This window comes from Dipodomys merriami, unplaced genomic scaffold (assembly GCF_024711535.1).
Source record: "Dipodomys merriami isolate MVZ:Mamm:240054 unplaced genomic scaffold, mDipMer1.0.p SCAF_8, whole genome shotgun sequence".
In the NCBI taxonomy this organism is placed as follows: Eukaryota; Metazoa; Chordata; class Mammalia; order Rodentia; family Heteromyidae; genus Dipodomys; species Dipodomys merriami.
The window spans coordinates 19,568,545-19,802,500 of NW_027206401.1; the positions used below are offsets into that span (position 1 = coordinate 19,568,545).

The 233,956-nt window shown below is 42.7% G+C and overlaps 2 protein-coding genes across 2 annotated transcripts; one reads left to right on the forward strand and one right to left on the reverse strand.

The window, feature by feature from the left end:
• Positions 1 to 302: 302 nt before the first annotated feature.
• Positions 303 to 124,600, reverse strand: Arfgef3 (ARFGEF family member 3). The gene is made up of 34 exons (XM_070010543.1): positions 124,362 to 124,600; positions 116,154 to 116,205; positions 98,222 to 98,303; positions 97,128 to 97,259; positions 83,775 to 83,843; positions 75,655 to 75,777; positions 72,713 to 72,755; positions 69,715 to 69,793; positions 63,693 to 63,797; positions 62,527 to 62,860; positions 54,508 to 54,620; positions 52,845 to 53,743; positions 49,510 to 49,673; positions 48,743 to 48,908; positions 44,043 to 44,150; positions 43,552 to 43,767; positions 43,316 to 43,426; positions 41,203 to 41,353; positions 38,462 to 38,782; positions 36,927 to 37,060; positions 34,243 to 34,388; positions 32,439 to 32,618; positions 31,872 to 32,016; positions 30,445 to 30,567; positions 27,688 to 27,791; positions 26,649 to 26,793; positions 23,916 to 24,044; positions 21,716 to 21,892; positions 19,938 to 20,052; positions 18,648 to 18,750; positions 18,286 to 18,417; positions 15,837 to 15,958; positions 12,980 to 14,210; positions 303 to 9,728 (listed from the first exon to the last, which is right to left on the reverse strand). Exons 1-34 carry the CDS (start codon positions 124,444 to 124,446, stop codon positions 9,537 to 9,539), a joined length of 6,531 nt encoding a protein of 2,176 aa, XP_069866644.1. The 5' UTR covers positions 124,447 to 124,600; the 3' UTR covers positions 303 to 9,536.
• Positions 124,601 to 147,418: 22,818 nt separating this feature from the next.
• Perp (p53 apoptosis effector related to PMP22) lies at positions 147,419 to 160,148 on the forward strand. Its single transcript, XM_070010156.1, has 3 exons — positions 147,419 to 147,765; positions 157,178 to 157,318; positions 158,778 to 160,148. Exons 1-3 carry the CDS (start codon positions 147,552 to 147,554, stop codon positions 159,002 to 159,004), a joined length of 582 nt encoding a protein of 193 aa, XP_069866257.1. The 5' UTR covers positions 147,419 to 147,551; the 3' UTR covers positions 159,005 to 160,148.
• Positions 160,149 to 233,956: the final 73,808 nt, after the last annotated feature.

Consider the following 233,956-nt stretch of genomic DNA (forward strand, 5'->3'; position numbering starts at 1 on the left):
TGTTCCCATTATTGGAAGAAGTACTCTTCTAAAGGGGGGGGGGGGAAGAGGGAGAGGAGAAACAAGAGGAGAAAAGAGAGAGAAATAATGGTATATATTTCTTCAAAAAAAGTTTTCTAGACATATCCAAATGAGAGTAATTATGTCTGTTTTATAGGATTAGAAAGGGGTCCTTCACATTCAAATATAGGTAATGCCATGGACAGAAATCTAGTGCATTTGGTTGTATTCTGTAAACACAGGCTACTTGCATAAATTATTTAGATATACTTTTTAAGTAAAAAAATGCTTCACAGATTAGATTTTTGAATGCATTAGAATCTTTATTCTACAACACAAGCAACATAAATACAATATCTTTTAAAATATTTTCTCTTTAGAATTTTCATTTTTCACCTCAGATAAAATATACACAAAATACACTTGCAAGCTGGCGTACAGAGACCTGGGAAACACAATCTGACAGAGTATAGCAAAGCAAACAGGTATATTAACAAATAAAGGAGGGTGGTTTTCAGTTTGTTTTTCTGATGTAAATGTTATGGCTGATTAAGAAAAAAGGCAAAACAAAAGTTAATATGACAAGGCATTTGGAGTAAACAAAAATGCCTCCAGGCTCCTGGTAAGAGCAAATGCAAGGGAGATTTTTACATTTCACAGTAAAACAATGTACTGACTCAAATCATTATGGCTATACCAAGATACCAAGCTTCATTTATTTATAATTTTTAATGAAAATAAGTTGATTCTTTGGTATAATCAGGAAGGGCTCATCTTGCCCATTGGCTTTGTTTTGAATGGGAGATGGGTTTACTGTTTATAATGTAATTTAAGACCACTCTTCTTACAAAGCAGGAAAAAAACTGGCTCTGTCGCAAAATGGGTAGTGCATTGGACTTCTAGACAAAGCAGGAAAAATCGTTTTGAATAATAGCATTTTGGGGCATGATTAGGGCAATAACGTTTTATTTTTAGTTCTCTCCCCCTCCCCACACCAACATAAAACAAAGAAATGTAACTTTTCCCTTTAGGCACCACCATGCCCTCCCTACCTGGATACTTCTACCTCCCGTGTTTCAACTGTAGTGAAACCCAAGTTCCCAAAACATTCATCTTTATCTAGTCCTGCCGACTTAGTGGGAAACCAATTTTATCAGAGAGAAATCCTTCCAGCGAGAATCAGATGAAGGAGCTACAGAAGAGAATAGGACCAGAGAGCTTGCACATCATCCTGAGGTAACCATGGTGACCATTGGAGCTGGGAGCATCCGGGGCTTCCACCTCCCCAACTGAGAGGGAACCTAATCTTTGGCAGGTTGGTTCAAAACATTAGCTTTCAGATTCTCCTTCCCTTCTTGGCACCAGTTGATAAAACAGTTCGAAACAAAAATTATTCCCTAAAGATTTATTCTTTTTAATTTTTAAATTAGTCATGATTACAAGAACTAAATGAAATAGTTTTAAAAAATGATTGTGGGAAACAGTAAGGCAATGAAAAGACTTCAATGACTTCCATCTACATAGGCAAGGACTTGAATCCTTGATGCTATTTTCTGACCTTACTAATTCAGGTATCTAACATCATTATTTGCTAGTCATACAAGAGTCTAAATTAATTTAAACAATGTCAGAGTGCTTATCAAATAGAAGTCTTCAGAGAAATTCTATTGGATCAATAAGAATTATGTATAATTACACACTGTGTAATGAGGGATATTACCCTTAAATCATTCTTTTTATAGTACTTTTTCCTTTTTACCCCCTTCTTAATGGATTTTTATTCATCTACTTATATGTTTTTGAGATGAGAATCTCTCCATGTGGATCAGGCTAGCTTTGATCTCGTAGTACTATAACCTCAGTCTCTGAAGTACTTAAAATTACATTGATGGATTTTCATTGTGTTCGGGAGTTAAATTTAATTAAATTTCATATTATCAACTCCAATTCTTTATACTTTATATATTCTCTTTACTTTTTAAATAGAAAGTGAATTTCTAGAGTTAAAATAGAAATGAAAGCCCCATCTACACTTGCGTAATGACAATTTCACTGGATTCCCAAAGCTTAGGGAATCACTTTTATGATTTTCCCATAATTTGGAAGATAAGCTAATGAGGGTTCTTGTTTGTGTACATGTCTGCACAAACACAACATATTTACTAAAATGTTAAGTCAGGCATACCTATTCCTCAAAAGGGAGTTGGTTTATTTTCCAAATTTCCATGAAGCTATTAGGTAGATTCTTTACAGATATTTCTCTCTGTAGATATAGCTCTCTATATAGAGAAATATCTGTAAAAGTATAATTAAAACACTAATTCACACCAGAGATTTAAATGAATAATGGTAGTAGGACATGTTGTGTCCCATTATCTTGAAACACTGATATTTCAACGATCAATGCAGAGTATAAAACAACTTCAAGCAAGCAACTACTCAAAAGCCTCTGTCAGCCAGGAGCCAGGGTGTAATAGAGCTGACATGGAGACATCTCATCAAAACTATACGGAGAGAAGTACAAACTCTACATACTTAAATTTAAAATCACCTTCAATACAAGTCAAAGGGTCCACGTGATACAAAGAATCACTCAGAAAATCAATGTTTCTAAATACAAAGACAAGAAGCTTAGACTTACGTCACTGTTCCATAAAACGAATACATTCATTGTCTTCTAGCGTGTAAAAACCAAATGTTGGTATAATAAAACCGGAAACTGGGAAGATCAAACAGGAATGGTTCACGTTATCCAATAACAAGTTGTCTGCCCAAGAGGAAGTTCAGTTTTTCTCTAGTGCTTGATAAGTCAAGCTGAGGAAATGTTTTCAAGGCAATGGTTCTCTGTTTGGTCCTCAGAGCTGCGGCATTGGCCTCACCTAGGATCTTAGAAATGCAAATTTCCAGATGATTTAGAAAGTCTGGGCATGGGCCCAGAAAGCTGTGTTTTTGAACAAGCTCCACAGGTGATTCTGATGTATGCTAACGAATGAGAACCATTGTTCTTAAGACAAAAAAAACTAGACAACTATTGGTTAAGCCGCTGGAACAGGATCGAACTACAAACAACACTTAAGGTTGGAAAGGATGGAAAGATTACCATTGGAGGGATCCACTAGCACTTTGGTGAACTTTGATCACCAAGGGAGCCAGTGTTTCCTCCCTGGAACCCCTGCGCATTATCCAAAGCCACAAGGAAAAGATTTTGTAGTGACTTTTCTTCAATTGTTAAGCAGTGTTATTGTATATAAGGAAGTTGAACATTGTTCTCCACTGAGTTTCTTCTAGACAATCTCAGGGAATTATTATTATTATTGTCTTCAAAAGGTAATGTTGTGTTTTAGAAACTTAAATGATATTCTATTGCAAAATCTTAATGAAATTCTTAGTTACTTCAACATCAAACACAAAGACTACAATACAGCCAGAGAAGGGAGTTTTTAAACAAATATTCTTTCTAGATTGCTCCACTAATGAATAAAGGGAACTTTTTTTTTAAAGAAGGCATAATGATAAGTTGAATTCTTTACCAATTTTATAAGTCTTTCCCAATATCAAGCTCATGTTTTTGTTAAAAAGTGCTTACAAATGTTCTTTTGCTTCTCTAAGGCCACACTGGAACTGGCAAGGCTCATGGAAGTGGTACTCTAGCACATTTCAGTTTTGCCCTCAGCCTGCTGCAGGATTCTGGCATTTCAGCCTGTCTCCTTGTCTATACAACAGGTAGAGATGTTGAGGTGTGATGGCACATGGTTACTATGGATACTGTCCCGATGCCCTCAGTACCTGGACTTTTCATCATTCTTGTCTAGCCAGTTGCTTCCTTGTCAGAGAAATTCCATTTTGGAAAATGGTGATTGATTTGGCATGTCCTCAAACTCTGATGACGACCTGTAACTTTAGCACTTCTCAGAGAAACAAGCGAAGAGGCACTGGTGGCTACAGGGCACTTTGCTGATTAAATGGTATTTGTAAAGGTTTATGAATTATGCATGTTATTTTAGATTGCTATGTTTTTCTGTATTAATTGCTGGCCACGAGAAGTGATGTTCCACCATTTTTTCCCTGATTCTGTGAGTTTTTCATAGTAATACTCAATGCTCACTTTGAGATTCAAGTTTAGATTTTGATTTCCTTTATCTTTCAACTTCTAAAAATGAGTTGTGTGCAATCTATTTATCAACACATTGTTTTCAAGTCTTATTTTAAAATAAATCTCATAACATCCCAGACAGATCTGGACTATCAAGCAAATAATTATTTTATCAGCTTTGCTCCCTGAGACTTTCCTTTCATACTAGAGAGCTTATTATATGGACCTAGAGCCTGGTATCTAAGAAAGAGTATGGTCTTTGAGTCTAGTGACACTTCTTTTACAACCAACTTTGCCTTTCATTTGTGATCTCAACCCCTATGGTCCTGTAATCGCATATGAAAAAGAAATGAGGAAAATACTTCGTATTTTACCAGGTTATTGTAAGGAGGTCCAGGTCACAGACACTCGACATATCACCTTCTTGCTGTCACTTCTTACTGTTGTTATGGTTTCTAGACAAAGGTCTTCATTCTGTTTACTTTGATGGGACTGACACTGTATAAGCAGTATTGTGATATATTTGGGGGAGGTCAGGGTTATTTATTTGTAATGGCATTGTCTCCCTAGTAAGCCTATTACACTGTCTCCACTGCCTCTGTATAAGCGTTTTCCTGAAAGCAAACAAGAAGCCTAGTGATCATCAGACCAGGAAGTCTCAAGTCAAAATAATTTAAGTTCATTTGGATAAACTGTGACTGGACAACTGATTTAAATAAAATATTTGCTTCTCTTAAAAAATAATTTAAGATATGTGTGTCTATGTGTATGTGTGTGTGAGAGAGAGAGAGAAAGAGAGAGGGGGGGAGAGAGAGAGGGGGTGTGAGAGAGACAGAAAGACAGAGAGAGAGAGAAAGAGAGAGAGAAAGACAGAGAGAGGCTTGAACTCAGGGCCTTGTAATTCCTAAGCAGGCACTTTGTGCTGAGCCCCTCCTCCAGCTTCTTGTCCAAAGCTTGTGCCTAGACTACAATCTTCCTATTGATTGATTGATTGTTGTTTGTTTGAATCTGGAAAACTTTTCGGCCTCAGCTGGCCTGTAACAAGATCCTCTCAACCTCAGCCTCCCAAATGGTTAAGATGACTGACATGGCACCATGTGGTCATCTTCTGAATGAGTATGTTTGTGGGAGTGATCTTACCTATATACCTGGGCTGGCCGTAAACCCAAATCCTCATGATTCAGTCTCCAAAGAAGCAAGGATTGCAAATGTGGGTCCACCAACATCCAGCTTATTTAAAGTATTTTAATTTTTCCTGGGGCCTTACTGGCCAGTTATTAAATGGTCTAAGATTGGTAAAATATGTTACTATGGAAAAGGCTGGAATACAAGGGGAGAGAGGGTATGAGGAGGTGGCCTAACCAAGTTTTACAGCTCGTGTGTTGATGCAGGAGCTAGGCAGGGCTCTGTGAGCTGCCCATCCTCAATCCTGATGTTCTTAAGAGCAAGCAAGACTCTGGGAAAGAGTAAAGATACTTGGTCAGGTCCTTCCTTCACTGAAGACTTGGACTCTTTCAGAACTTGTTTCATGCTGTGACTTTACTAAAATGTAACAAGAGAAAAACCTCAACTTCTGGTCATATGTTGTTGGCAGTAAGCACAAGAAATACAAAAGCAATGTGTAAAATCTTGTTCTGCTTAGATTTGTGTCTATATAATATTAATAATGATTTTTAACTTCAAAAGGCAGCATAGATTTAGATCTTACTGCTATCTGAAAAGTGATGGTGAGGAGAAAAACACTTTGTATTTCTTTGTCAGTCATAGGGCTTGAACTCAGGGCTTGGGTGGCGTCCCTGAGCTTTTTTGCTCATGGCTAGCGCTCTACCACTTCCGAGCCACAGCTCCACTTCTGGTTTTCTGATTGTTAATTGTAGATAAGAGTCTCATGGACTTTCCTGCCCACGCTGGCTTCAAACCATAATCCTCAGGTCTCAGCCTTCTAAGTAGCTAGGATTATAGACATGAGCCACCAGTACCCAACAACACCTAGTAATTTTAAAGACTATGGGACAAAGTGAAGGAAGGCGGGGGTGGGGGGGTGGGGAGGGGAAGGATTTACTGTGACACTGGATGCTGGCCAGACATCAGAACAGTGAGTGGAACTGACAGAAAGTCTGGAAGGGTCATTCTACCATGAGTTGCTAATCACCCTCTTTCTTCTCCACTGGCAGGAGAATTCCATTGAAGTCCCCCTCACTAAAGACTGTTTTGTATCAAGAAGATTTCTTTCTGGAAATTGAAAATGTCCCTAGGAGGCTACTTTTCTGGTAGAAATCTGAGATGGACATGACATTAGTCAGCTCCAGGAGTGCACAGAACATCAGCTATGGCTCTGGGCTGAAGGGCAATGTGGGACTGGGACTGGGCTGGAGACCAGATCCTGAGAGGGGGACCAGGACCCCCTCACAAAACTGCAGGCTAAGGGTCTGGGGCGCTGCCTAATCGTCCTCTTAGTTTTTAAATTCACTTTTTTCTTGTGTGTATTGGGAATTGAACTAGGGCCTCACACATATTAACCAAGTACTCTATGTTTGGATTGTGTCTTCAGGCCTTTCATTTTTTCTCCCCACCCCTCACCCCCACCCCATAAAGGTGATGTACAGAGGGGTTGCAGTTACATAAGCCAAGTAATAAGTACATTTCTTTTTGAACAGTGTCATCTCTCCCCTCTTTTTTCTTTTTCATTTTTTGTCTGAGATAGGTTCATGTACCCTTTCTCTGGCTGACCTTGAGTTCAGCTTCCTCCTGCCTCCACTTTCTCATTAGCTGGGATTATAGGCACGGACCACCATTACTTGGATTATGTTTTCATTCTGTGTGTGTGTGTGTGTGTGTGTGTGTGTGTGTGTGTGTGTGTGTGTGTGTGTGTGTATGTGTGTGTGTGTAATAGTAGGGTTTGAACTCAGGGTCTCATTCTTAATAGACAGGTGTTCTACCATTTGACCCAAGCCACCACCACATTTACTATTGGGACCCGTAAGAATTAGAGTATTTGGACACACTATGAGGGAAACATAAGCTAGCCTTGGATCTCTTAACTGAGAATCTAGAAATCAGAATTCATTCTCCCATAGACATTAGTATACTTCTGGGACACTTTCATGAAAAATTGCTACATGGAAACAATTTTACAAACACTTGAATTCTATATATTGCTTTGCTGTATCTTTTAATCTCAGTAAATTGTAAATTGTACTCCCAGTAAAGTACTCCTAGGCTCACCAAGATGTGAACCTCAGAGAAACTATGAAAAGAAACAACAACATAAGCATGGGTGCTGCTTCTGTTGCAGGAGGGCATTGTGTGGAGACCTAATGCCATTTGTAGACAGAATAAGCTCGTTATCCTAATGATGAATTATCTTAAGAATAAATACTTGTGGTAGAGCACTTGTGTAGTATGTGTGAGGACCTGGCTTCAAGTCTCAGGCCTGCAAAAATGCAAAACAAATGGTTGGTCTGTTTCTACACTAAACTCACTACTTAATGAGTGAAAACTAAAGGCAAAGGAGTATCTTATAAAACTAGAAGTGTCCCTTAGATTCTGTAGTGATTTCTTAGATGGATTCCTTCTTGATCACCTAAAGAAGTCAGAGGACCCTTTCTTGCTCTTCACTTTGTAGATAGTTTGTAGACTGTTCTAAAGGAGGGCAAAGTGTATAACACTGGATAAAGGCCAATTTATTTTAAATCCTTACTTCAAGCTAAAGAATTGATGCTTCATTTTTAAAAGATGACCTGGGAATACATTTTTTAGGCACTGGAAAGTTACCGTATATGCTTTAGGAGTGAATTCTAGAATGTATGTAAGTGTGCTTGACAGAAAAGGTTCAACTATTATTACTGTGTAAGAAATAGAAAATATGTTATTGTACATGCTGAGGGAATAAATCAGTGGTAGAGCATGTATTTAAACATGTGTGAGGCCCTGGTTCAATCCTCAACAACTAATTATATATATATATGCATGTATGTATATATACATACACACATGCATGTATATATCCAGCCCAGTTACTCCCATATATACGTATGTATATATCTATACATATATACACATATATGCATATGTATATATACATATGTACACATCCCTCCACACATATACTACAATGTATTTCAAAATTATTTCTAATAACTTCTTTTCCTAAGGGAAAGAGCTACTTAAAATTTTGGTTTGAATAAAAAGGCTTAAAATATAGAGTAAATTTACTTGCTGGAGAGAAGTAGAAAAAAATTAGTTGTCTTAAAGTCCATTGTGTCCCCTCCCTTTTACTGTTAGTTTCTTCTGAGTCTAGAGCTTATATAACTGACACCTCAATTTCACAATTATGGTGTCAGATTTTAAGTTTTGCAACGATTCCATCTCAATCCCTTATCCCACCCCTTCCAGCCGTTTCTCTGGAACTTCTTGCTCCCTTCCCTGAGAAGTCTGCTCACTGGATGTGTTCCTTTCCTTCAAGGATAGTGGTAGAAAATAAATTGCATCTGAATATTTTATCATCTTAAAAGCCAAGTATTGTACCTTAACATCAGGATAACTGTGGGACATAGAAATGTGCAATGAAAGACTAAGGCACCATTTTTCTTTCCTTTCCTTGTCTGCTCTGGGAGCAGAAGCAGACTAATGAGACACACAGGGTAGATGGGCAGTCTTGTGTCTTTTCACAACAAATATGCCAGCCAATGTCACTGAGTGCCTGTGTCCAAGGCCTCATAAGCCACAGACTTAAAACCCCATAGGAAAGAATTTTCTTCCTTTAGAAACACAGACATAAAGGCACACCTGTACCTTACATGTGGGGAAGTTGGTAAATAGTAACTTGAAAATCTTAACAACTTAGAACAACATTGAAATGCTCTTGACTGTTTCATGATGAAAGTTGTTTCTTGATTATGACACTAATAATACGTTAGAGCTGTTTTCTTCCCAGCCAAACCCATAACCACTCTATAAATTTTCTCCCAGTTAATAATGTCTGACACTAAAGGTCTGAGTGTTTATGTATCAGCTTGACGTACCAGCAGATATTTTCACAGGGCTTGCATTTATTTTTAAACGATGGATCAAATGGATCAGTGTAGTGCTCTTAGAGGAGTGGTCCTAGAAAATGACCCATTTGGGGGCAACTTTGCAAGCAAAAGTACTTGGAAGTTAACTTCAGGATTTAGAAATGTATTGAGAAATGGTGATTCGTCTCTAGTAGTGTGCAAAATCAGATCATTTGTGTGACTGTATCACCTCAGTAGCCAGAACAGACTAAGGCTCATTGGTTACAGAGGGGTTGGAAAGGCTTGGTTTAACTAGGTTTCAGAAAATCAAGTTCTCTGAGATCTAGTTTCATTGGGGCTGGTGGTGGAGAAAATGCGATCAGTTGGGTTATGGCAGGCAGATTCTAACCCTTGCTCTCAAGTTTTCTTGAGGATGGACTCCAGGTCTTTCACACAATGATGTCATAGACACGGCCTACCCGACCCAGCCATTCCCTCACAGCCTGACGAACTCTGATGTCAGTCACGTGGCAGGTGAGCTGGCTGATGCATGGAAACACTGCTGGCTGGAGGGCAGTGAAGGTCTGGTCTGGAAGGATCTGAATCTGATTGAGAACTGTGAGCACCATGTTGGTCCATGCCTAAGAGAAAGGATTAGAGAGAATTGCTGACTGACTCACATTTCACTGAGCATTGTGGTTAAGTCCTGCCAGTTGGTGGGGTGGATTTCCTCAGGCTTTAATCCTTTCATGCACCTTTAGTTAAAGGTGGTTTTCACTTCACATACAGCAGGATGGTCAAAGACTCATAGCACATTCAATTGCTTGGATTAAAAACTCTGTTGCTTTCCCTATATTTTATAGGACATTAGATGCTTTTAATCAGTCATTTTTATAATAGCTAGATGACTTGGAAAAATGTTGCCTTAATTTAGGAAAACTTTAAAATCATTAAACAAAATGCTAATATATGAAAAAGCAATTTAGTATATGATTTGCCAGGAATCTTATTTGTTAAACAATGACCATACATCTTACCAAGCCTGGATACATTGTACTCATAACCTGACTTATGGAATCGTAACCTCTTTGTATAACTACTTAATAATATTAAACAATGCAAAAGACAATCTAGTCTTGTTTTCTTTCTTTCTTTTTTTTTTTTGCCAGCCCTGGGGCTTGAACTCAAGGCCTTGCTACTGTTCCTGGGCTTCTTTTACTTAAGGCTAGCATTCTACTACTTGAGCCACAGTGCCACTTGCAGCGTTTGCTGTTTATGTGGTACTGAGGAATCGAACCCAGGGCTTCATGCATGGTAGGCAAGCACTCTTCAAACTAAGACACATTCCCAGCTCTTGTTTGAAGTTTTGAGGATTCTTCATTCTGAAGTTTGGTTCTGTGTTCAAGATATTTCAGAGGAAAATAAGGCAACTTCTAAGATTCATGCTAATTTCAAAGTTATGTTCATACTAATACTATATTCTTATAGAAGTTCAAAGACACTGAGGGTCCCAGATCATCTTCTTTAATGATCATTATTAGCAGTAGTATTGGCAGAACTAGAGTTTGAACTCAGGGCCTCATGCTTGCAAAGGCAAATTAATCTACCAATTGAACCATGGCCTCAGACCTTTTTGCTTTCATTCTTTTTCAGCAAAGGCCTCACATTTTTTCCCCCAGGGCCAGCCTCAGACTACAACCCTCCTACCTAAGGCCTCCCTTATAGCTGGCATTACAGATGAACACAACCATGCCCAGTTCATTGGTTGAACGAGACTGGCCTTAAACCATGATCTTCCTGATCTCTGCCTCCTGAGTAGCTGGGATTGCAGTTGTGAGCATTGTGTCTGGTCCCGATCTTTGGATATATGTACTATGTTTTTGAGAGGAACCTCTAATTTAAAATGAATATTTGGATTATTTTCAAAAGACTTTCTCCAGATGCTTCCATTTCTGTTTTCCTATTTCATCTATTCTCAAATGGAACAAGCCACACCCACATTATTTTCCTCTCATACTCACTTTTGATGAGCCACAGGATTACAAATATCAAATACAGGAAGGAGCAGGCACATTCAAAACCCCCTGAAGAGGGAGAATCTTCACATGCTCCGCTGGGTTAGAAAGACTGGAGGTGAGAACAACTCCCTGCAATCACCACCTAGTAATATTTAGTCATGCTTTAGAACTGTGGACTGCTTCCAGTGCTGACTCATTTATGTATTTATTTCTTTCTTTACATATTGCCATGCTGGGGCTTGAAGTCAGGGCCTAGGCACTGTCCCTGAACTTTTTGGCTCACGGCTAGCACTCTATCAATTGAGTCACAACTCCACTTCCAACATTTTTGCTAGTTAATTAGAGATAAGACTATTATGGACTTTCCTGCCCTGGTTGGCTTTGAACCTTGATCCTCAGATCTCCACCTTCTGAGCAGCTAGGTGTGAGCCACAAGTGCCTGGTGAAAGATCGTCTGTTGAATGAGCGTTAGTGTTTAACTGTACTGGTGGGCTCCGCATTCTCAGTAATGCCTGCTCCACCAGAGAAACTTAGTTTTTGAAGTTGTTGGAGAATGAAATTTGTTCCCCACTGTTAAATTGGTCCAGACAGATACTACAGCTTAAGTAAGCTCAGGCCATCCTCTGACTTTGCAGTTCATGTTCTGTACCCTCCCTCCACCTCTCCCCCCACCTCCCATCTGGTTTCTACTGGATCTTTGAATGCAGACACAAGCCCTGCAATGGAGACCCATCAGGAACTTGCCACAGGGATCCTGTCTGCATGATGAGGTCCTGTCTGCATGAGGGGGTCCTGTCTGTATCCTGGGGTCCTGTCTGTATCCTGGGGTCCTGTCTGCATCCTGGAGTTCTGCCTGCATCCTGGGGTCCTGCATCCTGGAGTCCTGTCTGCATCCTGGAGTTCTGCCTGCATCCTGGGGTCCTGCATCCTGGGGTCCTGTCTGCATCCTGGGGTCCTGTCTGCATCCTGGGGGCCTGCCTGCATCCTGGGGTCCTGTCTGTATCCTGGGGTCCTGCCTGCATCCTGGGGTCCTGCTTGCATCCTAGGGTCCTGTCTACATGGAATCCTGTCTGCATGAGGGGGTCCTGCCTGCATCCTGGGGTCCTGCTTGCATCCTGGGGTCCTGTCTGCATGAGGGGGTCCTGCCTGCATCCTGGGGTCCTGCCTGCATCCTGGGGTCCTGTCTGTATCCTGGGGTCCTGTCTGTATCCTGGGGTCCTGCCTGCATCCTGGGGTCCTGCCTGCATCCTGGGGTCCTGCTTGCATCCTGGGGTCCTGCCTGCATCCTGGGGTCCTGCCTGCATCCTGGGGTCCTGTCTGCATCCTGGGGTCCTGTCTGCATGAGGGGGTCCTGCCTGCATCCTGGGGTCCTGCCTGCATCCTGGGGTCCTGTCTGTATCCTGGGGTCCTGTCTGTATCCTGGGGTCCTGCCTGCATCCTGGGGTCCTGCCTGCATCCTGGGGTCCTGTCTGCATCCTGGGGTCCTGCTTGCATCCTGGGGTCCTGCTTGCATCCTGGGGTCCTGCCTGCATCCTGGGGTCCTGCCTGCATCCTGGGGTCCTGCTTGCATCCTGGGGTCCTGCTTGCATCCTGGGGTCCTGTCTGCATCCTGGGGTCCTGTCTGCATGAGGGGGTCCTGCCTGCATCCTGGGGTCCTGCTTGCATCCTGGGGTCCTGTCTGCATCCTGGGGTCCTGTCTGTATCCTGGGGTCCTGCCTGCATCCTGGGGTCCTGCCTGCATCCTGGGGTCCTGCTTGCATCCTGGGGTCCTGCTTGCATCCTGGGGTCTGGTCTACATGGAGTCCTGTCTGCATGAGGGGGTCCTGTCTGCACCCGAGGGGCCTGCCTGCATCCCCAGGCCTGCAGGGACCTACCTGGATCTGGGTTTCTGCATCTCTCACGGAGACGCTCAGTGAGCTCCCGGTGGAGCCCGAGCGAGGCCTCTTCTCCTGTCGCAGCAGCTCGGGCCCAGCACTGAAGGAATGGCGCATCTGTCCTTGGTCCATCAGATGCTGGGGTCTCTGGAGCAGCGGGGAGTCCGGGACCCGGGGTCCCAGGGGCTCTCCCTTCTTATCCCCCTTGACTTCCTTGGGGAAGGTGGGCAGATTGTGCTGCTGCTGCTTCCTCTTCTTGTATTCCGTCATCAACTTGGAAATGGTCTTGTCGGCCGCCATGGTGTAAATTTTATTCCCGGCATTCTCCCACCACTCCTTCTTGCGGCCAGGACTCTTCTTCTCCACCTTGGGGCTGAGCGGCGGCATCCGCAGGTCCCCGCCGCCCAGCCTGAGGCTCGCAGGCTCGCCCGGGGGCTCCCGGGGCTGGCTGCGGTCATCCTCCGAAGGCGTGTCCTTGCCCGAGAAGCCCTCGGTGCCGGTGGACGGGGTGGACGACTCGGACTGGAAGGAGGGCAGGATGAAGAAGGGGTCGCTCTTGAAGAGCGGCGGCTCCTCCAGGCTGCTCTCCAGGTCCAGGTGCATCTGGATGTAGTGGTTACACAGCTCCATGCACAGCTTGTGCAGACGCTTGACCAGCCACACCCAGTCGGCGTTGCTCACGGGCTGCACGCTGAGGGAGGGCAGGCGCGCGCGCCAGCGCCTTTTCTCCTTGCCCCGTGGGGGGCTCACCTGGGCGGTCTCCTCGAAGATGTCTTCATCCTCCGAGGAGCACTGCTGGGAGGAATCCGAGCTTCTCTCCTCGTCCTCAAACAGCACCTTCTTCACCTGCTCGGCCGTGATGGCCTCTTGGTTGGTGAGCACTGCGCACACCAGCGCGTGGAAGTAAATGTTGAAGCTCATGGCGGACTGGCGGTAGAGGTTGGCGGCGCCCCCGATGCCAGATACCTTCTTCAGCAGGCACTTGAGTCCTGGGCTCGTGTCAAAATCCCGGGCTGTCCTGTAGGAGTCCAGCAGCAGGTCAAAGATGACAGCCAAGTTCTGCATGGAGATGTATCTGAGGAAGCCTGCCAGCTTGGTGTCTGGCACTTGGATGGATTTTTCCTCTCCAGGTGAAGGACCTTTGACAAATTCTTCTAACAGGATGTCGTACAGGTTCTGCAGTAACACTTGATGCGACAGCAAGCTCACCACGATCTCCCTGAAAGAAACGCTGAGAACGCCAACAAAGGGGGCTCGTGACTCCCATCTACCTCTGATGCTTTGAAATTCTAAACTAAATAGCTGTGTCAATATCTCCCCGCCCCCCCCCCCCAAAGGAGCCAACTTCCACTTTAATCACAACTTGTAGAATCCTTGGTACATACATACATATATATATACATCCACACATATACATATATACATACATATATGCATACACACACATATAAATCCTGAAAGCCTAAAATGTAAGTCAGGCTGCTAATTTGACATCATCAAACCTTAGGAAACACATATAAGAGTCTTATAAACATGTTAAAACTGAGTATACTTATGGGACCTAACACATGTCACTTTCTTTCATAGTTAGGAGTTAATAAGCTATCAAATCAGGACAGTAAGAAATTCTTTCCATGTTAAGTGGGTTTCCCCCTACCTTCTACCCTTTTCTCTTAATCCCAAAGCATTTTGCAACCAATTGAAATTTGGCTCTGCTACCAAACTGGTTTCTCTAAGATTAAGTGTTCATGTGCCAGGTGCACATTGATCAATCTTCAATGTGCCCAGAATGTGTAAGAGAAGAGTGTCAAACACTTATGAAGAGTTAATGCTGTGGGTATAGTAAGGCCAGCATGGGCAAGTCAGGGAATGAGTTGATAATTAACATCTTTCTAAAACAAATCTAGGTGAGAAAACAACATTGCCTGATGAAAATTCCCTGATGATGGGGCCTGGGCTCCTTCACCAGTGGTGAAGTCATTTGGGTTTCCCAAAATGGCCCTCAGGAGAGAAGGTAGACACTAGGCCTACTCATTTCTAATCAGAGCATGGCCTAGGGAAGGGAGTTTTAGATGTAAATGTTAGAGTGCCAAGCGATTTGACCTCCTCAGTTTTGTGAATTCTTTTTTCTTTTTCAGTGCAGGTACCTGGACTAGAACTCAGGGCATGGATGCTGTTTCTTAGATTTTTTTACTCAAGGCTGGAACTTGAGCTACACCTCTGCTTGTGGCTTTTTGTGGTTAATTGGCAATATGATTCTCACAAACTTTCCTGCTTGGGCTAGCTTCAAACCTATGTCTTCAAATCTCAGACTCCTGAGTAGGTAGGATTATAGTTGTGAGCTGCCAGTGCCTAGTGACCAATAATATTTTTAAAGGACTCTATCATATATGCTTTTAAGAGCCGGGTTCTATCCTCTTCACATCTGAGTCATAATCCTGGGTACCTCGGAATTTGACTGCATTTGGAGAAAGGGGCTCTAAAAGTAAAAATTAGTCAATAGGGTCTATCTTAAGCAACTATGACTGCTGTCTTTAAAAGAAGAGGAAATCTGAACACACTGAAAGCGATTGTAAAGGAAAGATATCAAAAGAAACTCTGCCTGTAGTTTAATCTCTGATTTCTGGCTCTGATCTCTCTGCTATTTATTCCCCATCCTGTAGTACTTTGTTATAGCAGCTTTTACAAACCTGTTCATATAGAATGTGGGGAATTTTGTTATAAGGTTGACCACTTTCATGACATTTGTTGTTAAGTGATTCCAACACGTTTGCTCTGTTCTTGGCCAAAGCATGGATGAAAATAAGCAAGAACCGAGAATGACTGACTTTCTTCCTTATCTGCTCTTTGTGCATACCTTTTCTTGGTATGTCCATTTGGCTTCTCATCAGGAGGCAGCTCGATGATGAGCTGGCAGGACTGAGCGTGATCAAAGTTGTTTGGAGTCTTTGGGGAGCACTGAGTGTCTAGCATGAACACCTGCAAGAGTGTACCGAGGAACAGTCAGAAATGCTCGTCCTAGCTGGATAGTCCTGGACTAGAGGCTTATTCTCATTTCCTTACCTAAAAAAATGGAGATGATATTGGTTTCTTACCTAGCATATTTGTTGAATTAAATAAGTAGATATGTGGGTACTACATACACAGATCATTAGAGCAGGGTAAAAAATGTTGACTGTTGACTCCATGCTAACAATATCACAACTTCCCTTCCCCGGCAGGCTTCGTAGTGTGATTCTCAGATCTCAGCCTTTTGAATAGCTAGGATCACGGGAGTGAGCCAACAGTGACCAGCTTCTAAGCCAGTCTTGCTGCTGGAAGGGGCTTCCCCTTTTGTTTACGACATTTCCTCTCCTCAGCTTCTGTGGACTGGGGACACATTCCTTTGCTTCAGACCCTGCAGAGTCACCACACCCCGGGATGTTAGGAACCAGGCTCTAGAAGGGGTGAGAAGCCCATAGCAGCAAGTTCTTGTTCTTCTACCGGAGCCCTTGAGAAGTCAACTCTGCCCAGGAAACTTTCCAGCCCCCCAGTGTGGGAGGGGCTGGGTCCCTAATATTGATATTTGGGAGATCTAAGGTTATCATTGTGTGGAGGAGGACATTTTATTAAGGCTTCAAGCAGATCTAGAGAAAAGGAGCCTTTTGTATGGAACTTCTAAGTCACTTTGTATTTTCAAATTGAATTCAATGCTGACAGTATATATACATTTGTCCTTTTTTGATTTTTTTTCAGTTGTGGGGCTTGAACTCAGGACTTAGGCGCTGTCCCTGAGCTCAAGGCTAGAGCTCTATCACTTTGAGCCACAGCACCACTTCTGGTCTTTGAGTGGTTCACTGGAGATAAAAGTCTCACAGGGACTTTTCTGCCTGGGTTGGCTTTGAACCGTGATCCTCAGATCTCAGCCTTCTGAGTACCTAGGATTACAGGCCTGAGCCACCGGCACTTGGCTGCATTTGTGAAATAAGTTTCCTATGCTAAACTCAGGATCCTCCCTCATGGTTGTCCTGCTGCTTATGAAGATACAAGTCAAACATGTGATCACGGGATCAGCCAGCCCATGGTTGCTGGGAATTTCATTTCATGAAAAGTTTCATTTTTTGCTATTATAAATAGCATTGTGATGAATACATATGAACTTAGGGATGATATTTACTTACACTGTAGCTGCATACTTAGGGAGATATTTGTAGCTTGTGATAATATTCTATGACCTGTGATTCAGTAAGCCAACAGACACATACTAAGTGAACACATACTTCTATACCAGAGAACCATATAGAATTTATTCTCCGCAACTTAGGAGGATACAACCCAACATTTATGACCTTTTTTTGGGTTGTTGTTGGTCATGGGGCTTGAACTAAGGGCCTGGGCACTGTTCCTGAGTTTTGTTTTTTGTTTTTTTGCTCAAGGCTAGTTAGTGTTCTACCACTTTGAACTGCAGCTCTACTTCCAGTTTTTAGGCAGTTAGTTGGAGATGAGAGTCTCTTGGCCTTTCCTGCCTGGGCTGACTTTGAACCACAGTCCTCAGATCTCAGGCTCCTGAGTAGCTAGGATTGTGGGTGTGAGCCACTAGTGCCTAGCCATTTGTGACCTTTTATATGCACCTCAAAAAGAAAGAGGTATCAGTTAATGATGGCTCCTGAACAGTTGAGTACATTTTCATGATTAGGTACATTCAACTCAAAATTAGGAAGCCATTTTTAAGTGTTAGTCTGGGTTCTGGATAGAAAATCATTAACAACAACAAATCAAATACATTCTGTCATCCTTAGGCAAAGTATAGTTTAGCTGTAAATACTTTGTAGCCTAGACAAGTTAGACATGTAGTCTTGGGGGCTCAAAGACTTTGGTTGGGGACTGGGAAGGTGGCTCAGTGGTAGAGTGCTTGCCTTGCATGCATGAGGCCCTGGATTCGATTCCTCAGCAAAAAGAAAAAAGCTGGAAGTGCGCTGTGGCTCAAGTGGTAGAGCGCTAGCCTTGAGCTGAAGAGCTGAGGGACAGCGCCCAGGCCCAGTGTTCCGGCCCTATGACCAGACCCCCCCAAAAAAACTAAAAAAAAAAAGACTCTGGTTGATGTGGGTACTAGAGTTGGCCATGGCTGATCATGGGCCAGCCCCAGTAAGGAGTGATGCTACTGACTGGGGTAAAGTCATTGCGGGGAAAGCACAGTGTAGGCAAGAGGTCAGAGTCTGGAGGCATACATCCTTGCATAAGGGAAAGAAAGGCAGTTTGGTCATGCAGGACCTCCAGAACTCCCAGCATGCACCTGGGGCCCCCAACACCCAACCAGCAGCCCTTACCTGCTGGGCCATGGCTCGGATGCGCCAGTACTCAGCCTCAGCACTGGGGGAAGAGGATGGGGCTGCCACTCGCACCTGGCAGCCTTCCCCGCTGAAGCTCTCCGTGCCACTGTGGAAGCAGCCCAGCAGGTCCTAGGGGAAACAGCAGGTGGTCACTGGGGTATCCTGGCTCACAGTGCCAGGCCCAGTCTGGGATCAGGCATTGCCACTGGGCCTGGGACAAAAGCAGTGACCCACCAAATTCTTTCTCATCCTCTTCAAGGTTCGTGTGAGGCGGCAGGGAACGTGTAGGTGCCTACCTGGATGGCGCCTCAGGGGGCAGGGAAGAAGAGAAACACGGGGGCTTTCTCCTCCCAGTTTACCTTCACTGGCTTGAGGGTGGCAGAGAAGGCATCCTGCAGGGCACAGCAGGCCAGCCGCCACATCTCCTCAGTGAACACTGGGCCCGCTGTCACCAGCACGTACCTGCCACGACAGCCAGACACTTGTGTTCCCACAGGTGTGGGGACCTTACGGACACTTGCACACATTGATTCTGTAGTTGCCTGCTGACAGTGTCTGTCTTGTCATGCTTGCCTTTCTTCTGCTGGTGTTAAATGGTCAAGACACTCTTCTCTTTTCCTTTCTCTCCCTCCCTCCCTCCCTTCCTTCTTCCTTCCTTCCTTCCTTTCCTTCCTTCCTGCCTTCTTTCTTCCTTCCTTTTCCCTCCCTCCCTTCCCCCTCTCCTTCCTTCCTTCCTTCCTTCCTTTCCTTCCTTCCTTGTCCTGGGATCTGAACTCAGGGCCTTATACTTGCTAGGCAGGCAGTCTACCAACTGAGCTATACCTCCAACCACTTTAAATTTGTTTTCTGTTCTGGAGCTGGTCTGACTGTGATCCTCCTATTTCTATCTACAGAGCAGGTGGGTTTAACACACCTGGTTCAAGATACTATTTTCTAAAGCATTTTAACAGAAATACCAATGGATCCCCATTGCAAACATGCTGATATTCAAATTTGGGCTTATACAAGGGTACATATTCTGTACTAATTCTTCCATTCAATTCATTAAAAATGATTTCTCTACAGATAATAAACAAGTCTGCCCATTGTCAGTCCTCATGCTTATTTCTGTGCATCTATTCATTTCCAACTTGGAAAGTCCCTATGGAAAGTGTGCTCACTGACTATTAATTAGAATGAAGCTCTTATAGACTCCTCCTCCTCCTCCTCCTCCCCCCACTATTATGCTTTGCCATTTACTCCTCATTGTTGTAATTTCTTCACGTGATCCTCCCTCTGCTCCCTTCTTTTTTGACACATTCTTGCTAACTAGCCCAAACCTGCCTTAATCTCATGATCTCCCTGCCTCTACCTCCTGAGTGCTGGGATTATAGTCATGTACCACCACACCTGGATAACCTGTTACTCTGAATGGTCCATAAACTTCAGAATGTAGATGTTCATTTATGTTACTTTCCATACTCCATATCTTTATTACCCAAGGAATATTTGCTGAAATGAATTATTACAACTTAGTAATTTTTACTTCCTAATGTCATTTTTACTTATAAAAACCATCTAAAAAGTTGCTACAACTAATGATAATTTAATTTCCTTGGATGTCACCATAAAATTCCCAATCAGTAAAGTGCCAGGAACCTCTTTCTCACCGAATGCAGGAGCAGCCCACTCGGGAGATGGTTTCTGTGGGTTTGGCCACACAGGCCACCAGCAACTCAAACAAGTCCTTTAGCATGGTGTTGATCATGCCCTCATATCTGATGTCTGTGGGAAGAAGAAAGATCTGAATCTTAGAGCTCTAGGGAGAAGGGAAGGATAGAAATGACCATCTAGAGTAGAAGATGAACACCTGAGCCATGGAAAAATAAAGGAAAAAAACCCAGAACAATGAGAGAAATGGCAACACTGGAAACCCTTGGAAAGCAACATTTTTCTTGGATTTTTATCAAATTTTCATTTTGTTTCATACACAGGACAAGACAAAATACGTGACTTGCTTCTGTCTGTCATATATTTTTCAGAGATAAGCATGTGATTAATTTACTTAAATAGAACAGAATAGGCCATTTAGCCTGCATATTAGCTGGGACAAAATTTAAATTCTTTTTTTCTAATAAAGATATATTAAGCATACTTTCCTTATTCCTGATAAATGAATTGAACTGAATTAAATGGTTGTGGGAAAACTTCTTAGGGCTGGTCAATTTGGCTTCTGTTTGCATTCTAGTCCCAGACTCCAGGAAAGTAGACTTCCCACAAGCATATCTGGCTTTCTCAGTTCAAGGACTGTCCAGGTGATGCCCCAGAGGCAATTTTCAGTGGAGTCTATAAGGGTTCTTTGCTGTGTAGCGATGCCCTGGTCAAGCCCATTCCCGCCTAGGGCCACAGTCACCAAGCTGCATCTGAAAAGACCCCCTATTTGCTCTATCAGTGATCTTATTTTGCAAGGTGGGCTGTGCTTACTAAACTTAGTAGGGCCTAGCTTCTTATCTGCTTCATGACTGTCCCTCTGGTTCAGCATTCTCCTTAGTTTTCTATCTTCTTCAGCATGGGAAATATCGCCTTATACTTTCATATGCCTTGCTCTTCCAGCCTATAACCTCTGGGGCGAGCAGCCAAACTTCCTCTGCTCCCAACTCCCCAAGTCTTCCCATGGCAGATCATGAGTAAGAATCTGCATTTCACAAAGTTGACTTTGGCACCCCTGCTTCTTGGCCCCTTCCCATCCTCCAGCTGCAATATATTCCCCATCCTACGCTCCACACCTTCCCCAAGTGCCACAGATATTAAGAAACTTCTCTTCATCTTGAGTGTTAAATAACTTCTTGCCCACAATGAGGCCTTTCAAACACCACCACCTCCTCCATTAAGCCTCCCTGGATGAAAGACAATAGGGTACACATCCTCCCCACCTTCATAGCCCCCTAGTATGATGATGATGATGATGATGATGATGATGATGATTTGCTGGTCCTGGGACTTGAACTTTGGGCCTCGGTGCTGTCCCTGAGCTTCTTTTACTCAAGGCGAGTACTCTACTACTTGAGCCACAGCATCATTTCTGGCTTTTTTGAGTAGTTTATTGGAGATAAGAGTCTTGTGGACTTTCCTGCCCAGGATGGCTTTGAATTGTGATCCTCAGATCTCAGCCTCTTGAGTAGCTAGTATTACAGTGGTAAGCTACCGGTGCTTGGTATTAGTATCTTTTTAAAACGAAACAAAACAATACATACTAATTACTCATGTATTTAGAGTGTTATGTTTGATAATTTTATAGGAGATGCAGGGACATCAATTTCCCTACTAGATGTCTGGCCCTGATCATGTGATTCTCTGTTGGTAATTCCCCAGGACAGAGGTGTTTACATTAGCTGTTCACTAAACACTTAGGAATGCTCAGAATGACCTGCTCTGGTGTAATAGGTACCTGAGTGCAGGAAGCTTTGAATGTGTTCCACCACCAGCTCACAGGACAGACCAATGGCGTGCTTGAAATTAGCAGAGGCCACATCCCAGTAGGAGTGGTCTTTATGGCTACGACGGAGCCAAAGGGACATCACAGGAAGGAGAAGATGAACAACTGCATAGATTCCAAACCCCGGTCCTGAAAAAGAAAAGTCAGGGTCAGAGCCATGATCTCAAAGGCTCAGCATCATAGGTCTCTTTACAAAGATCTCCACCTTTTCTGAGCAGGTACAAGGAGGATTTATCATGGAATGGGGCATATCCGTGACATTTTTTTTTTCTTTTCTCCAGCAGGAGTTCAGTTACACAAGTAAAATGTTAGTCTATTCATAAATATTCAAATACCAATAAAGTTAAATATTGATCAACTGAATTTGATTTATCAAATGAAAACACATGGATATGTATGCTAATAAGGAACTGTTTCAAAATCTAAGTACTTAGACTTACAGGGAACACATAGAAATATAGATTTGTTTACTTATTCACACTGGGTCTTGCTTTGTTGCCCAGGCTGGTCATGAATTCCTGGGCTCAGGCAATCCTCCTACTCCTAAGTAGATACTCCTAAGTATCTGTGACTACAAGCACATGCCATATTGGCTAAAAGTTTAAAGCTACTTTTATATAAATAAGATAATATAAACCTTGAGCTGCATATTGAGCAACAAATTTTACTGCTATATGCTATTTTTACTATACAGATTGGCAATAGTTTACTAATCTATTCCCTTACTGATGGACAGTTTAGATGGTTCAAATTGTTGGCTGTGTAGACAAAACTCTTTGTGTTTTCTTATTGAAATGTTAACAGATGTTAGACATTCTGATTTTAAAAGCAAGGCATCCTTTTATAATCAACATGAAAATTACATGAATATACAAAAGGGAAAAAACCTTAATCTATAGGTATAATTGCACTTCAAAATGTTTCCTTCTAGTAGTAGTAGTAATGTGTGTGTGGGGGTATGTGTGTGTATGTGTTGGTACTATGGTTTGGACTCAGGGCCTTGTGCTGTTTTCTTTCTTATAGCTCTTGCTCTACTACTTGAGCCATGCCTCCAGCCCTACTCTTTTTTTGTTAGTTATTCAGAGATGGAATCAACTGAATTTTTTGTTTTGGTTTTTATTTTGGGTCCAGTCGTGGGCCTGGACTCTGAGCCTGGGCGCTGCCCCTCAGCTCTTCAGCTCAAGGCTAGCGTTCTACCACTTGAGCCACATCACCACTTCCGGCTTGTTTTTTGCTTATGGGTGCTGAGGAATCGAACCCAGGGCCTCAAGCATGCAAGACAAGTGCTTTACCACTGAGCCACCTTCCCAGCCCTCAACTGAACTTTTTGCAGGCCAATTCAAACCATAATTTTCTGGGTCTCAACCTCCTGAGTAGCTAGGATTATAGGTGTCAGTCACTTGTATCTGGCTCCTATGATTTTCAAACAAACCTTCCTCATGAGGGATTTGGATATTTTCTTGTCACTGAAAATCACTAGCAGCTTCATTTTAGGCTCTGATTCTGTTCATACAAACTAAAATGTCTATAAAAACTTTCTTTGACGTTGGGAAAACTGGGATGAAGAAAGGCATATGCTAAACTTGATTAATTCTGAATAAGAAATGACTTTCCAAAGAGCTCTTCTCTTCCTGTGCAGCTGTGGGACTGTGCTGGGAAAATACTAAATGCCTTTGGCTCTAACCACTGTGACCTGAATACAAACAATACTGCCTATCCTGTGAGGGGTTGGCTTATGTCTGTCTAGTCCTGGTAGCCTGACTAACCGTCGTGAGGCTAAAAACAAGCCCTGCAGGACTGGCTGGGTATAAAAGATGTAGGCATGGAACATGGCAAAGCCTACGGGCTTATGGAAACATTAAGAACCTCAGTTTGATTGACATGGGGCTCCAACATATCCAACCCACTGGCTACCACTTGACTTTCGTAAATGGATGGGCAGAAGCCATGTAGGGCAGTACAGGGAGAGGCATTAGATTTCATTACATTGTAGCTCTTTAGCTGGGAGAATCTAGTAAACATGCGCATCTATGAACAGATATGCCTTAAGTTCAGGAAAGAATAAAAACAGGTAGATATCCATGGAAATGCCTTCCTGAAAAAAGTTTTATGGATGACAACTCCCATCCAAAACCAACACAGACACATTTACCAGGTGTTTTGGTGACATCTCTTAACAGCTCGAAAAGTAAATCCAGAGTTGGTGGTTGGTGCTGACGTGGACAGTTGGACACAGCTGCTGTTAGCTGCTCCAACAGGATGATCCAAACTTCTATGAGACCTGGAGACCCAAAAAAGACCTCCATGAAATCCAGACAAACATGAAGAATCACTGCACAATCCAAGCGAACACTGCACGTAATGGCCGTGTGCTGTCGGGGGTTAGCCATCGCTCAAGGTGTCAGCCCTCGGGGCCTACGTATGTGAAGCTATTACAATCCACATGTTCTCACACAATCAGAAGGAAAACCACTCAAATTCTTTCTTTCCTTATAGAAAGGTGATACACTATGTGAATTCTATATGGAAATGATTGCCAGACGCTCTGGAAGTTGATGATGGGCAGAAATATGAGTTAGTCATTTAGTTCTATCACCTTGGCCAATCCTTGTGTGTGTGTGTGTGTGTGTTTAATTATTATTATCGTCATTATTGTTAGGTAGCTGCAAAGGTTACAGTTCTACAATCGAGGTTACGAGTGCAATGCCAAGGTCACCTCTTCCCCATTTTCCCCCTTCCCATCCCTACTCTCAAGTCACACACTTCAGATTTTACATGAGGAAATTGAAAATCACAACTGCATTTGCTCCCTCCATTCCTGTGTTCCTTCCCCCCAAAAGAAACAAGTTTCTACTTCCTGGTATTCATTTTGATAAATAGTAAATTAGTTGTCCAGTAGAATTACACTTCCTCTAAGTTGGTCAATTCTTTTTTTTTGGTCAGTTGTGGGGCTTGAACTCAGGGCCTGGACACTGTCCCTGAGCCTCTTTGTTCTTAAGGCTAACACTCTACTACTTGAACTACAGCACCACTTCTAGTTTTTGAGTAGTTTATTGGAGATAAGATGCTCATGGGGACTTTTCTGCCCAGGTTGGCTTCGAACTGTGATTCTCAGATCTCAGCATCCTGAGTAGCTAGGATTACAGACATGAGCCACTGGTGCCCAGCCAGAAGTTTTCTGGTGGCCCCAGGGCTGATTCTGTGAGCAGACAGACAGACATAGTAGCTAATAGTTGATGGATGCATTCTGGGGCTGTGAGCTGGAACACACACCTGTCTGCCTGGGTGGAGACTGAGCACCACCTTGGCACTTCTGCACTTCTGCCACTGTGGAAGTCTGAGGCCCTGCCCTGGCTGCGTTGGAAAGTTTCAAATGCTCAGTAAAATTTATTCTTATCTAATCATTACAATGAAACCTTCATTAAGACATGGTGGGACAAAAGGTGAATTAATTCAGTAGTGATACTTACTAGATACTGGGTTGAAAATGAACTATTCAACTTGTGGGGAAGGGGGCTTCAGGAGGGAATAAAAACTAGGAAAAAAGGAGGGAAGAGGTGACACTGTTCAAAATGTACTCAGTACTGACTTACCTAACCCCTCTGTACATCACCTTTACAATAAAAAAGAATACTTCAGAAAAAAACCTCCATTAAACAAAATCTGGTTAGTTTTCCCAGCTGTGTTTATTCCTTCTATAGTTCTTCTTCTCAATTCATCTGAATTAGTGAAATTTTATTGCTTTTTACAGTTCAGTTCTACTGCTTGTGATTTCTACCAAAAACTGGGACTCTTCCAGCCACTCCCATTAATAAGTTTGTGACAGGAAAATAAAGACAAAATTAAAAACAAAGACAAGTTGCTTCTGTCTCCAAGTCCTTTTGCAAACAAGGTTTGAAACAGTCTGGGCCCGTGGGTTGGCCTATTTGAGCATCATTCCCATTTCTAGATGTGGAACAGAACAGGATTTTCTGAGACAGTAGACAGCAGGCATGAGCATGCACTGATCCACCTGAAAATTCCCCAGAGTTACCACAACGAACTCTGTGACTCACAGGAGATTACACGGGACCTAATTTGAAACAAAGTCTTTAAAATTATTCTTTCCTGAACCTTTGGCTTCATCAGTCACAAATAGATTCTCTCTTCAGTAATGTCTTAATTTCCCTAGTCTTTAACCAAATAGTCCTGCAGGAAGTAATTATATAAAGACTGTGTTTCCTGAAAGCCATTAAAGACAATTACCAGTGCAGCTTTGTCCCGATTGGCTAAACTCAAGAGAAATCAAAGTCTGAAATAGCATTCAGAGGAAGAAACAGACTTGTGCTGCTGTTTCATTGAAAAATGATTGGTAATGGTTATAAAGTGTCAGTTTTACTTTAGATAAACTTGTTCTGGGAAAATCATTTAAAAAACAATAGAAATAATTATATATCTATAAGCTAACTCATTTCCTTATGATTTATAAACTAACTTCTCTTCCCTCTCCTCTTCCTTCTCTTCTTCCTCCTCCTCTTTTTCCTCCTTCTTCTTTGGCAGTACTGGGGCTTGAATGCAGCTTCATGCATTTGTTGGCTTTTCTGCTTAAGGCTGGTGTTCTATCACTTAAGCCATGGGTTTATTTCCATTGTGGCTTAAGCATTTTTTTTTTTTTTTTTTTTGGTCAATCGTGGGGCTTGAACTCTGGGCCTGGGTGCTGTCCCTCAGCTCTTCAGCTCAAGGCTAGCGCTCTACCACTTGAGCCACAGCGCCACTTCTGGCTTTTATTGCTTATGTGGTGTTGAAGAATCGAACCCCGGGCCTCATGCATGTAAGGCACGCACTCTATCACTGAGCCACCTTCTCAGCCCGGCTTAAGCTTTTGAAACTGAATCCATCAATTTACCTGTCTCATCATCAAACTCAGACAGGACAGATTCAATTCCGTCCTCGCTGCTCGCAGATTGCTCCTGAAGTCTTCGAGGCAAGCCAGCAAGTCGTCCACTCAGGAAGATTGGCTTCAAGGGCATTTTGTAGATTTTGGCTAATAACTGAGTAAGAAAAAGACCACAATATACAATATAATATAATAATACACTAGAAGTAGTGTCCTTTGCATGTTAACAATAACATTCACATCAGTTAAAGGGGACATAGGAAACTGGGGGCATTTCCTATGTATAAAATTGAGTTACTTGTGATTTGGATTTATTAGGTAGTTTACAAGAGGCATTTATCCCAGGAATCAGATGAAATAGTATTCAATGGCCATCAGAAAGTACTAGATTTTTTTTTTCAGTATATTAAACACATAGAAAGTTTTGTTTTTGTTTATTTTGCCCACACTGGGGTTTGAACTGAGGACTTCAACGTTTCCTACATAAGCAATCTGTTGCTTGAGCTAGACTTGTAGCCCTTTCTGCTCTGGTTCTTACTTTTTACTTGGATGTGTCTGGATTACAGTATTCTTATTGTAGCTGGGGTGACAGGTTATGTGTTTCCACATCCAGATTTTTCTTTTCTTTTCTGAGATGGAATATCATGAATTTTTTTCCCTGGCTGGCCTGGAATTGCAACCTTCCTCAGCTCAGCCTCCCACATACCTGGAATTACAGGTGGGAGTTATCAGGGCCTGGTGAATACATGAGTTGTATGAACTTTTATAAATCTACCAAGGGAACCATGAGCATGTCAGGAATTTTCATCAATGGGGGATGTCTGAGAAGAGATACTGCAGGATACAGGATTCAAGACTATGGCCCCCGCCTTTCCTGACTCAGCCTGTAAGAAAGCAGAGTGGCCAGAGTACCCAGGAAAATGGAAGAATCGATGGGCCAGGTGTGGGAGAGCGGGATGCCTCCTGGCCTTTGGTAAAAGGTATTCACTCACTCATCTTTTATAAAACCCTCTACAGCAGATGTAGGGCTGAGTGAGCCTCCCCTTACCTGAGAACAGCGTCTGAGGTAGTCCAGGGCCGGGAGGCACAGGTCTGTGGATGTGGCTCCTGGCCCGGGGACACAATCTCCAATTTCTTTACAGTCTACCTCCCCTAGGGTAGCATGAGGGGAGACAGAGGCAAACAAAATGACCCATGCTTTCCCCCTTAAGACAGAAGATACGTTCACTCACCTAAGTTTACCAAAATAAAGAAAAAAATTACTCCAAATTGCACAACCTTGAAAGAAATCTCTCCAGTTATTTATTTCGCCTATGAAGAATATTTCTCCCATAAGCTACCTCAGGACATTTGGTGGCTGACAGTTGTCTGGCATAGGAGCACACTGATTCCCTTCTTGGGGTCCTGCTGTTGGATAGGATAACTTCTGAGGCTCTGGTGACAGGACAAGCCCTATGCTGGGCAGGGATGAAGGCCTCAGCCTCTCTGGGAAACCACTGTGTTTGCTGTAAGCACGTGGCCCTGGGTGATGATGATAAATGAGGATTCTGGGAAGAGTCTAAACATCTGGGGTTTGCAGACAGAGACTGCTTAACTGAGTTTACATAAATTTATTTTTATACATGTGTAGGGATTTAATATGGCTGTAGAAAGGCAGCTAGATTTTCTTATAGGTAAATAATAACAGAATTATAGTTTTTTGTTTCATGTAATTATTTCTATACTTCTAATAAAATCATTCCACATACTGTAATTGTTTCTAATTATCTATAATTGTAGCAATAATTACCCTCCCCAGTGAGTAAACAGACATAATTACTAGGTATTAGTTAAAATTCAGAATCAATGAGGCATGTTTTTCCTTAAACACAACGAAACAGTAACAAAAATGTATCATGTTTTAGATCAGGGTTGACAAACCCTTTTCATAAAGGGCCAGACACTTTACTAATAAAATACTTGAGACTCTGTGGTTCATACTATCTGTATCATCACTTCTTAACTCTATTGTTGTGACATGAAGTCAGCTCTAGACAAATGAGCATGGCTGCCAATAAAACTTTATTTATAAAAACTGTCAACAGGTCAGATTCGTTTGGCTGGTGGCTTCCCTAGTTTGCTAGCCCATGATTTACATTAATATACCTGACATTGTAAAAACCGAGTTGATGTGCAGATAAACAGGTGAAATTAAAAATAAACTCATCTCCTAGCCTCTTGATTATAGGAGTGGGTTCCAGATTTATTTTTGTGTTATGCATGCAAGTCTATGTGAATGGTCCTGGGTAGTGCTGTGTCCACAGACAGCATTGACTGACCCATAGCCCAACCCCAACAATTCCACCTTACAATTCAGAGAAGAAAATAGAACCTGTCTTTTTACAAATAGGTTCCACATATACACTGATAATGTGGCATCTCTGCTTTCAGCCTTCAACTCTTCTCTAAGATAAAAATCTCAAATTTTTAATCTACTGTAGAGTATCTCTGCCTGAATACTTCACAGAAACCCAACCTGCTTAACTGTCCAAAGGATAAGCCATTACTTTTCTCTCTCTGCTATAGTCTGAATCTTTGTGTCCTGATGGCATAAAAATGTCAAGTGGAAAATGTCAGAGATAAACAATGCATATGTTTTTAAGTAACGTTTTGAGTAGTGTGATGAAATTTCACAGGGTCCTGCTCCATTCCTCTCGGGATGTGACCCATCCCTTGCCAATGAATCTAGGCTGCTATGTTGTCTACCTATTGTCACTCAATACCCACCTGGGTTGCCAGACCAACTGTCAAGGTGTCATAGTAGTAACTACAACTTTATTATTGGTATGTATGTATGAATGTATGTATGGATATATGTATATGTGGGTACGTATTATAGGAAAAATATACTATCCACAATCACAAATAGCCCTGGGCGTCCAAGAACACATACCCATGGATAAGGAGGAGACGACTGTATACCATGACAGAATAGGGGGGATCCACATATAAGAGATTGTTCTATGGATCAGACGAATGGCAAGTAAGTCCTGAAACCTGCATTTTTGTTCCTGCCCCGAAATAAGGGGGACATGAGTTGTGCAACTTCTTTTTCTCAACTGCCTTTCACCAAAATTGATAGCATTTAACAAGAACATAAAAGAATATTGTCAACTGCGTATTTTTCCTAGGTCCAAAGTTCTTGGGCCCTAAGTCGAAGAGTACTCCATAGCAAAATCCCCCAAGTTCAATGGATCTTCTAAACCTGTGGTGCAACTAATAGCCCCTTCATTCCATTTCACCCCAGATAAATCAGCTTCCCTTAATCAGCTTCCATGGGTCATGCTCTAGAGCCAAGACTTTACATTGTTAAATGTTCCTAAGTTTAGCATAAAAGCAACTCAATAATTCCTGAAATACATTAGACCTCAAAGAAGGAGGTTGCCTTCATATCCCAAATGTACCTTACAGTTAATAAGGCCTAGGGGAGGCATTCTTAACTCTTCTTAGGAGCTGAGATATCATAGGCAGAGGGTTAGCGACATGACACTGATGAGAACAGTTTTCCTTAGAAGGGCAATTACTAGTGAATAGTCTAAGATTGAAAAATTGACACAAAATAATGGCTAACTACGAATAGATCTTTATATTCCATAAAGATCTCTATTTATATAGATCTATAATATATATTATATACAGATTATATTATATAGAGATCTATTTGCAATTAAATGTATAATTATGATATCACAATAAATTCCATGGATATAATAAAATACATTAACCCCAGACAAACCTAAGCCGCCCAGAAGAACATTCTACTTACCCAGTCCTTTGACAAACTTCATAAGGCACATGATGTAGCTAGTGGCCGCATTCGCAAACACCTGGATGTTGTCAGTATTGAGAAAAGCTTCAAATACATCAAACACTGGGGCTTGGCCTTTTCCTGAGGGAGAAAGATCACAGAACTCTGAGGCTACCCATATTCCCAACACCTTTCAGGGCTCTGGAAAAGATCAGCAACAGGAATGCTGGCCTTTGGACCAGACGGCTGGCTTAGCTGTGGTACTGTCCTGCTTAGCTCCACCTGGAGGTGGCAGGCAGGCACTACAGGCTGTGATGAAAGTTGAGTGCCGAGCAGAGCGGGAAGCTGAGCAAGAAACGTGTAAAATGGTTAGACTACCGAAAGCAATCTCCATACTCAGTGCCATCCCCATCAAAATACCGGTGACATTCTTCATAGAGGTAGAAAACTTAATCCTAAAGTTCAAATAGACGCATGCAAGACCTTGGGTAGTCGAAGCAATCCTGAGCAAAATAGAGCAACAATGGAGGTATGACAATACCTGACTTCAAACTCCACTGTGGAGCCATAGTCACAAAAACTATTTCTCTGTCAGTATGGTACTGGCACAGAAAGAGACACACAGGCCAATGGAATAGAAAACACAGAAGTCTACACCGAGCCAACTAATTTTTGACAAAGGTGCTAGAAGCATACATGGGAGAAGGCATAGCCTCTTCACAAATAATAGATAGCTACATGTAGAAGAATGAAACTACATCCTTATCTCCTACCTTGCACTAATATCAATTCAAAGATCAAAGACCTTAATCTAAACCTGAATCTGCTACAGGAAAACACTGGAAGATATAAGCATAGCAATAACTTCCTGAATAGAACTCTATTTCTGCACGTACGCAGTCACTCGGCTGAAGAGACAGCCTATAGAATGAAAGAATCTATTGCATTTATGTATGAAGATGGTTTAAGGTAAGCCACAAAGCTATTAGATAAGGGAGGTAGCGGGGGTCCGGGAAAGAGAAAGCAACAAAGGAGATAGGATGATGATCAGAGTATTGTATCTCCAAATGTGAAATGCCATGAAAAACCTCCTTTGTACAATGAATATGCACTTAATTAAGATGAGTAGCAGGAATATCAAACAGGTTCTGATGGGGGTGGGTAACACTGGGAGGGGGAGGGAGAGTGAAGAGTGGGAAGGAGAATAAAGAGTCAAAGTACTGTGTGTGTATATGTATATACATACATATATATATGTTTGAAATGGAAATATGAAACCAACTGCAATTGTTTTAAGAAGGGGGAGAGTAATGGAGGAGGTGGAGTTGATCAAGGTGCTTTGAAAGCATGTATGGAAATATTACAATGAACGTTCCTTGTACTAATCATCTGCTAACAAAAAAGAATAGGGTTTCTATAGCAAGGACTCACCCCACCATTCTTACCCATGGAGTAGTCACCAACCAGGTACTCCTTCATCTCAGCCTTGTTCCCACTGTGCACCGTCTCCAGGGCACTGAACAATGTCCGCCACCCTGACTGGATCTGCGTGGAACACACCTCAACCAGCTCCGCGATGGACGTGACCACCTGGCCGGGCAGAGGAGGGGCACTTAACAGAAGTGAGAGAACTTCCCAGAGGGGTGGGGGGTGGGGAGCTGATGGACTTCTCTGCCCCATTTCCAAGTTAATTTTAGCGAAAGAGGAAGACTAGAATCTGGACCTTCTAGCTAAACATCTTCGAAATAACTATCCATTTTCATTTCATCAGTAACTGCTATTGCTGAGCCAAACTTCACATACTTATCCATTTGTATCTAGTTTGCTGGGCTTTCTTCTCTTTGTTGTCTTTTGATTATTGAGAGGTTGAGATGTTAAGTTTTCTCTTATTCTCTCTGTCCACATCCCAGATCCACCATTCACAAATGAGATGATCTTCAGCCTGTTTGGTCAATATCTCACTGCTGCCACCACCCGCACAAGATGCCAGCCAGACCCCGTGTCACACTGACCTGGTCTTGGACATCTTCATCGCACAGCTCCAGCTGCATAATACGCTCAAAAGGTCGGAAGAGGGCTTCGTTAAAGTGGAAGTGGGGTGGCTCATTCCAGTCAGTAAGGACCTCTGTCAGGATGTCATGGATGAAGGACACAGCCTTCTGAGACACGTGTCTTTCCTTGTGGCAGGCGGCCTATGCCCAGAAGAGAGAAGGGAACACCACAGGAGATGAGACAAGAAGAATATTTGTTCTGAAGGAATTCCCAGCCACACCTTGCCTGGAAGAGGAGGCAGCAATTCCATTTCAGGCAGAAAGCCTAGGGAGTTACAGTGCACAGATGAGCTATATTTAAAAATTGTATTCAAAGAATGAATTGATCAGATACAACCCCAACTTTAATGTTTCTAGAAGAAAATAAGTTTCTAGTAAAACCTTTTTCTACAACACGACTATTTTCTTGACACACATACTATAATAAAAACACCAGAATTGAAGTCCAGAACTCCTCCTAGTCTTATCTTTGGCCATTCCTCAAACGTATAAAGATCAGGCATGTCATCTGTCTCTTAGTGAGGAGGACCAGGTGCATCAAGAGCTCTCATTGGTTCACACGCTCATTTGTGATCCTCTTCCACACCGACCATGACCTTGGAAACTTGCTTTGGCCAGTGGTACAAGAGGAAGCCTTGAGTGGAGAATTATGGTAGTAGTTGTGCTATGGAGTATACCTTCTTGCTTTTTTTGGAATCCTAAGGAAGCATGTGAATGAGCAGCGACTGGTCTGCTGGAAATGGTTGATAGGAGAGACTAGAGATAGAGAAATCATTGTCCAGCCTGGAAGGCCATCATGAGTCAGCCAGGCTTTCCCTGATTAGACCTACCCAGTTGGGCCTTCCTCAGCTTTCTGATACACAGAATTTTAAGCTAGGTATATGGTTGTTGTTGATACAAATAGATTGATCCAATTAGAACACTCTTAGGTTACTGAATTAACTTCCAAAGATAATTAAATACCCTTACCAGATAAGGGCTCAAAGGCTATTTAACACAGAGTAATAACTTCCTCTGTAGCTTTTTTTTTGGGGGGGGGCGGTCATGGGGCTAGAACTCTGGGTCTGGGCACTGTCTCTCAGCTCTTTAGCTCAAGGCTAGCGCTCTACCACTTGAGCCACTGTGCTATTTCTGGTTTTCTGGTGGTTAATTGGAGATCAAAGTCTCATGGATGTTCCTATCCGGGCTGGCTTTGAACCATGATCCTCAGATCTCAGCCTCCTGAGTAGCTAGGATTTTAGGCATGAACCACCAGCACCCAGCCCCCTTGTAGCTTTAAAGGAACTGTTACAATGCACTGAGATGCTCAGATGTAGAATTTAAGTGGAAAAAAACAGGACTACGGTTTTCTTTACTGAAAGGACACTGTCCCAAGTCACTTGTTAGCAAAGAGAGAGTGGCAGGAATGAGAGCTATTGCTACATTTACATATCAGAGGGGTACGATGGGAACCCTCTGTGTATCCTTCAGTCAGATGACAGCAGATCATAAAGAACACAGAACTGGCAGTGCAAGGTTACTAAGCCATGTAACTGTGAAGAAAGAGGGTCCTAGGGAAACCAGGTTAGCACGGCCCTTGGGGTGGTTCTTGAGATGCATATGATGAAAGCTGTGATGTTTTCAGAGACCAGGCCCAGGGGAAGTTCTCATTGTCCCGTGGCCATGGTGCTCTATCCACACACCACACTGATGGCAACCTGTGCCAGCTCTGCCCTCACACTTCCCTGGTCCAACCTCTCCCCACCCTACCCGCTACCCAGCTCACCTCCACTAGGTGCGGGGCCACGAGGCTCCAGCAGCGCATCACGTGGAGCAGGGGTCGTGTTTTGCTCCGCACGATCCTCAGCATGGCGTCCCCCAGGCGGAACAAATGGAGAGCACTTTTTCGGTCCTGGGTGGACTTAACTTCTCCTATAGGAAGACAAGACCGTAAGTGCCAGAAAGCCAACCTCAAAGAACAGTCTGGCTTATTCAAGTACAAAGAAGGGTTCTTAGACCCGCTTGGTGTGGGCTAACCAAAGGAGGGGGTATGGAAAGACTTCACTCAACAAGGGTGTCCTGGGTCCTGGGATGTGACGGTATGGACAATGCTCAATGAGAAAGAAGGAACTAAGCAGCAGTTAAGGATGGGCCAGAGGTTTCCCTCCCAATCCCAGTGATCTCATCTATAACACTGGGCATGGGCAGATCTACTGCTAAAAGTTTCTTTAGGGATTAAGTAGGACACATCCAGCCTTTAGTCTAGGGCCTGGGACATGCTAACTTCCCAGTGCTTTTTGCTATTACAGTTACTATGGCCACCATCCTCGTTTACTATGTCAACCTTAACAGCACCTCAGCCAAGCCCTTGACAAGCAAACCTGTGCTACCCAGGAGCTTGCTCACTAACCCACTCAGCCTTGGTCCAGTATTCTTCTTGCCTCCCTGGGCCTTCTGCTACATTTTCTTTTACAATGGCCAGCTTAGTCCTCCCACTTCTGTCTTGCTCATGCCCTGTTGCCCCTTCTATGTGTTCTACAGGATGCCAACGCTCCTTTCTTAGCTATGCCGTGTCGAACGATAATATTCATCACAGACGTTAGTGAATGTTTATTCTGTATTGGTTCTTTATGTCTTTACTCACTTCCAGTTTTACTGCCCCTCTAGTACTAGAGCTTGAACTCAATGTCTTATGCTTGCAAGGCTTGCTTATTCATAGCTGATATAACACCGTGGAGCCACACTTCCAGCCCTACTTTTTGCTGGTTAAGTGGAGACTGAGACTTGCAGACATTTCTGCCTGGGATGGCTTGGAATCTTGATCCTCTGAAGCTCAGCCTCCTGAGGAGCTAGGATTATAGGCATGAGCTGTGCGACCAGTGAACTATAGGTGTGAGCTATCAGTGATCCAAGCACCCAGCTTCAATTAATTTTTAAAGCAAGATTAAGTCATGTCATTATTGCCATTTTATAGAGTAGAACATTAAATGCCTGAAAGGAGAGATTACTTGACTCAGACAATATAGCTACTAAGCTTGGAAGGTCTCATTTTAACTTTGTGTGTGTGTGTGTGTGTGTGTGTGTGTGTGTGTGTGTGTGTGCATGCGCACATGTGCATGTACCAGTACTGGGGCTTGAACTCAAGGCCTGAATGCTGCCCGTTAGCTTTCTTTCTCAAGGCTGATACTCTACTACTTTAGCCATAGCTCTGCATTTTTAGTGGTTAATTGGAGATAAGAGTCTCACAGACTTTCCTACCTGGGCTGGCTTCAAAACTAGATCCTCAGATCTCAGCCTCATGAGTAGTTAGGATTACAGGAGTGAGCCATTGGTGCCAGGCTGTTAACTCCTTTTAACTCCCAAGCCAGGGCCCTTCCTTCTGGGTTTGCTCCGTACCCCCCCTGCTCACTGTCTTGTGAGTCTCTCAAGACCTCCGTTTTCTACAAGGCAAAAGTTCTTGAAGGTCACCCATGTGCTTGGAGATGACAGTCTAGTATCTGGAAGGTTGGCTTTCTACAGCTAAGGTGTGAAAGTCTATTAAAAACTAGTGGGGCCAGGCATCAGTGGCTCATGACTGTAATCCTAGCTACTCAGGAGGCTGAGATCTGAGGGACGCAGTTCAAAGCCAGCCCGGGCAGGAAAGTCCGTGAGACTCTTATCTCCAATAAACTACCAGAAAACCAGAAGTGGCGCTGTGGCTCAAGTGGCAGAGTGCTCGCCTTGAGTTGAAGAGCTGAGGGACAGCGCCCAGGCCCAGAGTTCAAAAGCCCCACAGCTGACAAAAAACAACAAAACAAAAAGACTAGTGGGGCAAGAACTGGGATTTATAAACTCCGATATGTGGCAAGCCTCAAAAGGCCAAACATGGAGCCTCAGTTGCTGAGATGGAAAGGTATCAGGTATTGCACCTGCCACCCACCATGGTGATCCTAGGGCAAGGCACAGGCGTGCCACCTGCCACTGGAAGCTACATCTCTACCTTCTCTCCAGATGTTGGCCTTTAAGAAAGCTCTGTCTCTTCCCCTGGTCTCCCAGATGAGGACAGTGATAGTGACCCATTGTCTATGTGATCAGCTCTGAGAGCAGATTGCTAAGAGTAGGAAAATGCTTCTTAATCTTTCCATTGTCCCTGCCCACAGTCCCCCCTCTATAACCCACAGTTATACATGTAAACTGGCTAGATTGAGGCCATGATGGGTTTGTGATATGAAAAAGTGGTCTGATCTCTCATAAGATGCTACTTGTGCCCTAAAAAGGAGCCATAGCTTCTGCTTCCTGAGCACAAACCTCAGCAGAATGGCTCTGCCCTGCTCCAGTGGTAACACTGCAGCACTGGCAGCCATAGACACGGTATCTGAAACTGAAAGACCTTGAGCTTTGCCAGTGGCCATGTGAATGCTGCGGACTCTCAGAGACCCAGGCTTTTCCCTGCTCACTTCCCAACCCAGTTTCTCCAAAGGGAGGAATTACCTGGCATGGCCAGAGAGTAGTCAACTGTATCTGTAACAGAATGGAAAAGCTGAGACTGCGATGCCTTCTTCAGCTGATAAAGGAAATTCCCCAAAGCCATGAGGTTCAACTTATCTGTAGCATCTTCAAAGAGCCTGGGTGCAAACAGACAGGATTTGTTATCTGTCAACTATTTAACAAAGTCTGAATGATCATGGCAATTTCATCCATGTGATGAATGCAAATGTTGAGTAAACACTACAGACAGATGTAGGGCATTATGTGGGTAACTACTGTGTGCAAGTCTGCATCAGTTATGAGTTCAGTCCAAAGAGCACAAAGCATATTTTTAAGAAAACCTTTGCATCCTGCTGGTTTGCACCATCCCAGCCCAGTGACAATAGGCGCTCCTTAGGTGTTTGGCAACAAGGTGGCAGGTAGTAAGTCCCTGGAGCTAAGTTCTCAGAGTTAACTACAAGTTCAAAAGACACACATACAAACAACCCTGTAAATTAAGGCTGGGCATAATGAGCTCATGCTGAGAAGTGAGGGGGGGTGGTGCCATGCATGATACAAAGCACTTAAGCCGCAAACAGTGTCACCAGACCATTGGGACAGTGGTTGGTTTTCCTGGTTCTGGGGTAATATATACTCTCAAGTATGGGATTTTGTGAATAGTACCTCTGTTCTATGTGATGCTAAGGATAGTAACTGTCAAGTCAGAGTTACTTTTTAAAATGATACTATTTCACCAAAGAAACCAGGACCCTGGAAGCTGAAGGTGCCCCATGGTGGTGTATGTATACAGCCTTGACTGCAGATAGCCTGCCTCAGTTCTGGAAGACTTCGCCATTAGAAAATAGTCCATTCAAAGGCAGGGATGTGAGGGTAGGGAAAGCTATGCCTAAAAAAGATCAGAAGAAAGGCAGCAGTGAAACAGTCTATACACTATGTGGGAAATGAACTATGCAACTTGTGGATGGGAATGGGAGGGGAAAACTGGGAGAGAGAGGGCAGGGGTGACTCTGTCCAAAAAGAAATGTACTCATTGACTGACTTACGTAGCTATCACCTCTCTATATATCACCTTTATAACAACAGTAAAAAAATCAGGTGTGTGTGTGTGTGTGTGTGTGTGTGTGTGTGTGTGTGTGTGTGTGTGTGTGTGTGTGTGTGTGTGTGTGTGTGTGTGTGTGTGTGTGTGTGGTGTATGTGCATGTGGGTAGGTTCTGGCCTTGAACTCAGGGCCTGGACACTGTCCATTAGCTTTTTCACGCATGGCTAGCACTCTACCACAGCTCCACTTCTGGCCATTTGCTGGTTAAATGGAGATGATGTCTCACCGATTTTCCTACTTGCACTGGCTTTGAACTGTGATCGTCAGATCACAGCTCCTGAGTAGCTAGAATTACAGGCATTAGCCCCTTGTGCCCAGCTAGAAGTCATCATTGGCTAAGACCTCGGGTGGCCCCAGGGCTGATTCTGTGAGCAGACAGACAGACATAGTAGCCAATAGTTGATGGATGCCTCCCGGGGCTGTGAGCTGGAACACACACCTGTCCGCCTGGGTGGAGAGACTGAGCACCACCTTGGCAGCACTGCTCCCAGTCATAAGGCTGCCACTGCGGAAGTCTGAGGCCCGGCCCCGGCTGCCTTCCCGGATGAGCTCTTGAATGGAGAGGGGCTGGACCACGGGGGCCGGGCTCAGGGAAGGCCCCGGCTCCAGGCCCTGCTCCTGAGATGCGTCCTCACACTTGAAATCCCCAAGAAGTCCAGAGCCCCCAGCTGCCTTCTGTGGCTGGCTGATGGTCAGAGGGGCCTGCGAGGTGCTGTCACTGAAGTGGGTGTGCTCCAATGTGCCCACGTACTCACATACTCTAGAGAGAGTCACAGAGAAGCAGCTGTCAAGAGCCAAGGCTCAGCCTGGCTGGCTCCATCCACCCCATATTTTCCCTTCCTCTTCACATGGGCTGCCCTCCCTCCTGCCATTTTCTCATTAGATCCATTTATATACAAGTCACTTCCTTTTCAGTCTTGAGATGGGCAAGGATTCCTCAGGGCCTCTTAGCTATCACCTTATGAAGGGGAAAAGACAGCAGTGGAGCCCTACTCATCCACTTCCATCTGCCCCAGCTTACTACTGTGTTTGGACATTGGCTGTTGACGCTAGAACCTCCAATGGAGTCTCTTGCCCCCTGTATTGAGCACTGCTTACGAGAGCAGGTTTTCTTTGCTGAAGGATCCCAGAAAGAACATGATCATGAGGGACAGGCCCTTGGGCCATGATGGGGTGCTGCCTGAGTACATCCTGCCTGTTCATAACTGTACACAGCTCATGTTAGTTTGCACTTGGGGCCTAGGAGCAGTCCCCTCACATGGCAGACAGACAGAGGTCACAGATATGTGGTGCAGCTGCCAACTTCCAAAATGTCTGTTCCCAGTTGAAATTGGGGCTAGGATGGGTCCTAAGAGACTCCTCATCCCAGAGCAATGCAGTTACTGGCTCCTTCACTTTGGTGTTCTATAGTCAGGGAAACCTTTTTTCTTTGGCAGTATTGGGGTTTAAACTCAGGGTCTGGTGCTTATTAGGCAGGAACTTGACCACTGGAGCCACGTGCCCTCAAATCTTTTTGTTTTTATTTCTCAGACAATGTCTTGTGCTTTTTATTTATTTTATTTTCTGCTTGAACTCAGGGCCTGGCATTGTCCTTCTTTCTGCTGAAGGCTAGCACTCGACCACTTGAGCCATAGCACCATTTCCAGCTTTTTCTGTGCATGTGGTACTGAGGAATCGAACCCAGGGCTTCATGCATGCTAGGCAAGCACTCTACCACTAAGCCACCTTCCCAGCCCTGTCTTATGTTTTTTTCCCCAAGCTGGCTGTGGACTGTAATTCTTCTATCTACACCTTCCTGGAGGCTGGAGTGAGCCAGCACATCAGAAATTTTTCTGATCCCATATATATTACTCAGGTGCCATCTAGGCATTTTTTCCTTATAAGATTAATGAAGAACAGCCATTCACCAGCCTTGTTTCACAACCCATTTTGGTCCTTTCGCACACTCCTCTCAAGTTGGTTGACTTTCAACCCTTGAACATTCATGGCTATCTTGACTTTGGTGACATCAAACTGCATGCAGATCTGGCTGGGGCTTGGGGCTCGCACCCTGTTTTCCTGGCTGTGGCACATCTGCCTGAAATGTCTTGGTGGGAGACGTAGGTCTGTGCTGCACAATAGGGTAAGATACAGCCAGGAACCTGTGCCCAGCCTGCTCCTGAGCAGGGCTCCACCCAGCCTGCTCCTGAGCAGGCCTGTGCTGCACAGTAGGGTAAGATATAGCCAGGGACCTGTGCCCAGCCTGCTCCTGAGCAGGCCTGTGCTACACAGTAGGGTAAGATACAGCCAGGGACCTGTGCCCAGCCTGCTCCTGAGCAGGGCTCCACCCCTGTGTAGCCAGACAAGCTTCCTGTCTAGTCACGACTTGAGGGGCTCTGCAGCTACGGCTGTCTGCTCCCTTCAGGTGCTGTGCTATGCAGGTGACTGGGAACTTCCTCTCCCTTTCCTTGGAGCCAAATGCTCTGGCTGCTCTGCTGCATGGATGTACTATTCTGTTTTTATCTTTTCTTTGTTTAGTTAAGGCGTTTCTTTGTTTAGTTAAAGTGGTCACTTTCAATTAGGTACTTTATATAACCAAGTATGCTATCTTTAAATAAAGAGAGACAAGGATACACATGTTAGCAATGTTAAGTGGCTGACACATGACCAGTTTTTTTTTTTTTTTTAAGTCAGTCATGGGACTTGAACTCTGGGCCTGGGTGCTGTCCCTTAGCTCTTCAGTTCAAGGGTAGTGTTTTACCACTTGAGCCACAGTGTCACTTCTGGTTTTCTGGTAGTTTATTGAAGAGTCTCAGGGACTTTCCTGCCTGGGCTGGCTTTGAACTGTGATCCTCAGATCTCAGCCTCCTGAGTAGCTAGGATTGCAGGTGTGAGCTGCTAGTGCCTGGCCACATGACCAGTTTTTAGACTTAACTTACATGGTCTTCATCCACCACAAAAGAGATCAGTTTTTCTTCCCTGGTATGAGACCTCGGTCTCTCAGGACAATGCATTCCAAATGCATGCATTCAGTTCACCCCAATTTCCACTCTACAGATCCCTCACGTGGAATGTACTCACACAGTGAATGCTTACAATCTGTTCCACATTGCAGTCAGCCCTTTCCACCACCCAGGGTTTCCCCGGCTTCCCCAGGCAGGTGGGTGGGGGCCGCAGGGAGGGCGTGGTCACATCATGCACCTGAACACATGTGGCCAGCAGTCCGGGTTATGGCTTCCCATCTCCAGGCCTACGCTGAGGATGGCGTCCATGCACAGGACGTGGGCCGTGTGCAGCCACACCCCCGGCACCTTCCCCATCTGCTCCAGTTTCTGCTCCACTTTCAGTTTCACTGTGTCAGAGAGACATTTATTAAAATAACATCGACCGAGGGAGACAGAAAGGGAGAGAGACAGGAAGAGAAGAAAGGGATGTGTTGGCATGCAAGGGCAAAAGTGAGGGTTTCACTGGCAGCAAATGCCTCTTTGGCAGAGTCCCACGGTTCATCATGCAAACTACCCAGAAGACAGGCCCCACACACCATGGTGACCCCAGCTCGGGGGCTCTGAGGCTGAGAGGTCCTGTGCAGATAGGGATGGTTGACTCTTCCTTGCCCACCACAGACAGCAGTGAGGAGAGTGTGTCACGCCCCTGACTCCAGCTAAGCCATCCGTGCCCTCCCCTGCACACTCAAACCGATAACGCAGAGTGATTCCTGACAGTCTGCAACTTTCCTCAGATTGTTTAATGTTATAATGTGTTTTATTTTGTTTTCGGTGCGGTACTGAGGCTTAAACTCAGGACTTGGGCGCTATCCCTTATCTTTTTCACTCCAGGTTTGTACTCTATTACTTTAGTCACACTTCTACTTCCAGATTTTTTTTTTTTTGTGGTGATTAACTGGAAATAAGAGTCTCATGGACTTACCTGTCCAGGATAGCTTTGAACTGTGATCATCAAATCTTAGCCTCCTAAAGTAGGCCTATAGGCATGAGCTTAATGTTAGGTTTGATGTGGACAATCACCTCTAAAATTGTGTGTACATTCTGAGCACCAGGGGACTTCTTTATAACTGAAAAGGACCATACTTTTAACTTGCTATGTGAGTTTATACTTAGACGTGTGAGCTGCAAATAACACTTAGATAATCATTATGATTGTTATTACTATGCATGACCGAGGAAGAATAATATGCAAAAATGCCAAGACAAAGCCAAATGACACAGAGTCCTTTTTGAATAAAGGTTTCGAGTCACTGGACCTGGCAGGAAAACTGAGCAATATCCTAGAAGAGACAATACAATAAGCTAATTTCAAAGGACTCCAGAGTATAATTTGTACTGTAAGAACAACCTTTGCTTTGTGAATATATTTGTTTACGATTAGAACAGTATGGTTTTATGTAATTTTTTAAGTGCGAATGTAAAGATCTTTGGGGTAAGGGGAAAGAATAGGAGCTCATGTAGTCCAGGCTGACCTTGAACTCAAGATCTTCCTGCCTTGGTCTCCTAGTGCTGAGATGGTGTGCACCACCACACCTAGCTAGACGTAAGGATTTTTGTATAGTTGACGGTTGTATAATACTTAAGCAAAATTGTGATTCTCTTTCTTTCACTTACTCCTGGGGATCTGTAAGAAGGATTCCGCTTTCCAATGGGTTTCTAAATGTAATTCAAGCTTGAGAAACATTGACCTAAATTGGTTTTCTCAGCTAAAATTTTACAATTACTTCTAGGACTGGACATTTTATATAGCTGATGACAGGCAGTGTTACTAAACTCAGGCCAAACTTAAATTTTGTCTGTGTGTTGTCTGCCTCCTGTCTTCCATTGCTGCTGAGAGAGCTACTCTCTTCTCTAATAACAATCAGGCCACTGACTGGTTAAAAGATCAACTCCGAGTTCACAGAGCTTAGATTGTTGTCAGACTAGAGCAAGCTTTTCCTGAGTCCCCTCTCCTGGGCTCTCTGTTTGACTTTCCCTTCAGAACAATGGACAGTCATCTCTAACCTGAGAAGTCTTTAAATATACACCTTTAGGAAGTCATGGAGCCAGGTGACGCCCTTCGTGTGAACGGCTCAGCTAGGTGGGCCTCAACTCTCCATGAGCAGCCACCCGGACTTTCCTCATCAACAGGGCATCTCTCCTGTGGAGGAGGGAATCTCTTCTCTGCAAGCCCTACCCCTGAAACAGACCTGAGCCTGCCACCCCATCGTGGGACTCATGCCTAATGGTGTATGTCAACTATGTCACACACAGAATGGGGACCAGTGTTGGCTGGCATATGTAGGCATGTGTGCCCCTTTTGCTGTTACCTTGGGTGATGGCGTCACTGGTTTCTTGACCCTCCCGTTCTTCTTTCTCTTCCTGGACACAGGAAGCAGCCGCCATCTGGGCAAGGGCTGATGCACAGTTAGCAGCAACTCCTTTAGAGGACACACATGGCTCTCATTAACCACATCGGTTCTCTAGCCACTTGCCAGCAGAAGACATTCTAACCAGCTTCATTCCCACTGACTTTGGCAGGGACAGGCAGCCCCGACCCCTTTACCTAGTGCACAGCTCAGCCTCGCTGCTTTCCTCAGCCCATCTAGGCTCATGCAGATGGTGTCTCGCTCTTTCTGGTTCTGCTCTTTGATGCCCTCGGCTCCCAGGATGAAGGCCAGCCCCTTGGAGCTCCCCGCCATACGGCCAGTCAATGGAGTGGACAGGGTATCGATCAGGTTCTTCCAGCAGCCAACCAGGATGTAACGAGCAAATGCCACTCCTAGAACAGGAAGGGGTGTGGCTCATTTCCCAGACATATATACTACAAGTTGCATGCAATGCTAGGACAGGAAATAGAATTTAATGGCTAGGATTGGATTGGGTACCTAAAAATAGAGAAGGCTGACATATCAGCTAAGCAGAAAGTGCTGAGCATCTTCCTTTGCTACCAAGACAAAATCGTCACTCATTTCTGCTACCATATAACAATTGAATTGCTCATAACACATGTGGTATATGTACATTCATAAACTCAAGACTCAAGCATGACCATACCTGCCACGGTGGAGTCCTCCATTCTCCTGCTCTGGGTAAAAGGAGACTCCATGGAAGCAGAGGCCATCAGCTGGCCCCCGATCGCACTGCTCTCTAAGCCATCGATATCTGTCAAGTAAAAAAGCAGGGACTCCCTAAATAAAACACTCCAGTTGATGGATGCCAGTGGATCACACCTGTCTGTAATCCCAGCTACCCCGGGGACTGAGGGCTAGAGGACTGAAACCAGTTGAGCAGAAAAGTCTGAGAGGCTTCAACTCCAATTAACCAGCAAAAAGTCAGACTGGAGGCACAAGTGGTAGAGTACCAGATGTGAGCAAGAAAGTTGAACAAAAGAGCACAAGTCCCTGAGTTCAAAAGTCCTGGTGCAGGCACATAGAACCAAACCAAACCAAACCATCCCCTTTTCAAAACACACGGCCAAACAGCTGTTCTATCTATTATGTATCAAGGACACTGCAACTTCCATCAGAACAGAATAAATTCTGTTTTATTTAGCCGGTCCATTTTTCTTTCTCTTGGAACATTTTGCTGTTATGGGACATGTTTTTCTATATGAAAAAAAATTAAGCCCAGGCCTGGTGGTGCATACTTAGAATCCCAGCACTCGGGAAGCTAAGACAGGAACAGCACAAGTTTAAGGCCAGCCTGGGCACCAGGGCAAAAGCATGAATCAAAGTCAAGAAAAATGAAAGCAAAATTCTGCCATCAATGTTGTTAGAAAATCTATTCACCTACAATCTTCTTTTAGCTGGGTGCCACTGACTCTCGCCTGTAATCCTAGCTACTCAGGAGACTAAGATCTAAAGATTGTTGTTTAAAGCCAGCCAGGGCAGGAAATTCTGTGAGACACTGATCTCCAATTCAATAACAGAAGAAGCCAGAAGTGGAGCTAAGGCTCAAGTGTAGAGTTCTAGCCTTGAGCAAAAGTTGTTCAGGAACAGCACCCAGGCCCAGAGTTCAACAACAAAACAACAACAACAAGGAAAACAAACTCACCTTTTTTTCTAGTTTAAAAGTTTATCTTTTTTTTGTTATCTTTAAATGGCAACAGAGGAGTTGCCATTTAACAAAGCAGTTTATGAATACAATGTATCTTAATCAATGTCACCTCTTTCAAAATATCTTGATCTTAGAAAGTCTTTATAAAAATCCACATTACTCTAATGTGGTGTTTTCCCTCACTCTTATCCCATCCCTTCCTTTCCTCCCTCCCTCCCTCCCTCCCTCCCTCCCTCCCTCCCTCCCTCCCTCCCTCCCTCCCTTCCTCCCTCTCTCTCTCCCTCCCTCCCTCCCTCCCTCCCTTCCTCCCTCCCTTCCTTCCTTCCTTCCTTAATGATACCATGTTGTAGTTCAAGGCTGGCCTTGAACTGCCCATGTAGCCCAATCAAACTCAATTCTCCTATTTCAGCCTCTCCTGTACTGGGAGTACAGGAGTGATCTACTGTGCTTGGCTTACAATGGATTCATTCTTTCAGAACATATCAGAATTCAGGCCATTGTCTTTGGTCAAATTACTGTTTACTCTAATTACCAAGTACAGAAACACATTGATACTAATACTTTATAAATTTCAAAGGGTTTTCACCTAACCTTTTTGTTGTTATTGTTGTTGTGGTTGATTGTCCCAACAACTCAAAGTAGGCTGACAGGGCTGGTACTGTTTTCCCCATTTCACAGAGGAGAAAAATAATTGCTTAAAGCAGGTGAATCACTCAAGGCCACGAGGCCAGCCAGGAAAGAACTAGATTTAGTGTTCTTGCTTCCTGATGACCACCCAGGACTCCCTCCATGACCCCACGCTCTAGATCAGCACAAAGTCCCATATTACCTTGTTCACATTTCTATTAGAACAAATGCTCATGGACAGAATGAGCTAAACAAACTATTCCTTGTCAATGTGGCAGGCTGGGAAGGGTCGGGGGTTGAAGAGTCTGGCTGAACTGAGGAGTTTTGTGGGACTGGCCCAGGCACTCCATTCCCTGATACCAATTTTCTCAGTATAAAGGAAATGACGATGGATTGAAATGCATACTTGGGTGTAACCACTGTGTACCCAGTGCAGGGGGAGGGCAGGAGGGGCTGGAAGCCTGAGATATTTGGGCAACACATGAGAAGAATAAAAATGTAGAAATCTCTATGTCTGCTATTGTGGGAACAGATCAGTTTCTCTGAAATCAGTAATGCTTTGGGTCAAATGGTGTAACAATCCTCAGGAGAAACTGTCATTATTTGTTAGTGTGTCCTATGTATTGGGCAAAGGGTTGATGAATGCTAGGTTATCTAACACTAAGGCTCCATTATCATTCCAGAGAACACTGTGATGGATTGGGGGATGGCCGTGGTAAGTTCATGGTCAGGCTGCTGTTAACGGCTTCTCCTTATGTGTCATGGAAAGACCAGCCCAACTTTCCAAACTCCCATTAAATGTGGCTTAACTTCCCTTGTCATGCCATGCCTGTAATTCGCTTCAAAGATTCACAAAACCGTCCTTTGTCACACACTGGTCAGTCTTTCTGTCATTAAAGTTAAATAGCATTCCTATGGATGTAGCCACTGAGCTTTATGGGTCCATTACAAAAGATCTGGTTGATTGATGGTGATGGCGGATGATGATGTTTTCTGTGATTCGTGTGTAGATCAATTTACATCTATAAAATAACTCCTTTCATCAAGTTTCAGGTAAAAGGCTCACAGAGATACATCTGGCAGAAACAATCGTATTTGAAAAATGAAGAATTAAAGCTGAGCACAGGTTTAAGAGCCGCAATAAAATTCCAAAGCTCTTATAAGCACTGCCATCCCTCCTGGAGGGAGGGTGTGAAAACCACAGTGTGTGCAGAGGAAATGAAGTCAATGCTCCTCTCACACAGGAACTTACTTTTCTTTTCTTTTTTTTTTGGGTGGGGGGGTCCAGTCGTGGGGCCTGAACTCTGGGCCTGGGCGCTATCCCTCAGCTCTTCAGCTCAAGGCTAGCGCTCTACCACTTGAGCCACAGCGCCACTTCTGGCTTTTTTCTTTTTTGCTTATGTGGTGCTGAGGAATCTAACCCAGGGCCTCAGGCATGCAAGGCAAGTGCTCTACCACTGAGCCACCTTCCCAGCCCCAGGAACAACTTACTTTTCAAATGCGTACAAATGCTATCATGATTAATGCAATACAAATTTTACGCCTGCCCTGTGACCCTGATCGCCAAGACTTGGGACCCAGCTCCACTTCCCAATTCTATCATTGTTCTGGAAGCAATACTCCAAATGCCAGATTACACCCAGGACTCTGGCCTCTGAGGACAGACCTCGTTCTAGGTCTGCCTCATCCCAAATTCCTCATCATTGCATTCCATCTGCTACTCTTGATAATACTCTCAGAATTAATCCTAGGCCATTTAACACACCCTTTGGCTGACTCCTGGCTGGACTGTACCTGCCTAGGCCCATTTCTGCTTCTGCCTGGCTCTGAGCTGCTGAGCTGAGTGAAGATGTAAGATGCTACAGAGTGGGCAGAGGGCTTCTGATACAAAGCCATGCCCTACAAGTCCCACCTGTTGGAGGCATGAGATCAGAGACCAGGTTGGACACTCACAGTCTGGAGATCTACCTTGCAAAGGTTTTAATGAGTAGATCAGGATTTAAGCACTTTCCCAACTTTGCCATTTTGGCTAAGCCATGAAAACCCAAGAGAATCTTCTTTTGCCAAAGTAAAATAAGAAACATCAGAACGGTTCCACTGCCTGTTGCTTTTCTGTACTCTTGTGAAAATTCTTTCTCTTCTTTCCTTTTCTTTGGGTGGTACTAGGTTTTCAAACTCAGAGCCTTGCTAGGCAAACAATCTACCACTGAGTCAGCCTCTAGTACTTTTTGTACTGGTAATTTTTGACACAGACTTTTGTGCACCTGGACTGTCATCCCCCTATTTTTCATTTCATGCCACAGCCAGATGACAGGCATGCACTGCCATGACCAGTTTCTTCCCATTATGATGAAGTCTCATGGAGTTCTCTGCCTGGGCTGGCCTGGACTGTGATCCTCCCAATCTCAGCCTCCCATGTAGCTAGGATGACAGGTATCTGCTACCATGCCCAGCTATGAGTTGAGAAGGAGTCTGATGAATTCTTTTTTGTTTGTTTGAGCTGGCTTTGTACCACACTCCTGACCTCACCTTTGCAAGTAGCTCGGGTTATAGTTCTGAGCCACCAGTGCCTGGCTCATGTGCAACGTCTAATAATTAAACCGGATATTAAAAAACCTCCGGACTCTGGGGGACAAGGATGCTGAGTGGGCACGTATTTGACATTATCTTAAATTTTCATGCTGCTGGGAAGGGAAGGGAGGAACTCTCATATGAACAGGAAGCGGGAATGAGGCCAAGTTTGAAATCAATTTGTTTCACAGAACTGGTAAACCCCAGGAGCCCTTGAACAATAGAAGGCCTCTATTAGCAAGTGAGAGCTTCTGGGAATATTCCCAAGCCTCCTGCTCAGGCCTACGCAGCCTCAGAGAGGCCCATAGTGAGCCTCCACAGACAAAGGTGCTGACGGGGTCCTCCAGTTCCTTTAGAACAGCCACGCAGGCTCATGGCTTCCCTAGAACTGACATCGAATGCCACGGAAGCTTTGTGGCTGCTACATCAGCGCTTGCTCAGAACACTGCGGCTTCTGTGAGAGGGGCTGTGAAGACGCAGCCTTGGGCGGAGCCACTGACCGGTCAGCATGGTGATGAGGGAGAGGCTGGTGTCCTCCGGGCTGCTCCAGTAGCCGGCTTCGCCCAGCATGTTTCTGTCCAGCACCTGGTGGTACAGCTCCTCCATCCAGGCCTGCGAGACGACCACCAGCACCCCGTGGCCCTGCATCTGCTTCATGAACTCTTTCTGCAGAGAGAGGAGAGAAAGAGGGTGTAGCAGAGGTGGACCGCATGTAAATGACAGGCTCCCAAACTGGTTCTTCCCACCAGACCCCTCCTCACTGGACTGTGGCTTGGGGTAGGAAGGGGAGAGAAGCTTTCTTAATGTCACGCCATGACAGTCTGAAGAAGGATTAAGGATGAAGGCTTTAACATCCTTATTCTTGGTGGGTAAGGAACTTAGAAATGTCACAGCTCCCTTTGCATGATGCTTCCTCTTCTGGCTTGCCCAACAAAAGCAGACGTGGAGTGTGTTCCCCAAAGGATTGTTCCCCAAGAAAGATTTGACTTATGAGGCCATCACTTACCCTTGGGAATTCATAATTTATTAAGCAAACAAATGAGCAGGGATTCCACAGATTCAGGCTGACCACACAGACACCAGCGGACATCAGGGAAGGCTTGCTCAGCCAAGGAAACAGCCATGAAATAACCCACATCTCTCTCAGCCATGGCTCGCAGGAGTGTACTGCCTTGGTCTGCCCTCTAGAACTGCCTGGGCATGACCATCATAGAGCAGGGTGGGGAACCCAGGCTCGTTCCTACAGCCAGGAGCAGCCCACACTCACCATCATGCTGGGTGCCAGAGTTGGTCTCTTCCTGTAGTAGTCGCTATGCAGGAGCTTCAGGTTGAGGAGCAGGGCGCAGTGCGCTGCCGTGTAGAGGCTGTCTGCATTCATCAGCATCTGGAAGCTCGCGCTGCTCCCATCGAAGCCAGGCGAGTGCATCATGCCTAAGAGAGGGAACCACGAGGCCCGTGAGCTGCGAACTGGCTTGGCCAGGCTGGCATTTGGAGAACCACCAACTGGAGATCGGTTGATCCGAGCAACAGAAACTGCACTGTGTGGGATGTGTCTGAAGAGCAAGCACATCTGCTAACACAAGCAGCTACTCACTAGAGTGCGTGGAGAAGCCCATGACTTCCGGAGAGGATCTGCTGTGCCTGAATCTCCATCCTAGGACCCTGGTAAAAGCCAGTCAAGTCCTCTGGCACCTTCTTTTGCTAAAATAGGAGAATTACTGACTTTGCTCAAACTTTCCTATGGTCTCTCAAGTAATATAAAATCTGACCTCATGCTTCTCTCTTTTTCTCATTCTTCTGGCACAGCTGTCATACCTGTCTACTATGTATATATATGTACTATATATATATATATATATAGTACATATATATAGTACATATGTATGTATATATATATTACCACATTCACATAGACCTACTCATGGCTTGTGTTTCATCATCATCATCATCATCATCATCATCATTATCATCATCATCACCATCTTCATCATCGTCATATTGCAGTTCTATGGATTGAACCTTAAGAATACTAGATAAGAGTTCTGCCATTTGACCCATTCCTCAGATTGCCCTTCCTTCCTTCCTTCCCCTTCTTCTCTTCCTCTCTCCTTCCTTCCCTCCCTCCCTTTTTCCCTTTCTTCCTTTCATCTTTCCTCCATCCAGACATCTATCCATCCATCGTTCATTCATTGTGCTGGTACTGGGGTTTAAAGTTAGGACCTCATACTCTCACTTGGCTTTTTTGCTCAAAGCTGGTGCTTTACCACTTGAGGCATGTCTCCAGTTCCAACCTTTTGCTGTCTAGTTGCAGATAACAGTCTTATGGATTTATCTTCTTGGACCGGCTTGGCACTGAGATTCTCAGATCTCAGCCTCCTGAGTAGCTAGGATTATAGTGACCAATCTATTCTACATCATTTCATGTGGTCCTGCCTAAACTTTGTATGTCAGCAAGGGAAGGACCATGAAAATGTTCAGTGATCTGCCCAGGGTTATATAGTTAAGATATTGCAAAGGTCTCGGGCCCAAATTCCCAGGCTTTCTGTGCTTTCTGTCATGCTGTACTAGCTTCTAATTTAAAAGATTCCACTGCCCCATCACCCCTCTGATAGACATTATTTTTTATGCATCTATCTGATTAGCTTCAGTGCAACGTTATCCAAAATAAAGGAGCCATGGCCTTTCATGCACTTGTGTTTGCCAGGCTTCGGTAATCAGACTTTGTCCTGTCCCTCTGTACTTACGATGTCCTTTACTGTCAGTAACAGGAGGATGAGTCACCTGCTTAATGGGTGCCCAGTGAAAGACTGGACACAATAAGCATGGCAGAGTTCTTATTTCTTTTTAAATCAACATCAGATACTTGATTTAAATTATTTTACAACACTGAGGAATATAAAGAGATAAGAACAATAATCTTGCTTCTGTGAAGTCTCAATGCTGTCCTTCTCAGCAAGATTCCAGCCCTATGTGTACAGAAATAGAGCTGTAAATAAGAAACGATGTGTCACAGACACTGCAATGCAACCTGATGTTTATTAACACATCTTACACATTTCTTGATATGGGCACAAACACAATGGCCTCATCTTTTCTTCGAACTGCGCACTGAAAACAGCATGGTACATTGCAAACCTATAGAATTATTGCATGGGTGTGCGTCCATCTACAGAATGAATTTGCTATTAGGGGTCATCTATGTTCCAATTGTGAAGAAACTGGAAATGATGAAATTACTTACAGCAGGTCAAATACAGAGTATCTGTGGGATAAATTTCTAAAAGTAGAATATGTACATTAAGTTTTATAGATATGGCCAAAATATTTTCCAAAAAGGTAGTGTGTGTGTGTGTGTGTGTGTGTGTGGAAATATTTTCCAAAAAGGTAGAGAGAGAGAGAGAGAGAGAGAGAGAGAGAGAGAGAGAGAGAGAGAGAGAGAGAGAGAGAGAGAGAGAGAGAGAGAGAGAGAGAGAGAGAGAGAGTGTGTGTGTGTGTGTGTGTGTGTGTGTGTGTGTGTGTGTGTGTGTGTGTGTGTGTGTGTGTGTGTGTGTGTGTGTGTGTGTGTGTGTGTGTGTGTGTGTGTGTGTGTGTGTGTGTGTGTGTGTGTGTGTGTGTGTGTGTGTGTGTGTGTGTGTGTGTGTGTGTGTGTGTGTGTGTACCAGTATCAGCCTTCAATCCTAGAGCTTGAACTCAGGGCCTGGGGATTGTTCCTGAGCTTTATTGCTCAAGGACATACTCTGCTACTTGAATCACTTCAGCTCTTTTTGGTGGTTAACTGGAAATCAGAGTACCAAGGGCTTTCCTGCCAGGGCTGGCTTTGAACCTTGATCCTCAGATCTCATCCTTCTGAGTAGCTAGGATTATGCAGTGAGCCACTGGTTCCTGAATTTCAAAGAATTTTATACATACTTTTCTTCCCCCTACCAACTATGTGCATGAATACTCAAATATCTTAGCAACACAGAATGGGCAGAATCAACTTTCTAAACATTCATAACAAGATTATATGACATTAGGAGCTGAAGGTGTGATTTAAGTGGTAAAGTGTTTGCAAGTAAATGCAAGGCCCTAGGCTCAAACCCCAGTATCCCCTCACCAGACACACACACACACACGTGTGTGTATGCATGCATGTACGCATGCACGATCATACAACTTTGCTCAGTAACACATTTCCTTAATGAATTTTTCCCTCCAAACAGTGCAGGACATACAGAAAGTGCCATATGCGTGCATATTACTGAACATACATGTGAGTGAGCACATTTATATGCTAAACATACCTGTAATAAAATTGGTCATTTTTACTTTTTATGCAGATTATTTCCAAAAATGTGTATGCACATGTGCACATACAAGCATGTATCTATATGTAAGCTTCCTTGCGCTTTGGCACAGGGCCAGCAGGTTGGTGAGAACATCCAGGCTGCCCAGCCCCCATCTCATTATGAATAAACCTGGACAATTAGATCTTTGCTCTCTACTTAAAGGGGATCTCCCAGGGATTCACTGATATACTCTGAGCACTTCAAACTACAAGGAGGATGGTAATTGTCCCTGAAGGCAAAATGTTCTAAAGAGTACCAAGATTGCTTTACTAACCTGAGCAGAAAGTAGAGGCAAAGTTCTGAAGGGCTGAGTCTACCTCTTGCACACTGGACAGAGCCAGGAGCCGGGGCAGGAGGCTCTCCAGGGATTGTATGAACAGCCGGGCGCTGTGCTGGTCAGCTTCCTGGTTCTTTAGCAGCTTCAGAGACAGAGCAGCCGTTCTCAGGGACCGGTGACCCAGACAGTCCCTTGGGGGCTGCTCTTCATCAGCCAGTGAACAGTTGTCAGAGCCAATGTCAGACACATCAGACCTGCCAGAGTCCTTCTCTGCTGCCATCGAGTACTGATCGCAGGAATCAAATTCTGTCCTGGACAGATCTTGGTCATCGACACTGAAGTTGCTCTCGCTGTACCTAGAGCCGTACGACCTGGTCCTGCAGTCAACAGACAGGAAGTTGGTGATGTCAGGGTAAGCTACCGTGTGGCTTCTCTGAACCACATCAGGCTGGTCTATGGCCTCAGGCTCTGACACTTTGCTCAGTGTCTCCTTGCCCTCCTGGATGGCAGGCGACTTGAGGCCATTCTTTTGGTCCTCAGGTGTCGTCTGTCCCAACTCTCCCTCCAGAGTGGTCTGGCCTGTGTCTGTGGTGACGCTGATGCTGATGTCCGGGCTCCTCTCGTTGCCTGACTCCCACGGGGTGTGCTCCGAGGACAGCACTCGCCGCTGCCAGCGGAAGTCGGCCTCGTTGATCTCCATGGAGTCTCTGCTGGACTCGGCCCCATCCCTCAGTTCTTCCAGGCGCAGAAGCAGCAGCTGGACCTGACTGTCACTCAAGCCCTTGCCCTGGCTGAGCTCCTCCAGGGCCCCCAGCAAGGTGCAGATGCAGGACACAGCAGCGTAGCAGGCTTCGATGCCTCCCTTGATGCATGCTTCCGTCATGCCATCCATGATTCTAAGGAGTGTTCCAGGGAGAAGATGCCACGCAAGAGAGAAGAAGAGAACAAAATGCCCCTCCGTGAACAAGGGCTGTATCTGGTGAGCTGCACATATTCAAAGCACACTGTCTAATTTGCATAAAATGTAATGGGCTGGGCAATAAAGAAAAGAGACAAACATGCTCAGGCAGAGAAATCCTGCAGGTAGAGTGAGCCCTCCTCAACCCAATCTCCCACTTGGCTGGCGGGCTTATCTGGGTACAGCCCCAAATTCCTGAAGGGAATTCATCATTTTCTCAACAATGGGCTCTGAACAATCTGATTTTTATATTATACTCATTTTTTTCAAATAGAATTGTGTTTACGAAAGCTGTATGATAATGTGGACGGTAAGATGAATATATGCCTGAACAGAAATCCATGCAGTTATTACAAAGACAAATAAACCCATAATTATTGCAATTATTATAACATTATGACAATTTACGGTTAATATTTAGTTTCCCAGGGAGGCTACATGTGAGGGAATTCTATAGTTATCACCTTGTAAATTAAGACAATTCTTTTCTAAAACAATTCTAATGAATAACTTCTGGGCATTCCACTTTGTACATCGAGTTTTAAGTCAATACTAGAAAGGCCTGTGATTATAATCAATTATATTGTGGGTCAGTGATTAAATACACACATGTCATTTCAGTGGAGGGTTATAAAAATTCAGGATGTGGAAACAAGATTTAAAAGGTACTCAGAGCACAGCCGAAAGGGGAATGTGTCATACAGTTTGAGAAGATCCAGGTGAGATTTTCTTTTGGAAATGGATCTTTTTCTGAGTTCTGGCTCCGTCAAGCCAGGTCCTGCCAGATCACACAGACGCTGTGGGCTCCCAAGTATCTTCAGGGGGAAAAAAGGGAGAAAATACAAAAAAGTAAGTGAAACAAGAAATATAAGGTTTTAAAATCGTGAAAGCAAAAAAAAAAAAATACATAGTCTCTACTGAATGAAGGCAAAGGAGAAGCAGCTCTGAGCTGTGCTCCCCTTATTCGAAATGCCTACACTAGAAGTGTTTCTAATTTTATTACTTTTCAGATGTTGATGTATTTGCATTATAATACAAATAAAATGAGATATATTGAAGCTGAGCTCCAAGGCCCAACACTGAATTCATTTGGTTCAGATGTACTTTTTGCAGATAAAACTGAAGGTTATTTTATACAATGTTTTAAGTAGTCTTGTTACAAGTTTTTGTTTTAAATAATATTGCTATTTAAAACTTTGTCTAAAATAAAAAAGTTTCATAGTGTGGGATTCTCTTTGTGTTTTGACAGCATTCAAAAAGTCTTGCATTTTGGAGCATTTAAAGATTTTAGAGATGATCACTACACATTTTAACAAACTGAAGAAAACTGTAAAATGTTAATGAAATTGAATTAGGCTTTTAAAATTTCTTGACTAATAGCACATAATAGCTTCCTGTTTCTCTGATCTGGGTGGCCAGCATGAGCAAGAAAGTTTGCAATATTCCATCTCCAAATAACCAGCAGAAAGCCAGATTGAAAGTCTGGCTTAAGTGACAGATGATCAAGTTAGGAATTGTGAGATCCTGTGTTCAAGTCCCAGGACCCTAGAAAATACTTGTGTTTCTATTCTTTTGTGGGATTTGACTGAAATGTCATTGTCCCAGATTTTCTGTCTTATTTTACTTCCAAATTTGGTTAGCTTCATCTTGGGTGAAATATCTCCATTTTCTATTATCTGTAAAAGTTCATGTTATACTTATTTCTAAAGCTGTATGAGGCCAGTATTTCCCTTAATGGAAAGATTTAAGATACAGTCTCATTCTTTTAACAATAATCAACTACTTAAGTCTTCAATTTACTCTTTGTGTGTGTATATGTGTGCATGTATGTGTGAGTCAGTTGTGGATCTTGAACTCAGGGCCTGAGTGCAGTCCCTGAGGTTTTTTTGCTCAAGGCTAGTGCTCTATCACTTTAAGCCTCACATCTCAGCCTCCCGAGTAGGGAGGATTACAGGTGGGAGCCACTGGAAGTTGTATTATTCCCAAGGAAATCGATACATTTTTATCTACATTTTATTTGAGGCTTAAAGTTGTCTTAATGCCCTCTTCTATTTCTTCAAGTGTCTACATCACATATAACATAAAGTTTTGAAATATGCACATGTTATAGGATAGCTGGATTAAGTTAAATAAAGTATGCTTTACTAGACATAATTTTTTTGTGGGGAGAAACCTACTTTCTTACCAACTGTCAAAATAGGATGCCTTGTTATAACTATAGTGCCTATGCGGAGGAACTGATTTTAATTTAAAACTTTGTAGCCTTTGACCAGCATCTCCTGAATTTCCATTCCTCTAGTCCCTAGCAAGTACCGTTCTACTCTGCTTTTGTGAGTTCAAATTCCACATGTAAGTGAGATCATGTGGCATTCATCTTTCTTGCTTGATTTCTTTTTAAATACTGCACTGCAGGTGCATTCATGTTTTTACAAGTGATAGGATCTCTCCCTTAGGGTTGCATCGTATTCCATCAATGCTATTTTTATTAAATGTAAATTGTATTTAAAGTATATCGTTTCTGAAACTTACCGTAGAGTGCTTTGATAGTGGCTTCCTATAATATTGTGTGAGGACACTATAAATGAGCAACTCTTGTAACCACATGCACCCTCTATTTCTGAGGATACTTGTCTTTAAGTTGTTTTACAACTTTTTTTTTTTGGGACTACAACCCAGTTGTCACCCCTGCTCCGCCTAAATGGGGAAACCCATCCATCGTATCCTCCCTGGATTATCAGCGAGACAACTTGCAGCTTCTGAACAACTTGCAACCTCAGGGTGCCATGACTGTCCATATCTGCTTGATATTACACACTCTCCTGCTTTCTCCCTGCTCATCTCCTTTCTGCTTCTCTGTATGTATTATGCTTCTTTGTACAACTTCCCACGTTAGAGAATTCACATGTTAATTTCAGGCTTTCTCCTTTTTAATAAAAATAGTTAAGGCTGCAGTTAGCGTCTTATGCTCTGCACTAGCTATCTTCTCACAAGTCGATGAGTAGCATTTTCATAATTATATAGTTCCAACCAATTCTTAATTCCATAGGGTATAAGTCTTTACTGAAAAGTGACATTTTGAGGTTGAAATGATGGAAGGAAAGAATAGCTAGTGAAGTAACGTGGAGAGGACATCCCATTGCTATAATCACTGATTTTCGAATTGACATTCGCTCCAGGCAAAGCAGGGAAAGGTATACTCAGAGTATTAAGTAAGCCAGGAATCAGTGGCTCATGCCTGCAATCCTAGCCACTCAAGAGATAGAGATCTGAGGACTGCAGTTGAAAGCCAGCCCAGGCAAGCAAGCAAGCAAACAATAACAAAAAACTATGAGACTCTTAGCTCCAATGAACAATCAAAAAGTCAGAAGTAAATGTGTGGCTCAAGTGGTAGAATACCAGCCTTGAGCAAAAAAAGTAAGGGACAATACCAAGGTCCTGAGTTTAAGGCCCAGTATGGGTGTGTGCACATACCCCTGCCTCCCCACACGTAATTATTAAGCAAAAATATCAGCATTTTAAGGATCTTCTCTTCCTTCATAGTTGTTCTTACTATAGGAAATAGACACTTCTGCTATCTGGGAAGGAAATAGAAAAAGCTTCTACATTTCCCCCCTCCCCATTCATTTCTTTAATATCAAGAGTAAAAGATAGTGCTGAGGCTAACATCAGTTAGGTCTAAACTCTCTCTCTCTCTGTCTCTCTCTCTCCCTCTCTGTCTCTCTCTCTTTCTCTCCCTCTCCCTCTGTCTCTTTCTCTCTCCTTTCTCCCTGTCTCTTTCTTTATAACTCCTTTTTGTATATATTTTTATTGTAAAAATACTGCTCAGAGGGGTTACAGTTACATGAATAAGGTAATGAGTACATTTCCTGTCTAGCATTGTACCTCCTCCTTTGTTTTTCTCCTACCATCCCTTCCTTCCCCACCTTCCTAACTCCTCCCTCCCCCCACTCCCCAAATTGTAAAGTTCATTTTCAGCATAGTGTCCTATACATCTTAATTCCCATGGCTAGACTTGTGCTCCACCTCTAGCTGAAAGGGAAGTGTGTTTGTGGACAGGAGCTGTGGTTGTGTTTGGTGTTAGGGCTGGTGCATGCTGAGATTGTGCTCTACCACCAGGCTGCAGCACTGGCCCCAGGAATAGGACTTCTAAACCCTTGTCTTTTGGGAATACCACCACTTTTCTAATCCAACCTTGTCTGTAATAAATTAATGTGTCAATTTTTATATGAAATCTTGTGCCTGTCAACTGCTTCTGAATCTGGAGGGGCAGGGGACAGAAGGACTAGGCTTTTGAAGAACCAACAAATATCACAAGAAAGCCAAGACCTTGCAGTCTTGGCTTCTCCTGGCTGGCATGAGTGAATGCCCAGGTATGATGGACACTTCTAAAGCCCAGCCACAGGAGAGACGATGAAAGGAATCGAGGTGTACATTTTGGCAGCTCATCTTTTTTGTTTATTTTTGGGAGGTGAGGAGTGAAAACACAAAAGAGAATGTAGTTTGGAAAATACAATGTCTCACATGTTTTTATTTTTTTTTATTTTTGGGTCCGGTCGTGGGGCCTGAACTCTGGGCCTGGGCACTGTCCCTCAGCTCTTCAGCTCAAGGCTAGCACTCTACCATTTGAGCCACAGCGCCATTTCTGGCTTTTTTTCTTTTTGCTTATGTGGTGCTGAGGAATCGAACCCAGGGCCTTGAGCGTGCAAGGCAAGCGCTCTACCACTGAGCCACCTTCCCAGCCCATCACATGTTTTTAATTATGAGGCACATAGTGCATATGGCTGAGTGACAACAGGGAAATGACAACAGGGAAATAATAAACCAAGCTTTCAAATGTTAAAAGGCCAGACAAACATCCTGGTACTGTGTGCTTTTCTTTGTGTGCATAATCCCTGGATATTTTTGTGTCTAGGTAACCAACTTCCCCGAATGATCAGCTTTATTGTATAGAGAAGAGGCACTGCTTTTTAGAACAACCTGGCTGAATTCATCTGCTGGCCTCCATGAGGTAGCACTAGCACATGTACTATTTGAGATTAATGGCCTAATTCTAGCGTTACCTCCCCCAAGTGAACTTGGGAAGAAATGTACGGTTAAATGCTAGGGGACATGCACAAAATTCCATATATATAAAACTGTATTTGAGGAGAAAAGAAGCTTGCTCTGTGTCATCGTGGGAGGCAATCAGTGGGATGGGACACACCATTAATTGCTAAAGGATGTGATGGAATTTAAAGAAGAGCAAAGTGTACCGGGCACAGGTTGCTCATGCCTATAAATCCTAGCTACTCAGGAGGCTGAGATCTGAGGATTGTAGTTCGAAGCCAGCCTGGGCAGAAGAGTCTATAAGAGTTTTATCTCTAATTAGCCAGCGAAAAAGCTGGAAGTGGAGGTGTGGTTCAAGTGTTAGAGTACTAGCTTGAGTGAAAAAGTCAAGCAAACATTCAAGTCCTTGAGTTTAAACCCAGTTCTGGCATTTTAAAAAAGTAAATAAAAAAAAGAAGAGCAAGATCAGTGATCTGAGGATGCAGAGACACAAAGGAGAATTTTGATATCAAAGAGGTAGCTGTACTTAGAACACTTAATTTACTTCTGAACCTGACTGCTCACAAAATGTAGGTAGGACTTCGGGTAAGCAACGTCTCCCCCCATAGCCGCAGTTTCCCCATCTGAGCACAATCCATCAGCCTAAGGGGATGAAGTGCCAGGAAGCTCTAGCTTGTTGTGATCACCTCCTCAACTCTGTAACGTGGAAGTGGCCATGAGAACGGAGGTGGAGGGGGGACAACTAATAGAGGCACATGGTGGGGTGGGCAAGCCAGGCCAGTCAGATAAGGAAAAGTTGCACCTGGGAGATGATGGAAAATGAGAATGATGGTAGAAGGCTCTGGAAGTGGTAGAGTAACTCTGATGATGGGAAAGGCTATAAAGAACCATGAGAGAATCCTGGGCAGTGGCAAACTTGTTAACAATGGTGGTTTGTGAGTAGAAGTCCAGTAAGACAAAAGGGAAAAGGCAGACAGGAGAGAAGGAAATGAGCCAGAACGGAGCTGGCTGTTTGTGGTCTCCCTATCTTTTCTTTTCTTCTTCTTTATGCACTAAAAATCCATACATTTCATGTGGCACCTTATGCTTACCAAGTACTTATGCATACGTTACCCTATTTTTTTCTTCTAAGTGTCTTTAATGAAGTAAAAAAAAATTCTATACCAATTTGAGGTGTATAACTACCCAGTTTAAAGGAAGAAAAAATTTTGAGGGGCTTGAGTTTGCTTTGTAGTAAATATTTTCTTTATCACCTGTAAATGAACTTGTAAATGTGGAAGTACTTTACAGAAGGACAGATGTGAGAATTGTAAACTCAGTGTTAACTGACTTAAGTCCTGTCATCTAGCTGGTGGGTGACAGAGAGGGGGTTTGGACCCCAACTCTTATACTCAGGCATGAAAATGGGAGCTGAGCCAGTACCAGGAAGGAGTCTTCCCGAGATCACCTGCACTGTCATGTCAGTGTCAGATTGAGAAACCAGTGAGAAATCTGGCTTTGCACCTTTCTTTTTCATTGACATCTTGGGCCAATCATTTGACCTTTAAAGCTTTATTTGTTTAGCAAAACAGAAAATCCATTTTTCCTAGCTTTGCACCTTTTTCCCCTTTGGCACCTTGGGCAAATAATTTGACCTTTAAAGCCTTAGTTTTTTGTTGAGATAGGAAAAAAAATCCCTGTTCTCAGTCTTTACATTTCTCTGTGGATCATCTAGGGGAGTAACGTACTCGGCTCTCTTCCTCCCTCTCTCCCTTCCCGGAGTGGAGGGGGGGGGGGCGGGCTTTACCTGAATTTAGGAAAATCTGCTGAGCATCTGTGGCCATGCCTCCCTCTCTTTTCTTAGGGATCTGTACACTCAAAGGAAAGCTTTCCCTCTGCCCGACTCCTCCAAGCTCCAAGCTGAATAGGAGCTGGGACACAGGGGTATCCTTGGTGGAGGCCCTGATGTGTGGGTGATGGCCAGGTAGTCTCTCTCACTTGATTTTAAGGCAGTGCTATCCTCACCAACCTACCTAGGATGGACTTTTGATCACCATTGACTGAAGCAATGAAGGGAAAAGAAGTTATACTCTATTGGTAACAGTAAAGTTCACGCAGAAACTCACAAAGCTATTCAGCCATTACAAGTATATATGTGAAGTGCTCAACATATGGTAGAAAAAAAAATAAAGAGGTTATTATTGTGTGTAAACAGATTTTCCTTAACCAGAAGCTAAGCCTTGGGTTATTCATGTACTTCTAAAAATGTTGGGTCAGAGGTCTCCATTGTTAATGATGGTCAAATCTCATTAATTCTACCAAGAACAATTCCCATCGAACATTCTGCTGTTTGGGCTTGACTGCTGCAGCCTGATGGAAAAGGCACATTATTATTTCAAAAGGGATGCAATAAGATACACATGCATTGTGCCACTGATGAGGTTCAGTGGCCTACTGCCTTCATGGCTACCCTGCCAAGCACAAGAGACAGTGGAGGGTCAAGGCTGAGAGAGTTAATGCAACCAGAACTGGTTGAAGGGTCATCAAAATGCTGTACATGGCAGGTTGGCATAACACACATTCCCTCATGGGTTCCCTGAGGGACCACCCCTAAACTCGAGGGATGTTCTAGCACCTATTCATCTTAATAACCTCAGTGATTCACTATGCAACACATTTTCTAGTTTCTTTTCTAAAAAAGTAACTCGTACAGAAATTTGTGGCCACTCTTGCTTAAACTAAATCAATGTTCAACAAGGGGGTTTTATTACAAGGGGGTTTGGGATGCTAGGTATTCTAAGGAAATGCTACCTGACTCTTTGTGAACAGGTTCCCTAAATACAAAAATAATGGCCTGGTGCCTCGTGCCTGCAATCCTATCTACTCAGGAGACTGAGATCTGAGGATTCCACTTCAAATCTAAGCAGATAGATCCACGAGATGCTCCAATTAACCAGCAAAAAGCCTGAAGTGAAGCTGTGGCTCAAGTAGCAAAGTGCCAGCCTTGAGTGAAAAGCTAAGGGACAGTGCCAAGGCCTTCAGTTTAAGTCCCAGGAGACACACACACACACACACACACACACACACGCACACGCACACGCACGCGCACGCACACGCACACACACACACACACACACACACACACACACATCATCTTTCTTGTTAATTCTTTGGGATAAAGTAAAGAATCCTTTCTGCAATGTTTACAAGAGAACTCAAGCTCTCCCTCAAAACCACATGGTGCACTGGGAAGGCTGCTGCTACTGAACCTCCATGTCTACTCCACACTCATGAGATTTGGGAGAAATGAGTCATTAGAGGGAATGGGGAAAAGGGATCTTTAGCAAGAAGAGATTGGTGATCATACAATATGAGAACAAAGTTATTTGAGATCTGATTTTGGCAAAGGAAGATAAACACACACCTTTGCACCAATGGCACTTAAGCTGGAAGAATAAAATCTCATCGTAGGTCCAGTCAGGTGAACATGACATGGCTTTTTAACAAACATATTGCTAATTATCCAACAGCAGTATTATCAGTGTTCCCCAAACCCAGGCACACACCCCAGCTTGAGTTCTTTCTTACTGGGCTCTGAGTGGTAATCATGAAGCTCCAGCAAGGGATGACCACCATTTTGAGTACTTACTGCATGCAAGACCCTGCTTTCTACAGCCTCCCTCCAGGCCTCCTTACCTCTTTCATGATTTTGATGGCTTCCACGCGGTGCTGGGGTGGAGGATACAGCAGCACGCGGTGATAGAGGGACTGGAGCACAGGTTTCATGGAGTCCATCGACCCCACCAGCCTCACGAGCTCAGCTGCCAGGTAATAGATGGTGCGAGCCACAGGCCCACTGAGGGCTGGAGCCGTGCAGGAGCAGCCAGAGCCCCGGCCGTGGTCAGACACCCCTGGAGAGGCAGAGTCTGACTCCACGCTTGCGCTGGTATTGCTACTATGCGCAGAGGTGATGGTTTTGTCGTGAATGGGGTTCCCCAGGATCACGATGAGAGCAGGGCACAGGCTTTTCCTGCGAAGACAGAGGAAGGAAAGCAAGTTTCGCCAGCAGCCAGGGGATTAGCTATAACTACAACCCTTGGGCAAATACCAGAATGCCACAAGAGTGGCAGGAGAGCTGGGCTCCTAACTGCTCCTTTTGGTTCTGTTCTGCCTCAGTTCCATCTTTCCATCAACGTGGGGTATATCAACTGGATAGTTCCCCCCGTTTCTCAAGCTAAACTTGATTAAATAGCAAACAAAGCATCTTTTGTGAAGAGACAAGCTCAAAATGCTTGTAATTTACTACAAATAACAGAATTTCTAATAACAAAAGTCTCACTTTACCACGTGACAGAATTATTCGCATTTATCATGCTAAATTCCCATGTTGACGACTACTATTGAGCATCCTCCCATCAGTGAGCCCAAGGATCTGAGTCTAGTTTTCTGTCTGCACGACCTGTCGTGTCTCAGAATCTCTGATTGTGAAGAAGATTCTAGCTGTCTGGCCAAGATGGAGACTGATTCAGGGTGGAGTTAAGAGAACAGACAGGTCCTTCGCTCTGGCGACTGAGCACGTTTCTGAAGTGTTGCTATGCTGTTGGAACTAACCGAGAACCCAGAAAGTCTCCTGGCTCCAGTCTCTTTAGATCCAATGAAGCATATTTGTTATAATAATCATCAGTTTCTGTATGGATTTTGGTTTTATGCGTGTAAACAAAGCAATTAAGACTATTTTCCTCTAAGACATTTATGCATGGATGAAACCATTGGTTTCAGGCCACAGGTGCTGTGAAACGGGGCTGGAGACATGCTACAGGAGGCTGTCCCCAGGTGGGTGGAGTGCAGGAATAGGGTCTCACCAGATGAGATCTGTGAAGCCCCTGTGCAGGTGCATAGAAGAGGAGGAGCTGCTGAGCATAGAGAGAATGCACTCCAGGTACAGAAGTTGTAGCTGCTGGCTCTCACTGAGGAAAACAAAACCAACACACATTTAATATTCAAGGGCACACACACACACACACACACACACACACACACACACACACACACACACACACACACACACACACACACACACACACACACACACACACACTTATATAATAATATATTATGTCAACACACATTTAATATTCAAGGGCACACACACATACAGAGTTATATAATAATATATTATGTGGTATGTAATATATTAATGTATTTGTATTAATTTATATAGTAAATCAAATGAATTAATCCAGCAATTTTTATGGGATATTCAGAAAGAAGAGAGATCTGGAAGTAAAAAAAAAATTATTGTAGTTCTTCTCTTGATTTAAAATAAATGCCCAAAGGGAAGCATCAGTTTAAATAACTCCCAGGAGAGGGGATGGGAGGAAAGGCATGGCTCTCTACAGGAAGCTAGAAACTCAAGGAGGTAGGAGTAAAAAAAAAAAGAGAAAGCTAACCATCTCAAGGAGAACACCTGCCATCCAAACACCCGAGAAAGACTGTACAAGTGTCAGAGAAGCAGGACAAGATATGGCTGGGATGGGGAGGTCACCTCATTTGAATTCTATGTTCAATATCCAAAATTGAGTCGAGGCTCTAAAATTGGTTAGCAAGCTACAATCTAGTGGCAAAATCTTGCTCTAGGCCTGTGAACTAAAAACAATTTTCATGTTTTAAAACTAAATAAAAGCAAAGCAAACAGAAGACAGAGATAGCATATGGACCTTTATAGAAAAAGTTTAGTAACTTGTTTCCTCCTCCTCCTCCTCCTCCTCCTCCTCTTCCTCTGTCTCCTTCTCCCATTCCTTCTCCTCTCCTTCTCCTTCTCTTTTTCTCCTCTGTCTCCTTCTCCTCCTCTTCTCCCCCTCTTCCTTTCTATTTTGTATGTAGGTAGGAGATTGAAGCTTGAACATAGTACTTGACACTTTGCCCATTGGCTAGCATTCTACAAACTAAGCCATGCCTCCAACCTCTAGTAACTTGTATTCTAAAACAACAACAACAAAACCCTCGTTAAAAATGTAATAATAAAACAAAACAAAACAAACTGCACAATGATTAAAACAGTGGGTTTTTGTTTTGTTTTGTTTGCTTGGTTTTCATGCCAGTCCTAGGGCTTGAACTCCGAGTCTGGACACTGTCCTTGAGCTTTTTTGCTCAAGCTAGCACTCTACTACATGAGCCACAGCTCCATTTCCAGCTTCATTGGAGACACGAGTTTCATGGACTTGTTTGCCAGGAACTGGCTTTGAATCTTGATCCTTAGATCTCAGCCTCCTGAGTAGCTATGATGATAGATGTGAGCCCTTGCCTGGCTAAAGACATTGTTTTCAAAAGAGTTGTTGTGGGCTGGGAAGGTGGCTCAGTGGTACAACACTTGCCTTGCATGCATGAGGCCCTGGGTTCAATTCCTCAGCACCACATAAGCAGGAAAAAAAAAGCCGGAAGTGGCGCTGTGGCTCAAGTGGTAGAGCACTAGCCTTGAGCTGAAGAGCTGAGGGACAGCGCCCAAGCCCAGAGTTCAGGCCCCACCCCCCACAAAAAAAGAGTTGTTGCTTATATTTGGATATGTCCCGACATGTCCTCTGAGAATGGAAGAAAGATGCATAAGGACTAAGTTGTCACAAAAATTGCTACTGTTTTCCAGGAGGAAGGTAATGGCTGAGAAAGGCAAGAAGCGATAACTAGCCTCTTGGGGGCCAGATGCGGATTCCATATTCCTAGGCTCTTCCCTCCCACAGGCTTGTCTACATGTTTGAACAAGACATAGTTCCACTCTTGTGGGATGAAACAGACAAGTGAGCAAGCAGATCAGCGCTGGCATGAAGGGCTGCAAAGTAATGGTTTAATACAAGTTTGCATGTGACCACTTATGAGGTATACTAACTTAGAAAGGCCTAGAACTTTAAATGGATCACAGCAAAGATGGGAAGTTCGAGTGGGAGTCTTGTCACATAATAGATCTGGGAGAGGGTGTGAGGCTCAGAAGAGGACAAAGACGTCAGGTAGGAGAGGTTTGCATCCCAAGCATAAATGTGAGGATGGTGTCAGCAGGAGGAGCACTGGAGAGGGGGCAGAGCCCAACGAGGAGGTGTCCCATAGTCTCTGCTAAGATATTTCAACCTTATTCTGTACCGAAGACACTTGTGCATGGGATGCCCAGATCTGTGCTTAGAATGTTCAGTCTGGGGACTTTTGCATGAAGAGATTGGAGCATAAAATTGGAGGGCCACAATGCCAACTACATACTGAATTTAAAAAAAAAAAAAAAGGCAGCCCTAAGCCAGGAGCCAGTGGTTCCTGCCTATAATCCTAGCAACTCAGGAAGCTGAGATCTGACGATCACAATTTGAAACCAGCACAGGCAGGAAAGACTTTTATCTCCAATAAATGAACCAGAACCTCAGAAGTAGAGCCACTGGCTCAAGTGGTAGAGTGTTAGCCTTGAGCAAAAGAAGCTCAGGCCCTAAGTTCAAGCCCCAGGACTAGCACAAAACAAAATAAAGCTCTTTTTCCCAGCTCTCTCTCTTTCCCAGCTATCTCTTTCCCAGTTCTCTCTTCTCTTTCCCACCTCTCTTTCCCAGCTCTCTCTTTTCTAGCTCTCTTTCCCACCTCTCTCTTTTCTACCACTCTTTCCCACCTCTATTTCCCAGCTCTCTTTCCCAGCTCTTTCCCAAGCCTTTGACAGCCACGTGGAGGGCCAACCTGGCCTGGTCCCAGCAGGTCTACTGAATAAACCTACCCCTTACCTGAAAAACAAAAACAAAAACAAAAACAAAAATCAGCTATGAAAGGATTGCCTTCACTATGTCTCAGATTAATTCTTTTTGATCAATAATTGGACTTCACATTAGGAAGAATAGTTATTAGATGCCCTACTATAATTTTCACTTTCTCAAACTGTCAGCCTGGAATCACAAAACCAAAATAATTATAGAAAATAAAGGTTCTTAATTTCTGAAAGCACCGGAATAAGTCTAGAAGAAAAGCCAGGGGCAGTCAAGGTTCCTGTAAGTGTTGATAGCCATGGTGAATTACCATGGTGCTCAGGCGTTAGCCTCGCTGGCAGGGAATGCATTGCCAAGGAAGCTGGCCTGCAAGTCTCCTTGGAGACTGAATGGTGTAGCTTTTCTGTAGGCTACAGTAGTCTAGAAAACAAGTGCTCGTGGCCTTGCATGAGTCAGGTCACTGAACGGAGATATTGAAAATGCAAGCACCTTCCACCCACTACAGATACTAACATTCATGCACAATATGTGTGCCTTTTATTCACATTTGCCTGTAGACAGACACATGTGGGGAAGGGAGATTCACAGGGTCAGATGGAGCCTAGAAGCCAGCCAGCTTTTTCAAAACACATGAAAGAAAAAATCTGTCCATGTAGGAGGCCTGGGGAGTCAGCCTTTCGCTGGAGCATGTCATGCTTGGTAGGATGAGTATCTGCTTGGTATTCTCTGCCCATCACTGTTGCTCACGTGGCACATCTGGAGCACAACTCTTGGGAGGAGATGGGTGAGCCACCGGGACTGAGCGGCCATCGGGACTGAGAAGCCACCAGGACTGAGAAGCCAAGCGTACCCTCTTGGGAGAGAATGGGCCTGAGCAAGGGTACCAGGAAGGCAACTGGCAGCATGTTTGGGACTCTGCAGTCCTCAGACTTTCTGTTTTAAAACCTTTTTATTTGTTCTTTGTTTTAGGAACAGATCTGGATTCAATTAGCAAAAGAGAAAAGGAGATGAGCGCTGGTGACTCATGCCTGTAATCCTAGCTATTCATCTAAAGATCAGGGTTTGAAGCCAGCCCAGGTAGAAAAAGTCCATGAGACTGTTACTTCCAGTTAACTAACAAAAAGCTGGAAGTGGAGCTGTGGCTCAAGTGGTAGAATGCCAGGCTTGGGCAAAAAGCAAAGGGACTATGGAAGGCCCTAAATTTAATCCCAAGTAGAGGAGGAAGTGGGGGGGGGGATGGGAAGGAAGGGAGGAAGGGAGAGATGCACTATGTAAGACATGGAATTAGAATGAGTGATAAACCCACTACGGCTGGCATGATTGTCTCCCATCCTGTCTGATGCTCTGTGCTTGGAGGAAATAAAATTGGGAGAAAGTGGCAGATGACAGCCAGGCAGTGAACAAATATCCAATTATTCTTCTAGAATTGCTCAAGCAGAATCATATTACTCAACATGCCTAATATAGAACTTTATTAATATCCTATCTCCAAGGCCTGTGGGTAAGCTGTGCTGTGTATCTGAATCTATTTTCTGAATTCTCCCAAGAAAAACTGAACAGATCATGCACATACACTCCTATGGAGCTGAAGGCCCATGAGAGACATGGGCTTTGGTTGGAAGCAGTTGTTGAGAAGGATTGGACACCTGGGATATCAGAAGCAGAACCAATTTACCAGGCAGAGAAGATATCAAGTTCAGCTAAGAGAAATAAGGAATTCAGGCATTGGCATCAGAAGAAAGCACACAGATGTGCGCTCAGGAGACTGCACAGGCACAAACTGACCATGTACACATTAAAGGTTTTGGGTCACAGCTACATTGATCATGCTGTACCACAACTTCTTTAGCAATGTACCCTCTACCTTAGGGTAATGTGATCATGATAGGAAAAACCAAAATGAAACAAGCAAACGAAGTGTTGGGGCAGAATTATCACCGGGGCTTTGCGTAAAAGAAATACAAGCAAAATTATAAGAATTCTATCGAAACCATTAAGTATTGCAACAATATGCCTGAAGCCATCTTTGACCTGAAATTCGATGAGAACTTCTAAAAAGAAAACTCATGAATATGTCACAATAATTATTTCCCTCGTTTGAAACCTATCCACAAGCCACAGGGTGAAGAACTACTTTCAGTGTCTGATAGCATTTATGCTTGGCTCTTAAGATGTGTGGGCACACTTCTAATGCATGTCTTTGGCCAACAAACTATAGTCAAAGTTTTGTCATAAGAAACTCAATGACTTGAACTGCATTATACACTACAATGACCAGTTTAGGACCATGATCTTTCAAGTGTTTACACGAGGCATTATGTGATGAAAATGCTCCACTTACAACTACCTCTTTGAAGATATCAAAGCTGGAATGCCTACAGTACCCACACAGCAGGCAAGGTCCTCGGCCATCTTGGGTAAGCTAGGATAGATGCTTACCCTCTGGGTCTCTGTAGCTGACATTGGAGCCATCCAGCTTTAAAGAACCACAAACCTAATGCCAACCACTTACCAGACTGACTTGGAGATTCTTTTCGGACCGATGAACAGGATACAACTTATGCCTATGACTTGCAGTTTGTTTTGACTTGTCCTGATGGCTAGGTTTTAATTCTTGTAATAATCTTAAGCCTCTTGCACTTCTGAACTGACATGCACAAAACAAGGATGTAAGTTATAGTCCCATGCCTTTCTATCAAGCTAGCTGGCTGTGTATGCTCACAGGGACAGGGAATGTTAGAAGAATCAGGAGATCCACATACGCCAGCCCTTTCACTCTCAGAGAAAGGTGCAGCCCAGTCACATGAGAGGGGCCATTTACAATCACGCAGCAGGGCCAGGCCCCAGTCGCCACTAGCAGCATCATGTCAACTCCCTCTTAGCCTCACACTCTTCCTTGCTCACAGGTCCATGCTCAAGGGATTAGCTCTTCTTAGAAAGAATGTTTTCCCATTTTCGCCTTAGAAAATGATAGCCTTCAGTAATGTATTTGGTAATCGTGGGTTGCGTGAGGTCTCTGAATATATTTCTCAGGAAGGACAGGTGAATACCAGTGGGAGGGAACCACTGTCTCTACACTCTGTAATTTAAGTGACGCTAGAGGCAGACGCTATTTCAGAAATACACTGCTGTTGTCTAACAGCCACAGGGGACAGGTACTTACTTGATGGAGGCTTGCAGCTTCTCACACAGGACGGCGAGGACAGAGACCACATCATCACAGAGCGCCTCCACCGTTAACCCTTCAAAACAGGAGGTGACAGGCGTTAGCTCTGGTGAGAGCCTGGCACTCCCTCAGTGTCCCGCCCACTCTCTGCTTTTCATGTTCTCCAGGATTGATAGATGATTTTCAGATGTGGAGCCTCTCTTGGGTCACCAGAACAATCCCAGAAATAAATTAGGTAGAATCATTCCTTCCTAAAATAAAAGTCAGGACAGTTCAGGGGGAAAACAGTAGACTGCTCTCATTATAAATATAATTCATTCATGCTTAAGGAAAAGAGAACTAGTGGTTTAAAATGTGACACAATGGCTGGTGATGTTCTCAGTGAAGGTCGGGAAGTTAGCCATGGATTCATGATTCTGACTTCCTGAATTTCTGATCTCCTGAATATCTGCATCTTCTAGGCTGCCAGGCATTGTGTCAGGATTTTAAAAAAGCAAAAAAATAAAAATAAAGAAACAAACAATCATGGCAGCATAACCAGGCTCTGATGGCTCATACCTGTAATTCTAGCAAAAGTGAGATTTGAGGATGGACATTTGAAGCCAGCCAGGTAAGAGAAGTCCATAATCTCTTATCTCCGATTAACCACCCAAAGGTTGGAAGTAGAACTATGTCAGAGTGGTGAACAGTTGTGAACAGGTTGTAGAGGGCTAGCCTTAAGCAAATAAAAAAGCTCACGGACAGTATCCAGACCTTGAGTTCAAGCTCAAGGACTAGCACAAACAAAAAAAATGACAGCATAGAGAGAAAATGAACCCTTGGAACTAAGAAACCAGACAATGGGGCACCTACTTAAACCTACTTAACTGTCCATTCTATACAGGATACATGCTCTCTGTTGATAACAGAGCAACAGCCAATGTCATAAAAATAATTTTCTCTCCAAAAATGTTCTAATTTCCAAAAACTAGAATAAAAAGTCCCATAATCACATTGTGGGAGAAAGTCTGGTGCTGTTAATCTGTTTACGTACAAGTTCACAGTGTATTGATTGCATGAGCTTTGGTAAGGCTCATTTTCCCTTATAGCAACTAAGAAAGCAATGCCAACTCTATGGAATTGCTGAGCCAAGTAAACTCATAAATGGAAGCATTTGTTTTCTAAGATTAAAAATCCGTAAGGATCTATTCAAATGTGGCAAAGTACCTGATGGATGTATAAATAAATGCATGGCCAGGAACCAACAAAGATGAGGAAAAATGGCAAGAATATCTGGGACAAAAATAAAAGTAGAATTGGAGGAGACTAAGAGCAAAAGAAAAAGCTGACTGACAGAATTTATGATCTTAAATGCAAGAAGGACTTGGAGAAATTCTAAGTTACAATGATAAAGCAGAGTTTGAAATAAAGAAAATCCATAAGCAGTCCTCTAGTTCAATCTTTAGATAAACCTCAAATGAGCTTCTCTATCCTTTATTTTTGTTAAATATATATGTATGTATATGTATGAGATATCTTAATATGTAGATAGATAGATGGACAGATAGATAGATAGACAAACAGACAGATAGACAGACTTGAGATAGGCTCTTACCCTGTTAATTAGGCTGGTCCTGAACTTTCGAGTCTTAGTTTCCCAAGTATCTCAAACTTGGATTTTTAGGTACATGCCTATAATGTATCTGACTTACTAATATATTTTTGAGACCTGATGAAAAGGTCTTTGAGTCTGTTTTCAGTTTAAAATCAACCTACATCAAAATGTGGCTTTTATGAGAATCAAACAGGCAAAAACTGTGAGAAAATCACTGACAGCACCAAACAGAGCTAACACCTAACAGTTCTTCTCATAGCCCAAGGATGTGGGAGGGACCAAGTCAGGCTCTATACCAATGTCCACAGTACATGACTTGCAGCATTTCTCTTTCTCACTTTCCCTTTCTTCTTTTCCTCCTAATTTTGGCTGAGTTTTTCTTCTCTCTCCCCTTTTCTCATTAGTCATCTCTCCTTGCTCCTGCTCCACTAACCCCTTCTATTATTAACTGGTAAAAAAAAATGATAAAAGCAGATTTTTATAGTATTTTTTAATGATGGAATAAAGTCTGAAATAAAGCCGACACTTCATTATTTTCATTAGATGATTTGATTTTTTCATATTTCTTTTAGAAAATAATACCACTGAAGCTGTTGCCAAAATGAAGTTGCTTGTCAATTACATATCACTTTTTCCCCCTTTCCTGTGGAATAGAAAGAGAGTTTCTTAATTTGATTTAATCTGTGAGTAAAATTGGACTGCTTCCAGATATCCTGCAGGGTGACTCATCTGTCATGCCAAGAAGTTGGCATTCAACAAAGTCCTAGTACATAGTATCATGTGTCAATCAAGTTTTATAACTTCTACTTAATTCTTATATTAGCACTTACACCTGGCTTCATGGAGAACAAAGTAACTAGAAAGAAAACAATACAAACAACAACAAAACCAAGCTGGGTGCTGGTGGCTTATGCGTGTAATCTTAGCTACTCAGGAGGCTGAAATTTGAGGATCTTGGTTTGAAGCCAGCCCCAGCAGACAAATCTGAAAGACTCTAAGAACCAGATGTGGAGGTGTGTCTCACGTGATGGAGCACCAACCTTGAATGACAAAGCTAAGTAAGAGCTTGAGGATCTGAGTTCAAACCCCACAACCAGCATAAAACAAACAAAAACAGAACAAAACGAAACAAACAAAAGAGCATCTAAATGAGAGGATCTGGAGTTAACTTCTCACCTCATTCAACAGGAGGAGTAAGTGTAGTTGGTGTAGGAGCGAGGGACAGAAGGAAGACAGCGCTGATTAAATAATCCTGGGCAAGGAAAAGCCACAGTCTCCAAGGTGAGTGGCAAATTAATCACAGGACTCCTGGCATGTCTACATCCCTGACAATGAGCATGTAGTAGGCATTTTACACCTGCTTTTAAAATGAGTAAAAAAAAAAAAAATCAAATCCCCTACCTTGACTCCTGAATTCCTGTGGGACATCTGGATTTTCAATTATCTAATGAAGGAGACACAGACAATTAGGAGACATAGGCTGGAAAATCCTGAGCCTTAGACAATGAAAACCTGGAGGAAACAAGTGACATTCTTAGTATTCCTGGCTCAGCTCCCTTAGCGCGCCTATGATCCAATCTTAATAGTATTTCACCTTTCAATGAGAGACTGTAATGCATAGAACTGAGCTCATCAGTTTCCAAAGCTAAGTTAAGGAGTCTACTTAATTCTTGGAAGCTGAAACTCCATGGTATACTTTGTGGTTATGAGTAGCTGGGCTTAGATTTGGGACAAACCTACCTACAAAGGTGAATTTATCTTTGCCCAGACCATCTTATCCTAAGACAGATTCCACTGTGTTTGGCCCTCACAGATACAGACTTTAGTCAATGGAAAGATTAGGTTGTGGACTTCAAAATACAGATCCAAAGAGGACCACAGCTCAGTAGCATCCTCTTCCTGCTCAAACAAGGGTCATATCAACTCATGATGACCATCAGCATCAGCCACAGTTGGCTGCTGCTAGGTAGATCCAGAATTATTAGGGCAGACACAGCACCTAGGAAAAATAGAGGAGGAAAGATGCTTGCACATAGTAAGATGCAGTACGTTCAGCAGACATGACCACTGAGCTGAGAAGGGAAGCGCTTTACACTCAGAGACCTTTCCATGCCAATTAACTACCAGACATGTAAATAATCTTGCCATGCTGGTTTAAAAAACACTTGTTAGAGGTGCATATGTCTACTATTTTCCATAATCTGTAAGCCTAGTTGCTTCCACAGTGATTTTTTGTCTACAGCTCAGCATATGGCTAAATACAAGACTACAACAATATTTTCCAAGGAACCATATTGGAATTATATTTAAGGGTAGAAGAATCTACTGATCCCCAGGCCCAAATATTGTTATGTGGCAACTTTACCTTCTGAAGTTAACAATTTAGCAGTTTAACTGTGGCTTTGGTCACCTAAATAATTCAGTAATAAGAATGGACAATAATGAGTTCCTGAGGATACAGTCAAAAGCATAATCCTTCCTGGGACTGGAGGAGATTGACATCAGTTCATCAGATTGAAGATGCATTTTATGTTAAGGCTTCTTTATTTTCCATTAACTTATTTTTTTCTTTTCACCATTATTTGGGCCTTAATTCTTAGGTGGCTGGTGATGTCTTTCCTTGAACACTGTCCCAGGTGGTGCTAAGTGGCTAAGTGTGCCACATAGCTTCCCAGAGCATACCTCACATCTGAGGGGACTCTTCTCTTCAACAGCTTTTGAAAATATAACTATCTTAGGTATCAAAATCTACATCTCCTTCAATTGGATATCATTAATGCTTCAAATAGAAGCATCCCGAGAATGGGATGAGAATGTTTTTCTAGGATGTGAAATCACATCTCTGAGGAACAGCATAGGTAGTAGAAAAGAAAGAATGGGGAACACTAATCTCTCCCTGAATCTGGGATCTTGCCTCTTGATGGGGTGAGTCCAGATGGTCGGTCATGAGCAGGATCAGAAGACCGGCTACCCACATAAAACACCCAGCCTCTGCCTGGGTCCAGTGGCTCACGCCTCTAATACTAGCTACTCAGAAGGCTGAGATCTAAGGATCACAGTTTGAAGCTAGCTGGGAAAGAAAAGTCCCCATGCCGGGAGTAGAGCTGTGGCTCAAAGTGGTAGAGTACCAGTCTTGAGCAAAAGAGCTCAGGGACAGAACTCAGGCCCTGAGTGCAAGCCCCACAACTGACAAACAAAAACCAAAAAACACCCAGGCTCACACATTCTGTAATACAGTCCAGACCACTGTTGTGGACGAATAGTACGAGTTACTGGCTGAAGCATTTCATTGAAATCTAATTCAGTCACTTGTCACTTAATGCTCTGAAAAAAATCATTGTTAAGTGATTTTTGTTGCTGTGTAAACATGATAGGTTGTACTTGCACAGAAGTGGTACAGACCATAATACGTCCAAGGCACTATGGTAGATCCTGCTGTACATGTGGCCTGTCATTGACTCTCTCCTCCAAATGAATTCAGACTAAATGAACTAACAAAATTGAAAGCATTTTAAAACTGTGTTATTTCATTTAAATATTTCATTGCAAAGCATTAAGGTATTGTTAACATTATAGTATTTGACCAGTACTCTTTATCCAGGAATAAAACATGACTGCATAGGAAAAGTCTCAGCATCTTAAAATTACTTCTATAAGAATACTTTCTTCTCCTAATATAATTTCTATCTATAGATTTAAAAAGATAACGATTCCCACACTCATACTCAAAAGCCTAATAAGAGATTAAATCAATTTTAACAAGAAATAAACTAAAGCAATAAAAACAATTCATCAACCATTTTTAATAGAAAGGTTGGACAAACACCAAGTGTAGGGAGGAAATCAATATTTGTTTTTCCAGATTAGTGTTGTTTTTCAACCCTGACTGAAGCGTATGTATGAACTCAGAATGTGCACAGCACCCTGTCAGGTGCCTAAGACTTTAGCTGCCTCTTTTCATGACAAGCTCATTTACTTCAGATTTCAGATTCATCTTCTCATCTGTAAAATGAGGAATAAAATAATCCAAGTTGACAATCTATAAGGTTCTTCTCACCTCCGTGGTTTTCTAAAAAAATCAGAAAATAAATGAAATGAAACACGGAATCCTGAGATCTTTCTGACTCCAACGGAGATTTCCTGTTTTCAAATTCGCCATCATGTTATTTTAAGTTAACATTGTTTAATAAAAGAAATGTTTGTTTAAAGCTTCTAAGCAGCTTAATCAATGGTGGTCAATACTTTTCCAGAACAAGAAAGCCCTTCCTTATGTATCAGAGGGAAGTAGTCAGGGACTACTAGGAATCGGTGTGGAACATCCGGGTACCACTGGGCTGGCTCACCGTGTTTTCCTGCCTCTGCCGCAGCTGTAAAGTCAGGTCACCCAACATCTGACTGAGGGTAGCACGCACAGCAGTGTTGATGCTTCGCTGGTGACAGCTGCACGTGTAGGTCTCAATGCACACCTGGTGAGGAAGATAAAACATGAAGTTCTAGACATCACCAGTGTTCTTCAGGATTAACCACAGGGTACCAAATCCTCCTTCATCAGAGAGTCAGCCTGACTTCAGACGAGTTATTCATGGAAACACCTGAATAGATTTAAAATCACTGGAAATCTTTTTTAAGCATAAAGGTAAAGTCACATTTTCCTGAGGATGACAACTCTTAATAATCTTATTCTTCTGAGCTTCATAGGGGGATGTTAATTAGTGAGTGCGATGGGAACCAAATATTTACAGTTAAGAACTCGGTGGCAAAACACAACAGAGTTTATCAACTCATAGGTCATAAAATGTTAAGTAAAGACTTATAAAAATCCTTTTGCTTTGCCCTAAGACAAATCTGACCTTGGGATAAGTTGGTAGTTATGTTCTTCTTAGACATTTGTTTGAAGTAGAACAGTTTATGGGAATAAGGCCCTGGAGTGGTAATTTACAACTGTTATCCTAGTGACTTGGGAGTCAGAAATATGAGGACCAAGATCTGAGGCCAGCTGGAGCAAACACATCAGACCTTTCTGGAAAAATAAACTAAAAGCTAAAAGAGAGGGCATGACTTACATGCCTGTTAGGCAAGAGGGAAACCATGGCTCAATCCCCAGTTAAAACAACACTCCATTAGAATTGCTTATGATCGCTAATCTGCACCTGAATGGACTAGATATGAGTCAAATCTACATCCCTGGTGGGATGCCACAGGTTTGGGTTTCCCATGAACAGGTTTTATAGCTAATCCAATCCTCAAGAAAACTCTGCAAGCTCTGGTCCTGGAGCTCTCTCGGAAATACTGGCCTTTATTAGGCATGGGGCTCCAGAGCCAAAGGTGACACCTGACAGCCTACTGTGAGGAGTGCAGAGAGAGCCTGCCACTGCCCTGCTTCTGCCTGTGTCCTGCGTCCTGCTGAGTGAACATAAGGCCCATTGCATCTTTGGGCTTTGCAATGTCTACACGTCTATCAAACCTAAGGAGAGCCCTTGGTGGCTTTGAACAGAGAAATCCTGATTTAAACAACTCCTTATTTGGTAACGATGGTACTAAAGGTCATGATGTTCAGGCTTAATTGTCTCCAATTCTCTTGAAGGTATAAAGATGACAATTAAGGAATTTGCCCATTTTTTTCTTTCCCTGAAGTATTCTATCCTTTTGATTTCACACACACGTACACACACACACACACGCACGTGCGGGTGCGCGCACACACACACACACGCGCACACACACACACACACACACACACACACACACACACACACACACACACACACACACACGGATTTAATGTGCCACAATTGTTTTTCTGGGAATAGCTTCAAGATTATTCATGATGAAAATAGAGGTCCTCACCTAAATGGGAAGTTTACTTTGAAGATAGATAACTGAGATGAGAGAGATTAACTAAATGTTAATCCTGTGGCTGCTACTATTTGAAATGAGTGAGTCTCTTGGCCAGCCTCATTACATAGGTTTTTATAAAATTAACCAGGCAAAAGGAAAGATTTTCTCTTTATTTATTTTTATGCATTTTCCCCCTTTATTTGTGTTGCTTTGGGTGGGATGCAGGACTTTGTGCATGCCAGGCAAGTGTTCTATCCCTGGCTCATACCCCGAACTTCAAAAAGTTAATTTTTTAAAGTTTTTTTTTAAATTTTATTTTATTTTATTTGAGAACATACTGTACAGAGGGGTTACAATTACATGGGCAGGATAATGCATACATTTCTTACCAAGCATTGCAGCCTCCTCCTTTGTTTACCCTTCACCTCCCTTCCCAGCCTCCCCCCTCCCCCCTAATATTTCAAAGGAGTATTTGAAAGTTAACCCTGTATTTGGAAGTTACCTTAGACCAATTCATTTTATAGTTAAAAAATAGAGTGAATTACAAACATATTATGTTTTTCAAAAAACTACTTAAGATGTGTGAATTTTAAGTTCACTTTCTCAAATGATTTATGGATATAACTGGATTCGAAGAGATCATAATTTATACATGCTTTGAAAAGGTGTTTTAATCCCCAAAGCTGCTACTTTGGCATGTAATAAAATAATTGAAGACAGTTTTAAGTGAATTAGCATTTCACTTTGATGAAGCTAAATTCTCTGTAGTCTAATTAGGCATGTAGTGGCTTTCAGACATCTCAATCCAGCAGTTTTCTTTATATCTTACATTTTACCCCCCCCCCATGAAATTGTTCTAATTGTTGATCTTTATGATCTTCACACTTTTAAATATATATATTTAAGGAGGACTTGAAAGAATTTGAGGACAAAAGAACAGTTGTTCTGAGAGCTTAGCCACATGCCTCACATAATTTTCCCTGAACACTGAGCTGCACACACCAGAAATTCCCTCAGTCCCTTTAGACCCCTGATTAAATCTATATAACACAGAGTTAGACACAGACAAGAACCTTGCCAATTCCAAATGTATTTTTGGGTTTGAATGTTCCCGTTATTTTCAATTGTTAGGAGTATAAGGTTACATTGCACTTGACTGACCATAGGAGACGTCTCACTAAGGAAAAAGGTGGGCATGTTTACTCAATTTACAAACAATATTAATCTAACAAGCCCAGCCTGTCACAGTTAAGAATACATATACTGAATATGACAAGGGAGTTTTTCTATTAAATAGAAACGTTACCATCAAGTATATCTGTCTTTAGGTACTCCACAAGAAATGCATTACCAGGTATCCTGGAAGTTCCTAATATATAGTTTGTTAAAATTGTTGCAGTAATAATAAATTGGTAAAGTACTAAGGACTATACAACTAGAGCTTCTGTATTTGTGTATGTATGCATGTATGTATGTGCCAGTAGTGGGGTTGAACTCAGGGCTTTGCACTCTCGCTTAGCCTTCTTGTACATGGCTGGCATTCTACCAATTGAGCTACCCTTCAGTTTGGCATTTTTCTAACTGAAGACAGAATCTCACAAACTTTTCTATAAGAGCCTAGAGGCTGGGTTTGAATCTTGATCCTCTTAAGTCTCAGCCTCTTGAGCAGCTAGGATTACAGGTGTGAACCATTGGTACCTAGACGGGGTTTCTATCTTAATCCTGAACACTGTACTCAAGTCTGGAGAGTTTTTATCCACATGAATGTTTATCTTCTTCCACCACAGGACAATACTAAGATGGATACACTAGATAAGAGAAGCCAAGAGGAGGCCAAGTTCAAAGACAGGCTGAATTTCTGAACAAAAAGCTCCCCTTACTTCCCCATGGCTTCTGTTTTCCTTAGGTAGAATTAATACTTGCAAAACCTCAGGCCTGAGCCTCTGCAGAGACTCGAGGCCAGGTGAAAAATACCTTGTGAAAAGCCACAGGCCCCTGCTGGCCTGGGGGCGCACGGAGACACAGGGCAGTGAGCAGGATCATAATGGACACTTTGATCATTTCATGCATTTGTGGACATCCAGCTCTATGACATGCTAAACACAACTGAGAGCAAAAACAGAACTGGTTAATGAAGCAAAACAAAGCAAACAAAACCCCCAAAAGCAAAAGAAAAAAGAGGAAAATGAAAACCTATGAGCATACATAAACAATAAAAGGTTTATGTCATAGGGTAAGTGGAATGATAAATAACAGCACTAGGATCAAACCAGGGTGGGATCACCACACTCTTGAATATGAAGTAGCATTATGGGACAGAGTTGATAGTCAATATATATTGGCCAGAGTGAGCACCAACTTGAAAGGAGCTGCCTCAAAAGAAATTTGCTTAGCTTTGAAAAATACGTATGACCTACACATGGCACCTTCTCTTTCCTATCTGAATAGGGTTGGTAGCATTGTTGTGTTAAAACTGTGTACTATATGGCATCACAAGTCCCACAAAGAGAAGAGCTAGTATATTTCCAAATGAAAAAAAAAAGTTTATGGAGATGAAAAGCAATTTATGGTAGTTAAAAAAAAATAGGAAGGATCAGAGATTAGCCTACACGAAAGCCAAATAACTGTCTGCTATGTGGGATAGACTATAAATGTTTGTTGATCAACTGAGAGCTAGAGAAAAATTTCTAAGTCTAAACTCTATGATAAATCATCGTAATCTGATTTTTGGGCAGGGCAGAGAGGTTGACACTAGGGTTTGAACTTGGGAACTCATGCTTTCTAGGCAGACACACTACCACTTGAGCTATGCTTCCAGTGATTGGTTGCTTTAGTTATTTTTCAGGTTAGAATCTCATGTTTTTTTTGCTTGGGACCATTCTAAGACTGTGATCCTCCTTCTATGCTTCCTGTGTAGCTAGAGTGACGGGTATGTCTGGCCTTTTGGGATGGAGGTCTTACTTTTTGCCTTTGTTGTTCTTGAACCATGATCTTCCTGATCTCAGCCCCCTGAGAAGTATGAGATTGTAGGCATGAGCCACCATGCCTCTGTTAACATTTTCTAACACATTGCCAAGAAGCAGTGCAGCACAGTGGGTAACAGCATATGTGTGTGCTATGAATAGACTGGGTTTGAATGGCTAAGGAAAGTTGGGCAAGCAAATCATGTCATTTTGCTTACAGTGTTTATTTAGCTAGATTTTGACGGTGGATGGAGAAGATATAAAATGCTGCTACTCACTGTCATCCCTTAGAGAGTCAATAGCAAGAAGTGATGCTTATTCATCACTGTTTTGCAAGGGATAAATGGGTAGATAGAAGTAAAATAAAAGGGGTTCCTCCCTAAGATATGTATTAAAATGTTTTTTTTCTTTCATGCGAGTGTTTCTAACACATTTATAAGATTATTTCTTTGTTGCTTTGTATGTCCCTCCCCCACAGTATAACCCGTGCTTTCACTGTATTTGATGTTGGTATAATTTGTGGAGGGGAAGGGGAAAAACAAATCGTTTAAATAGGGATACAGGTGGACCCATTGCAACAATGAGATGTTCAAGTCGTTATGTTGAAAACAAACTTTACAACTTTGGTGCGAGGTTGGGGGTGGGGGAGGAGTGAGTGGGGGGGCAGGGGGAGGATGGGAAGGGGAAACAAAGGAGGAGGCTACAATGCTTGATAAGAAATGTACTCATTACCTTGCCCATGTAATTGTAACCCCTCTGTACAGTATTTTCACAATAAAAAAATGTGAAAAAAAGGGGTTCCTAGGAATGTTCATCTTGGTGTTGGAAACTGTTTTTTCTCAACCCGAAAGCATGCTAAAGAATCAAAGACTAGAGGAGCCAGTAAGATCAAATCACCAAACTTACATTTGCAGCCTCAGCTTTCTGAGATCTGTCCCAATACAAGAATGTCACTAAACACCTTCAAATTAGCTTGGGAGAGCTTTCTCTTTGTTCCAAGGCCTTGGTGATTTCTACATCTTCAATTTATTCCTATACATTAAGGCGACTCTCTTTGGGAAATGTAACCTATCTGTTCATCTTTGCGAAAAGAAAATGTGGGCTTAGCTTTCAGTGAAAGGACTGTGTTAGCATGTGGAGGTAATGATTGTGCATGATGGACCGACACTACTGTACTTGGGTATTTATATATAATTGCCCATTTACAAAATTCTGGTGATATTTCTAATTCCTCCTGTGACACCAAAGATGTCATTCTGAAAAACTTTCATAACTGGCATTTAATTAAGTGAGATAAAGTTAGATACAAAATGGAGGTTGCGTTCTTATTTACATTTTGAGAGCTTAATGATCCTTTTATCGGTTCAGCAGACCTTGGGGAACTCTCTTGTTTCATTCTTTGAGTACCCATAGTATTTCTTGATAAACCGGTTTCAAGGTAAATACATCCTTGTGGGCTCACCATTGTGTTCCAGAATAAGGAAGAAGAGACTAACTAGATTTCTCCCCACCATTTCAAGAGGAGTTTTAGAGGACTTATTTTAGGGCATTTTTCATAAAATTCTCTACTTTAAAAAAAAGACAATGGCAAATGAGACATACTATCAATACTCCTTCTGATTTCTTTGCTGTCACAGACAGTGTCATTTCTACTAGTAGCAAGAAGCAGGATTAGCATGTGAGAGGTTTGCTAGCCCTTTGCCATCTGCAGGAAGATAATGCTATGTCACTGCCAGGCAACGGCCCTACATACAAGGCCCTAAAGGGGGACAGGGCCACTACGTGGCTGGACCTCCATTAGCAGCTTTCTAATGGGGATTGCAGTTTTCTTGTCTAATGGCAGAACCGCAGGGTAGGAGAGGCCTACTTATCATTTTCTTCACAGCAGCCAGCACGAGGCCCAGACAGGAGCCCAGGAACCCTCCCGGGATGCTGGGAGAGCCAGGATTCACACCACAGGGGGTGGAAGTGGGTGGGGGAGTGGTGTTTAGAGCCCACTCTATTTATCACCAAGCCCAACTGTCTTCATCTGGATATCAAGCTAAGATCTTGTTTTTAATTGTGCTTTTCCTTCTCCAGTCTTGGTAGAGACCACTGTGTTTTGATGTGCATGTCATGTAGACAGGCCTGTTGGGGCTCTCCATGAACACCTTCACTTCCTTCTCTCCAGGGCTATTATCATGGGGCTCCCTGGCAGTACTCCCTTGCCAAAGGTTCCATAATTTCCTACTGTCCCTCTTAAGGGCCTTGTGTGTGTGTAGGGGCAGTTGCCTGGCAATGACAATATAGCATTATTTTCCTGCAAATGGCAACGGGCTAGCAAACCTCTCAAATGCTAATCCTGTTTCTTGCTACTAGTAGAAATGACAATGTCTGTGACAGCAAAGAAATCAGAAGGAGTATTGACAGTATGTCTTAAAATTCAGTTGGGAAAAAATATATATGTATATATGTTTTTGGTTGGTCATGGGGTGTGAAGTCTGGGCTTGGGCGCTATCCCTACGCTCTTCAGCTCAAGGCGAGCACTCTACTGCTTGAGCCACATCACCACTTCCAGTTTTCCAGTGGTTTTTATTGGCGGTAAGAGTATCACGGACTTTCCTTCCCGGGCTGGCTTTGAACCCCAATCCTCAGATCACAGCCTCCTGAGTAATTAGAATTACAGGCGTGAGCCACCAGTGCCCAGCTGGAAATAATTTTTGATAATCATTCTATCTCATTATTATATAGCTCAAAATGTATAAGTGTGTGAAGTGTCTATGTCTATAGATACATATTTGTATCTGTAGTGTAGTGAGGCTCAGCTGATTGGCTGCTGCTTCTGTTTTGATGGACACATGCAAATTTTCCACATGTTCAGATGTGATTTCCTCTGGCTCGGGGTATAGCTCAGTGGAAGAATGCTTTCCTAGCATGCACAGGGCCCTGGGTTCAATCCTCAGAACTATAAAGAAAAAAATGCTCTAAATTTTACATAATAGCATAAAAGGCAACAAAAAGCCCATGTCTGATCATTAGGATTTCTTTTTCTCTGTGATCTGGTAATTCAGAAAACCATTTCCTGTTTGTCATTTGTCTGGCCAGAACATGCAAATCCTGAACATATTCTTTTCAAGAAATAGGAGATTCTTCTGAGTGTCCAAAAGCTAAAGGTATATTCTAGACATTTGAGGAGCCAGCTTTCCTATTGGATATGGTTTGGGACATGCTGGAAGGCATGAGTTACTCCAGGCTACAGTCCAGACTGAACAGTGATAGCTATCTACAGGATGCATTCATTGGGGCCTAGGAGACAGTGACGGGAGTGCAATCAATAAACATCCCTGTAAATCTCATACTTGATTTCTTAAAAAGCATTTATATAAATCAGATGCTTTGCATTGCATCTTAGAGAAAATGAACTGAGGAAACAATAGGCCTGCGTGGAGCAGAGTGGGGGCCTGGTGCTGTTATTTCCACAGGGAAAGCCTCAGGTGATGTAAACCTAGGCATGCAGGACTGAAGATACACAGCATGAAAAATAGCAATGACAGGGCACAGAGCATGCTTCTCACAAAGCCCTGCCATCACAGAGACCCCTACACAGAGCAGAGCTGGAACCCAGGTCCCCTCAGTGTTGATTCCAGTGAGAGGAAGAGCCGTGATAAGCAGGAGGAACTCACCTCTGCGATCTTCAGCACAGCACTCCCGTTCAGGTCAAATGTTGGGGTATAAGTGATGCACAGTAAAACCTGTACCCCAGAGGAGGTGAGGGGGAAAAGAAAGAAATAGAGATTAATCCAGAAAGATGTGTTTCACAGCCTAGTTGTGTAGCTCTTAATGTATGATTCTTTTGTTTTAGCAGTTTCTTTCTGTCCCATCCATCACTCACATTAGTGAGCACTGATTACTTAATGAAAGAGAGACCAGACTTTCAATAGAAATATTGCACAGCTCTTCCAGTGGGAAGGACCACTGTAAGACTGGCCAGGGCTGTGTTCTACAACCATTTCAGGTCTGTCTAATAACAACAGAAACTAAAAAGTGACAGGAACAAGTAGAATAAGATGACCAGTCTCAGAGCGAGGTGGGTCCCAGGAATTAGCTACACTGACATGTTTGAGTGATTGTTCTTTTTCCTGTTTTACTGATGAGGAAATGGAAAGTCAGGATGTTAAATAGATTGTTACAGGTCATGAAAATCTGAACTAAAATTTGAGCTAAAACTTGAACTCAACTCATCCGACTCCATAAGGTATCCCTGTGCAGTAATGTCTGCATTTCTTCCTAGATTCAAATGTCATTGTCATTTCTGTTCCATCCCCTTCTCAAATCCACCTGCGATTACAAATTGGTTAATGCTACATCCCTCTTCAATAATTTTCTCTGGGATACTGCATAGGGCTTTCTTATTTTCTAGCCTCAAGTTCTCCTTCTTTCCCAAGATCTATAGACAATAGTCAGTGACAAAAAAAATCTTTAAGGGCCATTAAAAATTCTGCTTTCTCTTTATAAAGCCATTGGGGGAAGTCTATCAATAAAGCCCATGACATTTAAGGATTATTTCTCATTTCCTAGGCAAGAGATCAGACTTTCCCTTCTCCATTTAGCTTCTGACTTCTCTTACTGGAAAAACAGAGACAGTGCTGGAGCCTGCTACTTGATCCCCAACTACATAATTTGGCCTTCCTATGACAGCCGGCTGAGGGTCTGTCGCAATTACTTCCACTTACAAAAGAACAGAGAAGCAAGTTTAGGTAGTATGAGATCTGCATTTAACTAGCACTTCAATGCATGAAATTGGCTGGGCACTGGTAGCTCATCCCTGTAATCCTAATTACTCAAGGGGCAGAGATCTGAGGGTTCAAAGTCAGCCTGAACAGAAAATTCCATGAGATTCTTATCTCCAGTTAACCACCAAAAAGCTGGATGTAGAGGTGTGGCTCAAGTGATAGAGTGTCAGTCTTTAAGCAAACAAAGCTAAGGGAGAATAGGAGGCCCCAAGTTCAAGCCCCAGAAGTGGCAAACAAAACAAAACACATGCAGTTGTCTGAGATAAAAAGAAATCTTTGTTGGCCAGTCCTATTCTGTTGTCCCAGCTGCTTCAGCGGGAACAATCAGTATATAGCTGAAGAAGGAAAGAAGACATTTTTGACAATTTGAGGTACTAGATTAGTTGAGTAGATTATAGTTCAGGTTCTCAGTGTTTGGATCCACAGGTTCCTTATGTCCAGCAATTATCTCTAGATAAAAATCAGCTCAGGGCTATGGTGGCCAAGACAAAGGGAACATGGGAGCAACTTCTTTGGGGTCACACAGGAAATGGAATTCTTCAGTTTCATGGCAGTCTTGGGAGCTGAGGTTTCATATGCAAGAAGATCAAAAATTCAGGAGAGAGAGACCACCAGGATGCAATGTGGACTTGCAAGGAGGCTTTATCTTCTTTCTACATGTCTACTACGTAGGGCCGGTACCCTGTCTGATATTCCGCCCCTGGCTTCACCTGTGCTGTTCCTCTGAGGCCAATTTGATGGGTTTCTTCCAGGTCTTGCCTTTCAGGCTTCAACTCCTCCCAAAAGCCTTCCCTGATGCACTCTACAAAATGGTCTCTGTCATGTTTCCTCCATTCATTTATTTCAGGGCATGTGCATTCTCATCAATTACTACTTTTTACATTGTTACGTTCTCTAACTTTGGGGTCTCTGCTAGACCTTTGGGCTCTTCTGTTTCATGCCTTCTTACTTTACTTTTGTACCGTATTGCACAGTTATCTTTTCTTTATTTTTTAATGCCACGTTCCGTAGCAAAGGGTGGGAAGATATGAGAATGGCTGATGAGGAGACAGTGGTAGGGTGTGGGGAGAGCAGGTCACGTGGCCCATCTGGGTTCTTGGTGTTTAGAGTGCTGGTAATAAAGACCAGCAACTGGTAGCATTTTACAGCAAAAAAGATAAGGATGGTCAATATTTGTGTGAACTGGTTAATTATTAACATTACTTAGAGGACTGCTATTAGCTTTCTGCCTCCCATCTTTCTGTATCTTAGCATGAGGCATACAAAAGTAGGCCCAGAAAGATGTTTTCTGTAAGAAGAGTTGCATTCTGGCAATAGCAGCTAGAAAGCAGACATGTACCCACAAGCACGGACTTGGTAGTATTCCATGATCAAGTGTCAAGGGAGCGCAGAAAGCTTGCTTCCCCCTCCACTCTCCTCCCCTGCAGCAGGGAAACCTAGCAAACCCAGAGGGAGGCCTCCAGCTTCAGGCACCGGAAGCTGAAGATGCCTTTCCCAGAACCCTCTGCATCAATGCTGGTTTAGCTCACAAGAGCCTTGAAGAAAGGCATTTCTATATTTTCTGTCTCGCTGTGTTACTCCAAACCTCACCCAACCACATCTCAAAAACAGGAATGAATGGAAGGAAGGAAGGATGGATATTAATGAAGCCAGCTCCTTCAGCTCCTCATGCAGTATGTTGTGCAGAAAGCACATTAGGTTTTCATCATGGGCTGTGGTATCCATGGCCCCCTGCCCCAGGACTCACGATAGAAAACAAGAACACCATGTCCAGCCCAGCTGATGCAGCCAGGAATAATGACTTAACTAAGTGACAAATGGAGAAACTTAATGCAATCAGTGTGTAAGCCACTATTAATTCACTGGGTTAAAACACAGATGGGGTGTAGGAAAGATAGGGTAACAACAAATTAATTTAATGTGTCTGACTTGTACCAAATGATGAGTGGGTAAAAAGTTTATATTAACATTCTGAGCACACTGGCTCTAAGGAAAACAAGAGTATCTACACATCAAGGGCAATTTCAGTAGAAATATAGCCTTTCTAGGGGCATTAAAGCATATTCACTAAATTACCATGGGACAGCAGGAAACTGAGTGACAAGAGATGTCTTGAAAACTAGCTATCTGGCACTGCCGTAAATGAACTAAAAGGAAAAGAGGGAAAACGAACAAAACCTTCTAAGGAAAGGGAAACGAATATTACAGCTATTAAAAGTTCAAAGTCATTTTAAAATAAATGCAATAATTGAACTAGTACTGTGCATAAGAAACAGTCCCTCAACTAAAAATATATCTAAAAATCCTAAGGCTTTTTTTTTTAAAGGTTAAAATTAGATTAGAAAGTAAAATTAAGTCAGGCACTGGTGGCTCACACCTGTAATCCTAGTTTCTCAGGAGGCTGAGACTTGAGGATTGGGGTTTGAAGCCAGCCCGGACAGCAAAGTCCATGAGATTATTATCTCTAATTAAACACCAGAAAACCAGCTGTGGTGCTATGGCTCAAAGTAGCAGAGTGCTAGTCTTCAGGGACAGTGCCCAGACCCTGAGTTCAAGCGCCATGATCAACAAAAAAAGAAAGAAAGAAGGAAAGAAAGTGAAGTTGATTTATTGTAAGAATCGGGCATGTTGAATTGAAACCACTTTGTACAACTACTTAAGGAGTTGTACACATTAGGAGTAGAGAGGGACAGATGACAGGGTACAAGAGCACAGATGTGGTCTTCTGAGTGGGAACATTGGACTAATCCTCTCCCAAGGACATGTCCCCAATCAGGATTGGAGTTTCTCTATCAGCCACTTCATGTTTGTGACTATGATCGTAACAGAGCAGATGCTTTGACACCAAGCTGCTCAGTGATTGTAGCAGGCAATCTGGTGTTTTTGACCTATGTCATCTAATATTGTCTAATGTATATCATCTAAATGACACATTGTTATGATCTATATCATCTTGTCTGATCTTGAAAATTCTCATTGTCCTATAACCACATTAAATGGATGCTCAAAAAAAAGTACAAAGCCAAACATCAGTGGTTTATGATTATAATCAATCATAAACATTAGCCACTCAGGAGGCTGAGATATGAAGATTGGGGTTCAAAGGTAGCCCCAAGCAGACAAATCCAAGAGACTCTTTCAATCTCCAGTTAATCAGCAAAAAGCCAGAAGTAGATATGGCTTAAGTAGTAGAACACCAGCCTTGAACCAAAAAGGTAAGCAAGGGTATGAGGCTGTGATTTTAAGTTCCAGTACCAGCGCGCGCGCGCGCGCACACACACACACACACACACACACACACGCAGAGGTGAAAGGATACAGCTCAGTGGTAGAATGCATGACTACACATGAGACCCTGGGAGAATCTCTCTAGGCTGTCTTTGCACAGTTTTGTTTGATATGGGTCATAGCAGCTATTCCAACATAGCTCATTTAGGAAAATTAATAGCTCATTTAGGGAAAAAAAATGAGACAATCCACAATTAGAATGTATTAATCCTTTGGAGACAATTACTTTTCATCACCTGAAGTCTTCACCATTCTGACTTAGCTCCACTTTCTTCCTTCTTTCTGTTTATACACCCATTCAAAGAAATGCTTACTAAGGTTCCGATTTTGACAGGATCACAATGCAGTGGAGAAATTATGATCTAGATAACTGACTGAGGCCAGTGCAACAGGAGGGCATAGAATGTATGTCAAGACTAGAAGCCACAGGGTCTTTGGAGCAGGCTGACTCTGCAGACAGATGCCTGTGAACAAAGTACCGATCCTGGAGAGAAAGGGAGGGAACTATGAACCCAATGAACTGAGCAAAGGAAGATCAGCAGCAGAGCTATGGCAGTGAAGAAGCAGAGGTCATAGAAGATACAGAAAGCATGGATGTGATTTTTCTTGCACTTCAAGTTAAATATAGTTAGACTAAGTGGTTGTGGTATATTATCTTTGGACTGTCATATTAACATGCCAGTAAAAATGACTGAAACTATATATACTAGGACAAAATGAAAGTAAAGGATATACTTTTGGATGTAGATGAAATCAAAGACAGATCCCAGTCATTCCAGCAGCAAGGAGTTAATTCACAGTGATGCATCTCAGGGAGGGATAGGGGAATTCTCCTAAAAGGGAACAATCTCCCACATATGAAAGCAGAGCATCACTATACCACTGTTTCTATCTACCCCTACACTTCTAGTCTCTCCAGTTGACAGCTATCACTGTCCCCATTCCTATACATTTTACAAAGCATGATATTAGGTGTTAGTAAAGCAGCATGCCTAGGAGAACAAAGATAAGTTACTTAAAATGTCTAACATGAGCCAGGTACTGGTGGCTCATGACTATGTTCTAGCTACTCAGGATGCTGAGATGAAGATTGCTGTTCAAAGCTAGCCTGAAAGTCCATGAGACTCTATCTCTAATTAATTACCAAAAAGACAGAAGTAGAGCTATAGTTCCAGTAGCAGAGTACTGGAGCAAAAGAGCTGAGGAACAGTGCCTAGGCCATAAGTTTAAGCCCCAGTACTGGCACACACATAAAATGCCTACCATAGATTCATAATCCCCCAGGTATAAAAATCACAGAATGGACAGAAAATTAGAAGGCTTGTTTATATAGCATTTAATAGGAGCAGTTTAAATTGATCATCTAAGTCCATAATCACTTCCCTTAGATTTATGGGCCTCTTAGTAGTAGAGTTTAGCTCTTTGGATGTTCACCATATTCACAGTTCTTTCTGGGAATAATGGTGGGTACTGGCCTTTCCTCTTCCTCCTCCTTCTTTTTGTTTTTGCCAGTCCTGAGGCTTGAACTCAGTCCCTGAGCTTCTTTTGCTCAAGGCTAACACTCTACCACTTGAGCCACAGCACCACTTCTGGCTTTTTCTGTTTATGTGGTACTGAGGAATCAAACCCAGGGCTTCATGCATATTAGACAAGCCCTCTGCCACTAAGCCACATTCCCAGCCCATCTACTCCTGCTTCTCTAGCAGTGTCCATGCAAGTGACCAACCTTGCAAGGTTTTGATGAGACTGTGCATCCTCATTTTTACAAAGTGTACGGATAACACAGTAAGATAGCCCTGAGGATGATACAGAAGAAAATTATTCTGCAAACCTGAATGCCCAATGTAGGTGATGTTATGATTAGCTAAAGGTGGATTTTGCAACCATGGAAGACAGTAAAGTTGAGCACCTATAACCTAAAAATCTGAAATGCTTCCAAAAATCTAAATGTAAAACTTTTTAATTTGGGAGCACTTTAGATTTCACATTTTCAAGATGCTCAACTGGGAAAGTCTATATAAATACTACACAATCTGAAGAACTTGCAAATATCAAACATTCCTGGTCCCAAGAATTTCGGATAATATTGTAATACTGGAACTTTTAGGGGAGCTGTACAGAGCAATTAAAACTTGGCAAGCTTCATTTTGAGAGGCCCAGAAAACTGGCAGGACCTTACCCTAGACAAGGAGTTAGTTAGCACTATTAATCAGAAAGCTTCTCCATGAGACTTCTGGAACATTCCATCTAATTTTTCTAGGTCTGCTGTGTCAAGAACCTATCTTTTGCACTCATCATCGTAAGTAAGAATTTGCCTATGATTTCTGAGCCGAAGAGCTCATCTTGTTAAGATTTCAAGTGAATTCTTCACAAGCTTATCTCCAAGGGGTTCAGGAAGGAAGACATGATTCCTGAAGGTACCAGACAGAAACTCCCTATCTACTTGACATACATCTGTGTGTTTCATGATTCAAACTTCCCTTCATTCATTTAACAAATACTGATGTCTGGCAAGGGGTCAGATCATAAGCTATATGCTGGGTATACAGTGGTGAACAAAGAAACAAAATTCCTGATCACACAGAGCTAATGTATAAGGATGGCATACCACAAGTGGTTACAGTAAGTTTGGTGACTGTTCTGTCTAAAGAAATGCACTGTGCTCTAACAGCATGTATCAGAAGTCTCATGAGATGTATGGGATATAATGCTGTTTTCAAGCATCCATAGGACTCAAAATGTTCCATTCTATAACTCCTATAATCAATTAAACAGGGAAGAAGGCATGAGTACCATCAGAAAGGAAGCTAGAGAAGCCAGTCTATTAGGGCACATGAGAGATATGGAGGATTTTGGAGATATCAGGGCCATATGTAATAGGAATTCTTTCCTTTTTTCCAAAGCACATTTTCAAGTGCTTCCTGGAGTGCTGTAAATCCATTTTTCAAAATACCAGATGTTACTTACCAGTCCTACCAAATCAAATAAACCACTAGGGCTCAAGAAAGTAACTAACAATGTGAGGCCTATTTTTCCTCAAGTGTATAGGAAATCCTAAAGCTGGAAACATTTCAGATCCCAGCTCTGGCTCTGGTTAAGAGTTTAGTCCTGTTACTTAACACACATTGCCTTCTGGCCTCTTGTATATATGGGCTTCAGACTTCATAATTTGTTTTAATCACTAATTCCTTTCCTTTAGAAACACTCTAGTTCTGTTTTTGCTCTAAGTGACAAAAGCACGGACAGACCAGCAATACTGAGACACCCAATGCCTTCCCATTGGAAGCCTGGCTTCTCCACTTGCAGCCTTCTGGAGTGTGAATTATTAAGAGTGAGTCTTTCCCATGAAATAGAAACAGACTCTTGCCCACATGGTCTGTGTGAAGACCCAACAAAGCAGCCTCAGCCTTCTGAAGACAAAAGTAGAAGAATGTTTATCTCGACAGTCAAGGAGGGAAATATTTGCAAAGTAGGCACATAGAAGACATTGTCTCATTTAAATTTCAGTCAAAGATATGTATTTTTTTTCTTTATGTGATCAAGGTTTCTCAATGTTGGCACTATTGATCATTTGGGCTGACTATGTCTGTTAGGGAAGGGATTGTTTCACGCATTATAGGACATCTCACTAGGAGTATCCCTGAGTTCTATTCAATAGTGGTGCCTTCCTCCAGCAGCTGTGACAAAGCAAGATACAATCTCACAATCCCTGAACCACAGGTTCAGAGAGTTTCTCCTATGTTTAGTAGACAGAGCTAAGAACTCCACAGGGCAGAAACTAGACATGAATTGTGACTACATCAGATCTTACATGTCAGGTGGCAAAAGTTGGTGGAGCTGATCTCCAACCTTCATTTAGACTTAAAGCAGATTGGTCAAGTTCTTTCATCTCAGGAATCAACTACCACTTAATCATGGTTTTATCTGATGTGGCACCTTAAATTGAGGTGGCAGGCAATTAGCAAATCATTTGCTGACTCTACTTGCCCCAGTTCTGGTTAATGGCCATCCTGAGATATGGGGGTGTGTGTGTGTGTGTGTGTGTGTGTGTGTGTGTGTGTGTGTGTGTGTGTGTGTGTGTGTGTGTGTGTGTGTGTGTGTGTGTGTGTGTGTGTGTGTGTGTGTGTGTGTGTGTGTGTGTGTGTGTGTGTGTGTGTGTGTGTGTGTGTGTGTGTGTGTGTGTGTGTGTGTGTGTGTGTGTGTGTGTGTGTGTGTGTGTGTGAGAGAGAGAGGGGGGGGGAGATCTACCTAGATAAGTAGTTCAAAGGGTAAAGGAGAAAGAAAAAAACTCAGGAGAACAACATGTTACTGCATTTACTGCAGTAACACGTAACACTGCACTCCAACAAGGGAAATTGCAAAGTTATATATTTTCAATAGAGAATTGAATTTTTTTAATGTTAGTAAATGCTTCAAGTCTTGTAAAGTATCTCAGTGGCTTTAAGCTCAGAAGTAATTTCTTTTCTCTTTGATATCAAAGGGAAAGACAAATTAGTCATTTCACTATCAAACATGCCTAATGATCATTCTTTCCATAAGACTCTAGAAGAGCAACTTCCCAGAGTTAGTAACACCAAACCATTGGCTACATGGACAACTATTTGGATGTTTCCCCATGTAAGATTTGCTATTTAAGCATTACTGAGAGTAGACTTAAAATAGCCCTTCTGGGCTGGGGGTGTAGCTCAGTGGTAGAGCACTTGTCTATTGACCACTAAAACCTCAAATTAATAAAATATAAAATAAAAAATGGTCATTTCCTTCTTTTTTTTGTCCGTCATAGAGCTAGGGCCTGAGCGTTGTCCCTCAGCTCTTCAGCTCTACCACTTGAGCTACAGTGCTACTTCCGGTTTTCTGGTGGTTTATTGGAGATAAGAGTTTCATGGACTTTCCTGCCCAGGCTGGCTTTGAACTGCGATCCTCAGATCTCAGCCTCCTGAGTAGCCATTTCCTTCTTGTTTCCAGCCCAAATGCTGACTGCAGTGCTGGTGGACAGTTTACAAGCACTCCTCAAACCCTGCCTGAGGCTCAGGACCACCAGCCACATGGAGATTAAACCCTGGTCTAGGGTTCTTCCACCTCTGATATCTGCAGATGCCTGCTAGGCTTATGTTTTACATACACCTCAACAGTAAGATGACATTTTCTTCCTCTTCCCCCAACTCTTTCATACATCAAGACCATTAGCTGATTTTGTAGGAAGGAGACTTTATTCATTCTTTTTTCCATAGTTCATGTAGCTCAGAAAATGTCACATCTTGGGAGGATCTGGAAGACCCACAGTACTCTCAGCTACTCTTAGCTTTGCCCCTCATTTGCATGGTACTTAAATGTTTGTTTGAGCATCTATATATTGGATTCAGTAATGTCCATCACCCACGGGTCTTTCACGGTGGACTTAGCAGACAAGACAATCCACTGCCAAAGGCTGAATTATGGTTCAAATACTGGCTCTGTTGTTTCACTAGCTGTGTGACCTTGGTGTGAATGGAAAGTACTTGCTGAAATGTCTCTGCATAATAAATGTTAAGCAATCACCTCCTGTCATTTCTCCTTTGAAAATTATAAAGCACTCCACCAGTATTCACTTCCACTATCTAAAGATGTACATAAAATAAGACAGCCAATAATAGAGCAGCACTCATCAAATGCTTTCCCAGGGCCCCGTATTCTATCCTTCCTTATCAACTACGCCAGACTGCCTTTTCAGATAGGGTGCTCACATCTCTCAGGGGCTTACAGAGGCGGAAGGCCAGCTATAATTCCCTCCAGTCTTGGATGACTAAGCTAACGATATCAGTTAATAACCTCACTAAAGGTTATCCATTAGAAAGAGGGGAAGAAAGTCCTAATTACTCTAGTCAGAGATGTCGTTCATTATGTGCATGGCTTCTGCTAAGCGAGCATGGCATCTATGGAAATGGCACACACCAGGGGAAATGTTAAGAAGCAGACAAATATTCCACCTAAATATTAAAGAGCTCTCTACCACCTATGAATCTATTTCATGACTAATCTATCTTTACAGAAGCCTTTTTTCTAATTCTCTACAGTTCTGACACTTTATTTGCTCAAGCTATAAAATTTTTATTTGGATTCCATAGTCATTTCAATAAATCAACAGTGTCTTCTCTTTCCCTCCTATAATAGTGATTTAATGTCATTCCTACTTAATCTATCAGAAGCAAGCAGTATTGATTTTTTAACCCATTGATGGAAAGTCTAAGATGCTCTTCTAAATGAAAACACCACTACTACAATCTTAGGGTTCATTATTAGCTAGTTTTTCCTTAATCTTGAGGCATGTCTCAAAAAGAGGAAATCATACTGTTTTCTCTGTAGGAATTTAATACAGTGACTACATATTCTTCAGAATGTAATCTGATTTAATGTCTCAGGTCCACAAACATAAACTGGTAGCAATATACAAATTAAAGGCATAATACAAGCTTTTAAAATATAACACCTGGGCTGGGCATTGGTGGCTCATACCTGTAACCCTAGTTATTCAGGAGGCTGAGATCTGAGGATTAGGGTTTGAAGCCAGCCCAGGCAGACAAGTCATGAGACTCTTACCTCCAATTAAGCACCAAAAAGCTGAAAATGGAGATGTGGCTCAAGTGCTAGAGCACTAGCCTTGGACACAAAAGCTTAGGGGCATTGTCCAGGCTTGAATTGAAGCCCAGGACCAACACAACAACAATAATTATTATTATTACATATAATAATTATTATTAACATTACATAACATTATAATAACATATAATAACAAATCCCAGGTGTTATAATAATAAAAATATTATAAATGCTACAGGACATGTATTTATCCCTCTTGAATAGTACACCCATATCAACACTTGAAAATGCCTGTCATCTTTCATTTAAAAAGATTTTCTGTACCTACAAAGTATTTACACAAAATGACTGGAGTATTTTTACAGGAAATATCTAGTTTGAATTATTTATCAGCAGAATGAGTTCTGTAGAAAACCTAAGAATAGATGAACATATACGTCTTATATAATGGGAATCCAATCTTTCCTCTGAGATTCACCAAATTTTCTCTCCCCTTTTGACTTTTAAATAGAAATTTGGGGAAAATAGGCAATAAAAGTATTTTAATATAGCATTGATGTTAGCACAATCAGGACTTTTATTTAAGAGTTTGTATTTGGGTCACTTCCTATACCACTGAATTATAAGATAAAGGGATGTGTGGGATTTTGGAGATCACCAAAAGGTAGTATAGAGCATTCTTGCATTGGGAGGGAGGAGATACTTTTTTTTTTTTTTTTTTTTTTTTTTTGCCAGTCCTGGGGCTTGGATTCAGGGCCTGGTGGATGTTCCTGAGCTTCTTTTGCTCAAAGCTAACACTCTACCACTTGAGCCACAGTGCCACTTCTGGCTTTTTCTGTTTATGTGGTCCTGAGGAATCGAACCCAGGGCTTCATGCATGCTAGGTAAGCATGCAATCACTAAGCCACATTCCCAGCTCCAATTTGTTATTCTAATTGAGGTCAACATTTATACACAAATGAGGAATTTAAGTCTCAGCCGATGACAGAAGCTTCACCTGAAATGCAACGCAGTCAGATCAGCTTCTCCAAAGTTTTCATTCATTACCAACAATGTTGCCTGAAGTATAATTTTCCTGTCATTAATTTTCTACCAACTTGGTTAAAAATGTTTGCTTAAAATAGAAGTATACTACAGAAAAATTACCTTAAGTCTAAGTTTGCTGGGAACTGAAATATTTTCCCTCAGTTCCAATATCTGAGTACTTAAAAATAATACCATATAGCAAAGCCCCTTATCTCTTTAAGACTTTTGTACGCAGATCTGAAGAATCTAATTGTAAAGTACCCAGGCACAACTTTTCTTTCTTTTTAAAAAACTTCCTGACAATGTCTGCTTTTCCTCCCAGACATTAACTGAAAGCACGATGGCCTATGTAGTATCATTAGGAAGATGTTAAGATAGACTTTGCAGGACTTCCGCTAGAATTAACACATGTCAACTCCTGACTGGGTAAACAATCAAGGAGGCACTGCTGGGCTGGAATTAGCAAGCACAGACTGATTCTCAAAACAGGTGTTCTGTGACAAAGCCAGTCAACATTTTGTTTCTCTAACCTGTGGGAAGAGTCTGTCCTTCTTTAGTTCTTTTTAAATGTAAACTTTTATCTTCTATAGAGACTATTGTTGGGAGAAACTATTTGGTGAGGCATGCCTCTTGGTTGGACAAGAAAGCTCACCCTTCAATATGTGGAGATCCTAGAGAGGGGAAAGATCCAAAGACTAGGCTTGGAAGTCATAGCAGTGATGGGTGAAGGTAAGGTAGCTGAACTTAGCTCTTCTTTAAGAGTGTCTGGGAGCAGTGGAGAACAAAACAAAGCTAGGAACATAACAACCAGGTTCCTGTGAGTACATGGCTGCCAGGAGCATCTCAAAAGATAAGGCAAAACAGTATGTTCTGGGGCTTCTCCTCAGGACCTTAACGTTTGATAAGCCAGTGTTCTACCACTTGATCCACATTCCCAGTCCTTTTTGCCTTCACAAGCATTCACATAAAGATGGTCACTTTTGCCCAGAGCTGATTTAGGACTATGATCCTCTTATTTCTGCCTCCCATGTAGTTGGGGTAACAGGTGTGAATCTCTATGTTCAGACTATTAATGAACTAGATGCAGTCTAGTTAACTTTAAAATCTCTTGAATATAAGGTGATGAATTTAATTCCTTAACCACATTGGATAAGCAGGGTTAAGCCAAATGTCTCACAGATTTACTGAAATTATACCTTTGTGCTGTTAAGGTAATTCTGGAGCATCATAAGCAAGTTTGTATTCTAAATAAAAGCTAATCAGCACTGTGGCATGCACTTCAAGATAACAAAGCTCTGGGTCAGAGCCCCTTCCTGTCCCAGTGACGCACGCCGGTGGCCACGTCAAACTAACCTTCATCACTTCCACTTGCAGGTCTTCATTGAGTGAAGGCGTCACTTTCACGGCATTCAGGATCTGATTGAGCAGCTGCTTCTCATCAGAGTCTGTTTCCATGGAAACAAATCTCTCCTCTGACAGAAGCTTCTGTAAAGAGATAGGAGGCAGGGATTATTGACAGGCTCTCCCCTGTTGCTTCATTCTCTTGTATCTTATTATGGATCGATGATCATTTTTCTAACTCGGGAGGCACGTAGCTGAAGACCATTAGGAAAGAATTCATGTTACATGCCATTAAAAAGAAAAATACATCCAACCTAGATAAATGGGTTTGGGCAAACACTTTCTTCTAATATTAGCTAAATCTTTCTAAAACCAAACATCTCTTTTCCTTCTCATCTTACTTTGGAAATCAAAGTCCTATTCACCAGTCTAAGTGAAGAATAACAAGCAAACCAGTCTTTCCAGTTTGCTATCAATTTTCATTACATGCAACCCTAGATGTGGGATGTATAGAAGACATGCATTGGGATAATTTGGAAGTCTCCTTGTCTTGGGATTCCCTTTTCCCCCTAAAAGTTGGACTCCACCAAAAACAAATCGTGTCTATATGTCAACTAGTATTGACAACAAAGGCTTGACTAAATAATTGCAGAGCCCAAGAAATCCTAGTGAATAGAAAAGGATCTGTTTTTTCTCTGGGGCTATTCCATACTTTGGCCACCTGTTTGTCTGGATTTTTTTAAAGAAAAAAAATTATTGTTGTAGATTCTGGGACTGGAACTCAGGGCCTGGGAGCTATCCTTGAGGGTTTTTTTGTTCAAGACTAGCACTCTACCATTGAGCCACAGTTTTACTTGCTTTTTTAAAAGTGTTGGAGATAAGAGTCCCATGGCCTTTCCTGCTCGATCTGGCTTTGAATTGCGATCCTCAGATCCTTAGCATCCTGCTAAGGATAATAGCTAGGATTACGGGTGTGAGCCAACAGGGCCCGTGTCTGTCTGGATCTTTAAGCAGCCAGCATTTCAAGTGTTAACTATGCACTCTCTCTCAAGTCAGCAGTGGCCATCCTGATTTCTGTCACCCCCTGCATTCAGTCAAAGCCATACCTGCATGCCTGCCAATGCATGTTGGGCCAGTTTCACATTCTTGGATTCCAATGCCAGCTGGAGAGGCAGTAGGCATTTCTCCCTGGCAAACACAGAAATAAGGACAACATGTGAGCATGGCTGAACTGCCAGGCAAACCATGTCAGCCCGTGTATACCCACCCTACAATGCCATACATAATCCCAACTAGAACCAATCATCTGAGTGCACGTGGCTTAAAAATCCTAGCAACAAAGCTGGGCAGGAACGACAGCATTCTTAGTATGGTGATAGGAAGAGCAAAGTCACAGTCTCTAATTGGTATATGGTGCACTAATTAATATACACTGGGTCCAGAAAGGCGTTCTACCCTTTCCCAGATTATGCATGGCTCATACCCAGAACAACATTTACATCAATGTCTGGCTTGCCCATTGTCTCACCCAACTAGGAAGTATACTCTCCCCCCCCTCCACTCACCACACACATACTCTGTCTCACCCATATAAATGAACATTCCATTAATTTGTCAACTCTTCCACAACTCAAAGCATTCAATAATCCTTCATAATTTTAAATTTTTCTCTGTAGTCCTCATTGAGAGGTAGATTTGAATTTGATGACACATTTCCATCATAGGAAACACCAATGGATACCAATAGCATCGGTCGTGGTGATACAAATACAGAACCATAAAATGCAGAGAGCTACTTGGATTCTTTACATTAAAAAAAAACAACCCATACACCCAAACCAGACACAAACAAACAAAAACCCCACAAAACGTAGAGCTTTCAAATATATTAACAACCAAAAGAGCTACAAATACAAAAATATCTCTGTTAGAAGCACTGACTCTAAATAATTCAACAATAGACTAAGAATTTTAATCACCTACTAGTTCCCCATGGAGCAACACTGACATAACAATATGCAAATTGCCGTGTTGTACCAGGTCCTAGCCACCCCCAATAAGCCAGAACAGCCCACTACTTTTATGCTTATATTTTTAGCAGACACTGTAAGCTGGATTGCCTTCTAAGGGTGAAAGCCACAGAATTAGACTCTAGGATTTCATCTTTGGAAATAAGGGTCACTGTCGCAGAACACAATGAAGCAGGGAGCTAATAATAGCTTGGGCTCCTTCCTGTCCACGCTGAGGCCCTGCTGCTTGCAATGGAATATTCCATCCCAGCTCCCAGAAGATGAAGGGAGAGTTACCCCCACTCTCTGATGCTGGCCACAGAAACAGCTGACAACAGCCTGCTTGGAAGAACACTGACTACTGACTCTTCTCCCCTTCCCCACCAACCTTTCAATGTCCATTTTTTTAATACGGTGATACATTAACACCACGGCCTTATTTCACGAGCTACATGACTCTGACAGATGGATAAATGACCCAATCGTGTTACTTCCAATTGGGTGGCTCTAACTTGGCCACTGTTATTATTGTCAGTTTGTCACAGTGATGAAATAAACATGGCTGTGCGGTCAATTAGAGCAGGAGGTTCTGGAATTTCCACTTTTGTTTCTGTCATTCATCACACTGCTCTCATAGCTTGGAGAAATTAATTAGAAAGGAGGGAGTAGAGGGAGACGGAGGAATAACGGGCAGTGCAGGATTCCACCTGTAAACTCAGGATCAATCACATTTCCCTCTGGATGAATTCACTGTGAAAGCACTTGTATCCAGCTCAGCACTGCAGACTCACACCTGTTATCCTAGCCACCTGAGAGGCTGAGATCTAAGGATTGTGATTTGAAGCCAGACAGGGCAGGAAAATCCATGAGACTCTTACCTCCAAAAAGCCAGAAGTGGAGGTGTGACTCAAGTGGTAGAGTACCAGCTTTGAGAAAAAAATGTTTAGCAAAAGCATGAGGCTCTGAGTTCAAGACTCAGTACTGGCACAAACAACAATAAAAGAACTTCTATCCATCTGGAGTCACATCTGTAAGTCAGAGCACAGACCTAAGAAGCCAGGTCAGAACTCTCCCAGCCTAATAGTGAGGAGCAGGGAGACCTATTAGATAGCCAGGAACTGAAAAGACACTATATTGCACGTTCTTCTCCAAGGGTTCTGAGGGAGAGTGAGTGCCACATTCATAGGTTGTAGGTGTGGCTCAGTGGCAGAATACTTGCCTGACATGCGTGGGGCTCTGAGTTCAATCCACAGTACTGGGACACTCAGTCGTAACAAGGATGAAGTGTTTTGGAAACATGTAGCCTGGTGCTCTTGTGAACCAGCAACTGAACACCCACGTTTCCCTGCCTTCTGCAGCCATCACCCTCATCATCAATTCCACCATGTCTTCCTCTCACCATACAGAAAGGCTCTTTTCTGTGGATATGATACTGGAGGTTGAATTTAGGACACTGCCTGCTAGGCAAGTGCTCTGTGACCTTACCCATTTTGTTTATGTTGCTTGTATTTTGTCTTTGAGATAAGAGTCTCTCAAGAGTTTCCCCAGGCTAGCCTTGAACTCATGATCCTCCTGCTTCTACCTCTTAAGTAGCTGGGATTCCAGGCATGTGTCAGCTTGCCCAGCTACAAAAGCATCTTATTACCAATTCTGAAAGGTGGTAGTAAGGAGTAAATGGAATACATATTAGGGGTTGGTAAGGTTTGTTTGCAAAAAAAAAAAGTCAGATTATAAATATTTTCAGCTGTGCAGTTCGTCTGGTGTCTATCCTAACTGCTCAACTCTGCTAAGGTAGCCACAGGCAATATGTAAACCAATGAACAGGCTGTGTTCCAGTAAAACTTTATTAAAGACAGACAAAAGGCCAGAGTTGACCTTCAGACTTGATATATAGATAGATAGTCCTGATAGATAGATATAGATAGATAGATAGATAGATAGATAGATAGATAGATAAGATGAAGTAGCTACCCTGGAGCCTGATGGTCAGCATAAGATAAGCCAATCTAATCTCTTTAGGTATCCAGACAGATTGTGTACAAGACATGGAGTTAACAGTTTTATTTTAGCAAATACAATTCTCCAAAAAAAAAAAAAATCAGGGCTTTGAGGAAGTAGCACTACAGAAAGAGATTTCATCGGTCCACCTAACCATCCCCTGAGCCAACATTTAGCGCACGTGCGCCAGGCGCCATGTCAGGATCATGGGAAAACCCAACAGGGAAGGTACCTGCTTTCACTTGCATTCATGGTATAAAAGAGAGACTAGGAATTGTTATTAGCATTTATTCTTTCTGTATCCAGTCTTACCTGTCACTAGAGCCTTAAGACAGGCATGCCTGTCCTTGCGTCACATTCAAGGAGAAGTGCAACTCAGAGTTGTGCAGCCTGGTCAGGGCCACACAGCGGACTATTAGAGACAATTCCAATCTCAGTTCATCTGAGACCCCAAACCAACTTCCTCCCAACCTTCTCTGGCTTCAAAATTTCACAGCAGAACTAGAACAGATGTCTATTAGCCCTTTAAAGATCATAGATGCCTAAATCTGATGAAAGATTGCCTTCCTAGAGGAGAGTATGTGTCGCTGTCCAGGGAATTCCCGGGTCCCCAAACACCAGTTCCATATGTGGAGTCTCTGCTCTTTGGAGAAATAACCCTACCAACATGGCAAACACCTCTGTGCTGAGTAGGGAGTGGATTTTATGACTTTGCTGAGTCTGGGGTTCTGTTTGATGGCCTGCCACTACCCTGAACCCTGGAAGAGAGACAACTTCCTGTGTCAGGATGTTGTCTGTCTCCCCAGCCCAAAGTCCAAGGCCTCAGGCCTCTCCCACCCTGCCCCATCCTCACCCCAAGCCAGTAGCTCAGCCTCAGATCTGACTTGATTTGGATAGGAACACCAGTACTACTCAACAAGAGTGGGGTATGACTGCCTTCCTCTTTAGGTCTGTGACATCACTAAAACCCTGTTTTGAGAGCTTTGTTTTGAAGGTTCCAGGATTTCAGATACTCACAGACCTTTCTTGACTGTCAGGGACAGTCATCCTCTTGGTAGGGGAGGGAGAAGACACCTCTCCAGCCAACCTCATCAGCCAAATCAATGACTGACCACACTTACTTACCTTCATTCCCTTCTAAAAAAGTGATTTGAATGAGAGAGAATAACAAGCCTGTTAATTGGGGCTCCAGGTGAGATTTACAATGACAATGTGATACGGCATCCATTTAGTCTCTTGTTCAGGAATAAATCATCCTTAGATCTTTCTAGATGCTGTCTCTTTGGAAGAGCTAACATTCAATTACATCTAGTGATGTTCTTTTTTTTAATGCATAGGCACGTGCAGTTTCATTCGTGCCTAATTAAATAAAGGCAGTGGTTCCAATTTTCATGGCCTGACATGACATTATTGCTTGAAGAAGGATAATTAATGGCACTGAACATGCATGTGGAGGGCCTTATCCTGTGACACTCCCTGTTCACGTCAAGGGGTCCGAAGCTGCTGCCTTAACTGCTCTGTCACGCTTCACAGAATGCCTTTATTGGTCTAGAATGTAACAAAGGACAAAGGGATGTTAAAACAGGGGAACAGAGGAAGTAAGTCTTTCTAGTAATTATCTACTACTAACACCAACATAAACTTCAAGTGAAACCAAACACATTTCTGAGTGTGGGGCTGGATCTTCTTTGATAGACTGGGCGGGGAGGAGCTATGAAGGCATGACACATTTGTAAAGTCTGCTTACACGCTCCAATTCTAGGATTCTGTGATCCAAGCCATTTATTAAATTGTCACCTAACAATTCAGTGGCTCCTGTGAAGACCGTGGCTTGTTGGTATAATGCACTGTGCTACACACATCTGTATTTACAAATTTACTTAATTACGATTTTTTTTTTCAGTACTAGAACTGGATCTCTGGGGTCTTGTGATTGCTAGGCATATTTATTGATGTTTTCTGCCAAAGCTGAGATGACAGGTCTGTGCCACTAGACCCAGCTTTATTTGTTGAGATGGGAGGAGGGGGTGGTCTCATGAACTTTTTTTTTTTTTTTTTTGGCCCAAGCTGGCCTCAAATTGTAATCTTTCTGATCTCTACCTCTGGTGTAGCTAGGATTACAGTTGTGAGCCACTATGACTAGCTCATTATAATATTTATGGGTATTACAGATTTGCTATGGTTTTTGAACATGGTTTGTTCTCACCAAAGCTTTTGTTAAGGTCTGTTTCTTAAAGGAACAGCATTGGGAAGTGGGGCCCAGTGGGGAGTATTTGAGTAGATCAACACATCTCTCAGTGCTCTCCCTGTCTTAGGACTGGATTAAGCACTGTGAGAAACCAAGTCTAACTCATGTTCTTCCTTCTCAAGTGAACACAGTCCTTTTGGGTTTCCATCACATTGGAAGAAGCACGAGTCCCTTGCCCTATGTTGATCATCTTGGGTTAACTACTTCCTGAAAAATGGCAATTTGATGGCATAAATATTTTTCCAAAAACGTTTCCACACTCAAAGGACAGAGGACTTAAAAACAAGACAAAACATATTACTTGGACAAACTTTGCCATTTCATGTCCTATTCAGGCACCACTGGCCCATTACAGCTGACAAGTTATACATGTACACATTTTATTGGAACTTCTTATGAAATAAGTGGTAGCAAAATAGTTGGTTAAAAGTAAATGCTTCTATGAAATAGTAACCATTAGAATATCTAGTATGGAGGGGAAAACTCAGTGGTAGAGTGTATGCTTCATATGCCCTGGTACCTGGGTTCAATTCCAGTATGTATACACATATGCATGTACATATATACAAAGTCGAAATTTTCAGGTATCTCATCCAAGTGTTTTATAAAAACCCATCCATCATCAGGTCAACATAATCATCCAAACTAAAACTCAGTATTCTTTTTTTTTTTTTTAGATTTTTTTTTTTTTTTTTTTGTCGGTCGTGGGGCTTGAACTCTGGGCCTGAGCGCTGTCCCTCAGCTCTTCAGCTCAAGGCGAGCGCTCTACCACTTGAGCTACAGCGCCACTTCCTAAAACTCAGTATTCTTAAATGGCTAATAGTCCATTTGTGAGAAGATATTTAGTAATAAATAGATCAGCTCTTTTAGTAAATATTGATTTTCAGTCTAGTAAATGTCCGTGCAGGAAATACTAGGCATATTATGATGAGTGTGACTCACAAGTCCTATCCATATGGAACCTACTGACTAGAGAGGAAATAGACAAGTGATACTATGCAAACATAAGGACTAAGTAATGAGTATTCGTATCTTATAATTGGCACACATAATCAACTATTCAAGTATACTGAGAATAGGGAAGGTCCTGGACAAAATGGAAGTGTCTTCATAGACAAGGCAATGTTCATGTGGCCTTGGGGACACAATGAGCCTTGTTTGGCCAGGTGAGGCAACAAACAGGTCAATCCCAACTGAGGTTGTGTGTGCCAGGGACAGAATGGGTTTGTTCAATAGTTAAAGCCATGCTGTGACCAGATGGGGATCACGGTGGGAAGACTGGTGAGAACTGAGTTTGACAAGGTGGATACGAGCCAGGGTTTGAAGGGTCTCATATGGCTAAGCTAGAGCCTTGGCTCTGAGCCAGCTGAAAATGAGGAGCTAATGGAAGATTTTTAATCAAGAGAATAATGTGATCTCAGACATTTTCTGAAAAATGGTACCCTGTCTATGATGTAGAGAGTGGAAGAAAGAAAGTAGAATCTTATGGGAAATTTGTGAATCAAGCAAACTTTGATCAAACTCAAGACTGTTGTGTATAACCTGTGTACTAAATATATGACCTCTTCAATCATTCCTTACTTTCTTCATCCAAACTTAGGGGCTCGTTTTGTCTGCCTTAAGAAATGTTGCAACGATGAGATAAACAGCTGTTAATCAGATTCCTAACTGATTTCTTAGGGTCAACTTAGCATTTGTGGCAATTCTGAAGGTGCCTCACTGTCTCTCTTCTTTTCTTACCTCTGGGTCTGCCCTGGGTCTCATGGACCCAGATACAGACTCCAACCTGTACCTTCCCAGCCTGTAGACCTAGGAAGCACTCCAAAGGACAGTGCTGGGTGAGAGGCCCACTTGCAGGTCCTTGTAGAAGGCCCTACCTAGTGTGCACAGGAAATTGAGGCCCCAGCACTGAAAGCATAACCCCCGAGGGCAGAGCAGGCTTTGGGTGGGGACATGTTGTTGGTCTCCAGGGAAGTGAGAACCAGGCCTTTGCCAAGAGAGCCCAGATAAGGCCTCTTGTCCCTCAGGTCTTAGGGCAGCCATGACAGTACCTAGCAAATGGTAATCATGGTGCCTTTTCTCATTGTGGCAGTTACTTTACTACTGTCACCTTCAGCTTTACCAGTTATTATGGGGCAGTCCAGTGTCGTCATCTGTCAGGCAGGGAGGGGCTAAGACCTACCACAGAGCTCAAGTGTCAATCATTATGGCTTCAGGCTTTCAAATTTTCTATAGTGAGAACATACTCTGTTCACAACCTGACAGCGCTGCAATCTTCACAAGTGCGTCATTTATGCATATGTCCTCTTAATTTCTTAGTAATTTAAATGGAAATGTTTCATTCAATTTTGATTTAATTAAAAATTTTGATTCAGTTTTAACTTAATAAAATTTAATAGTAATTGAATGATCTGATAAGTTCAACTCAAAGTCAAAATCAAAACGTATTTAAATGAATCAATATATGCATTCAGTCTCAATTTCTAGAGAATTTTTCTCTATGTATTCACACAGTGAAACTGAAAGGAGAGACTCTTAGGGGAGGAACATAATCATATAAAATATGATCATATAAAATAATCTGATCATATAAAATAATATTTATTGAAATGAATTCCAGGAAATGGAAACAAGAGGTTTTTTTCTTTCTTCTGTCTTTGTCTTGTTTGTTTATCTGTCTTCAGGAGGGAAAGGGGGGCAGAGACAAAGGGTGGGACAAAGGGTGAACAAATGCCACTATGCTGAAAAATGAACAACACAGCTTGTGGACAGGGATGGGAAGGAAAAACTGGGAGAGAGCAAAGGAAAGGGTAGTACTGTCCAAAAAGAATCAAACCATCTGTAACCCCGCTGTACATCACCTTTATAATAAGAATTTTTAATTTAAAAAAAACAGTACTTTTCCTATGATAGACCAAGTGAAAGCTATTCTAGTTTCTGTCATCTGTTACAAACTGTATACTTCTTTCTCCATAGGCAAGGAGACTACTTCCCAGCCAGAGGACAATGATGTAAATTTTATTTTCTCATAAACAGCGATTTTTCCCAGCAGGGATCTGCCTTTGGGGCTTTTCAATGGCTGAACATCCCCCAATTCTGCACAGCCAGCACTTGCTAAAAATAGACCTTGGCCTGGAGCCAAAAAGGTGCCTCACTAACCGCTGCTTTAGACCTATCAAGCTCTCTGTAACTTCCAGTCAGACCCTCAGCCGAATAAGAGCCACACAGACCCACTACCTTAGTAATCTCAGGCCTGGTACTACCAGATGTGAGGACAGTGCTGGCTCTCAGGATAAATGAAAGGTGCAGCGTTCATACTAGGATGCTGCTCTGCACCTTATTTGAGACTGCCTTTGACAATCACCCCAAAGACGTGATGGTTTACCTTAACTCACCCTATATATGCACGACCCGACCCATCTCTGCAGATGAGGCATGCGTGGGAAGGAAAACACAGATACTTTGGGAGTAGAACTGTAGCTCAAGTGGTAGAGCACTAACTGTGGGTGAAAAAGCTAAGTGAGAGCATTAAGCCCTAGGACCTGCACCAACAAAACAAAAGAAAAGCAAATAGACCTTGTATTTTTTTTTAACACATTGGAGAAGAAAGCAGTAACATGCTGTTACTGAAATGATTAAAAATCCAATGACCCAGGGGTGGTAAAAATGAAGATAAAGGAAACTCTTTGACACTGATCTCAGGCTAGGACATAAAAATGGCACTGTGGGGGGCTGAGAAGGTGGCTCAGTAGTAGAGCCTTTGCCTTGCATGCACGAGGCCCTGGGTTCGATTTCTCAGCACCACATAAGCAGAAAAAAAGCTGGAAGTGGCGCTGTGGCTCAAGTGGTAGGATGCTAGTCTTGAGCTGAAGACCTGAGGGACAGTACCAGGCCCAGAGTTCAGGCCCCACGACCAACAACAACAACAAAAAAAGGGCACTGTGGTCTTTGACTGACCCTGGGGCCTGTGAGACCTTCCTAATCATGGGGGAAGGAAATCTGCATGACTCTGCTTTTATTCTCATCATTCAGAGCAGTAAGAGTGCAAGTGCAAAGTACAGCACAGCCCAACCTACTCATGTGCCATAGGCTCAGCTGTGAATGTCCTATATCTAGAGTTCACAGTCCACAGAAATCAGTGCATACAAGTTAAGATCTTGAAGGTGGGTGAAGATGTTCACCTGGAGGAAAGGGGAGTTTGTCAGGGGAGTTTGTCAAATTTCTGAGTGGGTAATGGTGTGTGTGTGTGTGTATGTGTGTGTGTGTGTGTGTGAGATCAAAGTACATTATATGCATGTATGGAAATGACAAAAATGAAGCCCATTATTTTGTAGTGCATATACACTTGTAAAAATTTGTCAAGCATCCAAGAATTTTAAAGCGTGTAATTATCATTGTTCCACAATTATCATATGCTTGACAAAATCCTGTTGTGTAGCCATCACTAGGTAAAGAAAAATGTCTCTCTTTCCACAAGATTTTAAAAAAGGATCGACCCCACTCCTTTCCTACTGTACTATCGATGGGTGAGGTCCCTAAGCTGAGGAAAACCTCTACCTAATCCCTCTACCGGCTGCCTGGATGCCTTGTTACCAAGGCAACCAGCAGCAAGATTCCCATCTAGGGAAGCTAAGCACCAGCACTCTCCGTTCCAGCCTCAAGAGGTAAAGACAAGCCCACCAGGATTTGCATGATCAGGAATCGAGCCACTGAAAAACAGGGCCAAAATGGCCCTGGAGATAAACAGTCACCTTCAATGAATGGATGGGACATTTACTCATTGCCTTTTCATAGCCACACCAGGTGGCATTTCCATCCCCAGGAACACAGAGGGACCTAATGACCTTAATTAGGTTGGGCTCTAGCCAGTCACCCATGGAGAGCCAGAGCCTTCCTTGCTGGACTGCCCAACCACAAGCCAGGTTTTTATGCAGGGACCCTCACGTTCTGGTTTAAGTCGGATGTTTCTAACCAGCCCACAGCATCCTGAGAGGTCTGATACAAGAACTCTGGCTCATCTCCATGAGATATCTTCAAGTTTAGGTAATTGTCAAGAACCCAGCCTTGTCCCCTAGTTGGGTCCTTGGATAGATTGTACAACAGCTGTAGCCTTTCTTTGTAATGTGACAAGTTCCCAAGAGTGAATGGAATTCACCTTCAGGGGGCTGAAACGGTCTCAGCCTTCTTTGATCGGAAGCAGGGCAAACATGTGGGAGGGACCCAATGTTGGGGTCTGCAGTGGGGGCAACCTTCTTTGAAACCTAGGGCTGACTGAATCAAGCAGATTCTATACCCAGCAAAGTAGAAAGCAGAAGGTATCTGGATGCTGGGTAGGCAAAAATGGCTTCTGCTCCAGAAGAAAATAGTGGGAGGCCTAGAGGACTTACAAACCCTTGCATATCTTTGGATTATAATCAAACCACTGTCTTTGGACAGGACATTTCATATAGCACTAATGTCCTGCCCCACCCTAACTCTATCAACAACCCTCAGCATAGACTGCAGCTCAAATCTCTGGAGTCCTGAAGTGGGAATGGAAGAGAACAAGCTGGTAGGACAGCATTGAATCTCAGATCCCAGCCTCCAATATCTATCGTAGATGACACTCAAGTTGGCCATAGCTTACTGGGTGCTGGTAGCCTCTTATCCTAACTACTCAGGAGGAAGGGATCTTATGATCACAGTTCAAAGCTAGCCCAGGTAGGAAATTCCTGAGACTCTTAACTCCAATTAACCAGCAAAAAGCTGGAAATGGAGCGGCTCAAGCAGAGCACCAGCCTTGAGCAAAAAAGCTAAGGAAGTACACCCAGGCCCTGAGTTCAAGCCTCAGTACTGGCATACACATGCGCACACGCACGCGCGCGCGCACACACACACACACACACACACACACACACACACACACACACACACACACACACAGATGGCTGTAGTCAAGACTGCCATGTATGCCTGCTCAAGAATACTTATTCAAAAATACTAAGGAGCCATTAACTAGGCCACTGTATACTCTGGGGAATAGGAAATAATACACTTATACCCAGATTCTTATCAGCTCTTTTGTGTCTGGTCATCCTTATTATCCTTCTCAAGTAGTAAAGAACAAGAACGTTGGCTGCATGGAAAACTGCTAGACTACTACAAGACCATGTTCTGGGCAATATTTTGCTTAGACATATTGAATGTTCTGCAGAGAACTGTCTTACTTGGCATCTTATATCATTGTCCTAAGGAATATGTTCTTGTCAGGGTTGTTACAGGGCAGTTTTCATAGCTCAAAGATGACATGTAGATAATAAAAGTAATCATCCTTTCATAAAAATAATTTTTAATAACATCTAACAGGTTTACTGCTTTTCTAGTGAATAATTGTTAAGATTTTTTAAAAATTCATAATATGGTTAAGTAGACAATTCTTTTCTAAAAAGTCCTTGGGGCCAACGGCCAGTGACTTCCACCTATAATTCTAGCTACTCAGGAGGATGAGATCTGATCTGATGATCATGGTTCAAAGCCAGCCTGGGCAGGAAAATCCAAAAGACTCATTTCCAATTAACCAGCAAAAAAAAAAAAAAAAAAAAAAAAAAGCCAGAAGTGGGGATGTAGCTCAAGTGGTAGAAACACCAGCCTTGAGCAAGAACACCAGTGTGAGATCCAGAGTTCAAGCTCCACTATTGGCCCCCAAACAAAACTCCTGAGGATCCTCAGTAAATCTGAGGTAGAAAGGGTTTTGAGCACCAAAGGTTTGAGACACCTTCATCCATCCACAATGGGGGCCATGGAGGTCTCCACAGTGAGCAATAAGGTAGGCAGGGGGAGGGAGGGGAGATGAAGGATGGAAAGGCCACTAGGGGTCTCTCTTCTTGGACAGTCCAACATCTCTTCTGTGGCCTGCAAGAATGGCTACTAATAGACACTGATAGACAAAACACTTATTCAAGAGCCCAGTGGTCTTGTGTGGGAGAACCAGGTCTTGCACTCAGGACTTGAACCTTGTTTATTGTTAGTATTATGTTCACCTTTGGTCCTCAGCCCCACCCACACCTGGGCCCTCTCCCATTCCTGGAGTTCCCATCATACAGCTGGCCCCTCCCTCTCTCCACCCAGACCCACCTGAACTCCCATCTACCTCACTTCCTACCCCCAGACCCTCCTGCTACCTGGATGGTGATGGATGCCATGTGCTCCCTCTTGGGGGAAATATGGCTCCTCTAATAAACCTTATAGTAATCTTTCTCCTGTGCCTGCCTGCCTCTGCGTGGTCCCCTGGGATGGATGTGTCTGATCCTCTTACATTACTGCTCCCTCAGCAAGGAGCAAACTCCTTGTGGGGCTGATTGTGTCCTGTTCATCACTGGGCTTCCAACATACAGATGATTGCTGTTCAGTTCTGTTACCAGGCCCAGGACATCAGTCCTACCATCTACCTACAGTCGGTCCCACCTGAGCTCAGATTATTCCCTCTCTTCTTCCATCCCCAGACCCCGGAATAAAGACGTCAACAAGGAGAGCTGCCAGGCAATCATCGTGAACAAACATTGACAAAAGCATCCTCTGTACTGGATGCCTGGGCATGCACACCTTGAACTAACAAGCTTTTCTTTCTTAATCAAATATCCTGTTGATTTTAATTACATCTATATTTTCACTATCTCTGAAACCCACAAAGACTTCCCATCCCATTTTCAGCAAATGTCATGCTGCTGGCTTTGTTTTCTCCACTCAGCTTTGTCCAGGGGCCAAAATGAGAATATTGGGGGACAAACCTAGCAGCCCCCCTCCTTACACTCAGACCTGTGCCTAGCCCTTCCTTCTTTTCCCCCATCCCCCTCCAACCACTACAACTGGACACTGGACACTGTTGTCTGGCATTCTCCCTCCCCACCAACAGTCTCTGAGATCTGCATACAAAACCCCTTCTGTATTTGAACTGGTAAATACAGGAAAACGCGATGAGATTTACAACAAAAAACAGTGACAGGAAAGTGATCATTTCTGTGAGAAAGATTCTTTTAAATACAACTGTTCCATAGGACTTTGGGAAATGAAAAACACTCTGCTCCAGCTCAAAATATGATCTATGCTATGTGTATTCAGCTTTAGCCTAAATGGGAGCCATTTGGAAGCTGGCTCACCTCAAACCTGCTGAAGAAACAGAATCATCACAATCAGCCTCCCCCTTCCCACGCCTTACTCCCAGGTCAAGCCAGAGAAGCAGGAGAAGAAAGGGTTAGGTACTTAATTACATAATTGCCCAGGCTTCCCCTGTGGGTATCCACATTTCCAGACCAGAGTCTCTTTTATCTTAAGGTTTCCTCTGCTTACAAAGAGGAGAAGTCAATTTAGGTCATTTCCTGAGCAAAGCCTTGTATACTCACTCATTTCTACAGCTGTCCTAATTCATGGCTGTCTAGCCTGTCCATCTGAACACAGGACACTCCTTTTAACAACTCTGGTTGCTTGGAAATTGATTTGGAATTTGTTTCCATATCAGGTGTTCTAATGCATATTCCTATATGACTCTGTTCCACTTACGAAAGCTGGCAAACTTGAGCAGATTTTCTTCCCAAGGACAGTGCTTTATCAAATAATTTACCATAGGAAATGTAGCCATGTAAATCTCAGCTTTTCCATGAAAAAGAAGCCCATGTGTAAGTCACAGGGTAGTGACCACCCCTTGGAGTTGCCCTGATGCTGCCCTGGCTGGCTCAGAAGTCCCAGTGTATCCCTAGTCTCATAGGACAGCTGTCAATGAAAGAGTAGTTTAGTTAGGACTCAGGCCCTAGTACAGTATTTTGACTTAGAAAGCCAGATGCAAAAGAGAGCTCATTTCAGACCATCTTGCCCTTGCTCATTGAAAGATTGACTCCTACCCTATGCCAGGTAAAACCCCAGGTATATGCCTTGCAGCCTCGATGTGCAGGCAGGGCAATCTGACCTGAGTCTGGCTGTCAACATTCCATTGTGGGCCTAGCCAAAAGTCCCCACCTCTCTCAGACCTAATAGCCTTCCCCTGTCTCCTTTCTCAGACCCCATAAAGGCCCAACTCCAACCCCACCTCCCTGCACAGCCTCCATTCCTGCAGGAAGGTTTATTGTTCCTCACTGTGTCTCAGTAAACAGCCCTCGCCTGTCCAAATGGAGAGTCCGCCTGCTCCTTCCTTTCTTCTCCATTTTCCTAAAATATGGTGCTGAAACCCATCTAGTCTTTTCCTTCCTTTCTCCTCCATTTTCCTAATGCCCATCCATACTGCCTTCTAGTTTCAATCACCTTCCTGTGACTTGTGGGAGAAGGTTTTCAAAAGCGAGCTGATTGGAAATTAACAACCTACCAGGATGTTGTGAGACCCCACCAGTGACAGGGACAACCAATCAGAGCATAGCTCAGGATATTAGAAGTCCTAAACTCAGACACAGACAGAGAGATAGAGATGGCCACCTGAAGAAGAGAGGATGGATGGCTGACAAAGAGAACATCAGATGGACAGACAAAGCAGAGGTGACAGTGACCTTCAAGTTAGGTAATTCTCCTCTGAATAAAATTCTTTATGCTCTTCTTCCCTTGTCCTGGACTTCATTAGTCCAGAGAGACAAGAGCCCATGGAGGCTCAGCAGTGGAGACTCAGTAGTTCTGGCAGTAGAGCTGCAATACTGGCTGTCATATGAAGTAGGAGTTGCCTGCTGTAGTGGTCTGTCGGCTGTTGAGTCAGAAGGGCTGTGCGGGCTCTTCCCATCATAAACAACTACAGAAATTCTGTATCCTCAGGACTCAGAGAGACTGGCATTCATAGCACCTAGAGAGGGTCACTGACACCAGAGTAAAAGTTTGAAAAATGTTAACTTGTATTCTTACATGCATCAAATTTAGCTGGGAAAATGTGAGCCATAGAGCTGGCTATCTTAAGAATATTAAGGTATATCATTATTAACTGAGTCCTCATGTCTTAAGTAGGTAAAAGAAATCTCTACTACGGCTGGGAATGTGGCTTAGTGGTAGAGTGCTTGCCTTGCATGCATCAAGCCCTGGATTAGATTCCTCAGTACCATATAAACAGAAAAAGCTGTAGCTCAAGTGATAGAGTGCTAGCCTTGAGCACAGAGAGGCTCAGGGACAGTGCTCAGGCCCTGAGTTCAAGCCCCAGGACCAGCAAAAACAACCACCACCCCCCCCCAAAAAAAAAACCCCAACCAATCTCTATCAAATGTGTGGCCTTAACTTCAAAATATACCTAGGATGTTATCTAATTATATAACCTTGCTGGTTTATATATAATAAAATGAAAATACAAGAAAATAAAATACTTAATGAAGATTTCCCAGAAAATGAAACATGACTCTCATCGTTGTACCAGGATTTCTGCAGAAGAAAATTCTAGAGGATGAGAAAAAGACACAAATAACCTTGACATCATTGAGTTGACGGGCTTAGCTCCCCTTATTGTTTGGAACTTATTTATATAACTCATTGATACAAACAATTTCTCAGAGGTATACTTTGAACTTAAAGCAAGAATTTGGGCCTCTCTTACCTATAAGACATAGTTTAAATATGTAAACTGTACATATAATAACACGCATCACAAAAATCCTACCTTCATTCTTTTCAAAAGGAATAAATTTGTGATTGGGTTGTTATGACTTTTCAAAATGGAGTTATATTTCCTTTGAAGACTTCCCTTTGAAGCTATGCATTATAAAGACATTAGCTTTTTGCCGTAAGGAAGGCTAAGTCATAGCTGACTGAATTCATATCTTACACCCATCCTAAAATATCCCTCTAAGTCAACAGCTCCTCCATCTAGCTTAGGTGGCTCATACATTTCTTCTCATGTGATGACCACATCACTTAAAAAAAAAACACTCTAAGGTCAGGCTATTAACAAGAAGAAGCTTGTAATTGGAAGCTAATTACAAGTCTTCCTTATCAAAGGCAATAGAATGGGAAAACCATTAGGACAGGTTGACAGCCCAGAAGATATACAAAAAAAGATGCCTGTAAGTTAGGAAATGGTGTAATATCATGACTGTATGTACAAATTGACAGGAATACTCTCTGTTTTCCAAAGCAGTGGGAAAGGGAAAAGAAGCAACCAGGTCTTCAGGGAACCCTGATTTCTGAAACTGATTTCAGCATCCCCTCTGCTAAAAGTCACTCCCCACACACACACACACAACTTAACCCTTGTATATGTGTCTTTACGGCTAATGCTGAACAGCCCTTTTACTCAGTTGTTTAAGGCACTAAAAGCAAAGAGGGAGCTAAATGCTCATGGCTTCAGCCTGTACTCCTAGTTACTATAATCCTAGTTACTGATACAGGAATACTGTAGCATCTCTTTAATTGATAGGTCTTGTGCAACCTTTCAAAGATATAGGCTGAAGCCGGGCGCTGGTGGCTCACGCCTGTAATCCTAGCTACTCAGGAGGCTGAGATCTGAGGATCGCGGTTCAAAGCCAGCCCGGGCAGGAGAGACCGTGAGACTCCTATCTCCAATAAACCACCAGAAAACCGGAAGTGGCGCTGTAGCTCAAGTGGTAGAGCGCTCGCCTTGAGCTGAAGAGCTGAGGGACAGCGCCCAGGCCCAGAGTTCAAGCCCCACGACCGACAAAAAAAAAAAAAAAAAAAGATATAGGCTGAACTAAGCTACTTAAGGGTGGTGATGGGAGGGAGGGAAGGAATGAGAGTGAAGGGGAGAATAGCTGATACTAAGCAAAAGGAATGAAATGTACATATCACCTGATATATGTAACATTAACATTGCTGTATATCACCTCTAAAACAATAGGCTGAACTATGATGATTAAGAAGGGGAAATGAACAAAGGGGGAGAAGATGCAAGCTCCCCATGAAGAAGATAACGACTCCCAAGATTCAATCCCAAAGACAAAAGCAAGACTAAGGATAGGCAGGTAGAAAGATTTCCTCATGACTACCAATGACAAAATTCAATACAGTGTCCATAGGACAGGTCCTGGTCCTTCCTCCATCTTGACACTGAATCTGATAGGGAGGCCTGCATGAATTTCTATGCAACATGGATAGAAACACGTTGCTAATTCTTCTGCATGGATTCCTATCCATGTTGTTAACACTGCTCACCACACCATGATAAGAGAAAGTATCATGCTACATATGTATGTATCATGCTACATACTTGTAATACCAGCACGTGGAAGGCAGAAGCAGAGGCTTACCTAGCTAGGCTGGTTCGGACTACATATGGAGATCCTACCTCAAAAATACAAGCCCCTCCCCCTAAAAACCCCAGTGGACATTAGGCTCAAATAACCAGTGTCTCCAGATCACTCCTTAATTCTACCTGAAATGTTCTGCCATGAGATTCTCCCCTAAATCACCGTATACATTCACCAGTCATCTAAATCATGCAAGTGAATTTGCACTTAGGCTTGTACAAAGAGTGTTCAGAGCAATAAATAGCAGAGAAAAAAAAGGAAAGGTGATACTCACCAGTCCCTAAGGGTCCAATATGCTTCTGATATATGATAGTTACTAATGTATGCAATTGACCAAGATGATAGAGGTAATTATTTATCAAAATGGTCATATATTTAACATGAAAGTAATCAATGGCAAAAAAGAAAAACAACCCATAAAAAATTTAGCAGAACAAAAGTATTGGGGGGAAATGTGTACCTGTAACCCTTCCCAAAACAAACAATTTTTAAAAATAATCGATTTCAATTGACTTACAGAGCAGAAATGAAAACTAAATCTGAGTGAAAACAGTCAGGAGAATGAAAAAGTGGCCTCTCTTTCTCTTACCTCAGCAAATGGGGCGGGATCCTGACGATAGTGTCCAGGCCACCAAGGGTCTCTGCAAGAGGAAAATTACGAAGTTAAAAGTAAACACTTAAAGACTGAAAGCCTATGTTGTACTGGAATTTCACTATTGGTTTCTTTTTCCTGCCCAGTATAAATTGGTCAATTTTCAACTATCTTCATGCAAGTTATTCATATTTTCAAATCCCTTGGTAATCCCAGAGGCATCCCTGGACCTTGCCTAACTGTTGGGAAAAGGCAGATTAAGAATTAAGATACATTAAGAAATCATAAATTCCTACCCTGAAGCCAAACACCAATTCCATCCATTGACAGCTGACCAAGAAAATATTTTCTTGCAGTCAAAATAGAGAAATGAACACTGTTTCAATGTTCTTAAACAATAACGCATACTTGTGAAAGATATTCAAGTTCAAGAAACACCTCAGGCAAAGGCTCAGCATTCTCACACACACATGGGATGTGATAAATTAAATCCTTTGATCACATTGCAGTTGGGGACTCGGGTTGGGAGGCTCATCCCCAAATTTTATTAATCCAACCTGGATGTTCAATACTTTACCACAGCTTGTGAATTATTTATACTACCCCTGCTTCCAACCATAGACACAATAAAAAAGCTCATTATTCTCTTCTCTATTTCTATGGCTCCAACTTGTCCCAGTGATCAGCTCAATTGTATTGATCCCTCTCTTCAATGCTTAGAGTCAACAAGCTCTGTGAACTTGAAATACTTTCCCCTGAAGGAAGAAAAAAATATCTCTTCCCACCTTGCTAAGAGATCAGAGGAAACAAGAGATAATAGGAGGCACTGAATCCTAACCACTAGACCACCAGGGGTGAAGGAGAGAAAGAACAGTCGAGAATTCAATGTATACACCACAGAATTGAGAAACACAAAGGAAGGGGTGGACCGAAGGGGGGGGGTTGAAGATGTTGAATGATGACACAGATTAAGATGCATTGTACACATGAAATGCTTTGTTAAATGACAAAAATTCAATAGTAACCTAAAATTAAGGTAAGTAAGGAAAGGGGTGGGTTGGGAGGGGTGGGTAAGAATGTTGAAAGGGATGACAATGATCAAGGTACAGTGTATTCATAAACTGTTTTAGTGAATGCCAACTCCTTTGTGCAACTACTTAAAGATAACAAAAATATTCAGAGACAGAGAGAGAATAAAGACATCCCAGAGACTCAGGCCAAAGTGTGACAAGATCTGGCCTGTTTGAGCCAATGGGGTATCACAGTGGATTTAGCAGAGACAATTATCAGCAAAACAGAAAGATGAGCTCAGCAGGGTCAGTGGTACTTCAGGGATGAGGCCAAGGGAGGAGGCAAAGGACTGAGGTCAGCACTGAAGATGAGACAGGATGACAAGAAAATAAATCCCTGAGGTGCAGGTGCAGGTGCAGGGAGCAGCCCAAGGTCACACAGGTCAGCACATCCCAGCATTGAGCAGGGCAGGGGTCAGCACCCAGGCCAAGTCCGTGCTGCTTGCTAAGTAGAAGCAATGACACAGGACAACCAAACCAGTTGGTTTTCCTCCAGAGAGAGGAGGTTTATATATCCAAACTCAGGATGTCTACACATGCTTGGGGAGTGGCTAAAAGAGGAGGGAAAGAGGCTTCAGGGGTAGCTCAGTGGTGGAGTACATGCCCAGTGTAGAAAGGCTCCAGTTCCCAACTCCAGTACCAGGAGATGTGAGAAAGGGCAGCCACACAGCAGCCATGAGTGCCTGGGCTCTTGGAGGATCCCCTCCCCCCAGGCCTGTGGGGATGAGAGGAACTGGAAGCCAGTGCTAGAGGCTCACGTTTGTAATTCTAGCTACTTGGCTGAGATCTGAGGATGGAGGTTCAAAGCTAGCCTCGGCAGGAAAGTCTGTGAGACTCTTATCTCCAGTTAACCACCAGACCACCAGAAGCGGCACTGTGGCTTTAAGTGGTAGAGCACTAGCCTTCAGCAGTTCTCAGGCCCTGAGTACAAAGCCCCGTGCTGCTTGGGGAAAGAGACCATGAAGCCCATCAGAGAAAGAAAGAGAAGCAGGCTCCAATTCCAGCTGTGTTTGTGGCACTGTGGGGGGTGGGGAAGACACTCATCCTCCCCATGCTTTGGTTCCCTCATCTTCACAACTGCTTGGGGATTTTCCCAGGGTTGGAATCAACCCAGGAGCTGGGGCATGCTAGGGAAGCACTCCACCACTGACCTCTACTCCCTAGCTCAGTTCCTTCACCTTCAAACGGAGGTCGGTCACACCTACTCCTCAAGATTCCTGTAAAGAGGTGATGAAATCATGATTATAAAGAGTCTGGTGCTTTCCTGACACGGTCCTTAGGGGTGGATTCCCATCTTCTTTCTTTCATTTACAGTACTGACAAAAGATCTTGCTAGATACTGGGCTAGGGGCCCAATGGTGAAGACAGACACAACTGGGAAACTCATCATACTCTAAAATTCCAGTTGAAAACTGTGATAAAAGCCACAAAAGAACATACAGAGAATTGGGCAAAGGTAAGATGGGAGAGCCTTCTGCGGATTGTGGCGCTGGGGAAGAAACAAACAGACTGTGTGAATTAGGTGAGGCAGAGATACTCCAAATAAAAGGAAGAATGAGTTCCCAAGACATCAAGACTTAACTGGGCATAGTGACTCACACCTCTAGTCCCAAGTACTAAGGAGGCTGAGATAGGAGAATCCCTTGGGCCCAGGAGTTTAAGACCTGCCTAGGCAACTTAGCAAGACCCTGTCTCAAAATCAAATGAGCAATTCAAACCACTGAGACTTTCAACCTAAAGCAAAATACAGCACAATGAGAATCCAACAATGGCCAGCCCCTTAGGGCCACTGTGGCCAAATCCCATCTTCTATCACCTGGTGACTATAACAGCCCCCTTACCGCCTTCCTGCCATAGACTCTCCCCTGCCCCCCACAAACTGCAGCCTCTTCAGCCTGCGAGATCTTATGAACGGCGAAGTCAGGGTCCCATGTCATTTTAAATAAAAGCTAAACCCTTAGACAGACCGACAGGATTTTTAGAATCTAGCCTCTAGTCTTGGGTTCACCCCCAAACCCCTCATCTTGGCAGGCTCCAGGACACTTCCCACTTCACAGACTCCCCTTCAGCAAGGCTTTCCTTCAATAGACTGTTTGATTACAACTATTTAAGTTATAACCAGCACCCAGAATAGCACCTGACCCATGGTAGATGCTCATTAGATACTTGCTAAATTAATGAAGTAAGAGAGGGCACCGCACATGTGAGATCTGAAAAGAAGAGCAGCAGGGCTGAAATCCAGAGTGCCAGGGGAAGGGTGGCACAGGATGACTGCGGGGCAGACAGCATGCAACAAAGATTCCTTCTGTCCTAACTGGAAGCTGTTCTGTGTTTTCTCATGGCACAGCATTAACAGGTTCAGAGGTTCAAGGGCGGTATAGCAAGAGGAACAGCTTGAACAGGACTCCAGTAGACAAGAACAGGTTAGGAGGCTATGACAGGAGTCTAGAGAAGGAAGGAAAGCAGCTTTGACTGCAGGGTTGGCAACAGAGGTAGAGAGAAATGGCCAATCTAGTGGTGTAGTTAGGAGTTAAAAATCACCAGAATGAAGCCAGGTGTGGTGGCACACACTTGTAATCCCAGCGCTCAGGGGGCTGAAGCAAGAGGGTGGTGAGTTCGTAGTGAGACTCTGTCTCAAAACACCAAAACAAAAACAACAGAGAGCTGAACTTGGGTGATGGGGCAGGCAAGAGGGTGAATCATAAACACATATCAAGGATGCCCCGATGGGCTTCAGCTTTATGCAGCTGGGTCGGCAGTGTATCAGCGGATGCCCTGAAACGCACACAGTCACGGCATAGCTCCAGTGCTCCAAGCTCCTCCAGTGAAGATGCAGAGAAGGTGGCGGCACTGGGCTGTGACTTTCAGAGCACGGGGTAGACTAGGATGGCAGTGAGCACTAGTCACATGGCTGACAGAGTGGCTCCACTGGATGGTCACGGAGGTAGTAGAGGCGGAGTAGGTGCCAAGCTGTGTTTGGTGTTGTTGACAGAGGTGAAAGAGATCAGAGCAGGACAGAGTGAGTGGCGAGAGACCACATAGGCTCAAGTCCCTACCAACACGTGGGAAGGACCTGAGGCTGGAACCTGAGCCTGGACCAGGCTGAGGCTGGACCTGAGCCTAAGGCTGGAAGGCAGAGCAGATGGGGAGGTGAAAAGACCTTCCTCCTTCTCGGAGTTGAAGTTCCTGCTTCCCTCCTGCCTTTATTTCACAGATTAATTCCATGTATGTCCTTTGATAACATGTAAACTAATATAAGTATTTTTAAAATGAAGAAGACACGGTCTCTTCCAGATCTCTCTCTCTCTCAAATTAGCTATTCCATTTTATCTACACATCTTAGCCACCATACTTGCCAGTTTCTGAAAGAAATCATTGGATTTTGTTTGTGTTACTTTCGTTTTTTAACTGGGGATTAACTTGGGGTCTGGAGTTTCCACTAGAACCACGTCTCCAAGTCCTTTTTAGTTCCCCTCCCCCACTATAGAGCCTCCTGCTTTTGCAAGGGCCAACGAGAACACAATCTTCTCACCTCTGCCCCAAATGGCTAGGACCACAGGTGTGTGCTATCACACCCAGCAAACTCTGTTCTAGGCTGCCTGAGCTCGCCTTCAACCTACTCACGCCCACGCTTTTCTATTCTGCAGTCAGACCATTGCTTCCCTGACAAAAAGATTCCAAAGAACACTAAATGAAAAGAAGATGCAAATTCTTTGCTATTCTGAAACAATTAAGAACACTTGTTTTCAGAGAAGTGTTAGAACAAAGTAGAAGAAAATACTAAAGTTAAAAATACACTAAAGATTAAAAAAGAAGACAAAAACTCCAAGTTCAAACGCAAAGCAAATGATAACATGCCATGCGCCGTATGACACTTTGCCAAAGAGAAAGCTTTTACATTGCCTACAGTGTCATCTGCCTCCAGTGATTAAGAGTACAGGGAATGCGATACTATTCTAATATTTTCCAATATTCTGAAATGAACGTATATAACTTCTAAATAAAAACAGTTGAATAACCGTTGAAGCTCAAGTGAATCATTAGTTTGTTGCTTGACTGATTGAATATCTACCTCTGAAACTATGGATATAGAAGGCACCAGAGAAGCATAAACAACAGTGCCTATGCTCACAGAATTCACAGCACCTTAACATTTCTTTGAGTAGCACTGGCTCGCCTGCCTTCTGAGACAGAAGATCAGGTGAGAGTGGTGGAAGGGACCCCTCTCTCTTGAGATGGCCTCCATGTGGTCACGATCGATCTCTCTCAAGGCAGTGAATGACTATTTGTTCTATAATGGGTCTAAGTGGGAGGTGACCCTGTCTCCCATCATCATGGGAGTCATCTGAGAAATAACCCCTCTCCCATGATGGCCTCAGCAGCTGATGGCCTCTCTCCCCCAAGACAGTCTAAATATGCTGATGTTCCTTGCTCATAAGATGTTCCTTGCCCAAAATGATGGAAGATCTACTTAGTATACCAGAGGGCAAGACAAGGTGCTTGACACACTGTATAATTTCCAAACCAAATGGAACATACAGCTGTTTAACAAGAAACTTAATGGATGGAGCAAATAAACTGTGTTATGACTAAGTCTGCTTTAATCAGTCTGTTCTCTTATGTCCAACGACAGTTATCTTTCAGCTGACGAGCTGTGGAGACTGCAACTGTATGATCCAAAAAAAGAAAAAGTGTTCTATTAAAAGACTACAGAAGGCAGGGCTCTGGACCAGGAAGCACCTGGCTCTCCTAAGGCACACAGGGAACGCTCCCTGGGTGAGCAGACCCTGGGAAGGCTGGAAAGGGAATTCCTAGCAGAAGGTCTGGCATCAGCAAAGTAGAGATGTATGCTGCTTGCAGTGTGATCAAGAAAGTGTGGCAGCTGGCTGCCACTGGGGGAATGATGAGAAAGTGGATTGGAGCTAGATTTGAAGTGCATTCTGAAGAATTCACATGCTCATGTAGGAAGCAATGATGGGGCTGAGCAGTGTAGAAAAACCATTGACAGTGCAGGAGGAAGACCAACAGGAAGCTATCCTCCAAGTGTCTGTTTACTGGCATTCTCCCTCTGCATGCCCTTGGGTTTATTCCTTCCTGGAGCATTTCATTCATCCTTAGCATCCACTGCTCTGCACAAGGGAGCTCTCAATAGTGTTTGCTTAATAAGCAAGGAAAAAGGGATCCATACATTGTGCATGCTTCAGGTAAATTCTACTCAAAAAAGACCTCATTTTACATCAATTCACCCTCCCATCCCTAACCTCACATTTCATGCCTCAGTCTTTGACCCGTTTTCCTGGGGTGTTTATTCCCCGCTGTATTTATGAACACCTGGCACTGCAATTTCACAACTTCATGCACATAATTTTCTCTTGCTGATTAAGGAGCCACCTCTGGGAAAGGAACCACATGTATTCTCATAGTCATGCTGGATTCTGGGCTTGACCCGGGAAGCTACCTACTCTGGGATCTCAGCTTCTCTTGTTGCCTCAAGAGCACAAATTCAGCAACACTAACTTAGACTTAACATGCAGTGGAACATCAACTGTTCAAACTTCTTAACAAGACTAGATGATTCTCCCCTTACTTATCTCAATCTGCTCCATTTGCAGTGACACACAAATGAATATTAAGACTGTATGTTTAGAGCACAGTTGGGTTCTGCTTGATTATGTTACCCAGCCATCTGTGACCCTTCACTTAGGGGCATTTGGGAATCCTAGCTGGGTCTCACCGCTGAATCACAATGGCAATGCAAAAAAACAGTACTGCGCCTTTAAGAGCCTTGCAATTCCCAGATTGTAGTCCATTAAAAAAAAAAAAAAAAGACAGTAAGTTAATATGGTCAATGCTAGCTTCTATCTACGAGGTAGAAGACTTTGTGATGATACACACAGTTTAGACAACAATAACCCCCCCGTAGGTATTATTATGATAGTCTGTATACAGCATGCAGACATATGTGAAGGTCTTACATATGTAAGACCTTCTAAATTACAGTGTTGATGGCTTTAGGGCCGCGAGGCGAGGAGGGAAGCCCAGAACCCATACCAAGAGGCAAAAGCTTGAAATAGTGCAATGGTAGAATAGGCATTCCTAGGCAGATTGGGGTGAGCACACCACAATCACTCTCCTAGGTCTATATTGGGTGGAGAGGCTGCTAATGGCAATTCTCTTTGAGGGTGATTCACAGTACAGGGTCCTGACCAGGGAGGACTGTTTTTGTGTGTGTTTGTTTTACATTGGGAAGGAAAGGGGGTCTATTTAATTGACTGGTTACTGGGGACATGCTTTGGCAAGGGAAGGCAAGAGGCCCACATAGCTGCCTGGCTCTTTCCTGGTCTTTCCTTTAAAAAAAAAAAAAAAATCCTGTTTGACTGAAGTCTGCTCCTGATCTTGTTGCATTCTCATCCTGACTATTTTGACCTCCCAGATTCTCCCTCAATTGATATGTCACTCCGTTTTCTTTCTTCCCCCCTGCTGTTGGATTTCTACAACTTGAGTCTGATGGGAAATACAAATTTGCTACCTGGAATTTATCTCAGCAATAGCTCATCCATCTAAAATCCCACCTGTGTGAAGGGCAGACCACCACAGAATTACACAACCAGCACGATCCTCTCGGTCTCCTATTCTTTTTGTACAAACAACCAGGAGAGCCACACCGATCTCAGTCAGGAAAATCAAATGAAGCAAGCCCTTCCTGGTTCCCCTGGCCAGTGTTTATGACCAGAGATGCTGGCTCGACACCCCTCCTTTCCAACAGACACCGTAGAATCCGGGCCTGGATCTGCAGGGGGGGCTTCAGGTCCTCACTGGGCGACAGGAGACCTGTCGATGGTGCTGGGGACCGGGAGCGAACGCGGGCGGCCCCCGCAATGAGGACAGCTGTTCCCCATGAAGGTGGGGGTGGGGGGGTGGAGATAAAGGGCCCGGGAGGGGAGGCAGCTGACTGCCTCCACCCGAGCCTGGACCTCCCCATCCCACATCAATTCACCGAGGCAGCCCGTAATCGCGCCACGAGCATCCGTCCGCCGGGCTGGGTGCTCACCCGGGACGCCGAGGGCTGCGGCGGCCGGGCCCGCGCCGGTCCCCTCCGGGTCCCCTCCGGGTCCCCTCCGGCTCGCGCGCTTACCCAGGGCCCAGGTGCAGCTCTCCTTGATGGCTTTGTACTTGCTCCCGGACGCCTCCTTCTGCAGCTTCCTCAGGATCTCTTCCATCTTGATCTTCCCGGAGCCGCGGAGGGGGGAGCGCGCCGAGCGGTGGTGGGGGGACGCGTCGCCGCGTTACGGGAGCCCCGGGGACGCCTAGGCGGCCGCGACCACGACACCCATCCCGCCGTGCGCGGCGGCTGATGAATCACGGCCGCCCGGTGCCCAGGCCACGTCAGCCCCGCCGCCCCGCCCCGCCCCGCCCCGGCGCCCCGGCGCCCAGCCCGCCCGGGTCAGGTGCGCCCCGCGCCGCTGCTCGCGCAGGAGCCTTGGAGGCCCGGGCGCCCGGGGCTCGGCGGAAAGGTGGAGGCGGATGTGCCCTGCTGGCGCTGGCGGGGCCCGGGGGGCGGCGATGGGCCGGCGGGGAGTGGAAGGGCGGGGTCTGACCGGCGTCCCCTCCCCTACCTGCGGGACGGCTGCCGCGGGCGGAGTTGGGGGGTGACCCCCCCAGGCCTGGATCCCGGGGGGTCCCCAGCGCCGTGCCAGGCGTCGCGCCCGCCGCCTCCCCGTTATATTCCAAGCAGCAAAGCCATGCGTCCGCTGTTTACTGACCGAGCCCTCCCTGCGCGGGGGGGGGGGGGGGTCCTGGCCAGCCTGGGGGCGATCGAGGGGTGCCCGAGCCCGGCCCCTGCCCGCAGGGGGCTTCCACAGCCCCGCCGTCTACACCCGGGGTGACGTTAGAGCCTCAAACTCCCCCCTCCTCCCAGTACACAGTCGGGGAAACCAGGCCCAGAGAATAGGAAGACAGTTCCCAGAAGAAATCAGAATGACCCACAACCCTACCCACATCAAGGCTAATAATGCTCAAGCACCTGTGAACCGAAGGCGCACGGACTTTTAAGCCGGTTGCTTGTTTTAAAGACGCAGGTGGTGTCGAGGCTATTTGAAACGCCACTCCGGGCAGGAGGTTGGCGGCTAGGTCCTCCCTCGGGTCTGGCCCTGGGGCCCTGGGCCTGGCGTTCCCCGGGAGGGTCTGCAGGTGTGTGCGGCTTGGGTGCGGCTTGGCCCCATGGTCCTGCTTCTGGGGATGAATGCATCCTACGGAAACGATCAGGGAAGTAAGGAGGTTTTTTTGATTTTTTGTTTTTCTACTCGGAGTTCACCGTGTCCTTCAATTATTGAATAAACAAACAAAAGTACACGAGCCTAATGACAGGGAAAGAGAACTCTATGTGCTGTATGCATAACACAGCATACTGTGTATAATCACCTATCAGAATAATGTGGGCGAGGAATACAGAATGAAGGATACGAAAAGAAGCTTCTAGGGGGTTGTAAGGTAAACACAGGTGCTGCATTCTTCTGTATACTGAATGATCTTAATCGTATGCATTAGATGTAGATGAACATACAGTTAAAATACACATACACGTGCATATATAATTGTAAACGATGCATAAATATTAACAGTGCAGGCCTCCAGTATGGCTATAGGTTACGGTTCTGATTTTCCCATTAAACGTTTTGTATGTTCTCTCCATGGTGCAAAGATGAAGGGAGTAAATTTGAAAGGAAGGCTGGGGGTGTGATTTAAGTGGTAAAGTGCCTGCCTAGCAAAAGCAAGGCCTTGGGTTGAACCCCAGGACCTTAAAAACTGTTTTTAAGGAGAAAAGGAAAGAAGAGTAATAAAATTACTTTTATCATAAGTTCCTGACATATAATAAGCAGGTGTCATATGTGTAATTGGGAAATACATACTTTTTCAATATGAACAATAACACTTTAGTATGTCTTTTTTCCACCAAAACTATATTAAATAATTTTTGCCCCATGAAACTCTGAAGGACCACTTTGGGAAAGAAAGCTTGAAGATTACTTCCCCCCACCTGCCCATCAGAGAATACATCATCCTTGGCCACTAGGAAAGCAGTCTTCACCCACACCCTGACAAGTCCTACTTGTTTTTGTTTTTTTTTTTTAAGGACTCACTTTTTTTTGGTAACTCTAATTACTAGAATACTCTTTATGAAAAAATAAAACCCACACCTGAGTGCTTTCTGTTTTCATCACATTATTAATGCCTTCAATAATGCCTGGAGCATAGCATAGGACTTCAATATTCAACGAATCCTGTGTTAAGATAATTACATGTTCCCCCTACAGGTTGACTTGATGATTGAATGAAACCCCATCCGGGTCCCTAAAATTCACCCGGCCTCCATAACAACCCACACTCATGTTCTCTAGTCATGGTACGGGCTGATTAGTAAAGATGAGTGAACAAATACTTCACGATTTTAAGTTTCAGATTGCCTAACTTTGTGTTGCTTTAAAAAAAAATAAACATGCCACAGTGACACTCACAAGACACTATGTTGGAAATGAACTTTACAACTTGAAGGGGAGGAGAATCTGGGGGGGAGGGAAAGTGGGAGGTTGAGGGAGGGGTAACACTGTTGGACAAGAAATGTACTCATTACCTTACTTATGTAGCTGTAACCCCTCTGTACATCACCTTGTCAATAAAATAAACTATTTTTTAAAGATTTTAAAAAATAAACAGAGAAATTGTCCTCTGAAGAAATTATTCTCAAGTAAAACCTCTCCCATGGGGACCTAAGTTACAATTCTAATCAGCTACATTGGGTGAAATTAGCACACAATAAAATTTACCAATTTAGTTTTGTACAATAAATTTTGAGAAATATATGCAGATGTGCCTCACTTTATGATGGATTACATCTGAATAAACCCATTGTGCCAGTACCAGGGTTTGAGCTCAGGGTCACACATTCTTACTGGACTTGTTTGCTTGCAGCTAAAGTTCTGCCACTTATCCAGTCCTGGATAAACCTGTTGTAAAACATCACAAGTCCTACTTGTCTTCATTTCTCCTGTGAAAATATCCTAACTTGTGAATGCTTTTAGTGTACTTAACATATCAAATACCTTGCCTTAGGAGCAGAGTATATTGTAGCTTTTCAGTTGTTTCCACACATGACTACAGCTAGGTGTTGCTTCCCAGCATCAAAATAGAATATTATACTCCATGTCATTTGCTCAGGTAAAGATTAAATTCATACTTTTTTTTTTTGTCTTTTCTTTTTTGACACTGGGGATCAAACTCAGGACACTGTACTTGCTAGGCAAGTACTTTGCCTCTTAGAAAAGGAAGGAACTAGAACCATTATAAATGCAAGCCATATCACAATCAAGAACCAGATGAATCCATTAATCCAAAAGGCTCTTCTTGTCCCTAGGCAGCGAATAGACTTCCTCATCTTAAGTGTTCTGATTACTGTAGCTTCATTGTACTTCTTGATGATCTCCACTCGGTAGTCTAAGCCCTTTAACTTGGTCTTATCAGATTTGTTTTTAGCTAATTAAGTCATTCACAATCCCATATAAACTTTAGAATCAGTTTTTCATCTTTAGGGAAAAATTCTTGAGCGTTTATGTTGGGGCTTGTGTGGAATTTGCAGCTACATTTTATTGTTAGTTAAAACACTCATAAGTCTTCTGATCTGTGAACATGGTCTATTTCTCCTTTCATTTGATCTCGTTTAATTACTTGCAGCAATGTTTTGTAATGTTTTGTGTTTAAGGCTTGTGAATAAGTTGCTAGATATAGCCATAACTGTTGCATGGTTTTTGGTGCCACTATAAATAGTATTGTTTATTACCTTCCAGTTCTAATTGCAAGTTGTATAACAGAGTTATGAGACCACCCCTACAATCAATTTTGGAACATTTTCACCACCTCAAAAATGCACTCCATTTTCAGGTGGTTTTCACATGCATTTCACAGTCACCATGCCTTCCCACACCCCAGACCCACAGATTTTTCCTTTCTAGAAGTCTTATGTAAAGAAATCAGACAATATGTGGTCTCTTGTAGCTGTCTTTTTTTTTAACTTGGCATAATAGTTTTTAAAGTTTATTTATGCTGTAGTGTATCTCAGCACTTCATTACTTGTTATGGAAAAATAATATTCTATTGTAAAGATATACTATACTTTATTCATCACTAGTTGATTGATGTTTGTTTTTTTGCCACTTCAGGGCCACAAATATCAATGCATAGGTTTTTATGTGAACACAGCCTTTCTCTTCTCTTGGCTAGGAATGGAGCTGCTGAGTCCGTTAGGAAGTCCATGTTTAGCTTGTTGAGGAACTACTAAGCTCTTTTGCAAAGTGAGTGCACTATCTCACAACAATGCACAGGGGATCGAATTTCTAGTCAGCTCTTGTTAATACCTGTCTTCTTGATTATAGTCATCTTAGTATCATGAAACAGGACCTCGTTGTGTTTTTGATTTTGCATTTCCCAAATGACTAAGAATATTAAAAAATGTGTTTCTTTGTGAGTTTGGCCATTTGTACATCTACTTTAGAGAAATGTCTATTTAGAGCCTTTGTCAACTTTTAAATATTGGCTCCTTGTGTACGTATGTCCAGTTTTATGAGTTCTTTATATAGTCTAGACACAAGTTACTTATTACATGTGAATGGATAATATGTGAATTGAAAATATTTTCTCCCAGTCTGTAGATCTCACTTTCCTGAATGTTACAACAACTGATTTGGGTCATAATTAAAGGCTTTTCATTTCTTTTTGCTTTTTTTTTTTTTTTTTTTTGGTCATGGAGCTTGAACTCTGGGCCTGGGCAATTGTCCCTCAACCCTTCAGCTTAAGGCTAGTGCTCTACCACTTGAGACACAGTGCCATTTCTGGTTTTCTGAGTGGCTTATTGGAGATAAGAGTTTCATGCACTTTCCTGCCCCGGCTAGCTTTGAACTGTGATCCTCAGATCTCAGCTTCTTGAGTAGCTAGGATTACAGGCATGAGCCACTGGTGCCAGGCCACTTTTTACTATTTTAAGGGCGTATTTCTTTATTGGACGTAATTTTGAATGGATTTTGTCATTAACACATTCATTCTTTCTAACCATTATGTAAACCCTAGATTTGTTAAAGTGAGACCTATGTCTTTGTATGATTTACTGAATAAAGTATATGATGACAAAGCTTTGTGGCATGTAACAAACAATTTCTTCCAGATTGTGGAGAAATTTTTCCAGATTGGAGTGAGAAAGGTTATTGTCACTTTCAAGTAGATCAGATAACCCCTTATGAAATGGCATGCCAATTTCCTAAATATATTTCAAGCAATCTTAAAATAACTATACATATTCATATGTCCCAGATCCTCAGAATGATATCACTTTATTTAGAAATAGGGTCTCTGTAGATGTAAAATTAGTTATGAAGTTACATTGATGAGGATTGGATCTAAATTCAGTATCTAAAAATAAGGAGATTTAGAGGCATACAGACACAAATAGGTGGACTTGAGGCAGAGACCAGAGTGACGCAGATATGAGCCTGAAAAATCATGAATGGCCTGAAGCAAGAAGCCAGACAGGATTCTTTCTTATAGCCCCTGAGAGGGTCCTGTCTATACCTTGATACAGGACTTTCAGCTGCCAGAACTGAGAGACTAACTTTGTGCTTTTCTATGCCACCTAGTTTCGGGTACTTTGTTCTTACAGACTTGGGACTAGCATACACCTAGAGGTACAGATGTTGGATGTGTGCCTTTGTGTAGGAATCATAGTCTATTTCTATGAAAGTTTCTCCTCTTTCTCATTTCTCTTCTCAGCACCTCTGCCATTTCTTTTCTTTTCTTTTCTCTTTTTTGTCGGTCGTGGGGCTTGAACTCTAGGTGTGGGGCTGTCCCTCAGCTCTTCAGCTCAAGGGGAGCACTCTACCACTTGAACCATAGCACCACTTCCAGTTTTCTGGTGGTTTATTGGAGATAAGAGTCTCATGGACTTTCCTGCCTGGGCTGGCTTTGAACTGTGATCTTCAGATCTCAGCTTCTTGAATAGCTAGGATTACAGGCGTGAGCCACTGTCGCCCAGTACCTCTGCCATTTCTAAGTCTCTAGAAAGCCACCTTGCTTGACTCCCTGATAAGTTTGAAAATTCATGTGCATTTTCCAACTGAAATTTCCACGTCTTGGTAATTCTTTCAGTTCCAGGCAATGGGGAGATTTGACCACTGGCCCTGTAAAGCCCTTCTTTATTAAATACAGATGGTGGCCTCTAATAGAAACTCTTCCTAGAAGTACTGTCAGTCCTCTCAGTACAGGAACAATGTGGAGTTCTTCATATATCTCCACCCAGGACTTCTGATAATAAGCACACCTGACTTGTCCAGAAAGCTCCCTGCTGTCACTGCATGCCACTGGAAGAATTTATTTCTTCTTCCATGATAGAAACATCCTACAGGCATGGAGCTTAGAGAGTTATCTTAAGAAGAACCCAAATGTTTCTTGTACTTAGCAGTGTTGAATTAGAACAGATTCCACCTTTATTGCACTTCTCCTGGGACAGAGCAAGGATTTCTCTAAAAGCAGGGGATGGTTACTAACCTAAGCAGAAGCAGCAGGGGGTGGGGGGAGATGGTAGCTTCAGTTTAGTTGGGGTTTAAGTTGATTTCTACAATGGGATTTACTCTATGATAGCTAGATTTATTGTTACTATCATTATTATTATTATGAAAGTGCACATCTACAGAATTTCTGTATCTCCTTAACGATTTCTTTCATCACAAACAAGGTTTGGCACAAAAGGAAGGCAGTCAAAATTGTTTACCACTGCATTGTGAAGTCTGCCATAACATTATTCCTGAAATAATTCTCTTTTGCTCAGTAGAAGGCTGGAGCTGCTACTGACTTTTCAATGGAGTCTTAACATCAGGAAACAAATTGTTCTGCTGTATATGGCCAGTTTGCTTTATAATTTGTGCCAGAATCATGAATATTAATGCATTCTTAGGAACATTTTTAAATGAAAGAAGCTTATACAAGGATTTTAAATCATTTTTATCTGTTGTATATTTGTGAGCTGTTGTCCTATCACCTATAATTAGTGGCTACAGCAGATGGTACAGCTAAACATTGGGTAATATAATCATAACACACCCCTACTTTCCCCCCCCCAAGCAAAATTGATCTATATTGGAGACATATCATTTATCAAAGGATCTTTTTCACTCATTGGAATGCATTGTAAGAAGTTATGAGATTAGATAAAAAGATATTTCCATATCAAGAAGTGCAAAAGATTAAGATGCTACCAAAATGTAAGTTTTAAAGAAACTCATGAATGTTTCAGGAAACATTATAGTAGAATTATTACTATAATTTGAGAAAAGCAGGCTCTGCAATAAAGTGAGATTCATTACAATGCCAAAATTATTCTTCAAACTTCTGACATGTTTAGATAGAATTTTCATGCCAAGTCAGATAATTATGCAATTTAAAAATTGCTTGAAAGAAAGCTTGGAATTTTATTCTAATAAGGATTTAACTTTAGAGGACTATTTTTCTCTATCAAACTATTATGTTTCATGACTTTCTTCTATGGTATGTGCCATGCAAAAATTCCTATGAGAAGCTGAGGTAAGATAAGCATATTGAAAATGATTATCTGAAATTCCATTTTCTCATTCATTTGTTCATTCATTCATTCATCAACAAGTATCTGTTAAATATTTAATGGAGTGTCCATCTGTACCAGCCCCTGGGGTAGTTTCTGGATATGCAACACAGGATGCCAATATGACCTTTGGCTTTCAGGGAACCATCTTTCAAAGGTCCACAAACAATGAATTAAAAAATTATTATCTGCACAGTAAAGGGTTAACTAAGCAGGCTCGCTCAGGTTGTTTGATCCCTGTGTATTCCAAAGAAAGGTCTGACTTCAGGAGGACTGGGTTGTTTTTTTGTTTTTTGTCAGCTCTGAGGAGTGAGTTTCTGAGTTCTTGGAATCCCTTGCCTGGTCAAGAGTGCTTTTAATGCCCATGGCTTTGGGAACTACTATATCCTTTTGACCACTAAAGGGCACAAAAGACCAAGTGGCTAAAGTCTGTCTTCAGCAGGGCAGGCCCTAGTAACCATGGGCACTGTGGCTGGTGAGCTTCAGTGGTGGGCAGTAGTTTGCTTGTGTGGTCCTACGTGGCTGCTAGAAGAAGGAAGCTTGTTTCCACCTGAGTGCACGGAGAATGCACCTGCTTCTCCTGGGCTTAGTGTACACACCTTTTCCTTTAGCCGATTGTGGTGATGTGTGTCCTTTTACTGTAATGAATGAACTGTGATCATGGCAGATATTCTGAACTCCATCATAGAGACCTAGACAGACTGTAAATTAAAGTGCTATAAGTTAGACTTTAAGTGCTCCCCCCCCAAAGGCCCATATGAGTCTTAACCCTAAAGACTGAAAGTCTTCAACAAACTCTCGGTTTACTTTCATACAGGCACTTGTGTACAGACTTTCAGGTGTCTGTTGCACTTTTACAGACCCATGATTATGCCCTCGCCTGCCTCTAGAGCGCCCTCTCCTGGTTGACCCCTGACTGTTCACTTCGCACAGGACAAGTAGTCCTCACAGCCAGAGACATGACAATGGCCTCCATTGGTCCTCTTAGAAGTACGATGTAGCGACCCCTGTCCCATAAATTACTGTCCTAATCAACCCCAGGCTGTGTCCAACCCCTAAAGTCTAAGTGTTGCGCTGCTTAAACACCCAGTGGGACATGTGGTGACAAGAGTATCTGTAGAGATCCAGGCGTGGGGGGCAACTGCACTGAAGAACACAAGATACTGGTGGTATAGACAAAGGTCAGCGGGGAAGAAAAATGAAGATACACTGGGAATTCACTCATTTCAAGCCTCTCCCCCAGACAGTAGAAGATCTATTTATCAAGCTAACCTAGATCATTCTGTATGAGTTTGTGGTCTTGATTTATACCTTTTAGGTATTTCGACATAGGATACTTGGCCTCCATTCTGTGTCTACGTTCTGCCAGTCTGCCTAGGCCTGGTAGGGGGTCAAGTTAATTTTTCTTCATCAACAAACACTTTTATAATATATCAGGTGCATCTACACATGTATTATAAAAAGGTAAATTGCTGCAGAAAGTATCACTATTTTACTACAGCGAAGGTGTGTGCACCAATTTCCACATTATGTGTGAATATGCGAGTGATGGTCAGGTGAGGTGAGACACTCAGAGCTTTAGCTTCACTTACATCAGAGAACTTGTCATTTGAGTCTAATAAATGGAAATAGAGCCAGCAACGCAAGGACAGACAATGCCTCTGCCAAGCCCATCTCCAGCCAAAGGACACTAGACATTTGTCAAAAAACAAACAAACAAACAAAAGCCTTTACAGTCTTGCTTGTATTCCACTGGACATCCACAGAACTTCTAAGACAGCCCAACTCCCTACATTCTCAAATTGAATACTAAAAAATGAACAAACACACTGAGTCTTTGCCTGACAGTGTCAGCTCTCTCCAGCCTGTGAGAAAAGAATAGGTAGGCCTGGCTCCCCGGGGAGTTTGACAACTGCTAGTTTTCTCTAACAGAGAGGCTGTGTGTTGCCTTTTCATTCATAGGATTTAAGCTGTTGAGGAACAAAATGGAGACCCATGGAGAGGCCAAAGGTAAGACCTAGGAGGAACCAAGGGGTCAATGTAGGCAGATACAGTGCAGCCTTCTGAAGGGTTGCATGCAGACAGGGAAGGACTCACCAAGAGGAGCTATCTTGTTCCTACATTTCCAGTGCAACAAAATGCTGGCATCAGAACCAGTCTGCGAGATATGAATTTTAAATACAGAATGTTCTCCTTCAACTTGTTCACATGGCAGGTTTGTTGCATTTTAATGCAACTCAGCTTTTTTTTAAAGCTTTTTTTTAAGGGTATGGTTCTCACACATTTAGGTCTTATCTGAATATTGATTGAAAAAAATTTGGGACGAAGTAACCCTAGAGTATATAATCAGCATTTTTTGTGATAGCCTCAGGAACATAATAATAATTTGTGCGCGCGCGCGCACGTGTGTGTGTGTGTGTGTGTGTGTGTGTGTGTGTGTGTGAGAGAGAGAGAGAGAGAGAGAGAGAGAGAGAGAGAGAGAGAGAGAGAGAGAGAGAGAGAAAGAATTGGTTTGAAAAGATAAGCCCAATCTTAAAATACATACTATATGCTCTCCAAATTTCAAATGTGCTCCAATAAATTTAAAATATATGCATACTAAAATTGGGAGTTAATTATGCAGATTCTGTACAAGTCTGGGCCAGAGGCCCAATTCTGCCACATACAATCTGTGTTATCTAGGAAAAGCTATTTAGCTTCCATGTGCCTCAGTTTCTTCATCTGTAACACGGAAGCAATGGCTATATAAACCTTATAGAGATGTTGTGGGAATAAGAGGAAATTGATGTGTGATTTATAGAGACAGTAAGTGCTATATAGGCAATTTTGCTTCCTTTGGTTTCAATTGTCAATAGTCAATGTCTGCAAATGCGAAAGGGAACATTGCAGGGATTAACAATTCCTAAGTTTTAAACTGCACACCATTCTGAGTAGTGGGATGAAATTTCACACTATTTGGTGCCATCCTGCCCTAGATATAAATCATCCTTTGTCCAGTATATCCCTGCTGTATACACAACCTGCTCATTAGCCATTTAATAGACATTTTGGTTATTAAGTCTATTGACATGGTTAATGTTTGTGTTCAAATAACCTTTATATAATGGCCTCAAAGTTATAGGAAGAGTCAGAATACTGGAAATTATGTGTATGTATACACACACATACAGTACTGGGGATGGAACTCTTGGCTTTGCACTTCCTAGGCAAGCACTCTACAATTTGAGTTATGTCTCTAGCCCCTTTTTGCATTTGTTGTTTTTGAGGGAAAAACTTACCCAGGTTAGCCTGGGCTATGCTCCTCCTATGTGCTTTCCCTGTGTTTCTGGGGATAACAGGTGCAGACCACTGCATTCCACCATTGGTTGGAATGGAGTCTTATACAATTTTTATGTCAAGTTTTGGCCTCCAATGACCACGCCTCCGTCTCTGCCTCCCAAGTAGCTAGGATTACAAGCTTGAGAAACAGCACCAGGCTGCAGTATGTATATGTGTGTGTGTGTGGGGGGGGGGAGGCTGGGGGAAAGGGAATCCTGGGCTTGAACTCAGGGCCTGGGCACTGTCCCTGAGCTTTTTTGCTCAAGGCTAGCACTCTACCACTTGATCCACAGCTTCACTTCTGATGCTTTTGTTGCTTAATTGGAGATAAGAGTCTAACAAACTTTCCTGCCTGGGCTGGCTTTGAGCCTTGTGCCTCAGATCTTAGCCTCCTGCATAGATAGGATTACTGGCATAAATCACTGGCACCTAGCTTGCTGTATATTACATAAGTAGTAATTGTCACTTTTTTTTCAGAATGACTCTATAAATTGAAGTTTATCATAGCTATATATATATATATATATATATATATATATATATGAAAAAGCACGATATACATATACACATATACATCATATGATATATATATATATACACATATACATCATATGATATATATACACATATACATCATATGGTATATATACATACATATATATCTGTGTATATATATATATATATATATATATATATATATATATACTGTTCAGGACCAACTAGGGTTTTTGATATTCCCTGGGGGTATTAGAATATAATTTCCTAGGATAAGGAAAACTACAGGGTAAGGGGTTATTGTTACTATCATTGTTATTATTAATTGCATAGGGGTTCGTGCTGAGATCTTAAAATGAGAAGTGGCTCTGGGCTCTAATCCTAACTCTAACAAGCTGCTGAGAGACCTTGAACAAAATATTCTATGGCTCATTATCGCCATCTGCAAGGTAGATGTTAATGAGCATACCTACCCCACAATAATGTTTTACTGCCATCTACTGTTCTAAATATTTTCTTTAAAAAATTCTAGCACTAGCTTTTTTATCCTATTTTAAAGAAATTCAGTTGTAGCTTTTTTTTTTGTTTCTGCCAGTTCTGGGGCTTGAAGTAAGGCCTCTTGCTTGCTCAACTGGTGCTCTACAACTAGGGCTGTGATTCTAGCTTAGCTTTTTGCTGGTTATTTTGCAAATTGAGTCTCACAGGCTTTTCTGCCCAGTCTTGCTTCAAACCCCAATCTTCAATATCTCAGCCTCCCGAGTAGCTAGAATAGGCATAAATTAGTAGCATTCAGCCAGTTTCTTCTTCTGAGCGCTGTCCTTGAGCTTCTTCTGCTCAAGTCTAGTGCTCCAACACTTGAGCCATAGCACTACTTCTGGCCTTTTTCTGAGTAGTTTATTGGAGATGAGAGTCTTACAGACTTTCCTACCCTGGCTGGTTTTGACTGCAATCCTCAGACCTCAGCCTCCTGGGTAGCTAGCAGGAGTGAGCCATCTGCACCCAGCCTAAAACTTTAAATTAGGATCTCTCATTCTGACCTATCCATATTTGCTTTGTTTTTTTTTTTGTTTTTTCGCTCTACCACTTGAGCTACAGCACCACTTCCGGTTTTCTGGTGGTTTATTAGAGATAGGAGTCTCATGGTCTCTCCTGCCCGGGCTGGCTTTGAACCGCGATTCTCAGATCTCAGCCTCCTGAGTAGCTAGGATTACAGGCGTGAGCCACCAGCGCCCGGCTGCTTTGTTTTTTTTTTTGTTTTGTTTTGTTTTTGTCAGTCATAGGGCTTGAACTCTGGGCCTGGGTGTTGTACCTCAGCTCTTCAGCTCAAGGTGAGCCCTCTACCACTTGAGCCACAGCGCCACTTGTGGTTTTCTGGTGGTTTACTGGAGATAAGAGTTTCATGGACTCTCCTTCCTGGGCTGGCTTTGAACACTATCCTCAGATCTCAGCCTCCTGAGATTACAGGTGTGAGCCACCGGCGCCCAGCCCTATCTATATTTGTATACACTGCATTTTGATTAGATTCACCTCTCTATTGCTTCTTCCTCCCCTTCCTATTCCCTATCAGCTATAGATTTATTTTTAGTTTATTTCCCAGACACCTTAACAACCATGAAAGCACTGAGTTTGGCATATCTGGAGACCAATTAGACAGTAGTTTTTTCTTTAATTGTTGGTGCTATTTAATCTGAGGGTCTTGCACTTGCTAAGCTAGTACTCTACCACTTGAGTCATGCCTCTACTCTGGTGTTTTGCTGGTTATTCTGGAGATAGAACTCATCAAAAATTTCTGACCAGGGTGGCTTCAAAGCATGATCTTCTAGATCTCAGCCTCCTGAGTAGTTAATATTAGAAGCCTGAGTCTGGGATGACCATTTATGTGTACAAAGTATTCTGATCAGAATCACCAGTTTTATCATTCTCCTCACTCCCATCTACCCCTTCCCCTACTAGTCCCATCAAATTGTGTAGTTCTAGTTTCCATATATATACACACACACATACACACACACACACACACACACACACACACACACACACACACACAGACATTGAGTATTAGCACTGTATTTTACCCACATTTTTCCTTCCCAAGGATTATTACTTATTCTCTATAGAGAGTTCACTTCACTAATATAAAATGATCTTTGTTCTCATGACTAATTTTGGTTTGAAGTCTACTTTATTGAATATTAGTATAGATACTCCTGCATGTTTTCAGGGGCTATTTGCTTATAGGACACTTTTCTAGCCTTACACTCAGCTGACATGTGTTTTTGTTGTCAGATAGACATGCTTCTTGTAGGCAACAGATAGTTGGATTTTATGTCCCCCTCTCCCCTTTTTTATTTTCTTGGTCATGGAACTTGAACCAGGGCCTGGGTGTTGTCCTTGAGTTTTTCTGCTCAAGGCTAGGTCTCTATAACCTTGAGCCACAGCTCTATGGTTTTCTGGTGGTTGATTGGAGATAAGGGGTCTCATGGACTTTCCTGCCCAGGCTGGCTTTGAACCATAAGCTTCAGATCTCAGCCTCCTGAGTAGTGAACCTGGAGTGAACCACCAGCACTCAGCTGGATCTTGTCTTTTGATCTGTCTTGTTATTAGATGGCTGTTAATTGGGAAATTGAGTCCCATTGATTCTGAGTTAAAATTGAAATGTATACAGTAATTCCTGTCTTTCTGTTTTTAGTGTTAAAATTCTTTCCTGCCCCTCCTACGTTTGTTTACTCATCTGATGGAATTTGTCTCCATTTTTATCATCTTTACCTCTTCTGTGTACAGATGTCTTTGAGTATCTTCAGTAGTGCTGGTTTAATAATGATGACTTGTTTTAGATTTTCTTTACTGTGGAATGGTGTTTGTTTGTTTTTTGTTTTTTTTTTTTGTCACGGGGCTTGAACTCTGGCCTGATCACTGTCCCTCAGCTCAAGGTAAGCACTCTACCACTTGAGCCACAACACAATTTCTGGTTTTCTGGTGGTTAATTGGAGATAAGAGTCTCACAGACTTTCCTGCCTGGGCTGGCTTTGAATCATGATCCTCAGATCTCAGATTCCTGAGTAGCTAGGATCACAGGCATGAGCCACCAGCATCTGGCCCTGAGGTATATTTTGATTTGCCCTTTTTTATAGATAGAGCATATGTAGAACATTCTGGGTTGGCAGTTGTTAACTCAGTGCTTGAAATACCTCATTCTAAACCTTCCACGCTCTTTCAAGGTTTCTGCTGGGAAGGCTACTGTTATTCTGCTGGGTTTCGCCTTGTGAGTGGCCTGTTTTTTCTCTTGTGGCTTTCAATAGTCTGTCTTCATTCTCTATGCTTATTGTTTTAACTATACTATGTCATAGAGAGGGTGTTTTTAAAAGCCTCTTATACATGGTTGGGCTTTTAATTTTTTCCTCACAAGATTTGTGGACTTGTCTATTACTGTGTTGAATGTGCTTACTGTGCCTTTAGCAATTATATCTTATTGTACAGGGATACCATTAGTCTTTTAATAGACTCTGGATAGACTTGTAAATTCTCTTCATATTTCTTTGATTTCTATATTTTCTTCAGCCTTTTCTAGTATATCTATTCTATCTTCAAGACCTGAAGTTTTATCTTCCAAATTGTTTACTCTGCCCTGAGAGGGTTCTACTTTATTTTCCATCTCCAGGAATTCAATTTGATTTTTTTTTTCAAGATCTCTATCTCTTTATTCAGGTCCTTTTTATGGCTTGCACTGACTTCTGTACTTCATTGGCTTATGTCTGTCTTCTTGGAACTCTTTTAGCTGTGTTCTTTTGAAGCTCATTTGGATGTTTGCACTTGCTTGGTATTTGTTCAGTGTTTATTTATTCTTATGTTGGAGTTGCCTGTCGTATTCTGTGTAAGTTCATGCAGCCACTTACTACCATCCTCTCTCAGTTAGTTGAACAGTCTCGTCATCATTCCTTTGAGCTCTGTGTGTGGTATTTCCTCCCCAGTGCTGTTGCTCTGGATCTGTGGTGTGTGGCCAATGATCTCTGGGAGCATGCTACAGCCCGGTTTTCTCACATTTCTGGTATTTCTATGTGGGGATTTTCTCATGCATCTTGTGTATAAATACCAGAAATGTGAGAAAACTATGCACTGATAGCCATGGGAAAGGAAAGGAGTTGGAGTCGGCCTCTGTGCCCACCAGGAAGACAAAGGGACCAGCCTGATCCCCTAAGCCAACACAGGCAACAAGTGGGCAGTGTGTGAGTTACATGCTGGGGATGAAGGCCATCAGCTTCTGTCTGGAGAAATGCCTGTGCTGTCAGAAATGACAATGAAGACTGCAAAAACTAGCAGTCCCTTGGTCCAACATGGTAAATATGCACTTGTACTCGCTATTTAAAGTACTTGTCTGGCTGGTTGTTAGAAGCTCATGCGTGTAATCCTAGTTTCTCAGTAGGTTAAGATCTGAGGGTCACCATTTGAAACTAGCCCAGGCAGAAAAGCCTGTGATACTCTATAATCTCCAATTCACTACCAAAAAAGCTAGATGTAGGCTCAAGGGATAGAGTACTAGCCTTGAGCACAAAAGCTTGGGGATACCATGGAGTCTATGTTTCTTTAGGTCTGGCTTACTTCACTTAATATGATTTTTTCCAAGTCTTTCCATTTCCTTACAAATGGGGTGATGCCGTTCTTTCTGATGGAAACATAGAATTCCATTGTATATATAAAACACATTTTCTTAATCCATCATCTACTGAGAGGTATCTGAGTTGGTTCTATATCTTAATAATGCTGCAATGGATATAGTTATGCTGGCAGCTTTAGTGTGGCCTTGCTTGTGATCAGTTGAGTAAATGCCCAGGTATGGATTGCTAGATCATAGGGAAGTTCTATGTTTAGTCTTTTGAGGAAACTTCATACTGCTTTCTAGAGTGGTTGAACCAGTTTGCATTCCTACCAACAGTGTAGTAGTGTTCCCTCTTGGACATAGTCCCACCAGCATCTACTATTAGTATATGTCTAGAATAGTCCTAGGATCACATTAGCTCAATAACTATGTACATATGACCATATAAAATGATGCTAATCAAATGAACTCCAAGATATGGAAACAAGAGGTCTTTTTTTGTTGTTGACCTGTTGTTGGCAATGTACTGTATCAAGTTCTTTCTTTTTATTGTGTTTCTTTTTTCCTTTGGTTTATCCCCAGTAGTCACTGTTGTTGATTCTGGTACCCTGCAACTTGTATATTCAGTTATATGATTTGGGGAAGGGAAGGGGAATAACAAAATGGTGAAAAAAGGACAAAGGGTGAACCAATGCAACAATGATACTCACAAGACACTATGTTGGAAATGAACTTTACAACCTGGTTGGAGGGTGGGGGAGAATTAGAGGAGGAGGGATAATGGGAGAAAAATGAAGGAATGGGTAACAATGTTCAATAAGAAATGTACTCATTACCTTACTTATGTACCTTTACAACAAAATAAAATTAAATTTAAAAATACACAAATTTTTTAGAAGTTGGGGGACAGCTTCCAGGCACTGAGTTCAAACCTCAGGATGGGCACCAAAAATAAGTAAACAAATAAAGTAAATGTCTGTATGTTAGGTTGGAGCAAAAAGGAATGCAGAAGCCTCCAAATATAAGTGATCCACTGGAATTAGTGTTGTTTACATTGTTACTTTCATTATATGTGTGTATGTGTGTGTGTGTGTATGAAGATTTGGGCTGAGACTGTGGCTTAGTGGTAGAGTGCTGGCCTAGCATGCATGAAGCCCTGGGTTTGATTCCTCAGTACCACATACACAGAAAAAGCTGGAAGTGGTACTGTGGCAGAGAACTAGCCATGAGCAAAAGAAGCTCAGTGCCCAGGCCCTGAGTTTAAGCCCCAGGACTAGAAAAAAAAGAAGATTTAACAATATTTGGAAAATTATTTCAGCCTGAAATTGGCATCCACATTTAACACATTTGAAGCTTCTAAGGTAGAGTTTTAGATCATTTTACACACTTGACTCCTTGAATGAATCAGAGTCAGCTTTTAGAAATATCTGCCATGAAGTATGTACTCTAGTCACCTGCAAAGATACTCTAAAAAAAGGAAACTGTGTAATTCAAAAAGACATAGTCATTTGTATAAAACATCCAGATGTGCCATAAAACCATGGTGTTTTTATTGGGTACTTGTGTTATTTTTGCAGAGAAATTATCAATGAAGTGATGCTGTGCATAAAAAGTATTCACTGATAACAGTGTAGAATTGGTTTGCCACCATTTGTAATTATGTAAAAGCAATAACTTAGATTTGTGTATCTCAACCTCCAAGATTTAGAAGGCTTATGACTACAAACAGGGAGGTACTATGAGTCAGGCCTGGTGGTACATACCTGTAATACCAGCTACATAAGAAGTGGAGATCCAGAAGGTTGAAGTTTGATGCCAACCTAAACAAAGAGTGAGAAATCATTTTTAAGAAACAATAGTATGTGCCTGTAATTCTAGCTTCTCAGGAGACAGACAGGAGAATGTCAGTTCAAGACTGGCTCTGGTCAAAAATCAAGAACCCCCATTTGAAAAAAACCACAAAGAGCTAGGCTCCATTGGTAGTGCTCCAGCTTAGCAGCGGCGAGGCCCTGAGTTTAAATCCTCGTCTCGCCAAGAAAAAAGAAAAGACTAGAGCTGTGCACTGGTAGTTCATGTCTGTAATTCTAGCTATTAAGGAGGCTGAGATCTGAGGATTGTGGTTCAAAGCCAGCCTAGGGCAGGAAAGTCTCTGAGACTCTTATCTCCAATTAATTACATGAAAACTGGAAGTGGAGCTGTAGCTCAAAGTGGTAGAGTGCTAAAGAGCTCAAGGGACAGTGCCCAGGCCTGAGTTCAAGCCCCATGACTCTCTCTCTCTCTCTCTCTCTCTCTCTCTCTCTCTCTCTCTCTCTCTCTCTCACACACACACACACACACACACAGACTATATTATGAAATGGGTTGTTAGTTAATACGTAAGATACTTTCTGCAATTCTTATATCTGTGTCTACACCCACTTCATCTACAAAGGCTTCCTTTCTCCTCTGCTGATACAGCACTTCAGGACTAAGTCCTACCTCCTCAGAGGAACCTTCTAGAACTTGCACAGGGATTTACCTTAGGTTTGCAGATAGGAGCGTTTCCAATGTCGGGTGCTGTGTACTGCTGAGCCACAAAGCTACGATCCCTTCACAATGGTCTCTACCCCAGGGGCTCAATGCCTCTGGGCAAAGCCTGCCCATACAGCAAGAAACTGGTGTGAAGAGCCGGTGTGCTGACCAGAGCAACAAAGGCTGACAATGACGGTGACTGCAGTGATGACCCTCACAAGGGTAAACGCGATTGGCAGGGGACACCCACTAGCAAACCACAGGCACTGCACAAGTGAATGCAGCGAGGGGGCTGTAGTTAAACTGGAATCCACGGTGGATGTGTTTGTGAGGCTGGCAAGACATCCACCATTCCCAGAGGTGGCGCAGGTGACCAGAGGGAACAAAAGTCCTCTCTTCACAGCCACTGAAACCACTTCCTGAGCACAGGGTCAGTCCTCAGCACTGTGTCCAGTGAGCAATATCACGATCTACAACCTCGGCAGGGAAGAAATGACAGTGAGCAACAGAGACAACCAAGCTTGGAATAACAGGAGGGGCTCATCCAATCAAGAGAAGAAATACGGCAGCTGAGCATGGGAAGAAGGGAAGAAAAATCAGCGCTAGCCACTTCCCAGACTCTCTGAATCTGAGGACTGACAGCGAGACACAAAGCACTGTGATCTGTGATGTGCGATGCTGAGATGGAATGAGGATGACAATTTAACAATGAGACATTCACAAAGGAGGTGCACAGAGGATTCCTGGGTTACTCACACCGAGTCACACGGGCCTTGCATTGTTTAATAAAGTCACATGATCTGCCAGGCACTGACCAGTGATATGTGCTATCTTGGCATTGACAGTCTAATAGGAGTGGTGAAAAGAATTAATAAAAATTAATGGGTCATTAAGATATTATAATAGACTCTGTGTGTGTGTGTGTGTGTGTGTGTGTGTGTGTGTGTGTGTGTGTGTGTAGGTCCCGAGGCTTCAACTCAGGACCTCATGCTCTCAGCTTTTTTGCTCATAGCTGAGCAAATGTGAGTCATGCCTCCAGTCCAGCTTTTTGCTGATCAACTGGAAATAGTATTGTGGGCCTTTTGGTCCAGCTGGCTTTGAACTGAGATCCTCTGGATCTTAGCTTCTTCAGTAGTTAGGATTACAAGTGAGCCACCAGCCTCTAACTTACATGAGAAAGTTTTGAAGAGGGAAATGGATATACAGGGTCTTGGGGACAAGTTGGAAATAAGTGGGAAGGATTGGGAAAGGCTGAGTGTGGGGGTTATGGGTCCAGGGAATGGGAGGGAGTGGGTAAAGTGGGGGTGGAAGATCAAATGACTACAGCCTTTCCCACCGTGCTGTGAACTTACACACGACATACTTGATAACTTACTGCTTTGAGGTCTACTCGCACATCCAGAGGAGTCTCAGCTCTGATCTGTGGCCTCAGAAGCTCTGCCCAAGGCCTTGGCTCCACCAGCACCCCTCCATATTTGCAAGAGGATGATTTCCTAGCCCAGAAGAGAGAGCTGGGAGCAGCTTGAATGTTTACAAAGGCAAAGGGAAGGGAAGAAAGAGGATTTGAAGGAAATATCTCCTGAACTCTTTTGATTGGGCACGGTGGTTAGCGGCAGGGTACGGATGTCACGCTGCCTCAGTGAAAGTCTCACTTTGTCCCCGAGTGACTGTAGTCTTTCAAACGTTACTGTACTTCTATGTATCTGGGTCTTTTTTTGTGGAGATAACACACACTTCATAAGAAGAACAGGAAACACTGGAACATAGTCAAGTCCCAGAAAAGGATAGATTACTACTACTACTACTACTACTACTACTACTACTACTACTACTACTACTACTACTATGAATTTCTCTGTACAGGAGAGTAAAACATATACACCATTTTTTTCCTTAGGTGTGTACTTATGTGTTTTTCTTTTCAACAGTTATTACTTCTATAATACAACCCAAAGTTATAAAAGTAAAAATCTTTCGTTTATAGTGATGGTTTCACAGATAGGTGATTATCTCAAACCTCAGAGATGAATCTCTTAAATCTATATACCCTTCATTATCTATCATATTGTTAATAAAACCGACCTTTCCCCCCTTCCCTGTAACAGGGATTTGAATTCAGGGCCTTCCCTTGCTCTGCTGTAGCTCTACCACCTAAGCCACATCCCAAAACCTAACCCTTCTATTTCTTTTTTTCTGTCTTCTCCCCCGACCCCCCAACTTTTTTGGAAGAGCTCTGCAATACCCATAGTTTCCAGTAGAGGACACTAGTGGACTACATAATCCACTGTTACCTATTAGTTATAGTAGGCTGAATGAAAGCATTGTTTAAAGGTAATTAGTGTGACTCATGGTCCCTAAACTTGTGTAGAATTCACTCCTTATATACAAACATGAAATCTCACCCCTCTTCAAAATCAGTAAATGGAAAACATAAAAATTATCAGCGTCAGCATCATTAATAACACTTAAATCATGTCTTGCTACCTCCAGGAATTTTATGTGTTAGTGTTGTGTAAACCTTTTGTTTGTTTTTGTGAGTGGGGTCTTGCTTAGTCCCCAATTTTTGATCCTCGTTTCTGTCTCTAGAGTGCCAGAGTTATAAGCATGCACCACCACTCCTAATCTTAAATATTTTAATACTAATTACAAAACTATGGGGCAAACGCAATCTACTTTGTAGATGAGGACAGTAAAGTACGAGTAGGTTAAGTGACTTATTCAATTGGATAAGCTGGTAACACAACCAGTAAGAGGTCTCTGGATTTAGGCTACCTGCTTCCATAGTCAAAATCATGAGGAAATGGTAACTATTGGAGCCCAATCAGGGTTTGTGCATTCTGTTTCAGACATTCTCAAAACGAAGGACGTAAGCTTCAGTGAACTCAGCATCAGCAGTCGCTTTTCCTCGGGTCCACTGGGATCATTTCATTGGAGCAAGAAAAAGATACAGAGATACTCAGACCCCAGAAACATTCAGACCCCAGTGAGATTTTCATTTTATCTGAACCACTTTACGATGATCAGAACTCTATTTGGTTTCTAAGAGTAGGATTTTTTTCTCCTCACAAATATTCACAACTAGGAAAGTAATACTTTTTATTCATTTGAAAAACCCCCAGAACACGAATATCACAATGTTCTTCACACAATGTACATGTATAGTTTTCTTTGGGTAGAACACACTCTCATGTGATTCTTTGAATCAAGAGAAAACACTTGCCTCCAATGAAAATACACACGCTTGGTTTATGTAAAATGAAGTCGAGGGCTTCAGACATTAAGCCCTCAGGTTAAAACCAAATAGCATTCTACTTCTATTCACACCAAACTGAAGCGCAGAAGACTACATTTAAACACTGTTTAGAGGTGTGTGTGTAGTTTTTTTTTTTTCTGTGCGCGCGCGCGCTAATGGTTCACACCTGTAATCGTAACTACGCTGGAGGCTGAGATCGGATGACCAAGAGTTCACAAGCAACTGGGGAAAAGGTCTGTGAGACGCCGTGAGTTCAAGCTCGGGGCCAGACACGGAACGTAGCGTTTCTTCTACAATAAGCTAATGGGAAACGCCGGAGGTGTGGGTGGAAGGGGGGCGCGCGCGCGGCCGGGCGTGCAGCCTGCGCTCCAGCCCCGGTCGGCACCCTGGACTCGTCGGCGGGGGCAGCCGGCCCAGGAGGCGGGGGTGGGGGGTGGGGGGTGCGTGGGGGGGGCAAGAGGAGATCAGGCGGGTTTTAAATGGCTGGTACTGGGCTTGGATGGGCGCGGGGCCTCGAGGGGTCGGTCGGGCGCCGGGCGCCCCGTCCCGGGGCGTGTCCGTCCATGGCCCCCAGCTCCTCCGCAGCCCCACCCTGAGCGCGGCCGGGCCCCGCCGCCTCTAGAACGCGGCCTGCCTGCCAGGTTCTGCGGGGAGCAAGGTCCGGGGTGCGGCGGCGGAGCTCAGCGGGAGTGACGGCGCGGCGCGTCCCCGGGGCCCCGGGCCCGGCGTGTCCCTGCGGTCGCACCCCGACACGTGTGCGCGCGGGGCGCGGACGATCGGGGCGGAGACGTGGGGTGCGGGCCCCGCGCGTCCGCGAGCAGGGGCAGGGGGCAGCTGCGGTTGCCCAGCCACCCTCCAGCGAGCCCAGCCACCCTCCCGCGGGGGCGAGGTCCACACCGGGCGGCCGAGGCGGGGCGGCCGGGGCGGGCCGGGGCGGGTAGTAAAGTGGGGCGGGCGGGACCCGCAAGTCGGGGCGTCGTGCACGCAGAATCTAGGAGGGGCGGGGCGGGCAGGTGGGGACTCACCTCGGGGCGGGGAGGGACAGAACCCGGGGCGAGCAGGTCGGAGCGCACCTCCGTCTAGGAGAGGCGGGGCGGGCAGGTCGGGGAGCACCCCGGGCCCAGGAGGGGCGGGGCTAGCGGGGCAGGCCGGGAGGGGCGGGCAGGTCGGGGAGCATCCCGAGTCTAGGAGGGGCGAGGCGAGCGGGTCGGGGTGGGGCGGGCAGGTCGGGGCGGGCAGGTCCGGGCGCACCCCGGGCCCAGGCGGGGCGGGGCGGGCGGGACGCGGGTCGGGGCGGGCGCGCGCTGAGTCACCGGGACGGAGGAGTGGCCCCGCCGCCCGGCCCGGCCCGGCCCGGCCCGCGCGGGCCTCGCTCCCTCCGGGGGCCGCCCCTTCCCTTTTGTCGCCGCGCCCTCGCTCGCCGCCCGGCCATTCTCCGCCGCCGTCCGCGCCGTCCGTGCCCCGCGCTCCTCCGCCCCGCGCCCCGCCGACGACGACGATGCTGCGCTGCGGCCTGGCCTGCGAGCGCTGCCGGTGGATTCTGCCGCTGCTGCTGCTCAGCGCCATCGCCTTCGACATCATCGCGCTGGCCGGCCGCGGCTGGCTGCAGTCGAGCACCCACGTCCAGACGTCCTCGCTGTGGTGGCGATGCTTCGAGGAGGGCGGCGGCAGCGGCTCCTACGACCAGGGCTGCCAGAGCCTCATGGAGTACGGTGAGTGGCCGCCGCCGGGAAGCCCTCGGGCCCTAACGGGGGTCGGGGTGCCCACGGCCCACCCCGCGGCCCGCGGCTCTGGCATTCGAGTGGAGCCACGCGCAGGCAGCAGCTTTGGGGGGGCTGAGAACGGATGGGGGGCGGCCCTGGCTTTCAATCCGAGAAGCTCCCGGGTTACCCGCACACAGCGATTCCAGGCTGAGCCAGGGGTGTTCCTGCAGGAGATCGCCCGAAATGTCTATCAGGCCCCCCTCCCCTGGCACGTTCTTATGATAACAACTGCGAGCCCAGCGTGCCCTCCAGAGTGGGGGTGGAAGCACCCTCCCGGCCCCCTCCGCCGAAGAACCCCTTACAGGCCAGGTGTGCACAAGTTCCGTCCGTAGATTCTTCGGTGTCTGACCTGTGGAACGAGCTCTTGTCCCCCTTTGCGGTGGGCATGTGTCTCAGGCAGGATATCTGCTGTTTAGAATATTTATTTTTTAACCGATTTGGAATTGGGGATTAAAAACAGAAGAAAGCCACGCCGGCGTTGGAGGGAAGTGAAGCCAAGCTGGCTGTGGGGTGTATTATTTAGTTTAGTGCTTTAGGTGGAGGCTTCCACTTTCCCAGCCTGGAGGAGGAAGCTGGCTGCTGAGCTTGTGGCTGTTTGAAAAAGGCATTTTCCTTCACCAGGTCATTCCCGCCCCCCACCTTATGGTAGATTTGAGTAACAGCCACAAGAAGGTGTTGGGAGACACTCCAACATGGAAGGCCCGAGAAGGCTTTACTAACCGTGAAAACAAGTGACCCTGCTTTGTTTTCCCTGATTTTAACCATTGATGGAATCCTTTTCCCCCACCCCACCCCCACCCAGCCCACAAGCTGCTAAGAAAATGCTGTTTGTGATTTCTGGGGCCATGTACCAGAGGCCTTGGCCTGATATCTTTGGAAGTTCCCTGGATGAACTTTCACTGAGAAAGAGAATAGCCCGCATTAGGAGGCAATAAAACTGAAAGATAGCAGGGAATTCCTGATTCCCCTGCAGTTTGTGTTTTTCCATCTCTGAGAACCCGCACACAAATACTATGTCTCTGAGTCTGTATTGCTCCAAGTCGTTTAGGTGTTTAGAAGGAATTCATGACTTTGAAATAATATATCTTCTAGTTCAGAGGCATTTGAACGCAGTTTCTTGGGGGACTGGGTGTGGGAGGGATTTCACAGGCCTGCTTGTGGGGTTTGTAAACAGACTTTACTGGTTATATTTCACTTCAAAGTCCCTTCAAGTCCTAAAGAATACTCAGTAAGCCTGCACACAGGAAGCCAGCCAGCCTCTGCTCTGTGGGGCAGCGGGATCTTGCTGGGACATGATCTGAGCTGACAAGCTCTGGCAGAGATGGCCCTGCCGGGAACATGCACAACACTGTTGTGTTGTCTTCCTTGGCAGTGAGCTCACCTTTCAGGGTGTGGTCTTTTCCACCTCAGACTCATCAACTACTCTGTAAGCAGGTTTTGTTTCTAGTTTGTTTAATTAGAAGACTGAAGCATTATCTTTATACATTAAAAAAAATATCCAGTATATAGTTGTTTTGGATTTGCTATAGAAATCAGCCTTTAGGGGGAAAACCCCTCCGTTTCCAAGAGGATCTTGAAAAATATATTAGCACCTTTTGTGTGTGTGTGCTGGTACTGGGGCATGAATTCAGGGTTTAGCCCTGTCTTTTTGCTTTATTTATTTATTTATTTTTGCTCTACCACTTGAGCCACAGCTCTACTTCTGGCTTGTTGGTGGTTAGTTGGAGATAAAAGAGTCTCATGGACTTACCTGCCCTGTCTGGCTTTGAATCTCAGTCTTCAGATCTCAGCCTCCTGAGTAGCTAGGATTACAGGCATGAGCCCCTAGCCCCCAGTGAGATTAGCACTTTTATGAAGTAGCCTCTGATATCTGCCAATCCCTGTGGCTTTGACATCAGTTCAGTTAGTGTTACTTTCAAAGATGGTTGTTGCATACTTGTAGATTGGCTCCTACTCAAGACCCAGATTCAAATTAGGATCTGCTGTGAGAGGGTGGTATGGGAAGGAGACAGTAGATAGGACATGCCCAAAGAGGCCCATTCCCACCATAGTAGCCAAGGAAAGTAGAGGTGCTGTGTCTTCTGCCCACCACTGCATGGACCAGTGGCTACTTTTGCCATAGGCATTTAGAAAACGTGTACTCCTGCACTCTGAAGTGACTTCCTGGGCACCTCTATGGATTGATTTTCAGATAGCATCGAGAAAGCCTTACCGAGAACAGTATGTTTACACCAGGTCATCCTGTGTCGAAAAGCAATAAGTGATTTTCCACACTTGCACATACACACAGCCACACATTTGCACAATCACACAGCTGTGGGTAGGGGGGAGTGAGGCAGATGGCACTGATCAAATTCATATCTCAGTAGAGAGAATTAATGGGTATTTATTTTTAAGAGACTTCTTGATCAGTGTACTTAGAAATAAATATTTGGACATTTCACTGTTAACTATTAAGAAAGTAGACCTTTCATTACAAAGTATTTGATCACATTTTTATTAGGTATTATATGACTATGTTCATTTTGATAGTAAAGGCAGATTATTTTTGGAAAGTATTGATATAATTATTAAGATTGATTTATACAGGTAATAGTTTCTTAGAATTACATATGAAGAAAAAGCAAATATTATATTTATTTACTATTATTGATAGTTTTTAAGAATTTTAGATAACCAACACATCTCTTTTCAACAACCCAAATTCAACTGTCAGTATTTTCTTTGATGCGATTGTAGCAGCAAAATTAACAGGGAAATGTCCAGACACTGGTTTGAGGTTTTTTTTTTTCCCCCTCATTTTTTGCATTTATGTTTGTCAAGATGGAAATGATGAACTATTTATGACTCAAATGATCACCTAAGTTTCACCTGTAAGGAAAGTGCAGATTAAATTAGAATGAGCTTTCACAAATACTATTTTTTTTATACTGTCAGCACCTTCTTTTCTAGTTTGAAAACTGAATTCATCAAGCAGATCTCTTAAGCGCCAGTGTGTGAATTTCAAATTATGGGAGAATGGGGTTGAGTTTTTTAGCACTAGGAGGAGAAGAAAGAAAGTGGGACATTGGGGCCTGAAACATTAACTAAGATTCACGGAGCCCCCGCTTTTCTGAAGGCACCCTTTGAGCTTACGCTGGTTGCAGTGTTTACTATATAGACAGTAACACTCATCTCTTGATGAGTCAAAGCACCAGAGAATTGGGTGAAATACTTAGATCATAAAGTTCTGTGCTTCTTAAAAGTACAGGAAGTTGCTGAGCACTGGCTACTCGGGAGGCTGAGGTCTGAGGATCAAGGTTCAGAGGCAACCTGGGCAAGAAAGACTCAATGAATTTCGTATCTCCAGTTAACCATTACACCAAAAAACTGGAAATGGAGCTGTTGCTCAAGTGGTAGAGTATGAAACTTGAGCAAAAAAAGCTCAGGGACAGCACACAGGACCTGAGGTCAAGCCCTGAAAAAAGAAGCCCCCCCCAAAAAAAATACAAGAAGAGAGAAAAATGAGTACGAAGTCAAATTCAACTTAAAAGACTAATTTTGAGATGAATGCTCTTGTGGCTTTTATAGGTTGTAGAGGTGGGGTGAGACAGTAATATTCTTTATTTTATGTATTAGACAGTAGTCAATAGATTACTCTTCTTGTCTGCATGTGTATGTGTATTCACATCCCTGTACAGCAAATTGAAAAGCTGGCTGCTCTGTTGATCTAATAACTTAAGGGTATGTGTTGATTTATAAGATCTAGAAGCCTGGTCGTCAGTGACGTAGGGTGGTCTATTGCACATTTGCAGTGGTTAGCAGAGTGTTGATCCCTTTCTAGGCACCTGAAATGGCATTGTTCTGTGAAGTGGGAAACTCTGAAGTGTTAGAACTGGAAAGGAATGAAAGAATATGGAGTCCAAGCTTTCACCCAACTCCTTCCTACTTCACGAATAGCCCTGTGACAGTCAGGCCCTTTGATTTGTCAACTCATTCCCCCTTGGGCCCCCCTGCTTTCCTTCTCTAGCACCTCTCGCACACTAAGCTGGGCTGCAGTATGCCTCCTTGTAATTCCTACTTTCCATCTTCCTGTCACCTGACAGATGTCAGGCTGAACTCATCTCTAGTTACTTGTCTTCACCTCCTCCTTGACCTGTGTAGTTTCCCCACACGTGAATCAGGTACCCAAAGACCTCGTAAAGGTCAAGTGCAGGAACTGTATAAAATCATGGTGCGAACTGGTCCCTGCAGGGCTCTGCTGGAGAAAATGTGGAGCATGTAAGGAATCTCACACCAGTTCAGACATTCTCCCTGTGGCTCTGCTGCCATTGCTGGGCCAAGCCCTCCCTCAGAGCCTTCCAGAACTTGTCAGGCTTCTTCCTCTGCGGATCCTTGGTGTAATTTCTGAAGCTTTGTTCCTCCAGCGCCATCAGCATAAGGTGGGAGGTGTGGATGCACCCACAGAGTTGGGATCTGCACCGTAACAAGTTCTTCAGGATGTTTGCGAGAGCTTTGGAGTTTCCAAACCGCTGGCCAGGTTCCTTGAAGACTGCATCCTTATTTAATATGCAAAGCTGTTTTTATTAATATGATAGTCTCCCTTGCCTATATGTTTCTAGGTGGGATCTTTTATCTTGGAACTCTAGTTTTATCCAAATAGGGCATAGATCACCTTAGAGAAACTCAGGTCATGTTATATGAATTGTTCTGGAAAGGGACTGAACCCTAGCCTACTCTCTGTTTCCAGCACAGAGCAAGGGAGTGGGGTAAGCCGGTTAACTGGTTTAATCTGTTTGGTGCTGATATGTTAAACTCCAGAAGAATATAGGCTGACTATGGAAAGAGGCACTAACTTTGGGCAAAATTTTGGTGACATTCTCCAAGATATTTACCAGCACATTAAGAACAGTAAGAGTATTAGTGATGCTTTCTTTATCTTAAGATAAAAGTTCATTTTTTTCATGAGTTTCCATTGATTATTTCCCTCAAGCTAGAATTTATTTGTACTTTTCTCTTTCTCTTTTCCTATCCAGTCATCCTTACTGGTCTTTTCCTATTCACTTGGTCCCATTGTGTTTTCTGTGTCATTTCTGAACAAAAGAGGCCATGAGAACACGAGGCCATGAGATCCGTGCTCAGACCTGGTGCGTTCCCTCTCGTCCATTCAAACCAAGCAGTCCCTGCCGGGCGGAGGCAAGACTGTCCCAGCACTCATCAGTTAAGATCTGTAGAGCTGTACCAAGATTAAGGCCTAAACGATAGTTAAGTGACTCAGTATGGGTGTTTCTGGCTGTACTGAGCAGGTTTTACATGTCTCACAAGCAAGACAACCTTTCTAAAGAGGAAAAGTTGCTTCATTTTTTTCAGATTTTCTTTGGACTCAGCATTTCAAATAAGCAAGACACTAACCAATCTGACTCAGTGCTCTTGAGATGGTCCATCTGATAGGTATGCTCACCTGTTGGCGTAAGGTTAGGTGAACTGGCTTACTGTTTGTTTTACTCAAGTCCTTCCAAGTCCTGGCAACTAAGCATAGATTATATTTCAGCTAGAATGTGAGAGGAAGTGTTAATAGTAATCATCTGTGTTCACTTTCCTCAAGGGAGCAGAATTAATATATCTCTTTATAGAGCATTATGTGTAATTTACTAGCTAGACTTCTAAAACATTAATATGTAATTATAAAAGTCTGGCTATTGAACTATGTTCCTAGTTAAGCTTTTGTTATTTTTTATTGAGAAATTACATTCTGCTCTGCAAGGCACTTTTGTTCTGTGTGAGTTCTTCTGCATGCCTTTGTAAATAGGCTGCCCTTTGTGTGTGTGTGTGTGTGTGTGTGTGTGTGTGTGTGTGTGTGTGTGTGTGTAGGTGTGTGTGTGTGTGTGTGTGTGTGTGTGTGTAGGTTTTTCCATTCAAGGCTGATGCTTTACCACTTGAGCCGCACTTGTAAACACATAAAAGCGAAGTCAGTTTTTCCTTCTTTGAATTTAATGATTGGACTTACCTGAGATTTATGATGGACACTTGTCATGAAAGGTAGAGTGTGAGACTGTAATTGAGGTGGGTCACTCACTGGAAGTCTTTTTTGGTAGAAGTGCACACCTTGTAAGGAGATTGATCATCTCACTTAGTTATCCTCAGACTTGAGTGTGGATACAAGAGCACGGTGCCACAAACGTGCAGATTCTCAGCAACGCATCCAAAAACTGGTTCAGTGACGGAGAGAGAACTTGTGTTCAGTAACACTGCTCACCATGACACTGTGGTTGATGGCTTATGTTCTGAGAAGGCCTTGTTAATTAACACTTTTTCCAATGCACGATCGCTTCTCTCTTTAAAATACTCTGAAGAACAAAAGGGAGACAAGAGACACAGACACATTATATTGTATTTAACAGTTTTAATTTATTCATGTCTGTGTGTGTGTGTGTGTGTGTGTGTGTGTGTGTATGTGTGTGTGCACATGCCAGTACTAGGACTTAGCTTTTTCACTCAAGGCTGTTCTCTGCCCCTTGAGCCACAGTTCCACTTCCAGCTTTTTGGTGGTTCATGGAAGATAAGAGTCTTATAGACTTTCCTGCCTGGGCTGGCTTTGCCCAGTGATCATCAGACCTTAGCCTCCCGAGTAGCCATGATAACTGACACCCAGCTCATTTGTTATAAAATAAAGAATTCCTATTTCAACCTGTCTCTCACATCTCTCATTGAAGATTTGGAAGATAACAGACAGTACTGTAGATACACAGGTGGGCCCAGTCATGAAGCTCCTTACCACTCCTGACTGGAAGTAATCTGTGGGAAAACATAATATTCCTGAGATACATACAAATGTTTCATGTCTAACATCTGCGATGCCCCGGCCATTCCTGCCACAGAGAAAGCCCTGGAGAAGTGAATGGAAGCTGAAGCCAGGTCTGTCTGTAGGAGGCAAAAGTTGCAAAGTCCCTTGGCTGAGGAGGGGCCTTGTGGCTGTAGAATGGAAAGGGATGCAAGCCTGATGGTTTTCACACAGGTATGTGTCCTCACAGTCACCTTGCAACAAGGCACTCAGCCTGAGTGAACAGATGGGGAGACTGACACTGTGTCCCACACGGGGCAGAGTGGCAGGGTCCATCTCCCTCTGAGTTCCTGCTCTTCCGGTGTCACGTTGTTCATGTTTTGTTTCCATTGGCCACTCATGTGACATGGATCAACTGAGGATATTGTCAACCTGCTGTGTGTTTTGGCCTACTGAAGTAAAACTGGGGCAGGGCAAGGGACACAGGACTCTCTTGTTCCAAGGCAATAAAGAATAACACATTTAAGAACATGTTCATTTCCAAGAACAAATGAATAGATAAATAAAATATGAGATATCCATTCAGAAATATCATCAAGCCATGGGGAGGAATGAAATATTGATTCATGCAATAAATGGATGAGCTTTAGAACCACTCTGCTCAGTGAAAGAAGCCCATCACAGAATGTCACGTAGTGTATAACTTTACTCATGTGAAATCACTCGTGTCTAGAACAGGCAAATTTAGAGAGACAAAAAGGCGGTTAGCGCTTTTCAGAGGCTGGAGACAGGAGGACTGCTCAGGAAGTTAGAATCTGATGGCTTTCTTTTGGGGGGGGGTGATTAAGGTGTTCAATTGTTAGTGGTGATGGTTGCATAGTCCTTTGGCTATAGCAAAACCACAGACTTGTGCACTTTAAGAGGGTACACTTTAAAGAATATAAACTACATTTATTTATTTAAAAATGGAAGTGGTGCTGTGGCTCAAGTGATAGAGTGCTCACCTTGAGCTGAAGAGCTCAGGGACAATACCCAGGCCCAGAGTTCAAGCCCCACAACTGACAAAAACAAAACAAACAACCAAACCAAAACAACAAAAAACCAAATTGGTTTGGATTCAGACAGGCTAGAAATCAAACTGTCAAAAACATTTGCCAGAAGTGACGCTGTGGCTCAAGTGGTAGAGCACTTGCCCTTGAGCTGAAGAGCTCAGGGATAGTGTCCAGACCCAGAGTTCAAGCCCCATGACTGACAAAAAACAAAACAAAATGAAACAAAACAAAGCAAAACAGCAACAACAAGAAACATGTACCAACTATGTGGCCCTGGACAGATTATCTGAACTTTCAAAATCTAAGCCTCACTTCTAAGTTAAAAATGATAATAGCATACACTCAAAGAAGTCATTGTGAGGGGCTGGGAATGTGGCTTAGTGGTTGGGTGCTTACCTTGTATATGTGAAGTCCTGGGTTATATTCATCAGTACCACATAAACAGAAAAAGCCAGAAGTGGTGCTGTGGCTCAAGTGGCAGAGTGCTAGCCTTGAGCAAAAGAAGCTCAAGGTCAGTGCCCAGGCCCTAAGTTCAAGCCCCATGATTGGCAAAAAAGAAAAAAAAAAGTCATTGTGAGGATTCAGAATGTGCCCTAACTGGTCATTATGACCTCTGAAGACAGAGCTGGGGATGACAAGATCAGAGTCTGGATGACAGGAATTCCTGGATGGTTTGTGTCTGCTCAGATGAAAAGGGGAATGGCGAGGGACTGGGGGGTGGGGTGGCGTGGGAGCCAGAGAGTGAAGAGCTTCCAACTTGGAACCCACTTTTCTGACTCACCCCAGATCTCTGTTAGGGAAAAGATCAATAATTAAGAATTCTTGTCCAATAAATGGAATACTTCAGGAATGAAAGTTGAGGAAGAAATTTAGAAAGGTTGTTTTCTACCAAACTTACAGTCATAGCTGCTTCCCTACAATTAAAGTGTTCTAGTTAGCAGCTCTGCTTAGTAGTACATATATATCTTCAGTGGTGATTTTTGCTTCAAGCCAATATTATATGATACAAAGATCCTTTGAAGACATTGAAAACATTTCCCAAAGCGATTGTAATTTGAGTTGGTCAGTATCAAGAGGGTTTATTATGAACATGCTAGAGTAGAACCAGGATGAATCTTTTTTTTTTGGTTGGTCATGGGGTCTGAATTCTGGACCTGGGCTCTGTCCCTCAGCTCTTCAGCTCAAGGCTAGCCCTCTACCACTTGAGCCAAAGCACCATTTCTGGCTTTTTTGGCTTATGTGGTGCTGAGGAATCGAACCCAGGGCCTCATGCATGCAAGGCAAGCACTCTACCCCTGAGCCGCCTTCCCAGCCCCAAATCTTTTAAATATACCTATTTGTGTGGCAAGTTTATTTGTAAGAGATACATCCCTGAATTTCAGTCTATTTATAAATATCTTTCTTTGAAATGTGAAGACATTTATGTACCAAAAAAGTCCCAAATAACTCTATCCAAATTTAACTAGTAAATAAAAAATCAAACCTTACTGGTATTTGAGCGATTCTTTAGTGGGCCTGCCTTATCAAGGTGTGACCTTTTGTCTTGCAGCGTGGGGAAGAGCAGCGGCTGCCACACTCTTCTGTGGCTTCATCATCCTGTGCATCTGCTTCATCCTCTCCTTCTTTGCCCTCTGTGGACCTCAAATGCTCGTCTTCCTGAGGGTGATTGGAGGCCTCCTGGCCCTGGCTGGTAAGACTGGGTAACAGCCATTCACCTTCCGTTGTACCTTAATGGGCATCAGTAGAGCAGTATCCCCTCCACTCAGAAGATGCGTGGCTGTTACACATTCCAATGTGTTCTGGAAATGGGTTACTAAGAGTAGAAGTATCAGAGGACAGGTGTGATGTACATCTCCCTCCCTCCTGTGTCTCAGGGTCCTGAAATTCCTATTCAGGTGACAAGGGTTCTCCTGCCCGTCCATTCTTTTGTAGGTGGCTCTGTCTACTGACAGATGCTCAGAGAACCAGAGTTGGTCCTGAAAGTCCAGTGGTCTCCACAGTTGTCCCCAGCTGTGACTTCCTGTGGTCACTGTTGCTGAGGGGGAACTGAGGATCCCTGAACTGTTGAGTTTTGTCCTCTTTTGAAGTGGTGTGTCATGAAAAACATCTCTGCCGGGGGTTAGAGAGTGCCAGACTTGGAACCTGCAGCATGGAACTGTGACTCAGACATAAGTAATGTGAAGAAATCTAGTCATGCACGTGGGCAGGGCTCAGAGTAAACTTTCTTTGTCTGGTGGTATTAGAGTTTCAACTTAGGGCATCCTCCTTGCTCCACTATCCCTGCCACTTAAGCCAACCATCCCGCTCGCTTTTCACTGTTTATTTTGGAGATGGAGTCCTGTGGACTTCCATGCCTGGGTTGGCTTTGAGCAACAATCCTGTAGATCTCAGCCTTCTGAGTACTTAGGATTGCAAGGATGAGCCACGGATGCCTGGTACAGAATGAACCTTTTTTAGTGGAGCAAAAACAGTAGGAATTTAGGCTCAGGAAACATGCTGCTCCTATGCACTTAAAAAATTTAAAAAAATGCTTCTTGAATAATATTTTAAAGTCAGAAATGATTGGAATTATGAAAGACATGAAGAACTTTGTAGAATCCCCATCCTATTTCTATTTAGATTTCTTTTCTGTGTGTGTGCATGCACGCACCAGTACTCAGATTTGAGCTCAGGGCCTGGGCCTTTTCCTTTTGTTTTTTCACTTAAGGCTGGCACTCTACCACTTGAGCCATATCTTCACTTTTTGTGATTAATTGGACTGTACTTTCTTGTCCAGTCTGGCTTTGAGCCTTGATCCTCAGATCTTAGTCTCATGAGAATAGCTAGGATATAAGCCTGAGCAGGCTTTGGGTTCTTTTTGGATTTTTATACTTCCAATTTGGGAGACCTTATCACAGAAACACACTCGAGCCTTTCCCATATCTTCAAAGACTAGAGGGAATGGGCTTAAATGATCAGTAGAAAGAACACACTCAGCTACGAACCTTTGTTGAAGAGGAATCATGCCCATACATGTCCATGTCCATTGCCAGATATATACTGAAAAGAAGCGAAAGCAGGCCCCTGAACCCATATTTATCACTCCTACCTGTTGGTACTGTGTATTCTTCATGAATTCATTTGCTGAGCCTTTTTTTTCCTTCCTTCAGCTGTGTTTCAGATCATTTCCCTGGTCATCTACCCCGTGAAGTACACCCAAACCTTCAGCCTTCACGCCAACCCTGCCGTGCTTTACATCTATAACTGGGCCTATGGCTTTGGGTGGGCGGCCACGATCATCCTGATTGGTTGTTCCTTTTTCTTCTGCTGTCTCCCCAACTATGAGGATGACCTGCTGGGCAATGCCAAGCCCAGGTACTTCTACACCTCTGCCTGATGTGGAAGCCGAGCTGCGCATGCCCTGCTGGAGAGCAGGGTCCGGAGTGGAACGTCTCAGGCCCTGTGGAACCTAGGCTTCGGCAGTGCTCTAGTCAAAAGGCTAAAAGAATCTGGGAGAAAATATTTCTTAAATAGTGTTACGGCTCCAAATCCATCTTTTATATCTATTTTTGTGGAGTTAAAAGACTTTTTTTTTGGCGAGTTCTTTATAATATGCCAATCTTTCCTTATGTTTAAACTATAGCCTTTATAAACTATAGCCATTTGTCAAAGAATATGGACATGTAACATAATAAGAAACAAGAGGGTTCCAAAATTGAATAGATAGATTGGACTGTTTGTATTAAGGGTTATGGAAAGACAGTGACCAAACGTCCCGAAATTAATTAATGCAGAACAGAAAATAACATGTTTTCAAGTCTTCAGCTATATGAAGAAGCAGAATTGCTCCCTAAATACCGTTTATGAGAATTTCAAATTCCTAGTGGGAAGTTGCTTTTTTTTGCGCTAAGCTTACATGGCTATGGCACAGAGGAGAATTTCCTTCCATGGCCGTAGGGGATTGCAGTGGTAAGGTCTCTTACAGTGGTGAAATGCTAAGATAAAATGGTCTCTTTTTAAGTAGCTTCTAGGTTCCGGTGTGGGGAAATGCTGTATTAACAAATCTGTACTATTTGTGTCTGTGTGTTCAGGACCAGTGTAGACTGGGAAGATGGATGGGTGGGTGTGAGGATGCCATCTAGTCAAGCGTTAGGAAAATCATTACTATCACAAAAGTGATAGTACAGCTGAAGAAAACAATTGCTTGAAGCCTTTAGCTCAGGCATAACTAGGCTCCAGTCATATAGACACAGCTCTGACACAGAAACCTAAACAGAGTTAAAAACCTGGTCTGCCCTGTTATACTGAAAGCAGACTGAAAGTGTCTGCCCTAAGACACATAATAGGACAGTACAGGGAATCATAGTTTCTCTGAATATGTATTGGATGGGTTATTATTATTATTTTTTACCATTTATACTGACATAATGAAAACCAATTGTTTTCATATATCAAATGATTATTTTGTAAGTTGCAGCACAAGCAATTGTAGTTTTCATTATGTGGATTTTTTTTTTCGCCCAATAAACTAAGTATTCAAATCTTGGTGTTTATTTTGTAGTTCTTTTGTTGTTAATTTTCTTTTCTGGGCAAGGGAATGAAAAAAAGTGTTTGAGAGTTGGTGAGAAGACAAAATGAAGTTGCTTTTTTTAGATTTAAGAGTCTTGCTTTTTTTCTTTTTTCAGGTGGTTAGAAGTTTTGAATTCTATTGTTCTACTTTGCATTTTTTTCTCCATGACAACTGTGTGCTGGCCTCAGTCTCCTCATCTGGAAAATGATTGCAAAGAATCTCTTTTCCTTCAAAATTCTCTGCTTTATATCACTTGCGTGTTTGCTCATTTGACACAAAAATATCTATCCAGCAGGGCCAACAAAGGTGCAGACTAAGAGATTTCTGGTAGGTTCAGACACCTAATGAGGTTGAGATAAAGGTTTATCTCTCTGTTTTCTGGTCATCCCTGTGGGGGAGGTAGCAGCCTTTACTTCTTTTCCCTGCCCACATACCAATTCATTTGGCTGTAAGTGAATCTTACTGTGGGCTAAAATTGAGGAAGGGCTGCAGAGTGGCAGGTGGATATGTGGAGGGAGGGAGTTCAAGCTTTTGGCTGGTTGCTCCTTGGCAGTTAGTTTGCCTTACACACCTTTCAAAATGCAGGTAAATCCATGTTTATTGTAAATTTAAAGGAGTGTAATCTGAATGATGGTGTGTGTGTGTGTATGTATACATGCACGCACGGGTGAGTGTTCGTGTGTGTGTGTGTGTGTGTGTGTGTGTGTGTGTGTGTGTGTGTGTGTGTACTGGGGTTTGAACTCAGGGCCTCTTGCTCTCACTTGGCTTTTTTGTTCAATTCTGGTGCTCTACCACTTGACTTACACCTTCACTTTTGGCTCTTTGCTGGTTAACAGAGAGTCGCATGGACTTTTCTGCACTGTCTTCAAACAACAATCCTCAGATCTCAGCCTTCTGAGTAGCTAGAATTATAGCCGTAAGCCACTGGCATCCAGCTTCTGAATGATTATTTCCACTTAAAAAAAATCTAACTATTTAGTGACTGGTAGAGGATTTGTGGTGGTAATTAACAGTGTTAAAACTACCACTTGTGCTTGCACTGGTGGCTCATGCCTGCAATCCTAGATACTCAGGAGGCCAAGATCTGAGGCCTGAGGTTCAAAGCCAGCCTGGGCAGAAAAGTCAGTGAGACTCTGATCTCCATTTAGCCACCAGAAAATCAAAAATGGAGCTGTGGCTCAAAGTGGTAGAATGCTAGCCTTGAGCAAAAGAGCTCAGAGACACCCCTGAGTTCAAGTTCCATGATAAAAAAAAAAATCCAAAAAAGAAACCCCTACCTTTGCCAAAATAATAGCACAACTATTTTAAGAAGAAAATGGGCATCTAGAGATTAAGAAACTTGGTCCTTACGTACAAAAATGGCTCAGATTACAACGTTCTCCATGGCATAAAATTTATCTTTGAATTCTTGTCCAACTTTCTACTTCCCCTCCACAGTCAATGACACGACATCCTAATGGTGCCCACAGGAAACATACAGGAAACAACTCTCTGGAATCTGAGCTGTGGGAAAGGAAGGTTTGCATACACTGAGTATATGTTTTACTAAAATGCTTCATTATTTTCAACCCCATTCTAGAGTAGAGATTTTCCATTCCTTGTAGATGCTGCTTACCAGGAAGATATTTTAATGCAGTAAGCCCAGGGAAAATTCCAGAGAATTCTAGAAAGCAATAAAGAACTTGAGGAAGAAACCACTGCAAGATTAACAGTACATTACATGAGATTTCCCACAGTTAAGCTGAGATTGTTTTTGGTTCTTTAATTATTCTGAGTTCCCGCCCTTTAAATGGGTAGTTCTAGGTTCCCAAACAATTATCTCATGCTCACACTATTAGTTGTCAGATATGTGAAGTACCACTTATTGTTGAGTGTAACAAAGAAGTACTATGTCCAGGTGTTTCTGTTGTCACACAGGTAGTTGTGGAGGGTAATTACCTTTTGCTTCAGTATCGTACTGTAGGACCTTGTACTGAAGGAGAATGAGCCATAAAATTCTATCATCTTTCCTGTTTATAAAGGAGATGAATGAAATAGACAACATGACCTCTCCCGGTCTCATCGTGCTGATAGACATTCCAGCTGGTATAATCAACCTGACTGCTGCACCTGTCTTGATATTGGAGGTTTGCCTAGAGTTTGGAGTTTGGCTTGTTCTTGTGAGCTGGGGCAGGCTGGAGCAGCTCATTTCGCTGCTGGCCTCAGTCTCCTCATCTGGAAAATGATTGCAAAGAATCTCTTTTCCTTCAAAATTCTCTGCTTTATATCACTTGCGTGTTTGCTCATTTGACACAAAAATTCTTGGGTTAGAAAAAAAAGCAAAGTGAAGACTTTCAGTTTTCAATGTGCTTTTTCATAATGCTTTTTTTTTTTTTGTTGTTGTTGTTGTTAGTCTAGGCACTGTCCCTGAGCTCCTTTGCTTAAGGCTAGGACTCTACCACTTGAGCCACAGTGCCACTTCTGGCTTTTTCTATGATTTAATTGGAGATAAGTGTCTCACAGACTTCCTGCCTAGGATGGCTTTGAACTGCAATCCTCAGATCTCAGCCTTCTGAATAGTTTAGGATTACAGGCATGAGTCACCAGCACCTAGCTATAATGCTTTTCTTAACTGGAAACAGTGACTGAACTCACATTATACCATGATGGAATTTTATCTTTCATTAAAAAAATTGAAGAATATTACTTAAGGTGAAAGAACTATTAAGTGACTACAAACTGTATTGAGAATACACATTACTCTTAAGCTGAGAGAGAGGGAAAAATGCATATTCCAGAGGATGGAGTGGACTTCATTAATTATACATGTCTTTGGATCAGTATAGAAAAATTTTGTAAAATACTAAACAATGATCAGAGGGACTAGAGCTATAACAAGAGAGGGGATCCACTAGCAGGACAGAAATGGAGTGACATTAAGAGCCCAGGGAAGGGGCCACTTTCATTGGAGAGTAACAGGCTCTTTGGTAAGTGTCAAAGAGGTATCCAGCTTTGGGTTGGCAAGGCAGTGAGAAGGAATAAGGAAAAAGTGGGGTGGGAATGGAGAATTAGTTCACTAACTACTTGATGAGGAGTTTGTTACCTTGCCTGAGTACCAGTCCCAACTCACACAGACAACAGGCTGGAGACAAAGCCAGAGATGATGATCAGGCTCATTAGCAGGCTCTGTTTCAAGATCTTCTCAAATTGTGAGACTGACATATCTCCGTTGCACCAAGAGGATAGCTATTACCTGGCTTATGTAACTGTAGCCCCTCTGTAATCACCTTTACAATAAAAAAGAAGAAAATAGGTATTTTTATCTGTATTTTAAAGTGGACAAAAGCTCTAAATGTGGTCTCTTTGAGTGTACTACTAGATACATTATTTTGATAAAGATACAGATTACAAAAAAAAAGGGAAAGAACTCTCTCAAGTATTAAACCTCACCTTGACTCTCTAGATTCAACTATTCTTGTTCAGGAAGGAAGTGGAAACATGATAAAATGGTTTTCTAAGGCCAAGTAGCTAGTAAATCCAATGAAGACAAGAAGAGGTGGACAAGTGTTGGAGCAAAGCTTGATGCAATAGTGCTTTAAAACCTGTGACCATTCCCAGGCCTTCCTCTTCTTCTTTTGTGTTGGTTTATATCCCTCAATCTCTTCCCCTTCCTCCTACTCCAAGAAATGGTCTCCTTTGACAATGCCTTTTGAGCACAGTGCAATGGAGAAGTACAGCAACATTGAAGGGCCAAAAGCGTAGGACACCGGCCTGGGTGGAATGGGCGAAATAGCAGAAGACAATGAATGAAAAGAAGAAAGAGGAGATTTAAAGGCTGGACTTGCAGGACCTACATATCTCTCCCCAGAGCATTTACGTTGTTTTAGAATGAGTTCACTTGTTACCAGATGATGTTTTAGAGCACTTCTCTCTGATTGGATCATGTAGGTCAATTGTTTGTAAGCATTTCACATAGAAGCCATCTTCCAAACTACACCATGAGTGCAGTCGAAATTAGAGGGCACACTTTTGATTTTGATGGAGAGAGCTTCTTAAAATAATAAATTGCAGTACTGCTTGCTGAGGCATTCCTGATGAGCATTTTTAAGTGGCTGCTTCTGATGTTACATAGTATCTGATCCTACTTTAAGTAAAATTTAGTCAGGCATTTGAATCATCTGCACAATGTATACAATGTTGTGGGCTTAATTACTGCTTGAGAATATTCTACTTGCAGAAATGAAGCTCCACAGGATATCCACATAGAGCCCATAGATGTGGATACACCATAGACTTGGCTTTGGTTATACTATAGAATATTCTGGATCATGCATAGACAAGTGCACGAAGGGATCCATTTATTTTCCTCCATTGTTATATCTGAATTGTTTTTACCCACGAGAGGAAAGAGAATGCATAGCTCTCATGTTGAAATGTGATGTAGCAATAATGTTTAATAAAAAATATAGCCAGACTTCTTTTCATATAAATATTCTAAATGATAAATTCATCCTGTACCCCTTCACTCTATAAATCTTCAAATAAAGCAGAGAAGAGTAAATAAAGCAGAGAACATTGTCAGAGCTCCCTGTCTTGACACTTGTACTTTAATCTAGTTGGAATATACAAGTATACATTTTTAATAGTCTTCTAGTATTTAATTCTCATAATTGAGAACTTTCTCTTCAAGGGAGAATTCAAAGTATTATCAGTAAAGCCATAATAAGACTCACATTTGAAACCTCTTTGAGGACTTCCATAGCAAATTCAATTACTCAGAAGAAGAAATGACTGGAAACAAGATGATCTGAAACAAATGTGCAGTGTAGCTGTCATTGGAACTGGGGTGAGGCCCCCAGCGGGGGCAAGATGACATGGAACGAGGAAGTTTGGATGGATAGTGGTTCCAACTTCTTAAAAACAAAAAACAAAAACCTCTTCTTTCTTTCCCTTAGTGTTTTTTGCACATTATTTTTGTAGAGTTTTGACAGCAGATCTGTTGGGAGAGCTTCATCTTATCTCTGTAGTGTGGTTTTGACTTTTAAGTTCCTGTGGACAGGCTGGGAATCATCATCCCTGGTCAGGCCTTTTCACTGCCTGAGAAGATTCTTAGGTGAGGCATTGCTCCTGGGCACAGCAGCACGTTGTTCTTCGGTTTCGAAATTCTGGTTAGTATCTGGGTGTTGTTCTGGGTGTGTCAGAGATGAGCACAGCACACCTCAAGTGTGGGAAAAGAGCCACAAAAGGGAAATGAAAGGTGTTTCCCATTTAGTCACATTGAGATCTTCTATGTGTGTTACGGTGTTTCATTGGTAATCCTAAGAACTTACTCTCCTTAGCTGTGGAAGTAAACAGAAAAACTGTGTGTGTGTGTGTGTGTGTGTGTGTGTGTGTGTGTGTGCGCATGTGCGCACATATGTGCACGCACATGCACACAGTTTCCTGGTGAAGAAATGGAATCTTGTTGATTTAATCGCATAAAATTTTCTTAGCAATGAGTCATCATGTAATCATAATAAATGGTTGTGTAATGGTTTGCCTGGCCAGTTTTTCCAGTGCAAACTCTGGATAATTAACCAGCTATTCACAATTGTTTTTGATTAAGTTACTTTGAAGAAGGAACTTAGATTTGAAATCCTCAGTGGAAGTCACCAACAACATATTGCTCAGTGAGCAAGTTCCAGGTTGAATCCTGCTTCTCTGTTTTAATCCTTTCCATCCTGATAGATAGTCATAAGTTGAAATGCTGCAGGGAACATGTATATACACCACCCTACCTGGTTTCTAAAGTGAAACATGTTGACACTTAACCCTTTGTTAAGAAAGAAAAAAATAAATCTGGTTTCACTGCAGAGAGACTGAGAACTGAAACCTACGCAGGAAGCTGACATTTACTGTGTTGTTGCAATTGTATCCTCTTTGGAAGATGTTTAAGTAATCAGAAGTTGCATACAGGAGATAGAGAATCCACATGACCATTCCTGGCAACTCCCTAACAGAAGTACATTCGCCTCAGCACAGACTTCCTGGTAGAGGTGTTGTGCCTTAGAGGAAGGAGGGTGTTCTTTCTTCTGATCTCCTATGGCCTCCCATCAGGACTACCCCAGGCCCAGTGCTGAGAGCCCTGGCAAAAGACACAGTGGCACAGCCCTCCCTGATAAGCCTGGCTGTGGATGGTCAGAAGTCACCTCAGTGCACTGGCACTGTGCACGCCAACAGAAACACGAAATTACTGAGCTTGTTTTGAGAAGTAGCTCAAAGCCTTCTCCCTACATCCTAATATGTCCCCCTCCCTCAAGTTCTATTCAATGAGGTTCTGAAAAACAGGGCATTTCTCTTCATTGGCTTCAGGGATTTAGTGTACAGGTGACCATTCTTCTCTCAGTCTCTAGGTTGTCTTGGACGGGTAAATCCAACATTTGGAATTAACACAAAACTAAAGTCTAAATGGAGAAAAATGATATGTGTCTTTTTTTCTATCCACACATGCTATAAATACAACAGAATTCTTATGGGGCAATACCATACTAGGAAAAAAAGAAATGCCAGGCACTGGTAACTCACATCTATGAATTTGACCTACTCAGGAGGCTGAGATATGAAGATGGAGGCTTGAATCCAGCCCAGGCAGAAAAGTCTGTTGAGACTCTAATCTCCAATTAACCAGCAAAAGGTTGGAAGTAAAGATAATGGCTCTAGTGGCAAAGTGTCAGGCTTGAGTGAAAAGCCAAGCTCTTGAGAGTGTAAGGCTCTGAGTTCAAGACCCAGTACTAGTGCAAAAGAAGAATGAGGAAGAGAAGAGGGAGGAAGAAGAGGAGAAGAAAGGAGGAAGAAGCGAAGAAGGAAGGGGGAGAAGAGAGGAGGAAGAGGAGGATGAGGAAGAAGGAGGAGGAAGAGTCACACTGAACTTCTTCAACTGAGTCAATGCACCCTGAAGACACAGTGACACAAAGCTTCCATGGCAACCAGCAGATGGTTGGCCAGGTCCTAGGGTCTCTGGAAATCTCTGTGTGGCGCCTCATTCAGTGCTGCTATTAGCACCCCACAGTGGCTAAGGAAAGGCACTCCAGGGAGAAAGCCTTTTCTCCATCACCATTGTTGGGCTAGTGGCAATAAGGGACAAGGTATAAAATATGTCTCACTGTGAACATGGTTTGAGTCAACAGTCTTTTGTTGTAAGAAGAGGTTGGGACAATTTTCAGAATACATGGTTGTGTCTTCCTAAGACTGCTTTGGGAAAAGAGGAAGGAATGGGTGAATGTTAAGGCAACTCTGTGTTCTCAGCAGGGCAGCCGAGAGCTTGTCTGTTGGCAGGTGGTAATGTGAGAGGCACTATGGGGCCCTGTGTTTATTTTGTTAACAAAGAAGAATCTTCTCTAGTGTGGGGTGAGTCATCATCACAGCCAGAGTTAAGACTTGCAGCCAGACAAACTCAGTTTTCTAAGACACAGGACCAACTCCTGAAACACCACGGACACTGAGCAGAGAAGTTGAGAAAATGGCCAAAATGTGAATCCTCAGTCTTTGCTTTTATGTCACTGAATGCCTAACAAGAAAAGCCTTCATGTAGAATTACAACCTACTATTGTTAGCACAAGATGAAAGATCAGATTTTCTCTTAGAGAAGCATGCAGCAACTTTCAAAAAATATACATGCATTAGATGCTCAGAGATAGTACTCAAAAAGATTTTATAGTCAAGTAATAAAGAGATCCCTATAATATCTACCATCTATTCTCCCATATTTCCTTCCACATTAACACAATCCTACTGGTGATACATGGTGTTATTCTAATTTTAGAGCTGAGGTTACTGGAGCTTAGGAAGGTCAGTGCCCTTCAAAGTCAATAATGAAGCCAGCATTCTAAGCCAGCCTGGTTGGTTCCAAAGTCTAGTGTTTTAACACCAACACAAATACAAGTATTCAAAATTTTTTTTTCTTGTCAGTCATGGGGCCTGACCTCTGGGCCTGGGCGCTGTCCCTCAGCTCTTCAGCTCAAGGCTAGCGCTCTACCACTTGAGCCACAGCACTACTTCTGGCTTTTTCTGCTTATGTGGTGCTGAGGAATTGAACCCAGGGCCTCATGCATGCAAGGCAAGCACTCTACCACTGAGCCACCTTCCCAGCCCTACTTAAGATTTTTATCTGGCTTTATTAGGAAAAAATTACATACAAATTTTTAGAGCATTATAAGTTATCAAGGGGGGAGGTTTGATATCAGAACACTTATGCTTTCTAGTTGTTCAGGAAGTAGTCCTAAATAAGGATGGGGTCGGTGGGTTTTTTTGGGGGGGAAGTGATCTCAAGGAATGCAAATGGAGGAATGTAAATAGGGTAGCATATTTTAAAAAAGACAAGTCTGTGTTTATAGTCAGAACATGGCTAGGGGTAAGTAGGGTCTTCAGCTGAGGACCTTCTGAGGGGCTGTGTAGACTGGTTCCCCATAAAGTTCTTCTGGAGGTCAGAGAGGCTGGATGATGTATCTGGTGACTATTATCCTTCCCCATCAGGAGAGCTGGAAAGCCAGGCTGTCTGGGCTACCCAGTGTGTAGGCTGAGCCAGAGTCCATGGTGCCAGGCGAGACTCAGAGTCTTGGAGTGGGAAGCAGTCAGGTGCTTAGGAACTGGCTGCTAAGCCTGCCGGTGAAATCCTATGCAGCCACTCTGGCTTTGCTTCCATCATCCCTGCCCATGCCCTGCAGGCTCTGACATTAATGTGTCAGTGTAGGTGTGGGCCGTAGTCTCTAATGTACAATTAAAACAGGAGGGTCAGTGAAACCACTTCAAGTCCCCAAGGCCACAGCTGTGGCTCAGCCATTAACTGATCTTTTGTAACAGCAACTCTATCCCCTGGGGAAGATGAAGGTCAATCAATATTGACCCTGATTATTGGTCTGTAGTCTCCCTGCAGGAGAAACCCCAAATGACCAGAGGCAGTAGCATATAGCTTCAGAGGAACCTCCACTGAACCATTTCTGTCACATTCTGCCTAATTCTGCCTAAATTAGTAAGGGAAGCATACTCTTAGTTACTCTAAGGGTGTAACTATGTGAGCTCGATCCCCAGCTAAAGGCAGTTGTCTGTGAGCTAGTTCCTCAGCTGAACTGAGGTCATTTTAATGTGTTTTTTTTCAGTCCAAAACACTGAGGGAGATGTAGTATATGAAACACCAGTGGATCTATGATCATGTATCTATTCTCTACCTCAGCTCCTTTCATCTAAAGAAATATACAAGATCTCACATCTTGTATGACTCTGTGAGTCATTAGATAAATGGGACTTGCAGAAATAAAGGAGACAAACTTGACTTCAAGCACTTAGAGGCAGAAGGATCTGAGCCAGAAAAGGAAACTTAAAGGACAATTGTGGGGAAGTTACTAAACTATGTTGGGAGGCTTAAGGATGATAAAAAAAATTATTGTAATCAGGTCTATCTGTGCTGAGCTCTCTTTACTCCATACTAAGAATATTTCTTTTCTCTGGTATAGGGAGAAAGCCTTTCAGAGGAGTTTTATCTCGTGTTCAGAAATCAAAAAGGAGATGAGAAAGCTTTCTTGCCTCTACTGTTATTCAAGTGGCTTTTACTAAAAATAATCCTGATGCCACAGTGGAATATTTGGGAGTGATATGCTCCACAACATTTGCACTGTAGCCTGATGCGATGAATTACTGTTCCCTCCAGGATGGAAGCTATGGATATCATCAACCTGGCTCCATGTGGGTGGTTTACAGGCACAGTTTACCTTGGATATATTGTAGGTTCTATTCTAGACTGCCACAATTAAGTATCACGATAAAACAAGTCTCACAAGGGATGTAATTTCCCAGTGCAAATAAAAGCAAATGTCTACCCTATTCTGTAGTCTAATAAGTGTTCAATGATATTATTCCTTAAAAAAAAATTCAAAACCGAACTGTATGCTTTAAATACTTTATGGGGCTGGAATTATAGCTCAGTGGCTGGATACTGGCCAAAGCAAGGCTCAAGGTCTACAAAAATGAAATGAAATTTAAAAAATACTGTTTTACAAAGGCCAACAGTCACCCAGGCCTTCAGTGAGTGGTCTTCTTTCTGGCGGTAGAGGGCCTTGTCTCAGCATTGATGGTCTGATAACCAATCATGGTGTGGTTGCTAAAGGTTGGAGTAGCTATGGGAATTTCTTAAAATAAGGTAACACTGGAATTTGTTGAATGGATTGAAATCTTCCTTTCATAAAAGATTTCTCTGTAGCATTCACTGCTGCTTGATGATTCTGTTTGACAGCATTTTGCTCACAGTAGAAATCTCACGCTGGGAGAACAAATCCCGCTGCTGATTATCAACCGAGTCTGTGTATAATATTCTGAGGTTTCTGTTGTGGTCATGTCAACAATGTCTGCGGCATCTTCTCCAGGAGTCAGTTCCATCTCAAGACACAGCTGTTCTTTCCTTCTTTTCTTTCCGCGTGCTGGTAGTTTTGGAGTTTGAACTCGTGGCTTGGTCTAGAATAGGCTGCCACTTGATCACTTGAGCTATGGCCATCAACACTTTGCTTTTGTTATTTTTCAGAGAGATTCTCATGCTTTTGCCTAAGACTGTGATCCTTGTTAGATCCTCCCTGCGATAGTTGGGATGGCTTATTGACTGAGATACACTCTCACTAGCTTTTCACCAGGGCTAGCCTTAAACCATGGTCCTCCTGACTCCTCTACTTCCCATATAACTAGGATTCCTGGCATGAGCCAGTGGTCTTGCCACCAGCCTCATCCAATTTCTCCAAATCCACTCCACACATGTTTCCACTTTTCTACTAGACACGGTAGCCAGATCCTTCGGTAGCTAAGCTGTTTCTTCTTGCCTCCCATTCAGACTACTCTGAAACCTTGTCCTTGCTCCTGACCTAGAAATGTGAAGGGGAGAAGTAAGGAGGAAGACGCTTGACTTGGGAAAAATCTGCCTGCAGTCAGGCCTGAGCAGAGCTGGGAGGCTGACATTCCCCAGCATGGAGGTCAGGCAGTCAAACTGAAGCTTTCCATCCAAACGTCTTTTTCCCTGGTCTTAGGAGTCTAATTCTTTCTCTTAATCAAGGCCTGGACCTTTGGTGTCTATTTTTGTTTTTACTTTGTTGTTGTTTTTTCTTCTTTTAACAAGGACGACCTGAGCCGGGGCATTCAGCCTCCTTTGCAGGTCTGTCTTCTTTGTAGTAAATCATGTCTCTGATTTTCAGCAGCTGCAGGAGGTGAGCGTCTCCTTCAATACTCCCAAGGGGGGCGTCTGGCGGCCACAGTGAGCATCCACGTGTTAATGGTTGGTTCAAAGGAGCCGTTCATTTGCTTTATAATAATAAACAGTTCCACAATCACCGCTCAAGTGCCGTGTGAGGAGTTTCCCCGTCCATCCCAATCCATCCCAGGTGAGTGTGGTAGGAATTACAAGGCTGTGGCCTATCTGGAGTCCGCACAGCTGCACTTTGCTACCCAGGGCACGGTCCCGGCTGCCATTTGACAGCCACGAGCCCACATTGGGAGCCATCCTGAGACCAATTCTGCAGCCATTTGGCTTAGGCTGGCTTTCCTCAAGAGCAGAGCCAGAGTCACAAGGCTGTATTACAGGGAAGTAATACAGGGAAGAGGAAGAAGGGGTTGTCAGTGAGCTGATCACGACTGCGCACCATTGGGGCCCAGTCCTGCTTTGTAGCGTCTCGACCACCGTGGAGACCTGGCCCACAGCACGCAGAGGCTGGTATCCTTACCAACCGAGGAGGATTACCTTGAGATAGGAGATCCTCAGCACATCAGGAGGTTTTGTGAGCCCGGTAAGTTGCTTAAGCCCCAGGGCAGACAGGAAGAGAGACATGGGTGCATGGTGGATGCGTGGGAATTGACTGCTGCAACTCTGGGGAAACTTAGAGTGAGCTTAAAGGTTCCCATCAACAGCTACATAGGCCTCTCCTCGTTTAACTGGCTGTGAAAGCTTCTTTGGACTATTTACTCCGTTCATTTCCATTGGTATCATAAACCATAGGGTAATGATGAGCTCCAATAACCTGGCTTACAAACTTTACAGGCCCTAGCCCTATTCGATTTCTAGATCCATTCCTTGAAACCTATGTTTCTCCCAACCACTGCCTTGTCCCCTTGCCACACACTCTCACACACAAGTACACACAAAACTATTACCACAATTCACTTCCTGGCCATGGCTAACTTCTTGCAAGTACATGGCATTTTATTTCCCCACGCATATGTGTTGCCTCTTTGGGGAATTGTTTTTTGTTTGTCAGAAACACCTTAGGCTCATACTGACGTGGTACAATTCCACACCTGCACATAACGCACGGGATTGTACACTTAAAATGGTTGACACAGTACAGCTTATGTTATACATGTTTATCTATAATGAAAATGTATTTTAAAATGTTCAGGGGCTGGGAAGGTGGCTCAGTGGCAGAGCGCTTGTCTTGCATGCCTGAAGCCCTGGGTTTGATTACTCAGTACCACATAAGCAAAAAGAAAAAAGCCAGAAGTGGCACTGTTGCTCAAGTGGTAGAGCACTAGCCTTGAGCTGAAGAGCTGAGGGACAGTGCCCAGGCCCAGAGTTCAGGCCCATGACCGGACCCCCCCCAAAATACATAAAATAAAATGTTCAGAACCGCTACATCCTCTTATAAGAAAGAAACTCAACTCTTCAGATTTGTCTTTATTTAGATAAAAGCACTGGGCTTCTAAGCTCCTAGGAAACCATCTCCCTGATTCAACACAGCCTTTTGTGTGCATTGTATAGGTGGGCTTCATACCATTTGGTATTTCTGTTCTTTAGGTTTTACTTTCTTCTCCTTTCTCCATGCCTCCAACTTTTTGTTCGTCTGTTGTAGTTACTTTCAACAACGTTAAGTTTTCAATCTTTCTGAGTCTAAAATTTCTTCCTTACCACATACTTGATTTTTACAATCTTTATTTTTTATTTTTTATTACTTTAATATATTATTATCTCTCATTTTGTGTAAATAAAAGCTTTTGAAGCTTTCTTCGTGTCTCTTCATATCATCTCTCTTTCTCTCTACTCCATCTTTTGTTTCTTTATGTAATTATTTTGATCTTTATCTTTACATTCAAGTCCTTTATTAGATGTTCCTAATTAGATGTTCCTTAGTGATTCATTTATTCTGAAGAGTGAGATTCAACAGCCCTCTAGAATGGAAGGCTCCATGTAGGTTGGCTGGCCATGAGGAAGTGAAGGAGCAATCAATAAGGAAGGAGAAAATTACCTGAGCACGATATCATGCTGGTGATTAAAAAAAATAATTAGGGAAATGATGCTGTGGCTCAAGTGGTACAGCACTAGCCTTGAGCAAAAGAAGCTTAGGCACAGTGCCCAGGCCCTGAGTTCAAGCCCCATGACCAACAAAAATTAAAATTAAAAACATTCAGTAATAGGTGAAAACTAGCACCCAAATAATGATTATACATTGTGTTCTCAGAAACTAAGTTGCGTGTGCTAATAAAGAACTTTTGGATTCTTTTTTAAATTAAGGAAACAGTAGAATATGGAAATTCAGTAGCTAGTCTAGGAATCTGGGTTCTGTGCTTTACTACTTATTCAGTGTTCTCTGGTCATCTCTGTGGACCTACATTTATTCTTTTTGTAAAACTAGAGATAATAAATTCTGTCTGCGGCTACGTGGAAGAGCTCATGATGAGCACTGAGAGCGTACGTATCCTTTGCCCTGCCTTGGGATAGGAACAATTACAGAGCCAAGAGTGGGAAACACCCATCATTTCTACTGCATAAGGCCTTGTCTATCCAGGAGATGCTGCTGACCACTCTCTTTCTGCTTATGACACATCCTGGAGCCAAGTGTCATGATACCGTGCTTCCTTGTTCCCAATTACTCATTATTCATTCATTTTCCCATGGATCATGGAAGGATCCAGGCTGGAAATGGCTCAGGCTTCTATTTCTTTTAAGATACTCACAGCAGTACACTTCCCACCCATCACATGAATCAAAGAGCAGTCATTGTTTTATCCTATTAATGTACTTTGTTTTAAAACAGTAATACATTCCACAGAAGTGAGAAAAATAATTCTTTTGGTTAAATATATGCAACCATTCAGCTTAATAAGGGTGGGTGAAATATATCATTCCAATGGATGTATTCCCTGGGAGACAACACTATTCTACATGTTACTCAGCTGATGGGCTGAGCCAGGATGATATACCACAGCCCCATCATTGGCTTGAAAACACATTTTGATTGATGCATACGTTTTTTTCTACTATGGTTAATGACACTGAAATGTGTACCTACCAGGTGAAAGAACAACAGAGTAATTAAGCATTGGGAAAAAAATCTCATGTTTACCAAAACAAGCATAACATTTAATGATACATTTGAAAGCAAGAAGCACTAGAAACAGAAAGGGACATGCTAAATTATAATCCCTTTGTACAACCATTTGAAGTTTTATGAAACAAAAATTTAAAACTTAAAATGCTTTTTTGAAGAAGACTTGAAGAAATGGACACTTTTACTGAAACATAGTACTCAGAAATCAACACAGAGAAAAGTGCAGATTGGATGAATGCACTATGATGCTGTTTTCTGGAGTTAGCAGTTGTGTTGGACTCTCTAGAAGACTAGCGTTGTTATGTGCTTAAATCCTTTGCTAAGTTTGACAAATTAGCAAGTTGGCAAATTTTTTATATTGAAAAGAATATTCTGTACATACTCCTAAGCTTGATAACTTGGAGGAAACAGATAAATTCCTAGAAACCACATGAAGGAATAAAAAATGTGAGTAGACTTATCCCTAGTAAGGAGATTGAGGCAGTAATCACAAACCTTCTAATAAAGAATATCCTAGGAGCAGATAGATGGCATTTCAGGTGAACTACCAAACACTTGAAATGAAAAAAAATTCTCTTCAAACTTTTCCTAGGAGAAAGAGGAATATGTGCTTCAAACTTATTTCATGACTGTAGCATTACTTGACACTAAAGCCAGACAAAGATGCTACAAGAGAACTGTACATCAATATTCCTGGTAAATATGGATGCAGTAGTAGTAGTAGTAGTAGTAATGACAATGATGATGATGATGATGATGATGATGATGATAATGTCATAACACCATGGAAAACACCATCACAAGTAGTTCTTGTGAGGATATGGACAAATTGAAACACTCCTGTGGTGAGAATTAAAAGTGGTTCAACTACTATAGAAAACAGTATGTCATTTCCTCATGTAAATTAAAAATTATGGCTGGTGCTGGTGGCTCACATTTATAATCCTTGCTATTCAAGAGGCTAAGACTTGGAAGACTGAGGTTAGAAGCCAACCCCAGCAGAAAAGTCCTTGAGAAGATTCCATCTCCAAAATAACCAGTAAAAAGCCAACCTAGAGGTGTGACCAGGCTGATTAAACAGTTGAAAAGAACACTATTCAACAGTGGTTGAACAGTTGAAAACTAAAACTCTCTAACTAAAACTCTCTAGTTCTAGTTTCGAAAGATGAAAAGCAGGTCTGGTTTGTTGCCTAATAATTTGAATATAGTTTGTACTGTGTGGCATATAGTTTTAAATGATCAAGATGATAAACTTACCTCTCTAGGTCTGACTTACATTACTTAACATAGTTTTTTTCCAGGCCTTTCCATTTCCTACATGGTAGCGTTTGATTTCCAAAGTGGGTTAAAACGTTAATTTTAGAACTTCAGTCTCTCATATTAGATGTGGAATAAGACTTGGTCACTTTTATAAACAGGTAACTTTTTTTTTTTTTTTGCCAATCCTGGGGCTTGAACTCAGTGCCTGGGCACTGTCCCTGGGTTTCTTTTGCTTAAGGCTAGCACTCTACCACTTGAACCACAGTACCACTTCTGACCTTTTTTGTTTATGTGGTACTGAGGAATTGAACCCGGGGCTTCATGCACGGTAGGCAAGCACTCTACCACTAAGCCACATTCTCAGCCCCCATGTAAACATGTAATTTTATTATCTAAACTTATAAAAATGAAATTTTTGTCATCAAAATCAAATTTTGATCCTGGCTTAAGGTTTGGAAGCCTTTTTTGGAAGCTAGTATTTTACATTAGAACTCTGGCCTATCCTTGCTACACAGATTCCCTGTCCTAAAGAATCAGAACTCTAGACTGGGAATTATTAGTATTATATTTTAAAAAATCTTTTTGTTTCTTCTGGTAATTCTGAAGCATGGCGACTAATGACTCATCTAAACTAAAAAGGAGACCAACCCTCTCTTGCTCAGTTTCTGAGGTTGAGCCTTGTGTCTGTAGCTTCTCTTTTGTACCTGAAGAATCGGACCAAATGGGCTTGTTGGAGACAGATAATATGGCTGACCCTGTTTCTGAGAAGCTTCTCAAGCCAGCTGCAAAGGCAGTGACTAACATGAGGCTCTTTTGCAAAATGCCTTCCTGGAGTGACACTGAAGACCATTGCTCAATGGAAATGGCTTTCGAGTTGATAGAACAATGAGTCTTGAGCATATGTGGGCAGATGGTTCTCTTCACAGTCGAGCAAAAACACTAATAGGCTCTGTATGGAGCAGTTCTAATCAGCATGTGATTGATGTATAATGCAGTGGAATTCTGATCAATGTAAGATGTTTTTACTTAGTTGCTATGATATTAGTCCTTCCTTTCATTTTAAACAGCTTCATTTTAAACAGTTTCATTTTAAACAGCTTCAGTTACCTGTGGTCAATTGTGCTCCGAAAATACAGTAGAGTATAAGAAGATATTTTGAGAGAAATAAGAGAGAAAGAAAGTAAAAGAGAAAGGGGGTGGGAGGGAAACACATTTACATAATTGTTACTGTTTAAGTATAATTGCTCTATTTTTATTTTTTAATATCTTACTATGCTTAATTTATAAATCAAACTGAATTGTAAGTATGTACATATAGAAAAAGCATAGTATATATAAAATTGGGTATCACACTTTCAGGTATCCATTGGGGTCTTATAACATGCATCTCCTATATACAACAGAAATTCATATGTATTTTTAATTGTCTTATATCAATTATTCACAGGGGGTTAATTGTTATATCTCTACATCTTTCCATTGTCTTCCAATCAACTTTTACCCCTTCTGTCTCACTCTCCAAATTTTTTTTTTTTTGTCGTAGGGCCTGAACTCTGGGCCTGGGCACTGTTCCTCAGCTCTTCAGCTCAAGGCTAGAACTCTACCACTTGGGCCACAGCATCACTTCTGGCTTTTTCTACTTATGTGGTGCTGAGGAATCAAACCCAGGGCCTCATGCATGCAAGGCAAGCGCGCTACCACTGAGCCACCTTCCCAGACTCTCCAAATTGTTTTTGAGAGCTCTGTGACCAAGTGTAGAGATGTATTCAAATGGAAGGATGTTGCTATACCAATAGAAAGAAGGTACAGCTCTGTGTGTCAACCCAGAGCACAGTTAGAAGCCTTCACAATGTATAAGTATGTGAGAAAAAGAAATGTTATATGATTGCCCCAAATCAATCATATCAATGGAATAGAGTCACATTTTATTAGGGGCTAGTTTCTAAACACGCCATGTAAGGAAAAACTACTGGTTAATCCCAACACTGAATCCAGAACAAACCTATTACCTGCATTTCTCTATTGTAGAACAGGCCAAAAGGGATGAGAATTGTAGAGATGATGAAGGAGAGCTTTTCCACTCTGAATTTTCTTTGGTTCTGTTTTCCCCAGTTCAGCCAGTTCTATTCCTTGGTTATTTTTTCCATTTGCATATCATTCTTCCTTTTCATGTAGTTCTCTGTTGTTTGAACTTGGTGCATATTTTAGGGTAAGGTAGTCTTGGAGTGGGCCTTCTTGAGTTCAAATCCTCTAGATACAGCAATGTATTAACCATACTACCTTGAGCCAATCCATCAGTCAAAGGCTGCGTTTGGAAAAAGATGAAGTGCATTCGTATCCTAGGGTTGTGAGAATTCAATGAGTGTTGCCGGGAACTCTTCAGGGCATTGACCGGAAAGAGTATGTGCTGAAAAATCCAAGTGATTATTTGTGGTGCTGAAAAATCCAAGTGATTATTTGTGGTGGTGAAGCAGTAGGGGCTGAGGGAAAGGGAATGCAGGAAGACAATGTTCAGTCTTCAAGGAACTTTGAAAATCTGAAGCACTTCATTCACACAGGTACATGTTATAGGCTATAGAGCACAAACTTCCCTTACCTGACTCCGATTATTATTCCTTGAAAATTTCCCCATTGCCGTCCAAAAATGGCTGCCATTGGACTCTAGCTACAGGAGAACTTGAACTCAGTATTTGTTGTTTCTTTGAACTTAGTTGATTGTAGAGGAGTAATGGGGCCAGCATCAGAGCCTCCTTTAGGATATTTTAAGATGTCCATGTCAGATGGGCTGATCTGGTATCATTGTAGGTCATAAGTGGCATTTAGTGTCATGGTTTCCTGGACAATGTTGTGTTCTGGTACCTGACACACACATATTGCGTGAGCCTCTGACAGGGTGGTGGTATGGTCTGTAAAGGACACAAGCACTCATGTTTGTGAACTGCACCGAGAAGTCAGTTGATGAGAACATCAGATTAACCAGCTCTTTAAATGGAGCCACCTTGTGTTTTGCTACCACAGTGAGTAGTAGCTGACTAACAACCCCAGCAGTAAATGGGTGCCTTTTTCGATTATAAGGCCAGGGTTTTGGCTCTTAAGAGTCCCTGCTCTTAGGATGTCAGTGGAAATTTTATTACTTGGGACCAACCTACATAGCTTTCAAATTAGCGACTTCTGAAGATTCCCATTTGATGTTGGCAATCAGTTGACTGGATATACGGAGCCAGACTGGGCAGGGCTGGAAAGGCCCAATGAGGAGGCAAGCTAAAGCAAAGCAGAAGACACGTCAGTTTCACACTGGGCGGGTGAGCCTGAGGCTGTCAGAGCTCTGGCTCCATCTCCAGGTAGGCCAAACCTCTGATGCTCAGCCTTTCTCAAGAATGACTGTGAGAACCCAATAAACCTGTGCGTGCACGCGCACATACAAGCAAGCGCGCGCGCGCGCACACACACACACACACACACACACACACACACACAAGCTGAACGGACTCCTCCCCACTCTGCCCCACCCAAATATAGACAGCCATCTCCACCCTTCCCCTGGGGCTGTGCCCTGGAACTGACTGGAGAAGCTGGCTTCAGCACTCTGTACACCTGGGTGGTGGCAGTTCTGCCCAGGACTCTGTGCCCTTTGCCCAGCAGGTGAGGAAGTAAGGCATCCTCCATTGGGTCTAGAACACTCTTGAGCTGACTCCTCAGGCCCAGAGAGGCTTGTTCCCTCAGGTCCATCCTCTAGGGATGTCCTATATAGCAGAGCTACTCTCAGAATTTGCTGCAGAATTTACCAAGTCCAAACATACTTGCTGAGTGCCTTCTGACTGCCAGGCAGACACTGTGTTAAGTAAAGGCTGAACAAAGATTGGTCCATGTTCCATACTTAACAGATGATATACATGCTTCTCAGATGCTAGCAACTCACCACCTACTTGACGGTGTTTGTGGTAGCCAGATGCCTCGAACTTCTAACTCAGGGCTGGAAAGCAATGTGCCTTGTATATTTATACAAATAACATGTAGAGTCCCATTCTTAGAATTTTTTACCTTTAGGACAGAATGAAATTGATACACATTCAGTAGAAATCACACTCCCAATTTTGAATTGTGGCCCTTGTCTATAATCCTAGCTACTCAGATAGCTGAAATTTAGAGGATTAAAGTTTGAAGCCAGCCTGGGTAGAAAAGCTCTTAAGACTGCATCTCCAAAAACAACCAGCAAAGCTGGGCACTGGTGGCTCACCCCTATAATCCTGGCTACTCAGGAGTCTGAAAGCTGAGGATCATGGTTCAAAGACAGCCCAGGCAGGAAAGTCCATGAGAATCTGATCTTTAATTAAATGCCCAAATTCTGGAAGTAGAGGTGTGGCTCGAGTGGTAGAGCACTAGCCTTGAGTACAAAAGTTCATGGACAACACTCAGGTCCTGAGTTCAAGCGCTAGGACTTACACATGTGTGCACCTGTGTGCGCACATCCACAAACACATACATCCCTGTGAAATGCAAGGTTATAGGTGTGGTTCAAGTGGTAGAGTGCCAGCCAAGCAAGACAATCAAGTAATCAACTACTTGAAACCCAAGAGATCTTATGAAAATATTTCTCAACAAGAGGAATCTTCATGAGGAATCTTATGTCTGCTAACTAACTAGAAGAACACTTAGTGTCCTGTTATATATGTTAAAAAATAAATGCCATTATAGGGACTGGTGTCTTCATGGAGATGTATCCAGAGTGCTGTGGACTCAGCGGGATGTGTCTTGTGTAGGGACTTCAGGAAAACACTGGAGATGGTGGCACAGCGCCCATGCTCAGGGAAGCAGGATAGAGGACAGATGTGTAGTTTCACTGACTTCCACATGGGTCTGCTTTGTGTTAAGCAGCAGCACGGCTGTGGTGTCAGCTCTGGGGAAGCGATTGCTCCAGACAGGAGGAAACAGAGGACGCTGGAGCCTGGGCACACCCATCTCTGTGGGGGCAGGCTGTGTTCTGGTGCAAACGCAGCTGCAAGCATGGGAAGTCCAGGCAGGTGGAGGACGGTGTGTGAAAAGTAAGGCACAAGTGTTGGCTGGCAGCCAGGCACCGAGAGGCCTAGCCAGGCAGACCAGGGAGCCAGGGAGTGGGTATCATGGCTGTCGGGAGACAGTGAGTTGCAATCAGGTACGTGGTCTGAACAGGGGACAGAATATATAAATTTCAAGAGCTAAATGCTCTTGTGGGAGAAAGTGGCAGAAGCTAAGCATTGAATTAGAAGCCTGGGGAACAAGCTAGAGACTGTTTACAGCATAGTCATAGAAGCTTAGGGTTAGAATCAACGTGAAATGTAGTCATTGGGAACTAGGTAGACAGCTAGGCCAATTGGCTTCACCAAATTCATCCCTTAGCACCCACCCAAGCCCCAAAGGCTCCTCTAGTTTTTCCAAAACAAAAATCTCTTTTTTCTAGACTAGCAACTTTATCATCATTTTTGGATTTAATTGTAAGCAAGGACTTACTCTCTTATTTTCTTATTTCTGGGGGTATTTTTCACTGGGGCTGAGCCCTGCAGTACAGGACCCTACATTCTATCTGGGGAAAGAGTGCTACCTCTAGGACTCCAAGCTCCATGCCAGTCTGCTTGGGGTTGGATCCTGGCTGTAGCATTTGCTGTTGAGTGACTTGGGCAAGCAAACTTCTCTGCCTCACTTTCCATATATGCAAAATGGACATGAAAGTGCCCACCTCCTACTGGCTGGAAAGATCCAGTTAATTTCCATAATAAAAACAATTACAACAGCTCGTGGCACATAATAAACAACCAATAAATGTCAATTCTTATTATTCTTTCTCCCATGAGGAAGAGGCCTGAGGAGAATTCTCTGTGGATCTCAGGTCATTATCCACTTAATAAAGATACTCTTCTGAGCACCTATTCTATGGCAGGTGTTACTCTAGGATGTTGGGCTGTGACAGTTAACAAAACAAATCAAACATCTGCCCTAGTGTCAACTTTTCCTATTTACTCTGAATCAAAAAGTAGGATTTCAGAAATTTTCTGTCAGAAAATTCCTTTTCATTTAAAAAAAAATTGTTTTGGGCATAGAAGAGTTTGAACTCAGGGCCTTGCACTTGTAAGATAGGCATTACATCATGGAGCTATACCCCTAGCCTTTCTTTTTTTGTTGTTGTTGTCAGTCATGGGGCTTGAATTCTGGGCCTGCGACTGTCCCTGAGCTTTTTTATTTGTTTGTTTTTTAAACACTCTACCACTTTGAGCCACGGCGCCACTTCCAGTTTTTAGGTAGTTCATTGGAGTTAAGAGTCCCATGGACTTTCCTGCCAGGGCTGGCTTTGAACCATGATCCTCAGATCTCAGCCTCCTGAGTTGCTAGGATTACAAGCGTGAACTACTTTACTTCTTTTTCAGACAGGGCCATGTGTTTTTTTTTTCCTAAGATGGTCTCAGATCCTGTAATCCCAGCTACTCAGGAGATCTTGAGCTGTGATTATAGCTCTGAGCCACTGTACTGACAGCATTTTAATTTTTTTCTGTATAATCACTCATAAGGATTAAAGTCACAAAGACCAAGCCAAACATGAAGGCCTCATCCAGGACAAACCCTGATCATATTCTGAGACTTCCTTCCTTTGGGAATCTTGAAACACTAACAAGCTCCCGTGAGCCAACTTCCTTCACAGCATGGGGTGGGTGATTGACTGGAGAGCTGGGGTTCTCAGCGCTGGGTGGACATTTTAGACGGACACTTCCTTATGGGTGGGGGATGTTCTGTATGTCCTAGGATGTTTAGCAGCACCCCTGTGCTCTACCCACTAGACGTCAGTGACAGCCCACCAACCGTGATGACAGTCAGAAATGTCTCCAGACATTGCCAAGGCGAGCAACATGGTTCTCGCCCAAGTGACGGGCAAGTCCCCCAGTGGACAAGCCTGCTCAGCACAGCCCCGTGGCCTAGTCTCTGTCATGTGAAGAGCTCTGCGGGCACCCCGAATGAGACAGCCTTTCCCAGCATAAAATATTCTACTGTCCTACCAAGCAAAGGAGCTGTGCAACCCTGGTCCACTGGTAGCATGGGGATGGCTTGTGGATGGGGAGATGGAAGGAAGGGGGAGAGTCAGCCATTCATTCCTGTGTGTTTCAGACCATACTTGTCAGCCTACCCTGTGGGTTCTATCCAGGGCCTTCTCTGAGGTCACCATACCTCAGAGCGCCAGATATGAGCAGTGGGACATGTTTGTATGCTGTTTGTCCCGTTTCTATGACCCTAAATTGCCTGTGGTGAGATTTGACTCACTGGAGATAGCCTGAGGCTGTTTGATGGAGTCCTGACAGCCCGTCTGGAAGTTATCTAAAAATGCAAGCAGGGGTTATCGCCAGTTCTGTGAGGCAGGCCTTATCAGTGGTAGCTGCTGGCTCTGTGTTCAACTGGAGGGCTTGGGATGCCCTGTGTCCACCCATCACGCCAAAGGTATTCATCAAATCTTACATACATGCCGAGTTCAGGATGAATTTCTAGAATGGCAGCCAGTCTTCTAAGGTGAGTGCATATGTCAGAATTATTTTAGAGGCATAGCTGAATCCTATTTAAGATGGGACATTGATTTTTGAGGACACATTTAAACTACTTGATTTTTTTTAGCAGTATCGAATACAGGGCTTCCCACTTACTAGGCAAGTGCGCTACCTCTTGAGCCACACTCCCAGTCCTTTTATCTTCCATATGCTTTTCCAATAGGGTCTTGTGCTTTGGCCTGAGACAGCCTCAGACCTTGATCCTCCTACTTCTGCCTCTCACCTAGGCACACAGTACCACATTTAGATTTATTGATTGAAAAGGAGGTCTCCCTTTTTTTCCCAGGCTGGCCTTCAACTATGATCACCCTGGACTTCTTAGTGGTTGGGATTACAGATTGTGACTCAGGACTGCACCTGGCCTTACTGCAATGCTTTTAAAACATGGCACCAACTTTATGGGCAAGAAAATAAATGAAACAAGGGAAGAATCACAGTCAAAGGAGAGGCAGCAGAGGTTTAGAAATCATGTGTGGAGGGAGCCAGCATGGTGCACAGGAGTAGCTTCCTTCGCTGGTATGGCCATGTCTGCCTGCCCTGGATGGATAGCTTCATTTGAACTGCTTCCTCTTGATGGGTCCCTCTGAATCATACAGTCTGGTTAGTGGGAATGGGCCAAAGCTCTGGGGTACGCTCAGCTCCGGATATTGCAGGTCAACATCTCAGAGTTAAGTGAAAAGCCTTCTGTCACCTGTATGTGGTCAGAAGTTCTGTCACCTCTTTGCAACTTATTTTCTCCAGCCCTTAGTTTTGCAGAATCAGATAACCTTTTTTTCCCTTATTTTTTCCCCTGTAGCACATGTTGATTTAGTTTGTATGTTCTCTATTTCTCCAGTCCCAAACCTAGGTGGCTCATGAATGGACATTTGGAGCAGTTGTTCAGATACTTCCTGCCCTTTCCCAAAATAGGGCTGCCCTTGGCTTTGCTTTCTTGGGAGCATCTTCCTTTCCCTAGGAACTTGCTGCTCTCTGGCTCTGCAGTGTGTGTGAATCTGTCTACTCTTGTTCCACAGTATCTATCTCATTGCAGGATTTAAAACTAGTGCTCCCTGAGTAAGACTGGCTTTGTCATTATTTCACAGCTGTCAGACCTCCTGGAGAGTTGAGTTTAATGTTTCCTCCCTCTATAAGAAATGTACACAAAGGGCTATTTTTCAAATCCATTTTCTCAGACCCCATGTGGAGCTCTGAGGAATGAGAAATCACAGAACAGTCGAGTAGAGAAAGAAGCTACTAAATACAGTATGAAATATACAGACACTGGTAGCTTATGCCTGTAATCCTAGCTAATCAGGAGGGTGAGATCTGATGATGTCATGATACTGTACCACGATGTGTAGAAGATGGAGAAATGGTCTCAGAGTTGTCCTTTAAAATACAGGCACTGATGGATAACATTGGCAGAGATGGAAAGAGGTCAGTGTTTCCAAATAACTCTGCACTGGGCCAAATTAGTTTATGGCTCAGCAGACAAATGTCATATTGTTGTTGCCTAATCCTTAATCCCTACTGCTCCCCCAGTCTCCTCCCTGACATAGATTCTACCTGCCATGCTTCATTGCTACCCATCATCTCAGCCAGGCCAGCTCAAGCCTTGCAATGCCAGCCACACCCTAACTTTGCTCTTCATTGCTTTTTCCTTTTGTTTATATTTGGAAATGAATTTTCCCATGGAGATAGCTACAGGTCTTTATAGTACAATGATACATAGAATCTTCCTATGACATAAAGAATTTATACACGTGAATCAGGGCATGTCTACTCTGTCTTCGTATCTCTTCTTTAGTCAGACAGACACGTGAGATTGATTCTGTAACTCAAGAAGGAAGGAAGGAAGGGCTTCTGTGGATAAGGTTTGGGTGAAGGGGCTAGGGCTGGAGTCTCTTGTATCTGATTCTGAGTTGAAGTGGGATAGTACTATTTCTTTGTGAGACTTAAGATTCCAGCAATGGGCAATGACCAGAATTGAAGAGAGCCAGGTACAAGCAACAGCACTGGGCTTCAGGTAAACCATGTAGAAGAATATGTAGGTGGAGAATTGGATTCTCTTCCTTGGGATTTTCTTTCTTTCTGTTTTTCTTTGACTGGCACTGGAGTTTAACGTTGTGCTTGCTCATCTGGCACTCTCCCACTTGAAATGTGTCTAGTTCACCTTTTTGCCAGTTAATTGGTGATAGAGTCTTATCGACTTTTTTGCTCAGGATGGTTTTGAACCACAGTCTGCCAAATCTCAGCCTCCTGAATAAGTGAGGCCTAGAGGGATGAGCCACTGATACTTTCTAATTCTAATCTCCTAACTTATTATTGAATTAAAAAAAAAAAGAAACCATAGTTCATGAGATTAAAACATGCTACTGTAAAGAAACACTTGCATTACATTTTCATTTCTTCTTGCAATGTTTTCTTATAGATTTTAAATACAAGGTTTAAATATAAATTGCTTCAAGAGAGAATTAGAAAAAAGCAGTTTTACTTGGATTCTTATAGAAATTTCTTTCTTTTAGTATAATTTCTAGAAAACATGTAGGCAAGTTAGAAAATGACACCCAAGAAACTGATTGGCATCAATAAGACTAAGGTGGTGTCAGGTCATACAAAGCCAGGCTTCATTTACATGTCAGGTGTTTAAGGTCTCCATTCCAAGCCAGACATGGCTCTGATCCTGCATTGTCAGAGGATGGTGCAGGTCTCCATAAAGCCTACAGAGAGCTGGGCACTGGTGGCTCACAGGTGTAATCCTAGCAAATCAAGAGCCCTGAGATCTGAGGATCACAATTTGAAGACAGCTGGGACAGGAAAGCTCATGAGACTCACATATGCAGCTAACCAGCCAAAAGCCAGAAGTAGAGTTTTCACTCAAGTGGTAGAGCACCAGTGTTCAGCAAAATAAAGCTAAAGGACAGCTTCCAGGCCCTGAGTTCAAGCCCTAGTGAAGCACATGTGTCTCATGTGCCTGTGCATGTACACACACACACACACACACACACACACACGAACCTACTGAACACCAGGAAAGAACACACACACACACACACACACACACACACGAACCTACTGAACACCAGGAAAGAATGCCCCAGTGACTGCTACATGTCTCCTCCACTGCACAGGAAGTATGCAATGTATATTCAGCTCCGCTACAGAAAGGCGGTATCCAAAGCTGGCCTTGAACTCCTGTGGATCTGAGCTACCCATGGACATCCTTCTGGGGCACAATGAAGGAGAGGACAAGGCAGTGATATGGTTCTTGTTATTTTTCTAACTTGGAGTTGATTTGGTGAATTGATCAAATTTACTCATTTAATTTCAGGATTGTTCTTCGGATAGTTAAGTGCTCCTTTTTATAAACAAACCACATAAGAATTAATATTAAGTCTTTTGTTTATTTGTTTATAATGTATACATCTGACAAATGATTTTCTTTTGTCAGGTGTATGATATATATATTTGAATGTATATATATATATATATATATATATATATATATATATATATATATATATATATATGTCAATACTGCCAAGTCCTCCTGAGGCCTTCATCGCTTTGTTTAAAAGAAAGATGGAGAAATAATAATTAAGTTACAATCACATCTCTTCTCTCCCTAAAGCACTATTTCTAGTTTGTTTCATTTTTGACTCTTTCATGCCGGGTGGTAAAGGGGAGGGGCCTCCTCCAAGGCCTAGGAAGGCAGCTTGGCGAGTGGGAAGCGCGGAGGCCCAGTAGAACAGAGGCAGTGCTGCAGCCCACACCTGCACCCACACCGCCCATGTGAAATGAACCATAAGAAACAGAAGTGCTTGGCATTGGTTCTTGATGAAACAAGGAGTGGCCCTTGGGAGTGGGACATTTGAGAAGCAGGGCTTGGCGGGCGACATTGGCTCACTCCCCACATTGCTGGCAATCACCCTGGTGTAGGACAGGCTCTGCCTGTCTGACAGCTCCAGAAGCCTTAGGCAACTGCTGAGGAGGCATGTCTAACCACTAGCCTATGTCTACTCAGAGAAGACCTGCAGTAAGACCGAAGCTGGGACTGGAAGAATTAGAACATTGGGTGGTGAGAGGTGGGGTAGGAGAATGGGGAGAATCTTTAGGTGCTGCAGCTGCAAAGGATTTGATGAACAGTGTCTTCTTTGCTGGATTTGAGCTTGCCTGGAGGGCTTTGGCTTTTGAGTAATACAATATAAGGACATGTTGAGTATCATTGCCATAATTATTTGGGCTTGTTGGCAGAGACAAACTGCTGAAACTGGGGGTGGTGGTGGGGTCTGGATAATATAGGATTTCCTGAGGGACATTCTTGGTATCTGTTCTTTGGAGGGTTGGGAGGGGGAGGCAAAAAGAATCAATGATCTATTCACTCAGTTCCCTTTTCTCATTGGTTGTATATTGGTCTCAATGAGACAATGATTCTCCTGAGTTTCTGGGCCATGATTGCATGAGCCACCTGATAAATTCTCTTGGTGTTTATGCCTCAGTATACATAAGAAAGCTAGAGCAGAAAGTTTGAGACACTGGCATCGTATATGTACTTTTGGACGTGTCTGCATGTAGTTTGGAGTAAGTATATGTGGAGATATGGGAAAAGTGACCAAAGACCTGAGAGACAGGTAAGGACAGGACTGATGCAACCCCATGTCGTCTCTCCCCAGTTACACTCAGATTCAGCACCTTTAACTCAAACACTGCTGATGCCATTATCGCTTCCATTTTGAGGAGAAGAGAGACTCTCACTTATTGCTCAAGAGGGGAAGCAGAACTCACTCAGTCGTAGAGTCCATTTCCAGGTGTAGCCATCTCTGAAAAGACTGGAGGCAGGAAGAGCCATGACAGCAATTACAGCTCCTGCAGCGATTGCTGCTTCTGTGGCCATAATTAATTTCTGTCCTCTTCCTGCTTTACCATCCACTCTAGACTCCTCTTTGGTACAACCATCGCCAAACTAGCCTGAGTGATTTGTCGAGTGATTTGATTCTGATTTTTATCCACAAGGTATCTGAGCTCTTATGTTATCTTGCTTTATTTATGAGAATTGTAACTGCCCATTTATCATTCTCACTGGAATTGACTTGCCAATAGAGATGTCCCAACATATCTCCTGGACTCTAAAACTTATTCTTCTGAGCCCCTTTGTATGGAATTTTATGGTAGTCAAATTACTGTTATGGTAGTACAACTCCTTCCTACATCTGCTGGCTCATTGCTAAATGACTGGGTAGTACTTACAGCTCTAAGTTTAATGGAGCCTGCATTGTATTCTTTGGCTGAAAGTGTCTTCCAAAGGAGAGATTCTTCTAGTCCAGCAGTATTGAAGGCTGCAAGGAAAGGAAGCATAGAATTTTCGGATGCTATTTTAGGAGTGAGAGTATAAAGGTCCATTTCCACTGTCACAGCTGGGGCTCATGATGCAGTTTTTTTTTTTAAATCAATTTGGGATGTAGCACTCCATAAACCTGTGGATCAGAGGCGGGTGTTAGAGAACCATGGGATTTCGACCTTGACCTGGTTTCCTTAGCTGAATCTTTAATGGTTCATTAGTTTGTTAATTTGTTAAGTTTGAATGGTGGGGCACATGTTCACAGCAATCAGTGTTGTGGTCAGGGCTTGCTGTGAAAATGTACAGGGTTCCTTGTCAATAGTCAAGTATTCTATAAGGCCTTGGTTCATGGTGCTGGCTAGAGATACTGCAAACAGAGAGGCAGATGTGATCTGGAATTGGTACCAATTCTCGTAAGTACTAGCAAGTGTAGTCAGTGTTATCTGCTTGTTTCCAGTGTTCTCCCCAGGAAATGGTTTCAATATTGAGGGTTTAGCCTCTATTACTGCTGCTAGAGGGGTAAGCAATCACCAATAGCAGTACCTAGATCAAGCTTGGTGAGACAAAGCCCAAATGTTAGGACAATGCAGTCTCCACCCATAAAACCATTTTGCAAGTACAATGGTGGCCAAGGAGAGGCTGGCTGATATATATTTTTTTCTCCTGGAAGCTAATTGGACACTTTTCACAAACAGTTATATTACATGCAAATATCCCATGGTTTGTGCAAGAAACCTAATTCTGAGCTTCCAATTTTACTCCTTATGGTCCCAGAAGAGTTTGACTTTTCGTTAGAAACCTATGTGTGCTGGGCTTGGCAGGTCTCACTGGGAAAAGCTGTTACAGCCTCTGAATGGCGATGCAGGCCAGGGCTCAGGGCCCCTCGGGTTCTCACCACATCCCAGGTGCCTTCCTTCCTCTGTCTTTCCATGTGAGAACTTGCAAAAGTCCTCTGTAGATGCCTTTGTCAGGATGACTTCTCCTTGTGGGAGAAGAGAACGAGACACCTTGAAAAGAACCACTTTCCCCTACTCTGATTCAGTACCTACTCCTAGCCTCTCTCCCTATCTCCTCTGATGTAGCCAGCGTCCATGGAACCACTCGAGTCTTCCTGTGGACTCCCCAACAGTGAGGTGACACCCCCCATTTTTGCTGATCCATTTGATTCTTGATCAATGTGTTCTGTGAGGGAACATGCTCAGGTAGGGTTAGCATTTTTCTCTAGTGTTTTAGGCTTTTCTTGTACTGAGCAGGTAGGGATGAAAGGTCTAATTATTTTCTGCCTTTCTTGGCTCTTTTGGACTTGCTTTAATGGCAATTCCAGCCCCTTATCTTAGCTCAGTGGAGCTCTTGATGTCTTTCCTGGTCATACCAGGTTTTCACTGTTAAAGTAATACTAAAGCTGTAATCCTAGCTACTCAGGAGGCTGGGATCTGAGGATATAGGTTCAAAGCCAGCTTGGGCAGGAAAGTCAGTGAGACTCTTATCTCTAATTAACCACCAGAAGACCAGAAGTGGTGCTGTGGCTCAAAGTGGTAAAGAGCTAGCCTTGAGCAAAAAAGCTGAGAGACAGGGCCCAGGCTATATGTTTAGGTAAGTCCTGTGACCAACAACAACAACAAAAAGTAAATAAATAAATATTATAAAGTAATAATAATATGAGTGATATTCACATAATTTGTTTAAGAAGACACTTGAATACTTTCTCCTTTCTTTCATATTTATTGACAAGGAAAACAACATTCATTGTTCTCTTCATTACAGTGATTCAACATACTTTAAAATGTTAAGATACCTCTCCTTCCTTACTTCACACTTAAAAAAAAAACTGAACATTTTTGATGTTCCTTTCTCTTTCTTTTCTTTCTTTCTTTTTCTCTTTTTTCTTTTCTTTCTTTCTTTCTTTCTTTCTTTCTTTCTTTCTTTCTTCTTCTCTCTCCTTTCTCTCTTTCTCTCCTCTTTTTCTCTTTCTCTCTTTCTTTTTCTCTCCCTTCCTTCCTTCCTTCCTTTCTTTTTCTCTCCCTTCCTTCCTTCCTTCCTTCCTTCCTTCCTTTCTTTCTTTCTTTCTTTCTTTCTTTCTTTCTTTCTTTCTTTCTTTCTTTCTTTCTTTCTTTCTTTCTTTCTTTCTTTCTTTCTTTCTTTCTTTCTTTCTTTCTTTCTTTCTTTGTTGTGGGGCTTGAGTTCAGGGCCTGGGGACTTGTCCCTGAGATTTTTCACTGAAGGCTAGCACTCTACCACTTGAGCCACAGCACCACTTCGATTTTCTGGTGGATAATTGGAGATAAGATTCTCACAGACTTTCCTGCCTGGGCTGGCTTCGAACCACAATCCTCAGATCTCATCGTCCCAAGTAGCTAGGGTGTGAACTACCAGCATCTGGCTATGTCCTGTCTTGTGTGTAAACAATAGATGAGAGAAAAATAAAGCAACAGTAATATACCATATTTGACTGGCAAATATTGAGAAAGTAGGTAGGAAGAAGCCTCTACCTACATTGCTGATATATATGTGGTGGTGCATGGACCGCCATGCCTGTGTATAAAACATTTAATACACATTAATTCAATTTTTTAATCCTAGCTACTTGGAAGGGACAGCAAAGTAAGGTCACAGTCCAAGTCAGCCATGGCAAAAAGTTAGCAAGAGTCCATCTCAACTAACAAGCTAGGCATGGTGGTGGAAAAGGAGGATCACAGGCTCTGGTTGGCCCCAGGTAAAACCTAGAGACTCCATCTGAAAACAAATTAAGCAAAAAATAGGCTGAGGTATAGCTCAATTAATAATTGCCTAGCAAGTACAAGGTGCTGAGTTCATTTTAGAGCATAGACTTCAAAGAGTTTTATATACACACTGATATGTGAATATTATTCTGACAAACTTTAAGTATTTATAATAGTGAAATATCATATGAACATATAAGATATAACATGAATTAGATAGATTACGTAAAATATATAATATGTGATGTAAGTATAACACACATATGCATATAATTCACATATCACATAATATATAGCATGTAACATAAATATAATAACATATTATTTAGATATTAAAATTTTACATTTAAATATTTATATAATGTTCATATTTACACATACATATATTCTGTATTTATACCTACATGCTTAATCTATTTCTCTGTATGCATAGATTGGCAATGGATAGATATGATTGGAAATATCCACAGAAATGGAATTTTGAGGGTTGAAAAGGATTAGGAAAGGTCAGAAGAGAGCACATAATAGAGCTTAAATTTCTCACAGTTTGTGCATTAATGTTTTGAAAGGATTCACATCCTACTATCCTTTACCCTTTGTGTAGTTCCTGCATTTGCACAAGGAGAATGGGAGCGCTGGCGGCCTCTCCTGGTGTGTTGGAGGAATTGCGAGGCGTGGCTACTTTGCTCCCAAGCTCTGGGGTTTCTGCTGCCAGGCAGAATGCTCTGCTGTCAGTCAACCTGGCCAAGCCACACTGGTTCTCTTGTGCTCCAGCCTCACGTGACAAAGTCCCCGGGATCTTAAGTGGCATGGCAAGAGGCCAGCTTGAGCTAACTTTTTGTGGTAAAAATAAAGAAGGTGTCAGGGGCAGCCATCAGACTCCAGTTTATCTTGTAACATCTCTGGTAGTCCTGAGCCACCAAGAATCCACGGGAACTGACTCCTGGTACTGAACAAGGCCAAGTCCCAGCCATCTATCTCTTTTATCATCTCTCAGAACAGCTTCTTCTGTCTGTACCACCTTTTTAGCCTGACCACTCACAGGAGAATAGACATGTATAACTATTGTATTTTTGTGCCAGTACTAGGTCTTGAACTCCAAGCCTTTTGCTCTCCTGCTGCTTTTTCATTCACAGCTAGTGCTCTACAACTTGAGCCATGCTTCCATTTCAAGCTTTTTGCTAGTTGATCAGAAGTCAGAATCTCTTGGATTTGTTTGTCCTGGCTGGCCTTGACTCAAAATCCTCAGATCTCAGCCTCCCGAGTGGTTAGGATTATAGGTAGGAGCCATTGGCACCTGAAAATATATGACTTTAGTATAAGGCTCAAGCCTAAATCTTCTTAACCACTGCAGATTTGATCTCAGGTATGATAACACCAAGCAATTCACTTGTAAATGGTTTTATAAATGGTTGCTATGGCAGTTTTGAAAATATAGAACTATCTTGAACCATTCTAGGAATGTAACCTGATCAATTTTTAGGGTTTAAGGTTACTCTGTATTTTTCTTCAATAATAATGCTTAGTCATGTTCAGCAAGAGTAACATCAGGTCTTCACACAAATGTTCTGACCAATTCTTTTTTATTTTGTTGCAAAGTTGATGTACAGAGGAGTGACAGTTATGTAAGTAAGGTAATGAGTACATTTCTTTTCTTTTTTTCTTTTTTGCCAGCCTTGGGGCTTGAACTCAGGACCTGGGCACTGTCCCTGAGCTTCTTTTGCTCAAGGCTAGCTCTCTACCACTTGAGAGCCACAGTGCCACTTCTGGCTTTTTCTGTGTATGTGGTACTGAGGAATCAAACCCAGGGCTTCATGCATACTAGGCAAGCACTCTACCACTAGGCCACATTCCCAGCTCATGTGCATTTCTTTTCATGCAGTGCCAGCCCCTCCCTCATTTTCTCCTAAGCCAATTCTTCTTAATATATAGTGTCTAAATGTATCATTGCTTGATAAATTTGTGTTTTGTACAGTAGAGTCAACATAATGAAACAGCTATCTTCTTTAATTCAGTTTTCTTAGAAAATGTGTTTTTATATGGATGGGTAATTTATATGAATGGCTCCATCTCATAAGTACTTAGACAATGGTCATTGGGACCTTAGGGTATGAGGAATGCTATTCATTTCTAATGGAGGCAGAACAATACTTTTTTTTTTTTGCTTATAATGTATCTGATGGCTCAGTACATCCCTACCTAACATTCTTTTGTCCTGGACTGCAGTCTGTTCTGTATCTGCAAAAGAATCTCTCATTGCTTCTATGTTACTGAGCCGATAGGAAGATTTTCAGAGCCATGGCATGCTGTCACCCCACCAGCCTGTAGTTGTCACTGCTAGTTGATCTTAGTGTTCTTTCTCACCCAGCCCACTGTGCATCATAGCCCTTCCCAAACAATGCTAAAGGGTAGCTCAAACCATTGGAGTCAGCACAGGACATGCATTTTGCCGTAGGTCCACCCTTTTATGGGACAGCATTATTCTATTATCTTTGAAGCTAAATTGAATCCATGAAAAATTTATGTGTTAAAGTCCCAACCCCAATAGTTTAGAGTAATTGAGTTAAAATGAAGTCATCAGGGTGGTTCCCAATCTACTATGACTAGAAGTCATTATCAGAAGAAATGTGGACCCCGACATGGTAAGAAGGAAAATGAGGACATGGACAGAAGACAGACATGGACCAGCAAAGCACAGAAGTCTAGGAGAGGTGTTATCTTCACAGCCCTTGGGAGAAGCCAGCCCTGCCAGCCCCCAATTTCAGACCTCCACTCTCCAGAAGTATGAGAAAATTAATTTTTTTCTTTCTTATTGAGAAATACAATTTTATAAATTATCTTTAAGTAGTTGTACAGAGGACTTGCCATTTAACAAAGCAGTTCATGTATACAATGCACCTTGATTAGGGTCACCCTTTTTAACATTCTCATCCATCCCTCCCCTACCCATCCATTCCCTTATTCTTCATAAGTTTCTAGAATATACATTGAATTCTTGACTACATTCTCCCCATACCATTTGGAAAAGAATGGAAAGACCTGGAAACAATTATGTTAAGTGAAGTAAGTCAGGCTCAGAGAGATGAAGGATGCCTGTTTTCCTTTATATGTAGAAGCTAAAATGAACTTACAAACATATAAATAAATACATTGAACAATATGCAAGTGTATATAAATATTCTAACTCAGATACAGTAGATTCAAAGTAGAACTCAAATAGTGACATCTTAGAAAGACAAAGTCAAAGTTCAACAAAATAAACACAAGGAAGCTGGTACTTGAAAAGGGTAGGGTGTGGTCAAGGGGTAGAGAAAATTAATTTCTGGTGTTTAAGGCACCCAGCCCATGATACCTTGTTACTGTACCTACCCCCCAAATATAAACATCTTAGGTAAGACAAAGCAGAAGTAAAACTGGAAAGAATTCAGAAGAGTCTTCTACAACAATAAAACAAGCCTTTCAGTTTGCTTATGCACATACTCTTAATCACATCCCCTTGTATTGAACTGTAAGTTATGGAGATTCCACTCAATCTGGCTTGTTATAACTAGTTCTAATATCATAGAGTAAAACTTCTGTAAAATCTAGTTTCCTGCTCATTAAAACAACCACAACACCCCAAATCTAGAATAAACACTGATAGACGGAGTGAGGTTGATTGGAATATATTATAAACATGGGTGGAAATGCAACAACCAAATCCCACTCTGCATAACTAATAGAAGCTAATAAAATGCTAAAAAATTAAATGAAACATGGATAACAGTGGCATAGACTTGGGAGACAGAAATTGTTTATATCATGAGTCTAAAAATATGAAATGACTGGACACCAGTGGCTCACGGCTGTAATCCTATCTACTCGAGAGGCTGAGATCTGAGGATTGAGGTTCAAAGCCAGCCCAGACAGGAAAGTCCATGAGGCTCTTATCTCCAGTAAACCACCAGGAAACTGGAAGTGGCACTGTGGATCAAAGTGATAGAGTGCTTGCCTTGAGCAAAAGAGCTCAGGGATAGCACCCAGGCCCCGAGTTCAAGCCCCATGAAGAACAAAAATAAATAAAAAATAACAATGTGAAATGGCTCTATGGTTGGCAAAACAAGGACCTTTAAAGATGCCTATGAGTGGTATGTGTGTGTGTGTGTGGGGGGGGGGTGGCGGCTGGTTGTGTTGCTCTGTTCACTTCTCAGAATATGTCCCTACCTCTCTCTCCTCTGCATACTTTTATCCTGTATTCATCATGGAGTCTGCCTCCTCCCAGTTTCTGCTTTCTCATTCCTGGTTGGCCATGACTTACTAATGGCCACAACATCGCCTCCTAACTGCCTTTGGTGATCACATCAACCTCAGCTCAGGCTGTTAACTCTCTCTGTACTTCCCAATTCCAGTCCCCAAGGGCAAGAAACTGATGGGCTTGGCTCAGTTGTGAAGCAGCAGCCCACTGATGAACGCTTGAGCCTTGTCCACCATAATTTGACTGGTAATGAAGAGTTCCAATGATTCAAAGTATGACTGTCAGGGTTGGAGATTGCAAGAACAGTAGTCAGAACAGGCATTGTGATGACCAGGATATAAGTTTATGACAGTGTTCTGTGAATTCTTACCCCCAAAGAAGTGGAATGGGGGCTTACTTAGGGTAGTGGGAAATGCTGGGGCCAAAGAAACATCAGAGTCGAAGTTTACATAGAGGTGTTGAGGGTTCAAAGGTCAAGAGGGGTTTCTAGAGAGGCAGAGTCTTGAGAACCCTAGGTAGCTACTGGGGTTAGCGCAGAACAAGGACCAGGTGCTGTCCTAAGAATCCTCTTTGCATCTCTGGTTTGTCTAGCACAAAGTCTCAACACCCATGAACTGATTTCTCTGCCTCTAGTCTACTCCATACCTCCATGGCTGCCCTTCTTAGACTTTAAGTAACATTTCCTTCCCCTGTAAGTGTGGAAAACAAAAAAAAATTTTTTTGGGGTCCGGTCATGGGGCCTGAACTCTTGGCCTGGGTGCTGTCCCTCAGCTCTTCAGCTCAAGGCTAGCGCTCTACCACTTGAGCCACAGCACCACTTCCGGCTTTTTGCTTTTTGCTTATGTGGTGCTGAGGAATCGAACCTAGGGCCTCATCATGCAAGGCAAGTGCTCTACCACTGAGCCACCTTCCCAGCCCCTGGAAAACAAAATTTATACGAGAAAAAAGTTTTTTTTTAATTCCATTGGTTAGAAGTACTGTAATTTATTATCTCACTGAGTCAGGTCTACTGGACATATTTAGATTGTTCTTAGTTTTTCACTATCATAAACTTAGGAGTTGAATAAAAATGTCTAGAAGTAATAGCCAGCATTTGGGGCACACAGATATCAGCAGTATTGAGGTTTGAACTTAGAGCCTCATATTTGAGATGTTCTACCACTTGAGCCAGTTCTTCAGCCCTTTTCGAGATAGTACCTCATGTTTTTTTCCCCAGGACAGCCTGAACTGTGATCCTCCTATTTATGCCATAGCTGGTATGACAGACATGTGGAGTTGTGCCCAGCTTTTTTTTTTTTTTTTTCTGGTCAGTCATGGGGCTTGTACTCAGGGCCTGGGTGCTGTCCCTGAGCTTTTGTGCTTAAGACTGGTGCTCTACCACTTTGAGCCACAACTCCATTTCCAGATTTTAGGTGGTTAATTGGAGATAAGAGTCTCACAGACTTGGAAGTGGCGCTGTAGCTCAAGTGGTAGAGCGCTCGCCTTGAGCTGAAGAGCTGAAGGACAGCGCCCAGGCCCAGAGTTCAAGCCCCACGGCCGACCAAAAAAAAAAAAAAAAAAGAGTCTCACAGACTTGTCTGCCCTACCTGGCTTTGAGCCACGATCCTCAGGTCTCAGCCTCTTGAGAAGCTAGGAATAGGCATGAGCAACCAATGCCTGGACTTTTAATTTTTTTTAATCAGTGGAGATGAAGTCTCAAGAACTTTTGGGCCCAGTTGGCCTAGAAGACAATTCTCCCTCTCAGCTTTTCAAGCAGCTAGGATTTTAAGAGTGAGCCATGTACTTGGTTAGAGGGCACATACGGATCATTCAGCTTCCCAGTCTAAAATTCTTGAAAAATCAACCTTTGTCTTTAGAATCAAGCTGGCACAGATGGTGCTTCATGGCCAACATTTCCTTGTGTCTCCAGCACAGGTGATGCAGCCCCCCTCAGCCTCTCCTACCTTCTGCTTGCTCTCCTACCTTCTGTACTATGCCTTTCTATACCCAAAGGGGTCAGATCACATAACGTCTGCTTAGAAACCTTCCCTCCTCGTTCTCCTCACTGAGCTGCTCACCTAAGATAAGACGAAGGGTCAGGATTTCTTTCTTTCAAGGAGGGATTCTAGCTCTTCCCCCACTCTGTGGTGTGGATTGTCCTCATGCCAGTTTGGATCCCTTTTAGTCGCTAGCAGAGAGAATCTGATATACAAACCTGCACACAAATGGAGACAGATCTTGGAAAACTGGTTTAATGACTAAAAGATGCCAGAGTTTGTGTTTTTCTAGTTGTTTCCCTTTTTCTTTTTGGCTTTTGCCTCATGGTTATAAGATGTTGCAACAGCTCTAGGACCTGGTCTTGAGACACAAGCTGTACCAGAATAGCTTCTTTTCTTTTTTTTCCTTCTTTTCTTTCCTCCTTCTTCCTCCTCCCTTCCCTCTCTCTCCTTCTCCTTCCCCTTTCCCTTCTTCTCTAAGCACTTAAAGCAAAACCCTTTGAGGCTCTAGCTTGTCCCTTTCCTTAGACAGGACTGTCCTGTTGCATGTCTATTTTTAAGGTTCATTGGGGAAGAGAGAAGGCACTTTTCTTCTCCCTGATGTGCTCTGCAGGTGACAAGAGGTTTGATGTGATGAGCCCACAGGACACATGGGACACATGGACAACCATAGCCCCTCTGCCTCCTGCCCCCTGCTCTTCCTCCACTCCAGACTATAAACCTCTTGCAGTAAGTAGTTCTTTCTTTCTTTTTTCTTTCTTTCTTTCTTTCTTTTTTCTTTCTTTCTTTCTTTCTTTCTTTCTTTCTTTCTTTCTTTCTTTCTTTCTTTCTTTCTTTCTTTCTTTCTTCCTTTCCTTCTTTCCTTCTTTCTTTCTTTCTTTCCTTTTCTTTCTCTCTTTCTTTCTCTCTTTCTTTCTCTCTTTCTCTCTCTCTTTCTCTCTTTCTCTCTTTCTCTCTCTCTCTCTCTCTTTCTCTCTTTCTTTCTTTCTCTCTTTCTCTCTTTCTCTCTTTCTCTCTTTCTCTCTTTCTTTCTTTCTTTCTTTTTTCTTTCTTTCTTTCTTTCTCTCTTTCTTTCTTTCTCTCTTTCTCTCTTTCTTTCTTTCTTTCTTTCTTTCTTTCTTTCTTTCTTTCTTTCTTTCTTTCTTTCTTTCTTTCTTTCTTTCTTTCTTTCTTTCTTTCTCTCTTTCTTTCTTTTCTTTCTTTCTTTCTTTTCTTTCTGCCTAACCTATCTTTGCAGAGCCCAAAGCATCAGGAGGATCACTTCCCCCAGGCACATTCTCCCAAAGGCAACAGCATAGGAGGGGAAAGGCACTGGTGATGGGAAGCATGTGCTAGCAGCAGCAGCCTGGGAGGAAGTTACCTGGGGGAGGCCATGGTCCTGGCACTGACTACGCATGCGCCATCCCTGCTGAGGTTTGCACAAGCCCCTCCAGCTGCACCCTCCTCCACTTCCCAGGCTTAGAATCTGGTGAGGCCTGGGCTGGGCCTGCCTGGCAGCCCGCACTCCTCAGTAGTAATTCTCTTTCCAGCTCTGTGGTCAGTGACAGTGGGTGGCTTTATTTCTCCCATAGCAATCGTCAAGAGGAGAAGATATCACACATCAGTCCCCCCTTCCCAGTCCCCACACTTTTTTTTTCTTTGAGATCCCATTCCCTCCATGACTACTGTTAATGTTTTACCCTCTCCCCCACTCCCCACCTCCTTTGAATCTCCTGGGCTCCTTCTTCTTCCTTCATGATGCCAGGGGGGTGCATCCTGCCCCGTCTAACTCAGCCTACCTCCCTGGAAATCATGTGATGTGTGGGAGACAGCAGGATTGTGGGGTTGTGCTTCTTTGTGGAGTGTCTTTGCATACAACTCCAGTTCTTCTCAAGCTAACCAGATCTCATTAGTTAGTATCAAGCCGGGCCATTTGTTAAAAGAGGTGTGGAAAACTTTGAGCACTGATCAGGGAGGCTGATGACCCCCTCTCTTGTGGTGGTAATTTCTCCCTGGAGTCATGGCTGGGTGTAATCTGCTGGCTCTCATTCCCCTGTCTGGATCTGATTAGAGTCCTGGGCCCCACTTCGCCATAGGTTTGCCTCCGACAGCCCCTCACCTCTACCGAAAGACACTGCCCAGTGTCAGGGCTCCAATGCCCTGCCACGGGAGGGAGGAGCCATGTCTTGGTATGGCGGATTGCAGCTTTGATTCAAATGCCATTACCACCACGTGAGACGCAGGGCCAGATGGATAAACTTTGGCCCCACAGAGCACCTAGAAATCTGGGGAACGGAGAGAACCCGTCAAAGGCAGGAATTACTCTCTTCCTAGGTGATGCTGTCACCCAGTGCTGGTGGCTCACACACGTAATCCTAGCTACTCAGGCTGCTGAGGTCTGAGGATCGTGGTTCAAAGCCAACCAGCTGGGTCAGATACATTGGTGAGACTGGAATCTCCAGTTAACCAGCAAAAAGTCCAAAGTCCTGAGCCTACAAGCCAAGTAAGAACACCAAACACTGAGTTCAAGCTTCCAATCCTTCCCCTGCGGCTCCCCCCCCCAAAAGGTGGTGATGTGATGACAAAGAACCCCCAAATTAGAAAATTAGAAAGCAACCTTGATTTCTGCCACCAGGGAGCAGATGGTGGCTAGAAGGGCTAATGCTGACTACATGGGAGGCAAGTAAGATTTATTCTAGGAAGAGGTCAGAGCAGCAGTTCTGTTCAGCGCACATAGATCAGAGCTCTTTGACAGAGCTGCACTGCCAGGACTCACTCATTTCAAGTGTTCTAATTTGATTTTTGGTAGTTGAGATTTGTTGCTCAAATATCATCCTGAATCGCTTCATGGGAAATGCCTCTCAAAAATGCTTTCCTTGTCTGAAAAGTTCATTGTAACAAGGACGAATGAAAAGTTAGTTATAAACTGAAGAATGAACCTAGGCTGTGCAGGAAAAAAAAGACAATTGAGTAAAAACTTCTAGAGAATGTTTAGTGTCAATAAATGAACTAGGACTAAGCATTGGCAGGATCATAGAGTTAGAGATGGTCCAGCCAGTGTCTCATGAACAGCTCCACAGCCTCTCATCTCAAGAGAGAACAAAGCATGGACATGATAATGCAGCTCTTTGGCAAGACTGACTGACCCTTGGTGGTGGGGGGCAGGGGTCCTTTTTATTCTGAGGAGCAGCCACCAAAAGATGATTAGTTTATCATTTTATTTCTTTGTTTTTGAGCTTTAACTTGCATCCCTTCCATTCTCCATGCGAGCATGAAAATATTGTGAGTTTCCTAAGACCCCTCCCCAAATTGCCCAATAAGATCATTTGTACTGTTTTAAACTGATCCAAATCGTCAAGTGGACACAATGATGATGATAAAAGTTGTTTTGTATCAGAAGGAACAAGATCAAAACAGAAAGGTGGGAGGGAAGGGATGGTAGGGGAAAAACAAAGGAGGGGGCAACAATGCTTGATAAGAAATATACCTTGCTCATGTAACTGTAACCCCTCTGTATTTTCACAATAAAAAAACTTATTATAAAAAAGATCAGAAGAGAAGAGCTAAAGCCAGTATTTGTGTGCGAGCAATATGAATAATGGCAATTATGTGACCTTCTTAGCAGCTACGCCCAGTTACTGTGCACTATACCATTGATGATAATTGCTCAATGTCAGCCAATTTTAGTGTGCTGAATATGCACATTGAGCTTTCTAAGTTGGTTAGTCAACTAGCAAACTCACCATTTTTTTATTTGTGTGTGTATGTGTGTGTGTGTGTGTGTGTGTGTGTGTGTCCTGGGGCTTGAACTCAGGGCCTGGGTGCTAGCCCTGAACTTTTATGCTCAAGGTTGGTGCTCTACCACTTGAGCCACACCCACACTCTGGCTTTTTTTTGTGCTGGTCGTTGGGTCTGAACTCTGGGCCTGGGCGCTGTCCCTCAGTTCTTCAGCTCAAGGATAGCACTCTACCACTTGAGCCACAGTGCCACTTCCGGCTTTTTCTGCGTATGTGGTGCTGGGGAATTGAACCCAGGGCCTCATGCATGCAAGGCAAGCACTCTACCACTGAGCCATCTTCCCAGCCCCACTCTGGCTTTTTGTTAGTTAATTAGAGATAAGATTCTTATGGACTTTCCTGTCTGAGCTGGCTTCAAACTGTGATCCTCAGACCTCAACCTTCTGAGTAGTTAGGCTTATAGGCATAAGCCACTGATGCCCAGCAAACTCACCCAATTTTAAAGCATAAGTAGGAAGCTTCTAGATTCTGTAAAAGGCCACAGATACTCGGCCGTAGGTCCTTGCTGCTGAAAGCATGGCCCTCGGACCCACATCACAGAGGAGCTTGCGAGAGACCGCAAAGCTCAGGCTCCACGCTCCAGAGCCTAACTGCATCCAAATGTGCATCTGAACAAGATCCCCAGTGATTCAATGCCCAGTACAATTCAAGGCACAAGGCTCCAATAACTCCTTTGACACAGGGAATGCCTGGGAAATGCAGAATCTGAGGAGAAATGGGTCATGGCTGAAGCTAGAGCTTGCACATCAGAAATTCTTCTGTGGCTTCTTTCAAATATGGATTCTCAGCCTTGCCTTTCATGCTTCCTATCTGCAGGTCTCAGGTGGGGCTAGTCTCCTGTGTGTCTAACAGGTATCCTCCCCTGTCTGAGAAGCCTGAGCTTCAGGCCCGCTGTCCACGCCTATCTGCTCCCCCACCCCACATTTTTATTAACATCAATGAGTCGTACCGGGACTTTTCATTGTGACATGTCCATCCAGGTGTACAAGGAACCTTCATCAGACACGCCCTTCCCACTCTGCTCCCCTCACCCCTTCCTAAGCCAACCTCAGCAAGCTTCCTTGTTCTGTTTTCACACACCTACAAACCTTTTGATTGTTTTCGCCCTCCTTCACCCTCACTGTCCACCTCTCCCTTTCTACCCCCAATGGGACTTGTTTTACATTCCTGCCACTATTTTTGTTAGTGTATGGCAATGAGCCAAGAAAAATGTGGCATATATACACAATGGAGTATTATTCAGACATAAAGAAGGATGACATATGTCATTTGTAAGGAAGTAGATGGAACCAAAGATCTCCTCTTTCTGTGTTCCAGTAGTTTGGGAAAAGGTCAAAATTCCAGATTTGAGGTAGAGGACAAAATACTGTACCTTGAGAAGGTATGTACTTGAATTCAAATGATTAACTAAAAAAGAAAATCTGAGGTAAAGAAAATTCTAGAAGAAACCTTGATGTCTACTATCACTTCAGCCTTCACTGGTCCTCAAGCATCAGTGCTAATGTTGATGATGTCCCTGCTCCCAGGGACTGTTGGTCTTTCCAGCATTCTTTATTCTCATGTTGCTGTTTGTCATCAGCTTGCTTGGGAAAGAGGAAGAGGATCTGTGATGATCCACGTTCTGAAAGATCCTCTGATTCCCTCTTTATTTTGATCAGGACCCAGTAAAATCAGGAATAGTTTTCTTTAAAGCTAAAGCTAGGCATTGGATACATATTTATATTATGGGATAAATATTTTTATATAACAAAATGTATTATTATAATTAACATCTATATTAAACAGGAAGAAGGAAGTTGTATGTCTTATAGATCCTCTGGTATGATTCTGTCTCAGCTTGATTCTGTTTGTGGGTATCTGTGGTGTGTGTGTGTTTGAGAGAGAGAGAGAGAGAGAGAGAGCCCATAATGGGGCTTGAACTCAGGTCCTAGATTCTGTTCCTTAACTTTTTCACTCAAGGTTGGTGCTCTACCATTTGAGCCACAGCTTCACTCCTGGATTTCTGGTGAATAATTGTCTTTGGTAATAAGAGTTGTATGTATTTTTCTGCTGAGGCTGGCTTCAAAACAATCCTTAGATGTTAGCATCCCAAATAGAATTATAGGCATGAGCCACTAGTGCCTGGCTTGCTTCTACTTTGTTTTCAGTGATGGAATCTTCAAAGTGAGAATCCTGTTGCTCCATTTAAAGGCAAGAGGGCTCTGTAGTGTCCTCATTTCTCTCCATCACCAGTTACGAGTCTCAGGAAACCACTGAGGCCTTCCCGATGGCCCTGCTCCTGTAGCTTTCATGGAGGAAGGATTCCATTTGCCTGAACCTACTCAAATCTTCCAGATAATTCATTCATTCATTTTGAACCTGTGTGGCCACAAGGCCCAGCTGGCCAGTACTGCTTCAGGTCCCATCCCAGAGGGCAAATTCTTGATATTTAAAAGGACCTGAGTCTGTAATTGTTGAATTCAGCATAAATCAGCAGTAGCTGTAGAAAGAACAGCTCAGTCAATGCAAGCTCAAGGTCTGATTCATTATTTTTAAAATACTTAACCCACACCCTTCCCTTTCTGGCTGTTCAAGAGTGTATCATCAGTTAGGGAGCTAGTGAGTTTGGAGAACATGCTTGACATTGAAGAACATACTATGGATTCTTCTTAGTGTGCATGGTTGCATACAATGTGTTTCAGTACAGTTTCTTATACAGTGTATTTTATGGATTGCATAAATGTGAAACTGAAATTCTAATATCTCATAAAATTAGTCTTTAAAAAAAGTAGATCCAGATTCTTCCAATGTCCCCTTAACTTGACTCTTTGAGAAGCAAATCTGAGAGTCAGGTATGTAAGTATATGGCTAAATATGTTTTGTACACATATCCTATCAGGAAAATTGAAAATATTTGAAAAAAATTGAAATATAAATCAACAGAGAGGTAGTGGCTCACACCTATAACCATAGCTACTCAGGAGGCTGAGATCAGAGGATCATGGTTCAAAGTCAACTTGAGCAAAACTGTCCACCAGACTCTTACATCCAATTAACCAGCCAATAGCCAAAAGTATGTGCGGCTCAAGTGGTACAGTGCCAGCCTTGAGTGAAAAAGCTAAAGGACAGCATCTAGGCCCTGAGTTCAAGCCCCAGTACTTAGACACACACAGACACACAGACACACAGACACACAGACACAGACACAGACACACACACACACACACACACACACACACACAGAGCACTTGGTGGCACATGCTTACAATCCTAGCATATAGGATAAGGACGAAAGACAGGGTAAACCTGGGCCTCATAGTAAGACTGCCTCAAAAGAAGAAATAAAAATAAAATAAAACTAACACATCAAGGGCATTTTAAATCAGAAGATTCTCTTGCCCAGTTTCAAATTGTTAAGCAACTTCTCTGTATGTCATTCTGCTATGTTCTAAATCGTCACAAGTCCCCTGGCATATCTGCTTAATCAAGGATTGTAGATGAATCAAGGATTTCTTGGGCCTGGACTATATTTAGCTAGAAGCTGGGGGCTTGAAGAAAGAAAAAGGAATCTTCATGCAGGAGTGTACATTTAGCATGGACTGAAATATATGTTTATGAGTACTTAACTGATAGGGGAAATTTTTGTTGAAACATGATCACTACTCTTTCTAATTAAAATTTGTTCAAAGAGACAGATTATAGAATACACACAAAATTCTTTTCAAAGATTACGGGGGTGATAACACAAAGGTAAACAAATTAGCAATTCACCTTTATTGGTGGGCAGCTAGCTCTAGGTATAACTCATTGTTAGGAAATGCTGTTTTGATTCCTCTTACCTTGTAAGGTGGTTGAAACCTATTGTACTCTGGCGCCACCTGGAGGCAGTCTACCATTTTGCTTTTGTTCATCAAACTGAAGTATGATCTACAAAGGAGTGAGATTCCATTATGTCTTGATGGAGGCCAATGGAAGTGGACAAGTGCAGAGTGGAATACTGGGCAAATACAGTCATAATCCCAGTGGAGCTATGTGAAAATGGAGGTAGGATAGAATGATGGAAGAGGTGGTGCTGATCAGGATGCGTGTTGTACACATAAATGGACACATTAAGTTGAAAACCTCTAGTACAACCTCTAGAAGATAACAATAAATTTGAAAAAGTGAGAGAGGTGGGAAGAAATCTATGAAAACAAAAATCCTATATGAAATTGCAAAGAAAAAACCCCAAGAAATTAGATTTTATTGAGTGATTAAAAACCATGTAATGGATCTTTCTCAATACACCAGGGTAGATATTATACAATTAAACATAGTTGCACCTGCAGAATAATATTTATGTTTGTATATGCTTTGTGAAACACTAAGATCTATGATATATTCTAATAGAGAAAAATTGTTTTTAAGTGAATGCATAAACACATAAAGAAGTGAGTTGCCATGCTTTGGTGTCCCATGAGGCAAATGCATTTTAGTAAGCATGCATTCTCAGCCAGGCGCTGCTGGCTCACTCCTGTAATCCTAGTTGCCCAGGAGGCTGAGACCTGAAGATGCTGTTTTGGGCAGGGAAGTTCAAAAGACTGTTGTTCCCAATAAACTACCAAGAGGCCCAACATGGAGCTGTGGCTCAAATGGTAGATGTTGAGCAAAAAAGCAGCTCAGGGACAGTGCCCAGTCCCCAAGTTCAAGCCTCAGAAGCAGCACCCCTCTTCCCCAAAAGGCATTCTCTTATTTTGAATTGCACTCTTGGGACCTCTTCCAATTACAAAGGCTGGCCACCCTTTTCTTTTAGTGTAAGACTTGCACTTGATTGACATCTATAGATGAGTAGGAAGGAATTCAGAACTATGATAGAATTTTCCTCCAGGAAAATGTGTGCAAATGTCTTGTGCAAATAGTTATGAACTTTCATTGGAAAGTCTGAGATTGCAGGCTCCTGTGGATGAACTCTAAGTTAAGGAAGCCTTTCTGTCACCCTCCTGAATTACGAGTGCTCTCTCTCTCTCTCTCTCTCTCTCTCTCTCTCTCTCTCTCTCTCTCTCTCTCTCTCTCTCTCTCTCACACACACACACACACACACACACTCACTCACCTGTCACACAATAATGTCACCAGCTTAAAGTTCATTATGCATCCAGCACATTATTTGTTTTTCCAAAATGATGGGAAAATCTGTGTTCGGACTGACTAATAATCTGACTAATAGAAATTTATGTGAAACATACACATGGCTTACCAATTTTAGAAAAACCCAGGACAAAGCAAGTGTGCTAGGCAGTGTATTAATGGAGTTGGAATCTTTTCTTGCTGACTATAGAGTTCGAGTTCACTTTGTCATCCTTTACTGCCTTGTCATCTCCATGAACATTACAGGTGCAGGAAGATGAACCAAATGTTCACGCTGGGGTGGGGGGGTCACAGTGACCTAAGATTTAGAGACTGAATCAGCTGTAAACAGATGGTAAACAATAACACAGAAAAGTTATTATTATATTAACTATAATTATGGCTATGAGACTGAACTGAAGAAATGCTGAAAATGAGAGCAGTATTTCTCATGGCTTCCTTACTATAGCACTAAGGTTGGTCTAAATTTCCATGGTAAACATCTAGTCCTAGGAAGACCTATTTTATTACTGAGTGCCAATTTCTATGAATATACCACAATTCATTTATTCATTATTGGATGAACATTTGGGTTGTCTACATTTTCCCCTATTATATATTAATGTGCTGTAAACATTCTTATATAAGGCTTTTTGTGGATATACATTCTGTACTGCACACACATGTACATATGTATATATGTATTAGAATTGTTTGACCATCAAGTAGGCATATCTTGCATTCTATAAGACACTAACAAATAGCTTTTCAAGACAGTCATATGATTTTACATCTTCTTCAAAAAATGTATATGAGTTCCAGTTGCTCCCTGACCTTAACAGCATTTTTACTTTTTACATTTTTTTTTGTCAGTCGTGGGGCCTGAACTCTGGGCCTGCGCACTGTCCCTGAGCTCTTCAGATCAAGGCTAGCACTCTACCACTTGAGCCACAGCACCATTTCCTGCTTTTTCTGCTTATGTGGTGCTGAGGAATCGAATCAGGGCCTCATGCATGAAAGGCAAGCGCTCTACCACGGAGCCACCTTCCCAGCCCCATTTTTACTTATTTTGATGAATGAAAAATGATATTTTATTGTGGCTTTACTTATCATTTCACTGTTCACTAATAATGTTGAGCACTTCTTTAAAGCCTTTTTTTAACATTGCTTATTATGATGGCTAATCTTGGTTGTCAGCATGACTAGATTAAGTGATGTCTAAAAAATTGGTAAAACATACATTTGTGTATGTGCATGTGTGTGTGTGTGTGTGTGTGTGTGTGTGTGTGTGCGTGCATGAGGGTGTTTTCAGAGAAGATTGGCATGTGAGTCATATGTGTCCTGAATGTGGGTGACACCATCCAATAAACTGAGTGTTCAGATGGAACAATAACCAGAAAAAAAATCAGAAAAAGGGGGAAGTGCTCATGTGTGTGGCCACCCTTTCTTGAGTGGATAGATACATATTTCTTTCCTGCTACTTTTGTCCATGAACAATATTTTTTTGGGCTGGTCCTAGGGCTTGAACTCAGGGCCTGTGTGCTATCTCTGAGCTTCTCTGTGCTCAAGGCTAGTCTCTACCAATTGAATCACTGTGCTACTTCTTCTTCTTTTTCTTTTTTTTTTTGAGTAGTTTATTGGAGTGAAGAGTCTCATGGACTTTTCTGCCTGGACTGGCTTTGAACTCTAATCCTCAGATTTCAGCTTCCTGAGTAGCGAGGATGACAGGCATGAGCCACGGGTGCCTAGTCCTCTTCAACCTTTGAAGATGAACTTATTCCATTGATTTTTCCAAGGGACCTTCACACTTGAAGTGACCCCTTTCTCATAGTGAAGCTTTGAACTTCTTGGACCGAGTAGCTTCTGATTCTGTTTCCTGAAGACAGACCTTGTGAATCTATTCAATCTGTGGTCATGTGCTCTAGTAAGTTCTTCTATATAATCATATATATTATATGGAGGACCTGGACTGATATAAAATGCTGCTTGGTTCTATTGGGGAGTTGTAGAGCCTTTAAGAGACAGGGCCCAGTGGGAAGTCTTCCAGTCCCTGGGGGTATGCTCCCAAGGGACAGTGTGAGCCCAGACCTGAGGCCTACAGTTTTGCCAAGTGTTGCTTCCTTGGGAAGTGAGCAATCCAGTCACAAATATCCCCTGACTCCAAGAGAAAAAGAAACTCACAAGGAAAAGTTGGAACTAAATGATGATGAAACCACCATACACAAAAATGTGTGAAATTCAGATAACGCTTAGAGAAAATGCTTAATTAGAAGAGAATAGAGGCATAACATCAAGGGGCAAAACTGTTTCTTCAAAAGCTAAAAAAGAACAAATTAAATACAAAGAAAGCAAAAAAGCAATAAAAAGTATGAATCAGTAAAAACAGGAAATAATCACAAGAGAAAAATCAACAAACAAAAATTGACTCTTTGGAAAGATCAATAAAATGGATAATCCTATGGGGATCCTTGAAGAAAAGCAATTGTACCAGTGATCAATATCAGAAATGAAACTGTTGGGGGAAACAATTACAAAGAAAATAACAAAATTACTGGAAGGAATAAATGGCAGTAAGAGCACTAATTTAGATGGAAGACAAATTCCTTGACAGATGCAAATTAACAAAGAAATTTGTAACTTTAGGGAAAAACCTGTATCTGTTCAATAAAATGAGTTTAAAATTAAACCTGCCACCACACACTTACCAAGAAAATTTCAATCAACTGAAGGACTTCCAGTTTTCTGATGGGTTTTATCAAACATTTAAAGGGCAAAAATATCACCAGTCCTATACAATGTCTTTTCCAGATGTAGTGAATATTTCTTAATGTACAAGGCCAGCATATAAATCATTCTAACCTGATTCCTTATCCAATGACAGATAAATATATTTTAAGGTACAATAACTTCACATGAGCATCTCTCATAAATAGCAATGCTCAAAATATTAACACACTAAATTTGTAAATATATGGCAATAATATCATAAGCTATGTGTTGGTGGCTCATGCCTGTAATTCTAGCTACTCAGGAGGCTGAGCTCTGTAGATGATGGTTCAAAGCCAGCCCAGACAAAAAAATATGAGACTCTGATCTCCAATTAATCACCAAAATGCTGGAAATAGAGCTGTGGCTCAAGTTGTAAAGTGCCAGTTGAATGGAAAAGCTAAAGGACAGTGCTTAGTCCCTGAATTCAAGTCTAGTGCTGGCACACACACACACACACACACACACACACACACACACACACACACACACACACACACACACACACACACACACACACACACACACACACACACACACACACACACACACACACACACACACACACACACACACACACACACACCATCTATCTGCACATATATATTATACAAGTGAATGCAAAGTTGATTGGACATTTGAAATAGCAAGTCCTGGATTTGTTCCTATATGTCATTTTACTTCATGCATTCTGAACACCTGTCATCACTATACATTTAATTTTTAATTCTTAAGGAGTTGACATTTGTATTATGAAATATCCTTCTTTGCCTCTAATATTACTCTTTATCTTGTCTAATACTAATATTGCTACTGTAGCTTTCTCCTGATGAGTATTTGTCCCCTGATTTTTTGACCTTTAGCCTGTATCTCTATAATGCACGAGCTTACACAGCTGGCTATTGGGGCTCATTTTTTTCACTCTAAGAATGTCTGTATTTTAATTAGAGTGTAAATTTTATTCACATATCAAGTGATTATTGCCATTACACACTGTTTTCAGTTTATTCTATCAGTTCTTGTTTTATTTTTCCCTACCTTCTTTTTGATCAATCATATAATTTTTAGTCTTCTACTTTATTTCCATTATTGATTTTTTTTGCCAGTCCTAGGGCTTGCACTCAGGAACTAGGTGCTGTCCCTGAGTTCTTTTTTTTGCTCAAGGCTAATGCTCTACCAATTGAGCCACAGCTCTACTTCCAGCTTTTTCTGTGCTTCATTGGAGACAAGAGTCTCACACACTTTCCTGCCTAGCCTGGCTGTGGTTTTAAGATCTCAGCATCCAAGCCCGGCGCCGGTGGCTCACACCTATAATCCTAGCTACTCAGGAGTCTGAGATCTGAGGATCGCAAAGTGAGAGATTGCAAACATGAAGTCAGGTACTTCAGTAATTCTGGACTCGGCCATTTTGTTTTGAGTAGCCAATGATCCAAATTGACCATCAGGTGGCAGCATAGTGCTGTAAAAGAAAGAACTCCTCTCCCAAAGCCCCAGCGGACACAATAGGGCTTAGAAAGCAACCCAAATTGAAAACTTATTTTCTTGTTCCTGTATATAGAAACATAGGGAAAAGTATGGAAAGCAGTAACAAAGGAAGGAAGAAAAGAAAGCAAATGTAGGAGTAAAGGAATCAAAAAAGAAAGCAAAAGAAAAAAACACTCACATGCAACTAGATTGCATACCTATAGAAAAAAAAAGCCACGATGTAGGAAATTTCCGAGAGAGGAAACAGTGCTTACCCACATTGATTCACAGCCTGTACGTGTGATTACAGAGAGACATTTGACCTTACAAACACAGTTGTCTCCTTGGGAAACTCTGAGAAGGAATTTACATTGGCAGGGTTTTCTCTTCTAAGTCAGTTTTACATGAATATGTTTATTGGCTTGTATTTAAAACTCATTTTATCTAATATTCATTCTTCAAAAAGATCATCTACATTGTTTTCCATGTGTGGTTATTTAGGGGAGATAGAGAAATGATCATTCTGACAGCAATGCCATTGAGTAATGGAAATGAAAAGTCCAGGAGATGAGAATTCCTCCAGATCCGACTCTTTGATTTTTCACTGACCACCTACCACTTACTTGGACTCCCCTGTGTGTGTGTGTGTGTGTGTGTGTGTGTGTGTGTGCGCGCGCGCGCGCGCACACATGCATCCAGGCTGTGTGTTTGTGTGTGTACCAATACTAGAATGTGAACTCCAGGCCTCTTGCTCTCACTTGGCTTTTTCCCTCATAGCTGATGCTCTACCACTTTAGCCTCACTCACTTCTGTCTACCCAGGTTGGATTTGAGCTGAAAGTCTCAGATCTCAGTTTCCTGAGTAGCTAGGATTATAGGCATGAGCTACCACCTATACTCTGCTACTTGAATTCCTCTTGCTTTTTCCACTGGCAGATGAGCTTGACTTGGCAGACAGTCTAAGATGGGAGAGCCTTAGGAATGGTTAGGTCCCAGGCACTAAGATCTTTACAACAGGGTTTTTCAACTGTGGCACTGCTGACATTTGGGGCTAGATCATTCTTTCTTAAGGGGCATATGGCACTGTCCTTTGAGTTGTAGCATCTACCTATTAGATGTCCAAAACATCTCCAAATAATGACATCCCAGAATATCTTCAGACATTGTCAGGCATCCTTGGAGCTGTGAAGTGCAACCTACCTTCACTTGAAAAGCATCACTGAGGAGAGACTCCAACGACTGGAGTGAAGGAAATCCTGAAATTTGGTTTGTCTCCCTGTTGTGTGCATGTCTAGAGTTCTCATTGAATCATCAGGAAAATGTGAGTTTTTCACAGCTTCACTTCTGAAGATTACAACTGGGCACAGAATGCTTTTATGATAGCCAAGGATAATGAAACAGAAATCAACAAACATGTATTGTGTGTTGTGTGAGGTGAAAACCTGTGTCAGGGTACAAGCAGTGAAAGAGTTTTTAGAGGAATAAAAAAATAAATGCTATATGACCATAAAAATGATGCTAATGGAAATGAATGCCAAGATATGGACACAGAGTTTTTTGTTTGCTTGTTTTTTTGGGTTTTTTTTTTTTTTTGGGTCTGGTCGTGGGGCCTGAACTCTGGGCCTGGGCGCTGTCTCTCAGCTCTTCAGCTCAAGGCTAGCACTCTACCACTTGAGCCATAGCGCCACTTCCAGCTTTTTTCTTTTTGCTTATGTGGTGCTGAGGAATTGAACCCAGGGCCTCAGGCATGCGAGGCAAGTGTTCTTCCACTGAGCCACCTTCCTAGACCCTTGTTTGTTATTTTTAGGGTACTGTTTGCAGTTACTTTTTTTCTTTCCCCTTTTCCCCCCTCTGGTTTATTTCCTGTGGGAATTTGAATTTAGTCCTCATTATCTAGTATATCTGATTTGGGGAAGGGAAGGGGAACCACAGAAATAGTGGGAAAAGGGATGAACCAATGCAAAAGCAATACTCACTAGACACTATGTTGGAATGAACTTTACAACTAGGGAGAGGGGGGAGTCAGAGGAAGGGACAGCAGAAGAATATGAGGGAGGAAGCTGTTTGAAAAGAAATGTACTCATTACATTACTTATGTATCTGTAACCCCTCTGTACATCACCTTTACAATAAAAAAGATTAAATTTTAAAAGTCAATGATAGTTGAAACTTTATTGTGACCAGCACATTTTCTCTCCATTTCTATCTGTTTCATTTATACTTGCAATATTGAATGAAGTATTGTTTGCATTTTGTAGATGAAGAGACATTTATTCACTAGTTCAAAGTTTCATTAATATTGAGGTCACCGGTGGTTCACAACTATAATCCCAGCTACTCAGGAGACTGAGACCTGAGGATCAAGGTTCAAAGCCAGTTTGGGCAGGCAAGTCCACAAGACTCTTATCTCCAATAAACTACCAAAAACAAAGGTAGAAGTGGAACTGTGGCTCAAGTGGTAGAGCACTAGCGCCCAAGCTCTAAATTCAAGCCTCAGGACTGATACAAACAACACATAATAATGGTCAATGGCCAGATTAAAAATTCCAAGTTGCTAGTGAAACCCCTTTGCACAATGAATATACACTGAAAATGCTTTCCAAATGCATGTCAGTGTTACTTTGGTATACATTTAATTTTGGTCACCTCCTTTATCAAAAGGATTTCTAATATGAACTGGATAACACACCCTTAGTTTTCCTTACTATTAAAAAAAAGCTCTATAAGTGACAGTAAAAAAAATTACTTGTTTCCCCTATGGAATTCTGAGTCTGCTCTCGTCCCTGGAAAATCTTACAATCTCCTTGGAGAAACAATGCACCTACATAAGAAAGGCATCCAATGTGTCAGAACACAACAGATGACCTGACCTAAGGGCCATATAAATCACAACATGCATTGTTGCAGACTAGAACATTTGAGAAATTTCTAGAACCCTGTGAATCTTGACCTCTATATCATTGAAATAGATAGAGGATTAAAGACTTGGGATAGTCTTTTTCTCTTTTGAGGAACAGTGGGATGTGTGTGTGTGTGTGTGTGTGTGTGTGTGTGTGTGTGTGTGTGTGTGTGTGTGTGTGTGTGTGTGTGTGTGTTAACTTTCCCCTAACATTTGCATTTTCCACTAAAATTTGTATTTTGGAGCCACGACCATGATCCTAATGACTATGGGTAATATTAGGTTCCTTCGGGAAGTGGTTACATCATATAGGTGGGCCCTCCATGGTGGGCTCAGTGTCCCTATGAGAAGAAAAAGAGGGCTCCACCTGACCTGGGTCTCTGTAAGGACTCAAAGACAACACAAGCCAGAGAACAAGCCTTCACCAGACATGAAGGCTGCTGGCACACTGATGCACTGATCTTAGGCTTCTAGCCTCCACAAGTGTGAGGAAGAGTGATGCTTTTGTTTGCTTGTTTGTTTGTTTTTTGGTCAGTCATGGGGCTTGAACGCAGGGCCTGGATGCTGTCCCTGAGCTCTTTTGCTCAAGGATAGCACTCTACCGCTTGAGCCACAGCGCCACTTCTGGTTTTCTGGTGGTTAATCGGGGATAAGAGTCTCACCGACTTTCCTGCCTGGGCTGCCTTTGAGCTACAGTCTTCAGATCTCAGCCTCCTGAGTAGTTAGGATTAAAGGTGTGAGCCACCGGTGCCTGGTCGAATGATGGTTTTTAAGCCATTCAGCATGTTGTAGTTTGTTATAGCACCCTGTTAAGACAGGTAATGGTGATGAAGGCATGGGAGCCTTCCCAGGGAGCAGGGCCACAGAGCAGGAAGAGGCATGGGGAGAGGAATTGGAATGAGAGTACCAAATATACCAAACGTGGACTAAAATGTACTAAACATGCAACAGGTTTCATTAGCACTGAGCTGGAGAGATTGAAAAATCTGGGAGAGAAAAGGACTTCAGTTTCTAAATGTTCCTCATCCATAAGTTGTTGTGCCATTGGGCCCACAGCTTTGTATTTCACCTCTTGGTTGGAGTCAAGGACAATTTCCTATCATCGGTCATGTCTGTGTTCTCCACTCTCTTTGTGTTTACCCTCTCCTTGCTCCATTGAATTCTCTGTTTAGCCTTGATCAGTAGTACAATCGTAAATTTGAAAGGAGTCTTTAACCATGTATCTCAGAATACCAATGTACAAATCTGCTCTTTCTTCTAATCCTCTAGAAATGATAGGAGTTAATCTTCCATTCAACATTTGTCCATTTATCCATAAATTATTATCAGAGTTTCTTTTTATTTCAGACCTCTTTACGGAGTCTCTAGTTTGTTTCACACACACACACACACACACACACACACACACACACACACACACACGTGTCTATGTGCTGTAACGCTCACTGCAGAAGCTATTGCTAACTTTCACAATGTTTTCAATGGTGAGCCTCTTGGCATTTACAGAGGTTTCTTTTGAAGGGTCAATAGCAATCAGTCCCTGGTATCTCCTGTGAGCCCACGCCTATTCTAGGAGTGTGCATGGGAAGCCCATATTCTTATGAGGAGACAGAGAAGAAGCAGTGTAACCAGCAGGCAGACTGGGTATGTTGGAAATGATATCTGCCAAGGAATAAGCAAGAGATGAATGTGAGGGGCTGGCAGGGGGTTGCAGTGGGGTTTCAGCCTAGATCTCAGTGAGAAGGTGACATTTAAGCCGAGACTTAAAGGAAATGGCTGGGGGAAATTACCTTGATGCAATGGGGACCTCCAAGTATCTCCAAGCCTCCGGTCAGGGAACACAGAGAGACTCACAGAGTCTCTGAGGATGCTCAAAATACATAGAAAATCAAATTCATCCAAAACGGCATGTTGCAAAGCCAGAGACAAGGAATGCCCTGGACTGATACGCTTCAGGTCAAGTAGAATCAGATAGAAGACAGACTCTACAAATCCCTACTTATTCCTCAATTCAGATGTCACCCCACCTCACCCTGCCCTTCTATGCTAGTAGTGAAGTTATGGGGACCAGACTTGAGCTTCACACAAGAACTCAGTGCACTTGAAGAACTCTGGGCTAATATGATGAATATGATGCAGTGTCTCTATCTGAGAGATACAGGATCGAACAGTGGTGGCAAAGAGCAGTGGCTCAGGGTGACTGTGAGACAATTCTGGTCCTTCTGGATGGAACACATAGCCATCAGGATGGTGATCATGTTATGTCACCTTGTGGGTGGCAGATCAGGATGACAAAACCTAGCTATCTAGGGGTAGCATGTGCCACCGAGCGGTGACATAGCTAGGAGCCAAGTGATTTGATCCAGACCTTACTCCCTCTTCTTCCCATCCCTTCCCTTTCTTCATCAAGACAGCCCTCTCTGTGAGACTCGGTGTCTCACTTACCATGTATTCCCTTTCACGTTGTCGTATGCTAATGTGTCTCAGGAGTTTCATGCCTCCTGTTCTCTTTGTCATCTTCTAGAATTGAATGCTTTAAAATGATGTCATCAGCACATGACACAGAGGTGAGAGAGGAAGACCTGAGGTCCTCAGAGGAAAGGCAATGGATCAGGAGGGAAGGAAGAGGCCAGCGTGTATCTCGTGTGTCCCCACAATGGGAAGAGAGGCAGTAGGGCTCAGGCAGGGGCAGGGTTGGTGGAGTTCAACAGGTCATTGTTAGAACCATGCCACACCAAACAGCAAGTTCTCCTCTGCTGAGAGAAATGGTTCCTCTTGTTTTCCATGCTCCAGGAATTACCCTGTACTCACAAACGGCGGGGGATGGGGGGGAGAATCACAGCCTTACAGGATCATGGAAGCTGGGGGGCTGAGAGTGGAGCTCAGTCCTGTCAATTGCTCTGGAAGTACTGTGATAGAGAACTCTGGGGAATAAGACCTCAAGGTGAAAAGCCCTTTGGGTTAGCAATAAAGATGTCATTGGTGACTTTCAAGGGCCACGTTTCCATGAAGCAGTTGGGACAGAGATCCGGGTGCTGGTGTTAAGGAGGAAGTGTGTGTGTGTGTGTGTGTGTGTGTGTGTATGTGTGTGTGTGTGTGTGTGTGTGTGTGTGTGTGTGTGTATGTGTGTGTGTATGGGGAGGGGAGGATGTCTTGATTCCTCAGGCCTAGGTGACCTTTGGCAATCGAGGTGTCTCGTGGGGGCTGATATGAGAAAGCCCTTCTCCCTGGGAGCTTGGGACTCAGAAAATCAAACACTTCCCAGCAGAGCCCCCACAAACCCAGTTCCCATGTATCAGTGTGCTGAGGAAGGGCTTTCCAGCACAGTCTAGCAGATTCTTTGAAAAGTCTTTGAAGTTGCTTATTCAAGGGAATCCTGTTACTCACTATAGTATTTTTTTTTAACAAATGGAGAGAAATATGAAAGTACTCATTCTATTTGCTAGTTGATAATTCCTAGGACTTCATATCATTCTGGGCTGGGGAAGTGGTTCAGTGGTAAGAGCACCTGACTCAACACTGCAAGAAAAAGAAGAAAAAAAGCAAGGTCAAAGATGATGACTGCCACATCCGTTCACCCATCCATCTTCTGCTGTTTGACAGTTTCTCTGACAGACAGTATTTTTTCTCTGTAAGGCTAGTTTGTCCACAGGAACTGGGATGCCATCTCTCACTTCACTACTCCTTTTCCTCTTTTTTGTCCTTCCCCTCCCCAGGAATGTGCGAAAAAAGAATTCCTTTCATCTCTGATATCAACCTCTCCCTTTCCCAAGTAAACTCAAGTTGTTTCTGTCTTTGAGAACAGGCCCTCTGGCTGGGCACCAGTGTCTCATGCCTGTAATCCGAGCTACTTAGGAGGCTGAGATCTGAGGATCCTAGTTCAAAGCCAACCCAGGCAACAAAGTCCATGAGACTCTTATCTCCAATTAACTATCAAAAAGCAGATGGGGAGCTCTGTTCAAGTGGTAGAGCACAGCATTGAGTAGACAATGCTAAAAGACAGTGTCCAGTCCCTGAGTTTAAGTGCCAGTACCCCCCCCCACACACTCACACATCCCCTTTTCTTTTTCCCCTCTCCCCACATCTATGTTCATCAGTAGTTGTTACCCTAGGACTCAGAACCAAGTTTCTGGAATGTGCTGTCTGCATGAGCTTGTAGCCACCCCTTCCATCTAGTTGAAGCTGTCTCTGAGCCCTAGCCACATTCCCATGGAAGGTCATAGTACCTCTACTTTCTTATTATGCTTTATATTATAACTGCCTACTTACTTGTCTTACTCAACAAAGTCAATTCACTAAGAACAAGTCAGTTTCCTATTTATCTCTGGCCCTTCACCCCACATGGAGAACAGTCTGTGGCTAGAGATTCAATGTCTATTGAATGAATGAACACACTGACTAAACAGATGAATGAATCCTATTTATGACCTCTTTCACATTTGACTCTGTTAACCACGTCCTCCTCTTTGAAAACAACTCTTCTATTAGTTACTCAGATGACAGGCTCCTGTTTTCCTGCTAACCTTCTGTCAGTTCTCTTGTGGTTTCTTACCTTTAAATGATGCAATTTCCTAGGAGCCTACCTTCTTTTCTCTACATCCTTTACCTTGCTGAGCTCTTCTGCAGCTGCAGCTGTAGCTTTCATTACAGCCACATCGTCCTTCCAGCCCTGATCCTTTCCTGCTCTTCAGACCCATCCTTAATTGCCTTTCCTGCATCCAGCTATCTCCTAAGGATTTCAAGAACAAATGTTAAAAAACTACACTCACAACCTCTATTTTATGCTAGACATAGCAGTGCACACTTTTAATACCACAGCTTCAGAGCTGGACATAAGAGGCTCATGAGTTCAAGGCAAGACTGGGCTACATAGCAAGGCCTGTCACAAAACAAACAAACAAGGCCTGGGGATGTAGTTCAATGTTAGAGTGCCTATCAAGGCCTTTGGTTCACCTCTAGCACTACCAAACAGCAGCAGCAGCTACAACAACAACAACAACAAAACATTCCTGGGGTAGAAAGCAAAGCTAGAAATTTGGTTGCCAAATGTAGAAATATGGGAAATTTCCTAGATAACACCTTTCTCTTCACTGGTCTTATTGAATCAATGATTCCTTCCCTTAGACCAGACTCCTCCGATGTATTGGAAGTGTGTCTACTACTTGTTCAGTTTTGTTGTCATGCCAAAGATTCAAGGGAGAGGAATTAAGTTCATTGGGTAAGAGATGATGAGTTCTGCTCACCTTCCTCCTTTGGCCCCTCCCTCTGTGTGTGTGTATGTGTGTGTGTGTGTCTGTGTGTGTGTCTGTGTGCAGTATTAGGATTATAACCCAGGGACTTCCTCATGCTAGGTTAGTACTCTTCCACTGAACTACCTTCCCAGCCAGTCCTTGTTCTTTCATGAGATGACATCTCACTATAGCTCAGGATGCTTTTGAACTTGCTATAGAGCCCACTTTGGCCTTGACCTTAAAATCTTCCTCTACCTCCCCAAGTATTAGATTTATAGGCATGGATCCCTATGCTTGGCCAATTCAATGATTTTTTTAGGGATGTTTAGACTGGTAGTGTTAGAAATGATAATGATAATAATTATAATATCCAGTATTTATGATATTTATTATATGCTAAACTGTGGGGGAAATCTGTACCTGGGTAATCATATTTAATTTTTAATGCAATTCTATGAAGTGAGCAGCTTCCATTTTTCTTTTTCCAGATGACAAGCGAAAAGCTTAGGGAGATAATTTGTGTGACAGGAATGGAGTGGGGTGATTCCATCCCGCACTGCTTAGACTGAAGGCCATTTTCAGATAGCTCAGAGACCAGAATCTGGCTGGGTTTTTCATTTTGCTTTATCTGCAACTATTACTGGTGACAGATAATATCCAGATACACCAGGCCCTCTTCCTGCTTCTTAACCCTGACACAGGTTGGTACCTCCTGGGAAATCGTGTCTCCTCGGGGAGTAGCCAGCTGTCCCTCATCTCTCAAGTCGAATTCAGTCCATCCTCTCCTCTGTCTTCCCGTCCCCCAGCCTGATCTCCAGAGTGAGCTTGGCATCTCTTCTCTTCCAGGACCAATCTTCAAACAGCCTTACTTTATATCCCCCACAGCCATCTTTAAAACTGTGTACTTCTTTGTGTATTTTCCATTAAATTCAAATATACCGTAAGCTTCAATTGCCCCAGTCCACCTACTGAAGGCTTCCTCCTCTCATTGTCTGGGTCACAGAAATGCTATCCATCAGCTTCCCCAGACAAATGTTAATTCCTTTATGTTCCTTCTTTTGTATATTCTTTGAATCTACTTTCATTGTGGTATGAATAACTATTTACTGCCTGCCTGAATTTGTGTTTCTCTCTTTTGCTAGAGTCTTGTTAACTTACTAGAGTGGTTAACTTACTTTTGTAATCCTCAAAGATGTCATGTATCTCCCTTATGGAGGGGGATTAGGAAGTTTAATTTTGTGCATGTGTGCCAGTACTGAGATTTGAACTCCGGGTTTGGACACTGTCTCTAAGCTTTTTCACTCATAGTGTTCTGCCACCTGAGCCACAGCTCCACTTCTGGCTTTTTAGAAATTATCTGGAGGTAAGAATTTCATGGTCTTCCCTGCATGGTGTTGAACTTTTATTCTGGGATCTCGATTTCCTCAGTAGGCAGGACCACAAGCATGAGCCAATGGATCCAGCAGGAAGTTTACATTGAATGAGGTGGATGGAGCCATCTTGGAACATTTGTGTAGCCTATACTTGGACTGCTACCAAAGGTTCAAAGCTTCCTAAGAAAATCCAGCTTTTATCAGGCACCCTTGCAGCTAGAGAGTCAAAGGAGGCTTTGCAGAGGGAAGCAACAGCATTTCATATCCCAGATGCTGGACTCTTCCAGGGCAGGTCTTATCAACTTTGGTGAATCATGAGCGCTTTAAATGGCCACTTATTTATAGCATCTGTGTCAGAAGTTATCCTGAATCACAATCCCTCCCATGCAGTTCTGAATTGAAACTGAGGGAACACAAGCATCAAGAAGAGAAAAGCTCACCCAGGTTAGATGCTTAATGCTTATGTCTTTTACTCAAGGCTAGCAGAAGTTTCAAAGAGGTTTAAAAAAATTCCACTAAGGCCACTGCCAGTAAATCTATAACACTGGATTTGATTTCCAATTCTTTAAAAAGGTTGTCTTAATCAGTTATTGGCTTATATGAAGGTAGAGATTTTTTAAAATAATTACATTTCCATACATGTTAACACTGTATTCCAGGGACAGTACCTCTGGTCATATGACAGGGACAGAGCACTACTGACTTAGTGCCAGTTGTGAAACAGGCACAGGAAAAAGCAAAATGGGAAGGGAAACTCAATAAACTGACATGTTGAATTGAAACCTACATTGTCTATAAGCTAGACAATGGACAAACTAAGTGTGTGAATGCGTGAAGCCCAGCTGTCTTTGTGTAGCTCTGAGGATTACTATGAAAACCACATATAAAGCTTTGCTGAAAGCGTTTAAAACATAAGTCATCATAGCCATTATTGCTGATAATAGCATAATTTAAATTCCAGTTTTCTTTACATTTCCAAGTTGGAAAATTGTTTAAATGAGCTACTTCTATTTATATAAACATCCTCAACAAAAGCTAAATAATTAAAAAATCTCAGTGGCACTTGCAATCCTATAAGACACCATTGTTAGACTCTGCTCAACTTGCAAAGTCATTTAGAAATATCACAGTCATAGTAACATATAGTCCCCAAAGTGTCATCACTTGGTCAGGAAGACAAACCCAACTCCATTGCATCTGAGAACTCTAGCCCGAATGATATTTTTTTTCCAGGAAGAAGGCAAGAGAAGGGGGGAAGAGACAAAAAAGGAGAACAAGGAACAAAAGTGAGCTTTATTTAATTAAAATGAAACAAGTTAAGGCAACTGACCATGTGCTCCATGAACCTGCAGGTTGAACTATTACCTTCAGCTGAACTTTTGAGTAGAAGCAAAAGGAAGACCCTACTGGGATACACATTGCGAAAATTATAATGATGATATGATACTTGAATTTGCTTAAAATGTAAGACAGTATAAGTCAGTACAACTTTTGGCTGACACAGATAAGGAGTTCTGCTCAAGTGCACCTGAGCATTCCCACGAGCCATTTGTTTTTGGTTTTAATAAGGCCCCATCTTTCTAGGTGAAATGCCGGTAAATTCTTTTGTTAGTTAAATACTAGAAGACCAGTGGGAACCTTGAGGTTTTTCCCCACTGTGTGGCTATTTCTAATATCAAGATTACCACCAAGTTCCTAGAACTTGGTGGTGAGAAAAAGCATAAAAGTGTTTCATGGGCAGCACAAGAAAATTCATGCTTAAAGAAAAGTATTTTAATTAAAAGTGTTCGTGATTATTCAGTTCAAAGTGCCAGGGTGGTAATTCGAGAGTGAAAGGTCTTGGAAGTTGTCTAGCCAAATCTCTTTCTAGAAGAAATGAGGAAATTGAGCCATCACAGATCTCATACTCTAGTATCTTGTTCTGGCTGTTGGCAGAGCTGTCTGATTACTCACCTAAGTTGTTTCTAGAGTTCATCATGTCTAGGGCTCACTGAACTTCAAAACTAACGTTGCCCATGCATTTTCACTATTCTGTGTTTTATGGGACTTAAGAGTTACTGATCTTTCCCACTTGGATCTCAGTCCTGAATGTTCTGTTCTCTAACAAAAATGTCTCCATGGGTCTTCTTCCTACTCTTTCAGTTTCACTCAACTTGTTTTGTAGCCAGCCATCACACAACATATTTTTGTGACATTAGACAACTCAGTTGGCTATTTTGTGTCTTAATTCCACTATAAAATAGGGAAATTGGGTTGTTATAAGTAATAACTTAGAATAGCACCTGCCATGTAAGTGTCATATAAAATAGAGCAGTGTTTAGAGACATCACTATAAGAAGACAAAAAGACATTACTGTAATTTGCTTTGTTAAAAATGTCACTCAGCTGGGTACCGGTGGCTCACACCTGTAATCCTAGCCACTCAGGAGGCTGAGATCTGAGGATCATGGTTCCAAGCCAGCCCGGGCAGGAAAGTCCGTGAGACTTTTATCTCCAATTAACCACCAGAAAATTCCTGATCAATTAATAAGCATCTATTTACCTTGGATATCCACTTGTGTACTCAGGTTAACATCTTTCCTTTTCTGTAGCTATCTTTGTCCAAAATAAGTATTAATGCCATTGCCACGGTCTCCAAACATTCATGTTTAAGGACTGTCCTTGTTTGCAACACCCAGTCTTAGAGTTCAAGCTCAATTGTGTGCTGGTTGTTTGATCTTAACTAGTCTATTTATATTTCTGATTTTTGTTTCCGTATCTGTTAGCAGCAGTTAATTTTGTACCTCATATGGGTGTTAGAAAGAATACTCCTATAGTATTAATGAGAATTGATAGCAAGTATATAGTGTTAGAAATAGTATAATATAGTAGTAATATGAGTGGCTAGCATTGATTGGTCTCTGCATGGTTTTCCATGTAATCCTTATAACATTGAGCATATCTGTGACATTGAGTCCATCTTTGGGCCACAGAATAAGAGAATGAGATTTTGATGAGGTGCAGTTAAGGGGAATGGACATAGACAGAAAATGAGGTTTAGAGACTCATCCAGCAAATGTTTACAGAGTGCCAGACATTTTCCTAGAGCTGGAGACTCATTGGTATGTGAGACAGAGTTCTTACTCCTGTGCGACTTCATCCTAGTGGGGATAAACAAGTCAGCAAGCCAAAACATTGCAGACTATGGAATCCTGTGAGATAAACTATATATAGCCTGGTGAGAGAAATAGCGAGTTGGTTTATGTCAGAAGGAGTAATTAAAGAGGCTTGAGAGTGAGACCGTGTCTCTAAGCAGGAAAGAGCAGGCAAGCTTCAGAGAAGTAGCTGGTCTCATGCAATGGGAAGGCTGAATAGAAAGAGAGCTGCCCAGCGACTGATCAAAGTTGTGACTCCTCCCCCCCCCCCACCATGCTGCAGTGTGGTGCAGGCCACCAAGCATGTCAAGCATGTCAGAGAGATGGTGAGTGGTTAAGGCAGAAGATGTGGTGTGTGGACTTCTTTGGTGAGCAGAGATGGGTGTGAGTGATGAGAATAGGGACCTGTATTAGAGATGGAATCAGTGTGACTCACTGGCAACTATAGCAAAGAGAGGAGAAAGAAACAGGAAAAAGACTTCGAGCTTACGTGATCCAGTGAATAATTGAGTTGGGAAGACTAGAGGAGAAATGGGTTTTAAGAGAGCATTGTCCAAAGCTTTCTACAACTTCCAGAGCTCTAGATACATGAGATATGCAAAGGCCTTCAAGGGAAGAGGTCAAGGAGAAGATTCCACTTGGATTTAGATCAGGAGTCTGGCAGGAGGCAAAAATAGGGGATTGTCAGTATGAACATGGTGCTTAAGACCTTTGTCCTGGAAGAAAAGTACACATAGACAAGAGAAATCACCTCTGGTCTGATTCCTGGGAAACACACTAGTAGAGCAAGCAGAGGAGACAGGCTCAAAAACCAAGGAGAGGGCTGAGAAGGTGGCTCAGTGGTAGAGTGCTTGCCTTGCATGCATGAGGCCCTGGGTTCGATTCCTCAGCACCACATAAGCAGAAAAAGCCAGAAGTGGCGCTGTGGTTCAAGTGGTAGAGCCCTAGCCTTGAGTTGAGGAGCTCAGGGACAGTGCCCAGGCCTAGAGTTCAGGTTCCACAACCGACCCCCAAAAAACAAAAAACAAAAAACTCAAGGAGAGAAGCTTGTCCCTGTTTGCCTGAGTAGTCAGGAGCAGAACCCCAATTATTGGTGTAATGTTTGTGGGGAGTGCCATAGTGTTTGCAGCCCAAGTCTGTCATAGCCTCCTCCACCTTGGACATTCAAGGCCAACTCTGACTCTTCCTCACTTGTTCTACCCATTCCCGGCACCACAGATGTTCCTAAGGCTTCTACAGTCTACCTAGTTCTAGATGCTATTTTATCTAAGGGTGATTAGCACAACAGCATTCATTCATTCATTCATTCATTCATTCATTCAACAAATGCTGAATGCTTGTCTAGTGCCAAGCCTGCCTTTCAAGTTCTAGAGGAAATTCTAGGGAATAAAACATGCTATCTCTGGTCTTGGGGCACTAGTCTGGGGAGGGGTTTTGGTCTATCCTGTTTTTCTGTCAGTGTATCTCTTGGTCATATTCATTCCCAGTCCACAAAAAGGTTTATTCTGCTCTCTTGGATCTTTTTCCTCTCCTCTACTTATTCAAATCCTCCCTTCCCAGAGAAGCCAGCCAGTCTAAATATAGCCTTCATTAGGTTCCTACATAAAAGCACTAGGCATAAACACCACCTTACCTCCTCGGCTGCCTCCCACAGAGATACACCTCCTGCCTACAGAGGGATTGAGTAGGCTCCAAGCAGATGCCAGATGAAAACCTCTAGGGAGGAAACCTGATTTCCAGGTGCCTAGAAGAGTAGAGGCTGAGCTTTGGTGGGTGGATTTAGGGGACAAATGAGTGCCACAGAGAAAAAGAATGGGATGAAGAAGGGTTTGATGGGAGGGGAGCAAGACAACTTCTGGACACCCAATTAGAGTGCTATACTCAACAGGTCCTGATGGTTTCTAGCTCTCATGCTTAGCTGATTAACTGTGGCCAACACCACAGGAAATATTCTAGGTATTCTTTTAGCAGCTCAGGCTCAAGGCAAAGCTCTTGCAAGGAAGGTCAGTTCATCTCCAGCAAGTACAGGCTATATTAGGGAAATTACTCTGGGTGTTAACCTAATTTACACTAAAGCCTACTCAACCATGCAGATCAGTCTAATGCTCTTCCGTGAGGCCATGTGGATAAATCCCTCATATGCTTCCTTCCTGTTCACAAGTAGTTCTCCGGGGCACAACTGGAATAGCCAAACAGCAACTTCTGATTTAATTCACACAACAGATATTCTACATTGCAAACAATGGGATGTGGGTGGATTTCTTTATATTCCAGCAGATGGCGCTATTATAGCCTGGAAGGGCTCCATATGCTTTTATACCTTGTGTCCAATCCCTTAAACACACAACACACACATACACTCTCACGGAGGAGAGAGAGAGACAGAGACAGAGACAGACAGAGAGACAGACAGAGAGGAGGAGGGGAATAATTACAAAAAGAACCAGCATTTGATGTAGAACTGTTCTGCAGTTGTTCAAGTATTTTCTCAGTGTCTGACTCACAGGACATGATCAAAAGTAAATGAATATATGTAAATAAAAATGTGATTGCCAGACTATGGTTTGAGATTAAACTGGCATTTCTCCCTTTCATTTTTCTGCTTTACTTTTCTCTCTTGTCTCTTTGAATATTTGCATATTTATGACCGTTGGACACCACCTCCCATCAAAATGTCATGGAAAAATTCTGTGAAACTTGCCTGCAGGGTCAAACTGAAGTCAAAGGGGGCTGCAGGGAGAGGCAAGTAATAAAATTAGCCCTGAGGAGGCCCCCACCTGTTTCCCAGGCTCTCAAACTACACTGTCTGCTGTGTTCCTTCAAGTGTTTCCCCAGCCAACTGCAACATAATCATTTGGGTTGTTTGTCAAAAATTCCAATTCCCAGCCCACCCTCCAAAGAATATGGTTCCATGCTTCTGGCCTTGGGCAGTGTGGGTGTTTTGCAAATCCAAGCTTGAAAATCTGACCTGTAGAGAGGAAGGAGGGCTGGACATTGCTTATCTCCCATCCTGAAATCTAAAAAGGACTCAAGTGAACAGTTTTCATAACACATTTTGGAGCAAAATCTGACTCATGAACTGACATGAAACTATGTTTATTATTTGTAATGTGAACACACACACATTGCTTTAGAAATATTTGTTTGATCAAAAAATATACCTGGCTCTCCAGAGAACGTTATGAGATGTATAGAGCATGTACCGAATTGTTTCTGTAAAAGCCAAAACCTTTTTGGTTTTTGAAACCTACATGGTCTCTAGAACTCCGTTCACCTCAACAGTGTTCTCACAAGTATATTTGATTTTGATGATTTAATGACAACAACAACAATAACAACGAAACCTAATAGGAGAAACTTTCTGGGCCTCAGTTTTCACTCTTGAAAATAAAGACGGAGGGCTGGGAAGGTGGCTCAGTGGTAGAGTGCTTGCCTTGCATGCATGAGGCCCTGGGTTCAATTCTTCAGCACCACATAAGCAGAAAAAGCCAGAAGTGGCACTGTGGCTCAAGTGGTTGAGTGCTAGCCTTGAGCTGAAGAGCTGAGGGACAGCACCCAGGCCCAGAGTTCAGGCCCATGACTGACCAAAAAAAAAGAAAAGAAAAGAAAAGAAAGATGGATAACACTAATGGCTTTGTGTCTAAAATTTTGATTTTTAACTGGAAGCTCGTGATTCACACCTGTAATCCTAGCTACTCAGAAAGCTGAGATCTGAAGATCAAGGTTCAAAATCAGCCCAGGCAGGAAAGTCCCCAAGACTCATATCTCCAACTAACCAGAAAAAAGCTGGAAGTGAAGCTGTGGCTCAAATGGGAAAGTGACAACCTTGAGTGGAAAAGCCAAGTGAGTGAGAGGCCCTGACTTCAAGCATATGCATACACAGACACACAGATGCAGACAGACAGACAGACAGATACCCCCCATATACACCTTTTAGTTTTCATACATTCTGTTTTTTGTTAAACATTTAACTGTTATCTATCAGAATAGATTATGATGCTTTACTGTTTTCTTTCAAATTCTAAAATTATTATTATAAAGGTGAAGTACAGAGGGGTTACAGTTATATAAGTCAGGTAAAGAGCATAATTCTTTTTGGACATTTTCACCCCTTCTTTCACACTATTTTTATTATAACAGTATTTTTTTCTCAACAAGGCAAAATTTACTTCTACCAAAGGGTGCTTCACCTGCCAAAAGTTTGGCAAGCAAGCACACAGGCAGTCTGCTCAGGGATTTATTCCTAACGCAGCAGGCTCTACTTCTCTGTTCAGATTGGTTGAGCTCAGGTTCACCATCTGCTCACAACTGGCTAGTCTGAATAGGGTACAATGTATTTACATAAGGTGATTCTGAAATAAGATGAATAGTTCACTAGTACTCTTATATATCATACCCTCTTCTATTTCTTTAACATACTGGGACATGTCCTCATTCCATCCTGAAAAGAAATGAGTTTAAGATAAAACCTTACATTTTACAAATCATTTTTTAATCCCAAGGCAGTTCCTCTTATTAAACAATTCTAAAGGTAAGATTTTTCTCTTTTAGATAGATCCATTACTGACATTTATTTTCATGATATAAAAGCGTATTTCTCTAGGTTCTATAAAATGTTAACATTATTATAATATATTAATATATAATATACTAATATGTAACATATATTATATGTTAACATTATTATAAACTTTAATTATTATACCCCCCCAAAACAAATATGAAACTATGAGATTCAAAAGTAGTCATGAGTCTAGAGAGAACTATTATATATTATATTAGTTATGGAGGACTAAAAATATATACAAAAGAGAGATAAAAAGCCTCCACTACCAAGATAGAGATAATTATCCATGTGTTTAGGGCCAATGATTGATATAAAGTTCGAAGTAAGATACTGAAAAATATTTAAACATTCATGGAAGGCATTGGAAGTTGATCTTAGTATCACTCTGTTACTTGTAATCTTCTAATGCTTGGAAAATAGTCAATTGCAGGACTAATAATTGCCCTCTGATACTTATTCCTCCTTTCTTACAAAGGCACATGAATTACCAGCCTAAAAATGGATTGTGTAGCCTTCTTTGTAGATAAAAGTAACCATAGACTCTGTCCTGACCAGTCGACTGTGGGGAGATGGGGCTATGTTCCACTGTTAGCATGTGTTCTCTACTCCATCTATGGCTAAATTGGGAGCGAAATCAGCCACTGCAGACGTTGGGATAGAAACAAATTATTGAGGAAAAAAGAATAATAATGAGAAAAGAAGCTCAAGATTGTGGGGCTAATTATAATTCACCAGCCAGCAATTTTAAGTTCATCTGGAGGTTCTAGCAGGGAGTGATGTCATTCATGTACCCTTGACTGAAGAACAGGCCTCCTTTTTAACCAGGCTGTCTTCTTAACCAAATAGCTTTGGGAGAGACACACTTTGAGGGGCTTTGGGGGAACAAGGACATCTGCCTAACCAGCTAGGCCAACAGAATTACTGGAGGGAGAGATATCACATTCAAATGACCTGATGTCCTAGCCTTTTTGTATTAGAGAAAAATAAATTGTAGACTGTCAGAGCCATGGTAAGGGTGGGTAGCTTGGGAGAGGTAAGGAGACCACCTAGGCATATTAATAGTGCCCAAAACATGAACCAGGCCATTGGCAAAATTATCCCTGGGAAAGAAGATAGCATTATCAGAGTTTTTGTTGTATATATTTTTTAATGAGAAACTTTATTTCAAGAAGAAAATTATGTTTAGTGAATCATCAAAGAAAATATCAGTAAAGAATATTGAAGGAGGGGCTGGGAATGTGGCTCAGTGATAAAGCACTTTCCTTGCATGCCTGAGGCCGTGGGTTCGATTCCTCAGCACCATATAAGCAAAAAGAAAAAAGCCGGAAGTGGCGCTGTGGCTCAAGTGGTAGAGCACTAGCCTTGAGCTGAAGAGCTAAGGGACAGCGCCCATGCCCAGAGTTCAGGCCTCACGACCGGACCCCCCCCCCAAAAAAAAAGAATATTGGAGGAGACATAGCACTCCCCCCAAATAAATTCAAAGCACAAGTAACTGACTCAAAGGACATCTTAAAGAAGCTCAAGAAACTGAAAGAGAACACAGACAACTGAACAAAAATCAGAAACAAAGCATGACAACTTCAACCGAGAGGCTAAACTCTTAAGGGAAAATTTGGTAGTGAAGGACACAGTGATTGCACTACAAGCCTAGCAAACTTGATCAAGCAGAAGGCAAGATCAGTGAGCAGAAAGGAAGATGGTTTGCTCAGTGTGGGGTGGAGGATATGAAGGAGTAAAGAAAGCCTGTGGAGCTACTGGGGCACCATCACATGAACCACACTCTGAATTACTGCAGTCAGAGTCATAGAAGACAAGATGCCCACAGGAAGTACAAGAAAACTTATTTAAAGAAATAATAATGAAAATGTTTCAAATCTGTGTTGGGACATGAACATCTGGATCCATGATATCCAGAAAACCTCTTTTAAATCTAAGAGATCTTTTACAAAGATGCATTGCAACAATGGAGGGGGTAACAATGCTCAATAGGAAGTGTACTCATTACCTTACTCATGTAACTGTAACCCTCTGTATAGTATCTTTACAATAAAAAAAACACACACTAGAAATCAAAAAGAAAAGAAAAAAAAGATGCATTGCACTCAATTTCTCAAAAGTTAAAGACAAAGAGGAAAATTTTGAAGTAACAAGAATAAAATAACTCATCACACAAGGGAACTTCTATGAAACTAACAGCAAATTTCTCAGCAGAGACCTGGAGGGCAGGAGAGAGTGGAATGGCACATTCAAAGTGCTAAAAGAAGAACTGCTAACCAATAATATGTCCTGCAAAGGTGTCTCTCAAAAATGAAGAATAAAAATAGTTTCAGATAAAAAAGGACTCTAGGAGATCATTATCACTAGGATTGACTTAGAAATGCTAAAATCAGTTTTTGAGGTTGAAGAACTAACAATATAAAAACATGAAAGTATAAAACTCATTGAAAGGTAAAAATAACAAGGGTAGGCATGGGAAGGGAGAAAAATGGAGGAGAACAATGGAAGAAGTGACATTGATCAAGGTGCATTCTACTCATAACCCTACTTAATGGAATTGTAACTTCTTTGTACAGCTACATAATAATAAAACTTAGAGCCAGGAGTGGTGGCTCATGCCTGTAATCCTAGCTACTCAGAAGGCTGAGGTCTGAGGATCATGGTGCAAAGCTAGCCCGGGCAGGAAAGGCTGTGAGACTCCTATCTCCAATAAACCACTCAGAAAACCGGAAGTGGCACTGTGGCTCAAGTAGTAGGGCACTAGCCTTGAGTTGAAGAGCTGAGGCACAGCGCCTAGGCCCAGAGTTCAAGCCCCATAACCGACAAAACAATAACAACAACAACAAAACAAAAAAAGAACTTAGAAAAGGCAAAAATATAATCATGAACAGAGTAGTCTGATATTATTCTGGCAATGAATAATTTACCTAACTCTCACTCTAGTATAAAAGTTAAGAGACAAAAGCATTAAAACTCATAGCTATAATAATTTGTTAACAGATATACAATATATAATAGTGGTAAACTCTGATATCAATAAGATGTGTAGAGATGAGAAGTTACAGTGAAAAGTTATCAGCTTGAAATGAACTATTAGAATTATTAGAATTATAAGCTTCACAATTATCACAAACAAATAAGCAAGCAAGCAAACTAAAACCCTATAGTAAATCCATAAAATATAAAGAAAAAAGAAGCAAAAAAATTACAAAAATCACCTCATAAAAGAAACAGCAAAAGAGGAAAAATGGAACAAAATATTACAGAATAGTCAAACACAGCAAAATATTGAAGCAAGAAACTGAAGAAGACAAAAATAAATAGAAAGATATACTATATTCATGAATTGGAGGAGTGATATTGTTTAAATGTTCATGTCAATTAACTGATATGCAGACTTGATCATTATCAAAATTTTAGTGGCATTTGAAATAGAGAAAAAATCCTAAATCCATTATAGAATCACAAAAGACATCCCCTCCCAAGTAGCCAAAGCAATCTTGAACAAAATGAACAAAGCAGGAATGATCACATTACTTGATTTTATTGTGATTAAAACAGTATGCTACCAGCATAAAAAGCAACCATGTCGACCTATAAATGGAATGGAGAGTTTAGAAACAAATCTACATTTTTAGTCAATGATCTTTGATGAAGGTGCCAAGAACACACATGGGAAAAGGGCAGTTTCTAAAAAATAAGTGTTGCTGGAAAAACTGGATATCCATGTACAAGATAAGGATATTTTTATTTGACCTGACATAAAAGTAAAAGTCAAAATGAACTAAAAATTTAAATCAAGTGCTGAAAACTTGAAACTGCTGGAAACTACTGGAAACTACAAAAAGCTTCTCAACATTCGGTTGGGCAATGCTTTTTTAAAAATTTACCCCAAGAACATAAGAGACAAATGGGATTGCATCAAACTAAACAGACTTTTTACACAATGAGTGGAGAGAAGAGTCATAGATGGAATGGGAGAAAAATATTCCCAACCATCTGGGGTTAATACCTAAAATATGTAAGGTACTTGTCAAGACAGGAGAACAACTCAGTTAATACATGAGAGTCCTCAAAAGTCATTTCTCAAAAGATGACACACAAATGCCCAATAAGTATATAGAAAGATGTTCAACACCTCTAATAATCAGGGAAACCCAAGGAGACATGACCTTATGCCTGTTAGAATGGCTATCACCAAAGAGACAAAATGTGACATGTTATGGAGGATGTGGAGGAAAGGAAACTCTGTTACACCACCGAGAGGACTGTATATAAATTGGTACCGCCATTATGGTGGTTCCTCAAAAATTTAAAAATAGAACTCATATGACCCAGTAATCCCACTTGCGGGTATATATACAAAGGAAATGAGCCAGTGTGTCAAAGAGATATTTGTATCCTCATGCTCACTGCAGCATTATTCACAATAGCCAAAGTATGGAATCAGCATAAGTGTCCACTGATGGGTAAACAGACAAAGAAAATGTGATTCTCTCTCTCTCTCTCTCTCTCTCTCTCTCTGTCACACACACATACACATACAGGAGGACATTGTTCAACCTCAAAGAAGGAAATCCTGTCACTAATAACATATTGAACCTAGAGGACTATGCTATATAAATAAACCAGGCACAGAAATATAAATTGTTATATGCTTTCATTTATATGTAGAATTAAAAAAATTATCAAAATCAAATGCTGAGAGCAGGATGATCCTTGGGAAGGAATGTGGGAAATGGGAGAGACTGTCTGAAAGTATAAAGCTAATTAGGGTGAATAAAATTTAGAGAACTAATGCATAGGGTATCTATAGCTAATATGCTATATTGTACATTTAATATTTGCTAAGAAAGTAGATATTACATGTCCTTATACAACATACAGGAAAGGATAGCTATGTAAGATGATGAGATAGTCTAATTGTGATATTTCCTCACAATGAATTCATAGATCAAAGTATCACAATGTATAATGTGAATATAATTTTTGGTGTTGGAGGTATGGTTCTGTTGGTAGAGCACCAGCCAGTGAGTGAAGGAAGCAGTTACTAAGTTCGCATTCTAGTTTTGGACTTAGAAGAAGGATCAATATCATTTTTATTTGCCAATTTATCTCAGTAAAGCTGGGGAAAATAATACCAAGAGGAAAGTATACTGTAAGGATAGATAATAAATGCTACTGTAATTTTTACTCAATACATGAAGTCTGCTCATCAAATTAAAAAAAGACAAGGTCCTATGCTTGAATTTCCAAACAATGTCATCACATGATCTCTAAGTCCTGATAAGATATCAATAAAGAAATTATACAGATATAACCCCTGGCTTTGATAATAAATTCCAATATTGTAATCAGCACTCTTACTGTTAGCTCGAGGAAATTTCTGTTGTCCTAAAGTGGTGATGAGTTTAAGCTACAATTCAGAAATAAATGAGTTAACAAATTTTTCCTAAAAGAAAAACAAGTTATGCAAGAAGAGGGCTGTTTTAATAGAAAAGTAGCCATAAACACACTAAGAAAACCTCTACATAATTTTATTTTTATTTTGTTGGCAGGGCGTTGCCAGTAGAAAACTAGATATTCTAGAACAAATCTGCAAGAGCAAGTTCCATATATGGTTTCAAGCCAAAAGACCCATCATCGTCTATGGCAAGAAAACCATCATAATTGTCTAACCCTTTCCCCCAGACTGCCCAAAGCCTTTTGTTTTCTGGCACGAAGCAATGCTGAGACGTGCTGGTCTTCAGACAGCTCTGCTCGCCAACTCTCTTTCTTGGCAGACCAAAATCTTCTTGTGTCTCAAGCGAAATACCAAGGAAGGGCCAGAGACTGGAATTATTTGGAATAATGTGAAAATGGGGAGCTGTTGTCTAATTCATGACTCAATGAAAGCAAACCCTGGAACCCTGCAGTTGCAAATCATGAAGCAAAAATAAGAAAGGTAAGATGCAATGGCAAACTTAGCTGGACCATGATTAAAATTTTTAAAAAAGGAGACCTTGGAAACAGGTGGCCTTAAAAGATTAAAAATACCAGGAACAAATGGATTAATTAAGAAAGACAGAGGTCAGCTGAGTGAGGAACATGTGGATGGATGCAGAAGAAAG

Bases quoted from the DNA above. Each gene is read 5' to 3' on its own strand.
- Perp (XM_070010156.1), top strand. From the start codon at position 147,552: ATGCTGCGCTGCGGCCTGGCCTGCGAGCGCTGCCGGTGGATTCTGCCG. The intron at 147,766-157,177 runs GTGAGTGGCCGC...TTTGTCTTGCAG, and splicing joins CCAGAGCCTCATGGAGTACG to CGTGGGGAAGAGCAGCGGCT. The intron at 157,319-158,777 runs GTAAGACTGGGT...TCCTTCCTTCAG, and splicing joins AGGCCTCCTGGCCCTGGCTG to CTGTGTTTCAGATCATTTCC.
- Arfgef3 (XM_070010543.1), bottom strand. From the start codon at position 124,446: ATGGAAGAGATCCTGAGGAAGCTGCAGAAGGAGGCGTCCGGGAGCAAG. The intron at 69,794-72,712 runs GTAGGGGATTTG...CCTGTTTTGAAG, and splicing joins ACAGGAATTCAGGAGTCAAG to GGTTAACGGTGGAGGCGCTC. The intron at 38,783-41,202 runs GTGCATGATGTG...GACTCTCTCTAG, and splicing joins TGCTGGCCACATGTGTTCAG to AGTATGTGAGTACGTGGGCA.